The sequence below is a fragment of the Mustela nivalis genome (genome assembly GCF_964662115.1).
Source record: "Mustela nivalis genome assembly, chromosome: 1".
Taxonomy (NCBI): domain Eukaryota; kingdom Metazoa; phylum Chordata; class Mammalia; order Carnivora; family Mustelidae; genus Mustela; species Mustela nivalis.
In genome coordinates, this window is record NC_139020.1 from 162,250,013 (window position 1) to 162,538,370 (window position 288,358).

The 288,358-nt window shown below is 45.2% G+C and overlaps 3 protein-coding genes, 1 long non-coding RNA gene and 1 pseudogene across 14 annotated transcripts in view; 4 read left to right on the top strand and 1 right to left on the bottom strand.

Annotated features, from left to right (window-relative positions):
- Positions 1–11,011, top strand: part of LOC309873060 (uncharacterized protein C3orf20) — a 90,536-nt gene extending 79,525 nt beyond the window's left edge. For all 5 annotated transcript variants that reach the window (XM_082748014.1, XM_082748013.1, XM_082748011.1 and 2 more), the window contains 4 exons: positions 1,202–1,309; positions 3,181–3,323; positions 9,986–10,120; positions 10,785–11,011. In XM_082748014.1, the coding sequence (XP_082604140.1) occupies positions 1,202–1,309; positions 3,181–3,323; positions 9,986–10,120; positions 10,785–10,881 (483 nt within the window). In that variant the 3' untranslated portion in view covers positions 10,882–11,011. The remainder of the gene's footprint in view (positions 1–1,201; positions 1,310–3,180; positions 3,324–9,985; positions 10,121–10,784) is intronic.
- A 25,360-nt stretch (positions 11,012–36,371) lies between these two features.
- On the bottom strand, positions 36,372–65,536 carry LOC309873189. 3 transcript variants are annotated; one of them, XR_014316225.1, is made up of 3 exons: positions 64,907–65,536; positions 40,370–40,546; positions 36,372–36,819 (listed from the first exon to the last, which is right to left on the bottom strand). It is a non-coding gene; the product is annotated as an uncharacterized lncRNA (long non-coding RNA). The 3 variants fall into 3 exon arrangements; XR_014316226.1 differs by lacking the exon at positions 64,907–65,536 and adding an exon at positions 41,876–42,608; XR_014316227.1 differs by lacking the exon at positions 64,907–65,536 and adding an exon at positions 40,750–41,263 and having other exon boundaries at positions 40,370–40,712.
- Positions 63,748–187,088, top strand: FGD5 (FYVE, RhoGEF and PH domain containing 5). Its single transcript, XM_082747996.1, has 21 exons — positions 63,748–64,211; positions 72,472–75,130; positions 115,327–115,459; positions 133,304–133,362; positions 133,475–133,505; positions 152,514–152,674; positions 152,938–153,094; positions 153,715–153,802; positions 155,577–155,627; positions 156,223–156,281; positions 162,829–162,900; positions 163,929–163,997; positions 168,360–168,443; positions 169,536–169,615; positions 171,720–171,819; positions 172,158–172,295; positions 172,757–172,886; positions 173,672–173,802; positions 179,871–179,999; positions 185,126–185,280; positions 185,658–187,088. Exons 1-21 carry the CDS (start codon positions 64,199–64,201, stop codon positions 185,692–185,694), a joined length of 4,536 nt encoding a protein of 1,511 aa, XP_082604122.1. The 5' UTR covers positions 63,748–64,198; the 3' UTR covers positions 185,695–187,088.
- LOC309873186 (large ribosomal subunit protein eL42 pseudogene) lies at positions 133,520–143,305 on the top strand (annotated as a pseudogene). Its single transcript has one exon. The product of its transcript is annotated as a large ribosomal subunit protein eL42 pseudogene (transcript).
- Positions 187,089–196,073: 8,985 nt separating the features above from the next.
- Positions 196,074–288,358, top strand: part of NR2C2 (nuclear receptor subfamily 2 group C member 2) — a 105,077-nt gene continuing 12,792 nt past the window's right edge. Inside the window, exons 1-12 of one of the 4 annotated variants that reach the window (XM_082748232.1) lie at positions 196,074–200,765; positions 215,162–215,245; positions 251,001–251,111; positions 273,325–273,525; positions 275,647–275,749; positions 278,175–278,354; positions 279,278–279,425; positions 280,176–280,269; positions 283,591–283,724; positions 284,756–284,933; positions 286,075–286,196; positions 287,052–287,191. In XM_082748232.1, coding sequence (XP_082604358.1) covers positions 215,186–215,245; positions 251,001–251,111; positions 273,325–273,525; positions 275,647–275,749; positions 278,175–278,354; positions 279,278–279,425; positions 280,176–280,269; positions 283,591–283,724; positions 284,756–284,933; positions 286,075–286,196; positions 287,052–287,191 — 1,471 coding nt within the window. In that variant the 5' untranslated portion in view covers positions 196,074–200,765; positions 215,162–215,185. Of the gene's footprint in view, positions 200,766–215,161; positions 215,246–251,000; positions 251,112–268,914; positions 268,937–269,273; positions 270,005–270,228; positions 270,481–273,324; positions 273,526–275,646; positions 275,750–278,174; positions 278,355–279,277; positions 279,426–280,175; positions 280,270–283,590; positions 283,725–284,755; positions 284,934–286,074; positions 286,197–287,051; positions 287,192–288,358 lie in introns of those variants that run through there. The other 3 variants (XM_082748233.1, XM_082748235.1, XM_082748234.1) reach the window with 3 other exon arrangements.

Sequence of the window (288,358 nt, forward strand, 5' to 3'; positions counted from 1 at the left end):
GACTTCCTTCAAGTTTTCTGGCCCTATATCCTCTCTGGTCCACCGTCTGCCCCTTCTTCCTGCTTGGCATTGGAACCCTTCTGATTAGACTCCAAAAGCCCTTTTCCTGGTCTTGTACATCCAAGCTGTATCTGTTTTCTAGAGTCGGCCCCAACTTACACAGATTTAGTGAACACTTATTGAGTCCTGCCCTATGCTCATTGCTATATAGATATAGGATCCCTGCCTATGTGGGAACTTAGAGGTGCCTTTAATCTACCTCAAGGGCATTAGTTATCTGTAAGCATAGAATGCACAGCAGTCCAGCCCAGCATGAGTAGCGTGGATGGGGATGGGTCCTGACCTTGAATCTGAGGGAGGAGTGGGCAGCCCACATTTAAGGGATGTGGAGGATGGATCTGGAGAGAGGTGTTGGGTTTCGTAGCGACTCTGGTTTCACCATTCCAGTGTATGTGATTAAGGCTGAAATGTTCCCTAACATTGTCTTGCTCTGAAAGCTAGAATGCCAGATACAGTTCTGGATTTCACATTTTAAATTGAAACATTAGGCAGGACAGCTGGAGGCACCTGGAATAAAAGGCAGATAAAACCAGAAAACATTATACATTAGCCATTTTAAAGGGTGTGTCAATGTGGTGTGTCACCACATTGAAGTGGGCACTCTTTCTGACTAAGAACTCCAGAAAGGAGGAGGGGGAAGAGACCAGCATTGCTCTGGATTGACGAGGCCACACCTTGTGATGTAGGTTTGACTCAGGTCCCAGCACTGGATCTAATGACAGGGAACTGTCCAGAGAGGCAGCCAGCAGTGGGTAGAGGGTGGAGGAATCCTGAAAATGGGGACACCCATGAATATGGTATGCCTTCAAATCTCCAGTAGGGCTTCTTCCAGGCAGAGGGAACAGTCAAGTCCTGCAGACCCTAGAGGGTGGAGCTAGTGGCTGTCATGTGGTGAGGGGCAGTCATCTCCATGACACCCTTCACCAGCAAAAGGCCCTAGATAGACCCAGATGCCTCGATGGTCATGGCAATGGTCACGGGAGGTGTGTGTGCAGGAGTTGAACAGCCCATTGAGCAGGAGTTGGGAGGTGGTGTTGAATGGGGATCTGGGACTTCACAGGAAGCTGGCTAGCCTGAGAATGCAGAAATCAGTGCATCCTCTTGGCGTAGGATGGATGACCGCTTACTTCTGTCTTGGCAGTGTCGGCATGACCCCTACCGCCTGCTGCGGTATGACCTGGACAGCTCCCTGCAGAAGGACCCACCCCTGCTGGTGAAGAAGTATGCTGTGTTGCCGGGGATGATTCTGGTGAGCTGGGGCCCACCAGGGATACAGCGCCAACCGCTTGCCAACGTAGTCTCCTGCAGTCCCTACCCTTGTGGAATCAGAAATGGGAGGGGAAAGGAGAGAGCATCTGTGAGATCTGAGGCCCAGAGAGCTGAAGGCCTGACTGAGAGTCACCCAACACACAGAGTCAGGGCAGGAGTCCAGTCTCCTGTTCCCACCTGACCCCATGCATCCCTCATCCTGGAAGACTCAAGGGAGCAGGCCATACCCAACCTAAAGAACCAAATTCTCTTCATCTGGTTTGTTTTGTTTTGTTTTAGAGATTTATTTATTTACTTATGAGGGGGAGGGGCAGAGGGAGGAAGAGAGAAAGAATCCTCAAGCAGACTCTCCACTGAGCATGGAGCTTCATGCAGGGCTTGATACCAGGACCCTGAGATTATGACCTGAACCAAAGTCAGGAGTCGGACATTTAACTGACTGAGCCACCCAAGTGCCCAAGTGCTCCCTTCTTCATCTGTTTTTAAGTAACTTTTTACCAAAAACAGGGGATTGTAAAAAATATATACATATATATACATATACATGTTATGCCCCAATAATGGGTCCGAGATTAAAGGAGCGAGACTGATACAAAGCAAAGGTCAAGCAAAGCTTTATTTCGCACCAAGCATCAAGAATCTAACCGAATGTTCAGGGCTGCACTTCTTACAAGAGAGGGCGACCCTTCTCTGTTTCACAGACTAGCTTTTAAGGGCAAAGGCCATGCAGTCAGGCCTGGCCACGCACAAGTGGCCAATGAGATTGTAACACACACAGGAAACTCCACAGTGATGCTAGGTGACCAATTGAGTTACAATTTACCCTAGTAGACATTTGAACCAGCCTATTACACCTTGATTGGGATTGGCGCCCAAAAGGCTCCCAAAGGGCGGGGCCCATACTCCTTGGTAACCAGGGAGACAGTATGCATCCCCCCACTGATCAGATGTCTCCACCTGGCCTAAGCCACCTTTGTATCTGGGCTTTGTTACCTGAAGCTGGTTTCTGGGACTTGTCTCCAAGTAAATCCCCTGGGGGGAAGGGGAGTAGGGACAGTTTCTAAATAGGTCCTAACAATACATATACATATACATATACATATACATATACATATACATATACATATACATAATATATGCACCATGTATGTACTGGACTCCTGCTAGCTCCAGCACAATCGGAACATCTAGGCCATACCCGTGGTGTGCCTTTGGCTTTTTCAGTCTTTTTTCTAACTTTGGGGTTCTGCTTTTGTAATTGTGATTTTAACCATTACATGAGAATCTGTCATTTGATTCCTCTGCCTGTGAGCCTTTTGTTGGACATTTAGGTTTTTTCTGGGTATGGTTACATAACAAATAACATGCTAATGGATATGCTTGCACAGAAATCTTTAGACAGATGTCTATTTGCTGGAGCCTGACATTAGAAAATGGGGGTACAGAGAGCAGTAGGACAAGATCCCTACGCTCCAGAGGCTCCCATCCCATGGGACCAGCTGATCAGTGCACAGGGATAAGTGGGCCAGCCAGCTGTAGGTGGGTGTGGTGGGACCCTCTGAGCAGGAAGAAACACTTGTGTGTGAAGGGGCATCTGAGCAGGTGGGCTGGCAAGGGCAAAGGTTGGAATGGTGGGGCTGCCCTCTGGCTTGAGAGGCCTGGGTGGGGAACAGGCTCAGCCACACCTGACTGGGCAGCTTGAGGAAGGCAACACCCTTTCCCCCACCACCAAAACCACCAGGGAAAGGCCTGGCTTCATGCATAAGCTCTGAGGGCCCCGGGCACGGGCCTGAGATTCAGTGCTGGTGTGCTGAGGGCCCCTCCCACCGTGTGCTTCCTGTGTATCCACAGATGTTCGCCGGGGGGAAACTCCTTTTTGGTGGCTGTGTTTTGAACGGTTATGGCTTCAGTAGGCAGAATCTGCTGAAACAGATCTTCCAGGCTCGACAGGACTGCAAGATGGGCTACTTCCTGCCAGACAACTACAAGTTTAGGTAAAATGGGAAAAACTTGGGATGCAGGACAGGCACGGGGTGGGCCTCATTATGGGAGGGACACTGGTGAGGACAGAAGCTGGCAACAAGCAGAAGACTTCTCAGGTTAGCAAGGGGGAGTGAGGTCATGCTGTTGGTTTCTCTGAAACACAAGTTGAAGAAAAGGTCCCTCTGGAGAAAGGGGAACATGGGATGGTTTGCCCAGTGCACGAAATCATGAAGACACGTTTGAGTAGGCGTCCTAGTGATACCTCCACCTTTTTCCCCATCATGACCTACCCCATCTTGTGTGTAATCCCTGTCCTGCTTCTCTGTTTACATCAGGGGCTCGTAGAGAAGGGTCCCTCATGAAGTGAGCTCAGGCCCTTGGCAAGGGAAGTGGGGTGGTGCTGGCTTGAGGCTGCCTCTTGGCCACTGAGTGTAGGCTTTTCAACCAGGTGACACCCATCTATTGAGTGCCTCCCAGGCACAGCTTGGGTGAGATGAACAAGGGTTGGTCTCTTAGCTCAAGAAGCAGGCAGCCTTGTCCAGGGAAGGAGCCCACAGTTTATGACATTGCTGGAGGCTATGTTAGGAGTGTATTCTGAAATGCCTGGGTTGTACAGTGAAAACCTTACTGGGTCAGGGGTCCCAAGAAAAGTCAGGAGCCCCAACTCTGGTCTTTATAGGCCGGGGGACCATTTGCCTCCCTAATCCTCACTGTCCTCACCTTTAGAATGAGGATGATAATTCCCACCTCTTATGAAAGTGTGTTTGCCAAAGTGTCATATAAACTATAAGGTGAGGGCACCTGGGTGGCTCAGTCATTAACTGACTGCCTTTGGCTCAGGTTGTGATGCCAGGGTCCTGGGATTAGGTCCCGTGGGGCTCCCTGATCAGCGGGAAGCCTGCTTCTCCCTCTCCAAATCCCCCTGCTTGTGCTTCTGCTTTCTCTGTCTCTCTGTCTCTCTCTCTCTCTGTGAAATAAATAAATAAAAGCTTAAAAAAACATAAAGTAAGGAGCAAACACATATACAAAGCATTACCTGCCTGAACACAGGGGCTCCCTGTGCCTGCACCCCTAGCATGCAAAATCCAGACAGCAACCCTACCCCACTCCCACCGGGGCCCCTCAGCTTTCTAGGAGCCCTGGAGTCAGTTTTTCCCCAGCTCACTGAGTTCGAGCCATGCCAGAACGTCTGCCAGACCCTAAAGAAGTTCCTCTAGGAGGAACTGTAGCTGTCCCATCCTGGACCACTTACTAGAGAGAGAAGGCAGGATCCCCAGGAGCCCAGAGACATCAAGAAAGGCAGATGCTGCCAGGTGCAGAGAGCAAAGTCACTGAGCCCCCACCACCTGAGACTGGAGGACGGTTTGGGGTATCTTACTGACAGTCCCAAGGAAAAAGAGAAATGGAGGCTCTGGGTCTGCTCAGGTTCAAGAAAGAACTACACCAAAAACAGAGGGGGTAGGAGGATGCCATCCAGAAGGCCCAAACTGAGGATGAGTGGAAGCCACTGGAAGGTGCCGAAGACAGCAAGCAAAGGCATATTCAGAGACATTTGACTAATGGGGTGTTGGGCGTGTGGTAGATGGGGAGTGAGAGAGGCCCAAACTAGTGACAAGCAGATATAGCTCTTTATTTGGCTGCCAGTGTCCTTACAAGAACCACTTACCCTCCCTGCCTCAGCTGCTTTGTCTATAGAGCAAGAATTAGCATAGTTTTCACTGCACTGGGTCCTGAGGATTGGATGAGTCAGGCATGTGTGAGATCCTGGCACATCACTACCACCTGTTGACACGTTACAAATTACAGTTGTGACTGCTGTCACCATTACTTAATGAATTCTAGGCTCCTAATTTGTTATATGCAAGGGTTCGGAAAGGACTTCATGCTCACAAATTGAAGATTTCAGTAAGTTTTTAGGAACGGTGGCAAGAGAATTAACAAACTACACACACATGGACACACGGAGATACACAGACGCACACACAGATGCAGACAAAAACCCACACATATAAACACACACACAGACACATACACAGAGAGACACACAAACACACAGACACACACAGACACACTCATGTGTGCACAGTCCAGGTTTTTGCAAGTGGAAAGGGGAGGATTCCTGAGACTATAAACCAGTAGGACTCCTCTTAATTCTAGAATGGCCTATTAAGTTGGCAGTTTAAAGGCACTTAGAGAAAAAAGGGAATGGAATTCAACAAGAAAATGTTGCCATAACAACAGTTCTTTTATCTACATCTGTGAAAGGAACCACCTCAAGCTCAGTGGTGTAAAACCACACAGCCATTTCCTATTATTGTCTCTGAGGGTCTGGGGGCTGAGGGGCTCAGCTAGGTAGTTTTTGCTTGGGTTCTCTCATGTGGTCATGTCAGAAGATGACGGTGACCGGAGTCATCTCAAAGACTTGCTCATTCCCATGCGTGGCCGTCCCTGCACTTGCAGCCAGAACACTTACACCTGGCTTTTCCGTGTGGCCTGGGCTTCCTCAGATATGGCAGCTGGGTTCCAAAGCGAGTGTCCTGAGATGCAGCCAGGTGGGAGCTGTGTTTCCTCCTAAGTCAGTAGCATCCTCTTGCACTGCCTGTGGGTCCCTAGGGCCAGCCCACATGCCTCTCGATGGGAAAGATGTCAAAGAATTTCTGGACGTGTTCTATAGCCAGCCACTTGTCCAATTCCTCTTCCAGAAGGGTAACTGGAATAGTAGTGAGACGCTGTCAGCCTAGAGTATCTAACTTTAAGGAAGACACTGGGTGAGATCGCTTGTGAGACTTTGGTGAGATCCTTACGAACAAGGTGGATCAATGTGGCTCAGGCAGCTGCTTGTTCGGCTTGTTCTGCTACACCCAGCAAGTGGTGATCAGGCTGAAGGGCAAACCTCTGTGTTCGGCCTGTCCACTTTTCCCCAAAATATGTAACTTGGATGTGTTCCTGGAAGGCTAACCGATTAGTTGGCCCCTAGATGGGGAAGGATGACAGAATGGAGGTTTGCAGTAAGCTCAGCCGCCAACGGTGGTTTGGAAGGAAGTAGAGCAAATGTTCACTTTTTGTTTTGAGAGGTATATGGTCAGTGGATGTGGAAAGTGCCAGCGTAATAGACCACTTTGTTGAAAAAGCATCTTAGAAGTCAAAGCTTGCGGTGTAGCACAAAGGAGATGCAGTTTCTGGAGTGCTACTGTTTTCATTTCTGGGTCCTCTGTTACAAGAGGGAGCTGGCAGGCACCCTCACATCCAGAGCTCTGGTGGGAGGGTGCCCTCACTGTCCCTGGGTGGGAATATCTTTTTTGCCAGAGTAGACTTTCAGCGTGCTTGGTTTTGTATAGCTCTAGTGCAAGGATTCAAGGCAGGGACGTGAGAGGGAGAGGAGACAGGTCTACAGAGTAAATGCAGTGAGGTGGGCAGAGCTGGAGGACAGATCCAGAAGGCCTGGGCTGCTCACTGGGCACTCAGGGGGGCCAGACACAGAGACAGCCCTCAGTCTGGATTTGGGGTCTGTGAGCCCACCATGGAGGAGCAAGGGCTATGAGCAGGAAGAAGAGCTAGGTCTGTCTGTGGCCAGCGAAGGAGCTTGGCTGCCCAGGGAGGCAAGTCTCCCCACTGAGGCCTGAAAGCCCCAGCAGAGAGTGAGATGGCTCCCTGCTGGGAGTAGATGGGTTGTGGCAGAGCAGAAGGGGAGGGGCAGGCCAGGCCAAGGATAGCTGAGGGGAGATTCATGAGGGCCTGACAAGCCAGCTCTGCCCTGGGGAGCAGGCCGTGGGTGGGGAAGGGGCTGCAAGGCCTTCTGCACCTGTTAAGCTGGGCCAGCCTCAAAGGCCTACCTCCCTTTTTTTGTGTCCTTTGCTCAGCCCCAGGGCATGGCATACAGAACCCTCTTGGGCGTTTTCATTGAATGATGACCTAGAGCTGATTTTTATCCCTGGGAGGCAGAGGCCAGTTCAGACTGAAGAAGGATTGCTTGACAGAGTGTCCACTGATAACCAGCTGCCCTGGTCATCCAGCCGCCCCTCATGTGCCTCCAGTGATGGGAGGCTCCTCTCCCTGGAAGCAGCCCCCACTTTTAATGTAAAAGTCCTGCCACTCTGAGTGCCTGCCCGGGCTTGTGCTCAGCACTGGGGATTTGGAAGTGAACACGATCTCTACATGCTTCACCTTGGCCGATCCAAAGATGCGGAAGTCAATGAGAAAATGAGTGAAGGGGACTGATCCCTAGAAGAATGCAAGTCACAACCACAGTGAAATACCACTTCGTACCCATTAGGATGGCTACCATCAAATAAGCAAAACCAGCACGTTTTGGTAAGGCTGTGGAGACACTGGAATGCACATGTGCCATAGGCAGGACTGTGACATAGAACAGCAGCTGTGGAGAATAGTACGGCACGTCCTCAAAAAGTCAAACAGAGAATGATGATCCAACAATTTCAGTTGTGGGTAGATACTAACAGAATTGAAAGTGGGGTTTCGAAGAGGTATTTGTATACCTGTGTTCATAGCAGCACTATTCATAACATCCAGGAAGAGGAAGCAACCCAAGCGTCCATCAGTGGATGAATGGATAAAGAAAATGTGGCCTGTGCATACAGTGGACTATAGCCCAGCCTTAAAAAGGAAGGAAATTCTAGCATAGGTCACAACACGGATGCGACTCAAGGACATTATACTTAGTGAAATGAGCCCGTCACAAGAAGACAAACACTTACCTGAAGTCCCTAGAGGTCAAATGCACAGAGAAGAAAGGAGGGTGGTGGCTGTCAGGGGCTGGGGGGGGGGGGGGAACAATGGGGAGTTGGTGTTTACTGTGGACAGAGTTTCGGTTTGGGAAGATGAAAAAGTCTGGGGGTAGATAGCGGTGATGGCTGCACAGCCATGCAAGTGTACTTAACACCGCTGAGCTGGGCATTGGCAAATGGGTCTATTTTATATTATGTACTTTCAATCACAACTTAAAAGTGGAGGGTTAGGGAAGATGCTCTGTGCGTGCTTGCAGCTGAGGGAGGGGGAAGGAAAAGGGCTGATTTGGTCTCCAGAGCCCACCCTCCCCACTCTGGTAGCACCAGGTCCCATTCTCCATCCGCCCAGGGCCAGGCAGAGGAGACCGTCTCCCAAGCTGCCAGCATGTTTCATTTGCCAACACAGCCCCAGGCCTGGTGGAGGGCCTCACCTGGGGACACTGCCGATGCTGCCCGCATCCTGGTCACCCTGACTGTCTCATTGTGTAACCTGCTATCGGTAGCTCTTACCTAGGATTCCTTTACCAGTGTCCCACTTGGCTGGACTCCCATTTCTCCATTTACCTGTGCTTTGAGTTCCTAGGAAACGCTGAGCTGTGACCCATCCAGGGTGGTGGACATGGGGTTGGGGACAGGAGGAAAAACCCTGAGCACCACCATGGTGCTCAGGAAGTCCCAAGAGACTCACTCCCAGGATCTACTTCCCTAACACCTCTGTCCACCCAGGACCAGGAACAGGGGAGACTGCTCAGCCCATACTTCCATTTTTTATCTTTCTAGGGTTTTCTAAACAATGGAGGATGCCCTCCTCTTCCCTCCCCTGCTTGTCTTTTGTCCCTGAAATGCATTGCCCTCAAGCAAGTGGCATAGAAGGGGCTCAATAGATAGGAAGAAACAATGAATAAAAGGGCCTGTCCTGTCTCCTATTGATTAGTTTCCTAAGACTCCTGTAACAGTGGTCCACACACTGAGTAGCTTAAACTGAAATGTATTGTGTCATGGTTCTGGAGGCCACAGAGGTGCAGGCAGGGAAGTGCTAGGGTGCTAGGGAAGGCCTGGTTCCAGGCCGGTCTCTGGGTTTCTGGTAGTTCCTTGACTTTATGGCAGCATTATTACTCCAGGCTTCACGTGATATTTTCCTGTCTGTGTGTCTGTGTCCACATTGCCCCCATTTTTAGAAAGACTTTGTTTATTTATTTATTTATTTATTTATTTATTTGACAGAGAGAGAGAGAGAGAGAGATCACAAGTAGGCAGACAGGCAGGTAGAGAGAGAGGGGGAAGCAGGCTCCCTGCTGAGCAGAGAGCCCGATGTGGGTCTTGATCCCAGGACCCTGAGATCATGATCTGAGCCGAAGGCAGAGGCTTTAACCCACTGAGCCACCCAGGCACCCCCCCCCCCCGCCTTTTTATTATAAGGACACCAGGTATGTTGAATTAGAGGTCCACCCTACTCTGGTATAACTTCCTCTTGACTCATGACATCTGCAGTGACCCTATTTCCAAATAAGGTCACAGTCTGGGGTACTGGGGGTTAGGACTCCACCAATCTGTGAGTTTGGGGAGGGGACACAAGCAGCCCATAAGGGTGTGCATGATGGCTTACTTCCCTGGCCGCCTGTGCTCTCTCCTTTGCTCACTTTATGGAGCCCTCCTGCCTCTCTGATGGTCTGTGCTGGGTGCACAGGTGTTGCTGACATAGAATTAAGGTGATTCCACCGAGGCCAGAAAAACCAAGCTCCAGGGGTCTCTGGGTCCCCAGGGGTCAGACTCTTCCATTACTCACCCTGGAGAAGAAAAGCCCCGCACCCTTTTTCTGTTGGAGCTGGAATGTTAAGTGGTAGCACCAAGCCAGTGCTGCAAACTCGGGACTCCCTCTGGCTGTGCCGCTGCTGAGCCTTGCCCTCCCTTTCCTTCCTCCCTTACAGCGTTCCAACCTCCACCCCAGTCCCGGAAGACCCTGACTCAGCCAAGAAAGCAATATCGGAAGATATCCAACAAAGCTTCTCCTCGTTGGCCATGGGGGACAAGGTGGAGGAGTCCCCTCCTGAAGCCGAGAAGAAGTAGGTGGCCACCCCAGCCCCGGGGCCGAGGGGCCCTCCTGTGGTCAACAGAAGGGGCATGGCTCACAGCAGGACCCCTGGCTCTGCCACAGTCCACAGAGTTCCTGTGGGGCTAAGTGGCTTTGGGCAAGTCACTTCCCCCTCCCCCCTCCCCTGGGCGTGGGTCATCTCCAGCCATCCCTGATCTGGCCCATTTCATCACCACCATGTCCAGCTGGGCACCAAGCCTGCTCCCTGGAGCTGCAGGCAGTGGCCTGGGTGGTAGAGATTGAGGTCTTGTGTAGTCTCTGCTGTGAAACCCTACAACCCAGACCATCAATCTGAGAAGGGTAGACACTGCCTGTTGTCTCCCTACAGGAAACTTTCTAGACCTGTCAGAAGTCTACTAACTTGGCCACATTGACTGAAGCGAATTACATATTCTGTAAGAGTGTAAAAATCACACATTTCTTATGAAAATAGAAAAGCAAACTTGTGAGCCCCTAGAAAGGTCACAGGTACCGCTGGGACCTCCAGGTTGGAGCAACACGCAGAGGGCTTCAGCTGTGCAAGGCAGAGGGCCAGGCCCACTTCTGCTCAGGCCAGGGCAGGGCTCTGAGCGCTGTTTACACCAGTTCTCTCCATCCATTTCTCAGCATTTGCTTCTCTCTATTTTGATTTTTAGAATGAAATCGCCTGAAGTGGATTTGCCTGTTCTCAGCAAAGTCAGGAGGGGCAGTAAGAAGGTGGTCCCCTGGAAAAAACAGGCCTCCAAGCGGTGATGCTGTCCCTGTGGCTACCCAGAGCTCTAGGCCTGGACACAGCTCCTCTCACGTCCACCCAGCCCTGCCTCCCAACTCCCCTACCCCCTTTCTCTGAGCCTCTGCATAATAAATAAGCATGTCTCCAGCATCTGGGTGAGGCCATGGGATACGCTGGCTCCTACAAGGCCCCTCAGCCCTGTTCTAGGCTGAATTCATGGAAACTTGGTTTCTCTGACCCAGAGCTTCCTCTGTAACCAGTTAATCAGCCAGAAAATCCTACATTCCCAAGGAAACAGATGCCTCACTGCAAGGGGGCCAAGCCAAAGGGTATATTAACTCTGAGGAGGTCGTGGATGGGACTAAAGTGTGCCCTCCGACCCTTAACAGGGTGGAAAAGGGCTCTGCTTCTGGCCCAGGTGGGTAAGAGTGGATGAGAGAGAAGACGGAGGAGAGAGACCGAGATGGAGAGGAAAAACAGATGGAAGAAAAGACGGAGGGAGAGATAAGAGAGCCACTGAGAAGTGGGCAGGGCAAGGACTGAGGGAGGAGGAAACTAGGGAAGAGGGAGAATAAGGGAAAGGGGCACAGAATGGGATGGAAAAGATGGCGGCAGACCGTGTCTGGGGACCCTTTGGTGGATCCCAAAAGCCAGAATTCCTGCGGCACCCCCGTGTGTAAATGTCCCCATGTAGGCCAGCCTCAGTACTCTTTGGTGGATTAGACACCCCTTCTCGAGCTGACAGGCCTGAAGAGTCCTTACCAGCATCAGGAGCCCTGAGATGGCAGCCCCTTCTGCACCTCTCAGGGGTTGACTACCTCCCCGGTGGCAGTCATCAGCTCTGGGTATGTTTGTCTGAGTCTCCCGAGAGCCACTTGCCAGAGCAGGGCCTGGACCCCAGAGGGTCTGCCTGGTTCTCCACACTTTGAAAAGAGTTTAGGCCCTGATCTGTGGGCTGTGTTTGGTGAGGAGCTCTACACTTAACTACTTGTGCTCCTTTGGAATAGATGTTTTTCTCATCTGAATTTTTTGAGGTTTAATTTTTATCCTTTATATCATTCAAAGGCCTGTTTTGAATTACACATATATTCCCCTAAAAATGGATTTGAAATGACATCCTATGTTCTTAAGCCTGCATCTCTTCATACATAAGGGTTTGATATTTTCTAGGGGTCCTGGGCATCTAACTACTCTCCCTCCATAACCCCCTCTCCGAGCACAAGGGCATATAAGGATTAGAAGGCAAGGGAAAACAAGTCTACCTCTGTGCTGGCATGCAGGCACTCTGAAGCCCCTCAGGCAGGACATTGGAATGGAGACACTGGACCTCCTACCTTCCTTCCCGAATTGAACCCTTGGGCCTGGTTGCTAAGTTGTGTACTTCAGAAGCTGTGTGCACAGGAACCACAGAACTATCTCTACAGGGCAGGCCCCAGTTGACTCAGGGTGCTTGCCACATTGAAAATGGGCCCAAAATATGCAGACTTGAGAAGGGAGGTCTCCCACTTGTGAAATAGGGCCCAGTGAATATCCAGTGCTACATAATCAAATTGTCCCTTGAGAAGGGAGAAAAGGAGGAGCCGCTTTCTCCAGAGAAACACCAGGAGAGGAGGATAAGGCTTCACCCCCTCAACAATGCCCTCAACAAACGAGGTATGATGGGAAGATGTGAAATTATCTGAAAGAGTCTTAAACTCTTGTCTCACTAGAGCAGCTAGACTTTTCCTTAAAGCTCCCTCCTGTCATCTTTCTTGGATTAGGGAGGTCCAAGGCTTTCTAAAGCAAAAAGATATAGCATGACTTGAATGGACACTCCAGAGATGGCAAATACATGTCATCCATGGTACTGTGTGTTCTGCCCAGGCCCCTGCAGGCATCATTAATCAATCACAACACTTTGAACTCAAATGATGGTTCAGAAAATATCCTTAGCACAAAGGTCCAGGCAACCACTGCCAGTTAACTATCAATTTTTGCCATCCATGGAGTAGTCCTCTCCTCTATCTGGATGTCAGTTTTTAGAAAGATTTCTTGGGGGAAGTGAGGGTGAAATTAGAGCCAGAGCCTAGATGTAGGTTTTGTTAGGAGGACTTGCTGTGTGCTATCTGTGCCAGTAGGGAAGTAAGGAATAACCAAATTACTCACCTCCTAGATACTCAGTCCATCGGGGGACACTTAATGGTCAGTAGCCCCAAGGTGTCTAGGAAATGGGAGGAGGATGCCCTTATCACTGAGCACTCTTTCCCCAGTTGTCGTTCCTGGTGACCCATTAGAAAGCCCCCCGGAAAAGAGAAGATTATGATGAATGGACTGAAAGAAAATTATAACTGGAAGGAAAAGCAGGGATTAGAGCATCTAATCTCTCACTTTATAAAGAGGGAGACTGAGACTCTGAGAAAGGAAGGGACTGCCAGAGGCCATACAGTCAGCGTATGGTTGCATTAGGCAAAGACCTTGATGCTGAATCCATTCTTTCCCCTCCTGCCAGGGCCAGAGGAAGAGGGAACCAGGCAAGACAAAGATCAGACTTCCAGTTCCCAAAATAGTATGAATTAAAGGGCCTGAAAACATTACATTGTGGGGGGGGGGGAACCTGGGTGGCTCAGTTGGTTAAGCAGCTGCCTTTGGCTCAGGTCATGATCACAGGATCCAGGGATCAAGCCCCACATCAGGCGCCCTGCTCAGCAAAGAGCCTGCTTCTCCATCTTCTGCTGCTTGCTGCTCTGTCTACTTCTGCTCTGTCAAATAAATAAATAAATCTTTAGAAAATTACATTGCAAACCACATAGAAATGTTGAATAACATAAATACTCTTTTAATGCATATAGGAGCTCACACAGTAGAAAGGAAAATCTACAGGCGGTGAAAAAAAGGACTCAGGAAACTAAGTAGTAAGCAAGCACTCAAACCACGGCTGTCCTGAGGCTGTTTTGTTCATCCCAATGACCCAGAACATGGGCTTTCTGGTTGTAGAGAGACATGAGACAAAACCTTGGGCCTGAGCAAGATACCAAGCTTTAAATAAGACTCCCAAATATAAATCTGGTACCCTTGATATAAAAGGACATGGGAATTTGAATATCTTAACCTTAGAGGAAAAAAAAAGTTAAGGATCCCTCAATGATGTATAACCCAGGTCTGTCTTCAGAGAGATTTTGGGTTTACACATACATACATGCTGTCCACGAGATCTAGGAAACCCTAAGAATGCTTGATGGAAGCAAACAAATCCTCTCTGAAGATGTTCATTCTCAACCTAAATTTCATAGGATTCCCACAGAGATAATCCAGTTGAGCGTGAGCTAAAAATCCAAAAATTAAAAAATATAAGCTAAAACAAATGAAAATATCAAACACTAAATTAGCCATCCAAGATTTTGGATATTGGACTTGTCAGACAATATAAAGTGTTTTTATTTAAATAAACAAAAGAAGGAATTGAAAACATAAGCAAAGAACAAGATATAACTAAACAAAAAAGAGATGGCCTGAATTTTGCTTCCAAACATGTCAGAGTAACTGGTACTGGAGGGGGTCCCTTGAAAAATAATAAGGAGAAAGTTCTGTAAACCCCTAGCTTTCTGTCAGAGATGTTTCCTGGAGCATGGTTCAGGGTATGACAGTATTAACTGAGGAGAAAGATCGGAATTTTGGGAGATAGTGGTGATTGGAATTTGTGGAGCAGGGTATCAGAGAAGAAGAGTTATGCAGAACTCTAGAACTCTGCCTAGGGAATCTCCTTGAGTCTTCAACTGAATGCTAAACTGCATATGTTTAGGGCATGACTTCATGAGGCCAGGTAAAGAACTACAGGGGAGGTGTGAACTGATAGTTCACAGGCTTGGGAGACGTTAAAGTTCTAACCAGTCAGAAGTAAACACATGAGCCAGTAACTTCTTTATCATCAGCCATAACAACTTCTTTCTAGATACATCTCTTGAGGCAAGGGAATCAAAAGCAAAAACAAACTATTAAGACTACATCAAAATAAAAATCTTCTGCACAGCAAAGGTAACAAAACTAAAGGCAACCTACAGAGTGGGAGAAGATATTAGCAAATGACATATCTGATCAAAGGTCAGTATCCAAAATATATAAAGAACTTATAAAATTCAACACCCAAAATCAATCTAACAAAAATGGGCAGAAGACATGAACAGATATTTCTCCAAAGAAGACATACTGTCGACCAACAGACACACGAAAAGATGCTCATTTGTCACCATCATGGAAATGCAAATCAAAACCACAGTGAGATATCACCTCACACTTGTCAGAATGGCTAAAATAACACAAGAAACAACATGTTGGCAAGGATGTGGAGAGAAAGGAATCCTCTTGCAGTGTTGGTGGGAATGCAAACTAGTGCAGCCCCTGCAGAAAACAGTATGGAGATTCCTCAAACAGTTAAAAATAGAACTACCTTATGATCCAATAATTGTACTGCTGAGTATTCACCCAAAGAATACAAAAACACTATGTTTATAGCAGCATTATAATAGCCAAGATATGGAAGCAGCCAAAGTTTCCATCAATTGACAAATAAAGAAGATACACATATATATATTCAACAGAATATTATTCAGCCATAAAAAATGAAATCTTGCCATTTGCAATGACATGGATGGAGCTATTATAAAGCTAAGCAAAACCAATCATCAGAGAAAGACAAATACCATTATTTCACTCATGTAGAATTTAAGAAATAAAATAGCAAAGTAGGGGGTGGGGGTAGGAAGAGAGAGAAAGAGAGATAAAAAACAGACTCTTAATTATAGAGAATAAACTGATGGTTACCAGAGGGAAGGTGGGTGGAGGAATGGGTTAAATAGGTATGGGCTTTAAGGAGTACATTTGTTATGAAGAGCACCAGGTAATGTATGGAATCGTTGAATCGCTAGATTGTACACCTATAATTAATACAACTAATGTTAACTAACAAGTTAAAAACTTAACCTCCCTCCCCCAAAAAAGTAGAGACCTGGCCTTTCAGTGGAAGCCAGTTCATATGAATAGGGATAAGCTGGTCTTGGAGTAAAGGCTAATCTAGACCCTCCCTAGTAAAATTTAAAAACAATTTTTTTAAGGATATTTTCATTTATTTGACAGAGTACCAGCAGGGGGAATGGAAGGGAGAGGGAGAAGCAGGCTCCCACTGAGCAGATAGCCCACTGTGGGGCTTGATTCCAGGTAGGATCATGACCTGAGCTGAAGGCAGATGGTTAACTGACTAGTCCACCCAGGTGTCCCTAAAAATAATTCTTGATAAAACTATAGGGACAGAAAAAAATAGATGAGGGGTTGCCTTGTTTGGGGATGACCATAAATGGCATGAGGGGTTGCCTTGGTTGGGGAGGGCCATAAAGGGCATGAGGGCACCTGGGTGGCTCAGTTGGTTAAGCGGCTGCCTTTGGCTCAGGTCATGATCACAGGATCCAGGGATCAAGCCCCACATCAGGCGCCCTGCTCAGCAAAGAGCCTGCTTCTCCATCTTCTGCCGCTTGCTGCTCTGCCTACTTCTGCTCTGTCAAATAAATAAATAAACAAATCTATAGAAAATTACATTGCCTTTAGTTTTGTTACCTTTGCATTTGGGGTGTGATGGGATTCTATTAAGTCTTATCTATGGCAGTAGATACCTGACTGTATACATTTGTCAAAACTCATAGAACTGTACACCAAAAAGACTGAATTTTACTATATGGCAGTTACACCTTAATTTTAAGATTATAAGAACCCTTAAAAGGATCAAGCTGATCTTCAGGTATAAAACTTCGTATTTTCGGGGCACCTGGGTGGCTCAGTGGGTTAAGCCGCTGCCTTCGGCTCAGGTCATGATCTCAGGGTCCTGGGATCGAGTCCCGCATCGGGCTCTTTGCTCGCAGGGAGCCTGCTTCCCTTCCTCTCTCTCTGCCTGCCTCTCTGCCTACTTGTGATCTCTCTCTGTCAAATAAATAAATAAAATCTAAAAAAAAAAAACTTCGTATTTTCATATGAAGAACTAAAATTGTAAAACTTCTGAAGAAAATATTTATAATTTTAAGGCAGACAGCAATTTCCTACAACAATACTAAAAAAGTAATGAAAAGAAAAATAATGGACTGCATTTTACCTAAGTTAAATATTTTGGCTCCTAAAAACAAAAACAAGAGCAAAAAACAATACTTTCCAAAAGGAAATGGAGCACCACAAATTTGAGAAAAATACAAATTTCTGGAATACCTAAGAATTCTTACAACTCAATTAGAGTATAAACCTATTTTTTTCTAACTAAGCAAAATATTTGAATAGACATTTTGAATTTTGAATTTGAATTTTGAATTTTAAACTAAGCAAAATATTTGAATAGACATTTTGTAAAAGAAGACAGATGACCAAAACAAAACCAAAAAAACCTACACAACAAGATGTCTATCATCAGTCTTTTAAAGAAATGCAAATTAAAACCACAAATGAGATACTACTAGATACTTATCAGAATGGCTACAAAATTTTAACTGAAAATTTAACAGCTATTGGCAAGTATATGGAGCAATTAAAACTCTCATACGTTGCTGATGTGAATGTAAAATGATACAAGTTAACTTTGGGAGACACTTTAGTGATTTCTCATAAGGTCACACTTATTATATGACCAGAGGAAGGAATCGGGTTGCGGAGCAGGCTGCAGACCCCATGGCATGAGGAGTGCCTAGAGGGACTGGGTTGATTAAGCCCGAACCCAAAGCCTCAAGGAGTCTCAGTCACGATGTTGCCATCTCTGCAGGGCTATCCCAGAGCTTGACTGTAAAAGAGAAGTTATAGACAGGTTTCAGCATTTTTTTTTAATTGAAATATGATGAAGTCTTTTAGGCTGAAACCCAAAAACCATAGTAAGAAATCTCCACAAGGACCATTTTGTCCAAAGACTAATGGGGCCAGAGCTAGAGCCATCAAGGCATCTGGTTTATAGGATAGAAACATCCATTGAGAGTAATTCTAGTTTCTGCCAATATGGCAAACTGGCGTGGACTTACTGGCTCCTTCCCTGCAAATCAGCCCTGGGGAAACTAGCTGATATGATCAAGAAAATATGATCTCAAAGGCCAAAATAACTAATCATTTACTGCAAAAGAAAGAGAGACACTGAACAAGAAATACCATCTGAAGCAAAACTGAAAGATCAGGGAAAAAAAAAGTAAGCAGAGTCAGCTTACGTAAGGAGACAAGGAAATATTTCAAGAACATCCCCCATATGTAATAAACGATGAAGAACCAATGAATGGTTTGGAAGATGAGACTGTGTGGCTCTCTGAGAAAACATCAGGAAAAGCTGACAGTATATAAAATAGAAAAGAAACACTGAAAGATGTGGAGGACAGAAAGAAGTGTGGCTAAACCCAGATTATGAGAGTCCCAGAAGGGAGAGAAAGTAGAAGTGGAGGAGAACTACCTGAAGGAATAATAAAGATTAATATGCCATAACTAAGTAAAATAAAAGACTTTAGAATGAAAGAAATCAGACTGCTAAACAGAAGAGATAAGGAAACCTCCCCCACACACATAGTAGAGTGAAGTTTGAAAAAATCAAAGAGAAAATTCTAAAGAAGACCAGATGGAGCAGACCACTTAAAAGGGGTAAGAATCAGGTTAACATCAGATTTTTTCACAGCAACACCAGATGCAAAAAGAATGCAGTAATCTTTTTTAAAGAATCAAAGGTAAAATACTGTAAGTGTGGGGGTAGAGAAACTAAAGGGACATGACAGTGCAGCAAAATATTTAGCTGAAAGGTAGAGTAGTTATTGATATGGTTAAGAATTTATGGTGGAGGGGGAGGAGTCAAGATGGCGGAGAAGTAGCAGGCTGAGACTACTTCAGCTAGCAGGAGATCAGCTAGATAGCTTATCTAAAGATTGCAAACACCTACAAATCCAACAGGATATCAAAGAGAAGAACAGCAATTCTAGAAACAGAAAATAACCACTTTCTGAAAGGTGGGACCTGCGGAGAAGTGAATCCAAAGCCATGGGAAGATAGACTGTGGAAGGGAGGGGCCAGCTCCCAGCAAGCAGCAGAGCAACGGAGCATAAAATCAGGACTTTTAAGTCTGTTCCGCTGAGGGACATCGCTCCAGAGGCTAAACCAGGGTGAAGCCCACGCAGGATCAGCGTGGCCTCAGGTACCACAAGGTCACAGGAGGATCGGGGGTGTCTGAGTGTCACAGAGCTTAAAGGTATTAGAACAGGGAAGCTGGCTACAGAGACAGAGCTCTCAGCTCTGAGAGGAATGAGCTCTCAGCTCGGGGTTACCTTGAACTGGTCCAGGGTCAGTGAGCTCAGAGCGGGGCTGGAGGCCAGGAAGACGGGAGTAATTGAGCGCTGTTCTCTGAGGGCGCACTGAGGAGTGGGGCCCTGGGCTCTCAGCTCCTCCGGACCAGAGACTGGGAGGCCGCCATTTTCATTCCCGTCCTCCGGAACTCTACAGAAAGCGCTTAGGGGACAAAAGCTCCCAAAAGCAAACCTGAGCGGATCACTCAGCCCAGCCCCTGGTAAAGGGCGGTGCAATTCCACCTGGGGCAAAGACACTTTTGAATCACTACAACAGGCCCGTCCCCCAGAAGATTAACAAGAAATCCAGCCAGGACCAAGTTCACCTACCAAAGAGTGCAGTTTCAATACCAAGGAGAGCAGCGGAATTCCAAAGGAGGAGAAAGCAAAGCACAGAACTCACGGCTTTCTCCCCATGATTCTTTAGTCTTGCAGTTGATTTAATTTTTTCTTCCTTTTCAATTTTTTTTCTCTCCTGCTAATTTTTTTTAACTTTTACCCTTTTCTTTTTTAACGTTTTTAAACTATTTTTATCTAATATACATATATTTTTTCTTTTTTATATTTATTCTTTATTCGTTTTCTTTTTTTAATTGTTTCTTTTCTTCTCTCTCTCTCTCTCTCTTTTTTCTTTCTGAACCTCTTTTTACCCACTTTCTCCCCCCTCATGATTTGGGATCTCTTCTGATTTAGTTAAAGCATATTTTCCTAGGGTTATTGCCACCCTTTTAGTATTTTATTTGCTTCTTCATATACTCTTATCTGGACAAAATGACAAGGCGGAAAAATTCACCACAAAAAAAGGAGCAAGAGGCAGTACTGAAGGCAAGGGACCTAATCAACACAGCCATTGGTAATATGTCATATCTAGAGTTCAGAATGACAATTCTCAAGGTTCTAGCCAGGCTTGGAAAAGGCATGGAAAATGTTAGAGAAATCCTCTCGGGAGATATAGAATTTCTGGAGAAATAAAAGAACTAAAATCTAACCAAGTTGAAATCAAAAAACCTATTAATGAGGTGCAATAAAAAATGGGGGCTTTCACTACTAGAATAAATAAGGCAAAAGAAAGAATTAGTGATATAGGGACCAAATGACAGAGAATAAAGAAGCTAAGCAAAAGAGGGACAAACAGCTACTGGACCACGAGGGGAGAATTCGAGAGATAAGTGACTCCATAAGATGAAACAACATTAGAATAATTGGGATTCCAGAAGAAGAAGAGAGAGGTGAGCAGAAGGTATATTGGAGAAAATGATTAGAGAAAATTTTCCTAATATGGCAGAGGGAACAAGCATCCAAATCCAGGAGGCACAGAGAACCCCCTCAAAATCAATAAGAATAGGCCCACACCCCGTCACCTAATAGTAAAACTTTCAAGTCTTAGTGACAAAGAGAAAATCCTGAAAGCAGCCCGGGAAAAGAAGTCTGTAACATACAATGGTAAAAATATTAGATTGGCAGCAGACTTATCTATAGAGACCTGGCAGGCCAGAAAGAGCTGGCATGATATATTCAGAGCACTAAACGAAAAAAACATGCAGCCAAGAATAATATATCCAGCTAGGCTATCATTGAAAATAGAAGGAGAGATTAAAAGCTTCCAGGACAAACAAAAACTGAAAGAATTTTCAAACACCAAAGCAGCTCTACAGGAAATATTGAAAGGGGTCCTCTAAGCAAAGAGAGAGCCTAAAAGTAGTAGATCAGAAAGGAATAGAGACAATATACAGTAACAGTCACCTTACAGGCAATACAATGGCACTAAATTCATATCTCTCAATGAATGAATGTTAATGTGCTAAATGCCCCAATCAAAAGACACAGGGTATCAGAATGGATAAAAAACCAAAACCCATCTATATGTTGCCTACAAGAAACTCATTTTAAACCCAAAGACACCTCCAGATTTAAAGTGAGGGGGTGGAAAACAATTTACCATGCTAATGGACATCAGAAGAAAGCAGGAGTGGCAATTCTTAGATCAATTAGATTTTAAGCCAAAGACTATAATAAGAGATGAGGAAGGACACTATATCATACTCAAAGGATCTGTCCAACAAGAAGATCTAACAATTTTAAATATCTATGCCCCTAACATGGGAGCAGCCAACTATATAAACCAATTAATAACAAAAAGAGACACATCAACAATAATACAATAACAGTAGGGAACTTTAACACTCCCCTCACTGAAATGGACAGATCATCCAAGCAAAAGATCAACAAGGAAATACAGGCCTTAAATGACACACTGGACCAGATGGACATCACAGATATATTCAGAACATTTCATCCCAAAACAACAGAATACACATTCTTCTCTAGTGCACATGGAACATTGTCCAGAATAGATCACATCCTCGGTCCTAAATCAGGCCTCAACTGGTATCAAAAGATTGGGATCATTCCCTGCATATTTTCAGACCACAATGCTCTGAAGCTAGAACTCAATCACAAGAGGAAATTTGGAAAGAACCCAAATACATGGAGACTAAACAGCATCCTTCTAAAGAATGAATGGGTCAACCAGAAATTAAAGAAGAATTGAAAAAATTCATGTAAACAAATGATAATGAAAACACAATGGTTCAAAATCTGTGGGACACAACAAAGGCAGTCCTGAGAGGAAAATATATAGCGATTCAAGCCTTTCTCAAGAAACAAGAAAGGTCTCAGGTACACAACCTAACCCTACACCTAAAGGAGCTGGAGAAAGAACAAGAAAGAAACCCTAAGCCCAGCAGGAGAAGAGAAATCATAAAGATCAGAGCAGAAATCAATGAAATAGAAACAAAAAAAAACCAATAGAACAAATCAACGAAACTAGGAGCTGGTTCTTTGTAAGAATTAATAAGATTGATAAGCCCCTGGCCAGACTTATCAAAAAGAAAAGAGAAAGGACCCAAATAAATAAAATCATGAATGAAAGAGGAGTGATCACAACTAACACCAAAGAAATACAGACAATTATAAGAACACACTATGAGCAACTCTACGCCAACAAATTTGACAATCTGGAAGAAATGGATGCATTACTAAAGACATATAAACTACCACAACTGAACCAGGAAGAAATAGAAAGCCTGAACAGACCCATAACCAGTAAGGAGATTGAAACAGTCATCAAAAATCTCCAAAAAAATAATAGCCCAGGGCCAGATGGCTTCCTGGGGGGAATTCCACCAAACATTTAAAGAACTAATTCCTATTCTCCTGAAACTGTTCCAAAAAATAGAAATGGAAGGAAAACTTTCAAACTCATTTTATGAGGCCAGCATCACCTTGATCCCAAAACCAGACAAGGATCCCATCAAAAAAGAGAACTACAGACCAATATCCTTGATGAACACAGATGCGAAAATTCTCACTAAAATACTAGCCAATAGTATTCAACAGTACATTAAAAGGATTATTCACCACGACCAAGTGGGTTTTATTATAGAGCTGCAAGGTTAGTTCAACATCCACAAATCAATCAATGTGATACAACACATTAATAAAAGAAAGAACAAGAACCATATGATCCTTTCAATAGATGCTGAAAAGCATTTGACAAAGTACAGCATTTCTTCCTGATCAAAACTCTTCAAAGTGCAGGGATAGAGGGCACATACCTCAATATCATCAAAGCCATCTATGAAAAACCCACCGCAAATATCATTCTCAATGGAGAAAAACTGAAAGCTTTTCCGCTAAGGTCAGGAACACAGCAGGGATGTCCATTATCACCATACTATTCAACATAGTACTAGAGGTCCTAGCCTCAGCAATCAAACAACAAAAGGAAATTTAAGGCATCCAAATCGGCAAAGAAGAAGTCAAACTATCACTCTTTGCAGATGATATGATACTATATGTGGAAAACCCAAAAGACTCCACTCCAAAACTGCTAGAACTTATACAGGAATTCAGTAAAGTGTCAGGATATAAAATCAATGCAGAGAAATCAGTTGCATTTCTCTACACCAACAACAAGACAGAAGAAAGAGAAATCAAGGAGTCAATCCCATTTACAATTGCACTCAAAACTATAAGATACCTAGGAATAAACCTAACCAAAGAGGCTAAGATCTATACTCAGAAAACTATATAGTACTGATGAAAGAAATTGAGTAAGACACAAGGAAATGGAAAAATGTTCCATGCTCCTGGATTGGAAGAATAAATATTGTGAAAATGTCTATGCTAAATACCTAAAGCAGTCTACACATTTAATGCAATTCCTATTAACGTACCATCCATTTTCTTCAAAGAAATGGAACAAATAATCCTAAAATTTATATGGAACCAGAAAAGACCTCGAATAGCCAAAGGAATATTGAAAAAGAAAGCCAAAGTTGGTGGCATCACAATTCCAGACTTCAAGCTCTATTTTAAAGCTGTCATCATCAAGACAGCATGGTACTGGCACAAAAACAGACACATAGATCAATGGAACAGAATAGAAAGCCCAGAAATAGACCCTCAACTCTATGGTCAACTAATCTTTGACAAAGCAGGAAAGAATGTCCAATGGAAAAAAGACAGCCTCTTCAATAAATGGTGTTGGGAAAATTGGACAGCCACATGCAGAAAAATGAAATTGGACCACTTCCTTACACCACACACAAAAATAGACTCCAAATGGATGAAGGACCTCAATGTGATAAAGGAATCCATCAAAATCCTTGAGAAGAACACAGGCAGCAACCTCTTCGATCTCAACCGCAGCAACTTCTTCCTAGGAACATCGCCAAAGGCAAGGGGAGCAAGGGCAAAAACGAACTATTGGGATTTCATCAAGATCAAAAGCTTTTGCACAGCAAAGGAAACAGTTAAAAAAAAACAAAAAGACAACTGACAGAATGGGAGAAGATATTTGCAAACGACATATCAGATAAAGGGCTAATGTCCAAAATCTATAAAGAACTTAGCAAACTCAACACCCAAAGAACAAATAATCCAATCAAGAAATGGGCAGAAGATATGAACAGACATTTCTGCAAAGAAGACATCCAGATGGCCAACAGACACATGAAAAAGTGCTCCATATCACTCGTCATCAGGGAAATACAAATCAAAACCACAATGAGATATCACCTCACACAAGTCAGAATGGCTAAAATTAACAAGTCAGGAAATGACAGATGCTGGCAAGGATGCAGAGAAAGGGGAACCCTCCTACACTGTTGGTGGGAATGCAAGCTGGAGCAACCACTCTGGAAAACAGCATGGAAGTTCCTCAAAATGTTGAAAATAGAACTACCTTATGACCCAGCAATTGCACTACTGGGTATTTACCCTAAAGATACAAACGTAGTGATCTGAAGGGGCATGTGCGCCCGAATGTTTATAGCAGCAATGTCTATAATAGCCAAACTATGGAAAGAACCTAGATATCCATCAACAGATGAATGGATAAAGAAGGGGTGGTATATATACACAATGGAATACTATGTAGCCATCAAAAGAAATGAAATCTTGCCATTTGCAACAACGTGGATGGAACTAGAAGGTATCATGGTTAGCGAAATAAGTCAAGCAGAGAAAGACAACTATCATATGATCTTCCTGATATGAGGAAGTGGAGATGCAACATGGGGGGTTAAGGGGGTAGGAGAAGAATGAATGAAACAAGATGGGATTGGGAGGGAGACAAACCATAAGTGACTCTTAATCTCACAAAACAAACTGAGGGTTGCTGGGGGGAAGGGGGTTGGGAGAAGGGGGCTATGGACATTGGGGAGGGTATGTGCTATGGTGATTGTTGTGAAGTATGTAAACCTGGCGATTCACAGACCTGTACCCCTGGGGATAAAAATATATTATATGTTTATAAAAAATTTAAAAAAAAGAATTTATGGTGGAAAAGTTAAGAAAAAAAAAAAAAGAACTTATGGTGGAAGAAGGCAGAGTAGGAAGCACATGAATCTATTTTGCCACCTGGACATGAGGACTTCTGTGGGGAATTCTAGCAAACATTTAATGCCACTCTTTCTCAAATTTCCTAATGCATTCTATAAGGCTAGCATGACCCAAATACCAAAACCAGACAAATATATTACAAGAAGTCTGCAGACAGGTATTCCCTGTAAACCTTAATATTTATCCTCCCGCAATAAAATACTAGCAAACAGAATTCAGCAGCATATTAAAGGAATTATACACCATGACACCAAGTGGGATTTATTCCTGGAAAGCAAGGATGACCCAAAATTCAAAGCTCAATCAATGTAATATTCCATAGAATGAAGAGGAAAAAGAAACTATGATCATCTCAAGGCCGAAAAAGCATTTGACAAAATTCAACACACTTTCATGATAAAAACACTCACCAAACTAGCAATAGAAGGAATCTACGTCCACATACTAAAAGTCTCATATGAAAAACTTACAGAAAACATATTCCTTAATGAAAGATAACTGAAAGCTTTTCTATAACTGAAAGCTTTTCCTCCAAGATCAGGAACAAGGAAAGGATGTCTGCTCTCACCAGTTCTGTCCAACATAGTACTGAAAGTTCTAGCCAGAATACTTAGGCAAGAAAAATAAATAAAAAGCATCCAAATTGGAAAGGAAGAAGTAAAATTATCTCTGTTGGCAGATGATACGATCTTATATGTAGAAAACCCTAAAGATTCCACAAAAAGCTTTTAGAGTTAATAAATGAATTTATCAAAGTATCAGGATACAGTAAACACACAAAAATCAGTTACATTTCCATACACAAACAATGAGCAATCTGAAAAGGAAATTACAAAAACAATTGCATTTACAATAGCAGCAAAAAGAGCAAAATACTGAGGAATTAACCAACAGGGTGAAAGACTTGCACAATGAAAACTATAGAACATTGCTGAAAGAAATTAAAGACATGAATACATGAAAACACATGTAACATTTTATGGATTGGAAGATTTAGTGTTGCTAAGTAGTCAATACTACCCAAAGCAATCTAAGATTCAGTGCATCCCTATCAAAATTCCAATGATTTTTTTTTTGAAAAACAGAAAAATCCATCTAAAACTCATATAGAATCTCTAGGGACCCCTGAATAGCCAAAACAATCTTGAAAAAGAACAACACCAAAGGACTCTCACATCTTGATTTCAAAATTTACTACAAATTTACAGTAATCAAAACAGTGTGGTATTGACATAAAAACAGGCATACAGATTAATGGAGTGGAATAGAAATAAACAGAACAGAAATAAACAGAAATAAACCCTTGCATATATAACCAAGTGAATTTTGACAAGGGTGCCAAGACCATTCAAAGGGGAGGGACAGTCTCTTCAACAGATAGTACTGAGAATCAGGATTTCCACATGCAAATGAATGAACTTGAATCCTTACCTAACACCTTATATAAAAATCAACCCAAAATGGATCAAGGATCCAAATGTAAGACCTACAACAATAAAACTCCTAGAAGAAAATCATGACAACATTGGGCTCGGCAGTGATTTCTTAGACATGACATCAAAGGCACAGCAACAAAAGAAAAAGTAGACAAATTGGACTTTGTGAACATTTTAAAAATTTGTGCATCAGAAGACACTATATAAAAGTAAAAAAGGCAACCCATAGAATGGGAGAAAAATGTTTGAAAATCATAAGGGATGAATATCCACAATATATAGAAAACTTCTGAATCTGATTCAGAATTGGACAAAGGATTTGAATAGTCATTTTTTAAAAGATTTTATTTATTTATTTGACAGACAGAGATCACAAGTAGGCAGAGAGGCAGGCGGGGGGGGGGGGGGGAAGCAGGTTCCCCACTGAGCAGAGAGCCTAATGCAGGGCTCGATCCCAGGACTCTGAGACCAGAGCTGAAGGCAGAGGCTTAACCCACAGAGCCACCCAGAAGCCCCTGAATAGTCATTTTTCAAAAGAAGATATATAAAAGAAAAAACATTTTAAAAAGAAGATGGCACAAAGGGCCAGTGCTCACATGAAAGGATGATCAACATCACTAATCATCAGGGAAATGCAAATCAAGACTACCACCTCGCTGCCATTAGAATGGCTTCTTTCAATGAAACAAACCAAAACAAAAGAACCTAAAAACAGCAAGAGTTGGTGAAGATGTGGAGAAACTGACTTCTTGTGTACTCATGGCGGAAATGTAAAATGGTGCAGTTACTATGGAAACCAGTATGGTGGTTCTTCAAAAAATTAAAAATAGAATTACTAGATGACCCAGCAATTTCACTTCTAGGTATACACCCAAAAGTATTGAGAGCAGGGTCTCCAAACAAACATTTCTACATTCGTGTTCATAGCAGTATTAGTCACAAGACCTACAATATAATAGCAAACCCCAAGTATCTGTCAACTGATGAGGGACAATCAAAATGTGGTCTACACATGCAATGGAATATTATTCAGCCTTTAAAAGGAAGCTGATTCTGCAGTTTGCCACAGCATGGGTCAACGTCGAGGACATGAAGCTGAGTGAAATGAGCTAGACACAAAAGGACAAATACTGTATGATCCCACTAATGTGAGATCCCTGGAGAAGTTAAAACCATAGAGACAGAAAGTAAGAATGGTGGTTGCCAGAGGCTAGGGGGAGTGGAGAATGGCAGTTACTCTTCAATGGGTAAGAGTTTCCATTTTACAAGATGAAGAGAATTATAGGGATGGATGGTGGTAATAGTTGCACAACAGTGTGAATGGTGTGAATGTATTAATACCACTGCGCTGGACAGTTCAAGATGCTTAAGATAGCAAATCTTGTGTATTTTATCTTTAAAAAGGTTTTTAAAAACTTGCAGCAAATGTTTGTCTTAATGAAGACACTTTAAATGCATCTTCTGTAAAGTTAGAAACAAGACAAAGGTACTATTGTCAACACCGCTATCCAAAAAATATAGGAAATCCTGAACACTCTATGGAAAGAAATAGAAACAGGTCAGGCTGCTATTCAAAATAGCAGAGACTGGGTGGCTTGAGCAACATTCATTTCTCACAGGTCTTTAGCCTGGAAGTGGAGAGCATGGTGGGGTTCCTGATGAGGGCCCTCTTTCAGGGCATGGCCTTTCCTGGGGTGTGCTTACAGAGTGATCTCTTGTCTCTTCCCCTTCTTATAAGGACACTATTTCAGCACGGGGGCCCCACCCTCAGGACCCCACCTAAACCTGATTGCCTCCCAAAGGCCCCACTTCCAAATGCCATCCCATGGGGGGGATTAGGCTTTCAACATAGGCATTTGGGGGGTGGGGACACAAACACACAAAGGTTCAGTCCACAGCAAAGAGAAGGGTGTGAAAGGGAATTAGAACATTGTCTCTGTTGGCTGGCGGGTTAATCATTTACGTAGAAAAGTCATCCAAGAATCAATAGGCGAACTGGTAAAACTCCTACCGATTTCCTGAGTGCTGGACACAAGAATAACGCATCTAGTCAGTCCCCCAGGGAGGCAGCACAGCAGCCTTCGGGGCTGAGAAACAATGAAACCTCTAACAGTGGCATTAGTGCCAGGAGAGAACGGGGCAGGAGAAAGCAAGAGTGCTTGCCCCAGAGAGTATGGGACCCCTCTGCTGAGAAGAGCCCCAGGAACTCAGCCCAAGGCCAGGAAGATAGAGAATAACTTCAAGGCCAGCAGTTGCCGAGCCCCTGACACCCCTCACCCAGAACCCTCCAGCCTCTCCCCCTTCAAAAATCAAAGCTTGCTACTCCTGCCATTTCCCTTGCTTTGAGACTGCGGGCAATAGACTTCGGTGTTTGGGTCTCCACTTCCTCCTCTGTAAAGTGGGTATGATGACAATAAAAACCTCCGGGAAGATGGGTGGATTAAACAGGAGAGGAAAGACTTAGCTGGTGCTTGGTGAACATGGATGAGAACAAGTATTTATTACTAAGGCAATTAAAGAGCCCCCACCCTCCCCATCCCCCACACCAGCCTGCTGGCTGCCTCTCAGCCTCCAGTTCCATCAAGGGTTAAGGAGTTTGGCTGCTTGCCTAGGAGCAGGAACGAAGCCTTAGCCGCCAGCTTCTCCCTATCTGCAAGCAATCTCCTCCCGCCCCCCAGCTCAGGCCTTCGGAAATGAAAGCCCCTCTAGGCTGAGGCTCCTCCGTTGGCTGCATCATAATGACTCTCCCCAGGGAGGAGATGGGCCCTCCATTCCCCATCCCGCTCTCTACCTCCCTCCCCAGCCCAGCAGCTTTCTCTTGCTTCCCTGGGTCCTGGGGCTACAGGGACCCCCAGAGCTGCCCTGGAGCTGTCAGCTTGCATGTGGGAGAGAGATTGGGTTATTCCAGCTCAGGGCCACGTGGGGCAGAGGAAAGAGAAATAGGGTGGAGGAGCGCTAGGATGGGGTCCTGGAGCTGGGGAGTGCTGACAGTTTGGGGAGTACTCTGTCAGTGTGACCAGGCACCCTGGGTCTCAAAGAACGATCCATCCTGCCGTGGGTCTGCAAATTATGACCCATTAGTGAGCTGTGAATTCCACTGTGTGGGTTGTGATCTGCATTTTAAAAAAGAGAACTGGAATAGAAAATAGAGTGCATTGCATATAATAAATTGACAAGCTTTATTTCCCTCACCGTGAGTGTGGTGGCTAAAAACACAGACGCCAGAGCCCATGTACCCAGAATGTGACCTCAGACACGCTAACCTTCATGGCCTCAGCTTCCTTATCTGTTCACCGGGAGATCAGCACCCACGTCCTGGGTTACCCTAAGACCCAAAGGAGGGATTCAGAAGAGTTCAAGGAATGTGGAACTGCCATGAGTGATGGCACTTTTTTTGTCCTCACTGGGTAATATGGCATTTTTCCTCCCTGGGAGTGTAGGTAGTCACAAAAGCTTCCTTCAGAGGATTTGAGGATTGGCTACCAGGCCTGCTTACACGGAAAATCTGGGGTGCAGCCTTGGCGAGGGGGTGCTGCTCTTAGCAAATTAGAAAAGAGAATCCTGAGGGGAGAAGGACAAGCCAGAGTCCCCAGAGGCAGGTCTGCATGTGCACAGCCCTCCACAGTGTACACCACTTGCTGGCCTCCCTTGCCCCAGGACATGCAAGTTGCTATGGCCACTGGGATCACTGTGCCCATTTTCCAGATGAGAGCAGGAACGTTGTTTGTGTGGTCACTGACCCGCACTGGCTACTCAAGCCCACCCCAACTGGGCTCTCTTTTTTGGTGGAGGAGTGGGGGCGGAGGATATGGAAACGATAGAAATTCCCCTATTTCCCAACAACTTGACAGCCTAAGGGAAGAAGTAAACTTGGCCTCCCTTGTCATTGTCCATCCTCTGGCCCCAGGTCTGTAGGAAAATAAAGCATCACATAAAGGTAGCGCCCATGCAGCATTCAAGTCTGCCAGGAGCCCACCAGGAACCCATCAGGGTCCTACATTTCAGCTAGCATGGGCCTTTACTGGGAGCAGTGTGGCTCAGAGATTCCCCTAACCGGGCCCCTGCTATGGCCAGAATGACAGCACAGGGAAGAGCGGACTCTCACTGAGGCTGAGCTTGTCCCAGGATCCTAGTGATGATGCTCTTAAGTGCCTGTGATGGCCCTGCTTTGCGCTGCATCTGCACCTGCGCATCTAATCCCACAGCCCTGTCATGCTCGGTTTACAGGTGGGTAAACTGAGGCTCAGAGGCTGAGGCAGCACCAGAAAGCAGGTTCCAGAGTCTGTGGATGTAAGAACTGAGCTCCACAGCATCGCGTACACAGCTGGTCCTCACAGGAATCCTGGAAGGTAGGTGTTATAACCCTGCCCTGCTCAGCCATCCAGGTGATTTTTTCATGAGTAGCTCTTATGAGCCAGGCCTCGGCGATGTAATGGCGAAAGGACAGGCAGAGCCTGAGCCTCACTGAATTTACAGATGAGGAAACAATCCATTCTTGTCCTCCTGCTGTGTGTCAGGCACCACGCTTACCTGCGTTAGCTTATTGGATGCTCATCTTCGTGCCCTCCACACTCATCAATCTCCCCCACACTCATCTATCTCTTCCCATTCCAAATGGGAAGCTGAAATCTAGGGGTGGGAGAAGTCCTGGCCCGTGACCCCCACAGCCAGTCTGTGCTGGAGCAGGATCGGATCCAGCAGTCCATGCCCTGGAGACTGCCCCACTGTCCTCAGACATCCTCCCTGAGCTGGCGAAGTCTGGCTGCTCTCTGGCCAGCCAAGTGTATGAGAGCCCACCCCGTTCCCTCTCTCCTCCACTCCCCGCCCTCTCTCTTCTCTCACCATTGTAACACCCTCCTCTCTGTCCTTCATGCATTCCTTATATGTTTCACCTCAGGGCCTTTGCACAGCCACTCCCTCTGCCTGGAAGCCTCATTCCCTAGACCCTCATGTGGTCAGCATCTTACTAAGGTGAGTCTCAGCTTCTCAGAGAGGTCCCTGCCCTCCCCACTCATGTGGTCCTCCACCTCCACTGCCCTAGGCCTTGCCAGCACATCACCTTTTATTTTCCTCTTGGTGTCTGTTACTACCAGGTTTTTGTTCAGTTGTGTATTGCCTGCCTCCCTAAATGGGGATGCAGGTTCATGGGGCAGGGTCAGGTTCTAGTTTTAGCCCTATGATACGGTATCACCTTGGGTAAGTCACTTCTTTTCTATCAACCTCGGTTTCCTCATCTGTAAAATGGACATACCAACACCTACCTCTCAGCACGTTGGTGAGGGTGCTGTGTGTTAACAGTGTGATGTCTGGTGCTCAGTCGGTGGGGATCACACAGTTGGTCGGGTAATAAAAGTACACACAACAAATTACCTAATCGAGAAATGAGCAAAAGAGCTGAACAGACCTCTCTCTAAAGACGATATACGAGGGGCTATGAAACGCATGAAGAGGTGCTCAATATCATTAGCCAGAGGGAAACACAAATCAAAACCACAGCGAGATACCACTTTGCATCTACTAGAACAGCTATAATAAACAAGACAGGCAGTAATGAGTGTTGGTGGGGGTGGGGAGAAAGCTGAGCCCTCGGGTGCTGCTGGGTTCCCCTGGACTATAAACCAGGGGAACTTGGGCTGGCAGTTCCCCATACAGTTAAACCGAACTCTACTCCAGGGTGTAGACCCAAGAGAAAGGAAAGCATATGTCCACACAGAAAGCTGTATGCGCAGGTTCCGAGCGACAGTGCGTAATAATGGATAAGAGTCAAACGGCCTTAACAACTTGGAGGTACTCCAATTGATGAAAGCGTAAACAAAAGGTATGAATAATATTCAGCCATGAAAAGGAACAAAGAACTGACACACACTACAACACAGATGAACCTTGGAAACATCATGTCAAGTGAAAGAAGCCAGACACCAAAGGCTACCGGCTAACTGATTCTATCTATAGGACCTGCCCAGGAGAGGCAAATCTATAGGGACGAAAAGTAGATGAGTGGTTGCCCGGGGCTGGGAGGGGGAGGGTGTGGCACCTGACTGCTCATAAGTACCGGCTTCCTTTTGGGGTGATGAAAATGTTCCAAAATTGATAGTGGTGACGGTTGCCCAACTTGCTGGATATACTTTACATGGGTGAATTGTATGTGATATATACTTAAAAAAAAAAATAGCCCCACTTAGTAAGCTTTCTTGTTAGTGGCCTTTGTCAGACAATTGGGCACAGAGAGAAGGGTTAAGTTGCCCAAAATCACACAGTTACGGCAAGGCTGAGATTAGAACCCGGGGCGTCAGCTCCAGGGCCCAGGCTCTTTCGTATTGTGGTTACTGTTTTATTTGGGTAGAGCTGTCACACGATGTTACCTTAGTTTCAGATGACAGAGCCATATTCCTAGCTACTTTTATACCTGACCCCTAGGCAAATATTAGAATTCCAAGAGTAGAGGCCCCTGTAATTGCTAACAACCCTGTCTGAAGAGCCACTCTCTAGTAGACAGACACCTGCCCGCAGGCCCTGGGCCAAGTTCTTCCTCCAAGATTAGCCCATTTTATCACCCCCATTTGCCTGAGAGTGGAGCAGGGACAGGGAGGCTCCAGCAACTTCCCCAGGGTTCAGATGTGAATTCTCCCATCTGACAGACAATGCTGTCTGCGGCCTTCCAGCCCCACTCCTGGAAACCACATGAAGGAGCCTTGGAAACTGGCACTTCCTTTACATGTGGGGAAAGGGAGGCTCAGAGCCAGCAAGCCCCGCCCCAGCCCCCGCAGCCCCAGGCCTTCCCATTTCCCCAAGAGAATGGAGGTGAGATGAAGTGAGGGTAGGTTCCCAATTCCTTCTTCCTCTCTCCAAGATTGAGCGGTTCTGAACTGGGTGGGTTTTGATCCTTTCATTCTTCACGTTTTCCTCCCAGGAAACAAGATTTGTTCAAAAAAAAAAAAAAAAAGAGAGAGAGAGAGAGAAAAGAAGAGTGCCTTGGTTTTCAGTCTGTGGGTGTCATGGGATAGCCAGTTACAATAATAAAGCAGGAGGCAAGGGGCCACAGGGCAGAGGTGACATAAGAGATGTCCCCAGGCAATGGGCAAAGCTTCTAAGTGAATTTGTCTCAGACCAGATGCACCAAATGGCTTTTCTCAGAGTGGGAAGGAGGAAGGAAGGAGAAGCCTTCTCAACATCCTTGGGCCTGCCCATCATAAGCACCTACTAAGCTTTGGGACCCAGAACAGGACTATTTGGAGCCACTTCCTTCTTAAATCCTTAAAATATGTGTTGTTAGCTCTCCCTTTCACAGATGGCGACACTGAGGCTGGGGGGCCTCAAAGACAAAAGACAGAAATAAGTAACCAAGTTGGCGGGAACAATGTCCCGGGAATGGCCCTGGAGCTGGTGACAGGGACTGGGCCAATATGGGGGCAGGAGGAGCTCCTTCCTGGGGCACCCAACTCCATCACAAGGTGTTTACTCACCTGCATTGGGGGGGGGGGGGAGTTAGCTGGAAAGGAGGGAGGGGGTGAAGTTCACAGACGTCTCTCTGTCTCTTTCTCTGCATTTCTGATACCTTTTTAGCTCCCTCCCTCCTGCAGTCTCCTCTAGGACAGTAGAGGACAGGCTACGCCCATCCCACCCTTGTCCCTCCACTCCGGAAAGCAGGAAGCTTTCCATGGCTGGGGATAGCAGTCAGCTGGGCAGAGATCTAGGAAGCCCCTAGATCGCTTCCTCATCCCCGGGGACTAAGAGTGACCTGGGTGATGTCTGCAAGCTACATAGTCAGCACAGGAAAGAGACCATGGCAACCATTGTTTTTCTGCTTCTTGCAAGGTTTCTTATCCCCCTTTTCCTGGTATCAAACTCTGACTCCCCTGCATGGTGGCAGGCATGTGGCCCAGCCTGGCCAATCACCATTCTCTATCTCTCTCTAGCAACAGTGATAGGGCCAAGGAAGAGCCAATCAGATTCCTTCCCTGAAACTGATTTCAGATGCTGGGAGCAAGCACTCCTCTCATTGCAGAAGCTAAGCCGGGGGAGTTTCCTCATCTATAAAAAATGTGATTAGGAGCAACGGGAAGGGAAGAGTCTCTAAAGATTCTCTCCTCCTCACGCCTCCAGAGTCCGCAAATGTGCATCTTTTGAGGATGACTCTGACCCTGTGTTTCCTTTGGTTTCCAAATTAATGAACTCTTCTTTTACACTCTACCCTAAGAGCTGTCCTTGTACGCTCTTGTTCAGGCCTGATATTAGCCCCTGGAGGAAGGGACTCTCATTGTCTGCAATTTTTAAAGAATAGACTTTATTTTTTAGAGCAGTTTTATGTCTACAGCAAAACCGAGCGCCAAGTGTAGAGAGTTCCCAGGTACTACCTGCCCCCCTCCCCACACTCCTGGTCAAGTACAGCTCTCCTCCTCGCTATCAACATCTCCCGCCAGAGTGAGATACTTGTTCTCATTGATGAATCTCCACTGACACATCGTTATCAACTGAATCCACAGTTGACATTAGGGTTCACTCTTGGTGAAGTACGTTCTGTGGGTTTCCACAAATGCATAAAACTGTGTATCCACCGTAGTAGTATTACACGGAGTAATCTCATTGCCCTGAAAATCCTCTGCCCTCTTTCTACTCATCCTTCCCTCCCCTTTGGCTTCTTTCACTTAACAATATGTATTTAATGTTCCTCCATGTCTTTTCATGGTCTGGTAGCTCTTTTTTTTTTTTTTTTTTGGCACTGAATAATATTTCATTATCTGGACGTACCATGGTCTATTTATCCGATCACCTACTGACGATCATCTTGGCTGCTTCCAAGTTTCGGCAGTTATGAATAAAGCTGCTCTAAATATCTGTGTGGAGGTTTTAGTATGGACATGAGTTTTTAACTCCTTTGTATAAACACCAAGGAGCTCAATTGCTGGATCACATGGGAAAAGTAGTTTTATTATTGTAAGAAACCACCAAGCTGTCTTACAAAGTGACTGTACCATTTTGCATTTCCACCAGCACCAAATGAAAGTTCATGTTTCTCCACATCCTTGTCCACATTTCGTGTTGTCAGTGTTTTGGATTTTTGGCCATTCTAATATATACATAGTGTTATCTCACTGTTGTCTAATTGACACCTTCATGATGGCATACGATTTTGAGCATCTTTTCATAGCATATTTGCCATCTGTGTATCTTCTTTGGTCAGGTATCTGTTCAGGTCTTTTGCCTGTTTTTAAGTGGCTTGCTTGTTTTGTTGCTGAATTTTAAGTTATTTATCTTTTTTTGGATTATAGTCTTTTATCAGATGTGTCTTTTGCAAATAATGTTTCCCAACCTGTGGCTTGTCTTCTCATTCTCTTGATATTGTCTCTCACAGAGCAGAAGTTTTTAGTTTAATCTAATTTAATTTAATTTTTTAAATATTTTATTTATTTACTTGTCAGAGAGAAAGAGCGGAGGGGTGAAGAGAGAGAGCACACAAGCAGGGGGAGCAGCAGGCAGATGGAGAGAGCAGGCTCCCCACTGAGCAGGGAGTCCAACACGGGTCTCCTTCCCAGGACCCTGATCCCAGGACCACAGGATCATGACCTGAGCCAAAGGCATTCACTTAACTGCTTAACTGACTAAGCCATGCTGGTGTCCCAGAAGTTTTTAATTTTTTTTTTTTTAAAGATTTTATTTATTTATTTGAAAGACGGAGATCACAAGTAGGCAGAGAGGCAGGCAGAGAGAGAGAGAGAGGGAAGCAGGCTTCCTGCGGAGCAGGGAGCCCGATGCGGGGCTCGATCCCAGGACCCTGAGATCATGACCCGAGCCAAAGGCAGCAGCCCAAACCACTGAGCCACCCAGGCGCCCCCAGAAGTTTTTAATTTTAAGGAAGTCTAGATAACCAGTGCTTCATTTATTTCATTGGTGTTGTATCTAAAAAAGACATCACCAGACTGAAGGGCATCTGTATTTCCTCCTCTGTTACCTTCAAGGAATTTTATGGTTTTGTAGTTTACATTCAGGTCAGTGATCCATTTTGAGTTACTTCTGATGTAGCTTGGAAGGTCTGGGTCTAGATTCATTTTTTTTGCATGTGAATGTCCAGTCATCCCAGAACTGGTTGCAGGAAAGATAATCTTTTCTCCACTGTATTCCTTTTGCTCTTTTGTCAACAATTACTAGATATTTGAGGGCATCTATTTCTGGGCTCTGTCTTCTCTTCCAAGGGTCTTTCTGCCTATTCTTTGACTCCTACCTCAACGTCTTGGTTATGGGAACTTTCTAGCAAGTCTTGAAGCAGGTAGTGCCAGTCATCTGACTTTGTCCTTCCAGTCTCTTCATTCTGTGAAAGTGTAAATTGTGACATCAAGAAGTTAAGTAAGTGGCCCGAAGTCACATAGTCAGTGGCAGAGCAAGATTTGAACTTGGGTCTTTGATGACAAAGCTCGTGCTTCAGACAGAGAGTAAAACACAGGAAATGGGGAAAGAGAGAAGGAAGGAGGAAGAGAAAAAAAAAAGTGGGGGGAGGAGAAGAGAATGTCAGAAAAAGAAAAATATCAGAATGTCAGAAAAAGAAAATCCCTCCCAGGAACAGACACGGGGGTATCTCCTGTGAAAGCTCGGAGACGGTGGGGCAGAGCGAGGCAGTGGGGGGAGGATGTGGCCAGGCAGCGGGGGATCAGGGGGTAGGGCACTGCAGGTGTGCACAGCCTTGGCACACCGGAGTTTTTGTGGAAGGGGAGGTCTCTGGAAGGGAGCAGTAGAAGGCATGGCAGGAAAGCACTAAAGGACCTCAAAGGTACCAAAGTAGGACCTCTGATTGCCAGGACCCAGTTCCCGACCCTCCAGAGCAAACCTGAGCCAAGATGCCTGGGGCAGAGACGGAGGGGATCAGGAGGGGTGGCAACCCACAATCCCTCCCTCCTATGCCCAGGCTTCCAGCCACCATCACAGCATCCTCAGTTTAGGAATGCTCCCCACCTGTGTGCCCCAACCATGAGCAGCACTCCAGCCAGGAAGATTCCCAGGCCATTGTTGCTTGGCCACAGCATGGATTTGGGAGGCTGGCATGGCCCTGAGCAGGGGAAATAATGAGGTCTCCTCCCAAGGCCTCCAGGCCAGCCCCTTCTACCTTCCCTGCTAACTCTGTGGTGGTCCAGACCCCCGTCAGGGCTCCTCTGGACCATTCTGGTCACCCAATCTCAAGTTCTGGTGCAGTCCGGCCCTGACATTCCCTGATCAAAACTCCCTATTCCCCTCTGCCTTCGTAAATGCTCTTTCCCATTTCCTTCCTTCCTGTGCCCTCACCTACTTCACTCCTTCTCACAGTTCGAGTCTCAGATATCACCTCTTCTAGGAAGACCTCTCCAAGGCCAGTGCTCCCTGACCCTCTTGGGCTTCTGCAGCTCCCTCCTCCCAAATCCCATAGGCATGAAGGCCTGTCTGCACCAGCCTCCCCCATGGACTCTGCAATCCTCTGGGCAGCACCCAAATCTCATCTCTCACCAATGCCACTGCTCCTGCCAGGGGGTGTTTGCTGAATGACTGTGTGACTGTGAGTGAGGATTGGTAGGAAGGAGGGAGGGTGGGAGAGGCCAGCTGCCACAGGGCTTTGGTTTTGATCATCCCTCACCTAGGAGCACACCTGCATACCCCAGAGAGGACTCCAATATACCCCGCAGGACTCCCTTCTTTCCCCGGTAACCCCACAAGAGTGTCATCTCTCACCTCCATTTAGAGGCCGCTGAAGTCTCTCATGCTCCAAAAGTTCTCCCTCCTGGACTGCACCATGCCTGAAATCCCTCATGAGAGCCCTCCTGACAAGATGCTCCCCTTGGCTGGCATGGTTTATCCAACAGACTCAGGGATGGACAGTGTGCTGACCACCCCGCATGGGCCATCTCACTGAAACCTCCCAAAGGCCTTGGGAGTAGGCACTCCTATGAGACTCTTTTGAAGAGTGGGTGTCCATTGCATTCAGAAGGAGGAACTCCTTTACGTAGTGCAAGAACTCTGGGAGTCAGCAGACATGGCCCAGTACTGCATTAGTGACAAAACTAAAGGACACAACTGGGGTCAGTGGTCTGTTCCATCCACTGGACCCACCATGGGCTATTCCTGATGCCCACTGGACTGGTAGGACTATTCCTTAGGGGGTTGGGTCCAGCTTCTGGAGGCTCCCCAGCTTCCCATAGCTTGATGAACCTGTGATAACAACTAGCCCCAAGACAGACATGGTAGGCTCTGCTCTGTCCCCATGAATCTGTGGCTGGAGCTGAGTCTTGATGAGTGTCAGACTGGCCATATTAGTGCCAGCATATGCCCCTGGGGCAGCAGGAGTCTCTCTCCCCACCTGCAAGTCATCTATTCAACACATCAACAAGTATTTGTTGACTCCCGCTGCACGGCACCCACAGGGCCACAGTGGTGAACAAAATAGGTAAAATTCCTCCCTATCCCAGGAGGAGAGAGACACACAAACCTGGTAAGTACAATGTTCAGTGTTCCCTGGTGATGTGTGCTTAAGGGAAGTAAAGCAGGGAGAGCCTCATGGAAAAGGTGACTTTCAAACAAGACCCTGAAGGAGGTGAGGGATGAGCTATCTGGATGTCTGAAAGATGAAGCTTCCATGCAAAGGCCCTGAGGCAGAGCATGCTTTGTGTGTTGAAAGGACAGTAATGGCTGGGTGGGCTAGAGTGGATGAGCTGGGGGACAGTGAGAAAGGAGGTGAAGACAGAGAGGAATAGTCATGGTGGGCTGGTGGTGCAGAGGTGGGGGATTGTTTGGACCACAGGAAAGGCTTTGGCTTTCCCCTGAGTGGGATGGGTGCCATGGAGGGTATGGAGCAGAGGAGAGATGGGACCTGGCTTATTTCAGCAGGATTCCTCTGTCTACTGGGGAATAACAGTCTGTCTGGGAGCAAGGTGGAAGCAGGAAGAATGCGGTTTGGAGATCAAGCCAATGGAATTTTCTAACAGATCAGATTTAGGGTGGGAGAGAAGAGAGACAGCAGGAATGACTCCAATGTTCTGGAAAGATAGAGCTGCTCTTCATGAGTTAAGGGGCTGCAAAAGGAGCAGCTTGAGGAAGGCCATTAGGGCATGGGTTTTGTTTGTGTTCCTTAGGGATGCCAGCTGGGCACCCAGGGGGAGAGGCTGACGCTGCCTTCCCCAGGTACCATCCAGCGTGTCTCCTCTGCAGGTGAAAGGGGAAGGGAGGGGACCTCTCAACTCAGGGAGGGGGAGGTCTCTGGAGGATGCAAAGACACTGGAGGGGCCCCAAGCTATAAAGGAGGTGCCAGAAAGGACCACACATCCCCAAAGGGGGTTGTGACCCAGAGCCTAGGCTACCCCAACCTGAGGTCCTGGACCCTTCCTCCAGCTGGCCTCGAGGTCCCATGATGAGGGAGGGCAGGAGGGGACTCCCCAAGGATGGCTAGAATTCTCACCATATTAGCACTTTCAAGGGACTCTGTTCATCTGTGTCACCAGCTGTAAGCAATTTCTTTTAGGTGGACACAGACAGAATGCAGAGTAAGAAAGGTATTCCCTCCCACTCTTGTCTCATCCTCCCTCTCCCTCAAGGAGAGTCTCAGGTGGGTTCTACCCCATACGAAACACCTCTTTGACCCTCACTAATCTCCCTTAACCAATGGGGGAGCAAGCAGTTCTCATCTCCGTGCCCCTGCAGGCCACCGTGTTTGGCTTGACTTGAACAATGTCACTTTATGTCCCGTCTATTTCACAGTGAACTTTCATTTATGGCAAATCATGATAGCGGTAGAAATTTATTTGAAAGGGATCTAAATTGAAAATGTGAATGGATTAAATGAAAGATATTCTATAAATAAATGTGGCGAACATCATGGAGATGATACATAAACACCCACATACCAGCATTTGGGAGCACTCCCTTAAGAACTATGTTTGAAGGGCTCCTGGGTGGCTCAGTTGATTGAGCATCTGCCTTCATGATCCTGAGGTCCTGGGATGGAGCCCAGCATAAGGCTCCCTGCGGGGCGGGTAGTCTGCTTCTCCCTCTGCTCCTCTCCCCGCTCATGTTCTCTGTCTCTTTCAAAAATAAATAAATAAAATCTTAAAAAAACAAAAAACAAAAAAAACATGTTTGTAGGGTCGCAGTGAGTTTGGCCTTATGTTAGTCCTTTTGTTTGAGGTTCATGCTGTGTCTGTCCCCTCTTTGTGATATTTGCTCCCCTCTTATTTCTTGTCCCCAGGCCTTTTCCTCTAGGAAATAGAACTGGATGGGATCCAACCTTTGTCCCACCAACCCCCTGCCCAGGCTCTGGAATGTCTGAGAACCTCTTTCTGCAGAGCCACAGCCAGGTCAGCATTTGTGTGGGTCCCCAGTCCACTGGGGGGCGTCCCCACACTGACCACTGGCCAGATCTGCCCACGCTTGACCTGTGTGCACACGCTGACCTCACACCTTCCTCCTGTGTCCTCAGGGCCTCGGAGCCCTACGAGTTTCGCTTTCTCTCCACCAGGGTTTTCCACCCCACGCCCTGCTCTCTGTGCGCATTCTCATTAACCCCCTCCCTTGTCCGCCCCCACCCCATCCGTCCTCCCTACAGCCCTGGGACGTGAGGACCAACTCTGAGGGGTAGTGAATGCTGGGCTGTGCCCCCACACTCGGGCGACAGAGCCACCTGGGAATGAGCAGAGGAGCCAGGGGCCCAAGCACAGTGCCTCTTCCTGGTCCGTAAGTTCGGCTGGAGGCCCATGACCCCCAGACATTGGGAATTTATGACTCCCTGAGGGAGGCTGAACTCTGACCCCCAGAGAGCACAGTGCTTACACGAAAAGCTGCCATTTCTGACACGTGAAAGGTGAAGGCTCCTCGGAATCCTTCAATAATAACAATTATAATCACTTTTATTGGGCGGCCTGCTGGCTCAGTTCGTTGAGCGTCTGCCTTTGGCTCAGGTCATGATCAAGGGTCCTGGGATGGAGCCCCCGCATTGGGCTCCCTGCTCAGCAGGGAGTCTGCTTCTCCCTCCCTCTGCCCTTACTTGTGCTCTCTCTCTCTGTCAAATAAATAAAATCTTAAAATAATTATCATATCAATTGTCAACACTTTACAGGTCTTAACTTGCTTCCTTCTCTGAAAAGCCCTATAATGTAAGTGGTTTTATTTTCCCATTTTGCAGATGGGAACACTGGGGAACAGAGAGGTGAAGAGACCTGTATAAGGTCACACAACAGGTCAGAGGCAGACCAGAGGATTTGGTCCCACACTTGGCAAAAGTGATTGGAGGGGGCAAGGTTGTGGTGCCTGTTCCTGCTGGAGCCTGCATCCCCCTAGTGCAGCAGGGCCAAGCCTCTCCTCACCAGCCCTGGTCGAGGCCCAAGCCACAGAAGCCTGGAAGCCTTGGCACTTACCTTCCATCTGACAGGTCAGGCCTTGACAGCTTCCCTAGTATGTGGGCATGCCATCTCTGCTTGCACAGTAATGAGGGGCTCACTCCTTTCTGGCCACTTGTGCTTTCCCTGCTCTGCTCTGCCCAAGAGAAACATCTTCTTCCTCACCTTATGAATCCAACACCCATGGGCTCTTGACCTGCCCTGTGGATCCCCAGACCTTCCTCTTCCTCCTGCTTTGGGGCAACACCAAGGCCCCTCTGACCTCTACAGACCCAGTAGGCTTTGCTGAACTCCAGAGTCTGTGACTGGGCCCAAGGGGCTGGAAGGGTGGTTGGGGAAATTAAAAATGAAGACAGGGCTACAACCACCTGTGTGTGTGTGTGTGTGTGTGTGTGTGTGTGTGTGTGTGTGTGCTGGTGGGAAGTGGTGGCTTCAAGGCTCTTCTTCCACCCAGCCTCCCCACCTTTGCCCTCATAGTGAGGCCAGCGCAGTGCACGGTTTCCAGGGTCTGGCCCTTTTAAATTTAGCTGCAGGAAAAAGCAGTTTGTGCGGGCCTGGAACGCAGAGACAATTAGCAACAGGAAAAAGTCATCTGAGGGGAGTTTTCAATGAATTATGGAGGCATTGTTCCTGCGCCCAAGGAGCCAGGGCTGCTGCTGGTCCAGGCCTCACTGACCCAGCCCAGGCCTTTGGGGCCAAACATTGCCTGGAGCTGCGTCAGGACAACACAATGTGGGCGTCTGAAGGCCAGGAAAAAAAAAAAAGGCAGAGGAAGAAAAATACTGGAAATTCCCTGTGTCCCAGCAATGGAAGAGCCCTTCTTGAAAATCAACAGCAAGGGAAAGGTTGCTGCCCGCCCCGGCAGGGGGACTCAGGGAGCGGGAGGAAGTCGCAAGTGATATTTTGAGATATTTTCAGACTGATGTGAGGCTGGTTGATTTTCCAAAACATGAGGGCCTCATGCTGGGGGGAGAGCTGAGGTTGGACAGGCCTGGCCGGAGGTGGGGCTGGGGCTCAGGATGGGCCAGGATGAGGACATAAACAGAAGCTGACCCAGTTGGAGAGCTCTAGTGTCCCAGCTGGCTGACTTACAGGCCCCTAGAAGCTCTGGAAGGCCCAGGGGGGGTCTCCTGTGGATCCAAAAGCCCTTCCAGACCTCACCTTGGTGAGAGGACCATGGCTGAACTTTGGGAAAGCCTGCTAGGTGGCCAGGCAGATTCTGCTTGCTCACCTCTCCCAATGGGGAACTCACTACCATTTTCTGCACAGCTTGGACTGGGCAAACAATAAGAATGCCTCAGAAGGGGTTAGTGATAAACCAAAATCTGTACTCATGGAGCTGCCATTCTAGAGTGGAGACCCAGACAGGCACATAATTAGTAACATTTAAAGTATGTTAGAAATTGCAAACACTACAAGAAGATAAAGCAGGGAAAGGAGGAGGAAGTGGTTGGGAAATAATTCTAAAAATAAGGAGCTAAGGAAAGAACTTCTCTTCACTCTCAGGTGGGACCCAACTCCCTGGCATCTCTGTAGGGCCTTGCTCCTCCTCCAGGGCTCATGGCTCATTTGCTCCCCTGTCCTGGAATAGCCCTGCTCTTCCAGGCTGAGCAGGGCCAGCTCCTCATGGGGAAGAGACTCCAGCCCCCTCCTTGTGCATCTCTAGCAGCTCAGAGCTGAACGCCTTTCCCAGAGGTAGAACATTTTAAACCCTCCGTCTCCATGAATGCATGTAAGGTCCCAATTTAGCTGTTTCAGCAGCTGTAACCCACTGTCACCTCCTGCTGGGCTCACTGACCTCCGTGCCCCGTGTGGTCCCCCAGCCCTGTGCCCCTCCCCCCTAGGGTAACGTGGGCTTGCCGACCCTAGAATAAGAATTTGCATTTATTCCTGGTGTTGCATCTCGTGGGATTCTGTCCAGGCAGTTGGCAGAGATCTTCTTGGCCCAGAAATGGATCACATATGAGACAGACAAAGAGTTAATATTAATGTCCAACGAGTGCCTGAGAATCTCTAAGAAAAAACACACAATAAAAATAGAGAAATGTGGGCAAACAATACTGTCAGGCAATTCGTGGCAGAGATGCAAATGGCCAATAAACAGACGAAAAGACGCTCAGCCTCTCAGGCAGTTGTGGAAATACAAATGAAAAGAACAAGGAGATGTTCTTTTTCTCCCATCAGATTAGAAAAAAATATTAAATATTGATGACAGCCAGGGCCAGCGAGGAGGGGGGCAGTCACGCAGTTTTGACACTGCTGGTGGGAGGGTGAGCCGCCACAATCTTTTGGGACAGAGATCTGCAGTTTCTATTAAAGTTTAAAATGTGTATGGCCTTTGATCCTGCAAGTCCATTGTGGAAAATTTATCCTGCAAAACCATAGAGACACATAGGGTGATCCATTAAGGATGTTTCCTGCAAAAAGAAAAAAAAGAGAGAAAAAAAAGAATGTAGTAAGTGTTGATCACTAGGACAATGATTGAATGAATTTGGGGACATTTATTCTATAAAATATTAGGCAGCACCTAAAAATAATCAGGTCTGTATGTACATCCATAGATGTGGATGAATCTGGAACTGTATTTAGGATATGTTATTAGACAAAAACCAAGCTGCAAAGTCAGGTATGATGCGTGATCTTATTTTTGTAAATACATCTGAAGAAGTAAGCCAGAAAGAAATATTTACCAAAATGCTAATGTCGGACAAGAGATTGCTAGCGGCAGCACGAGTAGATTTTTTTAATGTCATTTCAGTATTGTTCGACTTTAACCTTAAGTTTTCATAGCTGTAATAATATATTTTTTTTTTGTAGCGATTTTTAAGGAGCAAATACTTTTTCCAAAAAGTCATTGCTAAGTTGTCGTTATTGGAGATCTGTCATGTTGTCATCATGAACAAATGACCGAAGGTGGATGGAGACCCTCTGCTGAGCTGGGGAAGGGTCCAGCTTGCTGTGGACCCCCTTCTGGGGGCTTCCAAGGGATATTCATGAGTCTACTTCCCTTCTCATCCTCACACTAGCAGCAAGGTCATTGCTTACTAAGCCTAGTGGGTGCCCCCTGCCTCAGTTTCCCATATCTGCCTCTCGTAGTTTCATCCTACCTTTGCTGTCCCATGAGTGGTACTGGTTCTAGAAATTGCAGAAGGGACTTGGCAGAGTTTCCTAATTTTGGTCAGAGATGGGGGGTGGTGCAGATAGTACTGAGTCTAGGCCCATGACAGGTTTCCATCTTGCATGCCAGGTCTGGACAGTGCCAGAGGCTGCTAGACAGAAAGGAACCCAGAGGCCGCTTCTAGGTTCATTGGGTGAGAGTGTTGCTTTGCTTAGGGACATCTGCTCTCAGCAAGGGAGGTGACTGGGAATACCTCAGTTCCTGCACAGCCATGCTTGCTCTGGACCAGTGATTCCCAGTGTGCAACACACAGAAAAATCACTGAGGATCTTAACGGGCAGATTCAGGACCCACAGAACTGGGGTGGGGCCGAGGACTCTATTTCTAGCAAGCTCCTGGGGGGTACCAATGCTGCAGTTCTGAGAACTGCCCTTTGAGGAGCATGGGGCGAGGATATTTGAGATCTCCATTTACCTCTCCCTCCGTTCTTCCTTAAGGTGTCACACACTTGCAGACAGAACTGATCAGCCCCTCCCCACCCCCAGCACTTTCTTTACGTGTCACATCATGTGGCTCTTGGAACAGCCCAAGTTACCATTCTCTTCCCTGACAGGTGAGGAACTGGAGGTCTGCAGGGAAAGGACTGGCCAGCAGCCCCCCAGCTGTGAGCAGCAGAGGTCCACCTGATGACAAACCATCGCCGACCTCCCTCACCCGCAACCATCTCTTCTCAGAAGCCAGAAAGCATCCAGAAAGACCCTGCTGCTCTGCTCAAAGCGCTATGTTCACGGCCATAAATAAGGCCTGGGCCAGCCTGGCCCCTCCTCCTCCCTGGGCCACATCTCACAGCAGGCCCGGTCTGGGGCAGCCGTGGAGGGAAAGGAGGCTCTCCGACAGCATGAATTATGGGCTCCTGGAAGCCCATTAGTCACCCAAGCGAGAGAAGTTAACTCCAGCTTATTAACTCTAAACGTTTATTATTCACATTGATCACCTCGCAGACAGCACCCGCCACCCCACCCTTCGGAGCCAGCCAGAGCATTCTGATCGCAGGATGGTGAGTAGACTGAAGGGGCTCCCGAATCCAGAGACCCCAGGGAATGTGGGCAAGGCACCGCCGCCGGCCTCAGCTCCCCCTTGTCTCCTCCGTGGCCCTGTCACTCATCCACTTCCTATGCATCCGCGAGATCCTGTTCTGGACCAAGCCCTGAGCCAAGAGCTGGGGAGCCCTGGGTGCAGAGATACTACCTCCAACCCTGGGGGATGGCCATGAGGTGAGGGAGATGGTGGCAGCCTGGTGGGGAGGGGCACAACCTCAGGAGCTGTCACTGCAGCAGGTGCCCTTGTAGATAAGCCCTCGACTTTCAGAGATTCCATTTTGCCATCTACAAAATGGGGCTGCATTCATTCATTTGACAAATATATATTAAGCACCTACGGTAAGGAACAGAAAAGCTCCCTGCCCTCATGGAATTCTGGAGATGGAGACAGACAGAAGGCAACTGAAGAAGAGACCTAGAGTAATTCCAGATAATGGTGAGTGTGATAAAGAATGGAATTCTGAGTCATGTGGAAGAGAATGGCTAAGGGCATTGGGGGTATGACTGAGGGTGCCCTCGGGTGGCCTCTCCAAGGATGTGGCATTTGAGCTGAGACCTGAATGATGGGAAGGAGCCACTAGGAGGAGATCTGGGCCAAGGGGAGTCCAGGCAGAGGGAGCCAACAGCAAGGACAAAGGAAGACCGTGGGCCAGGCAGAGCTTGGCTGCAGGGTGATCAGAGAGGAGCCAGGGTGGCTGAGTTAAGTGAGATGAGGGAAGAGAGAAAGGGGAGGCCAGTGATTGTTGTAAAGACTTCAGCTTTTGTTCTTGGTGCAATGGGGAGCTGCTGGGTTGTTTTAGGTGCCAAAGGCAGTTACGAATATAATCATACTTGACCTCTGTCCATAGCTATTATGAAATGTCATGGACTCTGGGGGCCCCACTCTGCTCTGCATCATGGGACAGTGCTCCTGTCCCCCAGCTGTGGTAATGCTGGCTGCTAATGACCAACAGCTGTCCCCTTCTCCTGAGCATTGCCCTTGGCTGCCACTCTTCTCCAACATGAGTCCCCTGGCCTGGAGTTGGGGCCAAACCTATTCTGTGGTTTGCATGCCAGAGCTCCCCAATGTCATGGTAAGGACAGGCAAGGCCAGACAAGGGCAGTCTCTAGCCAGGACCACAGTCTCCAGCCTTGCCTGGTGCTTTGTTCCTGTCCTCCTTGCATCCCTCACTCCCTCCGAGAGTGTATCTTTGATATAATTCTCGTGCATCTGGACCCCTGACTCAGGCTCTGCTGCTAGGGGCCTAACCTGAGAAAGGATCAGAACCAACAGGGACTATAAAGGCTGAACACAGTGCCCGCTGCACAGTGGTGACTTAGGGTGACAAACTTGTCCTGGTTTGCCCAAGACACTCATGGTTTTTTTTTTGTTTTGTTTTGTTTTTTTTAAAGATTTATTTATTTATTTGACAGAGAGAGATTACAAGTAGGCAGAGAGGCAGGCAGAGAGAGAGAGAGGAGGAAGCAGGCTCCCTGCTGAGCAGAGAGCCCGATGCGGGACTCGATCCCAGGACCCTGAGATCATGACCTGAGCTGAAGGTAGCGGCTTAACCCACTGAGCCACCCAGGCGCCCCAAGACACTCATGGTTTTAGCACTGACGGTCCTGCATCTCAGGAAACCCCTCAGTCCTGGGCAAACCAGGACAGTTGGTAATCCACAGAAGGTAACTGCTGATAGGATTCATTCATTCATTCATTCATTCATCAAATACCTCCTGGTATCTCTCTGTGCCAGGCTCTGCCAGTAGAGGTGCAACGGGGCCCCATCCTCAGAGCTCACAGGAGGCAGGCAAAATCATCAGATGCTTGCTTGGGCCTGCAAGATCAGGAGAGCCATCCTGGGTAGTGAGGCAGGGGCTGCCCCTGAATGAGATGTTGCTGTCCAGTGAATGGTGGGGGCTTGTTGAGAAGAGCACCCACCCTGGTGAGCTGATCAGAAGGCCCTGACCCTCAGATCTACAGATGCAGAGAGAGGCCATGAGAATCAGGTTCTGGGGTCCATCATCCATGCCCTCAACTTCTCCAGGGCTCAGTTTCCCCATATAAGAAGGTCCCTCCAGCTTCAGCAGGAAGCAGAGAATTTTGCAAGGCAACGACCCCTTTGGAAAGAGCCATCCGAGGCTGCTAAGGTCACTGGCCATCAGTCCAGATGTTTAAGACAGGACAGGGAATCTCCCCTGAGCCAGCAGGCACTGTGCTGGTCTCTGAAGCCCCATGACGACTCAGACAAGTAGGCCTATTATCTCCATTTTACAGACAGGGAAACTGAGGCTAAAAGAGGAGTACTGACTTGCCCAGAGTTCCACAGCCGGTGAGTGGTGGAGCTGAAGCAGGATCCCAGCACTCTCAGGCTCCACAGCCACTGAACCATTCATTAATTCAAGGAGGTAAGGAAGACATCATCCCCTCCATTTGCTTTATATACTCCCCTTTTACCCACACTCCCTTACCGGGGAGACTGAATGCAAGTGCAGGTTCCAGAGTTACCCTGCCTGGGTTCAGGCCCCAGCTCCACCATGCAGAAGCTGGGGAACCCAAGGCAAAATACCCTTTCCATGTCCTGAGTTCCTCACCTCTCAAAGAGGAGATCACAATAGCACTTCTTCCAAGGGCTGGTGGGAGGATTAAATGGGCGAATATATGGAAAGAACTTTCAACAGAGCCTGGCACATCATCTCAGCTGTTATAGTTTCTTTTATTACTATAGCTCAGTACAATACAAGTCATAGTAAGAAAACATTGGAAACAACCTGAATGTTCATTGGTAGGGGCATTATTAAACGGCCATGATTTATTGATTTCAGTGGACACACAGTAATTAAGACAGGAGGTCTTGGCACAGAGATGGACAAACTGATGAAGGGAGCAGGATAGAAGGTCCAGAACTAGAGCAACATGTGTGGAATCACTGGATTTACGAGAATTGAGATGCTGCAGTCCATGGAAAAGTATGATGCTTGCTTGTTTGCTTGCTTTTTACGATTAATTTGAGAGAGAGAGAGAGAGTGCATGCACATGTGTGCGTATGGGGTGGGAGGAGGGGGAGAGTCAGAGGGAGAAGGAGAGAGAGAATCTTGAGCAGACTCCCTGCCAAGCACAGAGCCCAATGACGGGCTCGACATGGGGCTCGATCTCATGACCCTGAGATCATGACCTGAGTGGAAATCAAGAGTCAGATGCCCAACCTACTGAGCCACCCATGTGTCCCAAGAATGATGCTTTCAATAAATAGTGCTGGATCAGTGGATATGCATGTGGAGGAGAAAAGAGTCCTGACCCCCACCTCACACCATACACCCATATCTGTTTCAGCCATTCACCTTGACCAGAATATTGGCTGTGTGTTCGTTTACTGAGTCCTACACTTTGAAAAAGGCGAACGTGCCGTAAGTCCACATCAAATGTGGGCACAGACTCTGACAAGGAAGCTGTGGTGAATTTCAGCAGTGTCAATGGCTTCACGTGAATGAAAATTTTGGTTTGGTGGTTGCCCTCTCAGTGAAATGAAGGACGCTCCTTTATTTTGAAGTTCAGTCACACAACTCACGCGATCCAAGATAATCACAGGAGAAGGAAGATGAATTTTAGGCAACAAGTAGTCAATAAGAAAGTTCCGATTTCCTTCGGAGAAAAAGGAAAACATGTTTTGTTGTCCCCCTACAGCAAGATGGAAAAAAAAGAAAATAACCAAGGGAAAAGTCACCCCACGCTTTCCTTGCAGCCGTGGGCCCCCACCACTGCGGCGCCATGAGGAAGTAGAAGGTTGAGTGAGCAAAACATGTTTTCCTTCGGCAGGACGTCTGTAGGAACCGTTGGAATCAATTATTGGAAAACACAAAAATAAAATAAACTCCAGCCTGTGGTAAACATCACCCCTTCTTTCTGGAATCAGGAAAACAAAGGCCAGGATTGGGGTCAGCAGGAACAGAGGGTAAGCCTGCCAGGTCAAATGCAGGGAACCTGGGCATTGGATGAGACTGGGTGAGGCAAAGTGTTCCTGAGCCCCAATTTACCCATCTGCGAACTCACAATCCTGCATCAGTCACACAGTCCGTGAGGTGAGCACACCATTTCATTTACTCACCAAATATGTATTTAGCTCCTAAATGGTGCCAAGTTACGAGCAGGGGGTTAGAGACCCCAGCACATTTGCAGCTTTCCTAGCCCTGGTGTTTGCAGGGTCAGCTCCATGGGTGTGTGACCAGTGCAGTCACACAGGGACCCCCACTGAGAAGGGCCCCTTGCTTGACTTAAACCCCCATGCTCTCGTTACCATCACGAAGTCCTCAAGTTTTGAACGATAGGCACTGCATTTTCATTTTGCACTAGACCCCACAAATTATGTAGCTGGTTCCAGGTGTGGTGCAAGAATCAGCGATGCTTTCCGATTGCTCACTGAGTCTGTGGCACCCCTCTGGGCTCCCTCCAAGACCTGGCACAAAGAGGGGACCAATCAGTGGGGTTAAAATGGATGTGAGAGCAGAAGCCATCGGTTATGGATACTGCCTGCCTCGGTAGACACAAGGAACCCTTCAAGCCCTCGTAGGTACTGCGACTGCCACTGCTTTGGGGGAGAAATACTCCATTTTGGTCAGGAAGGTCCTGAGTTGAGTGCAGTCGGGAAACTGCCCACTGTGTGCTTCTGGCAGACCTGGGACCACAACCTCCCACTGTTTGCCAGCTGTGGATCTCTAGGCAAGTCTCTGAGCATCCGTTTCATCATCTGTAAGATGGGTATAATCACACCTGATTATAGAGTGCTTGTGGAAATTAAACTTGTGGGTACTGGTTGTTTTAAAAGATTTTATTTATTTATTTGACAGATAGATCACAAGTAGGCAGAGGGTGGGGGAAGCAGGCTCCCCGCTAAGCAGAGAGCCCATTGTAGGGCTCGATTCCCAGGACCCTGAGATCATGACCTGAGCTGAAAGCAGAGGCTTTAACCCACTGAGCCACAGAGGGACCCTAAAACTGATACTTTTTAAAGGACCATACCTCTATTTATAGGAGGAGGCAGGTATCTGGATCCTGAGGTGGGTGTTTGCATCTAGAGGCAAATCGTCCTCAGGCTTTAAAATTTAGAGTTTGGCCAGACCAGTGGACACTGTCCCTGGAGAGCAAAGGCTGGGTGCTGCAGCCCATTCATAAGTGGAAAGCAAACAAATAGTATTTATGAATAGTTAACAATTAGTTAACCAAACTGTCAAGTCAGTGAGAAACAGCACGTGGATTAGACCTTCATAAAACACTGGCCAATGTCTAGCTAAAAGACATCAAATCTATTGGATTGCCTCTTCTGTGCCTGTGACTTCATTAATACTTAGCAATGGTGTCTACTATTTACTGAGCTGTTACTAGGTCAGGCACCTAGGAAGAACTTTCCTAATGCACACATGCAGTTGGACTAAAAATAGCCCATTTGACAGATGAGGAGAGCTACACCCAGAAGGGAAAGGGACTTGGACAGGGCTCAGAGTTGGGAAGTGGTGGGGGTTGGGGCTCAGACCCCAGCATGTTGTCCACACCCTCATCCCAAACTCTGAGCTGTCAAAGCTCTGTCCCAGCTCTCTGGGAGATCATCAGGATTCAAGCATGCCTCCTGCAGGCAATACTTAGAAGGTGCTCTTCTCCCTTCTCGTGCCCTTCTGGCCCCCCACTAGGGACTCCCCTGAGCTGGAGAGGATCAGGCTCCAGCCTGCAGCCCCCCTGCTGGAAGGCAGCTCCTTCAGGAATCCCTCGGTTTAACGGTGTTCCCAGAGAGGGCCTGATTAATTTCTCTTAAGTGTCTGGGTTTCAGGTGGGGGGAGGCTCACCCCAGCAATTGATGGTGTCAATGACAGGGGGTCACATTGCCTCCGGGGTCCCTCTCAGAGCACAATCGCACTGGTGCACACGCGCTTATTAAGCTAATTAATGTGGTCTTTCCAGAGCCGCTATCTCCCTCGTCCTCTGCCAGAGCTGGCAGAGGGATGCAGTCTCCACTCTAGAGCTCCATGGGGAAAATAAATCAAGAGTCGGGCCTTGCAGCTTATCAAAATGCTTCTTTGTAAACCGCCACCATTCCTGGTACATCGGGGAAGGTAACAGGGCCACCCCTATTCTGCAAAGCTATCCCAAGAGGGAAGGATGGCCCTGTGAGGATGTGAGCTCCCTATCCCTTGGGGAACTCAAGCACAGGGGGCTGGCAAAGGTAGGAAGTTGGAATCGATTGCTCGGCGGAGCCTTCCTGGGGCTGCCCCACAGGGTGAATACACCTGCCCCTCTCCCTTTGGACATTACCACACACTTGGTGAATTATTAGTGGTTAGGTTCTTGTCTGATGATCTGTTTGGGACCTCAGGCCCTTTGGCTTGAAAGGAGTCCCTGGGGGTGCCTGGGTGGCTCAGTGGGTTAAGCCTCTGCCTTTAGCTCAGGTCATGGTCTCAGGGTCCTGGGATCAAGGCCCGAGTCGGGTGCTCTGCTCAGCAGGGAGCCTGCTTCCCCCCTCTCTCTCTGCCTGCCTCTCTGCCTACTTGTGATTTCTCTCTCTCTGTCAAATAAATAAATAAAATCTTTAAAAAAGAAGAAAAAAGGAGTCCCTGGGTTGGTCCCACCCCAGGCTCCACATGTCATCTAATGGGGCCTCCAAAGCCTTAAGCCTATGTTACCCAAATTGAAGATGCTTCATTCCAACCCCATGGAATCTTAACTCATGGGGCCTGTGATGGGCCTTTGGAGTTCCTACTTTAACCAGTCCAGAGGATTCTTCAGATCAGGGGCTTGTGTCAACCAAAAGATGTGGCTGGTGGCACCACCCTTGACAAACCCTCAAAGGAGATTTTTCAGAAAGTCAATCATCTTTTCTCATTGTCTCTCTGTGCACGAGGCCCCTTTTGTCCTGGCAGGGGGTGGGGGCAGTGAGGAGAAAGCAGAGGCTTTAAGTAGTTAATCCTGCTTCCCCTCAACTCCACCACTTTCCAGTGTGTGGTCCCAGGCAGGAGACTTGACTTCTCTGAGTCTCAGTTTCTTCATCGGAAAAATGGGAATAATGATCCATACCTCCCAGGACACTAGCACCCAACACAGCTCTTGGCGGTTGTGGCATAGTGAATCTATGTCAGCAAACAAACGTTAGTTCCTCCACAGGGCAAACATGTCGACCTTGCTCTTCTCATCTCCAGCTATCTCCTCTTGAGCCACCTCCCTGGCAGAGAGACCGCCAGTCTCTTCAGACCGTGCAGGTGAATGGGAGTTTGGTACTAAGTCCAAGAATAGGGGTCCCTCTCGCTGCATGTTCATTCGGGGTGTAACAGGTAATACAGTGAGCACTCGTTGCATGCCAGGCTGTGTTCCAGATGCTGGGAGAGAGAGTCAGCCTTGCCCTCTGGGAGCTGCCTTCTAGCCGGGGAGAGACACAGCACACAGGCAGGTGGACAATAAACAGGAGGATCTCAGATATAGGTAAATGCAAGGCACCTGGGTGGCTCAGTGGTTTAGAGCCTCTGCCTTCTGCTCAGGTCATGATCCCAGAGTCCTGGGAATCAGGCCCTGTAGTGGGCTTTCTGCTCCTCAGGGAGCCTGCTTCCTCCTCTCTCTCTCTCTGCCTGCCTCTCTGCCTACTTGTGATCTCTGTCTGTCAAATGACTAAATAAAATCTTTAAAAAAAGAAAAAAAGACTCTGAGTACTCAGATGGTGAGGGTCTGGGGTGGGGAGCGGTCAGGGACACCTCTGAGAAGAGGTGATAGTTGAGACCTGACTGAGGAGAAGCCAGGCCCACCACATGGAATTTGGGGAAGGAATATTTTAGAGAGCAGAAATGGCAGGTCCAAAGTCCCTGGGGCTGCCGAGAGCTGGCAGGGTCAGGGATGGGGAGGAAGGCCAGCATGGCTGGAGCTGAGGGAAAAAAGGAGGACAGCAGGAGATGAGGGGACAAGGTGAAGTGGGGAGGCACCAGGAATTGGAGGTCCCAGAAGAGAGAGTGTATGTTATTCCCAGAGCAGCTGCTGCATGCGCAGCAACGCTGGGAGCTATTTCCATGGCCTCTTCACTGCCACCCTTGGGTATCCAGAGGGAGGGCGGGGGGTGTGTCCCGGTGGCTGGTCAAGGAAAAGGCCGGGCTCCTGGATGATGGCAGCACTGGATACAGGCTACAAGGTCCACACCCAGCCCCGCCCCACCTCCCCCAACAACAGACTGCTTGCCTCTCCCTAGGACTCAGGTTTCTCCAGGGTCACTGCGCAAGGTCCCCCAGAAAACATGCCTTTCAGAGTCCAGAGACCCTGTCTCTGAGCTGCATCCCCTGGACACCAACAGCCAGAGGGACGTGAAATGTACAAACACAACTCAGAGCTCACTCCTGCCTGCCTTACCGCCGCCCAGTCGTGCTGTTGCCTTGCTCTGAGAACACAGCCCCAGGGCCCCGGTGGCCAGCCTCTCCCTCCTTCGTCCTTGCCTCCACCTCACTGTTCCCGGGTGGCACAGGCCTTCCTACCTCTGGGCCTTCCTCCTGCCCACTCCCAACTGCCATCCCCCAGGGATTGGCACAACAGCCCCTTCTCCCTCGCCTAGTGTCCTCGCCTTTCCTGGACCAGCAAGAGACCTCTCCATACTCTGCTCCACACTTATCGCTCACAGCACTGATCACTCTCTGAAAGTCTCACACTTGCCCTGGTTTGTGGACTTCTTGACTGCTCACATCGCCAGCTGTGACACTCACTCCACGAGGCAGGGGTATTTTTTAGTGTGGTCACTGCCACATCCATGGTAGCTGCAACAGCTGGCCCGACACCAGTGAAGATGTGCTGAGGGAATAGATGACCATGAGGCAGGTGCTCTAATTGTCCCATTTCACACATGGAGAAAATGAGGCTGGAGAAGGTTAAGCTGTTTGCCCAAGGGACATGGCTAGCTAGGAGCCAAGGCTTCATTGGAGACAGACCAACCTCAGCCCCTATACCTGTGCCCTGCTGCACCTGACTTACTGTGTGGCCAGCATTTCACCCTCTCTGAGTGAGCCTCAACATTGTCATCTGACTAATGGGTATAAAATCCCAGTTAGGCCAGCGCTGAGACTTTGAAGGTGTCACCGGAGCAGATCCTCCCTGTCACCTGTACACTGCCACACCCCCCAGGGATTGGGTAAGAAGGGGTTTGCCACCAGGCCTGCCCTTGGAAGGGTTAACATGGCCTCTTTGTCCCATGGTTGCCATGGGGACAGTTCCTGTCCTTCAGGAAGCAGGGAGAGCAGTTTCCTGTTTTGAAGAAGGCTTGAGGGCTGTTTTCCTCCAATCAGCCTGCCCAAAGAGGGGCAGGAAGCCTAAGGCCGGGCTGCCCCTGCTGATGGGTGTGTGGCGGAGCCATACCCACGCCCAGCCAGCCAGGAGGGGCCATGGTGGAAATGCGGCCTCAGGGAAAAAGCCAAACAGGCCAGCTGAAGGAAAAAAAAAATGGCTGGCCGGAAGAGGGTGGTCATTTCCTCCACAGACCTTGGATCCCACCCAGTGGTGATAAAAACTCTGAACTGGCCCTGCCCAGCCCCAGACTCCCCTCCCCCAGTGATCAGCCCTTCCTTGGGGAGCCAAAGGTCTGCTGGACAATGGCCTTTCAGGCCCCTGCCTTTCCCTGCCACCTAAATGTATTCCCTACACTAGACACTTCAGCCTAACTGGGCTATTGGTCCCCAGTTCCCACCTCCAGCCACTGCCTGCCATGCCCTGCCCTGTCCTGCTCCCTTTTGCTCGTAGGGCTCCTTCAGGGTACAGAGCAAAGCCGTCCTCCTCCTGGAAGTCTTCCTGGCATGCATATGAGCCCTCACAACTGTGGGTCAGGAATATTCGTGAATTCAGGCCTAATCTTTCTTGGACCCCTGTCCCAGTTTCCTTGGCTCATCCCACTTCTAGGTGTGCCCCTCTGACTCCTTTACCACTCTGGCTACCAGCTTTCCTACCACACAGGAATAACCTCCCCCAGAAACACTCTGTGGCTCCCCATCACCTGCAGAGAGGAAAGTCCAAACTCTTTGGCCCACCACTGGAGAGCTTCCCCCTTCACCAGCCCCACCCCCCTCCCTGTACCATCCTGTGCTGTGACCACTTCCTACCAGCCCAACCTTCCTCTTCCATCCATCCCCACAGGCATTAGCTCAGACTGTTCCCCGGACTGGAATGGCAAACCTATTTTTTCCACCTGGAAAATGATACTTGACCTTTAAATCTCAGCCCCATATCACCTCTTCCCCACGGGCCCCTCAGCCCCTGCTTTCACCCCCACCCCCCAGTTCCACTTGGCCACAGTTAGCTCACCCCCCAGCTCTTCTCCTGGATTGGATTTTGAGCTTGTCAAGAACAGGAAAGTCAAAAGCAATGGGAACTCACATTCCTTTAATCCTCACCCTGATTCAGATTTCTCCTTCCCATTTTATAGAGGAGAAAACTGAAGTACAGAGAGGTGAGGTGTCTTGCCTACGGCCTAAGAGTTAGTAACTGGTAGAGCTGGGGTCTTCAGACCCCCAGGGCTCCCCTTTCTCCTTTTGCCTGGCCTGGGTATGTGCAGTGGGGGTAGGGGTGGGAGAGGCCTGAGCCAAACTTAGCTGATGTTTCCCTCCACCAATCTTTGGGGCACGGGAAGGGCAGGGCAGGGCAGGGCAGGGCGGCCTTGCTAAAACTCATCCACCCCAGCAGGTGTCTGGCTCTGATTTGCTGCCCCTGGAGCCAGGAAGACAACTCAGTGACTTTCCAGGGACGATAAGCCGCGGAAGCTGATGAGGCTGCAGCTGTGGCATTGCGGGGTGAGCGGTCCAAGGCTGTGGGGACCTGGGGGTCAGCAGCCAAAGAGGCTGCAAGGCCAGGGGCATTTCCATTTTAGTAACATGCATTTTGTCCCTGTGGACGAAAGGTATACTGCTGGTAGAAAAAGGGAAACCCAGGGAGGACTCTGGCCTAGAAGAGGGAGGAGAAGGTGGCTGGAACTGGGTCCCAGCTTTATGGAAACAAAGCCCTGTCACCTTCCCTTGGCTGGCACAGGAAGCAGAACCCAGGCCTGCCTCCTCATGCTGCCCAAAGGGCTCCCACATTGCCCCCTCTCACCAATCCCAGTATACAGAGACTGCTCAATAAATGCCCTTTCCTCTCTCCCTCCTGCTCCGATGGTGGGGTGTTCATGCCCACTGCCTGGTGTACCTTGTAAACATTTACTAAGCATCAACTGTATCCTAGACATTTAAATGATAATGATCCTTTATGAGCATTTCCTATGGCTCTTTCCCCGCTCCTGAATGTTTTTGTTGAATTGTCTCATTTAATGAACAGACACTGTTATGATATCCACTTGATGGGGGACCGTGTGCTGATGTGGGTAAGAAAGCCAGCCCCAGAGCCAGGATGGGATCCCCACCACTCACCCAGGCAAGTGCCTCAGCCTCGCTGTGCCACAGTAGCCCCATCTGTAACAAAGGGGTAATAAGTCTGCCTACTTTATAGGTTTGTTGAGGGGATTAAATGAGTTAATGATATATGCAGAACATTTACGGAATGCACAAAATAAGACTGAGCAAATACTAGCTATTATGATTTATCAGTGGAGAAACTGAGGCTGGGACTTTGCCCACAGGTCAATGTGGCTACTGCCTATCTGGGAGGCTTGGCCATGGCCCCTCTGCATGAGCTCACAGGGCCTGGGTGGTCTTTGCTTCTGAAAACACGGCCACGTCCAGCTTCAGGGCTGGCTGTGCACTTTGCAGGGCCTTCGGGCAGGCAGGAACAGGGCACTGGTTTTCACTGGTTTTGATCTGAGGTGACCTAAGCAGTGTGCAGGCATGAAAATTGGCCTCAGAGGGTCCAAGGATATTAAAAAAAAAAAAAAAAAAAAAAAAAAGGAGACATTTGCTTACTTGAAGGAAGGAAAGAAGGAAGGAAGGAGGGTAGGAAAGGAAGAAGGAAGGAAGGAGCGGAGGAAGGAAGGAAGAAGGGTAGGAAGGAAGGAAGGAAAGCTGGCCACCAAGCATTCTGTTTCTGATTCTACCACCATGCTCTTGGACAAATATGACGCACTGTGAACAGCACAGGCCTTGGGGACAGAAAGACCCAGGTCTAGTCCCAACTCCACCACTAGTTCTGAGCCTTGAGTAAGTCTCTTACCTCCCTGAGCCTTTGTTAACTGTGAAATGGAGGTAATGATGAAGCCCCCCCACGCGGCCTCAAGAAGCCCAGAGAGAGTGCTCTGTGCACGTCAGCTGTCAGCACCGGCGGTATCACTTGTTGGTATTGCCGCAGCCTCATCCAGGCACACGCTGGCTGGCCACGTCCCTTGCACCCCTGGTTCCTCAGGCTCTGAGGCTCCCACCTAGCTGTTCCTTCGATGTATCAGACACACAGTTGGTTCCCTTCAATGCCCCTTGCAACGCTCTTGCAGACCTGGGGTAGGCCATCACTGTGAAGCTGCTTGCTGCTGGCCACTCTGTGACCAGGGCACATAGAAAGACAGGAAGGAGGAAAAGAAAGAGGGAGAGAGAAGAAAGGCCTGGTCAGGGAGGCCTGACTCCTGCTGTGGGTCATGCTCCTGCAGAAAAGCGAGGAGGGGCTGTCCTCAAAAGGCAAAGCCAGAACTACAACCCCAGAGAAGGTGTGTGGTTTCAGGCTGCAGGTGGTTCTGGCTTGGGCCCGGATGACAGGGTGTATGGATTCCTGCACTGGCTGGTCCCCTAACTTGATGTATCATCCCCTCTGGACCTCAGTTTCCCAGTCTGTCCAGTGGGCATAATAACCTGCCCTAGGTGGCTCATGGTCTGTTGAGAAGGACTGAGATGGTAGGATTGAGCTGGAAAACATGGAAATCTTGGCAGACTTGTGCTTCATCACAGAGAGAATGGCGTAGTCTGGTGGTTAAGAACTCAAGACTGTGTTCTTGAAGTGAATGGTTGAGTCCTGGCTGGGTTGTAGGGCAGGTCATTTTCCCCAACTGGGCCTCAGTTCTCCCTTGTGTGAAACAGGGCTATAATAATCCCTTTGTAGAAAGGACTCTTGGGAAGAATCGCCAAGTGAAGGGCTCCTTACCCCACGCGGTGATGCCCTTTATGGCTATTTGCAGCCATCCCCCAAGCTCAGAGAGTGGTTATGGCTCAGCTCCATAAAGACTAAGCAAGTCCAACCACCAGTATTAGCTCTGGATATTTGTAAAGCGTTATGGTCTTTCACGTCCATTTTCTCTTATTAGGAAAAGCAAGCACAGGAATAAGCATTTCCACTTCATAGTCCATCACTCCACACTAATGTGTGGCTTCAGCTAAGCAAGTTTTGACCTGTGTTTTTTTTTTTTTTTTCCCAGCTGTCACTGGTGCTATGATCTTTTTAAGAAGACTTGGCTTAGCCTCAAATCCCAAATTCAACAATTGTGAAAAGGGCTTAGCGAAGCATGAGGTCTCTTCCTGCCTTCCCTTCTTTGCACAGGCCCTACAGCGAAGGGTGACGTTGGCTGTTGATTGAATTATCTGAGCCTTCCTCTCCTGCTCCTGCCCTGGGGTCCTAGGTTCTTTGGGTTTTATTGCTAATTCCCAGAAAGAAATTCAGCTTTTAAGCATATTTCTTTTTGCATCAAATGTTGAAGTGATATATCCATTCACTCATTTGTACCCATATTCAGACATACCCCACCTTCTCTACTATCTGCTCCACCAGGTCCATCTCCTTACTCTATCACCTTGACCAACTCCACCTCCATGTCCATCAGCTCACTCAACTCCACCAATACCTTCCTTCATCCTCTCACTCAACTCCACTATGTCCATACCCATCACTTCACTCAACTCCACGACCCTCATCACCTTGACCAACTCCACCACCACATCTTATCACTTCACTCAACTCTACTGCCACCTCCACTCAGCTCTACCTCCACGTCCCTCCTTTCACTCAACTCCACCATGTCCATCATCTTTCTCCACTCCAAAACCATACCCATCACTTCACTCAACTCTATCACCTCCATCACCTTGACCACACCCAACACTTCACTCAACTCCACCTCCATATCCATCAGCCCACTCAACTCTACCACCATGTCCATCAGCTCATTCAACTCCACCACCTCAATCACCTTGACCAACTCCACCCTCCACACCCATCGCTTCACTCAACTCCACCTCCTTGTCCATCAACTCACTCAATTCCACTGTTACATCCATCCTCTAACTCAACTCCACCACGTCCATTCACCTTTTTCCACTCCACCCCCGCCTTCATCACTTCAATTACACCACTGCCACTACCTTGACCAACACCACCTTCATCTCCATCACCTCCTCCAAGTCTACCTCCTCCACACCAATACCTTCCAGTACTTCTATCTCCTCCACCATCACCAGCTACATCATATTCACCCTGACTTCCACTGCTACTTCTGTCACCCCACCACTTCTGCCTGCTTTGCCTCAAACATCATCCCTCCCATCTCTACCATCACCATTTCCATCCCCTTCTCCACCCCTTCCAGTCAGAAATCCATAAAGTGTATTAAGAGCCTGTCCATGTAACACAAATTCTGCTGTAGATTTTCTATTCCAGAGGCACAAGTATTTCTTTATAAAAGGTTGGAAGCTTAAGGACTCCAAGGCAGTTCGGAGATGTAAAGGTCCTTTGAGAGGATCAAATTCCATTCCCAATTTAGGGAAACTGTGTTTCTTACACCCTTGCTTGAAAATGTGCATAATCTAATTTTATACTGTGCTCATTAAACAATAAAAATAAATGGAAACAAAACTTACAAACCTAGTTAGGTATATGAAAGTGTTTGGTGAGTGTGAAGATACTATTTAAGATTTTTCATAATGCTGGGGAGAAAAGCCTTTCCACATTACCTAACTGAAATTTATTCATTCCTGTCTGCAGTATGTATACATCGAACACCTTCTGTGTGCCGGGCACCAACTAGCTCATGTAACAGTTCAAATCAGACCTTCATGCCTATATTTTTCACCTATATTTAGTGAACACCTAATATGCTCCAGGGGTGCTTCTGGGTGGAGGCCCCCAGATATCCAGAAATCTACCAACTTTCCAATAATGTATTAATAAGGGGACAGAGGTCAGGGGATTAAGTTCTCACTCCAGTAAGAACCTGGGGAAACTGTGATGTCTTTTCTCTACTCCTCTGTGCTGTGGCAGTATACCTGGCCAAAAAGAAATGGGGTGGGTTTTCTAGGACAGTGTTTCTCCAACTGTGCTGTGTATACAGATCATCTGGAGATCTTGTTAAAATGCAGATTCTGGTTCAGTAGGTCTGGGGTGGAACCCGAGGTTCTGCCTTTCTAAGAAGAATCCTCGTGCTGCTATTGTTCTGCTTCATGGACCATGATTATGTAAGGTGTTTCCTCTATGCAATGAAAATATCTGGTTATCAGGGACCAGCAGGACCACAAGCTGGACCACAGGTATCTAGCTTCAGGGAGACAAAGCCAAAGATGTAAAATGCCTTGTGTCCATTTGGAATTCTGCCTTCTTGGTCCCAACATTGCTGGTCAAAATCATAAAAATTCTAGCTTCCACCACCTTCAATCCCAGAAGACCAAACTGATCCTGAACAGTAATATGAACCTCTGTCCTGGGTCCCATTCTTATAGACAATATTTTTCTTGAAGACCTATTATGAGTGGGTTCTATGTTAGATGCCAGGGTTGCAGTGGTGAGCAAGGCAAACACAGCCCCTGCCCTGGAGATATCACCTTGGCAAAGGGTCATTTCTGGGCTTTTAGTCCCCATTTGATGGACGGGAGGGAATGCTGGTGCTGGTGGCAAGGGGGTATGTTCCACGTTCCTTCCCCAATTTCTACACAAATTGAGACATTCCCCCCCCCCCAACACATACACCTCCTGCCACCCTTCCCACAGAGTACTGGAATTGCTGAATGCCCACAACCTGGTACACAGTAGACTCACAACCAAACTACTAAATGACCAAACCACACCTTGAAGTGGGTTCTGGAGAAGCAGACATGGAGCAGCAAAGGCAAGAACAGAATCAGGAAATCTCATTCTAGGAATTTATTCAGTTTCCTCAAATGCTAAATGGGAAGAATTTTTTTAAAGATTTATTTATTTATTTTAGAGAGAGAGTACACAAGTGCATGTGATTGGGGGGAGAAGCAGAAGGAGATAACCTCGAGCAGACTCCGTGCCAAGGGCGGAGCGTGACATAAGACTTAATCTCATGGGCTCAGTCTCATGAACCATGAGATCATGACCTGAGCTGAAGTTGAGAAAGGCACTTAACTGACTGAGTCACCCAGGTACCCCTAAAATGGGAAGAATTTTGATACCAGTTTCACAAGGTTGTAATGAAGCTTAAATGAGTGAATATGCATGTACAGAGCTGTGGTAGGCACATATTAGGTGCTCCATAAATGTTAGCAGTCAGTTATATGAGGAAGACATAGTCCTTGCCCTCAGCTTTCAATGTCTGATGGAAGGAAGCCTTTATTATGGCATTCAGATCACCCTGGGATCGATAGAGCATGCGACTCTTGATCTTGGGGTCTTGAGATCAAGCCCCATGGTGGGCAAAGAGATTACTTAGAAAAAAAAAAAAAGCACCTCTCATCCTAGCCTTTTTGTTCCTCCTATTGGGATGCTTCCACCAGCGGTCGGTTTCCCTGCCAAGCTAACCCTTAGGGTTCCTCTAACATGCTATGCCTTTCCACGCGTCTAAGTCTTTGCTCAATCTACTTCCTTTACTTGAAAGACCTTTCATTTGCTTGAACCCTCTCCACTCACAGGAAGGGGGGGGGGGGGCACCTCTGATTTCCCACAAGCTCTTCTGCACTCCTGTCCCAATCCCAGCGTCTGTGTTGGGAAGCAGAGCTATCTGCCTATATTTGCATGGCCAATCAGACCAAGACCTCAAGGGCAAAGGCTTGGTTAGAGTCATCCAAATCATCTAGCACCAGGCCTAGTCCCAGGGAGGAGCTGGCCAGTGTGCGCTGAGGGAACAAAGAAAGACTCAGCAGCCAGGTTTCTCTTTCCATCTCACCTCCTCAGGGAGGCCTTCCTTGATCACCCATTCTCTACACAGTGATTCTCAAACTTCAGCTTATATCAGAAGGACCTGAAGGGTTTGTTAGACACAGGATTTCTGATTCAGTAAGTCTTGGGGTGGGGTGTCCTGAGAATTTGTATTTCTAACAATTCCAATGCTCATCTGCACACTTTGGGAGAGTCAGTGCTTTGCCCCATTACCCGGACTTATCTCTCTCAAGGCATTTATCACTCTGAAATGATATTGCTTGTCTTGTGTCTCCACTGGCTTCCCATCTAAGCTCCATGAGGGTAAGAACTGGGAGCGGTCTTACTCTGCTCTCAGCCCAGCGCCTGATACAGGACTGAATGCATACCCGTGTTCAAAAGAAAGAGATGGATGGACCCCTGGACGAGCGGAGCAGGACGTCTCTGGAAGCCCACTCGCTGGCTCCTTCCTTGCCCTCAACTGATCCTAGTCCCTTGAACCTCGCGCGGCTCCCCGAGTCACCACGGTCCCTTTAAATGTGCGCGGGGACGCCTCGCCCCTCGTCTCCTGCGATCCCTGACAGAGCAGAAAGGGGAAAAAAAAAAAAAAAAAAAACCTTCCTCCAAGCGGGAGGAAACGTCTAGGAGGGGGCGGAGGCGCGGCGGCGGCAGAGGCGCGGCGCCCAGAGCGCAGCGCGCCCGTTGCGGAGCCGGGACCCGGAGCGGACGCGACGCCGGGCGCTGCCCCGGCCGCCGCCCCACGCGCGGCGCACTCGCGCCCCCTCCCCTCCCCGGTCCACGGCCAGCGCGGCCCCGCCCCTGGAGGCTCGAGCCCCGCGCCCCCTCTTGCCCCGCGCTCCGCGCGGAATCGCGAGCAAACGCGACGCCGCGCGCTGCCCCGGCCACCGCCTCGCGCGCTCCGCGCTCGCGCCCCCTCCCCTCCCCGTTCCGCCCCGCCCAGCCCGGAGGCTCGCGCCCCGCGCCCCCACTTGCCCTGCGCGCCGCGCGGAGTCCGGCGCGCGCCGGGGGGCGGGGCGGGCGCCTGGGAGTGCGGGCCCCGCGGGGCGGCCATGGAGTGAGGCGGCGCGCGGACTCGCGCTGGGACGGACAGACTGACTGACCGACGGGCGGCCACGGGCTGCGCGTGCCGGAAGATGAACAGAGCAGGTAGGAGGCTCCGCTCGACCTCTGGCGCCGAGGGACGCGCGCGAGGGGTCCGCGCCAGGCGTTCCAAGTTGGAGCCCACGGGGCGCCTGGAGCTAGCCGCCGAAAATCCCCCGACCTTCCCACTCTGCTCGGCTGCGGCCGAGATATGGGCGGGTCCGGAGTCCCCCCCACCCCTCCGAGGAGGCTGAGACTCATCTGGGGGCCTCTGTCCGAGACGCCCCGCCTGAGGGACGCTCCCTCGGACTCAGCGGGGCCGCACCCTGGCCGCGTACGCGCTCCGCCCGCTCCCACCGCGACCACTGTGTGGGGCACCGCTCGGCGACCAAGAGACGCTCCTTTCGCGAAGGCTACTTGGTCGCGTCCCTGAATCCTCACCCCGGCTCCTCGGGGTTCCCGCCAGGCCCTCGCTGCCCCCTCAGAGACCCCTCCTGGGCCCCGGGGTCTTTCTGCAGCTCTTCCCCACACTGGGGTCTATTTCTGGCCGCTCAGTACCCGGCGGCGCACTCTTAAGACGATGCCTGCCCCCTCGTCTCTCCTAGACCCTGAGACTTCGGAGCTCAGTCCCCGGAGGAGACTAGAAAGCCCTAAATTATCCCTCCCACCCCCCAGGCAGCGCGCTCCCCTCCCTCGCAGCGCCCTGGCCGGGGGCCCTTTTTGTGCCTCCCACAAGGGACCTAACGCCAAGGGGGACTTGCCGAGGCTGAGCCGCACTCCAGGCGTTCACTCCCATCCCTCGAGTCTCTCTGCCTCGTGAATCTGACTCTGCCAGTTCAGGGATTCCGGGAAATCCAGAAAGCGTTTGATCGGGAATACTAGCAGTCCCTTCAGAGGAGTGCCATTTAACGGATTTAGTGACTGAGACTCAGATGGGCGATGCCTGGAACTGTTCCCGGGATTCCTAACTCCATCCACCCCGAGGGCAGAAAGTTCCCTGGAAGAGGCGAGTTTGCGAGGCAACAGACTCAGCTAACTTAATTTCCCTGCCAAGGAGCGATAGTCGCTTTTTTTTCTTTCTCTTTTTAAAATTGAGCAGAAGGCAGCCCTCTCCCGGACCAACACCCTTGTCTGAAGCCATACTCCAAAACACACATCCCTAAAGAAACAGGAAGCCACCATTTTGGCTGTCTTAGAACCATATCCTGCTGCCTTGTGTGTGTGTATGTGTTGTGGGGTTTTTTCTTTTTTAAGTCTTTTTAATGAAAAAAGTCATTGTCTAAAGAGTTAAGTGCAGACAGGAGACATTTGGCTAGACTGATTTGAGAAAGGAGAGCCTCAGGGACTTGGGAGTGTGGAAGCAGCCTTCCTAGGTCCAGGCTTTGTTGTTGCTGGGCATGTGTGATGCCTGGACAGTGAGGGAGTGTGGGTCATGGCATGGGGGTGGGTGGGAGCAGGAGTGCCACTTTGGGAGAGGCTGGAGCAGGGTCCCAGTGCCTAGCACCACTCCTTGGAGGAAGAAGGTCTCCTCCTGCCTGTTTCTGAAAAGAGCCAGGCTAGCTTTTTCCTACACTCCTAATAAAACTCACTTTAAAACAATGGTGAGAGCGATTCCAGTTTTCCCACGTTTCCCTGCTTGAGGCTTGGGCAAGCCCTCCCTTTTCTGAGAAGCTGGGGGATGGAATGAGCCGGAATAAACTGAGAGGCAGGTTTGGTCCCAGGAAATCTTAGCAGTTGCTACTCTTGGGTTTAGCCATCCTGTAACTTGCTTCCAGCATAAACCTGGTTACTTTTTCAGTGTGACGGTAACGATGGGAAGCTCATTTCTGATTTCTGTGTGCCATGCCCTGAACTTCCTGATCATGTAACATAGTGGTTCACAGACTCCATGGCACTGAATTTCGGAACCACCATATACTTAGTTATGTGACCTTGAGGAGGTCACTTCACCTCTGTGCCTCTGTTTCTTCATCTGAAAAATGGGGACAGTATGATCTTTGTCATTGAGTTCTCATGATTAAATAAAGCTTATAAGGTGTCTGGAACAGTGTCTGTCATAAATTACCAATGAATACTGGCTAATATTTACTGGTCACTTACTCTGAACTAGGTGCTGCTTTTAAGTGTTTTACTTCAGTCAATTCAGTTTTCACAGTAACCTTATGAGGTAAGTACTCTTGCTATCCCCATTTTATAGATGGGAAAACTGAGCTGCAGGTCACTGAGCCAAGATAAGATTGAAATACACACTATCCAGCTTGAGAGCTGGCTTTTTTTTATCTAGTGCTAAACGTATAGTAGGTACCCAAGAAATTGTAGCCAACTGAGTTTGTTAGGTGTGTTATGTCTGTTATCTCCTTTGAACTTTTAACATCCTTATAAAAAAAAGGAGGAGTTTATTTCATTTTACCAAGAAAGAAACAGACTCAGAGAAGCAAAGTATCATGGCCGAGATGACACAGACGATGTGTGCCAGAGTTGGGATTGGAGCCCAGGTCTGTCTGAGCCTGGGGCCCATGCCTTTCCCACTTTGTCCCTGTAGTCTTCCCAGTATGTGCCCTGTCATGGATCACCAGACTAGCTTAACAGCAGCCTAATTAGAAATCATCAAGCTTGGCTTGGACATTCCAGCAGGCACCCAGGAATGAAAGTTAAATTAAGATGCAATTGGAAGGTGAAATTGGAAGATAATTACTCCTGGAACATATGGCTATGAGAGTTCCAGGGGGAATATAGTGAACTGCAGCTGAAACAGAGTCAGGGACTGAATAAGGAGATATCAGGGGACACAACAAGAGCCATGAAGAGCCATGAGTTTAAATATGTTGTAGTTGGCCGGAGCAGAAGGCACTTACTAACTGTTTGGTGTGGGGCCCTTGCTCCACAGATGGGGAAACTGAGGCTCAGTGAGGGGAAGGGATTTGCCTAAGGTCACGCCTCTAATTAATGGCCGAGCCAGCAGTGGATCAGAGTTCCTGACTCCCAACCCAGTGCTCCTCCCAATACCCCTTCTCATTTAGCCTCTACATAACTGACAAGGGAGCAGCAGCATGCATGAGTGTGAGTGACAGATATTTAATTAAAATAGAGAAAATATAAACTAGTAATGGGAGCTGGCTGGGAATGATTCCTATCACTAGAAGCTATTAAAAATCTCTTCCTCCTGTCATTGTGGTTCTCCCACTGTCAGTTAACTCTTGGCGTCTTGGCTTAAAGGGTATTCTGCATTTGAGCTATCCTTACCCATAACAAATTGCCAAGAGGTCCTGGGAAGAGAGGTATGAGCCCCCCGGGCTCTGTGATACAGGGAGAAGGAAGTTTCATACCACCGCTAGAGAAACACAGGGGACAGTAGAGGGGCCACCAGCCCCATCCATGCTGAGTTCTGGATAGTCAGAAGGTTCAGCTTCACCCAGAGGAGGAAGCCCCAGCCCTGATTTATCCCATAATCCCCCATCCCTGCCATACTGAACTCTTTATCATACTCCCAGACAGCTTGCCTCTAACTGCCTTTGGGCCTCTGCACATTCTATTCTCCCTATCTGGCATATCCAGCCTCTTTTCTGATTATGAAAATCCACCTTGTCTTTCTACATGTACTCCAGTGCTACCTCTTCCTGTGGGTCTTCTCTATGCAGAATTGATCTGGGACCCAAATAACCTTATACTGAGGATAGGGCAGAATTGATCTGAGACCCAAATAACCTTATACTGAGGATAGGGCAGAATTGATCTGGGACCCAAATAACCTTATTCTGAGGATAGGGGCTCTATCAGATTCCTTTTGGTGAGGGAGGCAGGAAGGGAGCAGAGCTGAAGCTCGCACACAACCTTCATTTTCTTCTTCCCCAGTGTCTCCTCATAATCTCAGGGCCACTGCAGCTCACTCCTGGGCCCTGTTCTTTTCTTTGTTCACACTCATTCACTCAGTGATCTCACTAGGCGCAGGCCTTAAATTCCATCTCTGTGATGGGTACCTCCAGCCAGATCTCTCCCCTGAGAACCCACACTGATCTATCTAGGAGCCCACTTGATGTCTGTCTCCACCTAGGTGTGTGGTAGGAAACTCAGGTTTAGCACGTCCGGTCAGAAATTCTGGCTTTCCCTCCCCAGCACCAGTTGAATTCCTCAGTTCAGTCCCAGTTCAGTTGGTGGTAACTTCACTTCCCCAGTTCCTCTGACAGAAAACTTTGGTTTCGTCCTTGACTTCTCTCCTTTTACACCTTATGTTCAGACTGCCAGCAAATCCTACCAGCTCTGTCTTCGCGTTTAGAATCTGACTCTTCTTTACCACTTCTGCTGCTGCCAACCTGGTCCAAGCCTCTACGGTCTCATCTCTTGCCTAGATTATTGCAAGAGCCTCCTCATGGTTGTCCTTGCATCTGTCCACACCACTTCTACTTATTCTAGCACATTAGCCAGAGTATGCGTGGCCTCCTTCTCCTGGGGGGCGGGGGGTGCTGCAAAATCTGCACCCTCCCTGTGACCTCTCTGATCTCCTCTCCTGCTTCTCCCTGTTGCTTGCTTGCTCATCCCTCCCTTCCAGCCACTTTGGCCCTCCTTGAACACACACCCAAGTCCTGGCTTCCCTCATCTTTCTAGTCTTTGCTCTCAGTGAGGCCTATTGCAATTTAAACTTGGGAAAAAAAAAAAAAAACGCTCCTAATTTTTTCCACAGACTTTTTGATCATCTAACATACAATAATGTAATATGCTTCTCCTTTTTATTGCTTATCTTCCTCTAGTAGAATAAAAGGTTCATCAGGGACAGGGTGTTTGTTTTGTTTATTGATTTGTCCAAAGATTCTAGGTGGGTGCCCTGCACATAGTAGGTGCTCAGTTAATATTTGTTTAATGGGCTCAGATTAATGGAAATTAGATGGGAGCAAATAAAAGCCAGTCATTCACCTTATGGTCAGTTAGTACTTCTGAACCCTGGACCCGGCCTTATTTAAATTTCATACCTGACTAGCTATCTCTGGTTTCTCTGGTCTCAGTTTCCTTGAATTTTACCCTTTTCTGCCTCAGTAGAAGCTGGGAGCCCTGAGTCTCCACTGTAGAAGAAAGCTCAAGGGCAAAAAGGTGAAGGCAGAAGTTCAAGTGACTAGACCGGGAAGCAGGAAACCCACGTTCTACCCGGGTCCTCCTCTAGATTTGCAAAAAACTATATGCCTCGTCTCTGTGTGCCTCAGTTTCCTCATCTTTTCCTGAAGGGTCAGAAACTTTCTGATTCTGGCATCCTTTGATCTCAGAGAGGATGCAGGTGAAACACCCTGAACCTCAGAGCTGGAAGCAGGACATGGACACTAGATACTTGTCATTCCTAAGGGATCCTCTGGGGAAGGCATTTTCTTGCAGGATCACGCCTCAGACACCCACTGTAACCTTTCTTGAGGAGACAGTACCCACAGATCAATAGCTTGATTGGATGAAGGATGGAGTGGGGGTTGGGGTGATGCAGCCAGGGTGATGGTCGTTTTTCATGGCCCAAATGTCCCTTCGTCAGGTCTCATGGCGCTCATGTGAAATACCACCTGCTAAGGATGAGAAATGAGAGTCCCACCCTCAGAGAATAATGTCATTCCAGTGCCTGACACCTGATGTTGGGAGGCTAGTATTATATATCAGTATAAAGCAAGACTTATGTCAAGGGAAGATGTGCGATAGGCAAAGACTGACATTATTAGAATAATAACAGCTTCTCTTTATCGAGTACTTCTACTTGAAGGCCGACTGCTGGGCACTTTTAACATGTATCTTTTAATCTTCGTAACTTCTTGAGAGTAGGTGTTCCTATTGTACCCATTTTACAGATGAAGAAACCGAGGCTCAGTTTCATTGCTTATTAAATAGCAAAGCCAGGATTTGAACTCAGAGCAACCAGGCTCTAAAGGCTGATTCTGTTACTCTACAATGACAGATCAGCTTATGGTTAGCCGTTTAAACTCCACATAGTTGAGTGGGTTTTTGTTGTTGTTGTTGTGTGTGGTAGGGTTTTTTAAAATTTGTTTTGTGCTTTACTAATTTGGACAGATGTTTTTTCTCAATTAGGACATATTTGCTTATGGAAACAAGGAGTTGGAAGTCCATTTATATTTTGAAAACTCTGTGTTATTATCTAGATGTCAGTGGTTGGCCTGGGTATTAATGTAGATGAATGTAGGTATGGGTTAGGGGGTTGGTGCGGTGGATGCTTTAGCCTTTAAAGTCTTGACAGCTGTGTCTTTTCTCCCTTTCTTACTGGCAGCTACCACATTTTACACCTGGCTGTGTTCTAACTGCCAGTCCACACCTCTCCTAATTAGCTGCACACTGGAAAACCAGACCACTAAGGTCATTCATTTATTTGCAGAGTGCAACTAAAGAGACTCTGAAATCAGGCCCCCTCAGGAACAGGGTGCATGGGCACCTGTGTTCTTGCTATTCCAGGCCTTCTTAATTTCCTTTGGAGACTCCTCAGCTGAATTTTATGTAGCTCTGCCAGTTTAGGGGAGATACTTACTTTGGCTTCAGATGTTTTGAAATTGAGGTGCCAATGGAAAAGTCTCACGGAGATGGGCTAAAACTCCCATGAGTTTTAGCACTGTGAGCACTGTGCTGGCCAGCACCATAGCCACCACCCACATGTGGCCACCGAGTAGCTAGAGTATGGCTAATCTGAATTGTGATGTGTTGAAAAATGTAGAATACACATTAGGTTTCAAGGACTTACTTCAAAAAAGAATGTCAAATATTTCTTTAATATTTGTGTATTGATGACATGTTGATCCAGACATGATTCATTGATTATATGATATTAAAATGATGGGGTTTTTTGATATATGGAATTTAAAAAGAAATGGTGTTAAAATTAATTTCATCTGTTTCCTTTTACTTTTTTAATGTGGCTATGAGAAAATTGAAAATTATGTGATAATAAACGTGGCTCACACAGTATCTCTGCCAGAGAGCCCTGAACTATACAGATGGCTGGGATTAGGTGCTGCAAGGGTTTACCTGGGAGTCAAGTGCATGGGGAGAAGAGTTTGCTAACAGACTTCTAGGACCGCTGCTCCACCTCCCTTCTGTCATGATCCAGGTGGGCATTCTGAAGCTGCTCTGTGTCAAACCTAAGCCTTAGTGGGGATGGCCCTGGGAGACAGGGGTGGCTTAGGGGGAGACTTGTGTGTCATCATCTATAGGCAATGGGGAGCCAAGCAGGGCGTTTGAAAGTGAGAAGTCAGGATGGATTGCCTTCCTGGAAAGCTTTATTCCTCACTCTGTCCACAGTGTGGCCAGGGGCTTAGAGGCATGGAGGCATGCTTGTGGCAGGACAGATGAACTTGGAAGTGAGTAGCTACTCCCTGGACCCTTGCATTTGTCCAGATACCTCCCGTCCTGCAAAATACAGCTGAAATTTCACCTTTTCCAGGAGGTCTTCCTCGTTACAGTAACTCTTGCTTCTCTGACTTGTGTTGCATGTACCACATCCTTTATTCTGACACGGTCAGCTAGATCCTCCATATCTGTAAGGCAAGAGACTTTTTGCAAAGATCCATGTTTGAAAATACTATACAGTTTCTCCCATGAAATCTGGATGCCCATAAAATCTGGATGCAGGGCACTTGGCTAGACACCAGTCTTGACGCATGTAGAATTCAGAGGTGACCCTTAGAAGAGTCATGCATCACTGTCACAGACCTTTGGTGTATCATTCTTGAAGGAATGAGATAATGGCTATTTAATAATAACCTTCCAAGGGTCTGCGGCTCTGTCCTCTAATTGTGCTTGTTAGTCTTGCCTCCCTGACTCAACTGCAAGTATTCAACAGAGGTATTCTTCTCTTCTTGACCCTAGAAGACCTTCCCGTCAACAGTTCTATGCATATAGATAGTAGGTATCCAGTGAATTAACTGTAGTATGAGTAGAGTAGTATGAATAGAAGCTCCGTGAGGATCCCAGGGATGGCGACTGTCAAGCTCCGCATTGTCTCATGGGTCCCTGGCAACTAGAAAGCATTTAATACGTGGCATTGGATGAACGATTACAATGATCTGCACACCTTTGTTTGAGGAGTATATCACTGAGTTGAGTTTTGTTAGCTGGACTCTGTATAGAAGGAAGATCTATTCATTTTGTTTACAGAATGAATTATCAGTAGAGGTGAAAGGATTTTAAAGATGGTGGTGGGGGACATAAACCGAAGACAGAACATAGTGGATTGGGCTCACATAGGTTAGAAAACTCTCTTCGGTGCTTTCTTGAAAATACTAAGTAGGACACTCTGGATGGAAATAAGGGTAACTGTAATTTTTGTGTCCTTGTTTTCTCTATTTTCATCCTTCAGATTCACCAAAACCACCAGTTGCTCCCAAGCCAAAGACTGCCAGTCCCCTCACACCAGTGACAGCACCCAAATTCCCTTCATCACCCCGGCCTGATAGTCTCCATAGTCCCAACTCCATGTCTAGGGGGCCAAAACCCCCCATCGCCCCTAAGCCCAGGCTGGCGACCCCCAGTGAGTGGAGAGCCAGTGTGTATGTGATCAACAGCTTGAACAAATGCAGCAATGGGAAGCTGCTCTGTGTTGACAGGGGGCTTTATGAAGAGCACCGGTCCAACTTGGAGTGCTCCGAGTCTGAAGCTGATGAGGATTACATCGTGGTCCCCAAGTCTCCGCCAAAAGAGGATGGACCCAGTGATAGCAGCTCTGCGGAGAATGCAGTAATGGTGCCTCCAGATGCTGCTGGGGGAGAGGATTGCCAGGAGGGAGGCAAGGGGAGTGACCCGGAGGGGATGGGAGCTGCTGAGGACTCGGCAGCCCCAGCCGAGGTAGTGCCGAGTGAAGAGGCTGATGGAGGCACAGCCCCCACTCCTGAGAATGTAGGGGCAGAGGATGGTGCCTGTGACCCGGGGGCAGAGGAGCAGACGTTTACAAGTGAGGAGGAAGAGAAGCTAGTGGAAGAGCACAATGTGTACAACCTGGAGGACAGGGGCCCTTGGGATGGAGAGGCAGTCCTTCCCAGTGATATCCTAACTCACATTGATTTAGAGGCTCCAGCAAATCCGAGTGATGAGCCTGGGCCCCCTGGGACACCCAGGGAGGCAGAAGAGGATGGTGAGGAAGGCTCTGCCAGCACAGAACCAGGGGCTCCAGATGAGTGTGTGAATTCTGACGGGCCCCCTGAGGGGGATGCTGAAGATGATAGCAAGGAACCCACAGAGAATGAGGGCTTGGCCACAGGTGTCCAGGAGGTGGAGATGGCCACAGACAGCCCTGAAGTCTCAGAGGAGAGGGGCGAAGATGCCACAGCCAGTGGTGACCAGAATGACCAGGATGAGCCACATGACCAAAATGAGAAAACGGACCAGGAAGAAATGGCAGCAGTCACCCAGGAGGAGGGAGGGGACCCTCGAGAAGGTGAAGACCTGGTTCAGGATGACCCTGCCGAGGAGAGCTGCCAAATCATTCCTTATGAGAACGATGGCATGGATGACTTTGTGACTTCACTCTCAGGAAGTCCCTACGAGTTATTTCCGACTGAAAGCACCTCTTTCTGTAGCGAGAACTACTCCTCTTTTCCCAAGTCAGCGAAAGACTTAGAGTCACAGCAGGAACCACAGTCTGGAGAATGTGCAGAGCAGGACCCCACTGTTGGAACTTCATGTGACTCTGAGGAGGGCCTCTCTGTCCCTGATGTGGTGGTCATGCCAGAGGATGAGGATGCCATAGATGATGCGCTCACCAACCCCTATGAGATGGGAGTTGACCTGGAGCAAGGGGCTAACCCCGAGGAAGGAGAGAAGCCTGAGACACAGGCTGCATCAGACATGCTGAGTGGTTATGGCACAAAAGAAGAAATGAACTCTGATGCTGAGGGTGGCCTGGTCTCTATCGACAGGAAGAATATCATCACGAGGACCAGGCCCCACTCTGGGAAGGTGGCTGGCTATGTCCCAGAAACCGTCCCAGAAGAAACCGGACCAGAAGCTGGCTCATCAGCTATTGGCATTAGAGGTGGCAACAAGGAGGCAAGAAAGACAGCTCTTTCATTGGAGGGGAAACCGCTGGAAGCCAGCAGGGCCTTGCCAGCAAAGCCCAGAGCCTTCACTTTATACCCCCGGTCATTCTCTGTGGAAGGCCGAGAGATTCCAGTGTCCTTGTACCGGGAGTCAGAGGCATCCAGCTTGGATGACCATAGGATCAAAAGGAAAGATGACAACCTTTCTCTGCCTTGTATGATTGGCTCCTCTGGAAGTTTCTCCCAGAGGAACCACCTTCCATCCAGTGGCACCTCAACACCCTCTTCTGTGGTCGACATCCCACCCCCTTTCGACCTGGCCTGTATCACCAAAAAGCCCATCACAAAGAGCTCTCCCTCCCTGCTGATTGAGAGTGAGCCCCCAGACAAGCACACCAAGAAGAAGAAGTCATCCTTCAAGAGGTTCCTGGCGCTGACGTTTAAAAAGAAATCCGAGAACAAAGTGCATGTGGATGTCAATGTGTCTTCTTCCAGGTCATCTTCAGAATCCAGCTACCATGGGCCTGCCAGGCTTCTGGAAATCGACCGGAGGAGCCTCAGCAACTCCCCGCAGCTTAAGGCTCGGACTGGCAAGCTCCGGGCTTCCGATTCCCCTTCCTCCCTCATCTTCTACAGGGATGGCAAAAGGAAAGGTGTCCCCTTCAGCAGGACGGTGTCCAGAGTGGAGTCCTTCGAAGACCGTTCCCGCCCCCCCTTTCTGCCCTTGCCCCTGACCAAGCCACGGTCCATCTCATTCCCCAACGCCGACACTTCAGACTATGAGAACATCCCAGCCATGAACTCAGACTATGAAAATATTCAGATTCCACCCCGGAGGCCTGCAAGGGCTGGGACATTTACAAAACTGTTTGAAGATCAGAGCAGAGCCCTGTCCACAGCAAATGAAAATGACGGCTATGTGGACATGAGCAGCTTCAACGCCTTTGAGAGCAAACAGCAGAGTGCAGACCAAGAAGCAGAAAGGTACTGTGAAATTACATTTTCTTTGTTCTTGGGCAAGTGTGAGCATCCGAGATTAGGTGTAGGGGACAGAATGGACTTGCTTTTTAGTCTCAGGCTCTGTGTATTTCTAGCTGGGTGACCTGGGGTGAATGGCTTTACCTCTCTGAGCCCAGTTACTACATCTGTGAAATGGGATTCCTGCTGCCTCAAGGCAGTGTTTAAAGAGATCAGAGATGAATGTCTGGGTGAAAGTATTGTCCAAAATGCCAAATACAGTGTAAATGAGAGCATTTGTATTTCCATTATTTGAGAGACATTTCTCATCTAGGTAGATGGGTTTGCTAGTCCCCTCCAGGAAAGTCACCAAGAGAGAAGGTCCTGGTATTGTGCCAAACTAAATATCTTTCACCATCAGGAAAATACCCTAAATTGAAATTGATACCCTTTTACTGTGTAAATATACACTTTATTCAATGGAACTAGAAAAGACAATCTGTTTAAATTGTTTTAAAGAGCAAAGGGTGCCCTGAGCTAAATTTCTGAATAGAAGCCTTGAAGACATACATCCAGGCTGATTTTATTTTACTTTTTTGGACTCATTCACCTTGAACATAAGAGTGAAACACTGAAATTATTGACAACGGTGGGGATTTTCTGACCCCACCCTCCCAAGACCGACTGAATGCCCTTATTGATCATTCCAAGTGGGTAACTGCCAGATCTTGCTGTTCTTGTACCTTGTGGATGCAACTTAAAGGCAATGCAATTCAGCCTCAACCATGTACTCTCTTTGGGAGCACCTGATTGGAATTAATACAAGCAAAAATCGTCGTGATTTTGTTTTTATTTTTTTTAAAGATTTCATTTATTTATTTGACAGAGATCACAAGTAGGCAGAGAGAGAGAGAGGAGGAGGAGGAGGAAGCAGGCTCCCTGCTGAGCACGGAGCCCGATGTGGGACTTGATCCCAGGATCCTGGGATCATGACCTGAGCCGAAGGCAGAGGCTTTAGCCCACTGAGCCACCCAGGCGCCCAGTTGCCGTGATTTTAAAGGACAACCTGATTCTGACCCCTTGTGTGCAGTGACTTCACCCAGTCCCACACAGCTGTTGCTGCTAGGAGTTCCCAGGGCGCCTGCAGTAATGAATAGATAAGATGATTTGCAATTAGCATGAGCTGTCGCTGGAGTGTAGATGCTAGAAGTGTTTAGGTGGTTTATTCTCCTGAGTTTTTTACATGGTTCCCCACCCTGGCTCCATCTTCTCCCTCCCCCAAGTCTGGGTGAGGCCGTTAATTAGTTCTTTCCAGAATGAAAGGGTTTGTTTGCTGGGGCAAAGGTAAACACTAACACTGTTGGAGGGACTGAGTTTAATTTGGAGAGTGTGGACTTGTGCAAACTCTACATGGTTGAGAACTGCACAGCCAATCAGTTCCTTGCATTAATAGTTATCAGCAGGGTTTGACAAGATCCAGACCTAGCTGAGTGTCTCCTAGTGTTAATGAAAATAGAACCGAGCTCTGAAACCAGAATCACCTAGAAAGGATCTCAAAGGGCAGATGGTCAAAGCTCCCGCCCTAACAGGCCTTTCTCTAACTCAGTTTGTACTTGAATTCCTCAAGCCACAGGGAACTCACCACCTCCCAGAGCTGCCTCATCTGTTGCTAGGTATCCTGATTAAATTTTCCTTTCTGACTGAGGCAAAAGCTGTCTTCTAATATTCCTACCCAACTCATGCTGGCTCTCCTCCTCTCAAGCCAGGCAAGTGAGCTAATTTCCTCTTTTGTATGACAGCCCTTCAGAAATTGAAGTCTGCTCCTGTAGAATCACTGAATTTTATAGCTGGAAGGGAACTTCGGACAACATTTGGTTCCCTTACAGAGGAGGAAACAAACACAGAAAGAAAAAAGGATTTACCTAAGATAGCTCAGCAATTTAGTGGAGAAATCAGTGCTAGGACTCAAGATTTCCTGGTTCAGGCATTCTTAGTGAATTACATTGAGGGGGTCCAGATCTGATTGTGTAGGCTGTGAACTGCACTACTCCAGGGCCACATTCACATTCAGCTCCCTTCCCCCGGGGCTGTACAGTGCACATGTTGCTTGGCCATTTGCAGAGTCCCTGTTGCCTTGATCTGTACTTTGCCCAAAACCCAAAAAAGGTCCTTCATCAAATTAACCTGATAATAAGGGGGAAATATCCAAGAAAATGTCAATGCTTGACTGCTTCCTGTGTGCCAGGCATTGTGTTGGGTGCTCTCCCTGCATTTTCTCACATTTGATGCTACAGCCTGGGGTCATGGTTGAGTATCCTGTACTGTCAGACTCAGTGCAGTTGCCCTACTCTGATGCTATTTCACGGAAGGCCAGGCTGACCAGGATAAATCTCCCATGCAGAAACTACATCCTCTTGGACATCAATCAATGAGCAAAGCTTTCTTCTGTTTTTCCTGCATGAAACAGATGGAAGGGAAGGGGGAGAAAAATCCTCGCTTTGGGCTGAAACAGGTCTGGGCAAGGGAGGTTTCATACACATCAAGTTGAGAGGCATAAGGAACTGCTGTGGGGGTGGGGTCCTAGTGCTTCTTCACCTGAACGGGGGCTTTGAGAACCTAGTGGCTGGGGTGCTGAGACACATGCCTAGGGGTGCTGAGGGTTGCTTTAGGTTGGGCTGGACAGGATGGGGCAAGAGGGTGGGAGAGGCAGTTCCTCCTCCTTCTGCTCCTGGCCCTGTCCTGCAGCTTGCTTTAGCATGAGGATCAGGGAGAGAAGCCAAAATAAATATCAACAGCCCTGAAAGGGTGCAGCACAGGATATTGGGATATTGTAGGTTCAAAGCCTGCTCAGCCACTGGCTTGCTGTGGGATCTTGGAAAAGGCTAGGCCACAGTTTGCTCATCTGTAAAATGGTAAGATTGGAGCAGACCCATGTTCCTCAACCCTTTGCCTCTCCTGTACCACTTGCACCACTTCTGTTCTACCCCCATACTATCACTTACTTACTGTTTTTCCTTCAATCAGTCTCTCTTTTTTATTTCAGACATACTTAGGAAATTTTATGTCACTGTAGGGAAATGGAAAAACACTATTGGTTGCCATAAATAGAAGGCAGTTATACAAATAAGATACAAAGGAAAGGAAAATAACGGGTATATTCTAGCTTGAGGTTATTACTTGCCAAGGCTGGAGCTGGAAGCCTGGTCCCTTTGTTAAACAGGGAGAGGTGTTAAAGACGTCCTGGCACCACACAGAGAATTTCTCCTTGGCATAATCAGAAGGATTCAAAAGGACTGAAAAGGGAACAACTCTCTCTCTGGTGTGATTCACTGTTATTTAAATCCAAGCCCTTTTTCCACTAAAAGTACCTCCCTTCAAGAAACATGTAGAGTATAGAATAGAATTCAGAGAGCCCTTAGAGAGCTCTAAATCAGAGTAGCAGCTCAGGGTCTAATGGATGATTGTAAAGTTGCTTCTATGTAGTTACTTCCTTTGAGGTTTATATACCCAGATAATAACATTTTAGGAGCTGCAATAATGTTATTAACAATTTTCTGTCTTGTAAAATAAAATTGTATACATTATTACTTATGTAAATTTCCCCCGGGGTATACAGAAGGTTTCATCATCTTTTAGTTTAAAGCATATCCCCAGAACATTTTTTTTTTAACCGCCCTGAATTGACCCTTATGAAAAACAAAAAATGGATCAGAGATCTAGTCTAATATTTACTTTTCAAATAGACTGTTTAATGTCCTCAGGCAGGACTCTTGGTTGGGGGACCTGATCTTTACCTCTGAGTGTCCCATGGCCCCTCAGTACATTGGCTATATGCTAGGAGCTCAGTAAATATGTGTTGATGACCAGAAGCTTAATGATTCCATGCAGATTGGTGGTTTTGAGCTTCACAAGGGTCAAAGGATTATCATTTATTAAGCACCTGTCTTTGGCAATGCAATGCTAGGTGCTTTGTTATACACTTAATAAATACCCATTTGATGCAAAACAGTACATAAACTGCCTTGTCCTCAGTGTCTCATTTAAATCTCCATAATTGTATATTTATTTTTTGCATGGTAATGAGTCTACTTTAATCACTCAGCATTATACACCAACACGGATCCCTGAAGCTGCTTTTCCCCATTTCATTATGAGAATATTCAAACTTATAGAAAAGTTGAAAGACCTTTTACAGTGAATGTTCATTTGCCCACCACCTAGATTTACCATTTACATACTGCCACAGTAGCTTTTTCTCATCTCTCTCTTTCTCTGTTCTCTCCAGCTGTTACAATCAGTTCCCATATTGTTCTTGATGCATTTATGGTAGTTCTTTATGCATGCAGATGAGGACAGTGGAGCCCAGGGAGAGCCTTTGAGAGCACAGGGGCCAAGCATGTGGGCTTTAGCCAGGCTGCCTGGGGTGTGGTTCTGTACTCCACTCCTTACTATCTGTGTGACCTGGGACAAGGTCTGCGTCTTACTTTATCTGTCATAGGCAATCGTAGTGGTTCCTGCCTCTTAACGTTAAGACAGAAGGAATTAGGGGCACCTGGGTGACTCAGTGGGTTAAGGCCTCTGCCTTCGGCTCAGATCATGGTCTCAGCGTCCTGGGATCGAGCCCTGCGTTGGGCTTTCTGCTCAGCGGGGAGCCTGCTTCCTCCTTTCTCTCTGCCTGCCTCTCTGCCTACTCGTGATCTCTCTCTCTCTGTGTCAAATAAATAAATAAAACCTTAAAAAAAAAAGGACAGAAGGAGTTAATATTACACATGATGAAATGATCGGTAAATATTAGCTACTATTCAGTGATATGGTAAGGTCACATAGTGGTGGATGCAGGATTTGAATTTGATTTTAGAGGTTTGGGTTGAGAGTCTGGTCCCTTTGATGGTGGGGATGTCTCTCTCTCTCTGTCTCTCCCTTCTCTTCCATATGATGGTTCTTCTGCACGAGTTTGACTTCGTGTTCAGGACATCACATCAATAAAACTGTGACCATGAACTTGCAAGCTTTAGCTGTGGGGTGTGGTTTCAGCACTACCTCTCACTTCCTCCTGGGCTGGGGTCAGGGCTGCAGAGAACAGCCCCAGCAATAGTAATTTGGAGTCATTAGGAGCCTCTTACACCAAGGACACCAGAACTGAAGTTTTTTTCATTCCATAATCATAATAGGTAGGCCTGGCTCTGTGACTCTGACTTTAGCTGTTATTTTGCTTGTATTTCACGATTGGTTAGCCACATTAGTTTCAAGTGCTATAAACTATCCTCTGTTGCACAGGTTGTAAGTAGCCAAACTAAGATTCGAGTCTAGGTCTTTCCCCATCTCTTGTTTCCTGTAGTTGAAAAAATGCCATGCTTTCTGGTGGTCTTCATCCAACAGCTGTAGTATCTCACTTGCAGAAGACAATGTAGCACGGCCGCCACCAAAATGTTGGCTTTGTTTATTGGTCCATACGGCTCAAGGAAGATTGGAGGGACACTTTCCTTTCTTTTCTGGTGGGTGGTGGGTGTGCTACTCTGTTGGCAGCTCATCAAGAAGGCTGACAAGCTTTCCTGGAATTTGCTAATGAGATACTCAGACATTTTGCCCTCCCTCAGGGCCATGGTGGAGGACACGTACCCCTCTGCGGCCAGCTGTGCCCTCAGAGCAGCCAGGAGCTCTGGGTTGGGAGCAGGCTGTCTGTTTGGGTTATACTACTTGTTAAAGGAGCTTCAGATGATTCAGCCCACCCAGGAGCAGCAGCTCATGAGTGCTCGTGCCTTCCAGGAAGAGCTGTGAAAGGTCTGAGGGCCAGCATTTCAGGACTCTTAGGGTTCTTACAGAGCTGTTCCTTGTTGGAATGCAGCTGGAATTACATCTTCAAGAGTCTGTGGATTGGCCATATTATATAGCATTCATATGAAGATAAGGAGTGGGAACATCCTGGTAATTCTATATTTTGGCTGATGATGACCTTTTGAGAAATGATTGGTTCTTGAGGAGCTGTGCCTAGTGAAATATGGACACAGAGATGCAGACCAGGAACCATCACTGGCCTCAGTAGACTTACAGTTGGAGGGTAGCAGAAGGACTTCTACCCAAGCTCCTGGAATGCAAGGTAGAAAATGCTTAGGATCTAGGGGTGCCTGGGTAGCTCAGCTGGTTAAGCTTCTGCCTTGGTCTCAGGTCATGATCCCAGGTTCCTGGAATCGAACCCTGCATCAGGCTCCCTGCTCAGTGAGGAATCTTCTCTCCCTCTGCAACGCCCCCACCACCACCAGCCTCGCTTGTGCTCTCTCTCTCTTGCTGTCTCTATGTCTGAAATAAATAAATTAAATCTGAGAGAAAGAAAGAAAGAAAGAGATCAGGATCCAAAAGGTAGGAGTTTAGAGGAGGGTAGGATGGCTTCATAGGCACTGAAGGAAAAGTAGGCTCTTGAATGAAGGTAGGAAAGAGATGCAAAGATTTGTGTAGAAACACAAATCTGTGGTTTTAGCAGATGAAGCTGTAGTAAACATGGTTTAATCTTGGTCAGGAGGTGCTTTGACATCTTTTTTTCTGGAAAATAGCTCCCATCATCGGCAGGCATGGAGAATATATGGAGGAGATTGGGTTGGAAGACTAAGGACTGAACTCAAACACCACATTTGTCTGATTTCCAGTTCTTAGACTAGTATGTTGCACTAGCTCAGCTAGCCATCCCTCACTCTGCTAACATTTTTTCAGCATCTACCAAACATCAGCCATTGTTTTAGATACTAGAGGTTTCCACCCCCAAGGCATTCTAGCCCAGCTGAGGAGAGGCGAAGAGAGGTCATTAGAACCCATGTGATAAAGGTTTTGCTGAAAGCCCCTTGTGTTCTAGAGGAGGGGCTGTGGGCAGCTTGTACTATCTGGGAGACACTTGAGGTGGGTTTTGGCAAAGAAACAGGAGTTCATGATGGAGACAAACAGTCCAGGAGGAACACAAGCCTGTGCATGAGTCTGGGGATAAGAAAGGATCATGAAGTGGTCAGATGGACCTCAGTGTACTCGTCTGTGAGATAAAGTTGGGAAGGCGATTGGAACCCAACCAAAAAGTCCCTCGAATATCAGCTTGATGAGTGAGTGCCTTGCTCCCAGGTAGTCGGGGGACCGTGGCGGTTTTCAGCCTGGCAGGCACACAATGGAGATGGTGCAATGGCACGGACACTCTGTTGGCAGGGTGAAGTGGAGGGATGAAGAGGGGAGCAGGGAGACTAGTCAAGAGACCACTGCAGTAGTCCCCTCCTGAGAATACGAAGACCAGGCAGAGCCATAGCAGCTCGAAGGGAAGGAGTGGGGTTCCACAGTGAACACAGCCACCCACTTCTCCCGCGCTGACTCCAGAGCTAGCATGGGGCTGCCTTCGCTTTCCTCATCCTTTTATTTATTTGTTTACAGCCTGTCGGGGCCCAGATAAATAAAAGATTTGAGTTGGTTTCCAGTAAAAGACAAGCAAGAAATAATAAGAATTCAGCCCTTAAAATTTAAAGGATACAAGCCAAGTAATAAAGCTGGGGGAGATAATTGTACAGGCAATCCAGACCAAGGACAGCGACTGCAGCTAGAATTCCTAAATCCAGCACAAAATCTAGCCATAAGAGCCCTCCCTCCCTCCTCCCCAGGCCCTAGCGCACGTTCACCATCCTTAGAACGCAGTAAATATTTTGCTGAAGTGATTCCCTGAGAGAGTGAAACCTGATTTTTATATTTTACCACTGTAGATGGTGTTGCCCCCGTGAATATATGCATCATTGTAATACAAAGGTGATTTACAGCCTCAGCTATAAATCCTTGGGTGGGTTCATGCCAGATCTGCAACTGAACCTCCTGCTGATTCCATTGGTGCTGAGAGCTGCATGCCTGGATTTTTGGCACATCCCATCCATGGTATTCATGGGTATCTTTATATCTGCCTGAATGCTGGGAACCTTCCTATTATTATTATGGTTTTGACAAATGAACTCATGCAGAGCTTTCATTAAGTTTCATTGAAAGGACCTGGAAATGCCATAAAAATTATTATAATCTCAAAACCATCACATTCCTAATGCATGCAGTTGTGCTTCTTCTTGAAATTGACTGATGAGAATATTCAGTTTTTAATTTTCTGACTTAAAATAAGACCATCTGCAGCTGTTTCTTTTAGCAATAATTTTTAATTAAATGCAATAAAATTTACAGGGAAGGACCCTAATAAGAAAATCGTGTCAGAAACACACTTATTGTAACATTTACTAACATGATATTAAGGCCCCCGACTATTTTTTTCTTTGCAGAGCTATAATATAGACGAAATCTTGATTAAGTGTTAATCACAATGTGGTTTTACCTTCATAAAAGCAGGGTTTCCCCCTGTGGGAGGTGTGAAAATAATTCTCACTAATAGAAGCCAGTCTTGTTCCATGAGTTCTTTGGTGAAATGTCAGCAGCAGGTCTTCTTGACCAGCTGAGCCCCAGAGGAGGAGTGAAGTCTTTGTTCCAGCCTGAGTTTGGGTGGTACTTGGGGTATTGGGCCTTACTCTCCTCTGCCTGTGGATGGGAGGTGAGCACATCATGTGTAGGATGTAGCCAAAGATGAAAGTCATATCTGTAGTTCAGGTGCTTATTGTGGATTGGCCTGTGCTCTATGAGCTTCAGATACAGTAGGGAGACAACAGATAAGATCCCTGTTCTGGCAGATGTGGTCTCCTACTCGGAAGAGGAAGACAGTAAACCCGCTAAGAAGTAAACAAGATAATCAGAGTTAATAAAATCATTCTTTCGTGAGGACATTATTTTGTGGGGTGGAGGAGGAAAGAGCAATGTGATAGGAAGTGACTTGTGGGAGGGACATTTTAGATAGGATAGTCAAGGAAGGCTTCTCTGAGGAGGTGATGTTCAAGTGAACCCTGAATGATGATCAAACCATCATTGGGGGAAGAGCATCCCAGGCCCAGGGAATGGCAGAGACAATGATCCTGAGGCTGGAGGACCCTCGTAGAGTTTGTGGAGAGGCCGTGAAGCCAGCATGGCTGGAGTGCAGAACAAAACAGGGGGAGTGATAGGGGTGGGGTGGGCAGGAGCGTTTGTAAAAGATTTCGATTTTATTTTAAGGAGATGCCATTGAAGAGAAATGTTAAGATCCAAAAATGTTAAGGGAAAAAAAAAATCCAGAAATGTTTGAGTTACTTGAACTCTTCAGACCATTTCCTAAGACTTGGACATTTTAGGGTCAGACTACCAAATAGTTTGAAGATCATAGCAAAGAGTATTTATTTGCTTTTCAGAATGGTTCTGGGAGTATAAACAGGTTGGAATTTAGATCCTGGCTATGTGAATTTTGAGCTTCTGGGTCTCTGATGTCTCTCCCACCTGTAACTGCTCTAAAACTGCTCAGGACTAGGAGTTCTGAGTTCCCCATCTGAGTGCTCTTTACAGAAGACTGTGGTGGCCCAGAAAACAGAGAGGACTGGCCCAGCCATGCTATAGGAAGGGTGTGTGGTGATTAGGCTAGGCAGTTCTTGAAAATGAATATGTTGCATTTGCACTTTCCTTTCTATGTGAATTGATTTAATCTGTGAGTCATAGGGAGCTAATGAAGGTTTTAGAGCAAGAGAGTGACATGATTAGCAGGTACTCCAGCACAGTGATTGTCAGATGTGGGGTAGAATGGCAGAACAGAAGCTACCACAGTAAGGTGTCTCAAGGGCAAGAGACTGAGGCATGGCAAAAGGACCTAGCGGCTCCAGCCTCTGGAGGCTGTAAGCCACAGTTACTGCAGTCACTGAGAACAGAATAAACCAGAGCTCCCACCGCTCTGGACCTGGGCATAGGGTTTCTTAGGGTGGTTGATGGCATTTAGGCAGCACAGATGACAGGACCACAGAGGCAGCATGGCATGGCAGGAAGAGAGAATGAGCTCAGGTCTGCCTTCATCCCTTACCTTGTCATGTGATCGGAGCCTCGGTTTCCTCACCTGCTGACATGTGCGTGATGGTCCCTTCATCACTGAGCCATCCTGAGGAGTCAGAGAGGGTATGTGTGCAAGGGTTTTGTTAGGTATTTTTTTTTCCTTTTTTTTCTTTTTTAAGATTTTTATTTATTTATTTGACAGACAGAGACCACAAGTAGGCAGAGAGGCAGGCAGAGAGAGAGAGGAGGAAGCAGGCTCCCCGCTGAGCAGAGAGCCTGGCTCGGGGCTCCATCCCAGGACTCTGGGATCACAACCTGAGCCAAAGGCAAAGCCCTTAACCCACTGAGCCACCCAGGCACCCCGGTTTTGTTAGGTATTAGAGCATACTGTCATTCTCATACTTTGCTGCTGGGAGCTGAGGTGAAGAGCTGTGGAGCCCATGAGACTTCCCTGTAGGTTCACTATATGCCAGGCCCTGTCTTAGACCCTTCATGTGTATTAACCCAGTTAATCCAAAACACCAGCCTGCTATAGAGGCTTTATACATATACATAGTATAGACCTTTTTAGAAGGTCTATACTCACCAGATGAGGCAGCTAAGGTCCAGTAAGTAAAGGGCCCGAGGTCACAGCAGAGCCAGAATTTTGCCTGAGGCAGTTTCCAGCACCTGTGTGTCACCTCAGCTGTGAGGTTTTCTCACTGTATGTGCATCACTTCATTTAATCTGCTGAATGTCCTTTTGGCAGTGGTTACCCAATTTTACTTTTTTAATAGAAGAGGAAACTGAGGTTCAGTGTGGTGGCATGATTGTAAGTCTGTCAAGTGACAGGGCTAGGACAGGAAGGAAGATGGCTCTAGGTATGACTTCTCCCCTCTTTCTGGTCCACCCCCTTTGAGAACTTCCCAATTGGAATTGACCCTCCAGCTGTCAAAGGTGAGGACACACAATGGAGTATGAATCCTCAGAACGGAAATGTCCTTATTATAGGCATTCAGAATGGACAGCTTATAATGACTGTCTACTTGCTTAGATCCACATGGTCAGGGGATGATGTAAAAACTATATATATATATATATATATACATAGAGAGAGAGAGAGAGAGGGAGAGAGAGAGAGGACGAACAGCACATACTCATGCAGTAATAATCAAAGGCATAATATTATGCAGGAGGTTAATGCTTCCTTAGATTGCCTGGCTAGGCTCAGGAAGGGCCCTTGGAGAATTTATCATCCATGCTCAAAGTACTCCAGGTCAACAGGACAAAAAGCTCATAATAATTTCTGAGTGATGAATTAATGTGTTTCATCTGGCTCCTTGAGTATGCCCCAAGACTGTCCAGCCTCCAAGAGATGAAGACAGCGGCTGAGCCATGTGCTGGGGAATTCTGAGCTTGCCCTTGAGGATTGTAGTGTTTCCCTAACTTAGAGAAGCCTGTGTATTTGGCCTTCTTCCTGCAAGATGAATGTCTTGGGGTTGGGATTGTTTTCGGGGATGATGTGGCTGGTCTCTATGTAAACAGACCCATTCTCTTCGTGCATGAGTTTGGTCTGGAGCCCAAGAAAAGTTTCTCTGGATCAAGGCATGACCCAAGAACTTGACATTTCAGGCATGTTTGCATGATTTTAATTAAGAAACTAAGCACACAGTCTCTCTCTCACACACACACACACATCCTGCCTTAGAGAGATCTTAAGTTCTGTACGGTTACGATGAGACTTTCTCATACTGACAGATATGTCCAGCAGGAATTCGAGATGTAGTGAGCTCTCATTCATGACCAGTAATTAAGCACAATTGGAAAGGATAGCAGAATCTGTCATGAGGCCAGGAATTCTGAGCTCTTGGGATTGTTTTTGGCTGGGTAGTGAGAGTTCTAAGGAAGCAGGTGGGCTGCTGTAGGTACTGCTTCAGCAGCCTCTGAGAAATATTCAGATCCCTTGGATCCCTTAGGGGAAGCCCCAGAAAACCATAGGAAGTCTCAGTATCAGCTCTGGAACCAATTCCAGAACACGTCTCCTGGTAGAATGAAACACGTTTGTCATGCCCCTTGCCACTGAATCAGAGTCCTCTGAAATGCTGAGAAACTCACCTACTGAAAAGGCTGCACTTGGAGATGCGATAGCTTCTCACTCCCTCCAGCCTGCCTTGGGAGGGGACAGAAATCTTCCCCTTGGAGTCAGGGGCCCAGCTGCAAAGAAGCAGATGGGAAGACTGGTTATTTGGTGTTTCCTCACACACTTAATCTCAGTGGTTTCCAGACTTTATGTTGTAAAGTAAAAAAGGATCTTTTTTCCAAATAAAACTTACTTGGAACTCCAACAAAGAAGGCAAGGATTTGTTATTATAATTCTCTTTCATAAGTTCAAGCTTTTAATACTTCATAGGAAGTTAGTTAATGAGACCATCATGATGAATAAACATCTTGGAAATTGGGAGTTATGGATTGCAATTGCTGTTCTTACAGCCTAACGAGGGGTGATAATTATACAAAGGGGTATCTTATGGGGGTTGACAACCTGTGTTCCAGAGCAGATGGCTGGGTTCAAATCTCAGCTCTGCCAGTCCCTAGCTGTACGTTCTTGGACAGATTACGTAACCAGTCTGTGCCTTAGCCATTTCATCTGTAAAAACAGGGAAGATGACACTACCTACTTTCAGAGATTGTCATGAAGTTTGAATGAGTTAACCCTCACAGAGAATGTAGCTGGGGCCTGTGTGCCTTTTAGGGGCCCAATACACTTTAGCTGTTACTGTTAACCCTGTAGCAGTGTCTGTGTCCATGAAATGGGAAGCCAACATTGTGAATCCTCACCCACAGGAATCCAGGCTTCCTAAGGAACACTCAGAAACCCCACCTTACCTCATATGATATGGCAGTCTTCTTTTAATAAGTGTGATCTGTTGGGTATACATAGCTAGAAGTCTTTTTCACCAATGATTTCATCACTGATTTACAAAACCCTGTGCCAGACACATTAGAAGGAGTGGAGAAATGGTTTCTGCCCATCTTTGAAAAACAGAAGTAGTTTAGGGATATGTAACTATTGGATCTTAAGCTCTTGGATTATAATAACCTCCTCACACTCTGTGTACAAGAATGGAAGTGAAATTAAGGATGTGAATGGGAAAAGGAAGCAACACCCAGCAGATTCTGTGGTCTGCCAGTATTCTACATACATATGTGCACTCTACTCCCTTATGTATGTTATCTCAGTGATGATCAACCTGATTTCCTAGGTGAGGAAACTGAGGCTCCAAGCTATCATGTGGTAGACGAGGCAAACGGACAGGGTTTGAGAACATAGAGTAAAGAGTCAAGACCCACAGTGGGGCTCAAGGAAGCAGATCCCAGCTTCACTGGTCTCTTGCTCCTGGCAAGAGTTGCCCCACCTTAGGCAGCAATGGGTATGTGCAAAGGGGCTGGCTGAACCCCTGCCAGAGAGGCTGTCCTGCCAGAAAGCTGAGATAGAAAACCCAGAAAGTTATGAAACCTTGATGTAGCAGCCACGTAATTGTTCACTGCACTTTCAAGTTTACAGAGCTTTTCCATGACTGTTATCTCCACTGATTCTCCCAACAGCCACCATTTGGAGGAGGCAGCAAAGACCTGAATAAGACTAGCAGATAGTCAGGCAGATACTTATTCTGTGGTGCCTTGGGTAAGCCGTTTTTCTTGGGTGTGTCTCAGTTTGCTCAACTGTAAAATAGGGATGATAGATAGTGGCAGACTAAGAGTAACCCATGCCAGCCCAAGGGCCTGGTGCCTTGGTGCGGGGCCTGGCATGAAGTAGGTTCTTAGTGGATGTAATTGTGGATATAATGATGGTTGTACCTACTGTGAAGAAGGAATCTGAAGAATAGTGGGAGGAGAGGCTCTTTCTAAGACTGAGGGTTTAGAAAATACCAAGGAAGGAGTGATAAAGAGCAGAAAAAGAACTAGAGGCTCCAAGGGTTTTGTCCAAGCTCACACAGCCAGCTAGTGGCAGAGTCAGACCTAGAACTCAGAGGTGTCTTCCTCAGAGCCATGTGTTCCATGAGGAATTGAGGTGAGCAAAACTGGGTCCCAGGACTGACCCAGAATTAGGGTGCGGCAAATCCCAGTTCCTACCTGGAGCTGCTCTTGGTGATAATAGAAGAAAGGAGGGTGATGTCATGTGGCTAGGGATTGTTCTGGGCCCTTGTTCCCTTCCCAGGACACTCCTTGTAGATGCCGCATCTGGTTTCCAGGGAGGTCCCTGATCCAAACCCAAGTTAGTTGCCTTGCTGGCCTGAGGCCACAGGTCAAGGTTGGCTGCTGAGCCATGAAGTGAGTCAGAGGCTTTGTGGGATTCAGAGTTTGGGGTGCTGCTCAGACTCTAGGATGAGGAGGCTCTTCACTTTTACCTTTATACTTTCTCTCTGCCTCCATCCTTCCCAGATCCAGTCTCAGATTCTAAAAGGCCCTGATGTCTTTGTCCAAGGCCAGCCAGGGTTGTTTGTGTGTCATAGCCTCTGTCAACTTCTGGTCTTTCTTTGACCCCACTGTACCCAGTGTTGAGGAGGGAGCTTCAAGATACCACCGAGCCCAGGGGTACCTAGGTAGTGCAGATGGTTACACATCTAACTTGGTTTTTGCTCAGGTCATAATCTCAGGATCATGAGATCGATCAAGCCCCAGCCAGGCTCCACATTCAGCATGGAGTCTGCTGAAGACTCTCTCTGGGACGCCTGGGTGGCTCAGATGGTTAAGCCGCTGCTGTTGGCTCAGGTCATGATCCCAGGATCTTGGGATCGAGTCCCACATCGGACTCCTTGCTCAGCGGGGAGCCTGCTTCTCTCTCTGCCTCTGCCTGCCACCCTGCCTGCTTGTGTTCTCTCTCTCTCTCTCTCTGACAAATAAATAAATAAATAAAATCTTTAAAAAAAAAAAAAAAGACTCTCTCTTCCTCTGCCTCAGCCTCTGCCCCACTCGTGTGCACACATGTGTGTGTATGTGTGCACACATGTGCTCTCTCAAATAAAGACATAAATAAAATCTTTAAGATACCACCAAACCTATCTGAATTCCCTCAGGTTCAACAGAGGAGAAAACTGGGCCCAGAAAGGGGACTTGGTTCCTCAGTTCCTTCTTCCATTAGATAAGCTGCCACCCTCATCTGTGCATAGAGAAGTGGTAGCGAGGACAGTGAGGGCAAAGGAGGAAGGGCATGGCACTGACAGGGGAATTTTAGGCACTCTGTTAAATGCTTGGAAAAAATACTCTGAAACAGAAAGTCTTCTTTGTGATCTTCAGACCCCAGCAGGCAAGCATCACCTTGCTGACCTCACCCCAGGATTGATCACTTTCCTCTTCATACCTCCGTATAGAATCTGCTCGCCACTGTTGTTTGAGTCACTATCTCCCTTACCCCACTGTGTGTCCCTCTGGAACTGAACACCTGAACTCATCTGTGTGTCCCTGGCATTTGGCACAGGGCCTGGTACCCAGATTGAGCTCAATAGAAGTTTGTTAAATACGTGGATGTATTCTGGAGGCTGAAGGGCGCTGTGTTATCTTGGGGGGGCACACCCTAACCAAGTAGAGCTTTGCATAGATTGTCCCCAAGTCTCATCAATGTTCTGAGTGCTGGGACAATAGGAACATCAAGGGAAGTTGACATGAAATGCCTAATTACACTGTTAAGTATTTAAATTCAACTCTGTTGGGTGCTCCAAAGAAGTGCAGTTCTAAGAGCATCTAACAGGTGCTCTGACCATTTGTGGCTGGGGTAGACCTCTGAGAAAGTGAGACTCTTGGGCCTGAAATATAGTGAGGAGTCAGGTGGATAGAGGGAGAGGGTCAGGAAGGACCCTGTCAGATAGGCACAATCATCTTTCCAGATGAGGAAACTGAGGCTCAGAGCAGGGACGTGACTTGCCTGAGGCCACACAGATATCAAGAGGAGAAGCTGGGGTTTGCATTCAGGTCTTCAGAGCCTGTTCCTCTTTGCTGGCCCTGCTCTGGGATGAGGCAGGAAACCCAAGCTGGCTATGGTGACATCACAGTGTATTGGGCCAAAGCCCTTCCCACTGTGGGCAGGTTGGACCCCACACTCACTGCTTTACTCCCTTCCTGTACCCCATCCTCTACTCCTTCCTCTTCAAACTCACATCTATTTTGGCATCGCATGTGACCTCTCTTTCTTCAGGCTGTACAATGAAGGAATCCCCAGGCCTCTTTTTCCTCAGCTGTACAATGAAGGAATCAGGCCACAGACTTTTTTCTGGCTCCTGACAGTCTGGGATTTTACTACATACAGTTTGGCCTTGGGAAACATTTATGAGCCTCACAACTAGAGGGAAACATGCAAATCAATTTAAGGAGTATTCATTCACATGTGTGCACGTGAGTGGGGGAGGGGCTGAGGCTGGGGAGAGAGAGTCTTAAGCAGACTCCTAGCACTAGGCATCTGCTAGTACCAGTCCCTGTAGGATCAGAAGCTGGGGACCACAGATCCAGCATATACTTCAGGTCTTAGGGAAGGCAGATCCATAAGCAGCTGACTGGGTGTAATTATAAGTACAATAGGAAAATTAACAGTATTCTGGTAGTAAGCACAGAAGGAGCTCCCAAGCCCATTGAAGAAAAGGCTTCCCTGAGAAGTTGGCAGGGTTCATTTTGGACATTTGAGCTGGGCTTGAAGGGTGAGTAAAATTTTCAGGTGAAGAAGTGTGGGTAGAGCATTCTAAACAGAAGAGATGACATGCACAAAGACTGTGGACAGGTGCAAGCCATGACCAAAAGTAAGAGTTTAAAGTCACCAGTTTGAGGTTCTGAAATGTGGCAGGTAGACACAGTGACTCAGAGTGCAGGTCTGCACTGGGGTGGAGACTCCCAGCTTGGGGCTTTGCCTGTCTCTGCTGCCTTCAGTGGACCCCCCCCCCCCCACTTTTTCAGCCTCCATTAAAGTTGTCTGGGATTATATGAGACTCCCCCAGCAGGAGAAGGGGAAGGTGTGAATGTAACAATGTCTTTGAGGCTGGGGTCTGGTCTGCCTCCCAATTATCCCTGGAGAGGCAACTACTCAGCTCATGGGGGCTTCATTCTCCAGTTGCTTCTAATCGATGATGTCCTGGTGACAGGCATAAATTAATTTCCTTTGAATAGGCCAATTAGATGTAATCGTTGGGGGAAAATGTATTTAGGTGGCTTTAGCTCAAGGACTAGGCTTCTCTAGATATGGCTTTTCAGAATCCTGTTCTCTGATTTGGCATCTGCCCCCATCATGTCCCTATCTCTTTGGCCTAAGGAACCAGCTGGGTTTTACCTAAATAAAGTGCAGCCCTGAGTAGACTCTCCTCTCAGATATTTGAAAGATGGAAGCAGGCTGAGAATTACTTAAGGGCTCTCTATAAAACCCCATGTCTAAAATGATTTGTTATGATCATTCACAGGTTTTCATTGTGTTCCACAGTTTGGTTTTGGGCTTAGAGCTCTGAATCTCCTTCTGAGAGCAAGAACTGGCCCAGAACATCCAGTCCCTTTGGCTCCGTGTCTTCTTGCTGTGTAACTTTTTTGCTGTGTTCTGGTTTCTGATCTTCATTTTCCCCATTTGCAAAATGAAGGGTTTAGGGAAGTGATTTCTGAAATGACATACTAGTTTTCTGTTGCTGCCATAGCAGTATACCACACACTTACTTAAAGCATCTTTTTTTTTTTTTTTTTTTTTTTTTTCCAGAAGTCCAGTGGACTGGGCTGGGCAGTCTGCTTAGGGTCACATAAGACCAAAGCTAGGGTGTCCTCTGGCCTGGACTTTTATCTGTAGACTGCTGGGGAGGGTCCACTTCCAAATATATTCAGGTTGTTCTCTGATCTCAGTTCCATGTAGGACTGGTATAATAGGATAGGATATGTCTCTGTTTCCCTGCTGGGGGACTGGTCTTTGCATCTCGATGCTGCCTGCATTCTTTCTCATGCTTTTCCATGGAGCCCCCTGCAGCAACGTAGAAAAAAGAAAGAGTCCTTAGATTTTGTGTTTCTGATTCCAGGCAAAGAAATTTTTCTTTTTTAAGGACCAGTGTGATTAGATTGGCTCATCCACATAATACAGGATAATCTCTGAATTATAACATCTATTAATCTTAAATACAACTGCAAAGTCTCTTTTACCCCATAATACAAAATATCCATAGGTCTCAGGATTAAGGTATAGATTTAAGGGCCATTATTCTGCCTGTGACAGTTGCCCCTTTGACACCCAGAGATTCGTATTCATTCCAAATGCAAAATTCACTGTATCCCAAGGTCCCCAAAGTTTTCATCCCATGAGAGCATCAGCAAGTTTCATCGGAATCTCAGCAGCTCAGAAGTCCCAAATCTCATCATCTAAATTATCTAAGCAGGCATGGGTGAGGCTCTGGCTGTCATCCATCCTAGGGCATAATTTCTCTCCATCTGTGAACCTGGGGAGCTAAAGAAACAAGTTATCTGTTCCCAAAATGCAATGATGGAACTGGTTATAGGAGGCATTCAGGTTCAAACAAGGAGAAGATGGAGAATGGAGTCAGATGACTTTCTGGGGTCCTCATACCCCTCTCCTAAAGCTGTGGGGGAAAAACACAACAGAACCAGCCCCTTGGCCCCCCATCACCTCTACAGAGAGTGACTGACTGTGTTTGTGGTCTGAGCCCTGCTGTTCCCACGTGGGGAGGTCCAGGAGGTTTGACTGCCCTGGCGCCTTCTCCTCTTTTGGAATACCCCACACTGATTTGAATAACTGATGAGTGTTTAGAGAATAAGAGGTACAGGATGACAGAGGTCATTACAATGGCCAGAATTCTGGCCACAGTGGAGGAAATCAGGCTGTTGGGATAGTCCAGTGAGGGAGAAATTTGACCAGTCCATTTTGGTTCACAAACCTTTTTAAAATTTTTTTGTAGGGGCACCTGGGTGGCTCAGTTGTTAAGCATCTGCCTTCCACTCAGGTCATGATCCTAGCGTCCTGGGATTGAGCCCCACATCGGGCTCCCTGCTAAGCGGGGAGCCCCCTTCTCCCTCTCCCACTCCCCCTGCTTGTGTTCCCTCTCTTGCTGTGTCTCTTTCTGTCAAATAAATAAATAAAATATTTAAAAAAAAAAAGTTTTGTAAAAGGTAGCACAAACTCCAAAAAATGCTATCTGCAGGAAAGAAATCGAATCCTACACCACTGAGTTTCTGTTCTCTAGCCCCTCCCCAGATGTTTGACGTGTGCGAACATCTAGGGATACACACACACACAGAGACACACATACCCCTCCCCTGACCCTTGACTTTTTCTAAATATAAATGGAAGCATATTGAACATACTCTTCTGGACCTTCTCCTGTCACTTTAGACATTGTTCCCTATCGAGTCCTAGGGATCTGTACCACTCTTTTTAATGACCACAAGGAATTCCGATATCCAGTCACCTATCGTTGGAATCTAGGTTGTTTCCAGTCTTATGCTCCTCTGAAAATACTGCAGTGAGTAACTTATTTACACATTCGCACACATTTATGATAAAAAAAAAAAAAGACAGTCCCACTATGCTAACATAATCACCACTAGCATTGGGTTATATTTTGTTCTTGTCTTGTATAAATGTATCTAGGGTGTGTTTAATGTGGATGTAATCATATTGTGCATAAAATCTCTTCTTTTGCTTACTTTGTTTAACTGCATGTTGTATTTGTATTATTAAATAACTCACTAAATTAATAAAAATTATCATGAGGCAGTCTGCCAGGCTCTGCAGATAGAGCAGTATAAAGTGACTGCATATTCCATTTGAGAGGTTGTGCCCCAAATTAACATACTCATCCTCTTGCATTGTGTATTTAGGGTATTTGTAATATCTTTCAGTATTGTAAAGAATTATCTGGTGAACGTAATTAAAGGTTTTTCAGTGTTTGGGTTTATTTCCATGGGAGAGGTGGCAGGGGGAATGGGAGTTCTGTGTTGCCAAAGGGCTGTCCAGAGGATTTGTGCCAGCCCTCACCTGGGCCTGCTCAGTGAGTCCTGTTAAGATGGGAAGTATGGTATGGCAAAGGGACAGTGAGAACTAATCAGTGGAGGTTCCTGATAAAAGCAAAGGCCACGGGAGTCACAGTGGCAAAATACTGCCGTATGCAGGTGTACAGTTGCCTCTGTTGGGCAGGGGTGTGCGTGCACTTGCAGAGCCCGGAGCATGCTGGGTTAAACACTGCTCTGCCCTGGCTGATATCAAATTACGGAGGGCTGACTAGCAGAGATGGGTCGGTGTGAATAATTCAGGATTCTCAGACACAAAAAGGATTACTGGAGAGAGGAAGGAGATGAATTGGCTTAGTTAGAGAGAAGATTTTTTTTTAAGGATAAGATTTCAGAAAAGATACCGAAAAAGTCAGATGCCAGAGGGCATGGATATAACGGACAATTGTCCTTTCTCCCTGATCTAGAGAGGACACGGGGGGGGGGGGGGGGTGTCCCAGGCTGTCTCCTGTGCAAAGTAAGCACCCTCACCAGGCAGTCCCAACCTTCCTGGTATGGTTAAGGCGTACCTGCCCTCCAAACCTGCTTGCTTCCTACAGTTCCCAGTCACTTGAGAGTGCTTGTTCTGGGGCTTTAGATGCAGTCCCCACCCCAACACCTACCCCCACAGTGTGTCAGGGTCCCAGACCTTGACTTTCCGCAGCCCCTTTTCCCTAAAGAGGACTCACGCAGTTGCTAAAATCAGGGCGTTTTGGCTACAATTATTTCTACTTGGCACCGTGCTCAGCCTGACAGTTAAGTTGGGTGTGCTTTTTTCCTGGAAAGGCATCCCAGCTTGGGCAACTGCAGTTTTCTGGGACCCAGAGAAACAGAACTACACGTCCCCATGTTGAAAACGCCAAGTTGTCCTCAAAGCAACTAGAGGTGTTCCCAACCAGCTCCGCCCCCCCTTTTCCCTACAAGGAGTGTGAGGGGAGCTTTTCTATCAACCTCAGACCACAATACCACAACCATCCCTTGCCGTCAATCAGCTCTGGCACCCAGCTGCTGCCTGGGGGCTGGAAATAACACCTCTGAGAGTGGACTCCTCCCTGATCACCAGAGCAGGTAGCAGGTCGCAGAGGTCAGCCCAGCAAGCCCACCTAGCTGTGAGGCTTGTGAAGTCCATGCTTCCCCCTGCCCCGCCCAACCCCGAGCCCAACCACCCACCGGCTCTTACTGGCAGGGCCCCAGGTCCTACCTCTAGCCTTGCACACTTGTCAGTACCCCAGCATCTCTCTGCTTCTCTCTTCATCCCTCAAGTGGAGTTCCTTCTTGTCCTCTTGCACATCCCGAGCGGTCTGACTGCCACGTCTTTGCCCATGTGGTGTTTTCTGCCCAGTTGCTCTCTTGCTCTCTGCAGGTTCAGATCCCTCCCGGGGACACAGGTTGGCCCCTTTTAAGTACCACTTTCTCCTTGAAGCCTCTGTTATATCTCTCAGCAATTAATGGTATCTTTGGTGTCATCTGAAATGTCCCCACAGTTTATCTCTGTGGCTCCTGGGACTTCTGCCTTCCCTGTTTTGTAGCTGTGTGCGTGTTGCTGTGTTGTCACTCCTCACTAGACTACAAACTCCATGGGAGCAAGCACCACTCAGCCCCTCTCCTTCAGTGTCTCATAGGATCTTACATGTTCGGTTCTGCGTGTGGACATAAAGATGGGTGGGTGGTGGATGGGCAGACGGACAGGTAGGTACTTGGACGGTGAGTGTCAAACGCTGGTTCCATTGTCTGTGGTGTTGATGCCCAAGACACACCACCTCAATGACATGTCTGCTGTTCTTCCTTCCTGTGGTCTTCCTTCCCACTGTTAAAATAGAAAACAGAATTATATTTTTAAGAGTTTGTTACATTTCTCCAATGAAGTATTCTGTTTCTTGTTCTTAATTTTAAAATCCTAAGAGTTGAATACTTGATATTTCTTCAAGAAAAAGAGAATCTAAATTGAGTTCCTTTTCCTCACGTTTGACATTTTGCTTGATTTATTTTTTTCCTTTTTAGACTCTGGCTCTCCATGAAAGGAAGGGTCCTCATTCTGAACTTAGCACAGTACCTGGCACACAGCAGGGTCTCTGTAAATACTGAACTGAATTGCGTTATGCTCAACAGCCTAGGAACCCTTGGGGTCTCTGCAGCTTGGAGATTGTTCTCTACATGCGCTAAAAGTGAGTTTTTAGCTTGGCTGGAGAGTAGGACTGATGTGCTCTGCCAGATGTCCTCCCTGCTGTAGTCTTTTCCTTGTAGCCTTGAAATGTGGGTTCCCCCTTCCCTCTGTAGAGGCTCTCTTGGCGACACTGAGTCAGATCTGGTTGCAGATAATCCTCGGCCCCAGGGCGTTGTGGTAGATTGCATGCAGAGTACCATCTGGATGCCATACAGCTCACCCTGCCTTGATGGGGGACGTGGGGAGTCCTCCCCGCCCCCTCTACATCCCACTTGCCTTGTTGAAGCAGTCACAGCCAGCCACTCCCCATCACAGTAGTTTCCATGAACAAAGCACCAATTTCATGGTTGCAAGGAGCTTAGAACTTTTGGGATCTACACCTGCGCTTCTCTAACTTCCTTTTTTTAAAAGAAAAAAAAAAACTTGAAAATTAAGTATAGTTGACACACAATGTTACATTAGTTTCAGGCGTACCACATAATGATTCAGTGTTTCTATGTATTATGCTATGCTCAGTGCATACGGCTATCATCTGTCACTGTACAAGTTAACACAGTATTGTTGACTGTTTTCTTTGAGCTGTGCCTTTTGTTGCTTTGACTTATTCATTCCATAACTGGAAGCCTGTACCTCTCAGTCCCCTTCACCCTGTTTTTCCATCCCTTGTCCCCTTCCCTCTGGTGACCATCGGTTGTTCTCTGTATTAACAGGTCTAATTCTGCTTTTTGTTTGTTTATTCATTTGTTTTATTTTTTATACCCACATGTGAGTAAAATCATTTGGTATTTATATTTCTCAGTCTGACTTAACGTAATACCTTTTAGGTCCATCCATGTCCCCACAAATGGCAAGATTTCATCCATTTTTATGGCTGCACAATACTCTGTGTCTGCTTTATCTATTCATCTCTTTTTTAAAAAAATTTTATTTATTATTATTTATTTGTTATTTATTTGACAGATAGGGATCACAAGTAGGCAGAGAGGCAGGTAGAGAGAGAGGAAGGGTAGCAGGCCCACTGCAGAGAGCCCGATGCAGGGCTCAATCCCAGGACTCTGGGATCATGACCTGAGCCGAAGGCCAAGGCTCAACCCACTGAGCCACCCAGGCACACCCCTCTATTAATCTCTTGATAGACATTTAGGTTACTTCCATATCTTCACTGAATTGGTGTGGTCATTGGGGAAAAACAGCACAGAGATTCCTCAAAAAAGTAAAAATAGAGGGCGCCTGGGTGGCTCAGTGGGTTAAGCCGCTGCCTTCGGCTCAGGTCATGATCTCAGAGTCCTGGGATCGAGTCCCGCATCGGGCTCTCTGCTCAGCAGAGAGCCTGCTTTCCTCTCTCTCTCTCTGCCTGCCTCTCCATCTACTTGTGATTTCTCTCTGTCAAATAAATAAATAAAATCTTTAAAAAAAAAAAAAAAGTAAAAATAGAAATACCATGTGATTCAGGAATTCCACTGCTAGGTATTTACCCAAAGAAAATGAAAACACAATAAGAAAAGATATTTTCTCACTTCCTTTGATCCTCACAGCAACTCTCAGAGTTGGAGGGAAGGAATTCTCACCCAACAGATGGAGAAACGGAGGCTCAGAAAAGAGAAGTAGATGGCCCAGAGTAGTATAGCTAGGGCAGCTGGGATTTGAACCCCAGTCTCTTGACTCTTTTAGTTACAATATTTCTCATATCTACCTTAAAAAAAAAAAAAAACATTAAAAATACAAGTTCCCAGACTCTTCAACTAGAGATTCTGATCCAGAGGGTCCAGGATGTGGCCCAGAAATTTGCATTTGTAACAAACTCCCCCAGGTACCCCTAGTTCATCCTTAGAGGAACACTCCCCTAACCATTCTGAAGGTAGGCATGGCTTCCTAACTAGGTGTGTGGGGAAATTACCACCCCCTGGATCAAGTCTACTGGGGGTGGGGGGTGAGGGGGTGGCGGTGAGAGACTTAGGACCTTGCAGACATGCTTGTGTTTGTGTAGAGGAAGGAATGTGGAAGGTGTCCCTTTAGGGACAGCCAGCTTGGACAGGTAGATACAAAGCATCTTGCTTTTCAGTCTCACAGGCTTGATTTAAAACCCTGACTACAGGGTCCCGGGTGGCATCTGCCTTTGGCTCAGGTCATGATCCTAGGGTCCTGGGATCAAGTCTCACATCAGGCTCCTTGCTCAGTGGGGAGTCTGCTTCTCCCTCTGCCTGCTGCTCCCCCTGCTTGTGCCCTCCCCAACTTGTGCCTCCCACTTACAAATAAATAAATAAAATCTTCAAAACAAAAAACCAAAAACCCTGGCTTACATAGTTTAACAGCTATGTCATTTGGGCTTCAGTTGTGTCATATCTCTGTGCCTCAGTTTTCTCATTGTAAAATGGGGCTAATAATTCCTGTCTCATAGGCTTCTTGGGCAATGCATACGACATTAGGCAATGCATATAAAGAGCTGGCATCATGTCATGCTTGAATAAAAGAAAAATAATTTTTAAAAAAACCAGTTTCTCCTAAAATAGTCCACTCACATACCTGTCTTCATGGCTTTGATCATGCTGCTTTTCCTTCCTGGAAAGTCTTTTCCTTATCTTTCCTCTTCACTAAATACTGCTTGTCTGGTCAGTTGCAGTAGCCTTTGACTAGTGTCTCATTATCTTCTAAGGTGCTTGGGGAAGTCACTACCCTAGGTTTCAGAGAGCTGTCTTCCTCATCTCCAGTTCTAACTTCTGTGCCTCCTGGAATTTGAGAGTTTTCAGAAATTCTGCTTTAGCTAACTCAGAAAATACCTAGAGCTTCTAGATTTTATTTGTTTTGTTGGCTGGTTGGTCTTGGTTTTTTCTGTAACCCATGTCAACAAAATCCTCCTGGTGCCACCCCACCCTGGGTGATTTTCTTTGTCTGAGTCCTGAAGGGGGGCAGTTCTCTTGCTGTATTGCATGGATTGAAGTGAACTGCAGGGAAGGTTTCACCCAGCTGTACTCTGAAGTCATCCTCAACTTTCTGGCCTTATTAACTCATAACTTATTTTACTCTGGGAAGTTTGAATTAGAACTAATTAGGGTAGTCGGTTTGGGATGAGAAAGGACTTTTGAGATGGTAACACCCTACCCCTCACTGGACCTTTCAATTCTCAACAAGCCAGAGTTTGAATACCTCTAGGGATGGGGTTCTCATCTCCTCATGCAAAGCTATGACATTGTTGTAGTTTTATCTGTTAGTTTTTCTTCCTGGGAGGTTTGAGAAATTTCCCTGAACCAGGAAGTCAGGGGGCAGGTAATGCAGGTAGGATTAATGTAGGTGGTTGTGAGAGAATTTATCAAGATAGGGACCCAGACGTGGACCAGTGTTACAAGGTGACTTTGTATCAGAAACAGCATAGTCTGGGTGGGCTCTGGAGCTGTGAGCACCCCAGCATGCCTTGTCTTGTAGACTTTACAGTTTGAGGACTGCCTTAATACACTTTATGTTCAGATCCTGCGGAACTGAGCAAAGTTCCCCTGTCCCCTCTGACTAGTGGCAGAATGGATCCCAGAATGCGGAGAGGGCTAAGATTGAAGTTGGGGGTCAAGTGGCCCAGTAGGTGGAGGGGAAGGCTGAAAGAAAGAGGAGCTGGGCTGCTTGGAGGCCAGATTTGGGGCTGGGTGAGAGATCAACCCAGCCAGCTTTGTGGTTTATTTCTGTAAAATTGAGTTGCTCTTAAGAAACACTTACCTAGTTAATGATCCTTCCTTCCAGCTTGCTTTCCATTAAGACCTTTCTCCTGAATCACTAACTGTGAACAAACTCATTTAAATTGAACTTGGGTGCACAGTCTGATGTTCATGTGGAGGAAGATATTCAAACCAGGTTAGGAGCTTGTGGGTTCCTCCCTGGTGGGGCAGGGGTCGGGGAGCTGAAGGGTAGGATTTGTGAGGATGGGGTTGAGGAAGAAGGTGCCACACTGTCCTCAAGAGTTCTGTTTTCCAGTTCATTGCCTCTTTTCCAGCCTTTCTTTCAGAAATGGAATTGGAAATGTTCACAGAATAGCCTACACGATGTGCAGTTTTCCAGCCTTCCGTTGTTGTAGTCTCTGTCCTGGGCGTGTGGAAAGAAGGCTGTGCCAGCTGGCACTACAGCCCAGCCCTCAGAACCCATATTTCAAAGCAGTTACTGGCCAAAAGAAAGAAAGAAAAAGAAAGCAGGCTTTGCCTCACAACTCCTAAATATTTCCAGACACCCAGTCGGCCCCAAAAAGTGCTCACACGGCACCCTGGGTCCTGACATGCCCCCACGCTGGTCTGGAATCAGGAACCACCATTCAGCATCCTCTGAGGTCCATGCAGGGAACAAAGAAGTGTCGTCCTACAAGGGAGAGTTCTAGGCATGGAACCGGATACCTAGGTCCTGGCCTTCCATTTCTACCCTCCTAATGTGGGACCCTGGGCAGGCTGCTTAACCTAGGCCTCACTTCCTCCTCTTTGTTTAAGGTGCTGGTACCTGCCATTACGGTTTTGTGGGGAGAATCCCCTGAGGTGGAGTATGCAGGGGTGTATATAGGCGATAGAGTTCAGTGCAGATCTTAGTGCAGAGGTAAGGAAGTCTTACATGGCCCACTCTTGGAGCCTTATATTGAAGGAACCACTCTCCTAAAGGCAGCATACATAGTCTCTTTGGAGTCAGAGAAATCTGTTCCAGTCCTGATGCCAGCACCTCACAGCCTGTTTCGTAAGCCATGACATGGGCTGCTACCACCTGGCTCATGGACTAGTCTCCAGGAGTAAATGAGAGATTATAGGTAGATGCTTGCTCAGGGACCAGGGCACAGGAGGCCCTCAGTGCCCTGATACTGTACCAAGAAAGACTTTACGAGTTTATTGTTGAAGACTAGGTTTTGTGATGATTTGTTTGGAAATGCCAGCTTCGACCTTAAACACCTAACACTTCGATTTGCTTTCCTGCCTGTTGTCTCGTTTGATGCCCCAGCAACCCATGAGGTCCAGAGCAGGGATTTTGATCACTGTTTAATAGCTGAAGACACCAAGGCACAGAGAAAGGAAGTGGTTTTGCTAAAGTTCACAGGGTGAATCACTGGCAAAACAGAGGTCTCCTGATGCCCCAAACAACCCTTCTAGCCCTGGACTGTTTTGAGTTTGGAAATCCAACCCCCACATGCATCCCTGGTGGACTGTGGCCTTAAAGGCTGCAATGATAACATAGAGCTTTGTTCCAGGCACTGACCTAGGTGCTTTCTACATATGTGAACTCACTAAATCCTCACAAAATAACTGAGATTGGTATTATTGTTTTCCCCATTTTATACATGAGGACAGTGAGGCACAGAAAACTTGCCCAAGGTCACATAGCTGGTAAGTAGCAGAGAACAGGTTTTGGAAACCCAGGTAGGGCTGTCTCCATAGTCTGCTCCTAACCAGCATTTTCACTGCCAGGACTCAACCTGTGGTAGGCAAGTGTAGATGGTGTTGGAGTAGAGAGATGAGTGAGACGTGACCGTGCATTTTGCTGCAGACTGGCTCTGCAGCCCAGGCCAAACTTCTCCCCCTGCCCAAATCTTACTTTGCCCACCTTTGTCATGGCAGCATTGGATTAGCCAGCTCTAGCAAAGGGTGGCATTTCTCTGAGTCCCAGGGATGGCCTGGGGTGTGGAGTGGCCCAGCCATTGTGTGGCAAGCCAGCCGGGTGTGGCTCCATCACTGCCAGGCCCTCCCAGGGGAGGAAGTGTCGGTATTTACAGGAAATGCAGGACAAGGCCTGAGAGGTGGGTGGAGGAGGGGCAGCCAGCCTCTGGGAGCCCAGAAGATGTGTCTGGGCGCTGGTGGGAGGGCTGAGGGCGGGTGCCCCTCTTCCCACCCCAAGGACGAGACTTCTTGTTGTTTTTGAAGGGAAAGGTCCCATTTCCCAGGCAGCCCCGCCCCTCCCCTGGCCTCTTCCCTCCAAAACTGCCACGCCCTGCCTGCCTCCAAAACCCCAGCCCAGGCTGTTGACCCCTTCCTCCTGGGGGAGGCTGCTAGGAGCAGTGGAAAGAGCATTAAGCTGGGTAACAGGAGATCTGCCTTTAATCCTTCCCGCCCTGGACCTCAATTTCCCCACCTGTTATATGGGCACTTGCTGCAGTCATAACATGTGTATAGCAAGCTCACAGCCCAGCTGTGAGAAGCAGGATGGTGAAAGAACAGGCCAGTCCCCTTCGGCCCTATAACCAAGGGAGTACAGATTGGCTTCACTTATGCCACAGAAGTGTTGCTGAAGAAGTGTGTATAAACTGAAATTTTGTAAAAATATTCCTTGTATTGATTATATTAGGAGTACAGGCTATTTTTTTTAAGCCTGAATAAGAATTGGAAAGGGAACTAACATCCATTGAATCCGTGTAGGTGGCAGGCACTGTGTGGCTTTCACATACCTGATTTCACACTTTAAGAAACAAGGATTATATTTAGGGATAGAAGACCTGGATTTGATCTTGGAACTGCCACTTGCTAACTGTGTCTCCCTGAGCCAATCTCCTGGTACCTTGGGGCCTCAGTCTTCTCATCAGTGAAATGAGGAAACCAGTACATTGTGTCCCACAGGCTGCCTGAGCCCAAGCCTCGCCACCCCGCACCCAGGCCTCTGGCTAGCCGTCTCTGGTCTCCCAGCCTCCCCTCCTGCATGTCTCTCCACTGCTGTTCACACATGGCCAGGGCGAACTCTCCAGGGAGCAAAACTAGGCAGGTCCTCCACCCCCCCCCACCCCCGGCTAAAATCTTTCGCTGGCTCCTCATGACCCCTGGGACACACAGTTCAGGTGCCTTAGCCCTGCATTTGAGAGCTCTGCTGCCTTGCCAGCCTTTTCTCCCAGCTCTCCCTACCAAGTAGTGGGTGATTCTGGTTCCCTGCACATTTCTCCCTTTGCTTAAACTTCCCTGGAGTGTTCTTCCCTACCACTCTCTTTTCTTTGTCTTCTGCTCAACCTTCACACTCAGCTCAGGTCTCGCCCTGGGCTGGAGCCCTCCTGTGGCCCTCTCCTCACCACACACGCACAGGTTTAGGGGTCCTTTGTCTGAGTTGCTTCCTCATAGCCCTCACCACCTTGTATCCTATTGATCTGTCCTGTCTGCTTTCCCAACAGGCCGTGAGTGCCTGAGGGGCAGATAAGAAGACTCTCTTTTACCTCTGTGTCCCCAGTGCCAGGCATGGGGCAGACCTTCAACAAATGTGGATTGTGTCGGTGAGTTAGTGCATGTACTGGGTGTTCCGTCCTCTGTGCACTGGTGTGCCTATACTGGGTAGGGCACTCTGTTTTGGAGTGCTCCAAATCCACACCTGTTTAGGGATGCCAGGAGCCTGGCTGGAGGTGCTCTCCCCATCCCCAAGAGCCAACAAAAGCCAGCAGGTGTTCTATGCAGAATTCAGTGCTCTTGGCTGGCAGGAAGGAGCTTACAGTCTGGGGAGGGAGAAAAAACATGTGAAAACCTAAGACCATAGCCAGATGAGGGCTATCTGTGGGTACAGGGCCATGTCAAGGGGAGCAGGGCTTCTTCTGTAAGCAGGTATGACCAGGCAGGGGCAGGCTGTGAAGTTTATGCACTCTGTGGGTTCTCTTTAAGAAAAAGAATGTACAGTAAAGAGTATTTAATAATCTACAGAGCCTTGAAAGGGACCCATGCAGGTACGGAGCCTGAAGCGTAAGCCTCATTAGCTTCTCAGTAGACCTGTCTCAGTGGCCAGGGAAGGCTTCCTGGAATAGGAGTTGAGGTTGGACCTGGGTCTAGAGAGGAGAACCCATCAGCCACTGACCCTAGGCCTGACCACGAGGGAGTCAGGTCAGCAGACATTTCCCAGGCATCTCTTCTTAAAAGGCAGTCCCTGGCCTAGAGAAGCAAGGCAGATTTATAGGATCTTAAAGGCCTTTGGCTAAAAGTGGCATTTCTCTGCTTCTTCCCTATTTGGGGCAAAAGAGGCAGATATAGTTCAGCAAGGCTAAAAGATGAGTCAGGTGACAAGACATGACAAGACTCGTGTGTGTGTGTGTGTGTGTGTGTGTGTGTGTGTGTGTGTGTCTGGGTCCTGGGGTGTTTTCCTTGCCTGTGTCCTCTTCCCTGCTGGGTCTAAGCCTTAGTGTGTTTGTTTCTGTCTGGATTTGTGTGATTGATTCCTTCTGTGTCCCCCATCCAGATGTCCCACTCTGGCTACATGTGACTCTGTGTTTATGTGTGTCAGAAAGGCCCTCGCCCTCTGTCCTCCTTGTATTGTTGCACTGCGAATACTCCTGTGCGTCCTGGCCCTTCTCAAACATTCTCATGCCTGTCTCCCCAGCACAAAGAGGGCAACAGTGAACCAGAAGAATTAACATGTCTAATGAGTGGGTCCAGCTGGGGCTCACTGGTGGCTCTGTCTGGGTTGGTGGAAGAACAGAGTGGACCTTGGGGAAGTCACCCTCACAGAGCCTAAGTTTCTTCAGATGAGAAGTGAGGATGGTAACAGTGCCTGCTGAGCTAAGTGGTTGACAGGATCCACAGGGTAATGCATGAGGTGTGCCGGGCACACTGCTCAGTAACACTTAGCTGCCGCTACTGCAGTGTAGATGTGGGATAGGTGAGTAGTTCGAAGGACAGGCTCTGAACCAGATTCCCTGTGTTCAGATCCCAGCTTTGCAATTCTGTCTGTGCTTGCTTCTCCATCTGTAAAATGGCATGGTAATAACTTACAGGATACAGTGGTGGGGAAGAATTTGCAGTCCCCGGCACATAGTGAGCACCAAATCACTGGCTCTCTTTCCGCTACCATCGCAGCTGCCCCGGTATTATTGGCTAGCTCTGTCCTTGTGGAAGGGAGGGGTGGGAAGAGAGGATTGTTTTTCAAATCACCACACAAAGAAACCACAAGTGACCCCTCTCCTAGCTCTTGGCAGCTTCAGATGTGGTCTGTGGTTATAGAATTATAGTGTTCTCCATGAATCTCCAGCCACTGCATCCTCTCCAGCTGCCTGAGGTGGCAGCAGTGGTTCCCCTCCCTTCCGCCTCTCCTGTGGTCTCACTTACTCTGAATCCCAGAGCAGAGATGGTAGGAGAACAACGTGTCCAAGTTTCCTCCTGCTCTGGACTGGGTGCTTTGGACCGACAGCTATGGAGCCCATCTTACAGATGAGGAAACTGAGGCAATCCCAGCCACCAGTATTTCAGCACCCACTGAACCTTTGGCTGAATGATAGCCACCCCACAGAGTGCTTCTCCCAACCCCTATCCACAGCCATTTTTGAAGTATATAAAATGATGGCCTTAGTAGTAAAAGAAAGCCCGTATATCTGTTAAGACTTGGCTAGCCACAGCATCCTCAGTGCTGGCAACACCTGCTGGTACCACTTCCACCAAAGGTGTGATGCACCTGCCGGATAGGGAAGAACAGGGAGGCTGTCACCGACAGGCTGACGGCAAGTCAGGTAAATTAGCTGGGGTAGGACAAGTGGTTCAACACATGTTTGTTGTGCACTTACTATGTGCTATTCATGGAAGATGCAGACTGCATCACAAGCAGGTGATTCCCCTCCCTGAAAGAACTGTGGCTGATAGGGGAGCTAATACAGGCACATAAATAACTATAGGCACAAAATGTGAGCTGTGATGGGAGCCCCTTCCAGCAGGAGAGAAAGAGAAGTCTTCCTGAAAGAACTAGTGTGTGTGTAGACTTTGCGGAGGAGGGGGTCAGAGGCAAGTGGAGGAGGGGGTGGCAGGAAGAGGCTCAGAGATGGGAGGGCACAGAGGTGTCCATGGGCCAGTGGGTCAGCGGTTTAGCTGCATATAAGGGCTGAGGAAGGCAGACGTGTGCAGGAATCACCAGGACAAACTTCCTCAGCTTTGTGGCGGACCCCTATGGACATAAAGGCACAGAGCATCACCATGGGAACGGCCTTCCAAGGTCCTCTAACTCCCTTATTTTGAGGAAATATGGGGATGAGGAAGCTGATGTCCAGGAAGAGGAAAGGGCCCACCCAGTGTCACACAGCAAGCTGGTCACAGAAGTAGGACTAGAACCTGGGTCTGTATGACCTTGAGGGACTCCTCCTGATGAATTCAGCCCTGGCGTTTAGTTCAGATGATTGTAGCAGATAAAACTGTTGGGCACTGTGCTGAGCAATTTACCGGCCTCACTCACAGACATCATCTTCTAGACCCTGGGAGGGTAAGTACTATTACCATCTCCCTTTTACACAGGAGAAAGCTGGGAAAGTTAAGCAACTGGCCTAGGGTCATTGGGCTGACAAGTGGCAGAACTGCCACCTGCCCTCAAGAGGTGAAATGTGTCCTTTAACATTATCCTTTGCTGGGGTGCCAGAGATGGCTGCAATGCTAAGGGGTCAGCGGCAGAGCCAGGCCCCTGTGCCAGCAGTGGGGCTGCTGTGAAGGGCCAGAAATGCAGGACTCTTCCTGTGCTGTTTGCACCTCCCCAAGTTGGAGGAGGGTAGTGACTGCTTCCCAAAGCCGGAACCTGAGAGATGATCCCTCCCGTGAGTTTGGGGCTCTGACTGATGATTTTTTTTTAGTATGTTACCTCTTTATATTAGTCTATCATTTTATGAGACTTCTGAAGATCTTCCAAAAGTATTGGAAGTATTTCCCCCCTGCCCCGGACCTCTGAACTTTTTGAATTCACTGAAAAGAAAGCCTTCATAGTTACAGTTGTGTTTCCCTTTGGCTAGAAGAGAAAGATGTTTGTTTGGAGCAAAAGGAGGCTGAACTGGAATCAAGGAGAACAGAATTCCTTGAAAATCCCTATAAAACCACTTCAAATCCACTGGGAAGGCTTAAATTAAAACGACAGACAATAACAGGTATTGATGAGGATAGTGAAAAATTGAAACCCTCAACATTGCCAGTGGGATTATCAAATGGCTCAGCCAAAAAACAGTCTGGCAGTTCCTCAAGATCTTAAACATAGAGTTACCATATGACCTCAACCCCTATATATAGACTCAAGAGAAATGAAAACATGTGTCCACATAAAAAAAACTTTCACATGAGTGTTCATAGAAATACTCTTCAAACAGCCAAAAAGTAGAAGCCTTCGAAATGTCTATCCACAGATGAATGGAAAAACAAAGTGCGGTATAGACCTATAGGGCAAAATTACTCAGCCATAAAATAGAATGAGGATCTGATACATGCTATACCATGGATAAACCTTGAAAACACTGTGCAAAGTTAAAGCAGCCACACACAAAAGGATTGTAGGATTCCATTTCTATGAATGTCCCGAATAAGGCAAATCCATAGAGACACATAGTTAATTAGTGGTTGCCTAGAGCTGGGGACCAGTCCTAGTGATTGACTCCTGAATGGTATGGGGTTTCTTTGGGGGTCGATGAAAATGTTCTAAAATTAAGTAGTGATGATGGTTGCACAATTCTGTGGATACGCTAAAAAGCACTGAATTGTACATTTTAAAAGGACAAAATTTTAGAATATGTGAATTATATCTCAATAGAGCTATTGTTACAAGAAAACAAATTCTTACAAAACCACTGATGCTGTATTTCAAGAAGAGGGGTGGAGATGTCATAGGATGGAGAGGAAGGACGTACTTCTGTTTTTACTTAGCAAAAAATGGAAATTAAATTTTTAAAAAAGCCTCTCCTTCAATCATGTTTCTGGGAACCATTACAAGTGCTATCCCTTGGCTGACCCTGGGTGCAGGATGCATTCCCTCCAAGAGGGAACAAAGCAGAGATTCACTCCAGTGGTGTGGAGACAGACAGGCAGCTGCTTTTAGGCTGCGGGAAGCATGCTATCTGGTTTCAGGACATGGTTTCACATGCCTGGGGGTCTTGTTCTCCACCTGCATTTTACAGGTGTGGAAACTGAGGCCCACCTTGACAGTCCTGTAGTCCGCATAGTGCATTGGGTTAGTGGTAAATCCGGGACTGCCGGGTCTCTGACCCGCATCTTAAGCAATTTCCACTGTATTAGATGGAAGGTTCCCAGTTACAGTGCAGATGATGGCTGTATCTGTGAAAGTCTTAATGTCCCTTTGAGCAAGGGGAACATGGGAGGGGTCAATTCTGAGTGACAAGGAAGTCTCAGAGCAGAAGGTGCAACCTGGGGAAGGTCTGGAGGGATCAAGTGAACTGGGAAGGTGCCTGGGGGTGAGGGAATGGGGGGACGTAGGCAGGGGGCAGGACTGAATGTCTGAGGGTTTGGAAATCCCTGCTTGTGCAGCCAGCCCTTCCCTCTGTCCACTTCTAAGCTCTTCCAGCTGTTCTGCTAATTAGGGTAGTCATCTTGTCTCCATCTCAACTTTCCAGCTCCCAGAGAGCAGTCCTGAAGCCCCCTGCCCCTCCTCGCTGAGCTGGCAAACTTCAGAAAGGTCTCAGCCTATGTCAGAGGAGCCAAAGGATGTTACATCTGCAATCTGGCCTCCTTCGCACAATATCATTGTACCAGCAAGGATGGAGTCTGGGGCCAGAGTGCCTGCCGACAGATTCTCGGTGAGGCAAGCGTTCCTTTTTTATGAGTTGTTAAGCCATTTTGGCTGTGCTTAGGGTTATGGCTCCCAGTGAGTGTCACTAGGACGGGATTTAATGGGCAGAGCTGGACAGCCCTGGGCCAGGTTACAAACTATTCGTCCCCCCACGTGGATGCACATGTCCTTTTACGACTCTAGGCTGCTGGAGAGGACTGTGCTCATTTGGAGGGTCATTTAAGGTAATGAGCTCTGGGCAGCTCTAATTTATGTTCCTTTTAAAACACAGATCAACTCAGAGGGAGGATACAGCTCTGTGGAGACTAGTCTAGGGGTTTAGAACTTGGCCCTTTTGTGGGCTGGCCAGAAAGGACCTACTGCGTGCCAGCCAGTGACCACTTTCCCCATTATGTTCTCATTTAATCCCTCAGTGACTCTACATAGTCATCCCCACTTTATAGATGGGAAACAGAGAAATTGGGTGACTTGCCTAAAGTCACACAGTGAATCTCCTCTGACCTGATGCCAGATTTCCAGGCCACTTGGTTTCTAAACTTACAGTCCTAACTGCCTAAGCCTTTTGCTGATTTTTCCTGGCATGTGTCATTGCCCTTGATTTACAGATTTAAAAACAAACACACAAAAAAATGAAGACATGGGAAGGTTAAGTAACTTGCTTGAAGGGATAGAGTTGGGATTCAAACCAATTCAGCCTGACTTCTGAGCCCACCCTCTTAACCAGTACTTTGCACGGAACTTTCTTGGAGACAAGATGACTACCCTACTACACTGTACTTTCTACGAATCAGAGAGAGTACTTTAGTCATCTTTAACTTCTCCATGTTTGAGCTCCTTGAAGTACATGCTAATCCCTGTTTGTTGAATAAGTACGTGACGGATAGAAAGGTGGGAGGGTGGGCAGGTGGATGGATGACTGAGTAGATAGGTGGTTGGAGAGATGAATGGGTGGGTGGATGAAAGAATATGTAGATGGGTAAGTGGGTGGGTTAGAAGGCTTTTTCATATGTAATATATTGTTATGATCAAATAGGCTATCTGGAGACAGCATCTGAGTTGTGATTCCAATGGGCATTATCCGTAATTTGTAGGCCATGGCCTACCAGCATCTGTAGTGCAGAATCTAAAACACAAAGGATTCCTAGTAGGCATTTTTTTTTTTTTTTTTTTTTGGAATGACTGAGAAACAAAACAGACAGGAACCATGGCTAAAAATACAGAGCACCGAAGCCTTTGCAAAGGACCCGTCTGGGAGATTCATGTTGACAGACTGGTGAGATGGATGGGATATGTCATGGTTCTGGGTCTGACTCCCCAAGGGAAGAAGTGGTTACACAGGACACAAGTTCTACTAGAGCCTGTTGGAGCATGAAGTTGTCAAAAACATTTCTCAGAGTTGTTTTCTTCCCTGTCTTTGAAGATCAGCCTGGTAGCAAATATGAAGGCTTGGTAGGAGCAGCTATGTTGACACTTGTGGTCTTAGAATATTTTCTTTTCTTATTAAATGAATGACTTCTATCCAAAATCAGGTCTGTCGCTACAACTTCCATTGAATCTGCAAAGGCGTTGGATTATACTTGCTCTTTTATACTGTGAAAGCATATTTTTAATGGCTGTTTTTCTCCATTTGTTGTGTTCACAATCCCTAAATAGGACACTGAAATAAATGCATCAAAATATAATCATAACACCCAAACCTTTGTCTTCTGACTTCCATTCTACATCTTTCTTGAAAACTGAAGTCAGAGGAGGAAGTAGAATGAAAGATCATGAGCCAGTTCCTGTCTATGGCTGAGCTTGGTTGAGGATGGATGGTCGGTGGTTCAGAGTTAACTGTGTTTGTGTCTGTGAGGTCTGTGGGTCTCTAACATAATGTTAGTCAAACTGTTATAGATTAATAATTATGTGAAGTCACACACTGTGACTTCATGGGTGTTATCACTTGGGATGAGGTTATAGTGTTAGCACATGTTAAAAATGGGTTGACTTAAAGACAATAGTAAGTAAATAGTAGAACAGCTATATGCAGCTAGAGCTAAGCTGAGAGCTCCCAGTTAGTGAGTTATGCGTTAGGCATGGCTCTAAGTGTTTCACATTATGTAACTCATTGGATCCTCCCAACACCTCAGTAAATTAGGCACCCCTGAGGCTTGGTGAAGTTAAACATGGCCAGTACTGGGCTGAGACAGAATTTGAATGCAGGCAGTCTGACTCGAGAGTGTGAGCTCTAATCTCTGCACATTACCACCTCTCAAAAAGAAAATAAAATAATAGCATAGACAATAAAAACCAAGCCACCTTTTGCCTGGCAAACTGAGACACAGTTCCACACATTGGTCTTAGAGACCAAGGAATGTCCGGGTGGCACAGTTGGCCTCTGTTTTCACATATCCAAAATGGGATCAAGCATAGGAAGAGGCATCCTCGGAGGCAATGTGTGTTGGCCTAGATTTGCCACATGACCTTGAGCCAGCCCTTCCCCCTCTCTAAGGGTTTGGCTTCCATGACTCTCTCCCCAGTGTCACCCATGGCTCTGTTTTGTGGAATCCAATCCTCTGCTTGGCCTGAGGTAGTGTCCAATGCTGGGGAGACTTCATGGCAGCATCAAGTCCAAGGACACCCACTGTTTTACATCCCAAGTTGAGCAGAGCCTATGGCAGCCCGAGGTGTTAGGGCTGAATCCCAATGGCACCAGAATATCCCCGAACAATTCAAGCGAGAGGGTGACCCAATCAGGTTGGGTTTGTGGAGGTTCTCTCTGGCTGCTGGGTGGGAAAAGATTGGAGGCCAGCCAGGGGGGAATGGGAGAGACCAGGAAAGCAATGGTCACAGATGTCCAGGCAAGAGATGGCTTGGGCCACAGAGCTATGACAGAGATACCAGTGGAGTCAGAGAAGACTTAAAGGTAAATTGGGAAGAGGTATTGTGTTCGAGTAGTGGCTGAGATTGCACATTACCACATCTCTAACAGAAAATAAAATAATAGCACAGACAATAAAAACAAAACCACCTTTTTCCTGGCAACCTGAGACCCAGCTCCACACATTGGGAGAGGTGATAATGCTGAGATTTCCAGCTTGCTGTCTGGGATGATGCTGATACCTTCACTTGTGGGATGCTTGGCTGGGAATCCTATGCTCCTTCACAGGGCATTTTAGAAAGGCCTGGCATCTGTCTTCTTTCCCTTGATATAGAGGGAGAACCATCCAAGGGCACAGTTAACTGCTCCATCCCTCACTACTACTGGCTATCCTCCACAGAGCATAATGGGCTCCTGCTGGGGCCTAATGTGGCCATCCCTCTTGCAGGAGAGAAGGGCTCCACTCACTATCTGAGGACACACACAGTGCAAACTGATGGAGGAAGCTCTACAGGGAAGGGAACTACGGCTCCTCCCGAAGACTGGTCCATGCAATCAATCAGTTTCCTGAAGGAGGTTCTGAGCTCTCTAAAGCAAGTGTGGTGTTCCTCTGACCTCCAGTGGCCCCGGGGGGTGTAGTGAAGGGGCAGAAGGAGATATAGGGTGGTCCTAGGAGGGGAGGTGCTTACATGCCTTTTTACACAATGGTATAGGGCTTACTGCAAAATCTACTGTTTGCTTTCCTAGTTTGAAAGAAAAGGACAACAAAGTCAGTTCTGAAAAAGAAGAAAGAGGTCTGGTCAGAAGGGTAGCCGGTTAGATGGTAGAGTGAATTATGGCTCACCCCGGGTCAGCATTTAGTTTGTATATCTGCACACAAGAGCAGAACTATAGTTGCTACCACACACACATTTTGTCTACAGAAGCCCAGGCAAAAATAGGCCACCTTGTCCCTGATCTGCCTGACCTCATGGCCCCAGTGTGGACTAGGGGATGCCTGTCCTGCTCTTGACTCAGCTCCTTGCTTCTTGGGTTCCAGGTATTCTGGAGATAGGTATCCTTGGTTCTGGCTGCTGCAGTAGTTGAAAAAGAGCTCCAAGGTGGCCCCTAGTGCCACTGTAGGCTAAGGCTCAGTTTTTCTGGTCCTGATGTCTCCTACCCTGGCCATGCTTCTCCCTGCCTAGCCCAGGGCCAAAGGCAAGAACAGTGTCCTTACAAAAAAAAAAAAAAAAAAGAACAGTGTCCTTGCCTACATGAGGCCTGGGCTGGCATTGGCCCAGCCATTTCAGCAAGTGAATGCTCCCTCCTTTCCTTCAGTCTGTCCATCCATCTGTCCATCCATTCATCCATTCATCCACCCATTATTCTAGTGCCACATTGTGGCATTCCCAGAGGGCAGTAATAAGTATTTGATTAGAATTTAATAAGACCAGGAGTGTCTGGGTGGCACAGTTGGTTGAATATCTGACTCCTGGTTTCAGCTCAGGTCATGATCTCGGGGTCCTGAGATTGAGCCCCACATCAGGCTCCATGCTGAGCATGGAGTCTGCTTGAGATTCTCCCTCTCCCTCTGCTCTTCCTGCTCCTGCTTGCTCTCTCTCTCAAATAAATAAATAGATCTTTAAAATAGGAAGACTTTAATAAGACCAAATTTTGTGAGAAGTTGTCTGGAACCACATTGCCCATGCATGGCAGGAGAGAGCTACTGCAGGTTTCCAAATAGGAGGGGGAAATGGCCTGATCCCTGTTGTAGACAACCACTCTGCTTGGTGGAGAGAGAGGCCCAGAGCAGGGAGCAGAACAAGGAGGTGATTGTAATGGGGTTAGAGCCTCTTCTGTGGGGATAGTTGTGAATTCAGAGAAAAGGAGGATTCTTCTGCTCCAGGTTGGTGTGTTTTATGCTGCTTCTCCTGGAAGTTTGCTCATGCTATCACAGAGTTCCTGCTCCTGCTCACAGCCTCAGAGCAGCCTTCCCTGACCTGTTCAAACAGTTCCCCCTTTTTATTCCCTATGAAAGCACTTTTTTCTTCTCCCTCACTTATCATTATTTACGGTCATATATTCGTGGTTCCTTTTTTGAAACAAGGACCATGTCTGCTTTATTTGCCACTGTGTTACCCTCTGCCTAGCTCTGTGCCTGGCATAAAGCAGGCAATCAATAAACATTTATTGATTGAATGAATGAATGAATAAATAAATAAATAAAAATAAATAAATACAGGCAATGCCTATGTCATAGTCATAGTCATAGGAGTTTGTTATCTCACCTGTGTAAGCATTGATCATCACAGCACCAGCAAGAAAATAAAATAGAAATCATTATCCACCTAGGTGGAACTGATACTCCGAGTGGTGTCTTGTCCATGATCTAGCTGATGACAAGGCAGGGACCAAGGTCCAGAATGCACATCCTGAACCGTCCTGCATCACTGCATCCCTCATTCAGGCCCAGAGGAACATGGCCACCTTAGGAACAGATCCTGCTGCCTGCCAGTCCAGACTGTCGGACCAATCAGACTGAATATCTCTTGTCCTCACAGTAATTATTTGTACCCTCCAGCATCACAGCCTGATTCATATCTAACAGGGAGACAAGTCTGTCTTAGCATGTATAAGGACACATAGGCAGCAAAGAGCATGGCATGTTCAGGGAACTACCGGGAGGCCAAGATGGCTGGAGTGGGAGCACACAGGGACTTTTGGGCTTGTGTCTTATCTAGTTCTAGGTCCCCATTTAGGGCAGGCATGGAGCTTTGCACACAGAATGCTCGTTAATGGCTTATGACATTAATAGGGCTCCTGGTGTATTCACTTTGCCTTTGCTGGACAGGGAGCTCTAACCCTCTCTTTCCTCTGCTCTGACCCCAGCGCCTACACAGAACCCTATAAGGTCTGTCCCATCTCGGCGGCTGCCCCCAAAGAGGACCTGTCATCAGATGAAGAGCAGGGAAGCTCGGAGGAGGAGGACAGTGCTCCAAGAGACCCCGGCCTCACTCACAAGGTAGGATGCCCCACCCTGGGCAAGGGGTCAGTGAGTTGTGGGAAGTCAGAGATGTAAAGGCCGAGAAAAGGCGGTGAAGGATCCACTGTACTGGACCCCTTCTTAGTGAGGAGGGAACTGTTTGCAAGTAGCTGGCCCCAAGTTGGATACAGAGACTGAGTCACTGCACAGTTGGGACTGCAGCGTTTAGACACATGAGGAGACACAAGGTCCTGCATTGATGATGCCGGGGTGACTGCTCTTGCTGACTTCTTGGGTCTGAGGCAGTTTGGGTCTTCCCAGAGCCCTTGTGGCTGAAGTGAAGTAGAGCTGTGTGATTTGAATCGAGACAGACCTGGATTCTAAAGACCTTAGGCCTGTGGGCCTCAGTTTCCTTATCTGTAAAGTGGGAATCATGAGGATAAGTTAAGGGAAGTATGCGAGCTTCATTAACTGAAAACAGTTTTGGAATGAGAGTTGGTTTCCCATACCCTGCAGCAGTGCTTAGATGGGGTATGCCTGAGAGGACAACTGTCACTTGTTTGGAGGCAGGCAGTGGGTCCCTGTCTGATGTAGGGACCAAGTGGTGGCCCAGACCGCTCAGTGGGCATCGGGACGTGGTGGTGATCACATGTGCTCGCTCAGGTGCAGGGGAGCCTGTGTTCACCTCCACTCGCTGGCTGATTGTAGTCCTTCCACACACTGCTTCTTGGAGCTCAAGTATGTCTCGAAACAGAGAAGTGAAGAACTCATCTAGAATCACTCGGCTGTTTATTCCACATCAACCATCAGCAAATATCATGAGGGACTAGGGGCCACGAATTTAGGCCAAGAGGGACACCCCCATTGCAGGAAGACAGGCTAGGAAGGTTGAGATTAGCTTGACATTTCTCCCACCCCATCTCCTGGGCTTGTCTACAGAGGAGTAGCTGGGGAGGCCAAGAAGCATCACCTCCTTCCGACTAGCCTCCTTCAGGCACCTCATCTGGTGTCTGTCTCCCACTCTTTGTCATCCTGTCCTTCCACGGCAGGGGTGGGCCTATCCTGTTGATTAACGGCTACTCCTATGGAAGCATTCAGCAGAAATGCCTGGCCCTTACCAAGCTTTATATAGATGGTCATGTCTTTCATTTTGTTTTCATATCCTTGATTTCAGTTCATTTATCTCTCTGCTTGGGGTCTTCATAAGTTTGCCTCCCCAGGGCTGTGGGAATGTGGGGGAGGGGGGCCCTTTTCCCACCTGGCTCCTCTTCAATCCTTCCCCTGGTGGCTCCTGTGACCCTTCCTCTCCCTCTCGGAATAAAGTGTGTTGTCTTCCACAATCCATGCCCCTTTACTCCTTCCAACAAGTACAAGGTCAGTACCACCACCCCTGTGGTGTAGTGGAGGACACAGAAATTAAGTGACTTGCTCAAGGCCAGTCCGCTAGGGATTGAAGGGGTTGGACTCAAAATGAGATCTGGCTGGCTCCAAGCCCTGTGTTTGTTTGTTTTCCCCCTATAGCCCTGGAAGCCTTCTCTTACCTCTCCACTTCTTCCCCTCTTCCCAGAAAGAACTGTTGCCTCCTTGAGGGTAGGGAAAGGAGCTTTGAGTTAGTGGTGCCAGTTAGAGTTAGAAATGGTTGTGGCTTTTCTGGGCATATTCCATGGTCATGGAGCATGGGAGCAGATAGTTGTTATGTGGGATTTGGTCCCCATTCTGAAGCTGGGGGTTGGATCTGGGTACCAGGCCAAGAAGAGTTGAAGTGCTGACAGAGCAGTGGGGCATCCCCTGTGCAACTTTCTGTACCTCAGGGTCCCCCACCTAGTGATGGTTTCCCACCATAGCACCGGGTTCTCTGTCAAACTTTCCTCTGGGACCACTGTGTCTCCTCTTCCAGCTGTGTTACTGCAGGCCAGTCATTCCCCATTGCAGGACCTCAGCTTCCCCATCTGTAAAATGAGAACATTAATAGTAACTGGGCTATGGGAGGGTTGAAGGAGAGCACAAATGTAAAAGTGCTAGCCACGTAGTAGGGGCGTAAAAACTATCTGAGAAGCAGAGGGGGAGACAGAGAAGGGAGGGTCCTCTTTGCTCAGGACCACTATAAAGACATGAAGTCCCAGGGCCCTGGACATGGGTGGTCATCTGGGTCAGATCCCCAGCCTTGTGGCCTCCAGACCACTGCATGGACACCCCAGGAGCTTGCAAGAGGTGGGGTAGCATAGGGAACAAGGGGTTCATACTCAACTTTGACACTTGCTAGCTGAGTCACTAGCAAATGGGCAATTTCTTAACCATTCTGTTCCTCTATGTCCACTTCTGTAAAACTGGAAAAACAATAATGGTGCCTACTTCACAGTAGTCTTGAGAGTAAATTTGAGGAGACAAGTGTCTGGCGCGCAGTAAAAGAACACATGGAGGTCAGAGTGGGTGGGACCATGGGTAGGACAGGGAAGCAACCTATGCAAGGTCCATTTGAGCTCAGTGACAATGGCAGGGTGGCAGAACTGAAGCAGCTCCTGCCTGGGACAGGGACCTTTCCTGTGTTCTGGAGCCAGAGCCATGTAGAACCAATGGCCAGCCAAAGGCAGGGCCCACCCTCATCCTGTCATTTCGAGAGCGCAGAGAGAGAAGCATGCGTCTCGACAGCAGGTCGGTTCACCCTCAGGAGCCCAGCCTTCTCACCTACCAACTGTGCTGAGCATCGTTCCCCTTCTGCCCTCGAGGCTTTCATAATGCACCACAGTGGCAAACGCCTTTAAAATCAGGTTTTCATTGCATGAGGTATGCTCTACTGGATTCTCCTCATAAAGTATGAAGTCATTACAAGTAGGTCAGATGCCCTGGGGTATTCATTCCTAGTTCCTGAGTCCCTGTGGAGGTAGCCGTGGTGTACAGTTTGGTGTGTATCTTTCCAGAACCTTTTCCCTGTATTCACCTATGTGTATCATTCATTATAATTGGTAAATAGGTGATATTGCTTGTGGAGTTGTTGTTTTCATATATTAAATCATATCAAACTGTAAGAAACCTGGCATAACTTGGTTGCGTTCACTCATTGGTATCTTATAGAGACTTTTGCACATTGGTACCTAGCATCCTAAATTTTTTTCTTACTGCTGAATGGTATTCCCGTTTATGGGTATGCTGTCCTTTGTTTTGCTCTCCTCCTGCTGAAGGACCTTTACAGTGTTTCTAATTTTTATGCTCCCAACAGTATTGCAGTGCACTTGTTCCCACACCTCCTTATGCACTAGATCTCAGAAGGGGATTGGTGGGTCAGAGAGGTGCATTTTCAGTCTGTGTACCTGCCACCACAGTGACCCCCAAGAGGTCATGACTGTGCACCCCGCCCCCCAGCAGCCATCAGTGTGGGAGGGTTTGCCAACTGTTGGACATGTGCAGCTGTGAAGGGAAATTTCTGGAGGGAGCTATCTTTCCTGGCTCTTTCTTGCTGTAGAAGTTTTGGTGGTCTGGTAGCATTTACTCCTCATTCTTTCATCTTCCACCATCTCTGAAACTTCTCCTTCCCCAAAAGGCAAAGACCTCTCCCCTCTGTTTCTCCGCCACATTGAGGGGGCAGGTGGATCCGGCTTTCCCATCTCCAGCCACCTCTAAGGAGCAGACCTAGGGAAAGTGTGACTGATAGTGGAATTGCTTTCCTGGGGCCTCAGGAGGTATGTTTGGGGTGAGCCCCACCCTTCTAGAATTGGACGTAAAAACAACTGTAAGGTGGTGGGCTCCACTCTTCCAGATCTTTTGAGGTGGCCACATTGGAAGGAGAGAGACTTGGAAGAGGACAGGAAGCTGAGCCCAGCTGTCCACCTGCCTGCCTGTCTGACTTCTCCCTCTCTTCCACTCAGAGATATTCAGGGGTGTGGGTTGAAGGAAAGAGGGGGCAAAAAAAAAAGAAAAAGAAAGAAGGACATAAAAATAGATCCAGCTGTGGGGCACCTGGGTGGCTAAGTGATAAATCCTTTGCCTTCGGCTCAGGTCACTATCCCAGGATCCTGGGATTAAGCCCCGCATCACGCTCTCTCTCTCTGCTCAGAAGGGAGCCTGCTTCCCTTCCTCTCTCTCTGCCTGCCTCTCTGCCTACTTGTGATCTCTGTCAAATAAATAAATAAAATCTTTTTTAAAGAAATAGATCCAGCTGTGAAAGGAGACAAAGGCTGCCTGGCATGTCACTCTTGCCTGAGAGCAAGTCCAGCTTTCAGACTAACTGAGACCTTGCAAGCTAAATACCAGCTCTCTGGAGACCAATCCAGGAGTTGGTGGCCTCTCCAAGCCACCTTCTCCCTCCACCTCCTCCTCTCTTTGTCTGAATCCTGGTGTCACCACGTTTCCCTGACAGGTCCACCCTCGAGCCTGGGCAGAAGTTTGCTCGTCCTCTGGAACAGGCCTGTCTTGACGTGATGCCCTCCCTGGCCCCACCCAGACAGGTCATCTTTTCTCTGGCTGCACCCGTGGTCCAGGCAGCCTGGTCTGGGCCTTATTGCTGGCCTCATGCCCCTGGCCTTGTACCTGCCACCTCACTCTAACCATCTGCTTGAACCCCGGTTTTTTCTACTAGGCCAGTCCCCCACCTGGCTAAAATTCCTACAAGTGCTTTCTCCATGCCAGTCTTCCCAGCCCATAGTGCAGCCCTGAACATTGGCTCTGAGGCATGTGCTCACTCCTAGCCCCTGGGAGGCCCTTTTACACCCGCAGAAGCTTCCTCAGGCTGCAGCCTGTTCTCCTTCCCAGAAAACAGCCTGGTCCCCTGGTGAACATGAACTCCCTCCCGTCAGCATCTTCTCTCTCTATCCTCACCCAGTTTCTCCCCGTCCTTCCTCTTCAGCAGAAATTTATTTACAAGTACTCAACTGAGCACCTACTATGTGCCAGGCACCCTTCCAAGGGCTTAAGACACAGCAGCCATAGATAGAGCAGGTGCCTCCCTGCCCTGGTGGAGTTTCTACTCTAGTGAAGGAGATGAACCATCAGTTAGAAGGCTCCTAGGGCAGGTTTAGGCAGTGAAAGTGGTATAACATCAAACATAGAACAGACCTTGGTGGTGGGAGCAGGGCGCTAGGGGTAGGGCAAGGGGGGAAATTTAGGCAGAGAGGCTAGAGAAAGCTTTTTTTCCAATTAAAAAAAATGTGTTAAAATATATGTAACATAAAAATCCACCATCTTAACTATTTTTAAGTGTGCAGTTCAGTGGCATTAAGTACAGTCACCCTGTTGTACAACAACCTCCACCATCCATCCCTGGGACTCTTCATCTCCCCAAACTGAAACTTTGTCCCCATGAAACACTATTTGCCCACCCCCTTCCCCAGCCCCAGGCAGCCACTGTGCTATTCTCTGCTTCTTTGGTTTTGACTGCTCTGGGGACATCATGGAAGTGAGATGGGGTCACATGGAATTTGTCCTTCTGTGACTAGTTTATTTCACTGAGCATAATGTCCTTGAGGCACATCCATTCTGAAGCCTGTGTCAGAGTTTTCTTCCTTTTTAAGGCTGAAGAATATTCTACTTGTATGTACATATCGCATTTTGTTTGTCATTCATCTGTAGATGGGGGCTTGGGTTGCTTCTACTTTTTGGCTATTGTGAGTAATACTGCCATGAATATGGTACACAGATGTCTCTTCAGGACATTGCTTCCAGTTCTTTTGTTTCCCCAGAAGTGGAGTTGTTAAATCATATAATTCTATTTTTAATTTTTTGAGGAACTGCCATACCATTTTCCACAGTGGCTGCGCCCTTTTACATTCTGACCAGCAGTGGGGAAGGGTTCCAGTTTCTTAGAGAAGGCTCTTATGATGGGGGAGGAAACCTTTCAGCAGGGACCTGAATAGTGTGAGCCAGCAAGAACTGGCAGGGTCTAGAGACAGAGCATCCTGGGCAGGGGATAGCAGCAAAGACTCAGGAAGGCGGGAATGGTCCTTGAGAGCTAGACCAGGTCAGTAGAGGAGAGGGAGATGGGCTGCAGAGGTTTTTTAGGACTTCCCTCAGCCCACGGACATATCCAAGTCTTCCCCACTCTCCCACCTCCCTTACTGCTGTTATCCACCCTGTACAGTCTTCCCTGACCTCCATGAGCCAGGATCTCCATACTGTCCACCGAGACCCTGACCCTCAGCTCTGGTGGTTTCTCGCCCGGGGAGCTCCCTCTTCCCCTGGTTTTCACTGGCTGCCTTCTGTCCTGGTTCTCTTCCCACCTCTCTGACTGTCCAACTCTGTGCCTCCACACCAGGCACTTAATAATTCCCAAGCCTGAGCTCTCCCATCCCCACCCATCTGTCATCCTGTGTTCTGCTCAGGCAGCCTATTCCAGACCAGCAGCCAGCCCTACTCAGGTCGTATTCCTGGAGCTGACCTCCTGGTCTGACCCCTCTCTGCACCCCACACTCCAGCCTCCAGCTAACCTTGTGGTCCCTTCTTGGAAGCCCCACAGATACTGTCATCCCCCTTTATTCGCAGTTTCACTTTCTGTAGTTTCAGTTACCCATGATGACCTTGATTTAGAAGCAAGTGATGCTCCTTTTGACATATATTCAGAAGGCCTGTGGTCACCTAACATCATGTCACAGCGCCCACATCATTTGTATCACTTTATATCATCATGCGGGCATTTTATCATCTTATATCATCACAAGAACCAGGGTGTGAACTTATTTTTAGAGAGACCACTTTCACATAACTTTTATTATAATCTATTATTATAATTGTCCTATTTTATTACTACTATTGGTCTCTTACTGTGCCTACTTAATTTTTTAAAAAGATTTTATTTATTTATTTATTTATTTATTTAAGAGAGAGTGGGTGCCCATGCATGACCAGGGGGAGAGGCAGAGGGAGAAGCAGACTCCCCGCTGAGCTGGAAGCCCAATGCGGGACTCGATCCCAGGACCCGGGTATCATGACCTGAGCTGAAGGCCGACACTTAACCCACTGAGCCACTCAGGTGTCCCCTGTGCCTACTTTATAAACTGAACGTTATCATAGACATATGTGTAGGAGAAAACATACTATCTCTAGGCATATTGTGTTTTATTGTACTCCACTGTGTTGTATATCACAGATACTGCATTCTTCACAGATTGAAGGTTTGTGGCAAGCAAGTCTGTTGGCACCATTTTTCCAGCAGTATTTACTCACTTCATGTCTCTGTGTCTCATTTTGGTAATTCTCACAATGTTTCAAACTTTTCATCATTATTATATTTGTTGAGGTGATCTGTGATCAATGATTACAACTCAGCATTTTGTAGTAAAGTAATTTTCATTATGGCACATACATTGTTTTTTAGAGTAATGCTATTCATACTTAATATAGTATGGTGTAAACATAATTTTTATGCATAAATTTTATGCAGAAAATTTACTTGAATTGCTTTACTGCAAAATTTGCTTTATTATAATGGTCTGGAAAGACCCACAATATCTCGGGTCATGTGGGGTTTGGCATGACCCGTGGTTTCAGATATACACTGGGAGTCTTTAGACATACTCCCTGAAAGGTAAGGAGGGTCTGCTGTACCTCTGACTCAGTGCGTCCCAGACCCATCTCAGCATCTTCCCACCCCCTCGGCCTGCTTCTCTTGTGTCTGCCTTTCTGGGTGTTGGCACCAGATTCTAAAGATTTGAAATCCCTGGCATGTCGTCTTCTATTGTCATGTGTTAATGACAGATCAAATGAAATTCAACAATCTCCAAGGCCTTGGCCAGGCATCATGATGGATTCAAAAACAAGTTCTGTCCACTCTTCAAACCCACCTCAGGGTCTTTGCACTTGCAGTAACCTCCCCCTGAAGCACTCATCTCACCCTTTGTACAGCTGGCTAAGGGTTTCACATTAAATGTCACCTCCTCAAAGAGGTCTCCCCTGCTCATTTTGCAGTGCTGGCTTGCAGCATTCCTGTCTACTTCCTTCCTCATACTTATCTCAAGCTGTGATTATGTCTTTCTTTTTCTGCTTACTTGCATGCCATTTGCCTTTCCCTGTAAGAATAGCTCCAAGAGGGCAGGACCATGTTTCTTTTTTCCTTTTTTTTTTTTTTAAAGATTTTATTTATTTACTTAAGAGAGAGAGAGAGAGAGAGCACACGCGCACAGGCTTACACTCACAAATGGTGGGGGTAGGGGCAGAGGGAGAGGGAAAAGCAGACTCCCGACTTAGCAGGAGCTCAATTCAGGACTTGATCCCAGGACCCCGACCAAGATCATGACCTGAGCCAAAGGCAGATGCTTCACCAGCTGAGCCACCCAGGCACCCCCAGTGCCATACTTCTTTTTACATTTGTTGTCCTTACTGCCTGGCACACAAAATAGTACTCAGTAAATATTCTTGAAAAAACTAATAAATAAGGGAATTTATTAGACTCAGTTCTTGTAGTCAAGTAAGGGAAATGAACTTAGATGCATGACAGTTTAATAAAATGAAAATCCTTGTTTGGTCGTGTATAATTTACTTTGCACAGTGAGGGGCAGAGCTGGGAGCCAGCCTGGCTTCTCACCAGCTCTCCAGTAATGATGCAGAGGGTGTGACGGTTCGGCAGAGTAAACAAGGAACCTCTCAAGGCAGTGTGAGCTGAGGAGGGTGTGGGATACAGACTCTCAGAGACCAGGGGCTCAGGTCTGGAGGCGGCCAGGACACCGGGTTGTCCCACACCCCTTGTTCAGAGTCCTGGAGGGCTTGGGGGCTGTCTGGAGCCAACAGGGTGGGTGTGGAGACAGTTAGGATGCCCTGACCCTCAGAGAGCTTATTCTGTGGCTGATAATCTTCTCCGCTATGTCTAGATGTGCCCATGGCCCCAGCGTGGTATTGGGGCCACCATTACACTCACCCTTCCTTTCTCGATCCTGGCTTCATGGCAGCTACTCTATATACCTAGTCTATAGCCCTGCTGCCTTGAGTTGGCCATGGAGACCTGCAGTACCCCAGGTGACCCCCAGACTCAACGCATCAGGATCCCCAGCAGCATGTGTCTGCTCTCTGAAGTTTGAGCTCCAGCCTGTGTACATCAGCTGGCAGTCTGTATGGAGCCCCCACAGGGCCCTCAGCCCTCTGACATACCAGGAAAGAAGCCAGTGGGGTGCCTAACCATGGAGTGAAAAAGCTGTTGACGCGTAGTCTCTAAACTTTACATTTATGTTTTATCCTCTCCTCTGAATGTCATATCTCATGAGTTAAAAACAGCAGTTGCCTGTAAGGTAAAACAGTTGCGCAACAGACCCAGCATCCTCTGCTGTGTGAGCTAAGCTCTGAACAGGGCAATGGGCTGAAGTCTTAAGAGTCAGGGCAATCAGGGAGGCTTCCAGGAAGAGGTGAGGCGTTAGTGTTCCACAAAGGAGAGTAGGATGTAGTTAGATGGAAAGGACAAGGAGGGTACATAGAAGGCACAAACAGTGTGGAATCTAGCCATTAATTGAGTTCTTGAGGTCAAAGCTGATCCTTTCTCAGCCTGAAGGAAAATGGTGAGGACAGGAAGGCCAAACATCTTATGAGCCATGTACTGGCCTTGTCAAACAGTGAGAACTTGCCAATCACGTTACAACTACTCTCTTAGGATTTGAGAAGCTAAGAGAGCTGACAGGGGCATTTTGATATCACTTTGTTTTGTTGTGTTGTGTTGTGTTGTGTTGTGTTGTGTTGTGGTAAGAACACTTCCCATGAAATCTACCCTCTTAATGTCCATGGATGGACGAATGGGTAAACAAAGTGTGGTCTGTTCATACAATGGAATATTATTCGGCCTTAAAAAGAAAGGAAATCCCGTCACATGATACAGCATGGATGAACCTGGAGGACATTGTGCTAAGTGAAGTAAGCCGGTCACAGAGGACAAATGCTGCATGATTCCATTTTCATGAGGAACCTAAAACAGTTGAAGCAGAGAGTAGAATGATGGTTGCCAGGGGCGGGGGGAGAGGGATATTGAGAGTTGCTATTCAGGGATATAGCAACCCAGTTAGGCAGGAGATTGCTTGGTCTTACAGAAGAAAAACTAAAGCTCATTGAGAAGTCGTCCCTGCTGTGGGTCATCAGCAGGTTCGAGGTGAAGTCCACAGTAAAAATCAGGTTTCCTGATCTCTCATTCTGGGCCTTCCCAGATAACATGCTGCTTCTGTGAATGTATTACAAACTGCCTCCAGAACCAAAGATTCCTTCCAAAACTAAAAGTTCTTTAAAGCATCCAGGCCAAAGCCAGACAAGCCAGACTCACAGCAGCCTGGCTTCAGGAGTTAGAATGAGACAGGTGTCAGCATGAACTGGAGGCAGCCACTGGGTCTTGGGGGCACCAGGGGACTTCTGTATGGTCCCACCTTCTCCCCGCCCTCCTCCTGGCTAGTGTTGCTCTCTTTCACCATCTTTATCCCTTCTCTGCCTCCTGTGGAAGCACAGCTGACAGCTAGGATAAAAATGAGCCAGGTCTCCCTGAGCTCCTCTCTTTGAATTTCCCAGTGGCCACTAAAGGCTGTGCTGGAAACCCCAACCTGAATTCCCAGGGGAAAGACAATGTCTGTGATGGTAGTGCCTAGAGGAACTTCAGAGAGAGTGCTGTCCAAGAGTCTGGCACCAAGAGTCTGGTGCCACCTGTGGGTCTTGAGCACTCTCCCTTCTCCAGATATGACCTCAGAACACTCCAGCAAGCCCCCTCACTGGGACCCTTGCAGATTTCCCCAGGGCTTGAAACAGCCTTAGAAGGCAGCCCCTCCTCACTTCTGGGTGGATTTTTCTTTCATTGGGCTGTGTGGCTGAGGAGGCTGGCAAGTCTGGAGCAACAGGATGCCTGCCTTGGTGCTCTGCCCGCCCCCCCCCCCAGGTTTAGTGTGTGATGGAGAGACTCCTAGGGAGATTATAAGGAAGTTTGGGCGCAGGGACCTTCAGGAACTGAAAAGGCCCAGAAGTAGAGAAAAACAAGGTGTAAAATTGAGTTCCGTGGTGCATGGAGGAATGCAGGAGAGGTATCTGGAAAGGGTCTCTAGGCTGAGTCACAGGCAAAGAATAGGACTTAACCTGTGCCTCAGTTTCCTTATCTGCAAAATGGAAGTAGTAAGAATACTACCTTGCTCATAGGCTGTTGCGAGGATTCAGGGAGAACACATGTAAAAAGCTAGAGCCATTCTTCGCACATACTAAGTATTCAATGAATGCTAACTTTTCTTGTAGTAGTAGTAGTAGTAGTAGTTACTGCTGTGTTACAGGTGAGGCTCAGAGAAGAGAAATCACTTGTATAAGGACATAGGTGTAGGAAGGGGTGGAGCCTGGGATTTGAACCCAGGTCTTCTGATACCAGAGCATAGTCTCTCAGCATCATTCTGGTTGATGAGTTCTTTCTGCAAGTGCTAGGGAACCACAGGAGCCACTCAGAGTTGTAAGTGACAACAGAAGGTGGCCACCATGACCTAGGATGGATTGGAGTAAGTGAAAGCTCCCCAAGGGCTAAGAGACAAGTCGAGTTGAGGGTGGAGGGATGCTAGGAGCTCTGGTCCAAGATGAGGACCAGAAAGCCCATCACTTCCGAGGTAGGGCAGTTCTGAGTACGGATAAGGTCCAGGCTAGGTGGAGCAGATGTACATGTGGCCAGAGTCTTCAGAGAAGAAGGTGTCAAGGAGCTGAGAGGCAGAGGGTCCTGGTGTGGAGAGTGCCCCGGCAACCACAGATAGGGAGAAGTGAGCCAAGCGCCAAGACCCAGGACATGGGGCTTGGCCAGGGGCTGGCAGAGACAAGCATGGAGAAAAAGGTGGCTATTTAAAGGCAAAGCAGATGTGAAATCAGGAGGCCTATAAGCTGGGAAGGTGGTGAGAAACCAGGAGCTTTGAGGATGGTTTCTTCCTCTTCTGCAAAGCAGGACTTTGTGGAGAAGTCCATGTGGCTTCTGGGCCTACTTGGGACCATCCTGAGGGCCAGGCCATAAAGCCAGGGGTTTGTTAGCCTGCTTTTCACAACAATAATAATTATTACTATGATTGTTGCACAGTGATAACGATGCCTCCCTCCTCTGTGGCTCTTCACTGAGAAGAGATTTTCTACTTAGAATCCTGTATGACCTTTGCAACAGCCTCTAAAACAATAGTTGTCAAAACCTTTTGGTCTCACACCTCTCTCTCTTAAAAATGACCGAGGACCCCAAAGAATTTTTGTTTCTATGAGTTTTATCGGTATTTGCCACATGAAAATGTAACACTGAGAAAAATTTTGAACATCTTTTCATTCATTTAAGAATAACAGTCATAGGTCTACCACATGTTAACATAAATGGCATATTTATGAAGAATAATTTTTCAAAAAATCTTAGTGAGGAGCATAACATTGGTTTTTCATTTTTGCAAATATTCATGCCTAGCTTCCTAGAAGATAACTGGATTCTCCCGGCTGCCTCTGTGCTCAGTCTGTTGAAATTGTTGTTTGGACCAACTTCACCGATAAGTAATCAGAAAAGGGAAACAGAACCCCAGAGCTTCTCAGGCCATGGTTGGAACACTGCTCTTCTAGAAGGAAGCTAAGCAGCCACAAGTAATAGCTGGAGAAACTGAGGCATGGAGAAAGAGGACTAAGACTCCTAGCTGTTTCTTGGACTGCTACCAAGAAGGTCCCTAAAGGAGGACTAGCCCTCCCAACCTGGTCCCAGAAGAGCCAGGCTGGTTTGCCTGGGGCCTGGGGAGGAAGTGCAGGACTGGGCGGCCCTGGGGAACTGGGAAGATAAGCGGCCTCGGCCTTGGGCAGAGGGGCGGGCAGTGGCCTGATAGAACACCCACAGCGTCAGCCTGAGAAACGCGATAGCACAGGCCCTGGCGCCCCCAGCCCCCACACTCCTGGGAGGAACCCTGTTCCCAGAAGTCTGTCCCTGGACACTGCCGTCAACCTCGGAGTTCATTTCCTGGTTAAACAAACATCTATATTAAATGGCCCAGTTGGGCAACGCCCAGTAGCAGCTTCTGAGGAGAGCCTCAGGCACATGGCCTGCTAGGCCCCCTTCTTGTCCGGCTGGTGAAGACACATCCATCATCAGCAGTCACTAAGGCAGCACGGCCCCATGCGTCCCACCCAGAGTCTGCCCGTCTGGCAGGAGGGGTTGGGAAGGACGTGCAGAGTGGCCCGTGCCCCAGCCCTACCAGAAGTCTGCCCTGGACAGCTTTGGGATTGAAACAATGGTCATGGTGACAACTCTGAAAGTTGGGGTGGGCCTGAGCACTTCCAGCCATCATCTCTTCATCTCGTCCGGGCAGGGTGGGAGTGCTGACCCCATCTTCAGGATGAGGACACAGAGGTATCTGTGGAGGACTTGCTCTCACTGGATAGCCACTCATGGCCTGGCTGGCTGACTTCAGCATAGTTCTCTTTCCTGTGTAGCATGGTAGGCACTGCTCCAAGGGTCAGAGATCAGAGAGAACCGACTGAGAGAACTAACCTGGGCTCATGCTAGAGTGCCAGACTCCTACCACCTTTCCAGCACAGGTGAAGAATAGGTGTTTCCTAATTTGAGAAACCCTGCCATCTGTAATGAGCAGAGATGCCATTTACCACCAAGTGCTTACTGTGTGCCAGACACACTGCTAAGTGCTTAGTTGTTAAAGCCAGACTGCCTGGTTTTGAATTTTGGCTCTGCCACTTACTAGCACCGACTTTGGGCAAAGGTTAGAACTTACCTCTGCCTCAGTTTCCTCAACTGCAAAATGGAGGTAATAAGAGTAGTACCTTACTCATAGGTTGTTGGGAGGATTCAGTGAGAATACACGTAAAAAACTTAGAGCCATTCTTAGCACATACTAAGTGTTTGGTGAATGCTAGCTGTTCTGTTATTAAGTATGTATTATTAATATTATTATTATTATTATTATTACCACCACTGCATTACAGGTGGAGATCAGAGAAGAGACATGACCTATTCAAGGGCATAGGTGTAGGAAGGGGTGGAGTTCAGAATTTGAACCCAGGTCTTCTGACATCAGAACGTGAGCTCTCGGCATCATGCTGGATGACAAGTGAGAATTGAGTCACAGGCCCCTGGGAGATAGGAGATCATCCTGTCTTCATTTTATAGGGGAAGAACCTAAACTTGAGATCTCCTGACCCCTGCCCTTTCTCTACAAAGTCATTCTCTTGATGGAAGCTTGACCACAGGGTTTCCTATCTATTAAGACTTGTCCTGGCAGAATATTATTTTCCATTGCAAGGGTTTTGTTTACAAAGCCTTTTTACACGTGGGACTCTGCAGGAGCTCCTGCTTGGGAGGAGTGAGCTACACTTGTCCACAGAGCCCAACACTAGCCCTGAAAATGCGGAAGGCAGACACTGAGTCACGATTCGGTACCTGTGGGAAGGTGGGGGCCAGGTGAGACTGGAGGCCTCTGCAGGCCTCGCTGTTTCCCCTCCTGCTCCACAGATGCTATGACAGCCTGCCAAAAGGCAGCAGTGAGATGCAGAGGGGAGACTGACCAAGGGCCCAAGTTCTGCCCTATTCAGGGGACCTTGGAGAAAATGAAATCTCTAAAAATACTGTGCTTCTTAGCCAAGCAACATTGAGGGATGGAACAGCTAGAGAAGGGAACTCATTTATTGGATGCCTACTCTGTGCCAGGCACTGTATCTCATTTCATTTCTTTATTCAGCTGTCAACTGAACATCTCCTGTGTGCAAGGATAGTATCAGGTAGTGTGACTGCTGGTATAAAGAAGAGCATAACAAGACAAAAGCTTCTAACAAGTGACTCTCACCCAGGGGTGAGATTTTGCCCCCACCCCAGGACATTTGGCAATGCCTAGAAATGTTTTTGGTTGTCACAGCTTGTGACAACCAAAGGGTGGGTGGGGGCTGCTTCTGTCATCCAGTGGGTAGAAGCCATGGATGCTCTTAATGATCCTACGGTACATAGGCCTTCCTTTGCAACCAAAGCTGTCTGGCCTAAAATGTTGGTAGTGCCAAAGCTGAGAAACCCTGGGATGGAGAATGATTTGGGGTGATCTTTAGGTCAGTTGTCATGGATGGCCACATTGAGGATGAATTTTGACCTGAAAAAGTCAGAGAATAAGAATGAGATCTGGGGGCGCCTGGGTGGCTCAGTGGTTTGGGCTGCTGCCTTCGGCTTGGGTCATGATCTCAGGGTCCTGGGATCAAGCCCCGCATCAGGCTCCCTGCTCCACAGGAAGCCTGCTTCCCTCTCTCTCTCTCTCTCTGCCTGCCTCTCTGCCTACTTGTGATCTCTGTCTGTCAAATAAATAAATAAAATCTTTAAAAAAAAAAAAAAAGAATGAGATCTGGGAAAGTCTATCACATGCAGAGAGAACAGCAAGTATAAAGGCCTTGAGTCAGGAATTCATCAAGAAGACCAGTGCACAAGGGGCGCCTGGGTGACTCAGTATTGAGCATCTGCCTTCGTTCGGCTCAGGTCCATGATCCCAGGGTCCTGGGATTGAGCCCTGTATCAGGGTCCCTGCTCAGCGAGGAGCCTGCTTCTCCCTCTCCCCTGCCTCTGTTCGTGCTCTCTCTCGCTATCTCTACCTCTCTCAAATAAATAAATAAAATCTTTAAAAAAAAAAAAAAACAGACCAGTGCACAAGATCAGGCTGATTACTCTTCACCTTATTTCGGATGAAAAAACTGAGTCTCAGAGGAAATAGTTTGCCAGCTGCCATACAGTTACACAACACAGGAGCTGGGATTTGAACTTGGATATGCTTCATCATTCCAGAGTCCCTTTGCTCTCCACAGCCTCAACTGCTACCCTCAGAGGAGCAGCAATCAGCCGCCATTGTACAGTTCACACCGCTCCCCTACCTGACCCTGTCGATTATTTTTTTCTTAGTCCATCCCTGAGCACTTGGTTCCATCCCTGGTTTCCACCTCAATAACAAAAACCACAAAGACAATGATAGCCATTATTTCCGCAGTGCTGCCCGTGCACCAGGCATTAGTCCACATGAGAGATGCCTATATAGATACAGACACAGAGATAGAGAGATACCTGTCTGTATATGCACTCATTCAGTCTGCACAATATGCAGGTGTTAGGTACCCTTATTCTGTTATGCCCATTTTACAGATAGGAAAATTAACGTATAGAGAAAGGCTAAATGACTTTCAACTAGAAGGCAGAAGTAGGCTTTGAGCTCAAACTACCTAGTTCCAGAGTCTCTGCTCTTTTTTTTTAATATTTCAATATGGTTTTTTAAATTTATTTTCAGCATAACAGTATTCATTATTTTTTCACCACACCCAGTGCTCCATGCAGTCCGTGCCCTCTATAATACCCGCCACCTGGTACCCCAGCCTCCCACCCCCGCCACTTCAAACCCCTCAGATTGTTTTTCAGAGTCCATAGTCTCTCATGGTTCACCTCCCCTTTCAATTTCCCCCAACTCCCTTCTCCTCTCTATCTCCCCATGTCCTCCATGCTATTTGTTATGCTCCGCAAATAAGTGACACCATATGATAATTGACTCTCTCTGCTTGACTTATTTCACTCAGCATAATCTCTTCCAGTCCTGTCCATGTTGCTACAAAAGTTGGGTATTCATCCTTTCTGATGGAGACATAATACTCCATAGTGTATATGGACCACATCTTCCTTATCCATTCTTCCATTGAAGGGCATCTTGGTTCTTTCCACAGTTTGGCCACCAGAGTCTCTGCTCTTAACGAAAACACTGTTGCTCCCTCAACAGGTCGTGAGCATCTGGTCGTAAATCATTCACTTGACCACTAGCTCCTCAAGTTTAGGTACATGTAAGTTCAGCATAGAAGGGAATTTAGAGGTCAATTCATTCACACATGGGAAGACTGAGGCCCAGCCTCAGAAAGTCACTTGTGCACGTTGTACCAGGAAGCAATGGTAGAGCAGGAACCAGAAGCCAGGTGTCTAATCCAAATGCCCTCTGATCTGCTGTGTACCATCCCACCCACAGCCTTGCCTGAACGTTGCTGGCAGCTGACGTCTGTTCAGGCTGCCCATAGTGTCTTTGTCCTTCTGGATCCCAGCCAGCAGTGTCTGATATCTGTCAGGTTTGGGGCCACAGAGGAGGCACCTGCTTGTGGCAGAAGGCCCAAGCATCTGTCTCAGCCCCCCCACCCATCCTTCCTGTTTATAGACATAATCTCAGTTGATCCCAAATCCTTCAGGTACAGAAGTTGGGCCTCAGTGGGTTAAATGGCTCACCTCCTGAGGTCAACCAGGGTAGTTAGTGCTTCCCAAGTGGAATGAACATTTACATTTATTCATCCTTTCATTCACTCATTAGTTTCTTTCAGTCAACAAAAGCAAGCCTACTGTATGTGAGGCACTGGTCGTACAGGGGTGAAATTTAGGGTTCCTGCTTTCGGGAAGAGACATAATTGGTATTCTGAGAGGAGGATGCCCCAGAAAGGATATCTGATCCAGCCAGTTCAGGCAAGGAATCAAAAAAGGCCCCTTGGAGGAGGTGATGGATACCATGGCTAAGTCTTAAACGATAACTGGGAATTAACTGGGCAGAGAAGGGGAAAATGACACCAAGAGGTTAAAGCACATGCAAAAGCAAGAAGAGCCCTCTCTGTGTGCAGAGAAATGCAGGTGGTTCAAGGTTGGTAGACCTGTGCCAAGATCACATAGTCATGGTAGTGGCCACCTGGTGAGCACTTCCTGTGTGTTGGGCAGAGTGCTGAGCATTAGCTTCCAAGTTAGAGGCCTTCAATATCCACATTTGTAGATATGGAAACAAGTTAGAGTCCTTCAATATCCACATTTGCAGATAAGGAAACCGAGGTACATGAGGTTGAAGAGAAGTACATGGAGTTTGCCTCCAGCAGTTTGCAGGTCGTTCTGTAAAACCAAGGCTTGTGGAGGTGGGGTCTCCCTTCCTCTCTCTGAATCGGTGCTCTCCCTCCTGTTCACTCTGTTCCCTCTTACAGATGGAAGGACAATCTAGAGCCCATGTCATCGCACAGGAACTGCTGTCTTCGGAGAAAGCGTGAGTCCCCAGTCAGCTGCCGGTGGCCTTGAGCTTGTTAACAGAACATCACCCCTCCCTGGCTTAAACAGGATGGGAATTAATGCAAACTCAACCCTCTTTCCCTCTGCAGATATGTGGAGATGCTCCAGCACTTACATCTGGTGAGTTAATCATTTCTGTTGTCCAAAACTTGTTGCCCTTTTACAAGGCTATGATATAAGAGGCAGAAAAGCAGCAACGAGACAGGTGATTTCAATGAACAGAGGCTTGGCAGCAGACAGATACCCACCAAGGCTTTTTGTGGACATCTGTCTCTTGGTTCATGTACTTCAGAGGGTGAATAGCACTGTGCTTTCCATGGGTATGTCTCTCTGCCTGGACTGGGGGTCTATTAGGAGCTGTGCTAAGGTTTCTGGAAGGATATTTGCAGTTTCCTCAGCCCTCTTGTTGAGGAAGGAGGAAAGAGGACAGATGTAATTCAGGGTCATTCTGTGTGTGCGAGTTTAGGTGAGTGTGTGATTATACATGTGTTGGTGCATGCATGTGTGGGGGGCATATATATATATGTGTGTATATATGTTTAGATCCTTCTGGAGAAGAAGGTATGTTAGCACAATGACAGAATAGCTGGGGTATAGAGAGGCTTTCTCAGTCATCTCAGCACTGGGGCGGTTAACACCTGAGCCATTGGAGAGGAAATCCTGTGGACTTTCTGAGGAAAGGAGGCCAGATGTGGAGACTGCCTGGGTATCAGGCACTGCCACCCGCAAAACTGTCTGGAAGGTCTCCCTTTGCAGTCAGTTTAGTTCACTTCAACAAACATGTTTTGATGAATTCTGAGCTCTTATGTGACAAGAGATGGGAAATAGAAAGTCAGATCAGACAAGTCCTTTCCTCCCAGGAGCTCTCTGGCCAGCAAAGAAAACAGATTAGAAAATGAGAAATTATCTGGGGCACAGGGGAAAGGACTGACAACCTGGGGGAATCATTCCCCGAGGTGGTAACTTTTGCGATGAGTCATAAGGAGGAATGAGAGAAGAGGGTACAACAGAGATGTGCCTCAAGGGCACCTGCTCCCTGAGGTCTCTAAGCCATTTCCAGTCCCCTAGTAGTTTAGTATCTGATGCCACACTGTTCTGCATTGTTCACCACGTCTATCCAAGAACATCAGAGCTGGGAATGTCCATCCTAGACATATTGTCTGTGGTGACATAGAGGCCCAGAGAGAGTGACTGAGCCAGGGTGAACACCCTATACTCCCAGTGCACTGTCATGTGTTAATCCTGCATCTCCCAACTGCCTTTGGAGCTCTCTGTGGCAAGGACCTCTCTGGATGCAGCAGAGCCCCAGCACCAATCCAGGTCTCCTGCAGAATCCAGCTGAGGTCCCTGTCAGTGACATCACCCTAGTGTTGCATTGCTATATGAGCAGGGGCCCCCAGGTCCCCAGAAGCAGGACAGAGCACTACTCTGTGCGCCCAGTGCCTCCGTTTTGCCTTTAGGATGAAAGGTTTGTGTTCATTATTAAACCCCAAAGCCCTCAGGTGTGAAGTATACCACCCTCTTAACACCTAGAAGATCTCTTTAGGAAGGGCAGGAAGAGTCAGTATCCTGTTTTTATTTTTGTTTTTTTCCTCTATCACTTGTCTCTGAGCTGGCAGCATAACTGAGAGGCTGGGCTTTTTGTTTTATGACTTTGTTAAGAGCATTTTAACTGGGAAACTTCCATCTGTGTTTGTACTGCTTCCTGCCAGTTGGAAAGATGCTGAAACCACTGGTAATCCATAATAATATCCTGAGGAGGAAAATAAAAAGAACCCATAAAAGTCACAACTCTAAGCTAGTTTCGGGAAATTGTGGTCCAGAGCTCCATTTATGACGTCAGTGTGTATGGGGACAGAAGTGGAAGAAAAGCCCCAGTGTGACTCCAAGTCCAAGCCAGGGACATGAGTCCAAAGGAAACCCATAAACTTCGAGACATTCTCCACCACTCCCAGACTGGATCCATCTCTGAGTGCTAAGATTGGCAGGTTATCTCTCAGAATTCCTCCTTATAGATTTGATGGTATTGAAATCCCAAGGCTGCCCAGAGATGAGAAGGGCTGATCATGTATTCTGAACCTCCCCAGCTAGAAGGCCCCTGGCTGCATTATGTTGTTTTGAGTGGGGATGGGGTGGCCTGTGGCCTTCTGTGTTTGTGATTCAACCCTGTACTTGTGAACTGGTAGACAGAACTAACTCAGGGATTACTAAACGTTCTGGTCATCAGGAATTGAATCCTAATAAGCAAGATCCCACTTTTACATAGCCTGTTAACGAAAATGGATTTTATATGTTTATTTATTTTATTTATTTAAGATTTTGTTTATTTATTTAGGGGGGCTGAGTGGGAGAGGGGCAAAAGGAGAGGGAAAAGCAGACTCCCTGCTGAGCAGGGAGCCTAACTCAAGGGGATCCATCCCAGAACCCTCAGGTCATGACCTAAGCTGAGGTTAGCCACTTAAACAGATGAGCCACCCCGGCACCCCTATGTGTTTTAAATGTTTATGAAAAAAAGACAAAGAAGATGCATCAGCTGTACTTCAAAAAAAAAAAAGAAAAGATGTAAGAGTTTTCCATATATTTTAGATACTAGACCCTTGTCAAATATATAATTGGAAAAAAAAAAAAAAGGTGAGCTTTCCGTGGCGATAGCACTCTCACGACCATGGTGAACATTCCTAAACGAACTTTCTGCAAGAAGTGTGGCAAGCACCAACCCCACAAAATGACACGTACAAGAAAGGCAAAGACTCTATGCCCAGGCGAAGCAGCATTATGAAAGGAGGCGAAGTGGCTATGGTGGGCAGACTAAGCCGATTTTCCAGAAAAAGGCTTAAACTACAAAGAAGATTGTGCTGAGGCTTGAATGTGTTGAGCACAATTGCAGATCTAAGAGAATGCTGGCTATTAGGAGATGCAAGCATTTTGAACTGGGAGGAGATAAGAAGAGAAAGGGCCAGTGAGTCAGTTCTAAGCTGCATATTTTGTTATATTATGAAGACAATAAATTCTTGAGGTTATGTTCACTTCATTTGGTTGCTGTTGGTCTTTTAAGAGGGAAATAAACTAGTGCCATCAATAAAATTCTCCTCGTGGGGCAATTTATGCTTGGAAAAAGAAAAAAGAAAAAAAAGAGGTGAAGAATATATGACTGAGACTGTATGTGGTCCACAAACCTTAAATATTTATGGTGTGGCCCTTTACAGAAAGGCTTTGCTAACCTCTGGTTTAAAGACTTCTTTCTGTCCTTCCAGAAACCCAGTCATATATTCATTCATCCCCCTGCCCATCTATCTGTATAATCAAATTCTCGTCCTATCATGTACCCAGCTTTTCAACCACTCATCTGTCCTTTAATCTATGCCCCCTTATGCCATATCTGTGTTCCCGCTCATACCTTCCTTCAGTTCATCCACTATTCAGAGGTCTTCCCATCCCACCAGCCATCCAGTCATCCTCCCGTCCACCCATCCACTCACCCACCCACTCACCTATCCATCCAATCATCCATCCGCCTGGCTTATTCCTCTTGAATCAGACATCACAGGATTTTTACAGTGCCTGTGTGGCACTGAGATGGGCTTTCGAGCCCCTGAGATAAATAAGGCCTGGAATCTGCCCTTGAATAGGTGTCTCTTATTTGTGGGGGAAAGGATGGAGTGGGGAGGAGAAATAGGTGGATAGGTATGCTACTCCACAGTAAGTATAATTTGCACAATTATAGTTTTGTGCAAAATCAGCAGGGGAAGGGAGAGACTTCTTCCCCTTTGGGGTATCTAAGAAGACTGGCAAAAGAAGTACCCCTAAGATAGACTCTGAAGGAACCTGATGGAAGAGGGCACGTAAGGCAGGTGGTCAGCATGGAAATTCTCACAGACCTGAAAGTACATGATATGTCTGGAGAATGGTGCATCGTCACACATGGTTAGAACATGAATAAGTTTGGAAAGGCAGGTTGGAAGTGGAATTGGGGGTTGAATGATTGGTCCAAAAACCAAGTACCTGAAATGCCAGGCCAGGTAGTGAGTCATTATAGACCTTGAACATTTACGTCCTGTGGATATCATCAGTGCTGTGTTTTCTCATACTAAAAAAAAAAAAAATCCCTCCCTAGCAAGAGCTGAAAAATTCCTACCATGGGTTCCTCCTTTGGCCTAAGGCATTGAAGCCCTTTTCAGAAGCCAGTCTGCTGGGCGCCTGGGTGGCTCAATGGGTTAAGCCGCTGCCTTCGGCTCAGGTCATGATCTCAGGGTCCTGGGATAGAGTCCCACAACGGGCTCTCTGCTCGGCAGGGAGCCTGCTTCCTCCTCTTTCTCTCTGCCTGCCTCTCTGCCTCCTTGTGATCTCTCTCTGTCAAATAAATAAATAAAATCTTAAAAAAAAAAAAAAAAGAAGCCAGTCTGCCAACAGGGAGAGGTAATCCTGGAAGTTATCACCATCTGATTCCCCAAGAGAGGCCCCCTCCTCTAAGAGGCCCATCAGACATGATCTGATCCCTCCCCACCTACCTCTCTGGTGCTGCCTCCTACCACTTTCATTGTTCGCTTTAGCAACTCTGGGCCTTCCCACTCTTCTTCACATACTACAGATGCATTTCCATTCCATGACTTTTCACACGCTTTTCTGCCACTGGAATGTCCTACTCCTGATCTTCTCATAACCAGTTCCTCCTTCTCATTCTGCTGTCAGCTCAAAGAAGTGGTGCCCAAAACTTCGTGGCAGAACAACCATATTATTATGCTTGCAAATTCACTGGACCAGAACTTTGGACCAGACAAGGTTGGAAGAATGTGTCTCTGCTCCCCAGTGTCTGGGGGGGACTTCAGGACCAAGGGAAACTTGATGGCCAGAGGTTAGAATCACCCCAAGTGTCATCTTTCATGGCTGGTGGTTAGGGCTGGCTATTGTCTGGGACCTCATTTGGGCTGTTGACCAGAATACTTACTTGTGGCCTCTCCATGTGGTCTCTCTGCTTGGGCAAGTTTGGGCTTCCTCACAGCATGGTGGCTGCATTCCAAGACTTGGTGTCCCAAGAGAGAGCCAAGAGGAAGTGCGTGGCATTTTTACATTCCATGCTTAAGTCATGTAGCACCACTTATATCATACTCTAGTAGTGAAGAAAGTCACAGACGTCTACCCAAGTTCAAGGGGAGGGGATAGTTTCCAGCATCAGTGGGAGAAATACCAAGCTTATATTGCATAATGACCATGTGAGATAGGAGATATTGTTATGAGCCATTTGGGGAAAATATAGTCTGGGTCAACTGGAAATCAATTGGTCAAAGTTCGGTTCAACTCAGTGGCTGTGCTTCTTATATATTCATTCTGGGACCCAGGCTAAAGGGACAGCAGGCAACCAGGGAAGGCCCTTCCCATGGTGATGGCAGGGAACAAGCAGAAACACCAGAGGTCTTCTGAGATTCAGGCTCATGACTGGCCTATCATCACTTCTGCCCAATGCCATGCCCTTGCCCAAAGATGGGGGATAGTGATCTGCTCTCCCTAAGAAGAGGCCATGGCAAGGGTGTAGATGCTGGGGGAGGGTAAGGAACCACAGCTGTGCCTCCTCTTCTGCACCATCTCATACTTCATTTTATTTTCTTCATGGAACCTTTCATATCTAAAATCATCTAATTTATGTATTTATTTACTTGTGTCGTATTTTCATTTTTGTTCAGCTCCAAATACTTTCTAATTCCCCTTGTGATTTCTTCTTTGACCCATGAGTTATTTAAAATTATGTTGTCCCATTTCCAACTATTTGTGAATTTCCCAAATTTTCTCTTACTGCTGATTTTTAATTCTATCCTAGTTGGAGAATGTGCTTTGTGTGGTTGTAAACTTATTGAGATTTGTTTTTGGCCTGCCATATAGTCTATCCTGGAGAATGTTCCATGTGTGCTTGAAAAATGTGTGTTTTCTGCTCTAGCTGGTGGGTGTCCTATAGATGTCACTTAGGTCAGGCTGATTGGTGGTGCTGTTTGAGTCTTCTCTATCCTTGCTGGCTTTCTGTCTCATCCTTCTGTCCCTTACTAGGAGTGGGGTATTGATTACTGAGTTGTCTCTCTCTCGCTTCCATTCTGTCCACTTTGCTTCATTTATTTTGGGGCTATTCTCAGGTGCTTATTTACTGTCTTATCTCCCTCACTAAACTCAGTGTTCGTTGAGGGCAAAGAGCTTGACTGGTCCCATTGCCAGTGTCTTGTGAGGCCTGGTACACCATCAGGGCTCAGTAAATATCTGATGAATGAGTGATGGTGGGGCTAATCCTTCCAGCAGTCTTACCACTTTTTCAGTCAGAAATCTTTCCCAAGCACCTCTAATGTGCTGGGTACTGGGTCCTTGCCCTTCAGGAACTAACAGTCTAGGAAGGAGACAAGCACAAAAGGGACAATATTAGTACAATGATAGGGGTGTACTGAGCCTGAGAAGTTCAGAGGAGGCCCCCATCCGAGTCTTCTGGAAGCTGGAGAAGGATTCCCAGAGGAAACATGTCTAAGCTGATACCTGAAGGATGGGGAGCAGTCGACCAGGTGAGGAAGCTTGTACCTGGCAAGAGGATTTGCATATGCAAAGGTCTGGAATCATTCAGAAAGTGGCATCTTTGGGAGCTGAAAGAAGTGTTGCATGGCTGTGGTGTGTGCATGAGTGACAGAGTGGTGAGACGTGAGGGGCAGAGTGGGCAGGGTCCCATGAATCGTGTTGGGGGTTGGGTTTGATCCACTGAATGTCTGTGGGGAGGCCATTGGGTGATTCCAGCAGAAGGTGACACTGGACTGGAGTACTGTGGGCAGATTGGAGGGTGATGTGCTTGGTGATTGCTGGCTGTAGGGGGCGGGAGAGGAAGAAAGGGGTCCAGGCTGACCTCAGATATGTGACTTGCTGACTCACCAGAGCAGCAAATGTTGGAAGGGGTCTATCTAGACACAAGGGTAATGAGGAGTTTAGTGTGGGTTCTGTGAAGTGTGAGGGGTGGGGGAAGGACATCCCAGTGATTGCTGGGCAGAGGATGTGCACCAGAAGTGATTAAGTGTGGAGATATCAACTGAAGGCCTGGAAGTGGCCTGGAGTTCCCGAGGCAATGTGTGGGAAGGGGAGGGGGTTTCAAGCACTGGGGACCTGGCAGGTTTTCGGTTTTGGGGGGGGTTGGTTTTTTTTGTTTTGTTTTTCAATTTATTTGAGAGAGAAAGAGAATGTGCAAGAATGTGAGGAGGGGCAGAGGGAGAGGACCAAGCAGACTCCCCACTGAGCAGGGAGCCCAAGGACAAGAGCGAGGATGATGATGACAACAAGGCAGGGCTCAGTCCCAGGCCCTGCGGCTCCATCCCAGGATGCTGAGATCATGACCTATGCTGAAGTCAGGCGCTTAACAAACCAGCTACCCAGGTGACCCGCCTGGCAGGTTTTTGTGAAAGGGTCAGATGGACTAAGGGAGGAGTATTAGGAGAACACAGTGCAGAAAGGCAGATGAGAAGCTTCTCAGATCCTCCCTGAATCGGTCCCCTGATAGCACCTCCTGCACCCACCTTGCTCTGTGGTGGTAGCCGCCTGAAAGGGCATCAGGAGTGCCCAGGACAGAGCCAAATTTCTCAGACTGCTTGGAGGAACAGGACAGCCCTCCCTTAGCACTACATGCATGTTTAATTCAACCGTGGCCTTGGCGCTGACAGAAATAGGGCAAGTGCAGGATCTAGAGGGACTCAGTGTCAGATTTATGAGTTTATCTGAATTGTTGCTATCAGTTTGCCTCCGATTACTGTCCCTTCTTTCCTCTCCAAGACAGCTCTGGCTTCTCAGCACAGCCAGTGTCCAGTGTACCTGGACACTAGTGCCATAGAGGAGGGCGGCATGGGCATCTGTTGACCTTCTGTTGTGTGCTTGACAGTCACATACGTTATGTCTTTTAACTACACACACTCTGTACTCAGTAAAGAGTTCTCAGATGGTTGAATGAGTCCAAAACTGAGTCTCAGAAAAAATGAGTGACTTGCCCAAGGTCACACAGCCTGTAAGAAGTAGGGTCAGGGCCATATGACTCCAGAGCCCTGAGAAGGGGAGGAAACAAACAGAAGTAGAACAGTCTGTTTAGGTTTAGGGAGCATTAGGAGGGGGGAATCAGTGTGAGCAGGAGGAAGGAAGTCAGAGAAGGCTTCCTGGAAGAGAGGATGTTGAGATGGCATTGATGGACAGAAAGTAGGAACAGGCCTTCCGGGGGATAGGAGCAGCAGGAACAAGTGGACAGAGTGGAGGGTTTGGGGGTGTGGGGTTTACAGGAAGTGTGACTAGAAAGCTGGTCTTCAGGGAAAGCCTGAATATCATGCCCCAGGGCCTTTCAAAAGGGAGGTAGAAGAATTTGGGAGCCCTGAGGACTTGAGCAGGGAAGATGCAGTGAAGGAGTTTGGGGGAAGGTTGGTCTGGTGGGTTGGATGGAAGGGGGTGATGCTGGGTGACCAAGAGGTTAACCCAGGCCAAACTCCTAGATGGCCTCAAGCTGGGGAAGTTGTGTGGATCTAGGAAGATTGTGTGTCTGTCTCTTACTTTTATCTTTGCGCCCATATCCGCAGACAACATTAAGAAGTAAATTTTAATTGAGTGGAGAGGACCCTGTTTCTGAGTTCTTGCAGGCTCTCCCAGGGCACAATCAATGAACTCATTGATCTTTGTGGACCCAGAGAGAGACGGATTTTGGTTCAGTGTGAGATGTTCTTTCTTTCCATTTGAACTGCCAGGGAGGGGGGATGAGCTCTCCGTACTGGGAAGTATGAATGTAGTAGCTCTTGGGGAGTTCTCAGGAAAGGGGTTCCTACCCCATGTGTATGGGGTTCAAGAAATTCAGTTCAAGAAAAGGAATTGCTGGGTAACCCTGGAAAGTCTCTCTCCCTTTTAATCCTTCACCCTGAGATGGCCAGTGGGACTCAGACATTTTTAGCCATGGAAGCTTGTCTTCAAATGGCATTTTACCTGGAACCCCGAAGACTAGTTAAAAGGAGAGATGCTTTGGTTCAAAGGTGGGTGGAGGCCAAAGTTTGGGCCCTGCCTCTACCTCCCTTAAGGTACCTCTGCTTGCCTCCCTCTGAGGCTCCATGGAGCACAGTGTGAGAAATAGTCGACCAAGAAAGTGGTTTTCCCAATGTGGTCCCCGAACCAGTGGCACCAGCATTATCAGGGAACTTATAAGAAATGCATATTCTTGAGCTCCACCCCACAGCTGTGAGATCAGAAACTCTTGGGGGGGGGGGGTGGCCATCTGTGTTTTAATGAACCCTCCAAGTGATGCTAATGGGCAGTACCATTTGAGGCCCACAAACAGATGATCCTGTAAGGTCCCTTCAGCACGAGTTCTTTGTGATTCCCTGCCCCTTCAAGACAAGCATCCTCTAGAACACTGGTCCCCAACCCTGGTTGTGCAGATAGCCAGAAGCTTTAAAATAGATGGTTTAAAAACATTCATTCAGCACAGTTATAAACAAAGCTCGGTCAATCTAAGGGTGAAACTTAAGTGAATGAGACACAGTCTGCTCTCTGCATAATTGGAGAGAAGATAACAAACATACAGAGTAAGTACATAGCCTGACAGTGCAAAATTTTGCAAAGCCATTGCTTTTCAGGCTGGGATACACATAACCCTGCCTGAGGTATGTAGTAGTAGGTGTCCAACAGGACACTTTTCTATGAGCTTCTGCTTTGCTTTAGATATATATTTTTAAATAAATTAAATCACACATGGATATATTTTAGAGAATAATGTAAGACATGCCTTAATACATAAGCTAAAATATGAGACTTCAGAGACTTTCTGAGATCAGGGTGGTTCCCTTCAGGCTGTGACCCCAGAGTTCTGGAGGCTGTAGACTGACTGCTGAAGTAGCGCAGGAGACCTTCATAATGGAGGTGGCATTTGAAGCAGCTTTAAAAGATGAACAAGATATGGATTAGATGCCAGAAGCACAGAACAAAGACACAGAGGCTGGAAAAGAGGATTCCTGTAAAGCAGTGGTGCTCAAAGTGTGATCCCATGACCAGCAGCAGCAGCATTCATTATCTGGGACCACGGGAGAAATGAAAATTATCCAGCCCCATCCCCAGCCTCCCAAATGGAAGCTCTGGAGGCAGGCCCAGCAATGGGGGGTTTGAATAAGTCCCACAGATGATTGTGAAGCATGCTCATCTTGGAGAAGTCCTGGTATGTAGAGTGAGCAGGTGTGGAGGTAGGTTGGACCATGAACTCCAGGCCCAAGACTTTAACTTTAAATGAAGGGCTTGGAAGAGATGCGAGGCAATGGGGGAAAGGAGCCTTGTCTTCCCTCACCCAGGGACCTCAGAGAGCAGCTTTCTTTTTTAAAAAATGTTTTGTAACTTACATACAGTTACATGCACAAATCTTAAGGGCAGGGCTTAAATTTTTCGTGTGTGTGTGTGTCTCTCTCTCTCTCTCTCTCTCTACTTGTAACTACCACTCATAAAATTTTCATCATCCCAGAAGATGCCTCTGTGCCCCTCTCCAGTCCATGTCACCCACCAGAGGTTACCATTATTTTGCTTTCCATCACATTTGATTGGTTTAGCCTGTTGTTGGACCTCATACCAATGGAATCGTGAGTTACGTATTCTTTTGTGTCTGGCTTCCTTAGCACAACGCAATACGTGAGATTCATCCAAGTATTATTCTGTGTCGATATACCACCGTTGGTGTATCCATCCCTTTGTTAATGATCATTTATCTCGGGCTATTATAAAGCTGCTGTGAATGTTCTCACACATATCTTGAGGGAACATGAGCAATCATTTCTCCTCAGTATCTACCTGGAATGGAATTATTGGCTATAGAGGAAGCACAGATCCAGCTTTTATTAGGAACTGCCAAATAGGTTTTCAAAGTGGTTGAAGTGATACATACTTCCACCCCCAACATCTGAGAGTAATGTTCCTCATGCTGCGAGTACACTGGTATTGTCAGTCTTCGTACTCGTGGCCGCTGATGGTGGTTTCTCATTTTGGGTTTAGCTTGCGTTTCCCCGATGGTCGATGAAATTGAGTATCTTTTCTGTTTATTAGCCATTTGGAAATCCACATTTGAAGTCTTGCTTATTTTTTAATTGGGCTGTCTGTCTTTTTCTTACAGATCTGTAGGGAATTCCTTAAATATTCTGGACACAAGTCTATTTTCAGATACGCGCACTGAATATTCTCCCAATCTGTGGTCTCCCTATTCCATTTTTTAATAGCTTAGTTGAGATGTAAATCTCGTTCTATACAATTCAACCATGTAAAGTGTAAAATGCAATGGATTTTAGCATGCTCAGAGCTATGTAATCATCACGACAGTCAATTTTAGCATATTCTCATCACCCCAGAAAGAAAGTACAGTCCCCTAAGCTGCCGCTCCCCATCAGCCCACCTCAGCCCTAGGCACCCAACTGTCTAGTCCTGTCTCTGTAGATTTTCCTGTTCTTGACGTTTCACATAAACCGTACCCTTTTGTCATCGATGTCTTTCACTAGTATAATGTATTCAAGGTCGTCCACATTGTTGTATGTCTCAGTACTTCATCTCTTTCCATGGCTAACATCCCGTTGTGTGGATAGGCCACATTTTGTCTATCCATTCATCAGCTGATGGACATTTGAGTGCTTCCCACTTTTTGACTATTCTGAAAATGCTCCTGTGAACATTCATGGATAAATTCTTGTAATGAACATATGTTTTCCATTCTCTTAGGAATATACCTTTAAGTGCAATTGCTGGATCATGCGGTAACTTTTTAACCTTTTGAGGAACCACCAGCTGTTTTCCAAAGTGGCTGCACCATTTTAGATTCCCACTAATAGTGTGTGAGTGTTCCAATTTCTCCCACCTCCTTGCAGGACTTGTTTTTATCTGTCTTTTTTGTTATGGCCATCCTGGTGGGTACAAAGTGAGATCTCATTGTGGTTTTGATTTTGCATTTCCCTAATGACTAATGATGTCAGACATCTTTTCATGTGCTTCTTGGTCATCTGTATATTTTCTTTGGAGAAATGCCTTCAAACCCATTGCCCATTTTTTAATGGGTTATCTTTCCATTGTAATTCTGCATACAAGCCCCTTATCAGATCTGTGATTTGCAAATATTTCCTCTCATTCTGTGGGTTGTCTTTTCACTCTCTCAAGAGTGTCCTTTGAAGCATAGAAGTTTTTAATTTTTGTGTAATCTAATTTGTTTTGTTGCTTGTGCTTTTGGTGTCATATCTAAGAAAGCTTTTCTAGTCCCAAATCACAAAGATATACTCCCATATTTTCTTTAAAGAGTTTTATAGTTTTAGCTCTTACATGTAAGTGTTTGATTCTGGGTTAATTTTTATAGATGGTATAAAGAAGGAGTCCAGATTCATCCTTTTGAATATGGATATCCAAATTTCTCAGCATCATTTGTTGAAAAGGCTTTTTTTCCCCCACTGAATTTGCTTGGCACCCTTGTTAAAAATCACCATAAACATTTCTGGATTTATTTCTGGGTTCTTAATTCTATTCCCTTGATCTTTATCTCTGTCCTATGCCAATAGCACATAGTCTTTTTTTTTTTTTAATGATTTATTTATTTATTTGAGCTAGAGAGAGAGAGCGAGCAGGGGGAGGTCCAAAGGGAGAGAATCTTCAAGCAGGCTTCCCACTGAGCAGGGAACCCAACATGTGGCTCAGTCTCATGACCCATGAGACCCTGACCTGAGCTGAAACCAAGAGTCAGACAGTTAATCAGCAGCTACCCAGGCACGCTGATACCACACAACCTTGATTCCTGTAGCCCTCTAGGAAGTTTTGAAATAAGGAAATGTGAGTCTTCCAACTTTGTTTCTCTTTTCCAAGATAGTTTTGGCTTGGATAGTTCTGGGTCCCTTGTATCTCCATGTGAATTTTAGAATCAGCTTGTCATCTTACCCTTTTAAAAAAAAAAAAAGGGCAACTGAGATTTTCATGGGGGTTGAGATGAATCTGTATATCACCTTGGGGAATATTGCCCTGTTAACAGTATTAAGTTGTGAATATGAGGCATCTTTCCATTTATATAGGTCTTCTTTAATTTGTTTTTTTTGGGTTTTTTTTTTTTTTTTTTTTTTTGAGAGGGTAGGGGCAGAGGGAGAGAATCTTAAATAGGCAGCACCCAGTGCAAAGCCCTATGTGGGGCTGGATCTCAGAAACGGGAGATCATGACCTGAGCCAAATCAAGAGTCAGGTAGTTAACTGACTGGGCCACCCATTCTTTAATGTCTTTAATTTCTTTCAGTGATATTCAGTGATACCCATTCTCTAATTTCTTTCAGTGATGTTTTGTTGTTTCCAGAGTACAGGTTGTATGCTTTTGTTAAATTTATTCCTAAGCATTTTATTATTTTTCATCTTACTTTTTCAATTATTTTAAACTTCTGTCTGTCTATCTATCTATTTTAAAGATTTATTTTAGTGAGAGAGTGAGCACAGGTAGGAGGGGCAGAGGGAGAAGGAAAGAGAATTTCAAGCAGACCCCACACTGAGTGTGGAGCACGGAGCCCAGCACAGGGCTCAATCTCACCACCCTGAGATCATGATTTGAAAGTCGGTTCTTCAACTGTGCATCCAGGCGCCCCTGAATTTCTATTTAAAAATAAATTCAATTTTGGGGCACTTGGGTGGCTCAGTGGGTTAAGCCTCTACCTTTAGCTTGGGTCATGATCCCAGCATCCTGGGATCGAGTCCTGCATCGGGCTCTCTGCTCAGCGGGGAGCCTGCTTCCCTTCCTCTCTCTCTGCCTGCCTTTCTGTCTACTTGTGATCTCTGTCTGTCAAGTCAATGAATAAAATCTTTAAAAAATAATAAAAATAAATAAATTCAACTTTACAGAAAAGTGACAAGGATAGCAGTAGTACATAGAACAACCAAATTCCCTTTTTCCATATTCAATCTGTTAACATGAAGTCCAATTTATTTCTTTTTCTGTATGGCTCATACTTTTTATATACAGTTTAAGAAGTCTAGGGACCCCTAGGTAGCTCAGTTGTTTAAGCTTCCAGCTCTTGATTTCAACTCAGGTCATGATCTTGTAGTCATGAGATCGAGCCCCACATTGGGCTCTGAGCTGGGCATGGAGCCTGCTTAAGATTTTCTCTCCCTACCCCTCTGCCCCCGCTTCCTCTTCCTCCCTCTCTTAAGAAAAAAAAAGTCTTTGTGTGCCCCGACACAGAATTGTTTTCAGGGTTCCAAAGTATTCTCCAGTGACTGACCAGGCCAGGTGAAGCCATGTCTCCTGGATAGCTCATGGCCTGCCAGTGCATGTTTGTGATACATGTGGGTCTTGGTTGAGTTTTGTGTGTGTTTGGCCAGGTGGGATCCCGGTGAGTGCACTTGACTTTTAGCAGCAACATCAGTGGTTTGACATTCTGACTACCCACCAATTGTTTAGTCCAGAGAATGGAGATACTGTGCTGCCCAGAAAACTCAGTAGTAGGTTTGGAAAAGAGAAAAAGGGGCCAAGGGACTAAGCCCTGCGGAGGAGGTCCCTACTTTCACCATCCCACCCACAAGCCCAGGACAGGGTTCTGAGAACCTGTGAACTCCAGGAAACTTGTCTGGGCTCCAGAGCCATAAAGGCAGTCCTCACACTCAGGCCTCTCCACCAGGCTGTCTTATGGTCTCTGTGGTTGGATAGAAGCCCTGGCCATCACTCTGGAGAACTGGGTTCTCCACCTCCTTGACCTGAGCAAGTCACTTCCCTGTCTGTGCCCATCTGTAAATGTGGAATTGGCATGGAACAAGGGAAAGAGCCAAGACTTTGGAATCAGGTTGACTTTGGCTTGAATCTTGCCATCTTAGTGGCTTTGGGCAATTTATTTAACCCCTCTGGACCTGATTATTTTATTGGCAAAAGGAAATAATACTGCCAAAGTGAAAGGGTTGTTCTGAGGACTAAATGGGAAAGTGACTGTACAGTGTTGAGCTCAGATGGCGCACAATGTTCAGTATATGTTGACTGTTGTGTTGCCACTTTCACTGGTCTGGGTGTTGGGGTTACAGACCTCAATCTAGGGGAGAAGGAAAACATAAAAACGAATCATCCTAAAACATAGCAGAAGGCAGTGTGCACAAACTCTGTGAAGAAGGTATTTGTATCCCCATTTAGCAAAGGAGGAAATTGAGGTCCATAGAGATGAAGTGACTTGCCCAAGGTCACACATACACAACTGTCCAGGTAGACTCATTTGTGTTCTCTAGGCGTTGGTTTGGAGCCTAGAATCTCTAAGGCTGGACAGGAGCTCCACAGGGATCTGGGAAGTGAACATGGTGAGAAGGTGGACTACATGAGGAAATCCTTGAGCCCAGAGGGGGTTTGTACTGGACCCTGCAGGCATTAGGCCATTCAGTTCTTCTTCCTTAATATCTCTCATCCATCCCCTCTCTCCATCCCCATGACCACCATTGGGTCTGGGCCTCTCTCCTGGATGACTAGGACAGCCTTCTCACTTGTCTTGCCCTCATTCTGGCCACCTTCAGTTTGTTCTTCCAACAAAGTAAATTTTCTAAAATAGAAATTTAATCCAGTAGTTCCCTGTCACCCCGGAATGAAACCCAAGTTCCTTTAAAAGTCTGCAGGGCCCTGTGGGATGGGTTCTCTGTATGATCTTCCAGTGCCATCATATTCTAATCCTGTACATTTTCTGCAAGGTGCACACACACACTGTACCCAAGACATACTCAAGTTACTTCCTTCTCCACCTTCTCAGGGCCTCTGCACATGCTGTGCCTCTGCCTGAAACACTCCCCTCTTATCTCAGTGGAGGTGTTGCCTTTCTGGCATGCTTTCTGAGCGGTAAGCCAGGTCTCCCTTGTGGCCAGCTATGGCTCCTATGCTTTCTCCATCACAGCACTTAGACCTCTGAGTAGAAATTGTGGTTTTACTCCTCTTTTTCTCTAGATTGCAAACTCTTTGAGGGCAGAATAGCATTTCCTAATTTCACTCTTTCCTCAGGGCTTCATGCAGAACAGGCAGTCAGAATATATGTTGAATGAATAAGGGGATAAAAGCCGGGTATCTCCTACCTCCTTTTTTTCTTCCATCTGAGAGACCCTGGTTGCAGTAATGGCCAGAACTATTGAGACAGCAGAAACCTTTCAGGGAGTGATGGATGGTGTGGCTGGCACTTGGCACCGCCAGCCGATGCATGAGTTTTAAGAATGGATGTTTGTGGCGAGTCCAATTATGCTCTGGTTTTTGAAATGAGTCATGTTGATGATGGCCATACTGCCCATCAGGACTGAGTCAATTTAGTGAGAATTAATTACAGATGAGAAACTAGCTTGCAGAGTAGCTAATATTTCAGTTCCCTGGGGTCCAATGCACATGCAGCCATCAATCTTGTCTTTGCTTGTCCTTCCTTCTCTCCCTCGCCTTCACCCTCTTTCCCTTTATGTGCTGGTCTGGGCGGCAGAGTGACCGAATTATGATCTTGGCTTCCCTGTGGCTCACTCTCCTTTTCCGTTAATTAAAGGTCTTTCAGTCAGTCCGTAGTCAGTGAGTACTATAAAACTCCTCTGTGTCACATGCTCTGTTGGACTTTAGAAACACAGCAGGGAACAAAACAGAAGTGACCCTGCTCTGAAGATGTCATAACTACAATACAATCACAACTGCCATGGGGACAGCACTTCATAGTTTATTACATGCTTTGTAAACTATGAAGTGCTGTCCCCATGGCAGTTGTGATTTTAAACGTCAGGATGAGCCTCTCAGCAGCCTTGTGCTGTGTTTAGTGGTATTGTCATCCCCATTTTACAGGTGGGGAAACGGAGGCTCATGAAGGTGACAGCTTATCCACAGTCATCAACTGCTCTTTTGGTGTATCTGAGCTTGAACCTGGCGCAGAGCCAATAACAATGTGTTGAAAGTCCTGTCAACCAGCTGCCCAATCAAGAGGGATTACTGTCTACATCAGGATGTTTTCTTTCTTTCTCTGGGATGCCAAGGCTGAGAAGAACCTTCAGAGCTGGAGGCTGGGTCCTAACCATGGAGACTCATAGGAAGAGTGGGAGGGTCCTCCTTGCCCTGTGTCAGCAGAGAAACCCCGACTCCAGGTTCAGAACAACCCCAGGGTCCCAGAGCCAGCTGTGGGTGGAAATAAGAACTAAACACCACCTCCCCCTACTTGCCTCTCACTTGTAGATGACACTTTCTCCACCCTCTGAAACGTGGAGGAAAGGCTCTGATAGCTTAGGGGCAATGGGATTTGGTTTCTAATTATAGCTCTAGCATGTGGCATCCACTTAAGGACACTCATGCCTTCAGCCAGAGAGTCTCTTCATTAGTTCAAGATTCAGCCCCAAGTTTCTGACCTCAGTGATGGGACTAGAGGTGTCCTGAGACCTTCAAATTGCACTTGACTGGGGCTGATGAGGGCCGGCCTCAGGAAAAGCCGGCTCATCCTCCCTCCTTGGGACCGCAGGCCAGGGTGAGCCATCCTCTTCTCATCCTTCCCCCCAGTTCCCGGCAGAGCAGGTTGCAGCAGCAGGAGGTCAGCTTCAGACAGGATGAGGTGTTCAGGAAGTAGAGACCTTCGTAACCCCCACATCTGGTGTCCTCTGTCTGACGGCAGCCTCATTACAGATACTGGAGGAGGGGAGGGCACAGAATGTGCTACCTCTCCCATTCTCTGTCCTGCTCTCTCGTCAGTCCCTCCTCCCCTATCTCTTTCCCCTCCATCGTTCTCTCTCTCTCTTTCTCTCTGCTTTCTCATTTTTCTTTCTCTCTCCCCTTGTCCCTCTCTCTGACCCTGGCCTAACTCCCTGCCTTTTTTTCCTAGCCCTCCCCTTCTCTTGCATTCCTTTACTGTGAGAGAACATCAGTAGGACTTCCTGGAGGAGGGGCTGCTCATCCTCTCTGGCATTTTCCCCTTTCAGATCTCAATGTAAAGAGACCATTCTAGCAATGAAAATCGTTCAGCAGTGGAATTAACTGTTTTGCTCGGTAGTGAGTTCTCCATCAGGGAGGCAATCAAACAAGGCAGTGTGGTCATCTTTCCTAAATATTATAAAGGTGATTTGACCTTTATTTGGACTGGACCACCTGACCTCTGATGCTAATGTTTTTCCTAATGAGCACTGCTCCACAATTTGAGGTGGTTTCAGTATATTCCATATATTTAAAACTACAGAGCTCTGGTTCATGCAAGAGCAGGTGTATTTAAAGGTAAAAACTTGTTCTTGTGAGAAAAATGTTTTGCATTTGTTATCATTTTAATGTTCATTCAATTTAGTTGAATTTTTAAGTAATTAATCATAATACAAAAATTTTAGAAAACAGGGAAGAAAAAAATCATTCCTAATCTTAGAGCCCTGATATAACTACTGTTTACATTTTGACTGATTTCCTTTTAGCTTTTTCCTTTGTTTCTGTTTTACAGAACTGTATTAAGGTAGAAAGATAATTTTGTTTCCCTTCTTGATTCCTGGCTCTAGGATATGAAAATCTGTACATAGTCCCCATCTGTATCATTTTCAGTGACTGCTTAACACACCATAGAGGAGTTGCCTGTGATTTCTTTAGCCTTTGTTTTATTTTTATTTATTTATTTTATTTGTCTATTATTTAAGATTTTTATCTATTTATTTAGACAGAGATCACAGGTAGGCAGAGAGAGAGGAAGGGAAGCAGGCTCCACGCTGAGCAGAGAGCCCGATGCGGGGCTCAATCCCAGGATCCTGAGATCATGACCTGAGCCGAAGGCAGAGGCTTTTAACCCACTAAGCCACCCAGGCACCCCTAGCCTTTGTTTTAAAGCAACACAGTGCATGAACCTTTTCAAAGATGGATAATGGTAGAGCACTTTATATTACTTCAAAGAGAGGGTTACCTGAAGAGCATGACCCAAGTTTAGGAATGAACATGCTTAACACCCTCCACTGTAGCAGGCATTATATTGGATGCTTTTGGGGCACGAGTTATCTGTGATCACCAGGTGTGTGTTATCACCCCTGTTTTACAGGTGAGAATGCTGGGGTCTGAAATGCTGGCCAAAAGTCCTATACTATCTGTGTAGGTCAGGGCTTCAAAGCCATGGGAGGAACTCCCAGGGAGGACTTGTGCTCAGTCCTGTGAGCTGTGGTAACAGGCCTTTGGTGTTTCAGGATTTCCACGGAGCTGTCATGAGGGCCTTGGATGAAACAGACCAGGAGGGCAAGGACACGTTGGCCAGGGAGGAGCTGAGGCGTGGCCTGAGTGAACTCCCAGCCATCCGAGACCTTCATCAGGGGATCCTGGAGGAGCTGGGGGAGAGACTGTTGCACTGGTGAGCTGTCCATGGACTCCTGCCCCTACTTCCCTCCATTACACTGGGCGGGGGGCTCTTAAAACCCAGCATGTGAAATGGTGTCTCCATTTGACCGATGCAGAAGCTGAGACACAGGTGTTCAGTCACTTGCCTAAAGTAAAACAAGCACGAGGGTCAAGATGGGGTTGCCACCCAGTAATGTGACTCCAGTGCTCACCAGTGAACACTGTGCTGGTCAAAAGGCTTAGTTCTCGCTGTCCCGCCCCCCTCCCCGGCTGCAGGGAGGGCCAGCAGAAGGTGGCTGATGTCTTCCTGGCCCGGGAGCAGGATTTTGACCACCATGCCACTCACATCCTGCAGTTCGACAGGTATCTGAGTCTGCTCAGTGAGAACTGCCTGCATTCTCCCCGGCTGGCAGCTGCTGTCCGTGAGTTCGAGGTGGGTCCCTTGGTCCTCTAAGAACCTGCCCTAAGGATACAGGGTGGGGTGGGCATGGAAGGGCTTATTGTAAATCAGTAGGGCTTCTTGGTAGGTCTGAGGCCAGAGGGGGAAGACCTGGCTGGGGGAGGAGAGGGTGACCCAGTAGGAGGGAAGACCTAGAACCAAGAACATTCCCTCATGGATGATCGATGACAACTCTTTGAGCCCCCAGCATGGTGAGGGTTTTAGTGACCATTCTCCTGTCCCAGTAGAAAAGCATAAAGCAAGCTGGGGCCACAGCCACTGGAGTGACCAACAAACTGGGTATCCAGTTACTAGACAGAAAAATGGGGGCTTTTTCCCTTTTATTAATATTAGATGCAAAGCAGGGATTAGTAGATCCATGTTACTGAATGTAGCACTGAATGTGAGCTTGAAGGAAGGAACTGTCACAGCACGGTGGTGCTAATCTGGGAGGCCTTCCTGGAGGAGGGGATCCTAGTTTTATAGATTGGGGAGAAGCTCAGTGTGACAAGGAAAATGTGTGGATGGAACAGTGTATGAAGGATGCCGTGAGCCTGGTGCCTTGAGACAGAGGTTTCTGATGGAGTTTTGTCCTTCTTATCTCTTGGGAGCAGCAGAGTCAGCAAGGAGGTGGCCAGAATGTGAAGCACCGGCTGCTGCGGGTGGTTCAGCGCCTCTTCCAGTACCAAGTGCTCCTTACAGGTGGGCCCCACAGGAGGTCAGGATGCACTGAGATGTTTTGCGGGGGGAGGCACCTGAGAAGGGGTGCTGGTGATGGTGGCCAACTGTGTGATGACAACCTCCCCTCCCACCATGGGGGTGGGGAGGGTAGGGGGAGGACTACTCTCAGTTCCTGGCACCTGCTTCTCCAGACATGCTAGACTCTGCCCCCACCTTCCCTCCAGCTGAGCTTTGGACCCCCTGCTGCCAACATGGAAACCTCACTTCAGAGGCCACCTTCTGTGTCTTACTTCAGCCTCCCCCATCCTAAAACAAAAAAACTCATCCCTTCCCCCATTCTGCATTTCCTTGGTGGGTGTCTTGTTTCCCTAAAGCTGTTCTTATCACCAAGCCCTTCTTATGGCCCAATCAGTGGACATTTTCCACTTTGAACCTGCTGTGGCCATCTCTGTGGCTTAACCATTGACCCTTTGAACCTGCTGTGGCCATCTCTGTGGCTTAACCATTGACCACTTTCTGCTTTCCAGCCCTCTCATTCTGAGGCTTCTCTTTCCCCCTGCCTCCCTGAGACCTCTCTACTGCCCTTCTCCATGTGTATTGACAACCTCCCTACGTCAACTCTTTCATTAATGTTAGTGTTTCTTGGGGCTCAGTGCTAGGTCCTCTTCCCTTCCTTCCTGTATTACAAACTCTCCACAGGGAGTCATCCCCCCCTCCCTCCACCTGCCAGAAACACCACACCTCTCTCCTGAGCTCCAGACTCATTTACCCAGCTGACTCCCAAATGGACAAAGACACCACGCCCGGGGAACTGCTGTCCCAGTAAGAGAGATGGACACCCACACATAGAGCTATGCGTGTAATTCCAGGTAGTGACCAAGTCCATAAGGAAAGTATATTAGGGCCAACAGACATGGAATTTGTTCATTTAATTCAGCGAACGTTTATTGAGCGTCTACTGTGTACAAGGTTCCGTGCTAGATGCTAGAGATACAGCAGTGAATTAAACAGCCAAAACTCTGTGACACTGTGGAGTTTATACTTTAACAAACTAACAAGGAAATAAAGATATGTCAGTGATAAGAACTCTGAAGAAAATAAAGTGGGCTGAGGGGATGGGGCATAATCGGGCTCTGAATTAGATACAGCACTCAGGAAGGACCTCTCTGAGGAGGTAACACTCCATAGAGATCTCTGCCAAGTGAGGACATGAAGATCTGGAGAAAGAGAGTACCAGTAGAGGGAGTAGTGAGTGCAAGGGCCTGAGGGTATTAACAGGCTTGGCGTGTTCAAGCAATAGTAAGAGTGCCAGCATTGCCAGAATGAGTGAGTGACATGGAGAGGTCACTAGAGAGAGGCCAGCCCATGTAGAGCTTTTGGGTATAAATGTGTTAAAGGTTTAATATATCACACTCCAGTGTGTTGATGGTCACATCTGTTCCCCCAGTAGACAGTGTGCTTCTCAAGAGGCAGGGATTTACCTTGTCTGTGTCCATATGCCAAAGGCATAGCACAGTGCCCCGTACACAGCAAGCACTCAATGGAGACTTGTTGAATGAGTGAATGACTAGCAGTGCTGGCAGTGATGCTGGTGATGATTCAGGAGACTGTTTTGTTCTAGTGTGGTGGTGTGGAGGGCTAACAGGGGTGAGAGAGTAGATACCCCATTCTTCTGGCACTTATCTTCAAAGTCTGGAAGGGGGGCTTCTGCTGTGGACAGGAGGGACTGGCCTCCCAGGGGCAAACTAACCCTGGCTCTTGTTCTCCTTGAAGACATTTTTTTTTTCCCTTGCAGACTATTTAAACAACCTTAGCCCGGACTCAGCTGAGTACGATAACACGCAGGGTAAGTGCAGCATGAACCTGGAGGATGACATGTTCCTCTTTAGGTCCCTGTTCTCCCAGCTCTGGTGCAGGATATAGCCCCCTCCCTGGCAGCTGGATATGCAGTGGGCAGGAAACCTCTGGGGCTTCTGAGATGATTCCCCCTCACCTCAGGCCAGGCATCCCTGGGATGGGCTGTCATCCAGTCAAAGAAGCGGGCAGTAATCAGGATTTGGTGCTAGGAGGTGGTGTCAGGTCTCAAAAAGTCACCGTAGTGTCCCTATTTCCTCCCAGTTCTATGTGACTGCCCATGCATATGAACTACCAGGGCAGTCCCTATTTTAACATATTCAGTTTACAGCCAAGGGAACTAAGGTATAAAATGGTCAAATCACTGTCAAGAACACTTAGGCAGTAGCAGCACAACAAGGGTTGGGCCTGTAACCTGATCCAGCTGTGGGAAAACTTGGTGCCATCCACAGACAAGCCCCTGCAATGGCAGTGATCTTGGGGAGTGGGTGGGAGAGAGGAGAGGACAGAAGAGAGGCGAGGATGGTGGCTCCTGGACTGGCCCTCTTCTACAGAAGGCCTGCTATCTTCTCTGCTTCCCTCCACAGGTGCACTGACTCTCATCTCCAAAGTCACAGACCGTGCCAATGACAGCATGGAGCAGGGGGTAAGTCTGTTTCCTGGGCTCCTTCTCTGGGATTCAGGTCTAGGACTCCCTCTAGGCTGCCCAGGTCTGCCTTGTGATACTCCACTTCTGGGGGTGCTACAGGCAACCATCTGCTGGGACCTGTCAAAGAGTTCTTGGCCCTCGGCTTCTGGCCCTGACAGTTGCTGTGTGACCTCAGGTACTGTGTATTCCTGTCTGGGTCTCTGGTTCACCATTTCAGTAGTGAGGGGGCTACAGACTTGTACAGATCTGGTGAGTAATGTCTTGATTGTGGTCTGAGACCCTGTGCTTCAGCACCTGGAGTGCCTTGTAAGTTACAGATTCCTAGGCACTCCTTAGAATATCTTTGGGGCAGGTCCAGGGATATACATTTTTAACAAATCCCCCAGGTAGCTATTTTGCTCACAAAAGTTTGAAAACCACTTGTCCACAAGAATATGTGAGCTCTAAGTGCACGCCTGGTTCTGCTAGAGTGTACCTGGTATTTAGTAAATAGTTTTCTGCCAAGGATGGCCAACTTTATCCCATGTCCCAACTCTATTCGAGTGGTATGTTGATTACTTGTGTCCCATATTTTCTGCTCCACTAAAATGAGACTAGAGCTTTGTGTTGAAAAGTATCCTGAGGCTGATTCCTAGCTCAGGGGGAAAGGAGTTTGATGGTCAGTTAGTGATATGTTCCACAGGCAGAGGTGGGAGTGATGGTGCTATGCCTGCCGAGTCCTTCCTCAGCTCTGCTGTGGCAAATACACAGAGTATCGTTTTAGTGAGTCATCCACAGGTAGAAGAAGAGGAGGAGAGTCACATCTATGGGACACCTACTCCATGTCTTGTGTTGGGGACTGGTGATACAGAGTTAAGACATGAATCCCAGCACAGAGGATATCACAGTGTATGGAGGAGTAAACATGTGGACATGATAAGCATCATAAGGGAGAGAGAAAATGCTACATGGTTCAGAGAAGGAAGCCATCCCTGCCATCCGGGGCTGTGAGAAGAGATGATGTGGAAGGTGCTCCCATAGGGAGCACACATGCCTCAAAAGCAGAGAGAGGAATGTTGTGCCCGGAAAGGGGCCTAGCCTGGGCAGAGGCATGGAGAGTGAGAAGCATAAGTCACATCAGAGACAGAGAGCAACCCAGCATAGGTGGAAGATGGCAGCAGGGTAGATGAGGTAGGACAAGAGTCTGAAGAGATGGTGTGCTGAGTGTGGAGGCGAAAGGCAGCTGGATGTGAAAATCGGTACATCAGACATGTCATCATCATCGGGATGTCTGCCCTCCAGCTCTAGGGTCCATGAACTCCTTGGTACATGTTGTTTTGGCATCCTGTACATACATAAGATTTCCTTCAGTGTAGCCACAGACGGGAATGCTTTGGCGTCCCTTGCCCTGTTGTGACGGACATAGCAGCAGATGGTCTGGCTTCTCTGCATCTCGCTTAGCCAGGGATGCCTCTGTTTCCTAAAAGGAAGACTGGTCCAGGAAGGACCTTGTATTCCCTCCTGCAGGTGGCACCCTCCTGCAGAAGGAACTGGAGGCGCTGCAGCCAGAGCCCCCGCAGTGCCTTCCCCCAGCTTTCTTGAAGACTGGGGTTAGGTACTGTGCCTGGCACAGGCTGGCTTCTGTCTCTCCAGCTGCCTGGGGATACCACACTGGGCCTGCTCTGGATTAGCAGCCCCTATTGCACACTTCCTGGAATCAGGCTAGGACTCTGCCTGGGCCATAGACAGGTGGGTCCTGCCCAGTGCCAGAGCAGAGCTCAGTGGCTTGAGAGGCTAAAGGACAGGCTGGGGCTCTGCCTTTCCCTCCCCATGGCCACTACCCACCTCAGGCCTCATCACCTCCAACCCTGCCATTTCATTCAGAGTGATCCTGTTAAAATATGACTGGTGGTGCCATTCCCCCATTTTATAAAGCCTTCTACATCTCCACATTGCCTTCAGTAGAATCTGGGAAGTACTTATTGGTTGTAAGAACCAGGGAAGGTTTCCTGGAGGCGGTAGCATTCACGTGGGTTTTATGCTCACATCAAACCATTGCTGTAACTCCCCACAAAGGTAGCTAAGTTGGAGATACATTTTCTAGGACGAGCCACATCCCACCACCGTAAAATGGGGCCCAGTACCCACCTGATACCAGGTCTGAAATGCCACTGATAAGCTCACTAGGAGAGAGTACTGACAACCAAGCCAAATTATAAATCCATTTAGCAGCCTGTTAGCAGAAAACTGTTAGGTGATGGGAGAGGCTTTGGGAAGTGTGACTCTAAGAGCAGTGGCCAAGGTGACCCCTCCCCTGCCGTGATCCTCATATTTTGGTGGAGGGCAAGGGAACAATGGGAGCAGTAAGGAAGACGGGATGGGAAAGTTTTAGAAGGGGGAGAAGTCATCCTCACCAGCTTTTCAGGAAAGGCTGTGGCAAATTCCTGTGTAGCATCCTTCTCCTGGTGACCACAGCTGCCTCTGTTAGCAGGGGATCGTGCCCTGTGTTCTCTAATCCTCAGGGGAACTATTATCAGCCCAGTGTCACAAGCAAGGAAACTGAGGCCTGGAGAGACAGGTTGCTTCCTCACGATCCCTCAGCGTGGGAGCTGGGTTTGAACGGGAGCCTTTCTTAGCCACCAGCCTGACATGCCTGCACGCGTCACTTACACGTTCAGACCTGCAACCTCACACATATTCTTGCATGAAAACATATCCACCTGTCCATGCACATGGTCCTGCTCCTTTCACTGACACACAGAGATGTACACAAGGACTGTTCCTCTCTTTCCCACATCGGGTCTGTCTTTTCTTCACCCAGCCCTGAGGAATGTCATGAAATGTAGGCCTGGAGGTTTAGAGTCGGCTCCAGGTTTGTGAGCACTGGGAACTCCTTCAGGAACTGGTCACAGGTTGCATCAGAGAGTGGAGGCACTTTGCTTCTAACTGCAGTCACTCAGACCAAGCCTCAGATTCCCAGAAGGAAAATCCCACCTCTGCTTGCAAGTTCAGGCTTTCGAGGTTTTAGATCAAATTAGCCATTGACTGTCCTCTTCCTCATAGCATGAAAGTAAACTGTCTCCCTTTAGAACAGAGTGAGGGGACAGGTGTATGTCTGGGCTCTCTGATTTTCACTGTCATTTTTTAAAATAGACTTTAAAAAAATTTTGTATTGAAGTACAATACACGTAACATAAAATGGACCATCTTAGCCATTTCTTTTTTTTTTTTTTAAGATTGTATTTATTTATTTGACAGATAGAGACCACAAGTAGGCAGAGAGGCAGGCAGAGAGAGAGAGAGGGAAGCAGGCTCCCCGCTGAGCAGAGAGCCCAATGCAGGCTCCATCCCAGCACCCTGGGGATCATGACCCGAGCCGAAGGCAGACGCTTTAACCCGCTGAGCCACCCAGGCGCCCCATAAAATGGACCGTCTTAGCCATTTCTAAGTGCACTATTCATCAGCAAGAAGCACATTGACATTGTTGTGTGACCATCACCACTGTCTGCCTTTAGAACTTCCGCACCGGCTCCAACTGAAACTGTCCTGACTCAACACTGAGCCCTTCCCCCAGCCCCTGGCAACCACCATCTTACTCTCTGAACAGATTTTATTTCTTAGAACAATCGCCATTATTCTTAAGTCCCTGTCTGATGGTTCTAATATTTGTGTCACCTCTCCTTGTTTCGTTGAATGCTTTATTTCTTGAAAATGAGTTGGGCTTCGTTCTTGCTTTTTATATTTCTCATAATGTTTGATCGAACACCGACATTATGTGTTGGAAGAATTGTGGAGACTGGGGGACTATCTACCCCAGCAGTGGGAGTGCCTGCATTTTGATTGTGCCATTCACGTAAGGGGTGGGAGTTGGATTTGGGTTCTGTTACTGCTCTGTCACCTTCAGAGCCCCACAGATGTCACACTCATCCAGAGGGGGCTGCTATTACCTGGCACTGTTTGTGCGGCCTGAGATGCCAGAGAGCTTTTCTTACTTTTCTTCTCTACCTGTAGCTTTTAGCAACCCCTGCACCACAGAAGGGGCCTCTCTCCATGCTCTTGCCCCTTCTCAGAGGGAGACTACTGTTTCCTGTTGTGCAGCACTACACTCCCAAGTCTCTGCTCTCTGGGACAAGCCTTGGTCTTAGGCAGGGCCTGCTAGCCAGGCTTTCTCTGCCGTGCTGACCCCCCTCTGCATGGTAGCCAAACACGGCTATGGCTGTGGCAGGGCTTGGGTAGGTTTCTGCTTTGTATTCATGCACAATCCTGGGCCCAAGGGGGTACCTCCTTCTCCTCAGGGAAGACGGCATTTACTTCTGCCCTTTCCCAAGGAGTGGCACTTGGCCTGTCCTCTGGGAGTGATTTCTTGGCCTCTCCCAGGGGCTGAGGGTTTTATACAAGAGAGGGGGCTGGGATTTTATGCCAGTCCCCCAGTGGCATCCTGCATGCCTTCACCACCAAGGGGGCTCCTTTCTGGCCCTCTGCCCTGCCCCTCGTCTTCCCTGTGAGCACCTGGCAGGAACTGCTAGAAAAGGGTTCGCAAGTGACTGCAGATGTGCCTGGTGTCTGGGGCTCTCTGTTATTCTAAACTGTCCCACCAGCCCACACCTGACCTTTCAGAATCCATTAACATTTTAGCTGCTTTCTTCTCATCCTCCTTTATGCTGGCCACCTCTTCCTCCTGTGTGTTGGCAACAGTGCATGTGTCTTACATCGCTGTGAAGGGGCTTGTCAATCTTTGGGATTCAGGTCCGTTGGTGGCCTTGGGACTTCAGCTCACTATCAGATGTAAGAAGAGCCAGGGCTCTGTAGATTAGCCTTTTCTTTTCTTTTTTTTTTCTTTTTTTTTTTTTAAGATTTTGTTTATTTATTTGACAGAGAGAAATCACAAGTAGATGGAGAGGCAGGCAGAGAGAGAGGGAGGGGGAAGCAGGCTCCCCGCTGAGCAGAGAGCCCGATGCGGGACTTGATCCCAGGACCCTGAGATCATGACCTGAGCCGAAGGCAGCGGCTTAACTCACTGAGCCACCCAGGCGCCCCAAGATTAGCCTTTTCTTATTATCAGGCTAGGGACACTGTTCTCTTGCAGCATTCTACATCACGAGTGGAAATGGAACAACTGCTACACATTTCTTTTTTTATTAATTTATTTATTTTCAGCATAACAGTATTCATTATTTTTCACCACACCCAGTGCCCCATGCAATCTGTGCCCTCTATAATATCCACCACCTGGTACCCCAACCTCCCACCGCCCCCCCGCCACTTCAAACCCCTCAGATTGTTTTTCAGAGTGCATAGTCTCTCATGATTCACCTCCCCTTCCAATTTACCCCAACTCCCTTCTCCTCTCTAACACCCCTTGTCCTCCATGCTATTTGTTATGCTCCACAAATAAGTGAAATCAAATGATAATTGACTCTCTCTGCTTGACTTATTTCACTCAGCATAATCTCTTCCAGTCCCGTCCATGTTGCTACAAAAGTTGGGTGTTCATCCTTTCTGATGGAGGCATAATACTCCATAGTGTGTATGGACCACATCTTCCTTATCCATTCGTCCGTTGAAGGACATCTTGGTTCTTTCCATAGTTTGGCAACCGTGGCCATTGCTGCTATAAACATTGGGGTACAGATGGCCCTTCTTTTCACGATATCTGTATCTTTGGGGTAAATACCCAGGAGTGCAATTGCAGGGTCATAGGGAAGTTCTATTTTTAATTTCTTAAAATTAAACACTGTTCTCCAAAGAGGATGCACCAACCTGCATTCCCACCAACAGTGTAAGAGAGTTCCCCTTTCTCCACATCCCCTCCAACACATGTTGTTTCCTGTCTTGTTATGTGTAGCATTTTGTGCCCAAAACTATGGACAGGATAAAAGACTCTTCAAGGCAATTTCCCTACATACAATTTTCACCTTGTTAATTGACATGCAGCCTGCATAAGGCTCAGGGGGCACCCACCCCATGGGTTAGATGCTCATTATTTCTAGTATAATGGTGTGCTGTACAGAGGGAAGGGAGGCATGTCCCTGCATATTGTGGATAACCCAGTGAGGGCCAACAGTTCCCAGACACACTTATTTTTCTTCAAGGAGCACAGATGTGTTTCTTCCCCTGGTGGAACGTTTTCTGGATTACTCTCCCTCAGAGGCTCCCCCTCTCCCCCCAGGCTGTAAGCCCAGAGAGACAGTCTGGTCTGGAGTCTGGATGCTCCAGGCCTTATGGGGTATGCAGATGTAGAGTAGGAACCCTGGCCTGGAGATATATATCGATATCAGATAGCACAGCAAGGCAAGTGACTTTGCCCATGGCCCTCAGAAGATGGCAACATCGGATCCAGGCCCAGAGGGGCTAGCCTGAGGATAGGCAGGCCACGTGCTGGGTATCCTGCAGACCCATGCCCAGGTCCTGAATCTGCCACTGACAGGAGGTCACATTTTGGGCAAGGCCCTTTTGGGTTCTGTTTTTCTCCTCTGAAGTAGAAGCAATGCCACTCCTAACAGAGGGAATACGACCCCTTGAAGGGGTCCTGACCATCTCTCCCTTGCTCTCCTCCCACCCATAGGAAAACCTGCAGAAGTTGGTCCACATTGAGCACAGTGTTTGGGGCCAAGGGGATCTCCTCCAGCCAGGAAGGGTGAGTGCCACCGCTGCCATGGGCAGGGACAGAGGGCGGCCTGGTAGGCAGGCCGCTGGGTGAGGCTCTGATAAGACCCATTGTTCAACTGGGCTGGTCCCAGACAGGCCTGGCTGCAGGTGCTGTTTACCCGTGGAGGGAGGGTGGGCAGGGCCTGAGCTCTGCTGGGCTCACAAGGCCCATGGGCCGCCTCCCCCCACCCCCCGGGGTTTTCCATTTTCAGGACCTTTAAAGAAACAGTGCCATTTGGGTTCAGTTTCCACCTCTGAGAAGAAGAGATGCTGAGTATTTTTAGTTTAGCCCAGCATTGCTGGGAAATCAGGAAAACCATCTCTCAAGAGCCCCAACAAAGCGTCTTAAAATAATAACATTTTTCAAGAGACAGATTTACCTACTTCTAAGCTTCCAAATGGAAAACATAAAACTCAGCTCAAAAATAATAAAGTGTGTTGGTTACCTGCTGTGGTCCATGAAGGACAAGAGAAAGAAATGAGAGGTTGTGCTCAGGATAATTTGCTCAGAATTAGCAGTCATAACACTGGTCTGAGATTGTGTAAAATCACATTTGGTGTTTTGGCCCTGGGTCATCAGGTTAGTAAGTATTTGTTAAACATCTATTTTATTTATTTTTAAGTAATACCCTCCAGAATCACAGAGTCTGTAGCAACTGTTCACAGGTCCTCAACTGTTTTAGCAAACCTTCAGAGGCTCCATTCTGAAGGTCTCCTCGTGGCAGCAAATCGGGGAAAGAGTCCCTGTCTGCATCACTTGGAAGCCAGCACAGTGTCTGGGGCTTGGGATAAGTCAAGGTGGGGTTCTCCTAAGATGCAGAGCTGCCTGTCTGTCTCCAGTGCTGTTGGGGCAAACACATGCATCTCCCCAACGCTGGGAATTCACTCAGGAGCCATTCTGTGGCACTTTGGGAAGCATCGTAACTTGGGTTTCCCATTCAGGGCCTTTTCCCCACCCTTCCTTAGGATGGCAGCAGGCATTAGCCTGACTCCCCAGGTCTGCTTCTCTACCCACAGGAGTTTCTGAAGGAAGGGACCCTGATGAAAGTAACAGGGAAAAGCAGACGCCCTCGGCACCTGTTCCTGGTAAGTACCTGGCCCCCAGCCCAGCCCCCAGACTGTCCAATTCCGTGATGCTTTCTAGGGCCCTTACTCAGAGACCACTGGAAGGGTGGGGTGGGTACTAGAACAGAGCCGAATACTGAGGATGAGGAGCATTCTACAGAGGTGAGCTTTCCAGGGAGCTGAGGGCTTAACTCCTCCCAAGCAAAACCCTTTGAGTGATTTTAAGTGGAATTTTGCCGAAACTGAATTACCTGTGTCCCCATCTGACACATCCTACCACTGGGAAGTTCTTACCCTAGAAATAACTGTTCAGCTGCCTTCTCTAACGCCTGAGAAAACTGAGATCTAAAAGGAGAGTTTCCTTGGCTACGTCTCCCAGTAGGCTGGTGGCAGAGGCCCAGAAGGGAACCAGGGTTGTGACCCCAGTCTAGCATCCCTACTGTGCACAAGACAGAGGACAGTGTAACATTTCTGTTACTCTACAGCCACATTCTAGAGTACCAGGGAATGTCCAGGCCTGTCGCTTGGTAACATCAGCCTCTGTGGCTGTGGGGCTACAAGCAGCAATTTGCCCCAATCCTACGCCTCCAAGTTATTTCTCCTTTTAAGTTCTCCTACCTGCTATGTATAATTTTCTCTCTGTTTTTCACTATTTTAGCTTTCATTTTTTAAAAAGTTACTATCAGTCATGGCTGCCCCAACAGTCTCCTTACACTTTGTTAGAATTGTGTGCAAAGTAACAGTAAACAGGCTCCAAGTGTCAAAGAACCTGCTTTAGATATTTAGTGAGCACCTCTGGTGTGCTGGACCCTGGAAACAAGGAGATAAAAACCTCATGCTGTACGCTCAACCTTCAGTGTCTAATGTAGATTCGAGTTACAAGAAGAGTGTGAACGGGATCTCAGGGCGCCAGAAGCAGAGTCGGGGAAGCCGTCCTTTGTTCCATAGTCTAAAAATTTGTCTAAAAATTTGAAAACTCGGGGCACCTGGGTGGCTCTGTGGGTTAAGCCTCTGCCTTCAGCTCAGGTCATGATCTCAGGGTCCTGGGATTGAGCCCTGCATTGGGCTCTCTGCTCAGCGGGGAGCCTGCTTCCCCTTCTCTCTCTGCCTGCCTCTCTGCCTGCTTGTGATCTCTGTCTGTCAAGTAAATAAATAAAATCTTAAAAAAATAAATACATAAAAATTTGAAAACTCTCTTCTATTGACAAGAAATCATACCCTTGGATTTATGGGTATCTATGTGGTCATGAGCCAGTGAGAGCAGGTTAAATCCTAACCCAATTCTTAGCCCCTCTGTAACCCTTAGACAAGTCACAAATGTGTCTGAGCCTCTGGTTTCCCAGGAAGAAACAGAAATACTGGGATCTTTGGAAAGTTAAATGAGGCACAAAGAAGCAGCTTATCTGGTAACAGTGTCCTCCCTTCCCTCTGACAATTGCCCCATGGGACACAGGTCTTCCATCTGTACCAGTACAGACCTGGGGAGAGCTGGTGCCCATGACTGTGTTTTTTGAGGATGAAAAACAGAGATCTGGGATGGTGATAAAGGAGCTGGAGCTTTACAGTCAGTTAGACTGGATTTACATCCCAGTTCGGACACTGGCTCTGAGACCCATGGCACATCTGTCATTGCCCTTCTCTTTACAGTGGGTTACTAGTCCCTCCTGCCAATGAGGGAAGGGAGTAAAGCAGCAGCTGGAATAGAGTCAGCTCCATGCCAGTCCCCTAGCCATTCCCCATGGGCCACCTCTGCCCAGGCTCTGCTTGTGCCTGTGCCTCTCACAGGGACCCTGACTGTCAGCATCCTGATCTTACTGAGTCTATCTTTCCCCCTAGTCCCCCTCCTTACCCTTGCTCTGTCCTTCTCTCCTCCTCCCCTCCTTCACCTGCCCTCCAGCATCCGACTGGCCTTTCTTCATAGCCTCTCCCTCAAGCATCTCACATGATTCTCAGTGGTAGGCCTGGGTCTCTCTTATTCCCTTGTTATTATTGGGCCATAGCTCCCTGCAGGCTGAACCTGGGTCCCATGCTTTGCTCTGTCTTAGCACAGGACCTTCATAAATATTTCTGGAGAGAGAGATGGGAGGAAGGATCTTGAGCCAGGAAGAGCCACAATGAACACACTTAAGAATTTTTCTTCCCTGTAAGGTGCCAGTGTCATAAAATACTTGTAACTGTAGAACAAAGGGCATCTGCCCACCAGCACAGGAGTTGTGGTAATGCTACAGAGAGGTTCCCACCATGGTCCAGTGGTCAGTGGGGCTTCCCACTGGTGGCTCATTATTGTGAGAGATTCCCCTTCTCTCCTCCACGAAGAATTCCTCCATCTTCCTCCAAATCAGGCTGTAAGACACCGGCTTGGAAGAGGCAAGAACTCGGGGCCAGGGGAGGCAGTCTGATCCTGACCACTCATAAAACCGCAGGGTGCTAATGGCAGTTGCCATGGCAGCAGGTGCTTGAGGGGCAGCCACACAAAGGCTGGAACTGCTCTGATGAGTGACAAGCCAGCTCCCCACGGTTGGCAGGCTTATGAGCCGGGCTCTGTGCCCCGGTTTGGTCACTGTCCCAGGTGGGGCCAGGACTCACCATGTGGCCGCCCCCAACACACCACACCTGAACACACTGGAGGCACATTCATTTACGTATGACCCTGCCTCTGCCACTTACAGGCATTGTAACTTTAGGCAGGGTGTCAACACTCTCTGTGCCTCAGTTTCTCCCTCTGTGAAATGACGATGATAATGGTAGAGCCTGCCTGGGGGATTGTTGGGGGCTGAATTTAGGTCAGGGTGCTTGGCTCAGCACCTGGCACAGAATGAGTCTTGTCATTATTAGAAGGGCAGAGCTGGAAGGGGCTTTGAAGGTTCCTCTAACCTGAGGGTCATCCTGCCACCTGTTCTTGTTAATAAAGTTCTGTTGGAAGAGTCTCATGCATTTGTTCATGAATTGTATAGTGCTTCTGGATTGCAGTGGCTGAGTTGGATAGTTGTGACAGAGACTCTATGACCCACAAAGACTTAAATACTTACTATCTAGGCCTTTAAAGTTTGCTGGTTCCTGGTCTACTCCAACTCTGGTTAGAGACAGTGAGGTCCAGAGAGAGGAAGGTTTTGCCTGAGCTCACCCTTCAGCTCTGTGTCCAGGCCAGTTCTACACTGCTCTGGCTGCAATGTGGGGGTCCTAAGAGCTGGTGGCAGGAAGCCTCATCTGTCTGTTCCCTCAGCAGACTCTCTGTGGGGGGAGGAAGTGCTAATCCTGAGTTCTTGCTCTGTTTCAGCCCCTTAGAGGCCTTGTCCTGTTTAGTCCTCACAACACCCCTAGTTTATGCTGGCTCCCATGTATGGTGGGTTCACTGGGGGCCATTCTTTCTCAGCGCCCATAATGAGGTGGGTGCGGCAGTGCCTCCCTACTTTGTAGGGAGGAAGCTGAGGCGCAGAGAGGGAGCCAGCTTGCCCACAGTCACATAGATGCTACAGAACAGGGTGAGAACTGATGTCTTTTCAGACTATAAACCTTTTAGTTAAACAGAAACACGCTCCCCTATGGAGGTGAGGCAACTTTCACAGTTTTTCCTCTCTGCCCTGGATGGGGTCAAGGAGCTTCAATTGTTCATTCAGCAAATATTGAATACCCACTGTGGTCACTGGAGATACACCAGTGACCAGGACCCTCCAGCTTGCTATCCTCAAGGAGCTCCCCCCTCTCCCTTAACTGTACTTTATGAGCTTCATTTGTAGAGTAAAACATATCAGTCTTAAGTGTATGTACCAGCCTATTGACTAATATGTGCCATTGTGTAAGATATAGCATATTTCTAGACACCCCCCCAAAAAGTTGCCCTGTGCCCCTTAGCACTCACTTCCCCCATCCCCTTTCCCAAGCAGCCACTGGCCTAATTTCCGTCAGTACAGATTAGTGTTGCCTGGTCTGGATCTTTACAGAAATGTTATGAAGCAGTGTGTACCCCCTGCGTCTGACTTGTTTCGTTTAGCATGTTTTTGAGATTCATCTTGCTACAATGTGGACCAACAGCTCCTTTTGGTTGCTGTGTAGTTCTCTGCGGTATGGATGTACGTAGTTCATTTATCCGTTTACCTGTTGATTAGACATTTGGGGTATTTCCACTGTTTGACTGTTACAAATAAAGCTTCTGTGAACATTCCTGTACTTGACTTTTTGTGGACAACTGCATTTTTTCCTCTTAACTCTTGATGTAGGAGTGGAATTTAAGGAAAGGGACTCCTGTGTTTGCTGTGGGTGGTTTTACTCTCCTGTGAGGGTCACTGGCAACGGCAGGATGCCTCTGCTCTCCAGAGTTCAGTGATCTGCCAGGGCAGACACCCTACACAGCCTTCATGTCTGATTGGGTTCCCTTCTTTCCAGATGAGTGATGTGCTCCTGTACACATATCCGCAGAAGGATGGGAAATACCGGCTAAAGAACACATTGTCAGTGGCCAGTATGAAGGTAAATGCCTGGTGCTAGGGACCCTGGGGTGGGTGAGACCTCAGAGGAAGAAAGACAGCATCCCCGCTTCTAGGAGCACATCGACCAGCAGGAAGAGGCAGCCCCAAGGAAACAGCGTTACATTGTTGGTTATAGCAGGATTGTGCTGTAGGTAGTCCAGAGAGAGGAGAGAGGGAAGGACTTCCTGGAGGAGGGGAGCTGCATCCTTTAGGGTAGATAATATTTGGACAGATGGGGAAATAGAAAGGGACGGACATCCTAAAAAGAGGAGAGCACATAAGGAAACATTTGGAGGGAGGGAACAAGTGGGTATTCAGTGAAGTTTTTTAAACTGGTAAAATATACATAACATAAATTTACCATGTTAACCATTTCTAAGTATACAGTTAGCGACTTTAAGTATATTCACACTGTTGTGCAAACATTGTCATTCATTTCTAGAACTTTTATCATCTCCAGATAAAACTCCAGCCTCATTCCTAACCCCCCCATTCCTCCAGCCCCCAACTCCTGGCATCCACCATCCTACTTTTTGCCTCTAGGAATTTGCTCTCGATAATTCATGTAAATAGAATCCTCTAGTATTTGTCTTTTTGTGACTGGCCTTTTTCAGTTAGCAGGATGTCCTCAAGGGGCATCTGTGTTGCAACCTGTGTCAGAATGTCCTCCCTATTTATGGCTTAATGATATTCCATTGTACATCTAGACCATATTTTATTTTTCCATTTGTTCTTGGATGGACATTAAGCTCCTTTCACCTTTTGGCTATTACGAATAATGCTGCTATGAACAGGTATACAGATACCTGTACAGAGCCTGCTTTCAGTCTTTAGAGTACATGCCCACCTTCTGAGGGGTGACCACAGAGTTGGAGTCTGCACTCCCCCCAGCACACACACACAGACACACAGAGACTCACACACAGACACACACACAAAGACACATACAACATCTACCACCAATTGAAGGTTTACCCTTTGCAGATAAGGAAACTCAGGCTCAGAGAGGGACAGTGGCAGGACCAGAAGAAGAGTCAGGTCTGTGGTTGCCCCTCCCTGCCCCCACCCTGACAGTCTGCTGTTGGTTTTCCAGGTCAGTCGCCCTGTGATGGAAAAAGTGCCATATGCTCTAAAGATCGAGACTTCCCAGTCCTGCCTGACTCTATCTGCGAGGTATGGGTAGAGGGAGGGTCTGGGGGAGAGAAAGGCAGGATGTTACAGGTGTGGTTAAAGGTTGGAATAACAAATTGGATGTGTCATTTCTATTTTAGTATTATAATATAAGTCAAGGGACTTACTTTCTAGAGCCTATCATTTAACTGTAACAATAATAATATCTCATGTTTTTAAAGTTAACAGATTATTGGGTCTTTACAAGAAGTTAAGGCGAGTAAAAAATGCATTGTACACTTCAGTTCATGAAGTGGTCTGCTTTTAGGCTTTCTTATCTGGAGAGTGAGAGAAAAACATAATGAGTGAGCATTCATGGTTTGCCTTTCCCTGGTTTGGGGATGTGGCCTTTCCGTCAGCAGTGTCTATGTTTTCTCCAGGCCTTTGTCTACCCAGGGATCCTGCTTCACTCACTCTAGGCAGCAAAAGAGCTTCCCCCTCTCCCTCTTTCAGAGCAGGGCCCACTCGAGACTCTGGACTCAGAAACCAGGTGGATGTGGCCCCTACTGGGGCCACTGTGGGGGCTGGGACACAGTGTCCAAGGAAAGGGTGTCTCCCCTCAGCCAGGGCATGACCCTGGGGGTGGCTGCAGTGCCCTTTGGGTGTGGTGGTGGTTCCAGGATGCACACACACTGATACGTTCTCATGCATTGCATTTACTCCTTCAGCATTTAGTAGCCACTCCTCAGTGCCGGGTCCTGTGTTGAGGACACAAGAGTTCAATCGAGCTTGCTCGGGGGAGGCCTGCATGAAGGGCAGGAGAGTTACGTACAGGTCATGATATAGAGCGTAACTGCTCTAATAGTTAAAAGTGTTGATGACAAGAGTAACATGCATTGGGCACCTGCTGGGTCTCAGGCCCTCCTCTGACCCCATTGCCACCCTGGGCTGTGGGGCTTGAGCCTTCTCCCATGCATAGGGAATTGGGGCCTGGAGAGGGGTCACATGGCCATGTGAGGGGGAACTGGGGCTCAAATGCAGGACTGTGTGACCCAAATCTCTTATCCACTATTGATTACTGCCTGAGTGAGTAGAAGAAACCTTGAAAATTCAAAGGAGTAACTACCCATCTGGGGAAGTGAGGGAAGGCTTCCTGGAGGAGGTGATGCCTAGATGGGGTTCCATGGCATCTTTTCTCCTCATCTCTAGGTAAAGTCAGGGGCCTGAGAAGGCCAGGGTATGGTTTCTATTTGTTGAGCTGTGAGGTGTGGGTGAGGACAGGCCACAATCAGCCCTACAGGTGAGGCTGCCCATCCCTGTTAGGCAGGGGCACTGCCTTTTGGCCAGTGGCCTCTAGGAGCCACTGTCACTGACCAACCGGTAACCTTCCTGCACACCCAGGTACTTCATGCTGAAGCTTCCAGGAGACAGGCAGACCCATACATCTCCCTTCAGGGACATGGCATCTGGTTGTCCATTCCTCCCACCTCCCTCCCAGACCAACCTGGTCCTGGCTCCTGGCTTTCCTGGGGCAGGCCACACTCTTACTCAGGGTGGGAGTGCCACCTAGTGGGCCCTGGGAGAATTTTTACCCTGCTGCCTTCTAGGACAACACTCACCATTCAGAAAATCCTGAATGGGTTTTGGGAATCGTGAAGTCATCTCATTGGGTGAGAGTGTGTCTGGGAAGCTATGTGGGAAAATGAGGAGGATGATGGGGTGACAGGGATGTTAAACTTTTCCATTTTTGCCTACCCCTCCTCTCCTCATGTACACCGCCCTCTGCACCCTGCTCCCATCCCTCCTAAGGGTGGTACCCACTGCGCCTCCCTCATGCCCTTTGCTTCTGCTCAGTGCTTTGCCATTAACAAGCCTACATGTCATTTCTTTTCCACAGCAGCTCTGGGAGTTAGGGATAGTGGTGACAATCCTGAGTTGCAGGGAAACAAGCAGTCCCAGAGGATAGCTTCCTTGCCCTGGCTGTCCTGCTCGTAGAGGTTCCTAGATACAATCTAGGCCAGTCTGGCTGACAGCCTGTGCTTGGCAGGACCTCAGACACCGAGAGGCGTGGCCAAGGGAAAGGTGGGAGGACTTGATCTACACTGAGAAGCAAGGCTGAGCCACTGTGCATGCTGCATGCCTTGCTCACGCCGCTTTGTGCCCACAGCTCCTGTGCAGAACGGGACGAGTGGCACAGCTGTCTGAGCAGAGCCCTCCCTGAGGATTATAAGGCCCAGGCTCTGGCTGCCTTTCACCACAGTGTGGAGGTGAGTGGGGGTCCCAAGACCCACCTGACACCAGCCTCACAGCCCTGAGTTTCGGGGGCTGCCCCCACACCCAGAGGGACTCTCAGCTCCTTCCATTGGGTTACTCCTCCCACCCCTTGCACCAACTCCACCACGGTCAGGCAGTCACTGTGCAGGCCAAGTGCAGCACCTCCAGCTGGCTGTTTCTCACCCAAGGTTAGCATCCTGGAGGATGCAGTGGGGTGGGGTGAGGGGTTGTAGAATTAGAATCCTCCCTCACATACACACCTTGTACAAGAGAAAGGGCACCCATCTAACCATCTCCTGACCACGCCGCTCACCCCATTCCATTGTTGCAGATACGGGAGAGGCTGGGGGTCAGCCTGGGGGAGAGGCCCCCCACTCTGGTGCCTGTCACACATGTTATGATGTGCATGAACTGTGGCTGCGACTTCTCCCTCACCCTGAGGCGTCATCATTGCCATGCCTGTGGCAAGGTGAGTCCCCTTATCTGAGTGAGTGTGAGCATAGGGTCATGTGGGGTGCATACTCAGGGGCACCCAGCAGTTACTGCTGGGCCAAGAGTAGGGTGTTTTCACACTAATCCTTTGAGGTAGCGATTGTGAAGCCCCATTTGACTGATAGCTTCAAACCAGAGCTCCAAATCCTATTTCATTACACCACTCCATTCCCGAAAGAAAGTCATGGCACATACAGTTACTGTCTTTGGAGGAAAAGTATCACGTCCTGGCTAAGGGTTCATCAGAAAAGCTGATAGACACTTGCAGAGAAACTCTGAGTCTTCACGACGGGAGAGCAGGGGGACCTGGCACGGTCCTGTCCCTGGAACAGAACAGTCCCTGGAGAGACAGGGAGTGAGTCAGCAGAGGGGAGAGGATGCTGGTCCTGTGCACATGCACACACACTGTTCCAATGTGTGTCCCCACCCGGCTTGCAGATTGTATGCCGGAACTGTTCAAGAAACAAGTACCCTCTGAAGTACCTCAAGGACCGGATGGCCAAGGTCTGTGACGGCTGCTACGGGGAGCTGAAGAAGAGGGGCGGGGATGTCCCAGGCCTGCTGAGAGGTAACCTGGGGACCACTGTTCTTCCGGGTGGCTTTTCACTGGCTATGGTTGGCACCTGAAACCACTCCTCCTCGGGACGCTCAGAACAAAACCAGCCCTGGAGGAGGAAACGGGTTTAAACCCACACCCGCAGCACTGTTTCCTGAAATGCTGGTTCCATGGGATATCAATAGGCATGACCCGAAGAAGGGTCTCTGGGCAGCTAAGCCTGGGAAATGCTGGGCCAGTGCCTCTCTGTGAAGGGGACGGCTGGTGTGGTACTTTGGGTTTCCTTTGCCATGGTGATCCTCTGTTCAAGAATGTTCTATGGGCATGTGTTCTGTGGGACCTATCCAGGATAAGGATTTTGAGACAGCCAAGGAGTTGTGGATCGGGGAAGGGCTTGAGGGCTCCTTGAGTGACAGAGAAGGCTGAGGAAGCCAAGCTGGCCCCAAGAGGCTGTGCTCAGGGTACAGGCTTTGCCCAGGCAGGATTGGGCCAGAGGGACAGCAAGTGTATACTGGGCCTGAAACCAAAGACTTCCCTCTGGGGCCACCGGACAGCCCAGGTGAAGAAGGTATAGCCAGCACCCGGAAAAAGCCTTCCCTTGGCCTCCAATGCCCTTTGTGTCAGCAGAGGGAGTGTGCGTGCCTTTCTGGTCACACCTAAATCCCATCATGAGGCCAATTCCCATCTCAGGAGGGACCCAGAGCTCTAATTTTATGGGAACTGGCATTCCAAAGCAAGCTGCATCCCTGTCTATATGGACACTCACCTCCCTTCCCTGTGGCTTATCTTGGTTACAGAGCGGCCAGTGAGCATGAGCTTCCCCCTGTCCTCCCCCCGCTTCTCGAGCAGTGCCTTCTCGTCCGTCTTCCACAGCATCAACCCCTCGACCTTCAAGAAGCAGAAGAAGGTCCCTTCAGCCCTGACCGAGGTAAGGCAGGTGGACTGCCTGTGTGGGAGGCAAGGGATTTAGAAGGCTCATGGTCCTCCTCAATGGACAGGGTCAGACCTCCCTGCACAACCCCCACCCCGCCGACCCTGGCTTAGCTCTTCAGGACAAAGAGAATTCCCAACGGGAGATACTAGTGACAGGCCCAACTCACCACTAACAAGGGCCAGTCTCTTGGGCGTGACAGAGAACATTCCTGCTTGGTGCCAGAAGGCAGGACCCTAACTGTCAATGGTGCTAGAAGTCTTTCCCATCCCTCTCTCCCCTCCGAGTCTCTTTTTCTCCTTACTTTCTCTCTTGTCCCATGACTTAGACCTGGTCCCCAAGGGTAGTGTACGGATCACTGGGGTTCTTCTAACTAAAGCAGCCATAGTCCTGGCTTAACGCCCCCTAGCAGGCCCTCGGAGCTGTGCTGTCCGCTTAGCCTCCAGGTCCCAAATGGCCTCAGGTGCTGAGACTCCTGGACAGTGTGGGACTGCCTGCAGGAAGCCTCAGAATTGCTTAAACTCAAGTCCATCCTGTAAGGAGGGCCAGATTATATGTCTATATTCTGGTCACAATCAGAAACAAATGTGTGCCCGTGAATATACTAGTTGTCAAAAGAAGTGTGATCAGCTGTTTCCAAGTTTTTGCATGAATATGCTTTATTAAGTAGCAGGTGGCAAAGGTTTAAAAAAGTGTTAGAGTATGGAAAATTTAAAGGGGTACAGTTCTACTCATTCACCTAGTTCCTTTGCATATTAAAAATCTTGGGAATGAACACATACATGGTAAAAAAAATTTTTTTTCAAAACAACACAAAAGAATACCTGCTGAAACATGAGTTTCTCTCCTCCGAACTCCGCTCCCACCTACCCCCAGAGGTAACCACCAGCAAGCTTCTTAGGGATCCTCCCAGAAACTGTAATGCATATGCATAATAAAGATGTATATTCATTGATTCTCTTTTTTAACTGGAAAGATAACAAATTATACTGAATCTTCTATACACCTTTCACCCTTAATTTCTCTTAGCTATCATTCCACATTTGCTCACACTTACAAATCTCATACTTTTTACATTGTATAGTTGTAGCATCATTTATTTAACTAATAACCCTTTCCACCAACTGAGAAAAGATCACCTTTTCACTCCTGCTGGGGTAGTGGCTTACAGAACCCAAGTGTTCCATGAGCACAGAGTTTGAGAACCACTGCTGTTAGCCTTCTAGAGTCCAGCTGCTCTGATGCTGGTATCCTCGCTAGCCCTTTGGTAACTTTTGCTCAAAGTAACAACCTTCTTATTATCCAGCAAAGACTGTGCTTAGTAGGATTTGCAGCAGCCCCAGGAGAAATATGTCCCACCCTGTTACCTGCTGCCCTGTTCCCTTTCCCCCGGAGCTCCACCTTTGCAATAAGCCCTGCTCCCCATGAGAAAACCTGCAGAAATATTGCCTCTCCAAGCACCTGCCAGCAAGAGAGGTCAGATTTGCTTTCCACTGACATACTCTGTCCACTCTGCCTTTCTCCCTTGCAGGGAGTCCTCGAACCTGTGGCAGACACAGGCTCCTTTCCTAGTACTTCTTAAAACAGTCCAGGCTGGGTATCTGGGGTGGCTTAGTCAGTTGAGTGTCTGCCTTCAGCTCAGGTCATAATCTTGGGATTTTGAGTCCTGTGTCAGGCTCCCTGCTAAGCAGGGAATTTACTGCTCCCCTCCGTCTGCCCCTTTCCCCACTCATTGTCTCTCTCCCTCCCTCTCTCTCTCTTTCTTTCATTCATGAATAAATAAAATCTTAAAAAAAAAAAAATCCCAGGCTGGTGGTGGCCTCCTTTTCCTTCAATGAAGCTCATTGACCTTCAGAGTATTTGCCAAGAGATCCAAGTTCTTACCCTCTCTTCAACTAATTAGGGACTTGACCTTCAGTAGATACATCCATTCCTCTAGGACTGTTTCCCCATCTGTAAAATGGGAAAGTAAGATGAAATTATTTCCAAACTTGGCCTTCTTGCTCCAATAGTAAGATTAGTATTTATGAGCAGTTCCATGGGTCAGATACCTGTCAGGTACCTGTCTTACGTCATTTAATTCCAGTTTTGCTAGTAGGGAAAATAGACTTAGAAGAAGTAAATTGCTCACATTGCCCATCAAATAACTGGGAGAACCTGGGCTGGAACCCCAGATTGGTATTGCTCTAAACCTGTGTGGTATTCTGAAACCCACAAAAAGACGGTACAGCAGACAACTACTTCTACTAATAAAAACAGGAATTAAAACTCCCCATTAGGAAGATTATAAGACCTTTTAAGTAAACATTATAAAGAAGATCCATCCTTAAATATAAGAGATGAGCTTAAAAGTGTAAGAATCAGGGGTGCCTGGGTTGCTCAGTGGGTTAAGCCTCTGCCTTCGGCTCAGATCATGATCTCAAGGTCCTGGGATCAAACCTTGCTGCATTGGGCTATCTGCTCAGCAGGGAGCCTGCTTCCTCCTCTCTCTCTGCCTGCCTCTCTGCCTACTTGTGATCTCTTTCTCTGTCAAATAATAAATAAAATCTTAAAAAAAAAAATAGAATCAGGGGCACCTAGGTTGCTCAGTCAGCTGAGCATCTGGCTTGGTTTCAGCTCAGGTCACTCTCAGGATTGTGAAATCGAGCCCCATATTGAGCCCACATTGGGCTCCACACTCAGCACAGAGTCTGCTTGAGATTGTTTCCCTCTGCCCCTCCCCCCAGCTGTGTTCATGCATGCTGTCTCTCTCTATAATAAATAAATAAAATCTTTTTTAAAAATTTCAAGTGTAAAAATCAAATTTATTTTTTTGAGCATGTATGTGTGGAGTTTTTTTTCAAGTTTTTATTTAAATTTCAGTTAGTTAACATATAGTATTTATTAGTTACAGGTGTGCAATATAGTGATTCAACATTTCCATACAACCCGTGGTGCTCATCACAAGTATCCTTCTTTATCCCCATCACCTAGTTTACCCATCCCCCATCCTCCCCTCTGCTAGCCATCAGTGCATTCTCTATTTTTTTTTTTTAAGATTTTTTTTTATTTGACAGAGACATAGCAAGACAGAGGGCACAAGCAGGGGGAGTGAGAGAGGGAGAAGCAGTTTTCCTGCTGATCAGGGCGCCCGATGCGGGACTTGAACCCGACTCTGGGATCATGACCTGAGCCAAAGCCAGATGCTTAATGACTGAACCACCCAGGCACCCCATCAGTGTGTTCTCTAGAGTTAAGAGTCTGTTTCTTGGTTTACTCTGTCTCTCTGTTTTTTTCCTTTGCTCATTTGCTTTGTTTCTTAAATCCCACATATGAGTAAAATCATATGGTATTTGTCGTTTTTGTGTGACTTATTTCATAGCATAATACTCTCTAGTTCCATCCATGTCATTGCAAATGGCATGATTTCATTCTTTTTCATGGCTGAGTAATATTCCTGTGTATGTATTTACTACATCTTCTTTATCCAGTCATCAATTTGTGGACACCTGGGCTGCTTCCATATCTTGGCTATTGCCAATAATTCTGCTGTAAACATTGCATGCATGTATCCCTGTGAATTAGTGTTTCAGTATTTTGGGGGTAAATACCTAGTAGTGTGATGGCTAGATCTAGATGGTAGAATGGTTATTTTAACTTTTTGAGGAAGCTCCATATTATTTTTCACAGTGGCTGTACCAGTTTGCATTTCTACCAACAGTACAAAAGAGTTCCCCTTTCTCCAAATCCTCATCAACACCTGTTGTTTCTTGTGTTGTTGATTTTAGCCATTCTGACAGGTGTGAAGTGGTATTTCATTGTAGTTTTGATTGGCATTTCCCTGATGGTAAGTGATGACAAATATATTTTCATGTATCTGTTGGCCATCTTTATTCTTCTCTGGAAAAAAAAAAATCTGTCCAAGTTTTCTGCCCACTTTTTAATGGATTATTTGTTTTTTGGATATTGAGTTTTATAAGTGCTTTATGCATTTTTAAAAAGATTTATTTATTTATTTGACAGAGAGAGAGAGAGATCACAAGTAGGCAGAGGCAGGCAGAAAGAGAGAGAGATGGGGAAGCAGGCTCCCTGCTGAGCAGAGAGCCCGATGTGGTGCTCAATCCCAGGACCCTGGGATCATGACCTAAGCCGAAGACAGAGGCCTCAACCCACTAAGCCACCCAGGTGCCCCAGGTTAATGTATTTTATATACTAACCCCTCATCAGATATGTCATTGGTAATTACCTTCTTCTATTCCAAAGGTTGCCTTTTAGCTTTGTTGATTATTTCTTTTGCTGTGCAGGTTTTTATTTTGATTAAGTCCCAATAGTTTATTTCTTTTATTTAAAGATTTTATTTATTTATTTATTTATTTATTTGACAAACAGAGATCACAAGTAGGCAGAGAGGCAAGCAGAGAGAGAGAGAGAGAGAGGAGGAAGCAGGCTCCCTGCTGAGCAGAGAGCCCGACTCGGGGCTCGATCCCAGGACCCTGGGATCATGACCTGAGCCGAAGGCAGAGGCTTTAAGCTGCTGAGCCACCCAGGTGCCCCCCAATAGTTTATTTTTGCATTTGTTTCTCTCAGGAGACATATTTAGAGAAAAGTTGTTACAGCTGGTGTCAAAGAAGTTACTATCTCTTCTCTTCTGGGATTTGTATGGTTTTAGGTCTCAATCCATTTTTAATTTATTTTTGTGTAGCGCGTAAGAAAGTGGTCTCGTTTCATTCTTCTGCATGTTGCTTTCCAGTTCTCCCAACACCATTTGTTGAAGAGACAATCTTTTCCTATTGGAAATTCTTTCCTGCTTTGTCCAGATTAATTGACCATATAGTTGCGGATCCAGTTCTGGGTTTTCTGTTCTGTTCCATTGATCTCAGTATCTGGTTTTGCGCCAGTTCCATACTGTTTTAATTACTGCAGCTTTGTAATATAACTTGAAGTCTAGAACTGTGATACCTGTGATCATGACCTGAGCCGAAGACAGAGGCTTAACTGAGCCACCCAGGCATCCCGCCCCCCCCCCTTTTTTTAAAGTAATGTCTGCACCCAAATTCATGACCAAGAGATCAAGAGTCACATGCCCCACCAACTAAGCCAGCCAGGCATCCCCAATTTGGATGCCTCTTCTTTCTTTTTGTTGTCTGATTGCTGTTGTTAGAACTTCCCATGTTATGTTGAATAAAACTGATGAGAGTGAACATCCCTGTCTTATTCCTGACTATAGAGGAAAATCTCTGTTTTTCTGCATTTAGGACAATATTAGCTGTCCATTTTTTATAAATGGCCTTTATTATGTTGAGGTGTGTTCCCTATAAACCTACTTTATTGAGTGTTTTTTTCATGAATGGATGTTGGACTTCATCAAATGCTTTTTCTACATTTATTGCAATGGCCATATGGTTCTTATCCTTTCTTTTGTTAATGTTATGTATCACATTGATGATTTGCAAATATTGAACCACCCTTGCATCCCAGGAATAAATCCCATTTGATAGTGGTGAATTATTTTTTTAATATATTGTTGGATTCTGTTTGCTAGTATTTTGTTGAGGATTTTTGCATCTATGTTCATCAGAGATATTTAGCTTGTGGTTCTCTTTTTTGGTGGCTCCTTTATCTGGTTTTGGTATCAAGGTAATGCTGGCCTCATAGAATGAATTTGGAAGGTTCCTTCCTTTTCTGTTGTTTTTTTTTTTTTAAACAGTTTGATGAGAATAGGTATTAACTCTGCTAGGAATCAGTTTTAGAAGGAAGAGCCTTTCCCCCAGATATCTGCAGTTTCATATTATGAGCCCTTGGGGGTTGGGGAGTGGGAGCCAAGAATCTGAAACCCCTCTCGGGGCAGCACTCCGAAGGTGGTTTTTGACTCTTGTGTCTCCTGGGTCCACTCAGTAAGTCCTTTCTTAATCCCTGGTACTGTTTCGCTGCTTTTGAGGTGCTGGACATATCCTAAGACCTCATCCACATCTCAGATTTCAAAGCAGGATAAACGCTCTGCCAACTGGTTTGCAGTGTCATTTTCCACTCGGTTTGAACCGTGCTCACCACCTGGTGCCCTGACTGCTCTGCTTCTCTTCTGTTAGGTGGCCGCCTCCGGAGAGGGCTCCGCCATCAGTGGCTATCTCACCCGCTGCAAGAAAGGCAAGAGGCACTGGAAGAAGCTCTGGTTTGTCATCAAAGGCAAAGTGCTCTACACCTACATGGCTAGTGAGGTAGTGGTGTTTTATGCTTTCCCTCCTCTCACCTCCGAAGACCCTTGGGTTAAATGCCTGCCTCAGAATGTCCTTCTGGGCATGCACAACATCCCATCCCCTGTAGGGCAGTGTGAGACTGGATCCAGTTTCTAGTTCCATGCCCCTCCAGTCTGTGTTGAACAGTACCCTGTGCTGAGTGTTGCTGTGGATACACAACCATGTATAGGTTCCAAGTTGTCAGAATTTACCATTTCTCTGTGGAGCTGAGGTGGGACAGCATGCAAGCCTGTGCACCCAAGTGTTTGAAGGTCACAGGCCCAGCATCCAGCACAAGCTAGGCTCTCCATAAAAGTAGGCTGCTCTCTGCTCTCCACCTCCACTGTTTGGGACAGACAGAATTCAACAGCTTGGAGGAAGCTACCACACTTTCTTACTCTGTGCATTTCTTTTATCAGGGAATTACATTGTCTCATGGTAATGTTTCTACTAAATAAAGCTTAAGTTGATACTTTTTACAAAGCATCTTACTTTACATTAACATTTAGGAGGGCTTTGGGGCACCTGGGTGGCTCAGTCAGTTAAACGTCTGCCTTCTGCTCAGGTCATGATCCCAGAGTCCTGGGATCGAGCCCCGCATTGGGCTCCCTGCTCGGCAGGGAGTCTGCTTCTCCCTCTGCCAGCCTCCCCCACTCATGCCCTCTTTCTCAAATAAATAAATAAAATCTTTTTTAATGTAGGAGGGCCTTGGAAATCAAGCCTGCTTCTGGAGTAGCCAGGTGTGGGCTATGGTTATACAGCAGGGTGCTATCTGGTCGTGCCCCAGGCTGGACCTGGAGGATAGTTTGAAAGATTTCCAGGTCTAGGCCCCACCATCTGGTGGCTTCCATGGGCTAAACCCACTTTGAAAATGGGACTTCAGTGCCCAGCCGCAGAGGGTGTGTGCTTTACCCCAGGAGGATATTCACATCAGCACAGGGCTGGCCCTTCTACCCTGACCCCAGATGCTGGCAAAGGTGCAAAAGACAATTTCTTTTGGGGGCATAAAGCTTCTCTTACAAAAGACCTGCAGCTGTAATGGTAGCAGCCTGCCCCTCCCTCAGGGAATCCCAGAAGCCAGCAGGGACACAGAGAGGGACTGGCAGTGGACCTGAATGACTCCAGTGCCGTGTGAGCTGAGCCCTCGCTGACATGCCCACAGAGGAGCTGAGGAGAATTTCGATCTTGCCAGAACAAATGTGACGTAATGCCCACCTGCAACCCAGGGCAGCATCTTCCAAAGTAGGTATTATACAGGATGCTCACAGGGTTTCTCTAAATGCTGGGTTCTGAAGGGACCCTGAGTAAGCAGTTAGTGGGAGTACTTCTCAGAATCTGTAATGTACCCAGGTGTGTTGTGGATCTCTGAGATGAGATTTCCCAAGCTGGCCCAACCACAGGCCCTTCCTTGTGGAGTGTCTCATGAACTATCCCATTCCATGGACCACTCTTTGGGAAGAAATTAGACAGGTGAATGAAGGTTAGAGATAATTAAATAAAGATATGAATCCTGTCTGAGAATGGAAAACCCATTCTCAGTGTCCGTTTTCTCGGCACTGAGCAACAGTTGTCTTTGGAAGTGACACCCTAAACTGATTAAAAAGGTGGGTTTTAAGTATACTTCCAAAGTAGATTTTTCCATAAAGAACTAACACAATTTCTTATTAAGACCATGCCAGTGATAGGACTAAGCTGTCAAATTCCATCAAAGAAAAAAGGTTGGATAAAATGGATAGCCAGTTTTGATGTGTGTACTACCATGAACCCCTGTCACTTACCTGTGTATCCCCACCTTATTCCATTGTCTCCAGAGGCAGCACACCATTCTGAATTTTTTCCTCCACAGATTAGTTTTACCTCTTTTAGAATCTTCATGTAAATAGAACCACATATAAATGTGGTTCTCAGCAGGAGACATTTTAGACTCATCCATGGTTTTGAAAACAGCAGCAGGTCATTACATTTTATGGCTGAGTCATTTTCCATGTTGTGAATGTACCACCATGGGTTTAACACATTTATCAGTTGAAGGACATTTGGGTTGTTTCTGGGTTTTGCTGATTATGAATAAAGCCACTTTAAACTTTTGTATACAGGTTTTTATATGAAAATGGGTTTTTATTTCACTTGGGTAGACACCTAGGATTGGAATTTCTAGATCACAGGAGGGTATATATTTGGTTTATCAGAAATTACAGACCTTTTGCAAAGTGGTCTACCATTTTATATTGCCCCCGACAATGTATGTAAGAGTGGGGGTTATGGTTGCTCCACATCTTAGTTAACATTTGGTATTGTCAGTCATTAATTTACTAGTATCTTAGTTTGGTTTTAATTAATTTACTTATTTATTTTCAAGTTTTATTTATTCATTTGACAGAGAGCTAGAGAGAGCACGAGTAGACAGAGTGGCAGGCAGAGGGAGAGGGAGAAGTAGGCTCTCCGCTGAGCAGATAGTATGACGACACAGAGCTTGATCCCAGGACCCTGGGGTCATGACCCGAGCTGAAGGCTATGCTTAATGACTGACCCATCCAGGCATTCCAAGTGTGGTTTTAATTTCGATTTCCATAGTAACTAATGATGTTTTTGATGTGCTTATTAGCTATTTCAGTATTTCCCATTGAGAAGTGTCTGTTCAGATCTCTTGCACATTTTTTAAAATAAATTGTCTTATTGAGTTACAGGAATTCTTTACATATCTTGGATACTAGTCTTTTGTCAGATAAATGTTTTGTGAATATTCTCTCCCTGTCTGTGGCTTGTCTGTGTGTTTTCTTAATGAATTTGTTCTGGTCCTTTGGTGAACAGTTTTTCTTAAATGAAACCTAATTTATTAGTGTTTTCCTTTATGACTACTGCTTTTCATAAGAAACTTTGTTTACTGTAAGTCACAAAGTTTTTCCCCTGTATTTGCTTCTGAACACTTGAATGTTTTACCTTTTACATTCAGATTTATCCGAAATTAATTCTGAGTATGGTGTGAGACAGGTTGGGGCTCATTTTTTCCCACATGGATATTGTTATTCCGCCACCACTTGTTAAAAAAAAAAAGAGTTTCCTGGGGCGCCTGGGTGGCTCAGTGGGTTTAGCCGCTGCCTTCGGCTCAGGTCATGATCTCAGGGTCCTGGGATCGAGCCCCACGTCGGGGTCTCTGCTCAGTGGGGAGCCTGCTTCCCCCCCCCTCTCTGCCTGCCTCTCTGCCTACTTGTGATCTCTCTCTGTCAAATAAATAAATAAAATCTTTAAAAAAAAAAAAAAAAAGAGTTTCCTTTCCCTATAGAATTATTTTGGTGCCTTCATTAAGTAGCAAATGACTCATGAAATCATGACCTGAGCCAAAGTCACCAGTCTGATGCTTAACTGACTGAGTGACCCAGGTGCCACTCCAGCTTTGTTCTTTTTAAAGATTGTTTGGGGTATCCTAGATCTTTTGTGTTTCCATATAAACTTGTCAATTTCTACCCAAAAGCCTGAGATTATGGGAGGGATTATTGAATCAGTTCAGGGAAAGTTGGCATCTTAACAATATTCAATCTTAAGATCTATGAATGTGGTACAAATCTTCATTTATTTAGTTCTTTAGTTTTTCTTTTAATGATTTGTATAGAGGTCTCATACTTCTTGCATTTCTGTTAACTTTATTCCTATTTTATTTTTTGCATGCTATTTTGAATGGAGTTTATTTTCTAGTTATTTGCTGTAAACAGATAATTAAAAAATTGGTTATCCCATGACCTTGCTAAATTGATTATTGGTTCTAATAGCTATTTTGTAATAATAATAAAAAAAAGTCCTTTGCAAGCACAGATAGTTTAATTTCTTTTTTTGCTGAAATTCTTTTTTTGCATTGTCTTAATGCAATGGCTAGGACTGCCAGTACAATTTTGAGTTTAACTGGTGGGAGTGAGCACCCTCTTGCCATGTTCCCAATCTTACAGGAAAAGCATTCAGTATTTCACTATTAAGTAGGATGTTAGCTGTTAGTATTTTACAGATGCCCTCAGCTTAAGGAAGTTCCCTTCTAGTTTGCTGAGGGTTTTTTTTTTTTTTAAGATTTTATTTATTTATTTGACAGACAGAGACCACAAGTAAGCAGAGAGGCAGGCAGAGAGAGAGGAGGAAGCAGCCTCCCTGCTGAGCAGAGAGCCCAATGTGGGGCTCGATCCCAGGACGCTGGGATCATGACCCGAGCCAAAGGCAGAGGCTTTAACCCACTGAGCCACCCAGGCGCCCCTGCTGAGGGCTTTTTAAATCATGAACTGATACTGAGTTTTGTCAGATGCTTTTCCTGATCCAGGAGTCTTTGAAAATTGATGGTGTTTTATATACAGCCTCAACTCCTCCTCCTCCCACAGCCTTCTTAACTACTTATATCTTAACTAATTCTTAACTAATTATATCTTTTGTCTATGTGTGGCTTCATAAAGTTGTATTTTATGAGCATGTATTTTCACATAAATATATGTGTAAATATATCCTTTATATACAAAAATCCTTTCCAGTGAATTTTGTGATTTTAAGATCCATTTATGTTCTCTGTGTACATCTCATCACATTATTAGCCACTTTATAGCACAGATACCCTAAGTGCCTCCATATTGAGACGTTGTGGATGAGGGCATGGGGGAATAAGTATAGGGTATGTTATCTGGAGTAATTCTGGAAAGCAGAGTCTCTGACTAATCAGGTCAGTAGAAAGAATGCAGTGTTAAAAGGTGGTCGTGAGTCCAAGTTCTGGCTCTGCCCCTTACTAAACTGTGCCATCTTAGGGAGTTATTTACCTTCTCCATCTCTGAGCCTCAGTGACTTCTTAGAACAGGAGTGACACCTTCTATGATTGTTGTAAAGATTCAACAAGGTAATATAAAGATGAAAATGCCTGGACCCTAATAGGCTGTGACAGAATGTTAAGTTTCTCTCCTCATGACTGGTCCTGCTGGGAAGAGGGGGTGAAGAATATGTGTGTGGTTATTACTCCACTGTTGCCAAAGCTTGCCTCACATAGAAGGGCTTGTCACGCATCTGAAATCGGGAACAGTAAATGCTGAGCAGTTGACTGTGTGTAGTGCCATGTTTAATATTGTTTTCCCTTTTGCCCTCTGTAGGACACAGTGGCCATGGAGAGCATGCCCCTGCTTGGTTTCACCATCGCCCCAGAGAAGGAAGAGGGCAGCAGTGAAGTAGGACCAATTTTTCACCTCTACCACAAGAAAACCCTATTTTATAGCTTCAAAGCAGAGGATAACAATTCAGCTCAAAGGTACCCAAATATCTAGGCCTGTATCTCCTTGCCTCTCCCTCTAGAAGGAAACAAGTTGCTACCTAGGGCTTTGGCTTCTCTCTGCTCCAGCCATCCTGTGCCACAGTGGCCCAAGGAACAGTAGAACGAACTACCTGTTCCTGGTTGTGAGATTTTTTAAAGATTATTATGATTCGTTCATACAGGCACGTTTTGATTCAGCAAACCTTTGCTCTGTGTTCCATACCTTTTGTTAAATGGTAGGGAAACAAATATGAATATGACATGGTCCTTGACATCAGACTAATAGTTACCAAGTCCGTCTGGTCACTTGTAGGTTCTCTGACTAGAGACTCAGAGCTGTGACTCTGAACTGTCTCCTCTCTCCTGTTTTATAGGTGGATTAAGGCCATGGAAGACGCAAGTGTGTTATAGCAGTTACCAAGCATGTGGACTCAGAATAAAGTCTTCGGTTGAAGGTAGACCCTTCCAGAAGCCAATCTGTGTCTCCACTCATCGGGACTGACATGAGGATTCAGCATGGGGGCTCATCCTTTTTGCCGTAACCCCCTCTCTCACCGTCACACGTTGAACCCTTAAGGAATATTTATGAACTGCTCCTTTTCTGTTCTCGTGTTTTCCCCCTGCCCAACCCTGCGCCACCCCAGCATAAACTATTTCCTTACCCAGTAGTGAGATCATGTTTAGCAGCGTAAAGATGTGGAAACAACAGGAAAAAAGTACATTTTAGGAATGCAGGCTTTTTAGTGGAAACAAGCTTTTACGATTTTTACTAGTGGTAAACATTATCACCTTTCATAGCATTGATGTCGGTGCCTCAGGTGAAACGAGAAACAACTGATAAATAACAGCTACCCTCATCGAAAGCACTTTATTGATTTACTGAGCTACAACCTCCAGTTTTATGTTTCCCAAGTGATTTACTTAAGTAAGGAGCAGACAGAGTCCTGTGGACTAATTTGCCACCAGTTCTCAATAAGGGTGTACGTACAAATGATTTGTGCAGACACGACTGGGCCTTGCCAAGTGGCCAAATGAGTGGCGCTCAGAGGGGAGGGTCCTCCTTGCGGAGGCCGCACTGCACTGGATAAGAAGGCAAGGATTTTCTCCTCCACTGATCATGAGACCTGCACACTGACCTGACTTAATGAAGGAAGGATGCCCCACTTCCTGGGGTGGTCCTCACACTATACCCCAGTGCTGGATGCTTGGCTGCTGGCAGACCCAGCCCCACCCTGAAGGTCACTGCCAACACTCTGAAGAGATAGGGCGTGCTTTATTTTATTGTGTGCCTTCCTGTGTTTACCCAACATGAGCTGACAAGTGTTACCTGAAAAAGAACCTGGGCTTGTTTACAACATGGTTATCCTTCCGCTGTATTACCAAAGCCTCGAAAGAGATGCGAAGAGAGAAAAGATACAATCAGAAGGTGAATCAGCAGTCTTGGCGAGGGGCTATGAACACAGTGAGGGAGCACAGAAGTAATGACTTGAAGATATTTTCTGGGCACCTGGGGCCCAGCTGCCTCCCTTTGATGACCGCTGCTCATCATGCTGGACAAATTTCTACACAGAAAAGAATGGGGGTAGAGCAGGTGGGATTCCTTGTTACTCTCATTGAAATAGAAAACAATCATATCATTTCCTGATGTCCTGTCTCCTAAACAAAATGGCATTTGCTGACAAACCTTTTGTAAAAAGCACCATCTCAAGGAGTTATTTACATTAAATATTTTCAGGGGAATTTTTTTTTCTAGTTTGCAATTTCTTTTAAAATGTTTGCATTAAACATTTAATTAATGATTCAAACTAAGTGATCAGAAAGATTTTTTTTTTAAAGATTTTATTTATTTATTTGACAGAGAGAGATCACAAGTACACTGAGAGGCAGGCAGAGAGAGAGAGAGGGAAGCAGGCTCCCCACTGAGCAGAGAGCCCGATGTGGGACTCGATCCCAGGACCCTGAGATCATGACCCGAGCCGAAGGCAGCGGCTTAACCCACTGAGCCACCCAGGTGCCCAGAAAGATTTTTTAATTAATTTTTGAGGGATCAATTCCAATGCAACCACTTCATCATTAGACATGTTTAAGTGGGACTTCTAGAGCCTCCAAGTCTTTAAAAGCACAGCAAGACTTCCGTACCAGGTAATGGGATTTTCCCCAATCTGTTGTGTGACACTGGCCATTCTGAGTTTCTGGGCTCCAGGTGGAATTACACATCTGGAAATCATCTGAAGGCCCCTTTTACCATATAACATTCTATTTCTGATACTCTGAAAAGAGGTAATGGGGCTTTTATTTTTCAGTGAGTACTTACCTAATAAAAACCACCTGGGTTATAGATGAAACCTACTGGATCGGTTTTATAAATGAAGTGGCATGGGCCACTAAGATCCTCCACAGCTCCTATGTGACTGAGCAGGGACCCTCTGTAACCCATTCTTACCTGTCCTTCCCATGGCTCTTCGATTTCAGCCAGTTTCTACTAGCTGATGTTGCTGTTCCTTCCCAGACCTTCTCTTCGCCCAGCCCATTTTACAAGTTCATGGGGCCTGCTTGGAATAACTCAGGTGAAGATACCTACTTGGCCTAAGGGTGCTCCCTTCCACTGCACCCTGAGAAATGGCAGCTTTGATGCCATGACCACGCTTCCTGAGGCCCTCATGATATCTGCTTTGCCCATCTGCTCCCTGGGCAAAGAGCAGCCCCTCTGCTGTGTGCCTTCAGCAAAGGCTGTGTTTCTAGGGAGGAAGCTGTTCTATGCCAAGCTGTAGCCCAGAAATGAAAGTACACAGGCCCTGGGCAAAGTCATTCACTTCGGTAGCTCAAGCCTGAGTGTTTTCACCAATCACATGGAGGCCATTCCAGCTTCCCAAAGAGTACAGGGGTAAAGCACAAACTGAACATTCAAGAAAGTAGACTGGAAACCATAACACCATGGTGAATGGCTTGCATTGTACAAAAGGAAAATAAGTAATGGGCCCTGCTCTATGACAATAGAAGATGAAGACAATATGCAAAGAAGACCTTCTTTCTTATCCATGGAAATGGCAAGAAAGAAACCAGGCCCAAAGAGGGCCTGGCAGGGGCAGGCTGCGCTCCTTCAGTCATCAGATCTTTCCTCCAGTTTTGAATGACCTCTTCTTGAACTCTTCACACGTGGGTCAAGAAAACACAGACTTCTGCAGGTTTGGCCTCTGCCTGCTTTTCAGAATTAGTAAAATTTAATTAAACTGGAGTTGCACTAAAAGCAAGCACACACTTTCTAGTGGCTTCACACCTTCCCTGCAATGTATTTCCAGCCTGGATTGGTCTTAGTAAGTAAGAAGAATTCCACCCATGATTACTAATATAAAGCACACTAGAAACAAAGTATCTGGGGATATCGGTTGAGTTCCTGGCTCCCGGTAATTCTTGCACATACCAGAAATAGGCTTTGAGTTGTGGTCAGGCCGACAGACAAGCTGACCACATATTCTCCCTTGGATGCAGCCTGGTCCCATGTGTGGGTGTGGATCACTGGGTATATGCCATGCAGGCCGGTGCCCAGGTCACCAACAGCCCTGCTACCACCACTGAAGGGTAATGAGGTCAGAATCTTTTCTTCATCCAGCCCAACCTTTCATTTGGCTGACAGTATAAAATCATCGCTGAAACTGAAGCTCTAAATGGGGACTGAGGTCACCTGGGCTAGGATTGGTAGGACTAAGTTAGAGTCTGAGTTCTGCTACAGTCAGAATCAACAACATGCTAGAATAGTCTGTGAATTGATTCAACTGTGTTTTGTGGCTTCTGTAATCGTGGGAGTTTTTGTGCTTCCACACACGAATGGTAGGTTGAAAGGACAGAGGTGTCCAGGGTAAGTAGTCTGCTTTCAATAGCAAATAAGAGGAAACTAACATCAAACTGGTTTAAACAGGAAATTAGCTTTACAAGAAGAGGTGCAAAAGCAGGGCAGTTTCAGACTTCAACAGCACCTCTAAGAACCAAGCCCTCCAGGTTTCTCTCATCTGCTGTCCAGTGTCCGCTCGATTCCAGGGCTGCTTCTCCAGAAACTAATGAGTGACTGTCACTGGTGGCTGGGCTGCAAGTTTCCCTGGTCACAGGCACCAGGGAGGGGGAACTCATCCTCCTGTATTAGCTTTTCCTTAGAAGCACCCAGCAGGCCTTCCATGATGGCCACACTTACTTACACCTGCCCTTTCTTAAGCTACTTAGAGGAACACACCTGTCATCTGGGGCTGAGGATCCACCCCCAGAATCTACTCTTTGGATCACATCTTTTGGGAAGAGGACTACGGTTTGCATTTGCATAATAAAGGGCTATGCTGGGCCATGGAGGAAGTTCCCTAGGTGACCTCAGTTTCTTCTTTGCACAGATAATATGGTGCTGCTGTACAGGAAGGGGCATCCTATGTTGACAGAACAGAATGCCAACAGGCTGAATTTGCTTGATAGTCCTTCACAGGTACTGTTACAATAGAGCAAGTATAGAAAGGCAGCACGTCCACAAGAGTGAAAGAGAGGCTTGTACAAAGTAAAATCTGTGTTAAGAAAGCAGAGAGAGAGAGAACAGAGAAAGAAACAAGACAAGAAACAAGAACAAGGTTTTTAGCCTTGTTTTTTAAACTCTACGACTGAGATGCAGTGGGTCACAACCAGCTCCAGCCCCCAGCCCCGCCCTACCCACTTGCTGCTGACAGCCCAGCAGAACCCAGCAGGGCGGACCTGGCCTCCTCACAGACTATTTTATGACGTTTTTGGTTTCAATCGTATGTGTGCGTATACATGATATTACTGCTTGTAAAATATACTTATACTTCTAGATTATGGTCAGAACTTTTTTTTTTTAAGATTTTATTTATTTGATAGACAGAGATCACAAGTTGGCAGAGCAACAGGCAGAGAGAGAGGAAGGGAAGCAGGCTCCCTGCTGAGCAGAGAGCCCGACTTGGGGCTCAATCCCAGGACCCCGGGATCATGACCTGAGCCAAAGGCAGATGCTTTAACCCACTGAGCCACCCAGGCGCCCCCAAAACTTATTTTCAAAAAATTTTTAACCACTAGTTTAAGAGTGTCAGGTAAGAAAAAAATGAGCACAAAGTTGCAGTTAGACACATAGTAAGCCAAAACAAAAGACTTTACTAAAGACATATTCAAATGTAAGGACATTGCCAGTTTTATTTTTTGAATGCTTCATACATATAACAAGGAGGGAAAAGGTACAAAATTCATGGTAAAGCTACAGAAATAGTTTCGATCAGGAAATAGATATGGTGGCAGTTAAGGTACCAGATTCTTATAAGCAAAGTAACAAACACCTGTTACTGGTATATGTAAATTATAAATTGTAACAATTACCCAGGAGCTAAGAGTTGCAAATATGATAGAACTTTAGAACAACAACATGTTTTATGCCAGGGGCTTCCAAAGCTTATTTTCAACAGTGACCATTACTCTGGTTTATTATATAAAGACTTCCCCACTCAAGGAACAACTGCCCTAAATGACCTCAAGTTCTCTTCAAAATTAGGATTTCACCTTCAAAAGTGCAGTTCACATTCTCTCCAAAGGTAGACTCAGAGGGAAAGGAAAGAAGGATCTGGCTCAGTGCCTAATGTGTTCACCAACAAGCTGTATCCACAAGTCTGTCTTGTGGTCAGGTATAGGCAATAAGCCCGTATTAAAAGAACTCCTTTTAAAGTAACAGATGAAAGAAGCAGACGAAGATTTAAAAGAATTGCCATCTCCGGTAAATCTGTGGTCCTTCAAATCCAGTGGCCTGTACTTAACAATCCCCAACAATACCACACTAGAATCCATGAATGTGTAATGGAGCTGCCCTGCTGTGAGCAACGTACATGAGAAAATCAATTACCTCTTGATCGCTACAGTAATTGGCTATACCCCAAAGCATGAGACTTGATTATCCTAACATGTATAATTATGGAAGTTATTATAGGCATAAAATTAGACAGCTCTTTTAAAATACAGCTATAATACCACTCAGTGTGACCCTGAATCTTATTTTATGGGGCAGGGTGGAAAATGACCATTAGCATTCACTGTGGCAATTTGACTAATTTCTCTTAAATCTCAACCTTTCACCTACTCAACAAAGATTTTCCATTTTTACAATTATGAAGATATCACTGGCTCATCCTATGAGTCCATCCCTTGGTATACAGGATCAGAAACATCCCCTCCTAGGGGCACCTCTGCCTTCAGCTCAGGTCATGATCCCAGGGTCTTGGGATTGAGCCCCCATCCGGCTCTCTGCTCAGCGGGGAGCCTGCTTCCCTCTCTCTCTCTGTGCCTGCCTCTCTGCCTACTTGTGATCTCTGTCAAATAAATAAATAAAATCTTTAAATAAAAAAATTTAAAAACACATTTATTTGAGAGATCATACGCCTGAGCAGGAGGGGCAGAGGGAGAGGAAGACAGACTCTCAAGAAGAATCCCAGCTGAGCATGGAGTCTGTCTGACTCAGGGGCCATCCTATGACCCTGAGACCATAACCTGAGCTGAAATAAAGAGACACTCAAGCAACTGAGCCACCCAGGCACCCCCAAAATGACCCTTTAAATAGTATTTCTCCTTGCCTTTTTTTTTTTTTTAAAGATTTTATTTATTTATTTGACAGAGAGAGCACAGGTAGGCAGAGGGGCAGGCAGAGGGAGAGGGAGAAACAGGCTCTCCATCAAGCAGGGAGCCTGATGTGGGTCTCCATCCCATATGACCTTAGGATCATAACCTAAGCCGAAGGCAGCCACCTAACTGGCTGAGCCACACAGGCTCCCCTTAAATCACATTTCTTAGAAAGCTTTGCTTTTCTGCTTAATAATGTCCCTTGACATTATTAAGCGTTCTTTGTGAAAATTTTTAAGGGAACATTCTTTTTCTTCTTCGTTTAAGAAAGCTATAGGGATAAAACTTCTAATGCAACATAGTGTTCCTTGACAAGTTCTCTCTTTGGGGAAGAAAATAACAATAAATACAACATTTGCTAAATACCACATCTCAAAATTTTAAATAAATTTAACAAAGTCCATTCAACATTCAAAGTTTCTTGTCTATATAATTTAGGGGTTTTAGTTCAGGGCTTCGGTCAAGAGGGTTTTTTTTTCCTTTAAAGATTTTATGTATTTGACAGAGAGATCACAAGTAGGCAGAGAGCAGCAGGCAGAGAGAGAGGGGGAAGTAGGCTTCCTACTGAGCAGAGAGCCCAACATGGAGCTCGATCCCAGGACCCTGAGGTCATGACCAGAGCCAAAGGCAAAGGCTCAACCCACTGAGCCACCCAGGTGACCCTTGGTCAAGAGTTTTGAGCCTTGCAGTCAACAGTTTTGAACTTTGAGGTTCAGCAGCCTTCATGAATGCCTCAATTTACCACTTGAAAGAGTGCTTCCACATTCTTCTTTCCACACTCCCCCCACCCTCTGTAGGTGGTGGGGCCTCACCTGACCTAGGAGCCAACAGACTCACGGAGTTGGATCTCCTCTAAAGCCCCACAATCCTTTAATGGCAAATCTGAAATATGCTGAGACATCCAGGATACTCTGTACCCTGCCACCGCCATCATCCTCAGCTGAAAGATGATTAATTTTCAGTTATTCTGAAAACTGACTCTACTGATTGAAACTGATACACAGTTAACTAATAAATATTGACTCTCCTAATACAGAGAAATGTTGATTACGTAAGTCATAAATGAATATCTATGAACAAATCAAATTTGTTCAACAAACCCGGAGCCTCAAGAATACATGATATTTCCTCCCAGGATTAATTAGCTGGAAAGAAAGGTTAATATGATCAGGGTTGTGCTTCCTGGTGCTAGAAATTTTCAGTTGACTGCTGGAAGAAGAGGGAGAAGGAAGGGTTGAATGTTGTGCACCTAAGCCTAGGAGAATGCTAAGGGACTTTGGAACACTGCAATACTCAGGTGCTATTTTAACAGTGACAGCAGACTTAGCACAGTACTGAGCACTAAAGACATAGTTCTTAGCTTGCAGGAGTTCATCCCCTGAGAAGTCAGGTACAAACACTCTCTACAGCAGAGGATGAGAAAAGGCTTTAGGAGAACCCATAACAGTGAATGGATTGTGCCTGAGGCAGATTAGGAAATCACTGGGTGGAGGTATCACTTGACCTCTGAAGAGGGCTTGCCTTAAGGAGAAAAGGGGTTGGAGAGGTCCCGGCATGCAGAGAGCAGGAGGAGTAAGGTGTGAGAATGAGTAGGATACCATGTGACATATTCAGGAAATGGGGTAGTTCGGAGTCATCAAAGTACAGGGAAGAAGACACAAAAACAGATGAGACAAGAAAGGCCAGGTCATTCAGAACCACTGCCCTTATCCCATAGTATCTAGGGGATGTGGGGCAATGGGATGGTGGGGGGGAGTTCCTCCAGATGCCTTAAAATAGGAGAGAAAACATCTGTTTTAGAAAGACCACTCTGGTCTTCCATTTAAAAAAGACAAAAACACATGTGAGATGGAGTCTATTCTGTCAGCGATGGCTGCCCTAACAGATGCGCTCCTGCACATTCTCGCTACAGTTGGACTTAGATACTCTTCCCATCAAGTGGTGGAGGATGCATCCCCTCGCCTTGAACCTAGACAGACCTGTGTGATGGCTCAAGGAGTAGCAGAGGAAGTGACTTAGGTAAAAAGGCCACTTTTTTCTCTTGTGTCCTCCTGGAATGTGTCCAAAATGCTATGAGGAAGCCCAGGCCACATGGAGAAGTCACATGGCATGATTCATACTGCCAACCAGCATCAGTTACTAGACAGACTAGGAAGCCTTTCAGATGACTCTAGCTCCGGCCACTTTCTAACTGCAACCACGAGAGACCTCCAGAGACAGCCTCCTATCTGAACCCCCTAGAACTACCAGATGATAATTTTTAAAAGTGTTTTTTTAAGCCAGAGCGTTTGGATGTAATTAGTTTTGCAGGATAACCAGGAAACACATATTTCTCGGTTTCTTTCCCAAAACCTAAAAAAGGGCAGTAAATGGAAAAAAAAGATATAACCTAAAGGACAAAGAAAATGCAAGAAAAGGCATAAGGTATCAAAATCGTCAACTCATTTTTGGAGGATAGACATACAGACAGTGGCAGCTGAGTTAGCAGAGAAAACTAACCAAATTGCCTGCAGGAAGGGATTCCAGTGAGAACAAGGACCAGCCCTTGCTCTCAAGAGGCTTGGAGATTTGGAGGCACAGATGTCTGGAAAGACTAACAAGAGGATCAGTCGAGAGTCACTGTAAGTAATCATGAGACCCTCAAATCCCCTGACCCCACTCTATAGAGACAAGTGACTGCCCTTCCCCACCCTGGCAGGAGACAGTAAATATATGCTCGGGAAAAATGAGAACTACAAGAGGAACTTGCCTCCATCCACAACGCATGCATGCACACACACACATACACAGACTGCATACAACCTATAAGCATGGGCTCTTGTCTCCTGCCTGCCAAGTTCCCTTTACATGACAGGTTAACATGTATGCTCAATAGAAGGAATCAAAATTCCAAGTTTTGGAAATTTGGACCATGTTTAAGAAATGATGCTTGTCCTGCACAGTAAAAAAAAAAAAAAAACAAAAAAAAAAACCACTTGTAAATTGCCAACATTTCAAAGTCAAAAGATTTCATTTACAAATCTGGATTTCTGGCTTCTCTTGAAAAACCCATTTCTGGCTGCATTCCAGGTGACTGAAGGGCTGCCCCTTTAAGTCTAGTGAGTTCTCCAGGTGTCACTATGACCATTTAACATACTAAGAGTGTTTATCTCAGCTTACTGACCTCCTTTAGAATACTTGCCAGCACCCCCCCACACACTGTCCCTACTTCAAGCATATTTTTCACTTCAGCCCTAAGCAGTGCAGAGCCATTAAAGAACTTTATTAATAGAAGGAGCTCGCAAAGGCTGTTTCAGAACACTCGGGCAGTGGGAGGGGAAAGGGAGAGGGTGGTGGGTGGGGAGGGGACAACTGGTAGGGACTGGTTTGGAAGGTTAGGAAACCATGACAATAGGCCAGAGAGAACCTAAACTAGAGAACAGTGTAGGAGGGGCCAAACCGGAGGGCAGAACCAAGCGGATTTATTGTGTAGACACAGTCCTGACAGCCTAACCAGAGCCTCCCCAAGGCCGAAGCCTCAGGACAGCATCCTAGCTCTCCCCAAGGTGAAGTACGGGATCCAAAGCAAAGCACAGAAAAGAAAGCCTTCCCAAGATACTTTTTGATTTTGAGGTGCATTTCCTGGCCTGTAGTGAACAGGTTGTGGGGCTGAAATAATCTGTTTAAGAAACTCAGGGAGCGCCACTATTTATACTTTGAGAGTAAAAGGCCAGCAGGCCTCAGTGATTAACTTTTGTGGTGGCACTGGGCTAATAAAGAACTCCCAACCTCAAGATTGAGAGTTCCTAATTAGGTGAACTGCATTCTAAAACAAGTGACCAAGAGCAGGTACATTTTTCTGAGAAGATAATCTGATTTTCCACATGCTCTAAGATACTTGAGCCAAATACAACCTTGAATTAATATCTTTTCAAGGCCCAGGAAGCCTCAGGTCAGGAACTCCCAGCAAAAGCCATCCTGGAGGGTGCCTGGGTGGCTCAGTGGGTTGAGCTGCTGCCTTCGACTCGGGTCGTGATCTCAGGATCCTTGGATCGAGTCCCGCATTGGGCTCTCTGCTCAGCAGGGAGCCTGCTTCCTCCTCTCTCTCTCTGCCTGCCTCTCTGCCTACTTGTGATCTCTGTCAAATAAATAAATAAAATCTTTAAAAAAAAGAAAAGCCATCCTGGAGGGGAGTCAGAAACTCACTCTCACAGTGTCCCTGTATAGTGCGTTCCCACCATGCTACCACAGGCTCAGTCTCTTTTTTATTCCTGGGAAAAGCAAGGACCAAGTATATAGAACCTGAGACCTCTTCAAGTAGCCTTCTATTGTGACAGAGCTTGACTTCGACAGAATCATGGAGGTGGGAAGACGGTTTTCTTTTCAAATTCCTCGAGGACAGAAGAGGAGAAATAAGCAGAAATAACTATGAATAAATGTTCCACCGCCTGCCAGCCATGTGACTTTGGAGAAGTTATGCTCCCCTATTTAAGGCCTCAGCCACTTCAGCTATAAAAACAAGATAATACCATCCACTTCACGAAGTTATTGTGAAGATTAAACAGGATAATGTGAGTATAAGGAACATGCAGTCTGGTCTCATTGATACATCTGTGTAGATTCCACGTTCTTCACGTTCTTAAAAATTAAGGCTAAAAAGAATTATAGGAGGTTTAAACAGTAAATTATATAAATGATACAAACAAGTTTCATAAATTACTATACATAACAAGCATAAGCTACTACAGAAAAGTTGATACAAAGATATACATAAAAACTTAACAAAGGTAATTATTAAGCCTTCCCAGTCTACAAAATTAAGGAAAATCATCATTTCTGCTACCACAAAAGCAGTATCTTTACAAGTTAAAAAAAAAAAAACTTTGCTTAATAATAGTAATTTGAGGGCACCTGGTTGGCTCAGTGGGTTAAGCCGCTGCCTTCGGCTCAGGTCATGATCTTGGGGTCCCGGGATCGAGTCCCCCATCGGGCTTCTCTGCTCAGCAGAGAGCCTGCTTCCTCCTCTTTCTCTCTCTCTGCCTGCCTCTCTGCCTACTTGTGATTTCTCTCTGTCAAATAAATTAAAAAATAAATTAAAAAAATAATAATTTGAAAATTTTAGCACAACTGCAACTATTTAACCAAAATTTGGTCTTCATGGATGTTTATTATTTAAATAACCCTGGATGGCAAAAAACATGTTTACTCTGTGTTATGCACAAAACTATACATTGTTCCTGCTCTCAAGGAGCTCACAGACAAGTTAATCACTGACTGAAGTTAGTGTTAACTAGTTAGTTAAGTGTTGTGATAAAAAAGGACCTGCCCAGAGAACAAAGAGGGAAGAGAAAGGAACACCTGGGTCTCAGAACACCTGGGTCTCATCCACAGAGCACTGGGCAAGGAGTGAACAGCCCCAGGCTCACTTCCCAGCACAAGGAAGACACCAAACTTTGCTTTCACTGAATTCATCTTAAACGGGGGATGGGGCGCCTGGCTGGCTCAGTGGGTTAAAGCCTCTGTCTTCAGCTCAGGTCATGATCCCAGAGTCCTAGGATCGAGCCCCACATCAGGCTCTCTGCTCGGCGGTGAGCCTGCTTCCCCCTCTCTCTCTGCCTACTTGTGATCTCTGTCAAATAAATAAATAAAATCTTTAAAAAAAATTTTTAAAGGGTGGGGATGATAATTTGAATATTCTTTATCATATATTACTGCTGGGGAAAGCACTGTTTCAGTAAATACCCATCTTTACTAGGTACTGTGGTAAGGGCTGAAATAGAGAGGGACAAGGCATTTTGAGACAGAGCTCACAGTCTGGTGCCAAGAAGATGTACACACAACAGCTGGATACTGCCAGATAGATCATCACTCCTGTCATGCCCCCATCCCTGTGAATGAATAATCTTCAGTAGCGGTCAGTTTGAAAAAACAGCAATTGCATTTCAAAAACCAAAACAAAGTTTTGTCTTGTTTTTCTTTTGCCACACATTTTTGGAATTAGATCAATGGCTCGGGCCAGTAGTGTACATCAGAATTCCCTGTGATGCTCAGAAGTGCTGATGTAAGGCCCCACCCAAAGCCTATTGCTCCACAACCACTGGGGCCTGGCAGTTCTTTACTCTACTACCCTCCCAGTCAAGAACCCTTTCATTTAAAGGCAGATAAAACAATGTTAAAAGCACTATTGATACAAATGTGGATACTTATTAACAGTTAAAAAAAAAAAAAGCATAGCTAGTATACTACAACTTCAATATTTTTTGTGATTAAAGCCACTAAAACACTGTCACTAAAAAGACAGTGAGGGGCGCCTGGGTGACTCTTGATTTCTGACTCTTGATCAGGTCATGACCTGAGGGTTGTGGACTGAGGCCCGATATAGGCTTCACGCAAAGAGTGGAAGCCTGCTTAAGATTCGCTCTCTGCACCTGCACCTCATGTGCACACTGTCTTGCTAAAATAAATAATTTTTTGAAAAGATATCTAGAAAAAACACAAAGGAGCAAAAAAATGGCACCATGGCAGCACTAATCTCAGCTTGCAAAGGGCTGTTACCTGCTGATATTGTTTGCAACCTGTCTCTGTACCTGTGCACCTGTTTGCAAAGGAAGAAAAGCTGCTCAAGATTATGAACCTTTCTACATTACTTTTTTTTTTTAATTGAATTTATTTGAGAGAGATCATGAGAGCCCAAGCGGGGGAGAGGGGAGAAACAGACTCCCTGCTGAGCAGGAAGCCTATATAGGACTCAATCCCAGGACTCTGGGATCCTGACTTGAGCTGAAGGCACATACTTAACCCACTGAGCACCCAGGCAGCTCTCTACATTACTTTTAACATTAAACAACTAACCTTTAAGAGTGAACATCTACTGATTCCTATTACCAGCAGGCCACTGATAACAGCATGGTTTTACAGCATAAACGTTAAGGTCAAAAGGACTAGGTCACAGCTTTGGGTTCCCTTATTGCACCTGTAATATTATGCAGGTTGCTTACTTTACTCAGGCCTCGGATCCTACACCTCAGTAAAATGAAATAACTGTGCCTTGGTCACAGTGCTAATGATAAGCCATCAGAGAAACATTAATGATTTAGTATTTACTTCAAGATTTGTGCAATTGTACTGTTTACAGAAAAGAAAAACCTAAAACTCATTGATGCATGAATTTTTACACTGTATCTGGAAGCATTATTAGACATTAAAAAGTAACTTTTGAACAAGAGTACAACTGTAAAAACAGTCCATGTTTACAAGGTTTTACCACCAAAATACTGTCTAACCATAGGCACACATCACTTGACCTTTCTTGTTCTCACCCACCTCTCCTGTAAAATCTCCCTGCCAGAAGAGGACTGGACCATATCATTTTTTGAGTCCCCTTCCAGGTACAGGATCTGTGTGGTTCACCAAGACATTACAAATTTAAGTCTCTTCCTCACTTACTTCTTTTCGAGGTGAGAACATGGGAAAAGAAAAAAATGGTATGTTTAAAGCATTTCCTATCAGATAGAAATATTATAAGATATAGAACAAAATACTCAAAGTTGGGGTCAGCCTGATCAAAGCACAACTGTTTAAGAAAAAAGGTTAACCCATTCACCTTGGGATCAGTATTTATTCATAACAAACAATAAAAATGCAAGAAAAAAATCAATTAGCAAAGAATCTTCCTCCTACAAAGCATGATAATCAAGAAGAGTCTAGCTGAAACATTTCAGGGCATCTAAGATAAGTGATCCACACCTCCCAAGCAAGTCAAAACCAAGACTTAAAAAAGAAATATCTAAAGAAAACCTACAGCCCCAAATCCCTAAGACCAAGAGAAGCGATTTTCTTTATGTATTTAGCAATTCTGAAGAATCGTTTTACACACACTTATTTCCTGTTCCAAATAACAGGGAAAGGACTTAAGATTTGGGTCACGTGTTCACTAGAAGACCATAAACAACAGATTTTGGACGATTTTAATACTTTACCTAATACTGCCGGAACCTGACGGCCTTTAAAACCTAATTTTAAAACATCCGTAAAGAGTAGGGCACAAACAATTCAATACCCACCAATAAACCACCCACTCAACCTACAGGCTCTCTGCTGTGAGGCTGCTTCTTCAATCAACAAACACAGAGGCTTCAGCTCAGCGGGAGGCCGGGATGGAAGCTATCACCGGGAGAACACAGTAACCTCCTAGCCTGGAGAAGCTCGCAGGCTTGCACCCGAATAACGGTGCCCCGCGTTCCCAGATTTTTAAGACGACCAACCGGTCCTTTGCCCTGAAAACAGACGCGTTCGGGGCAATGAAATTTCATTTTCGCCTAGCAGCTGCGCCAGCCCAGTCCGGGGCGGAGGCTCCCCGGGCCGCAGCGCCGACACAAGCTCCCGCCCGCTCACCGCCGGGCCCGCGGGCCGCCGAGGGGCCGGATGGACCAGCGCCGGCCCCGGCGTTCCGGTGCGCGCGCGCGCCTCAGCCAATCGCGTGCTCGCCCGCCCCCCGCGGCCGCGGCGAGGCTGGCGCTGGGAAGAGGAAGAAGAACATTCGCCCTCCTCCTACCAGCGCGCGGGCGGCGGCGGCGGCGGCACCGGGGTCACGAACTCTGACCTTTCACTGACAAAAACAATAACAAACCCCCCCTTCCCCGCGACCCCGGCGGCGCCCCCGGGCCCGCCCCCGCCGCCCCCGCTCCCACCTCGGCGTCTCGTCTCTCGCCTGCTGCCCCGCGAGCCCGCGGCCCCGGGGCTCCCGCCATCCGCCAACGCCGGGAGCCCGGCCTCCCCGCGCCCTGCCCTCCGCGTCGGGGGCCGCCCGCCGCAGACACGGGACCTGCTTCGAGGCCGCTTTGGCGCCAAATCCTGAGGTAAAATTGAAAAGGGGCCGGGGCGGGCTCGGGCCGGCGGCGGAGGGGGCGGGCCTGGCGCGCGGACATGGAGCCGCCGCGACGGCGGCTGAACCCGACCCTTTTACCTTTGCCACGGGGCGGCGGCGGCGGCGCCGGACGCTTTGCATAGTGGGCCGGGCCGCTCCCCTCCCCTCCCCGCCCGCGGCCGGGCGAAGCGAGCGGGCTCCCCCTGACCGGCCCGGCCGGCACGAGGGTGGGGGCGGAGGGGGAATGGCCGCGGCCCCGCCTCACAGTTGGCCCTCCGCCAGCGCCGCCATTTTGTTCTCGATGGAGATGGCTCCGGCTGGGCTGGGCTCCCCTCCTCCTCCCTTTTATCCTCCTCCTCCCTGCAGTCCCTCCTTCCCTAGTTCCCCGGCTCCTCGCCCCTCCGCTTCCCGCCCGCCGTTGGAGACCGCCGCGGCCCAACCGCCGTTTTTTCCTGAAGGGAGGGTGGAGGAAAAGGAGGGAGGCGGGTGCGGGGCGCGACTTCGTGAGCGACGGCTGGCGCGACCAATTGGTGCCCAGATAGGAGGGCGGGTGCCTCTGGCTCCACCCCCCGAGGCTCTATTGATTGGCTCGAGTAGGAGAGGGCGGTCCCCGCGGGGCGCGGGAGCCCTGGCGGGGCGGGAGCAGAGGCCGAGGTGCAGTGTGAGGCCGGGGCGATGGGGGCGGGGCCGGGGGCGGGGCGCGCGGGGGCGCGGCCTAGGTTAAGAGTCTGGGGCGCGCGGGGACGCGGCAAGGGGCCAGGCGGCTTCCCTCCGCCTGCAGCGCGTCTAGAATGCGTACGGTAGAACAATAGTAATAAAGGTGATGAAGCATCTTGAATCCCCGGCGCTGGCTCGTGGGAAGGGCGTTTCGGAACCTGGACATCCTTCGGGGCTCCTGCCGGTGTTTTCGGCGTGGCCGCGGGCGACTCCCTTCCAAGGCTCAATTTCCTGGACTGTAAAATGGGGAGAGAGGTGGTTCTTGCCATGCCCAGACCTCCCTTCTCAAGATGGTTTTAGGGGCTCTGCTCAGAAAATGGAGTCAGGCTACTTTGTGAATCTCAATGTAGAAATGGTGTTCCTGTAGAAAATGGGGTGTAGAGCCACCAGGAGTGGAAGGCTTAAGGATATTGAGGGCTTGACAAAACCGAGGTAAATCTGAGGTAATTCTCATTCGTTGATTAAATGCATATTTGCCTAGTTTGGGGCACTGAAGGATACATCTAGGGAACCACCTAGACAAAGCCCTTGCCTCCTAGAAGTGGGAGTTGGGGTGAATAGATATTAAAGAGATGATTAAAGATTAAAGATGATTTTCAATTTCATGAAAGAAAGGAAATGAAACTGAGTGATGTGTTAAAGAAGGCCTGAGGAGAGACTAATTTAGATCGGATGTTCTGGGAAGGTCTCCATGAGGTTGAACGCAGGAACCCAAGGAAGGAATGGTGTTCTGGCAAGAGAAAACAGCAATTGTAAAGGTCCAGGAGGGAAGGTGTCTGAAATGATTGAGAACAGGCCAGTTGTGGCTGGAGAGTGGTTGGAACTAGTTCATTGTCCTTTTTCCATAATCCCACTCTACCTCCAAGCTAAAGTCTGTGAAGTATGACAAACGTAGTGGACAATAAATCTTCAATTTTAACAAAAAAGTAGACAAGGAAAATACAGCCATCAAATGAATTGCTGATGGGAACATGACTGAGGGGGAAAGCCTCAGAAAATTACTTTACTTCTAGATTCAAGTCTTTTGTTAGTCCCTTATATCCATCTTTAGTTCATAAAGTATTTGCCATGCCCCGCTAATACTGCAGGCACTGGGTGACTAAGGAACTGATCCGTGTCCTCAATAATGTGAATGTGGTTTTATACAGGTGAATTTTGTTCTCTGACCACCCCCATATGTATAGACACACACGTAAAATATTTTAAGCTGCAGCTGAGTAGTGTTGTGGTTAACAGTGTCAACATTTACCAGCTATATGACTTTAAATAATTTTCTTAATTTTTTTGAGTCCTGTGTTTTCATCTGGACAGTAATAGAGCCTTTTTTTCTAGAATTGAGCTTTAAATGAGTTAATGTAAATAAAGAGCTTAGAAGATTGCCTGATACATGCTCATAATTGGAGTTGTTATTATGAAGCACTAGCTGTCTGGTAAAAACATTGGACTAGTTAAGTGGTATGAACAGTGACATTTTTAGGCAGTGTGATATAGGGGCAAAACACTGGCTTAGAACACTAAGGTTCTAGTTTTAGCTCTTCTGCTTTTGGCTTGTCACTTGGCATCCAGGCCAGAAGTTTATTTAGAAAACCAAGTAGTGGAAGTAAATACTACTAATGAAAGTAAAGGTGCTTTACAGTGTACAAAATTCCCTTACAGACATTATATTGTTCAACACCCACTAGAATCCCTGTAATAGTAGAGGCCATTTGCCTGCTTCCTATTTTAAGACCTTTCTAAAACTACCATTTTCTTATCCTTGTACCTCTAGTTCCCTGTGCTCTAAATACAGTGGTACCCTTGCCCTAGGCCCTTTCATGTGCTCTTCGCCTGAAATCTCATATGCCTGCCCACATATTTATCCAACAGACCACCCCCCGCACCCTACCCCTGCTGCCCGACTCCAGTCCTGGAGCTCTCAGCTCAAGCATCACTTCCTCAGGGAAGCCCTTTCCGATGCCTAGATAAGATTCTTTTACTTTACATTGTGTTCTTTTTCCTTGTAAGGTTTATTTCACTTTTTTTTTTTAATTATAATTGCTTTATTTATTTATTTGTTTGTTTGTTTGTTTGACGGGGTGGGGCGGGGAGAGAGATCACAAGTAGGCAGAGAGGCAGGCAGAGAGAGGGGGGAAAGCAGGCTCCCTGCTGAGCAGAGAGCCAGATGCAGGGCTTGATCCCAGGACCCTGAGATCATTACCTGAGCCAAAGGAAGAGGCTTAACCCACTGAGCCACACAGGTGCCCCTTTATTTCACTTTTTAATTATGCTGCATTATATGGTTGGTTGATATCTGTTCCCCTTACCATACTGTAAGCTTTGTGAGAGCAGGAATCATTTAACTCACCATTGTATTTCCAGCACTTCGCAGAGTGTCTGGTACTGTTTGTTGAGTGAATAATTCATGATATCACTGATAACTAAGTTGCTGCTCTTTAATTGTTCCTTTTATGTGGGCTTGCTTGGCAATTCACATAGCACTGCCAGCAATAAAATGTCTTTTCCAGTATTTGGATGAATTTGGGAATTGGTCCCTCACAGATGTGGCTCTGCCTGGAGAGGTAAATAGGAATAAAAGAACCCAGATTAATCACTTTTTAGCCGTTTATATGTTGATCTGTGGGGTTTTAATATAAGAAATAGATAATTTAATAGTTGATTGAATTGTAAGTTAAATCTATTTCATATAGAACTCATTAATAAGTAGCCCAGATATTATCACATCATTTCAAGTGAGGAAACAAAGCATCCGTGTGATTTTCTTGAAATTAAAAATGGTGGTCTTTGTTTCTCTATCACAGAGGATCAAAGAACAGTAAAGAAGACTGGTGAGTTTGCAGAGAGTTGGGAGTTGAAAGTCTCGTAACCATTAATTTCAAATATTTATTTTAACAATAATTTGATTCATGCAGTGGAGTTACTGGAAATCACTTTTTAATTGCTTTACCAAGGTTAAGCAGATTTTTGCGAACTGTGTGTCAAGTTTCTACTGGAAAGTCTGGTAAATAGGACACTCTAGCAACATTTTTATTTAGTTCTTTACTTTTGGACATTCCTTTTCTATCCCATTCAAGGATTTTTTGGTATCACTTGTTCAACACTTTTGATTCCTTGAACTAATTAATTACTCAGGGTAACCAGAGAGCTGATAGTTTAATGAAAAAGCTATATGTTGTTTTAATCATTAAATTACTTACTTATTGCCTTCAACAGTTGTATTTATGGTGATCTTGAAGTTTTGTTGGAACATGCGTTTATAGAAAGAAGAAAAACCCTGTGTAATAACCTTACTCTACAAGGACTTGTGGGAAGTTTTAAGATTTGTTTCCAAGGAGGGGCGCCTGGGTGGTTCAGTGGGTTAAAGCTGCTTTCGGTTCAGGTCATGATCCCAGGATCCTGGGATCGAGCAATCAGGCTCTCTGCTCAGCGGGGAGCCTGCTTCCTGCTCTCTTCTGCCTGCCTCTCTGCCTACTTGTGAACTCTGCCAAATAAATAAATAAAATCTTAAAAAAAAAAAAAAAGATTTGTTTCCAAGGAGTCAAGTGACAGTACAGCATCTGTGTCTGGAGCCTTGAGTGGGTAGCCTGTTAGAGTCTTACACATTCCTGACTTGACATGTAGGGATAGCTGAGCCAACACTGAGATCAGGGCCAGGAGTAGAGGCCAATTGTCCAAATGACTTAATAGAACAAGGTAGGTGGGCCTTTGTAGAGTAGCACCCCCTCAGTCATAGCACTGAACCACTGGCCTCACGTATTTAGCTGTTTGAGTGTGATCTATTGAGGGCTCTCATTTGGAATTTATATCTTTGAGTTATCTTACCTAAGTGCCAAATGCTCCTTTAGTCCCAAAAGCACTTCCTAAAGCAGATAATGATCCCCTTTAATCAGTACCACTTAGGAAGACTGTAAAGAAGTCCTTCTTAAAACTCATCAAGTCCACTCTCACATCTGATGCAGAGCTCCCTAGCCAGAGTTAGTTCATCTCTTTTTACTTCATTGCGGGTTGTGAGGAGCTTAAATAGTGTTGACCTTTTCTCTCCACGTATGATTACCACCTTTAACCTGATAGACACATTTGTGCTCCCATCACACACAGTTTAAAAAAAAAAAAATGTTGTCCTTATATATTGGAGTTTGACTTGCCTCCAACCTGACACACCTCGAGGCTGAGATACATTTTATAATTCCCTTCAGTCCTGCCATTCCTTCCCCATGTCGCTTGTCACACTGCTGCCACCTCCTTCCTATGCTCTCTCCAGTGCCCTGAGTGCTAGAGAGTTAAACAGCTCTGTGCTAAAAGGCAGGACCGCCTGGGAACAGCGATTCAGCTAGCATAGCTTATAGTGATGATGAGGGGGACTGAGCAGAGAAGGTGAAAGTCCATATCAAGGCACTAGCATGGGGCATTTTTAGGATAACAGTATGAGCAGATTCATGCCCCTGACATCTGGAAATCTTAGAGTGGAAGGATGGGAGGTGAATTGTTTAAGATGGGAAAGGAATAGGCTAGCTCAGACACCCAACTATCCTTTCTGATTCACCCCTAGACTCCAGGTATACCCTATAAGGATGAAAGGCAACCTCAGGTGCACAGTGTGATGTTTAGAGACCAAAAAAAATCTCTACTATAATAAGAGGCCTGAAGTCTTAATAGGTTAAACCTTTCAGTCCTTAACTATTGACAGTAACCCCAAAGATTCTGATTCCTGGAAATGTTAATTTGTTGCAGAGAAAAGTTCCATGCATAAACAAGGATATCACTCTCTCTGTTTGGATTAGTAGTAGGAGGTATGAGAGGTATTGGGGCCTAGAAAATTAAAGTGAGTGGGAGAAGTGAGAGGCTTGTGGGAGCAGACTCAGACTTGGAAGGTTTTGTGGATTTACTGAAGTCACCTTATTTGCCCTTTTTTTTAAAAAAAGATTTTATTTATTTATCTGAGAGAGAGAGCATGTGCACCAGCAAGGGGAAGGAGCAGAGGGCGTGAGAGAAGCAGAATCCCCTCTAAGCAGGCAGCCAGATGTGGGACTAGATCCCAGGACTCTGGGATCATGACCTGGGCTAAAGATAGATGCTTACCTGACTGAGCCACCCAAGCACCCTATTATTTTTTTTTTCAAGATTTTATTTATTTATTTTAGACTGCACGTGTGCACAGGCATGAGCGACCTAGGTGAAGAGGGAAGAACAGAGGAAGAGGGACAAGCAGACTCTGTGCTGAGCACAGAGCCCTGCATGGGACTCCATCTCAGGACCCTGAGATCATGACCTGAGCCAAAACCAAGAGTCGCATGCTCAACTGAGCCACACAGGCACCCTACCTTATTTGCCTTTATTGTTCATATGTTGACAGAAGCTAGGCAAAAAAATAAAGAAAGAAAAAAATAATAATAATAGTTTCTTACCTGGCTGCTCACACATGCAACCTCAAGAACTCTGATAACGGCCTGCCTTCATTTGGCAAGCAGGTCTTGGCTGAGGAAGACACATACCAAAGATTGGATGGCTTTTGAGAAGTCACACAATGCCAGCAGGTTTCATGATGCATTTGCCCTGCTAATGTTTTTTGAACTTGAATCTAATTATTGTATTATTTGTGAAACATTTCAGAAATGCCATTTGTTTTGTCCTCATTATTTTTCTTTCCTGCTCCATTGCTTCTATAATAATGCTGCTTTTTATTAGGTTGATTAGGTGAATGGCCTGGAATTATCGAAAAATCACTTTTCACCAAGGTTAAAAGCAGCATATACTGCAAAGTATATGCCAGCCCTTGGCTGAAAAGACTGGTAATTAGAATACCTTTGTTGGGATGCCTGGGTAGCTCAGTCAGTTAAGCATCTGACTCTTGGTCTCACCTCAGGTCTTGATCTGAGAGTTGGGAGTTCAAGCCCCATGTTGAGCTCCACTCTGGGCATGAAGTCTGCTTTAAAAAAACAAAAGGTAGAATATATGTGTTGAGTTATTTAGTACAAAACAGATTCTTGAAATTTTAAATTTATAATACATTTCTTTTCTGAAGAAGGAAAAGACAGTCAAGTTTTTAAAATAGGAAAATTTTCAAATGAAGGAAAGATAATATTGCTTTAAAAGTCATGTATAGGGGCACCTGGGTGGCTCAGTGGGTTAAAGCCTCTGCCTTCAGCTCCGGTCATGATCCCAGGGTCCGGGAATTGAGCCCTGTATCGGGCTCTCTGCTCAGAGGGGAGCCTGCTTCCTCCTCTCTCTCTGCCTACTTGTGATCTCAGTCTGTCAAATAAATAAATAAATAAATAAAAATAAAAATAAGAGTCATGTACAAGAATGTCCATAGGAACACTAGTTGTAAGAACTACAAACTAGAAACAATCTTGAATGTTCATCAGCTATAGAATGGATACATAAATTATGGCATAGTCATATATTGGAATACTGTACAACAATGAAAACAGATTAACTCTTGATGTTTATCACAAAAATAATGAGCAAAAGAAGACAGACACAAAAAATGTATTATAGCTCAAAAACAAGCAAAACTAATAGAAGTCAGGGGCACCTGGGTGGCTCAGTGGGTTAAGCCGCTGCCTTCGGCTCAGGTCATGATCTCAGGGTCCTAGGTTCGAGGCCCGCATCGGGCTCTCTGCTCAGCAGGGAGTCTGCTTCCCCCCCTCTCTCTCTGCCTGCCTCTCCATCTACTTGTGATTTCTCTCTGTCAAATAAATAAATAAAATCTTAAAAAAAAAAAAAAACTAATAGAAGTCAGGAGAGAGAAGGGAACTAAATAACGGTGCGGGGGTACAAAGGAAAATTTTGGGGGTGCTAGTAATGTTTTCTGATTTGAGTGGTGTGTACATGTGTATTCACTTGATGAAAATTCACTGAGTGGTTTATGAATTGTGCACTTTTTATTTGCATAGTGTACTTTAGTAAAAATTTTTACTTTACAAAAATATGGTAAAATTATCCTCATTATTTTAATCAAGGTGATTATTAGATAGATAACATTTTAAGGGAAAGGTGTTTTCAAGTTCCAAAAGAACTGCCATGTTACTTAATATCTGAGTGGACTAGGTCAGAAATTTCTGTGAGCAATACTGAACATAAATCACATATTTTGGAATTAGTGGTATAAATGAGTTAAGTTGTCTAGCTTACTGATGTACGCAGTTTACTCACTTAGATAATTAACTGTCTCCTGTCACTTTTAAAAATTCTCTCCTCTTGACTTCTGTTTTCTGGGAAACTATCTTGAAGGGCACTGTGGTATAGAGCAAATGTTGTAATTTTAGAGGCAAAGAGGCCTTAAATTCCTAAGTCATCTCTTACTAAATGGATGACTTGAAACAAGTTGAAATTCTGAGCTGTTTCTTCTATGTTTGTGGAGCTAATAATACTTAGAAGGGGGTATTTTAAGGATTAAATGATGCCTAGTTTGATGTAAGGCACATAGTAGATGCTCAGGAAGTGTGTCCTGCTTTCCTTCCATCCTTCTATCCATGGTTCATACTAACAGAAGTAAAGAGAGTGCATATAACCTTTACACTTGGGCCCTTGGTAAGGAAGGAAATCACCCACAGTGTACATGATTTCTTAGGGGCAGTCTCATACAGAAAATTGTAGTGCCGCTCCCATAGAATAGGAACTCCATGTAGATGAGAGTCACTTCTCTTCCCCACTATTCATTCACTCTTTACCTTACCTCCTTTCCCCACCACACAAGAAAAAGGTTTCCTATGGGTGGCAGGAAACTAATCTTTGAGTATAAATAACGCCGGGATTTCTGATAAAAGGATATATATACCTGGGGGCTTCCGGGTGGCGCAGTGGTTAGGCATCCGATTCTTGGTTTCAACTCAGGTCCTGATCCCCCGGTTGTGAGATCCAGCCAGGGCTGGGTTCCCTGCCGAGTCTTAAGACTCTTCCCCTCTACCTCTGCCCTCCTCCCTCCCCACACGCACTCACTCTCTTGCTCTCAAGTAAATAAATCTTTTTTAAAAATGCATATCTGAACTTGAGGCATCTCTGTAAGCGTGTTTTGTATTGATGAACACATATTCAGTATGCCACCTGAGTTCCATTTCCTGATTTTAAGTCTTGATCTAGGATTTCAAGTCTTCACCTGTGTATTTTTTATTTTTTAATTCTCAGGCAATCCAGATTCTTCAATTTTTATTTTCCCATGAGTACAAAAAGACTTCTGACAGTTACAGCATAATAAAACAAACCAGATACTTCGTACCTATTAAGAAGGTCTATACCCAGTAGTATTTTACAAGTTATTACCTTATTTTTAAATGTTTGTGAGGTTTATCCTAATACAGGCCTTTTATTTTTGCCGATGTGAATGATTTAACAATGAATTGCAAACCCTTTGTGAGCATATTCACATTTCATGTGGTTCTCATGTCAGAATGAGAGACCAGTTCCTAGTTACAATACACCTTAAGCAGTTCGAATTTTTGCTTTCAAATTTCTTTGAGAAAGTAAAAGTGTCACGATATCCTTATACCGATAGTAGTTACCATTTATTGCATGTCTGCTATGTGCCAGGCACAGTGTTGGGCTCTTGACATACATATTTAAGATCTGATCTTCAGCCTTCACAGTAACCTCATGCAGTGTGGTGTCAGATCAGCTTAGTGTCAGAGCCTCAAAAATCCAGTATATTTGTTTAAATAGGAAAATATCAAGACTAGATATCTTAAATGTTACATAATCATGGGCCACGCACTCCATAAATATGGATGATGTGAATCCGTTATTGTGAAGGGCAAGGCAGCTCACTCATTCCTCTCAGTGAAGACAGAGTTTCCTTGTCCCAGGACTTGTTTATTGTTATTTGAGACACTGGCTCCCAAACCTGCCCCTGTGGAGAGGATAGGTGGTCTATCCTGGCGATTGATCTGGGGATTCAGGTGTTCCCAGCCGGATCTCAGTTTTCACTACAGTGGGGTCTGTAGCCCTGCCTGACTAAAAAAAACCCTGGTTGCAAAATTTGGTCAGCTGTATACTTTGGTGAGCCCAGAAGAGTTGATTCAGAGTCACCATTGTATTCTCTGGTTTTTTTTGTTGTTAGAAGAGTGATACTGTTCTACTTGTATTTGAAAGGATTTATATTATAAAATCTACCACCACATAAGGCCAAGCAATAATATTTTTACTTTCCATCGTTCTGTGGTATGTATCAGTTTTATATGCTGTGCTCTGTTCTCATTTGTGTGCTGTTCAGGAATAACTCACTTTTTCATGTTAAGTTTAAGACTGCCTTCATTGCTAGTCTTTCTAGCCACCCCTTTCTGCCTTCCCACATACAGTCTCTTCTTTTCCATCTGTCAACACCGTTTCCCAAGGGGCTTTTTTTTTTTTTTTGAAGATCCAGATGTGATGGCTTCACTTCTCTGACAAACCTCGGTAGTTCTCTCTTGTCAACAGTGTCAGCCTCTCTTCCCCTGACCTCTCTAGCAGCTTCCCAACTGATTGTCTGCTGTTCTATTTTCCTTCATACCTGCCAGTTTGTTTGAGGTGTCTCTTCTGCCTGGAACTCTCTCCCTGTCATCCCATTTTTTGATTGCTAAATTTCCATTCTTCCTTCAAGACCTAGTTAAAATAGCTCCTCTCCTATGAAACCATCATTGGCTCCCACAGGCAGAAAGAGGAGCTTTTCTCTTTGGATACTCATTGTAGCATTTACATTGCATAGCTATTACAGGTTCGTTCTTAAGTTCTTCAGGGACAGGACTTTCTCTTCATTCTCTTCCTTCTTCTTCCTTTCTTCTTCTTCGTCTCAGTTAATTGACTGCCTAGTTCACAGCAGTTGCTTTCAAAGGTTTGGTGGTCTTGAATTTGATTAGTTTAAAACCACCATAGGAAAATACTCTGTAGTAGCTTTTTTTTTTTTATAACTTCAGGTACTTGGTCTTACAGCTCTTTTGGCAACTAATGAGGCTCTTTTTCAGAAGCATTATTGTGCATGTGGGCAGTTTTCAAGGGTTAAGGAGCTGAGTGGGTAAAGTCCCAGCCTTTGACAACCTTAGGTTTCTGTACCAAGAGCTACTTCAGTGTTTTGTCCACAGTGATTACTACAATGCCTGGAGTGTAGTAACCACTCAGTAAGTGTTAGTTACTATTAGTATTACCCTTACTGTTGACTCTACCAGCCAAGAATCGTTAATGCGTTGTCTAATTTGTACTATCAAAACAATAGATTGTTCTCTTTTCAGATCAAATGCAAAATAATATGCTAGTGAATATGGTGTTTAGAACTACATGTAGACACAACCAACTATCTCCTGGAGCTTTTCATTCTAGGGAAACACCTCCTACTTGACAACTCTTGCCCGGTACCCTTTCCAAAACTCTCTTCCCTTCCTTCTCACTGTGATCTTATTGTCTCTAGGACTGCCTGTGGCTGCAGTAGCAGTAAGAGAAGCTCTTAGGTGAGAGTCTTACCCCGACATTATCTTTTTTTTTTTTTCCTGGGGTGCACTTGAGTTAAATATTTTCCCTCATTGCCTGAGGATTTCGTCTTACTTCTTATATTTTAATATTCTAGAAGAAGCCTCTGTTTTATTTATATGTGAAGATAGGATATGGTTTGTGACAATATATTTTCAAAAATGATGAAATGGAAAATAATTTTCTGAAATAATCCTCTCACCCGCTGTTGCTGGATTTAAATCTTTATTGAAAGCACTTACTTTTCATAGTTTCTCTTTCATCTTCTCTCTCCCACTCTTACTCTCACTCTTTGTCTCTGCTTGATTTTCTAGAAGGTGCACATTCCTCCTTGTTCATTTTTAAGCAGCTTCAAAAGTTGCTTTTGATGATGCCTCATTCTTTGGAGGGAGAAAACCAACAGTGAGATCAAGAATTGTAAGAATTCAAATCTGTAAAGAAAGGTTGCTGTTCTGGTTTTGAGTGCTTGAGATGGTCCAGGAAGTTGGTATGTGGAGAAGAGAGCAAGGTGCTGGGGGGACAGGAGGGCACTTGCCCTAATAGAGAGCACCACTTCTTATAAAGCTGCAGTAATAAGATAATGGTAGTAGTGTAAAGAAAGATAAGTAGAACAGTAGTGGAACAGACTAGAGAATTTAGAATTATAGCCACACATACAGGGAAGCCTGAAATAGGACAGAAGTGGCATTACAGATTAGTAGGGAAAAGGATAGATTGTTCATTAACAGTGCTGGAAAATTGACTATACACACAGAAAGAAAATTAACTAGATTCTTAATCCTTATCAAACTCAACAATCAATTTGCACATAGATTAAGGCCTTAAATGTGAAGGACAGGGACAAAAGCTCATAAACATTTATAAGAAATATGTAAAATTATACTTATGACCCTGGAGTTGGACAGAATTTTCATAAAATAAATGTTGATAAATTCAGCCTTATTAAATTTAAGAATTTCCATTCATCAAAAGACACCATAAAGAAGGTGAACAAATGAACCACAGGGTAGGAGAAGATATTTAGCTTAATATTTAGAATATCCAGAATAGGGCGCCTGGGTGGCTCAGTGGGTTAAGCCGCTGCCTTCGGCTCAGGTCATGATCTCAGGGTCCTGGGATCAAGTCCCGCATCGGGCTCTCTGCTCAGCAGGGAGCCTGCTTCCTCCTCTCTCTCTCTGCCTGCCTCTCTGCCTACTTGTGATCTCTCTCTGTCAAATAAATAAATAAAATCTTAAAAAAAAAAAAAGAATATCCAGAATATTTAGCTTTTTTAAGCTGATAACTTCTCTTTAACCTAGTATCTATAATCACTGATCATTAGCAGTATCTTGGGACAGTCCTCCCCTCAGCCTTACGTGAGACTGATTGGTCCTGCAAATTTAATGTTAAAGGAGCCATTACAGAAAGTTTTCTGAGTTACAGAATCTGCTTCAGCTCAAAACTGAAGGAATCAAACTGCCTGTTATAGGGAGACTCAATAGAAAGATAAACTTTTCTAGCATTTTTTTATTTCTCTACTACTCAGTAATAGTTCCCTAAGAATATTTCTATAATATTAAAATTCATGCATTTCTTGCAGCAAACTACAGCTCATAACAGCAACAAAAATACTAACAGGACCTAAAAGTGGTAAAATTAATATTTGCAGCTGCATGTTTGGATTTTATTTCCTAATATAAAATACCTACTAGCTATCTACCCATTTGATTTCTTAGACACTTCTTATTTACTATTTTGAGGAAAAAGATTAAAACTCTAGACTTTAAACATGCAGTAATTATGTTTTTAACAACTGCCAATAGACTTTTCTGGTACCTGTGAAATGATGCTTTTTTCTTTCATTTCTGAAAGACCAGAGTGTTTTTCTGAATCACTGACACAGGTGACCTGGTTTCATTGTAGCAGGTGGTAAGGTACCTGTTCTTATAGGGTTTTGACTCTTGGAGGTAGGGGCCAGTTCTTTTATATTTGCCAGTCATAGTTTTCATGCCCCCATTTCTCTCTCATTGCTATTTTGGCAATAAAATAATCTGAAGGGGAATTATGTTGATAGATGTAGCTATTTAATAGTAGATAGAATCATTGGAAAGTTACCAGAGAGTAAAAGAGTTTCATAGAGACCAGTACTTACAAGTATAAACTTGGGGTAAGAACTACAGGAAAGTGTTTTTGTAAAATTGTGTAGTCTAGTTTATGGTCAAGGGAGGACCAAGCAAATGAACTGTGTATGCATTTGTATAGTAGTGTATAATTTTTATATGTATTGCTAAAAATAAATTATACCAGAGCTTTTTTTTCTTGTATTCACATGGGACCAGTGCCGTCACTAATGAAGTCTTTCTGATTTGTCCAGGAATTAGGTCCGAAGTGGAATCTCTTTATCCTGGATTCTTTGTGGAAGAGATTGGAAGGGGGTTAGGGTCTATTCAGTGGAGCTGTTTCTTTAGACCTGAAGAGACAAGTGGTCTGTTGCATTAACGATGCTTGCATTCAGGGGATCCTCCTCAGGAGACTAGCACATTTCCTGGTTTTCGGATGATTTTTCATAATTTTTACAGATGGTGGCACTGTTTTTTCCTGTGAATAGAAAGCTGAATTATCTGGTTTTCTAATTTTATGAGGACTTTAAAATATAAGTTAACTTATGGATACCACTATTATAGTCCACATTTTAGCACTTTAGTAATGGAGTCTTCTTACTTCTTTTCTTGTTTAGTCCTGGTGTTTGGCTTTCAACCTCTGAGTGAGGTGTGTTAGCACCTGGACAGGGTTTTGCTTCTCACATTGCCACCTTACGGTAACAGAAGTATAGTTGTTGATAGCAATCTAGTGCTCTGAATCTAACTTTGATCTCACACCTGTCTCAGATAGCCACCGTCTTTTTCGGCATGCTGTGACAGAGAGCTATCCAAAAAAGTATGATTCCCACCTCCCTCAGGGGTGATCCAAGCTGTTACAACCCAAGAGACCTGATAATTAAAGTTCCGAATTCATCTTTGTCTGTGTTTACCAGGAGAAGTCTTGTTTCCATATTGAAACGTTTCTGCTAATTGATTTTGGTACCTGTAATTGAAGAAGCTGGTGCAGCATATCCAGATATGCTTAGCCTTGTAGCTGTGTCTTCTATAGAGGGCGGAATCTGCACAAGATAGTACCAAAGATGAATTTTGATTTCTGATTTTTTTTCAAGTAGCCTGGTTTCTCCCCACCTGATAGAAGTTGCTGCATCTTTCCAAACAGGTTCTCTAATGATCTTGCTTCACCATGGCTACAAATATGGAGGGGCTGGTTCAGCACAGAGTGGGGACCCAGCAGGTGGCTGAGGTGAGTGACAGGGGCTAGCACAATAGCTGGCACCCTTGCTTTTGAAAGGAAAAGTACATCAGTGTGCTCTGTTGTTTGAAAATAGTCCCAATGAAGTCAGCATGTGGTCCAAATCCAAAGCAGGATGCTGCCATGGAAGAAAAAATAAAAAATGACAAGAACATTTACTCCTAGTGTTTCTTTACATGAGTAGGGTGGCCTACCTGTATACAGTAAGGTGACTTTTTTAAAAAAATCTCACCTTAAACCTAAAACTGTCAAACCTGTGATTATAGTTTTAACTCCAAGGCTCTTAGTTTCTTGCACATTTGATACTTTGTTAATACTGTGGTACAGAGGATTTGGGCAGGTACTGAGAAATCTAGAGGTAAATGAGCCATTGGACCTCCTCAGAGGCTGGTTAAGGAGTAATTATAAATCAAGATGAGAAGTTTAACTCCATGTGAGGAACATGATTATCTGGAGAGGGTTTTGAATAACAAGTAATCATTTGTAATAGCCAAAGAAGTGGGGTAAGGAACTCTACAGCTGATGCTGGCAAGGGCACCCTAAGTCAGAAACCTATGTAAGGTCAGGACAGAGGCTTGAAATAGCTGGTATGTTCAGGCATCTTTGGGTGTAAAGAAGGGAAATAGGGCCAGATCTTTTCGCTCTGTACCAGGCTTATGCAAGGGCTTTAGTCCTCATGACATCCATTTAAAGTTGGTATGATCATTTTTACGGTTTTACAGGTGAGGAAACCAAGGGGCAAAGACAGGTAAATTGGCACTGACCTAGTTCTGTTCCACTTCTTACAAAGTTCCTCCTGTATCATGCATTCTACTGTAACCAGGAACCATTAGAAGGATTCACATTTGCACTTTTGAACCAGTACTCATATTTCTAAGGCAAAGATGCAAATTTACCAAGAAGAAAAAGTGAGCATTTAAAGAAAGAATTTCAAAAGATAAAGTAAGAACACACATTCCAGTTTAAACCAATAAAAATGTGAACAGATTTTCCAAATTTTGGATCAACCATTAACTTTAAGGCAGTAGTTTAATCACCTCCTTCCCCCAGCAAATAATGATTAATATTAACTGAAGATGAAAGGTAGATTTCATAAATTTTTTAATATTGCATTTTTGAAAGGGTTATCAGAACTATGAAAGTATTAAGTTTAAAGTGCTTATGTTTATTTGTTGCTTTAGTTTGTGGTAGGAATAATTATCTTGGAAATCATTGTTGGTTTTTCAGAGTTAGGGTTGTTGTGCATTTGATAGAGTTTCTGGCTGAAGCTGACTTGGAGACTGATGTTGGATCACTGCTTAAAGAGGTTGTCGTTAATTCTTTAGGGGAAGAGATAAGTATAGGAACTTCAAGTATAGGAACCTATAGCAACTTATAGGCTAATCTAAGTTTTGTGTATGTTGACAGAAAATTTGCTAGCTAAAATGTTCTGTCAGATATCTTATTTCCTTCAGGAAATGGAATTTCATATATTAGTGTAACTACTGTTTCCCATGATTTAAAAAAAATGCATTTTCGGGAGACTTCTTAAATAATAGAAGGCATTCTTAGTTTGGAGTACAAAAGAAATCTTATTTAAAGTATTCCCTAGATTTCCTTGCTTTTAGTTCAAGGGATAAGTGTGTATGTGTGTGTTCTTTTAAAATTGTTTGTTTTTTGAAATTTTGAGTTTAATAACTTTAAAGTACATATAATAACTATATAATATTAGATGAGCTAAAAGAGTAAGAGAAGGGCACCTGGATGGCTCAGTGGGTTTAGCCTCTGCCTTCAGCTCAGGTCATGATCTCAGGATCCTGGGATGGAGCCCCACATCAGGCTCTCTACTCGGTAGGGAGCCTGCTTCCCCCACCCCCAACGCCCGCCTGCCTCTCTGCCTACTTACTTATGATCTCTCTCTCTCTGTCAAATAAATAAAATCTTTAAAAATAAATAAATAAAAGTGTAAGAGAACCTACAGTTCATCATTTCAATGCTGTATAGTAATTGAGTGGGAATGAAGTATCTAAATTGAGGAGTTTTAATAATCGCTTTTGGATAGTTGTTTGTTCAGTCAGGAGACAGTGAGGGAGCACACCCCTTCTCTGCCTTCCGGCCAGCGAGGGCATACAGGTAAATAATAGGTCAGGGTATCTGCTTACCAAGAGCTCTCTATCAGAGGTGGTTCAAGCATGATACTGGCCATGCTAGAGGAGTGAATAGAAAAGGAAAGGCTTTCCGTAGTAGAAAAGAAGATTGGCAGGGACCAGACAGATTGGGATTTAAATTCAGGTCTTTGCTATCTGGGTGACCACCTTGCTCCTCAGTTTCCTCATCTAGAAAATGAGAGTAATAATAGTACCTATCTCATGGCATTGGTGTGAGAAGTCATTGAAATAAAAATGTATGAAGAGGTTTAACAGGTGCCATGCTTTTGCTCCATGAATGAGATGCAGCAACATTCTCAATCATGTAAATGATTTTCTCTCAGATCCCCAGACCAACCTTTTTCTATCTAAAGAAGATAAATGGTAAATACCAAAGTAAACTACAGAAGTTGGATAATACAAAGTAACGACCTGATGGCTTACAATGTTCTCAAATTTATTCAGTTATTCAGAGAGACAGTTTAGTATAGTGGTCAAGACTGTAGAGTCAAATGGCCTAGATTTGAATCCTGGCACTGTATCTGAAAACTGTGTGACTTCTCTGTTTTTTGAAATTGTTTATGACAAATTAGTGTTAATTTTTTTTTTTTTTTAATGTCTGGTAGAGTTCAGCAGTGAAACCATCTGGGGCTGGGGGTTTTTTTGCAGGTAGTCTTTTGGTTACTAATTCAGTCTTTTTCATTTGTTATAGGTCTGTTCATACTGTTTCTTCTCAAGTCAGTTTCAGTAGTTTGTGCTTTTTTGAGAATTTTATCCATTTTATCTAACTTATCTAATATGTTGGCATATGACCTGCCTTCAGCTCAGGTCATGGTCTTAGGGTCCTGGGATCGAGCCCTGCTTCGGGCTCTCTGCTTGTTTACAGTATTCCTTTATAATCCTTTTTATTTCTCTAAATTCAGTAGCAATTTCTTTTCATTCATTTGTGATTCTAGTAACTTTAAATCTTTCTCTTTCTTGATCAGTCTAGCTTAAGGTAGGTCAATTTGTTGATCTTTTCAAAGAACTACCTTTTGGTTTCATTGTTTTTTTTTTTTTTAATTGTTTTTGTATTGTCCATTCACTAATTTCCACTCTAAGTAAACGTTAATGCATACCATTTTGGATCCACTAGAATGACTAGAAATGAAAGGTCAAATAACAAGTGCTGATGAAGAGGTGGAAAAATTGGAACCTTCTGCATTCCTGATGGGAATGTGAAATGGTATAGCCACTTTGGAAAACAGTCTGGCAGTTCCTCAAAAAGTTAAACTTTGAGTTACCACATGACCCATCAGTTCCATTCTTAGGTATACTGTTGACCCTTGAACAGCACCAGGGTTGGGGCGCCAGCCACTGTACAACCAAAAATCTATGTATAAGTTTGACTCCCTGGAACTTAACTACTACTAGTAACCTACTGTTGACCGGAAGGAAGCCTTACCAACAACACAGTCGATTAATATATTTTTATGTTACATATATAACATACCATATATTTACAATAGTATCTGACTTTTTCTTTTTTTCAATATCTGTAGATTATTCATTTCATCTGCGAGTTTTTTTCAAGTTGTCACAGATCTCCAAAAAATTTGCCGAAGTATGGAAAAAATCTGTACATTAGTGAACCAGTTCTAATGCAGTTCGAACCGTGGTGTTCACGGGTCAGCTGTATACACAAGAGAAACAAGAACATGTCCACACAAAAACTTGTACACAAGTATTTATAGCAGCATTATTAAAAATAGCCAAAAGGCAGTGCCTGGGTAGTTCAGTGGGTTGGACCTCTGCCTTCAGCTCAGGTCATGGTCTCAGGGTCCTGGGATCGAGCCCTGCTTCGGGCTCTCTGCTTGGCAGGGAGTCTGCTTCCCTCTCTCTCTGCCTGCTTCTCTGCCTACTTGTGATCTCTCTCTGTCAAATAAATAAGTAAAATCTTAAAAAAAAATAGTACGTAAGCAGCCAGATGCCACTGCCAAAATTAAAAAGTATTTTCCAAGATAAAAAAATTAAAAAAAAATGGGGGACAGAAACCTAAGAGGATTTGTGACAATTTTCACTTATTAATTAGAATTACATACTTCCTAAAATATTAAAAGATTATTTACATATACAATAAACTATGCATTAAAAAACAACCATATATACAGGTAGATTCCAGTTTTAAGTGTTTATACCAAATATTTATAGCTGTATACCATGTAGTATATAATACAGTGTGCTAGGTATTATGCTAAGCTTATCATCTCATTTAATACTTCCATTACTCTACAAAGAAAATATTGCTTTCCCCACTTTAAATAAGAGGAAACTGAGAGCTAGAGAAATGAGATTACTTTGCCAGGTTTCAAAAACTCTTACGTGAGTTGACATCGGAATCCAGGCCTTTAATCACTATCCAGTAAGTTCAGTTTTTTAAATATCCTAAATACTAACAGTGTTTTTAGTTTTTCAGGTTATGGATGATTGTCTTTATACAAACTTCATTTTCCAAGTTTTAATTGTAACACTGTTATTTAAACAATTCAACAAATTATTATTTCCATGGTCAGAGTGTCAGAAGCATGACGAAATGCAAGCCTCTGCAAAATCTTTGTGCTATGGAGTTGATGGTGAAACTTGATAAAGGATAATATGGTTAATTTCTTTTAAAGATTTATTTACTTATTTTAGAGATAGAGTGCAAGTGGAGGGGATGAGCAGAGGAAGAGGGCCAAGCAGACTCCACGCTGAGCACAGAGCCCAATTTGGGGGCCTGATCCCACAACCCTGGGATTATGACCTGAGCCGAAATCAAGAGTCAAACACTTAACTGAGTCATCCAGATGCCCCCAATATGGTTAATTTTTTAAAAAGGGTTAGTTGAGAATTTGTAACTGTAGCAGTGGAAGATTGATCATACCTAATAGTAGCATTAGTTTTGCTTTTCATTTGTGAAATAAACGGATTTTTTTTTTTTTTAAAGATTTTATTTATTTGTCAGAGAGAGGGGGAGAGAGAGCGAGCACAGGCAGACAGAATGGCAGGCAGAGGCAGAGGGAGAAGCAGGCTTCCTGCCGAGCAAGGAGCCCGATGTGGGACTCGATCCCAGGACGCTGGGATCATGACCTGAGCCGAAGGCAGCTGCCCAACCAACTGAGCCACCCAGGCGTCCCAAATAAACGGATTTTTGAAAGGGCGTCACTATTTTTTAAGCTTTTATTTCCCTCTATAGCTGGAAATAATAAAACATACAAACTGTATGCACCCAAACTGTAAGTTAAGTGTATATTTACACAGTGGGAGGGAGGTGGCGTCACAGGTCTTGGCAAAGCCTTTTCCTGGGCCCTGGGCTAAGGGGCTCTTAGCCATCAGATGCTCTTTGAATAGGAAAGTCCAGTCACCACAGAAAAAATAGCCAAATTCTTACGACCCCATTATTCTTTTATCAGCAGGGCTTGCATCACCATTGGAGAAAGCAACTCTTCCATGTAAGGGAATGTTTAAAAACATACGACTCTCCCGGTTCTTGAACAAAACTCTGTATTGGCAAAGCTACATCCTCAAGTGGGAAAAAGCAAAGTCATTGCTCGGGTTTCAGGTTTCCAGTGTCCTCAGAAGACCAACTCATTACATTAAATTCTGTTATTCTTCCCTCACACAAACTGGACATTTAAGTTTTAATTTTCTTGTCAAAGTGTAGTACATATATGGAGATTTGAAAATTGGCCAATACTACATTCAGCTTGAAATAGGAAACGGCAGGCTCCTGAACCACCCCTACGCCTTCCTTATCCTCAAGTCTCCCTCTCTAGATTTGATTTCTTCTAGTATTTAACTGCTTATTTCTAAAAATAACCTTCCCCTTCCCTTTTTTGTTTTTTAAAATCAGTGTTAGACATTCTTTTTGGGGGGAAGGAGTGTTGTGTTGTGTCTTGTAGTAAAACACCAAATTCACCATTATAACCATTTTTAAGTGTCTGGTTCTGTGAGATTAAGTTCATATTCACAATATTCAGCAGCCATCACCACCATTCATATAAGTGGAATCTCATAATATCTGTCCTTTTTGATAGGCTTATTTCATTAGTATAGTATCCTCAAGGTTCATTCATGCTCTGGCATATAACAGAATTTTCCTCCTTTTTAAGGATGACTAACTGGTGCAGTCGGTAGAGCATGCATCTCTTAATCTCAGGGTTGTGAGTTGAAGCCCCATATTGGGCATAGAGCTTACTTTAAAAAAAAAAAAAAAAAACCTTCCTTTTTTTTTTTTTTTTTTTTTTTTAAAGGCTAAAAAATATTCCATTGTGTGTATGTTACATTTTGTTTATCAATTTATCCATCCATGGACACTTAGGTTGCTTCCACCTCTAGGCTACTATGAAAAATTCAGCAACGAATATGGGAGTACAGATACCTCTTCAAATACATGATTTCAGTTTGGGGGGTTTATACCCAGAAGTGGAATTGCTGGATCATATGGTAGTTTTGTATTTAATTTGTTGGAGAACCACCATACTACTTCCCTTAGCAGTGGCACCGTTTTGTAATTTTTATCAGCAGTGCACAAGAGTTCCAGTTTTTCCCCATTCTCCCAAACACTTGTTATTTACTGCTTTCTTTTTTATAATTGCCACTCCAATGAGTATGAAATGATTTTTCATTTTGGCTTTGATTTTCACTTCCCAAATAATCAGTGATGTTGAACAGCTTTTCATGTGCTCATTGGCCCATTTATATATCAACTTTAGAGATCTTCTTTATTCAAGACCTTTGCCCATTTTTTTAATTGAGGTGTTTTAGTCTTACTAAGTTGTAGGAGTTCTTTACATATTCTGGATAATAAAGCTCATCAGAGGTAAGCTTTACAAATATTTTCTCCCATTTCATGGACTGTGTTTTCACTGTCTTGGTAGTGCCTTTTGAAGCAAAAAAAAGTTTTTAGTTTTGATGAAGTTCAGTTTATTCATTTTCTTCTTTTGTTAACCTGTGTTTTTGATGTCGTATCCACGAAATCATTGCCAAATTCAATGTTACACTTTTCCTCTATATTTCTTAGAGTTTCATTGTTTTGGCTCTTATGTTTAGGTTTATGATCCATTTGTATATAGAATAGCATAAGGGGCCAACTTCATTTTTTTGCATGCGGATATCCAGTTTTTTCGGCACCATTTGTTGAAAAAACTGTCCTTTCCCCCATTGAATGGTCTTAGCATTCTTTTTGAAAATCATTTGACATTTACACAAGAATTTATTTCTGGCTTCTCTGGTTTTTATAATTATGGTAAAAACCATATAACAAAATTTATCATCTTAACCATTTTTAAGTATACATAATAGTGTTAAGTATATTCACATTGTTGTGCAGTGGATCTCCACAACTTTTTTATTTTGTAAAACTTAAGCTCTATATCCACTAAACAACTACCCATTTTCCCTTCATCCCAGCGCCTGGCAACCATCATTCTTTCTGTGAATCCACTTTTTATACTTCATATGAGTGGAAGCATAACTTATCTTTTTGTGACTGGCTTAGTTTTAGCATAATATCCTCAAGGTTCTGAACTCTATTCTATTATACTAGTGTGTACGTTTGTTTTTATCCTACTGCCATACAGATTTGGTTAATGTAGCTTTGCAGTAAGTTTTGAAATCAGGAAGTGTGAGACATCAATCTTTGTTATAATTTTTTATGATTATTTATAATTACTTATTTTTTTATAATTGTTTTAGCTACTTGGGTCCCTTGACATTTCATGTGAAAGTTAGGGTGGGTTTTTCGATTTCCATAAAAAACATTGTAGGAATTTGAATCCCTAGGAATTACATTGAATCTGTAGATGGCTTTGGGTAGTATCATCATCTTAAAAATTTTAAATCTTCCAAAACATGAACATAGTATGTCTTCCATTTGTTATGTCTTAATTTCTTTCAGCTGTATTTTGTAGTTTTCAATGTTTAAGTCATTTACTTCCTTTGAGTAAGGTTTTTTTTTTTTTTTATTTTTGGGGGGGGTAAGTTTATTTTTAAGCATTTTATTCTTTTTGTGCTATTGTCAATGGAATTGTTTTCTTAAATTGCTTTTATCATGTTCACTGTCAGTGTATAGAAATGGAACTGATTTTTATGTGTTGATTTGTATCCTGCAATTTTAATGAATTGTTTATTCTAACTCTGTGTGTAATCTTTAGGATTTTCTGTATGGAAGATCATACTATCTGTGAATAGAGATAATTTTACTTATTTTTTTCCAATAGGAGTGCCTCATATTTATTTTTCTTGCCTAACTGCTCTGGCCAGAACTTCCAATATAATTTAGTAGAAGTGAGGGAGGGCATGCTTGTCTTCTTGACCTTAGAGGAAAATTTCTCAGTGTTTCATCACAGAATATTATATTAGCTGTGGGGTTTTTTTTTCTCTTTACATTTGACCTTTATTATGTTAAGATGGTGTCCTTCTATTCCTGCTTTGCTGAATGTTTTTATTGTGAAGAAATGTTGAATTTTGTCAAATGCTTTTTTTCCATTCATTGAGATTATCTTGTGTTTTTTCCCTTTCATTCTGTTAATGCAGTATATTGCATTGATCAATTTTTGTATGTCAGACCATCCTTGCATTGCAGGAATAAATATCATTTGATCATGATGTGCAGTATTTTTACCGTACCCGTTTGCTACTGTTTTGTTGAGGAATTTTGCATTGGTATTGATAAGCGGTACTGGGCTGTAGTTTTCTTTTCTTGTAGTGTTATGCTAGCCTCATAGAATGAGTTTGGGAGTATTCCTTCCTCTTCAGTTTTGGAAGATTTTGAGAAAGATTGTTGATAATTCTACTTCATATGTTTGCTAGATTTCACCAGGATAGGTCCAGGGCTTTTTTATTTTACTTATTTTATTTTATTTTTATTTATTTTTCAAGAAGGGTGTTGATGAATGATTCATTTTTTTTTCCCCCTAGGATTTTATTTATTTGACACAGAGAGAGAAAGAGATCACAAGTAGGCAGGCAGCGAGAGAGGGGGAAGCAGGCTCCCTGCTGAGCAGAGAGCCCAACACGAGGCTCTATTCTGGAACCCAGAAATCATGACTGGAGCTGAAGGCAGAGGCTTAACCTACTGAGCCACCCAGGCACCCCTAGTGATTCATTCTTCTAATTAGTTATAGGTCTGTTCAGATTTTCTGTTTCTTCATGATTCAAAGTTGATAGGGTTGTATGGTTGTAGAAATTTGTCCATTTCATCCAGGTTACCCAGTTTGTTGGCATGCAGTTATTCATAGTACTCATTTACAATCTGTTTTATTTCTGCAAAATCAGTTGTAATGTTTATAGTTTCATTTCCAGAATTAGATATTTTTTGACTTACTATCATGGATGAAGAAATTTTAGTTTTCATTCAGCACCTCCCATTCCCATCTCTCCTCCCTTCATTCTCCCATTAAGTTACATCTTCTTTGCATTAATTAATGTTCTGTTATCCAATTATGACACTTAGTACAAATACTTCCTAGTATCTCCAATAAATTGTAAAACCCTATTTTTCATACAAATATGTCAGAGGAATTTTCAGTTTCCGCCTTTTTTTTTTTTTTTTCATGAAAACATTCTTCCTAAAGCCCGGGACCTGCTCTAGGCTTTACTGATTGCTTTTTGAGCCTACTACACAGCTGTCATTCTTGACTTCTCTCTCATTTTGGAATCTTTGTTTCCTTTTCTCTTTAAAAAAAAAAAAAAAAAAAAGGTGGGGGCCCATGGGTGGCTCAGTGGGTTAAGCCTCTTCCTTCAGCTCAGGTCATGATCTCAGAGTCCTGGGATTGAGCCCCGCATTGGGCTTTCTGCTCAGTGGGAGCCTGCTTCCCCCACTCTCTCTGCCTGCCTCTCTGCCTACTTGTGATCTCTCTCTCTCTCTGTCAAATAAATAAAATCTTTAAAAAAAAAAATGGAAATAACATCTTCAGTAGCTTCCTAGGAAAGGGTGCCTCAGAGGTGAGTTCTTTTTAGATCTTACACAGTTAACCCTTGAACAACATGGTTTTGAACTGCTTAGGTCCACTTATATGCAGATTTTTTTCAGTAAATATAGTACTGTAAATGTATTTTCTCTGATTTTTAAAAATATTTTGTTTTTTTAATAATATTACTTTAAAATTTTTATTATTAAAATATTTTACTTTTTAAATTATTATTTTATTATTAAAATAATTATTTTAAAATAATGAGCAATGTAAGGCTCAAATTTCCAACCCCAAGATCAAGAGTTACGTGCTCTGCCAACTGAATCAGCAAGTCACCCCCTTCCTTATGATTTTCTTAAAAAGATGTTCTTTTTTCTAGGTTTTAGTTTTTTTTTTAAGATTTTATTTATTTATCTGACAGAGACAGTTACGGGGAATCCAAGTGGGGGAGAGTGGAGGGAGAAGCAGGCCTCCCATGATTAGCACACACTTTCAAAAAAGATTTTTATTTATTTTTAAGAGAGAGAGAAAGTAGGGGGAGAGAGAGAGGGAGAGATTTTACTTATTTATTTGACAGACAGAGATCACAAGTAGGCAGAGAGCCCGCAGAGAGAGAGGAGGAAGCAGGCTCCCTGCTGAACAGAGAGCCCAGTGTGGGGTTTGACCCCAGACCCTGGGATCATGACCTTAGCCGAAGGCATAAGCTTTAACCTACTGAGCCACCCAGGTGCCCCTCTTTCTCATTCTCTCTTGCTTTTACGCTCTCCTCCACCCCATCGTTAAGGTTTTTTCTTCATCCCCATTTTTCTGAAATTTCACATTATTTCTTGGTATAGTTGCTCTTTTATATATTGTACTGGTACTCAGAAAGTCCTGTCAATCTAGGAAATTGTTGTGTACTGGTTCTCTGATGATTTCTTCCCTCAGTATTTTTTTAGTCTCTTTCCAGGACTAATTAATTGAATTTTGGATCTCTTGAACTAACCTTTCAAATACTCATCTTTTCTCTCCTGTTTCCAACTCTGTCTACTTCAGGGATAGTTCCTGATTTATATCTGTCTTCAGCCTTTACCAGTTGTGTGAGCATATCATTTAATCTTGATGTGCCAGTTTCTCTACTTAGAGGTCAAATGGGGTTAATGTCACTATGAGAATTAAATGAGTTAATGCATATAAAACATGGCATGTAATAAATAATACATTGTGGCAAAGAGTAAACACCCCAACTCCTGCTGCTACTGCTGCTGCTGCTGTTGTACTGTTCTTTCAACTTTTTTTTTTTTTCATTTTGTTTTGAACATCAGTACTCAGACATTTCAATTTTTACACATTTTTTAAAAAAATAAACATAAAATGTATTTTTAGCCCCAGGGGTACAGGTCTGTGAATCGCCAGGTTTACACACTTCACAGCATTCACCATAGCACATACCCTCCCCAATATCCATAACCCCACCACCCTCTCCTGACCCCCCTCCCCCCAGCAACCTTGAGTTTGTTTTGTGAGATTAGGAGTCTCTCATGGTTTGTCTCCCTCCTGATCCCATCTTGTTTCACTTATTCTTTTCCTACCCCCCAAGCTCCCCCACCACCACCGTTGCATTTCCACTTTCTCGTATCGGGGAGATCATATGATAGTTGTCTGTCTCTGATTGACTTATTTCACTAAGCATAATACCCTCTAGTTCCATTCATGTCATCGCAAATGGCAAGATTTCATTTATTTTGATGGCTGCATAGTATTCCATTGTGTATATATACCACATCTTCTTTATCCATTCATCTGTTGATGGACATCTAGGTTCTTTCCATAGTTTGGCTATTGTGGACATTGCTGCTATAAACATTCAGGTGTACGTTCCCCTTCGGATCACTACATTTGTATCTTAAGGGTAAATACCCAGTAGTGCAGTTGCTGGGTCATAGGGTAGCTCTATTTTCAACTTTTTGAGGAACCTCCACACTGTCAATTTGTACACAATTCTTGATACATGTACTGAATATCTAAAAAGCTGGGTAGTTGTGATTCTTTTCTAAGTAGTTATCCCAGCTTAAAATTTGGAAGTAAATTTTCCTTTGAAGTTTCATTTACCAGTAACTTGAAATGTTGGTAAGATGTTATATCATAAGTCCCACTAATTCACAATTTAATGTAATATACATACGTTTTCAGTCTTTCACAGCTCATTAACAAAGTTATAGGAAAACTGGACTAGCACTACCCAAAGATGTTTCAGAGTAGAAACAGTTCTGATAGGGACAGCCAAGATCAAGGAGTGTTATTTAGTAAACAATTCCACTAAAAACAACATGGCAGGGACGCCTGGGTGGCTCAGTTGGTTAAGCGGCTGCCTTCGGCTCAGGTCATGATCCCCGCGTGCTGGGATCGAGTCCCACATCCGGCTCCTTGCTGGGCAGGGAGCCTGCTTCTCCCTCTGCCTCTGCCTGCCATTCTGTCTGCCTGTGCTCGCTCTCTCCCCCTCTCTCTCTGATAAATAAATAAAAATCTTTAAATTAAAAAAAAAAAAAAACATGGCAACAGAAGTAAGTTAAAATGTTCAAAGCATAGTAAATGTACAAGTGTGACTCCAAACTGCCATTTAATGTGTTTTGTATAATAGGATATAAAAACTGCCTCCCATCTGTAGTGTTAAGCTGACACTTAAGACAAAGCATTGCACATTCAGTATCTCACTGTTTCCTTGCTGTACCAAAAAAGATAAACCACCACCAAATGATTTTACCTAAAAAATAAAAAAGTTGTTTACACTTTAAAAATGGGATGAGGTGGGATTGCTTTCTTAAAAGCCTTACTAGACCTACTGAAAGAACTTGTGTCTACAAAATAGTTGATAAAAATATTACTCTGGGCTGTACAAGAAGAGAGATGGACCCATGATAAGATGGGTTGTATGATACTAATCAAACTTGGCTTCTTTCTCTCCTGCTTCATCAGAGACTGGACCGTCCTCATTCTAAGTTTCTCTGTTTTCTACGGAAAACTGTCTTTAGTTTCCTGGTAAGCTACTCCCTTGGTTCCCCTTTTATCCTTTGTGCACTTTTTCATCCGAAGATTTATACTTTCTTGCCCTTTTGGCTTTGTTTCCACTGTAGGTTTAGCTGACAACCTCCGGGCTCCCCTGGGCTCCCCTGACTCCACCCCTTCAGAGGAGCTGACCTTCTTCCTTTGGGCTCCCTGGCAGGTAGGAGCAAGCCAGGCAAGCCAGACAGAGTCTTTGTGAGGCTGGGCCACCAGAGTGGCTATAACCCACCACGGCCCTGGGGGGAGGTTTTTATTGTCTCATGGATGCTATATAGCTTGTCCTGTTTCTGTAAGGGTGTTGTTACTTGCAGTTTTTTGCTCTTTTTTTTGTTTTCCTTTGCTTCTAACATAGTTGCTGTTTTATCCAAGTTCTTTTGTTTTCTTAGTTTCTTTCAGTTTCTTTCTTTCATATGGAAGCTTTCCTGAAATGGTTAATGATCCTTCCTTATTTTGGGTTCACATTTTAGAATGAAGCACTTAACTGAAAACAAAAAAGTGTTTTTTGTGTAGGGCTTATCAGTTAGTTTGGTTTGATTTAACTTTGGGGTGATTGGATAGTCACCCACACATTTTGTTTGGAGGGTGCCCCAGATGTCACTATTTATAGGTCTCTTTTCTGAAGCCATTCATTTTTTTCTTGTCAAGAATTCTTCAGTCTTAGGCCGCCTGGGTGGCTCAGTCAGTTAAGCGTCTGCATTCAGCTCAGGTCATGATCTCAGGGTCCTGGGTTGGAGTCCCACATTGGGCTCCTTACTCAGCAGGGAGCCTGCTTCTCCCTCTGCCTGCCACTTCCCTTGTTTGTGCTCCCTCTCTCTCTATGACAAAAAAATAAAATATTAAGAAAAAAAAAAAAAGAAAAAGAGGGATGCCTAGGTGGCTCAGTGGGTTAAGCTAACTGCCTTTGGCTCAGGTTGTGATCCCAGCATCCTGGGATCAGAACCACCCCCACCCCCCAGCAAGAGCTCCCAGTAGGGAGCCTGCTTCTTCCTCTGCCTGCCATTCCCATTTTGTGCTTTTTTTTTTTTTTTTGACAGACATCACAAGTAGGCAGAGAGGCAGGCAGAGAGAGAGAGAGGAGGAAGCAGGCTCCCCACTGAGCAGAGAGCCCGATGCGGGACTCGATCCCAGGACCCTGAGATCATGACTTGAGCCGAAAGCAGCGGCTTAACCCACTGAGCCACCCAGGTGCCCACCCGTTTTGTGCTCTTAAGCACGCGTGCTCTCTCTCTCTGACAAATAAATAAAAATCTTTTAAAAATAATAAAAATTAAAAAGGACTCTTCAATTTTTTATCAGAGGTATATATGCCTATTGCCAGTATTTGGTGGTGGTGGTGGTGGTGGTGGTGGTTTCAAGCTGTGGCACAAGGAAGGGGGTGTTGGAGGTTTACCTTTCAATACTTTCATTTAGCCTTTGAAAACAGAAGATAGGGCTTCTTCCTTTGCTGTGAAAATGTGTTTGATGGCCCTGGGTCTGGGGCCTCTTTGGTTCAACTATATTTCTTTCTTCTGCAGTGAATGAGGAGGTGGTTGTTATGGTGAGTTCCTGGCTACACTGTAGACAACCAGTCCCCTAGATTTTAGCCTGTTTCTCAGCCCTGCTTTCAAATGTGGGACCTAGAGTTCTAGAACTGAGCCTTTCCAGGGTCCTGGGGTGGGAATTAGTTTGTTTCTAGCCTCTCAGTAGTCCCTGGAATTCAGCTTTGTTCATTCTGCTGAGTCAGTTTCTCCCTTTTTCTTTCTTTCTTTCTTTCTTAAAACTAGGCAAAGTCATAAAGACTTAACTGTACCCATATTTAAGTAGTTGTTACATCGTTATTGAAGACTGTAAAAATAGGCCCTGTCACATAAACTGAGAGCAAAAAAAGGTTTTTTAAGATTCTAGCAAATCAGTGGTTTAACATTAGGGGTACATAGGAAATCTAATGTTATGGCGAGAACAAATTTAGGCAGCTGTTGTTTTGTTGCATGCAGGGATGAAGAACCACCCAGAGCAATTTTTCAAGATTCCATAAATAGAGACTTTCTTATGACTATTCTAGTTTTTAGGTATTGGTTTAAAAACTACAGCACCCCCAATCATCCAAAAGTCTAGCACTTAAGTGGTCTAGCACCCTTTTACAATCTCTGCTTTAGAGCATTCTAACACCCGTGGTATTCCAAAAATGACCAACATAAGATTAAAATATTCAGCAACTACGTTTTTCCTGCCCCAGTACCAAGCCCTAGGGACTAGGTCATTACATTTTAAATAGGTAACAGCATTTCACTATCCATAATATAAATTTGATTCATTGGTACAGTTATTAATCAGAAAGCCATGTTATAGTCTGTTTCTACTAAATAGACTTGGAATAATGCCTATATTCTATCTTAGATGCTATTACATTCTTACATGCTATTACATTTTGTTTCAAATGTTCTGCTTTCATTCAGTCTAAACAAGACTAGTATTGGCCAATAGCAAATTTATCAAGACAAAAATTTTAGTTTTAGATTATAGGTCTGGAGGAGAAAAAAACCCTTGGACTTCACTCTGTGTACACAATTGGTTTTCCTTACGATAAACTAATTATTACTCATGAAGAATAACAGTTTTACTGCTTCAAGTAAAGAAGACTAAAAGCACCTTCTTCCTTTTTTTCAATTAAAAAAAATTACTATGGGACAAAAGTCAAGTTTGCATTTTTTATAGCATAAATTACCAACAAGGTCCAAACCTAGTAATCAAAAATTAAATAAAATCTCAAAATTTAAAACCAAGAAACAAGCTAAATTGCACACAGTTTTCTACCAAACAAATATTGGAATATTTCCCAAATAAAAATGTAGGCACAATTATTATATTCCATGTTTCAGAGAAAAGACATTTAAAGATTCATGCCATAAGTTTATTTTTAAACATATTGAATATTTTGAATTCAAGAGTTTGATCCATTTTCCAGAGAGATTGCACCTTTTGAAATATTCCTTTTCACATCTGCTTAATGGATTAATTAAAACATGCTTATTTCTTTTTTTTTTTTTTAAGATTTTATTTATTTATTTGACAGAGAGATCACAAGTAGGCAGAGAGGCAGGCAGAGAAAGAAGGAAGCAGGCTCCTTGCTGAGCAGAGAGCCCGATGCGGGGCTTGATCCCAGGACTCTGGGATCATGACCTGAGCCATAGGCAGAGGCTTTAACCCACTGAGCCAGCCAGGCACCCCAACATGCTTATTTCTTAAGTAGTTGGTGTCTTACTATTTAAAAAAAAAAAAAAAAATGCAACAAATCCAGATCCAAAGTACACAGTCATTATAACTAGTAACCACCACATATTTCCCACTGAAAATGTAAAACGCTTCTCAGGGTCCTCCTAACAGCAGCTCCTGCAGACCACAGAAGTTTTGAACCTCCAGATGCTCTATCCCAACATAGTGCTACTGGAAGTTCTACAAGAGATCCAAGATGGAAGAAATGACAGCACCACACCAAGTCTTCCTCCTCTCACTGAGTTGGTTTCCATTCCACCTTCTACTTTTCCATCTTCCTGAAGTTTGTTAGTATTTGTGATCCACTGTCACCTTCTTGACTATCCTCTTTGTCCTTGTGGGTCTGTACGTGTTTTTTTTAATCCCTTACTTAAAACTTAAAAGTGATTTGGTAAAGGAATAGAGATGATAAATGCATGTGAGTATTTGCTGTATTTAACTGGATGTCAGGGAAGGTACTACTAGTAAAGTAAATTGTAATTGTTCATTGATGAGCTTCTGGGTGCTCCAAAAATATTCATTTATCCATTCAGCAAGTAGTTAAGGAGTGCTTACAGTGTGCTGTGCTAGGTTTTTGAGATAAGCATTCTGCTCACATGAAGCTTCTTCTCTTGGAAGCAGTAAATGAACATCTAAACAAAAGTAAAATACCAAGAGAGCAATTAAGTGCTATAAAGAAAAGTAAAGAGATAGAAAGTGGCAGGAGTTACTATTTAAGCACATTCAGGGAAGACTCTTCCAGGAAGAATGAAGGTGACGTTTAAAGGGAGACCCAAATGAAGTAAGAGTGATCCTTGTGAGTATCTGGGTATGGGATACACTCCAGGCAAGGAAGAGGGGGAGCATGCTTGACACCAGTGACACTCAGAGTTGGAAAAAGAAGATTTGATGGAAGGATACTCACAGAATTGAATCTCAGGATATATGACCAGGCTACATGGGAACTGGAGAGCTGTCCAACTCTCCATCTCTGTCCATCTCTCCAACTCCTTCTGGGGCTACATGATCACTGCTCTTTGCTTCGTTCTGAGAGTCTAGTCATTTTCTACCAGCTCTCCAAGGATTAGCTTTTTCTATGTTCCCCAACAATTTGGGCTTACACATGGCATTAGATCAAGCCCTGACCCCGTATGATCTTATAACTTGGATCACTCTTTTACTTCCATGAAGATGGCAGTTCTTTCCATTTACTTGTTTTCTTTATTTTTTCTCAAAGATACAGCATATTTTTAATTTGATTTCCTTCCCTAATACTTTATGTTCTATAATGCTGTTTGCAAATATATTAAAATTTTTATTTTCCAACTTCTTGAAGAGATTTTATGTATTTATTTGACAGAGAGAGAGAGATCATACCTAGGCAGAGAAGCAGGTGGGGGTGGGGGCGGGTAAGCAGGCTCCCACTGAGCAGAGAGCCCTATGTGGGACTCAATCCCGGGACCCTGAGACCATGACCTGAGCCAAAGGCAGAGGCCCAACCCACTAAGCACCCAGGCGCCCCTTATTTTCCAACTCTTGCTGGTATATAGAAATGCAAGTGATTTTGTTTACAATTTTTTTGATTGAGCAGTCTTTCTCTTATTCTGATAATTTCTCTGTATGCTCATTTAGATTTTGTTTTTTTCTTTCTAATCCTTAGTTTTTAGTCTTGCCTTACTATCCTGGCTAAGATCTTCAGTACAGTGTTGAATAGAACAGGTGGCATTGCCTTGTTCCTCATCTTAAAAGGAATGCTTTCAACAATTCATTATTAGATATGATGTTTGTATGAACCTTTATTCTTTATCAGTTAAAGGCATTCTCTCCTTTCCCAGTTGGAGAAAATGGAAGAAATCCCAGTTGGATTTTTATCGCCTTTCCAGGGGGAGAAATCATATGATTTCTTTTGATCAATTACTATGGTGAATTAGATTGATTTGTAATGTTAAGCCCATCTTGATTCTGAGATTAATGTCAGACATGATTTACACACACACATTGTAGACTCAGTTTGTTAACTTTCTGTTTAGGAATTTTCCAACTGTGTTCATGAGTAGGATTGACTTTTAATTTGTCTTATAGTTTGGTATCAAGGTTAGCATAGCCTCATAAAGGGAATTGGCAGTAAGTCCCTTCCTTTTCTACTTTTTATGATAATTTATATAAAATTGAAATTTTTTGGTTCTTGAATACCTGTAGAACATATGAGTAAAACTATTAGGCCATATTTAATTGCTTTAATATTTAATTTGTTAATTATATTTATATTAATTTATATTATATATAAATATATAAACATATTCCTATATTATATTGTTTAATTAATTATATTAATTTAATATTTAATTCTTGAATATTTGATTTCTTTAATAATTAAAGGACTATTCAGATTTGATATTTGTAATTGACTCAGTTTTAATGTTATATCTTTTTTCTAAGAATTTGGTTTTGTTTCCAAGTTTATTGGCATACCATTGTTCAAAATAACTTTGTTTTATATTTTAGTATTTGAGACAACTCTAGTTATAACCCTTTTCATTCCTAGTATTACATTATTTGTGTCATCTCTTTCTTTCTTCCTTATTGGTTTCACAAGGGAATTACTTCATCTCTGATTAATTTAATGTATTTTTTTCTTATGATTTTTGACACTTTATTTTCTAAATCTTTAGGGTGGATCTTAGCTTATTGATTTCTCAGTCATCTTTTCTGATATAAGCATTAAGATGTCTACTCTCTTCTGAGTAGAGCTCTACCCATATCTACTTCTAGGCAGCCAATGATTATTTTCCTGTTGTTTTAGAGTGATTTGCACTTTGTAGAATTTTCTTTCTTTTTCTTTTCTTTTTTTTTTTTTAAGATTTTATTTATTTATTTGAGAGAGGGGCAATGAGACAGAGCATGAGCGAGGAGAAGGTCAGAGGGAGAAGCAGACTCCCTGTGGAGCTGGGAGCCCGATGCGGGACTCCATCCCAGGACTCCGGGATCATGACCTGAGCCGAAGGCAGTCGTCCAACCAACTGAGCCACCCAGGCGTCCCTGCACTTTGTAGAATTTTCTATGAAAGAAATCATACAGTATGTATATGTACCCTTTATTGTCTGGCTTCTTTCATTCTGCATAATTATTTTCAGACTCATCCATGTTTTATATGTATCAATGGTTCATTTTTTTATGGTGTATCCATTGTATGGAAGTACTGCTAAGTGATTTTTTTATCCTGAATTGATAAACATTTTTTAAAGATTTATTAATTTATTTGAGAAAGAGTGTGTGGTACACACAGATGTGTGCAGAAGTGGGGTGGTGGACAGAGGGAGAAGAAGAGGGAGAGAATCTCCAGCAGACTTTCTGCTGAGTGTGAAGCCTGGCATGGGGCTCAGTCTCAAAACCCTAATATCATGCCTGAGCCAAAATCAAAAGGTGGACACTTAACTGACTGAGCCACCGAGGGACCTCAATAAACACTTTTATCCTAAATGGATAGACATTTGAGCTATTTACTTTTTTTGACTACTACAAGTAAATATGTCATGAACGTTTCTGTACAAATGTTCATGAGAATATATGCTTTTTTTTTTTTTTTTAAGATTTTATTTATTTGTCAGAGAGAGAGAGTGAGCACAGGCAGACCGAGTGGCAGAGGGAAAAGCCAGCTCCCTGCAGAGCAAGGAGGCCCATGTGGGACTCGATCCCAGTACGCTGGGACCACGACCTAAGCCAGAGGCATCCACTTAACCAACTGAGCCATCCAGGCATCCTGAGAATATGTGCTTTCATTTCTCTTGGATAGATAGCTAAGAGTGTACTCGCTGGGTCATACATGGTAATTTTTAAGAAACTGCCAAACTGATTTCCAAAGTAGTTGTACCATTTTATATTCCTACCAGCTGTATATGAGTTCTATTTGCTCTTCAACTTTGCCATATTTGCCAGTATGGTCAGTCTTGTTAATATTGGGCATTCTGATGTTTACTGGCTCCTCATTGTGGTTTTGCTTTGCATTTCTCTAATGACTAATGTTGAGTATCTTTCATGCGCATATTTGCCATCCACATATCATTTTTTTTTTTTGAGATTTTATGTATTTATTTATTTATTTATTTGACAGAAATCACAAGTAGGCAGAGAGGCAGGCAGGTGGAGGGGGAGCAGGCTCCCGGCTGAGCAGAGAGCCCAATGCAGGACTCCATCCCAGGACCCTGAGATCGTGACCTGAGCCGAAGGCAGAGGCTTAACTCACTGAGCCACCCAGGCACCCCCACATCATTTTTCATCTGTTGACATCTTTTGATCTTTTGCCTATTTTTTTGAGTTGTTTACTTTCTTTCTTTTTTTTTTTTTTAAGATTTTATTTATTTATTTGACAGACAAAGATCACAAGCAGGCAGAGAGAGAGGAGGAAGCAGGTTCCCTGCTGAGCAGGGGCTCGATCCCAGGACTCTGACCGAGCCGAAGGCAGAGGCTTTAACCCACTGAGCCACCCAGGTGCCCCGAGTTGTTTACTTTCTTAACTAAATTTTGAGAATTCTTTATGTATTCTGGTGTGTGTCGTCTTCAGATACATGGTTTCCAAATATTTTCTTATACTCTTGATCTTTTCATTCTCTAAACAGTGTCTTTTGAGGAACACGGACTTTTTATTCAGATGAAGTCTAATTTATCAATTTTTTTATTTTATGAATTATGATCTTGATGTCATAGCAAAATCTTTACTTAACAAAAGATCACAAAAATTTTTCTCCTGTGTTTTCCCTAGCCATTTTATAGTTCTGGGTTTTATTTTATTTATTTATTTTTTAAGATTTTATTTATTTATTTGACATACAGAAATCACAGGTAGGTAAGGAGAGGGGGAAACAGGCTCCCCGCTGAGCAGAGAGCCCGATGCGGGCTTGATCCCAGGACCCTGGGATCATGACCTGAGCCAAAAGCAGAGGCTTTAACCTACTGAGCCACCCAGGCGCCCCTGAGTTTTATTTTTATAATTAAGTTTTCGTAATTTTTTATTAAGATTCTGTTTTTTCACTTGAGAGAGAGAGCAAGCAAGCACAATTTGGGGGAGAGCCAAAAGGAGAGGGAGAAGCAGACTCCCTGCTGAGCAGGCCCCCCTCCCCAACATGGGGCTTGATCCCAGGACCCAGAGATCATGACCAGGGCTTAACTCTCTGAGCCACCTAGGCACCTCTGTAATTTTTTTTTAACTGAATATAATCAGAAAACCTGGTTGTATGATAGCAGTTCTTGAAATTTGTTTTAGCTTGAGACTTGGTGTATTACCTTCCAGGATTTTTTCCTGAGTATTTATGTCCGTGTATATATAGCTACAGAGATACATTTGACCCTTAAACAACATTGGTGCCTCACCAACCTCCACACAGTTGAAAGTCTGTTTAATTTTTGACTCCCCAAAAACAACTACTAATAGCCTACTGTTGACTGGATGCCTTATCAATAACATAAATTCATACATATTTTGTGTTGTATGTATTATATATCATGTTCTTACATATTCATATTGATCATACATATTTTGTGTTGTTTGTATTATATATCGTGTTCTTACAAGAAAGTAATTTAGAGAAAAGAAAATGGTATTAAGAAAATCATAAGGAGGGGTGCCTGGGTGGCTCAGTTGGTTAAGTATCTGCCTTCAGCTCAGGTCATGATCATAGAGTTCCAGGGTCAAGTCCTGTACCAGGTTTCCTTCTCAGCAGGGAGTCTTCTTCTCCCTCTGCCCCTCACCCCCTGCACTTGTGCTCTCACTCTCTCTTTCAAATAAATAAATAACGTCTTTTTAAAAGATAATCATAAGGAAGGGGTGCCCAAGTGGCTGGGGTGCCTGGGTGGCCCAGCCAGTTGAACATCCGGCTTTTGTTTTCTACTCAGGTTATGATCTAAGGGTCTTGGGAACACTCCATGTTGGGCTCTGTGCTTATTGAGGAGTTCTGCTTCAGTTTCCCTTCCTCTGATCCTCCCCTGCTTGTACTTTCTCTCTAGTAAATAAATAAATCTTCTTTAAAAAAAAAAAAAAGAGAGAGGCTTTCAGTGGATTTACCAAAGCAGCTTTCTGCATCTTGGGCTCCAGGATCATCTCAGATGCCCAGTGAAGAGAATTCCCTGGAAGGCTCAGCTGCCTCTTGAACTGTCACGGAAGTGTAATAAAGAACTTTAGTAAATTGACTCTCAACCCTACTATCCAACTCCTTCCCCTATATCAGAATATCCACCCCAATGGCAGGACAGAGAGAAGAAACCAGGGGCTCCTTGACCTCATTTTCAGCAGCAGGACTAGAGGTAGAGTAAGGACTTTGCTAACTGCTTGGAAAGAAAGGAAGGAAAGGATGATGTGATTGGTTAAGTACCAGCAGTACCAACCAGCGACCCATGCTTCAAAACGATCTACAGCAGAAGGAAATTGAGGGTGGATCAAGAGTGGAAAGATTATTGCCTGTCATTATTGTCTATCATAAAGGTCTTTCGGAGGATACCAGCATGGAGAATAATTATGACATGTAGTCAGTATAAACATAAACTTTATTCTTGTACTGTTCTTGCTAGTAATTTTAGGATCATTATGCAGCAGCTTGGGAAAGCTGCTCTATATTAGCACAAACTGTACAATATTTTTATATTCTGTGATACAAGCTGGGTTTTTTGTATCTTTTCTACCTTGATACCAGTAATTTGTGAGGAATCCTGTAGTTTGCATTTGAATGACTCAGTATATGTACACTTTTTGATTTGACCTAAGGAGGAAACACTAACGGGTTTTGAGTGTTGGCATGTGTGTTTGAGAAGCCTGAAGCCATTAAGATAAAACCTAACCTCAAACTGGAAGCCAAGTAACTTGTGCAGAAGGAAGAAGGAAGAAGTAACTTTGTGCAGAAGACTTTGGGTGATTTGGTTAGAGTATTACTAGGGCAGTGTGCATGTGCTAGATTTTCTGGTTTCCAAAAATTGTAATAAAATTTTTTGATGTGCTATTTAAATTTTCAGTGGCAAATGTATGTAGAGGATCTTATTAAAACTGAGACTTATTTGGGGAAAAAAGACAACCATAAGGAAAAGAAAATGTGTTTACAGTACTACACTGCATTTATTGAAAAAAATTCATATGTAAGTATACTCACACAGTTCAAAACCATGTTTTTCAAGGGTCAGCTGTATATCGGTTTTTAAATTTAATGTAAATGGAATCACACTATATAAGATGTTCTGCAAGTTGCTTTTTTCACTTTGTCTCAGCGATTGACTTCCAAAGTAGTTACACCATTTTATATTCCTACCAGCAGTATACAAGAGTCCTGCTGCTCAAATCTATATAATTCTTTTTGCTGTTATAAGTATTATATAAATTAGAGCTGTTTAGCCACTCCACTGTAGAAGCACATTTTTTTTTTTAAAGATTTTATTTATTTATTCGAGATACAGACAGTGAGAGAGAGCACGAGAGGGGAGAAGTTCAGAGGGAGGAGCATACTCCCTGTGGAGCTGGGAGCCGAACTTGATCCGGGGACTCCAGTGACCTGAGCCAAAGTCAGTTGCTTATCCAACTAAGTCACCCAGGTGTCCTAGAAGCACATTTCTGAGTTGTTTCCAAATTTTCTTAGACGCAAATAGTGCTGCCATAAACATCTTTGTGTATGATGTCTCCTTGAGCTCACATGTGGGTGTATTTCTGTAGACTAGAAGTAGAATCACTGTCAAAATCTTTCTGGGCAGAATGTTATCTTCTATTCTGTGTTTTTGGTTTTGACAGCTGTTACATAACCTTATATATAAGAAATAGCTGGGCCACTGATAAACTCAGTTGTTAATTCAGCAAGTACTCATTGAGTACATACTTTTGTGACCTTTCCTTTTGGAGATTTTCAGTTCCTTCAGACGACAGACGACGTACCCCCTTTTTATTGCAGTATTTCTGAATGACCCTTTTACTACATCAAAATGATATTCATATTAAATACACCTATTCATACAGAAATAACTTTAAAAAACCAGTATACAGTAACTATTTTCAAGAGAAGTAAAAGAAGCAATATATTGTAAGGTAATATGTATTTCATGTAAATGCTCAGTCACAGCCCTCACAGAAGATGTATTGGAGAATTCACATAGTTTCACATACTTAAGTAAGTTAAGGCTTAAGAGTAGTAAGAAGATGAAGCTGTTTTCTAAGTAAAATACAGACCATGGACTTAGAATAAAATTAGTGTTGGAGTGCCAGGGTGGCTCAGTTGTTAAGCGTCTGCCTTCGGCTTAGGTCATGATCCTAGGGTCCTGGGATCAAGCCCCGAGCCTCCAGCAGGCAGGCTCCTTGCACAGCAGGAAGCTTGCTTCTCCCTCTTCCACCCCCTGCTTGTGTTCCCTCTTCTTTAAAAATAAAATAAAATAAAATTAGCATTATAATAAGGCTAGACTTTTAGTATGGTAAGAGAAAGAGTTGACAAGTGGAGTTGTCAAAAAGGAGAAAATGAAGTATGATGTCTTTCTAAGTATGATGTACCTTACCTGGAAGTAATATGTCAAAGTAATTTCCTGTGGTATGTATGTCTTGGGACAGAATAGTAGCATTCTTAGAAAACATCTCCTTTCTTAAAGTCTCACTTCATGAGGCGCCTGGGTATCTCAGTGGGTTAAGCCTCTGCTTTCGGCTCAGGTCATGATTTCAGGGTCCTGGCATCAAGCCCCGCATCGGGCTCTCTGCTCAGCAGGGAGCCTGCTTCTCCCCTCTCTCTAGCTGCCTCTCTGTCTAATTGTGATCTCTCTCTCCCTCTCTCTGTTAAATAAAAAAAATAAAATCTTAAAAAAAAAATCTCACTTCATTTGAGGTGTGTACCTTTAGTGTTTGACACCTTAAAAAGACTTGGGAGATTGTATCCTTTTATTGGTCACAGGAAATGGGGGATTAGAAATGAAACCATTTTGTCTATAAACAGTGAACATCTGCTATAGAAGATAACATCTTAGGGTGATAGGTTTAGTTCTATGCATTTAATTTCCTCCAAAATTATAATAGGAATGTTCTGTGTTTATATAATGTATTGTACTTTATTGCCTCATTTTAATCCTCCCATTATTCTGTGAAGTAAGAGGTATCAATGACAATTTCACAAATGAGTAAAGAAAGGCTTAGAACAATTATGGGACTTGTCCAGAGCCATCCAGGCAGGAGCTAGCCTTCAAAGTGTAATGAGTTTCCCTGTAACTAGCTGCCTACCAGGATGATTCAGTTAGATTTGTGATTACAGAAAAATAGCCTGGTTTTAAAGTATCTTCAGTAGGCAAGGAGAATTCCTTCTCAGAGTAAAATATTTCATATCATCTTATGAAAAAAAGATTTTCTTGAATGGGTAGAAAAGGAGTTTTTAAAATGAAGAAAAGTATGAGGAACACTCATTTCGGACTTGGGGTGGAAAATAAGATCATTCATAATACCAAACTCTAACAATATTTGCTGGTTTTAAAAGGTAACTTTTTTGGAAATAGGGGTTTTTTTTAATCGATTTTTATAGAAGTGTTAAAACATCTGGAAAATTTGAAAAGGAAAGAAGAAAGGCATATTTCTACAATTTTGCACATCTCTCACTATCATTTTATCACTTTAACTCTTCCTTGTGTAACCATTCTACCTCTATCACTCTATCCTTCTTACTGTTAACTTTCCTCCAAAGTGCTCATCATTATCTGACAAACATATATACTACTTTGTCACAATAGGATGTAAAGTGCAAGAAGGCAGGAACTTTGTTTCATTCGCTATTTTCTTCCCAGTATTTAAAACACTTGCCAGTGTGTAGAACACAGTAAGTACTCAATACTAAGATTTCATTATTGAGCGCCTGGGTGACTCAGTCGGTTAAGTTAATGTTAAGTTAATGTCTCTGAATTTTGCCTCAGGTCATGATCGCAGGGGTCATGAGATTGAGCCCTGTGTCAGGCTCCATGCTCAGGAGGGAGTCTGCTTGGGATTCTCTCTCTTCCCCTTTGCCCCTCCCCAGGCATGCATGCACGAGCTCTATCTCAAATAAATCTTTTCAAAATTTTATTTTTGGTCTTTTTTTCACATGCATGTCATCCAGTTGTAATCACAGCATGCACACAACTTAGTAGTGTGATTTCACAGAATGTTATTTTACAGAATAAATGTAAATATCCTTTCCACGGGTTGCTACATAGGCTGGATGACCAACATTTTTCATATCTACATAGTATTGTATTAAGGGAGCATAACATAACCCATCTCCTAGTTTGAGACATTTCAGTTGCTTCTGACCTTTAGGTTAAATAAATCCATTCTTTACCAGTCAAAGGGCCCAAAGTGAATAACAAAAACCAGCTGTTGCTGAGGTGCCTGAGTAACTGTTGGTAGGCCATATGCCTTTGGCTGGGGTCCTGATCCCAGGGTGCTGAGATCAGGCCCTGGATCGGGCTCCCTGCATGGTGGGAGGCCTGCTTCTCCCTCTCCCTCTCCCTCTCCCTCTGCCACTCCTCCTGCTTGTGCTCTCTCACTTGCTCTGTCAAATAGATTTAATAATAAAAAAAAAAAAAGCTATTGCGGATTTAAACAAAAATGGGCTTCATGAAAAACATTGAGTTAAAATATGTGTGAGGAAGGATGGATGGATTGGATTGGAATAACTTGACAAAGTTACCAGAAAAGCTAGAAAAGTAGCTTTGCAGGTGGGAACTACACACAAATCTCACCAAAAGAGCCAGTTCAGTAAAGCTGTGACTGTACACCATAGCACTGCCTAGGCTGGACATGGAGCTCCTATTACCAATGCAAAGTCTTGGCTTAAACATCTGATTAATCCCTCTGCCCTCCAAGGGAGGCGAGGCCTGCAAGTATCTGCCATTTTGTGCTTCTGCAGTTAAAGGTGGGCTCTACTTCATCTGGACCTTTGAGAGAGGGAATTTCTGTATTCCCTAGAAAAATAATTTAGGAACACACACTGATAAAGCCATTTCTATATATAGGATAGTTTGGATTTCTGTATTTAGGATAAGATGGATTCCCAGAAGTAGAATCACCAGGTCAGAGGGCATGAACAGATCTTTATGATGAGAAGAGCAGACCTGTTGGCTTAAACAGATGGGCCTTGGAGCTTTTTTCCCCTGATAATAATCTTTCCTTTTACACATCATCTATTGGCTTTACTGAATGTTATCTTTCTTAGAGCTTTCAATAGTTGTTGAGGTACAGGGACTTTTAGTATCCCTTTTTGTAATGGAAAATCCTTTTTTTCTCCCCTGGATGGATTCTTCCCTTTTGGGTTAGAGCACCTACGTTTATGCTAGCATCTGAAAAAAAAGGCATATTAACTTAAATTATTTTAAGTTAGTACACGTATGAACTTGTGGAGTGGAAATTCATCATTTATAACACTGAACTTATTTTTAAAAATTTCATTCTTCTCAGTTCCTCCCCCCCATCCTATATAAAGGTAAATATCCATAAAGCCTTTTTCTTCTTACCACCATATCCCTCAGGCTTTCATTTGTTTTGATTTTGGTGATTGGCCAGCATTCACTTCAAATAAGTTCTTTGTCCAGGTATTAAAATAGGTAGTGGGTCCCATGTCAAATAGAAGGCTACAGTTTGGTTTAGAGACAGGTGCTGAGTATTAGTTACAGCCCTACCTCAACTGTGACCTCAGGAGCTCCCTTTCCTCTGTGGCTCTGGGGGATGGCTGAGACTGAGTCTTGAAGCCATTGAGTAGTGGGTTACTGCGCCCTCATTTGCAAGGACTGCATGAGTTCACCTTCCTGCCAGAATGGGAGGCTGCAGAGGCAAGAACTCTGACCTGAATTCACATGCCTGGCATATGTTGGGTGGGTGTAGTAAAATATTTGTTGAAGGAGCCCAGTGCAGTTATTCTTATGGTTGTTTTGTATGTAATGTAGATTGTTACATTGTCTTCCCTTTGAATAGAATAGTAACTTGCAAAGACCCTGTATCTTCAAAAATGTTGTCTTGATGTACTGTGAAGTTCAAAATGCTATATGCAGAATACAGTGTTTCTGAATTCTTCACATCTTTCCTCCACTCTTTGAGTTGTTTTGAGTTGGTTGGATTCCATGGTAACCTGCTCAGGAGTTCTCAATTCAGGAAAGGTGGTCTTTAAGGGGAAACCCGTGAAGATAGGGGGGAGGAGGATGGCTCATTTAGCAAAGGCAACAATCTAGGTGAAGGGAGAACTTTGTAAAGCAAAGTACACCTTCCTTAGAAGCAGTTAATCATATTATTAGACAAACTGCTTCAGCAGCTGGGGAAGAGGCAGGAACATGTCAATTTTGCTTCCTTGGTTACAGGGAGTGATAGTGTACTTGACCTTCAGCAAGCAGGGTCAGAAAGAGGGCATCTTTAAAACAGTTCTGTCTGGTTTTGGTGAATGGAATTTACTGGCAGTTTAAAAAGCAAATGCCTGAGTTTTCCCCAACCAACCCTTGACTCTTGGTTGGGCTCTCTGACCTGGGAGGTTGCTGAGGAAAAATGTAAATAAAGCTGCAGGGATCCATTGGCATGGTAAGTGTTAAGTGTCCTAAAAAAACAAGACTGCAATTTTGTTCTCATTCTGTTTCTGGGGAAAGCCTCTTTGTAATGCAGTGTATTTCATAGGTTCTTGTTTTTAGAGCAGTTGGTAAAATAGCAGTGGATTTAGACACCTATTATGTATTTTGAAGGAATTTAATTTAGTGTGTGTTGCTATGCTTAGCACCTAGCAAATTATGTCTTCATAGGAACCTGTATTTGAGTATGCTGGGGTAAATTCAAGTGGGACAAAAACTGCTTGCTTGTTTGTTGTTTTCAACAATTTTACCTGCTTGTGAATAGGGAGTTGCTCTTAAACACCTCATTTTTTTTTTTTTTTTACATAATGTGATTAGTGATTATTGACTGTTTGGATATTTCCTTTCATGCCAAGAAATATAGGACTGTGATTTTATATTTTTAAGCATATTATCAGCTGGAGAATTTAAAAACTGTTTAATCACTTCTGATATAAATGAGATTGACTTTGCAGTGTTCAAGCTTGAATCCTTTATTGACTCCAGTATATTGAAGAGCCTAACTTACCAGTCATCAGGAGAATTTATTTTTTAGGAACAAAACACCGTGGCATTGTAAGGTCCTAATCCTTTGTGTGAGGGGAGAGATGAACCCTTTTAAGGCCAGCAGCCCCCTGTGGATTCCTCTCTCTATGCTGCAAGTTGCTGCACAAAGAGGGTTTAACTCTTTGCCCACTGACCCTTCACTACACTTATTACTTAATGGTCCTTTGAAATAAAAATAAAAGGAGGATGTGATACATTTCAGTTCAGGCTGAAGGTATTCCATGGCTGAAACCTTTTACCCTACTTAGGTATTTATATTACTCATTGTTTCACTGGGAATGTTTAGAAGTCTGAAGCTTGTGGTTGAGATTTGTAACATATTAGGTCTGCATGATCTTTTTTTTCCCCCACAGGGTGTGAACTTGGTTCCCCTATTAATAACCCATGGGAATGTTGCAGCCAGAACTTGGAATAAATTACAGATTTAGAAACTCTTAATATTTGCTTTTTAATGTGGGCTTTCTCTTCAACCTAGATGTCCATCTTTCAGCAAGTAAACCACAGAAATTTTTCCAGGAATTTTTTTCTTTTAAAAAATGCTGCCATGGGACGCCTGGGTGGCTCAGTGGGTTAAGCCACTGTCCTCGGCTCAGGTCATAATCCCAGGGTCCTGGGATCGAGCCCCAAATCAGGCTCTCTGCTCAGCAGGGAGCCTGCTTCCTCCTCTCTCTCTGCCTGCCTCTCTGCCTGCTTGTCATCTCTCTCTGTCAAATAAATAAATAAAATCTTTAAAAAAAAAAAATGCTGCCAAAGCAATGTCATCTTATGATGTAATAGAGAAGGTTCTCACTCCAGGGTGAAAATGTATGAACTTTCCTAGCAGTCTCATAAACCCAGGTATGTCAGTGAAAGCCTGTACTCCTTGGGTTTGTGTAATAAACTGCCAAAGCAGGTGTTGTACAATACCTGTAGGATGTCTAATTAGCAGACAGGCAGGAGAGTGGAATAAAAGAAGAAATGGTCTAGGCAGAGTCCCAGGATCAAGGACTATAAAACAGAATTCTTACTCATTCCTGAAGTTAATAAATGTTCATTCACTAAGCAATCATTGTGGCCCTAAGATGAACCTGGCCTGGGGAGTAAAAGGAGAAAAAGGACATGTTTCATACTGCCCTCTGGGGCTGGCTTAACCAAGCAGTTAGGGTATGTGCCTTGTGGAGAGTGCTAAGATGCAGGAGCTTCGAGCACCCAGAACGGGACCTGTATATCAACTTGAGGGATCAGGAAGGGCTGGCCTGAGGAGAAGGGTTTTATTAAACTCTTTAGACAGTAAACATTTGTGTGTTGGGCAAGCATAACTAACTTTTTTTTAAGAGATTTTATTTATTTATTTGACAGAAAGAGAGTAAGCATGTGCACAAGCAAGGGGAGCCTCAGGCAGAGCGAGAGGAAGAAGCAGACTCCTCGCTGAGCAGGAAACCCAGTGCCAGGGCTCTATCCCAGCACTCTGGGATCATGACTTGAACTGAAGGCAGACACTTAGGGCAGTTTACTTCAGAAAAGATGCAAAACAGGACAGATGATTTTACCCTTTAAGTGTGAGTCTGAGACCATGCCCGGGAAGGTGTGTTTCCAAACATACTTTCACATCCTGCTTGCTCATGGTTTAATTGAGTCCTTTGGACTAGCCATTTTCCTGCTAAAATGCAGGTGTTCTGGCCAGTGTGTAAGGCACACCTGGGAACGAATGATCCTGTCCTTTGCAACTTGAGTGGACTGAAGGAGTAGAAAGTAGGCTAAGGCAAATGGCCAAGACTAACATCAGGTACTGAAAAGGTAGGCAGGAAAGGATGGAAAGGAAATGCTCCTGCTAGTTAATTTGCATCAATATTTTTATGTCCTATTTCCAAATTGGCTTTTTATTACTGTGCTAAATGATACTCAGCGATAAGCTCTGGAAAGAAAAAAGTGGATTCCTCACCTGGATATGTACTTATAATATCAGCCTCTGAATCCATATAGCTTCAAGAATTTCCGAGCAGTCCTATCGTGGCATCACTTCGCCTTCAAGCCAGATCATATCAAACTGCCCCTGGTGCCACTAGAACACACCTTCTCCCTAAAGGTCACAAGGGTGCAGGGGATCCTAAATGTTTTCCCATTAACCTGTCACCTCCAGAGTTAAGCATTCCTCTGCTAAATTTAAGGGATATTTTGGGCTGTTCATCTTACCTAAATTTGTTACTGAGCTACTGGGAGCCTATTGCCAATGTGACCCATACTCCTCTCAGGCAAATTCGTAGAGGCCCTTGGGCTTCTCATACAAAAGGAATTATAAAATTTACAAGCATATCCTTTAACAGGTGAGGGAACCAGAGTCTAGAGAGTTTAACTGTGACCCACACTGAAGTTGGCAGAAAGCAGTCTTCGCACCCAGTCTGTGCTACATCCATTATAGCTATCTTCCCCCAATAGATGCTCTAAGACAGAACCACTTTTGATTGTTCTGCACACCCAGCATGCAGCAAGCTCTAGGGTAGCACAGGGTTGATACATAGCAGGTTCAAGTGAAACATGGACAACAGTCGCTTTCGCCTTATTCACATAGAAAGCTTCTTTGAAACCCTAATACATAATTCTGAATACTGTTATTCTTTTAAATAAACTTTAGTGTACATAAGTTTACAATTCATAAGTGTGTGACACAACGAATTATTGCACAGAGGTCATGTCCATGTAAACACTACTCAAGTTACAAGCAGAATATAGGGGTGCCTGGCTGGCTCATGAGTTTGAGCCTCACCTTGGGCATAGAGATTATTTTTCTTAAAAAAGGTAGAATAAATTTCCTTCCTCCTTCCAATTACTGCTCCTACCTCTCTCCCTAAAGGTGACCTTTATTCTGACTCCTTAAATAATTTTCTATTTATTTTATTCATCTAAAAAAATTTTAGGAACTCTATTAAGATATAATTCACGTATCATACAATTTACCTAAAGTGCATAATTCTGTAGCTTTTATTAATTCATAAGGTTGTGTAGCCATCACCACTATCTTGTTGCAGAATATTTTCATTAACACAAAAACACACTTTATTTTTTTTTTTTTTTTTTTTTTTTTTTTTTTTTAAAGATTTTATTTATTTATCAAAGAGAGAGAGGGGGAGAGAGCGAGCACAGGCAGACAGAATGGCAGGCAGAGGCAGAGGAAGAAGCAGGCTCCCTGCTGAGCAAGGAGCCCGATGTGGGACTCGATCCCAGGACGCTGGGATCATGACCTGAGCCGAAGGCAGCTGCTTAACCAACTGAGCCACCCAGGCGTCCCAAAAACACACTTTAGATGTCACCCACTTACCCCATTTCCTTATTCCCCAGCCATAGGCAACCACTATTTACTTTCTGGGTTCTTTGGGGTTTGTTTAACTTGCTTATTCTGGGCATTTCATATCAATGAAACCAAGCAATCTGTAGCCTTTTATGTCTGGTCTTTCAGTATGTTTTCAAAGTTCATCTACAATGTAGCTTGAGTCAGTACTTTTTTTTTTTTTTTTTAAGATTTTATTTATTTATTCGACAGAAAGAGATCACAAGTAGGCAGAGAGGCAGGCAGAGAGAGAGAGAGGAGGAAGCAGGCTCCCTGCTGAGCACAGAGCCCGATGCGGGACTCGATCCCAGGACCCTGAGATCATGACCTGAGCCAAAGGCAGCGGCTTAACCCACTGAGCCACCCAGGCGCCCAGTACTTTTTTTTTCCCCCTTAAGATTTTATTTATTTGGGGTGCCTGGGTGGTTCACTTGTTAACCATCCGCCTTTGGCTCAGGTCATGATCCTGGGGTTCTGGGATCGAGGCCTGCATTGGGCTCCCCACTCAGTGGGAAGCCTGCTTCTTCCTCTCCCACTCCCCCACTTGTGTTTCTTCTCTCACTGTCTCTCTCTCTCTCTGTCAAATAAATAAATAAAATCTTCATTAAAAAAAAAGATTTTATTTATTTATTTCCTGGGGGGAGAGGGTAGAGAGTGAGAGAGCACAAGCAGAGGGAGTGGCACGCAGAAGGAGAAGCAGGCTCCCTGATGAGCAAGGAGCCCGATGTGGGACTCGAACCCACGGCCCTTGGGGTAAGGACCTGAGCTGAAGGCAGCTGCTTAACCAACTGAGCCTCCCAGGTGTCCTTATGTATTTTTTTTAATATGTCTCTGGATTCAGTTTGCTAATGTCTTATTGAAGATTGTTACATCTATATGGATAAGGAATATTGGTTTGTAGTTTCTTGTGATGTCTTTGCCTAGTTTTGGTTATGTAGAATGAATTGAGAAGTGTTCCCTCTTGTTTTTTGTAAGGGTTTATAAAGCATTGGTTCTTGATATACCTTTTTTTTTTTTTTTTAATGAGAGCAAGCATGTGCGAATGGGTGGGGGGAAGAATCTTAATCTTTTTTTTTTTTTTTTAAGATTTTATTTATTTGAGAGAGAGACAGAGATAATGACAGAACATGCGTGGGGAAGAGAGGGAGAAACAGGCTCCCCACTGAGCATCTGTGATCTGATCAGGGAGCCCTCCATGGGGCTTGAGCCCAAGACCTTGGAATCATGATCTGGGCGGAAAGCAGACACTTAAATGGCTAAGCCACCCAGCTTCCTCTTAAGAGAGAATCTTAATTAAGCAATCTCCATGCCCAGTGTGGAGCAAACGTGGGGCTTGATCTCCTGATCCTGAGATCATGACCTGAGCAGAAATGAAGAGTCAGTCACTTAACTGATTGAGCCAAACAGGCACCCCATGATATGCTTTTATTCAAAGAGCAGTAATAACTGCCCACTTCAGATGCCCAGATGACCACTCAGAACCTTGAACCTTGCCTTTGGTGGGTATTGACTAAATTACAGACCTTTGTGTAATTGATGGGCTTTTCCCAGCGCCATCCCAGTAGGACTGGGGGATTACCAGGACTCTTGGACAAGTAGTTTTTCATCGTAGTGCTGGTTCTTTTTGCCATCCTCTGTGGTGCTATAAGAGCCTTTCTACAGGAAACTGTCATCTTAAAGGAGTGTTTTAGAGCTGGTTTTGGAGAGAGTGAAAACATTCAAAGATCATTTCTAAAAAGTTACCTTAGTAGCTATTTATTAAATTTGTATAGAGCAGATTTGAAATTCCTGTTTTTTGGGGAATTTTTTGGTTTTGTTGGGTATTTGTTTTTTATTTTCAACATTAGAAATAGCTCTCTTAAGATTGTATTTTCTTAAGACAGTCATCCTATGGCAATATCTCATTAGTTTGTCATTCTGGGCCCAAACACCAGAACTACTCAAGTTTATTACTCAAAGCCACAGTGAAAGCAAGAGGCATGGTCCCTAGCCACCACTGGGCATTTTTCTTTTCTTTTCTTTTCTTTTTTTTTTAAATTAAATATAATGTATTATTCGCTTCAAGGGTACAGGCCTGTAAATCATCAGTCTTACACAATTCACAGCACTCACCATAGCACATACCCTCCCCAGTGTCCATCACCCAGCCATTGTATCCCTTCCTCCCCACCCCCCAGCAACCCTCAGTTTATTTCTGGAGATTAAGAGTCTCCTATGGTTTGTCTCCCTCCCCGGTCCCATCTTGTTTTATTTTTTACCCCCTCCCTACACCCCATGACCCCCCCACCCTGCTTCTCAAATTCCTCATAGCAGAGCGTTTGTATGATAATTGTTTTTCTCTGATTAACTTATTACACTTAGCATAATACCCTCTAGTTCCATCCACATCATTGCAAATGGCAAGATTTCATTTCTTTGAATGGCTGCATAGTATTCCATTGTGTGTGGGTGTGTGTATATATATACACACACACCACATCTTCTTTATCCATTCATCTGTTGATGGACATCTAGGTCCTTTCCATAGTTTTGGCTATTATGGACATTGCTGCTATAAACATTCGGGTGCATGTGCCCCTTTGGATCACTACATTTTATCTTTAGGGCAAATACCGAGTAGTGTGATTACTGAGTTGTAGGGTAGCTCTGTTTTTTACTTTTTGAGGAACCTTCATACTATTTTTCCAGGGTGGCTGCACCAGCTTGCATTCCCACCAACAGTATAGGAAGGTTCCTCTTTCTCCACACCCTGGCCAACATGTCGTTTCCTGACTTGTTAATTTTAGCCATTCTGACTGGTGTGAGGTGGTATCTCATTGTGGTTTTGATTTGTATTTCCCTGATGCCAAGTGATGTTGAGCACTTTTTCATGTGTCTGTTGGCCATCTGGATGTCTTCTTTGTAGAAATGTCTGTTCATGTCTTCTGACTACTGGGCATTTTTCTGAGCTACCTTGTGATCCAGTCCACTTCCCGCTCCCCCAACAGGTACCACGGACACAGACCTCTCGGCCGGAATCTCCAGGGATGACCAGCCCCTCCCCGCGCATCCAGATAATCTCCACCGACTCTGCGGTAGCTTCACCTCAGCGAATTCAGGTACTGCACCAATCCCACTTGGTTCCAGCCACCTGCCCAAAGGTAGTCTTGCGTTCTGAATCCTTTCCAGCCAAACCTGCCTTGGGATTTCACTGAAGAGTTGTGCCTCTTGGACATCAAGTACAATACAACCTCATTTATTCTTTAAAAACTAAAACAGAAAAAGTCTACGTTGATTGAACTAACTTACTTTAAATGCAAAAGTCTAAACTGTTGTTTGAAACTATTGGGATCAATGTACCAATTCATTACTTTACATGCTTCCATTTTGAGAAGCAGTATGTCCTAGTAGTTAAGTGTATGGGTTGCCACTTGAAGTCAAATTCAGTGCCCAACTTTTTAGCTGTTTTGATCTTGAAAATTAACTTTTCAAAGCCTCACTTTTTTTCATTTAGAAAACGTATGTAAACCTCACAAAGTTATTGTGAGGAATCATTGGGATATTACTTATAAAGTGCTTAGAACAGTGATTGGCACATGCATGCTTATGTTTAGTATGTGCTAATTATCTATATGCAATAATTATTGCTAGTATTATTATTATTAACTATTTAGTATTCACTTATGATAGATTTAATCTTCCCCAGGTCTGAACCTGCCTCTGGCCCATTGAAGAAGGAGAAGATACGTGTATTGAAATCATGATCAACAAGTTGGGAGGCAGGGATAACATGTTGATTACACACATTTTTTTTTTTTAAGATTTTATTTATTTGACAGGCAGAGATCACAAGTAGACAGAGAGGCAGGCAGAGAGAGAGAGGGGAAACAGGATCCCCGCTGAGCAGAGAGCCCAATGCGGGGCTCGATCCCAAGACCCTGAGACCATGACCTGAGCCAAAGGGAGAGGCTTAACCCACTGAGCCACCCAGGAAGATTAAAGATTCAAAGTTACCTCAACAAGCTGAATCAAAAGGCCAAACCAAAAAAAAAAAGAAGAAGAAGAAAAAGATGAATGGCAGAAAAATATTAGTTACGTAACAAATTTGAGAGACTACAAAGGTGGACAGTAATTTGAGTGAATAAGTAAAAAGATTACTTCATTCACAGTTATTCGAAGCTCGGTATACTTGAACAGGATGATATCGTAACTAGATAATTTCTATAATGTTAACCCACTCTTAAAAGTGATTTTGTGATTTTTTTTTTTTTTTGGACTACCTATTATAAACTAAAGATAGAAGAGCTCTAATAAGTAAAATGAAAGAAGTTAAAGATTATATTCCCTGGGGGCGCCTGGGTGGCTCAGTGGGCTAAAGCCACTGCCTTCGGCTCAGGTCATGATCCCAGGGTGCTGGGATCGAGCCCCACATCGGGCTCTCCACTCAGCAGGGAGCCTGCTTCCCCCTCTCTGCCTGCCTCTCTGCCTGCTGGTGATCTCTGTCAAATAAATCAAATCTTAAAAAAAAAAAAATACTATATTGCCATTATGTCTGTACTGCATAATATTTTATCATAAATACTGATGCTCATATAAGTCATTTTTAACTTCATACCAGTAGGAAACATGTATCTGAGTGTTTGGAAATTCAGAAGTAATAGGCTCTCAGAAATACGAACTCTGTAGCTAAACTATTTTTTTCTCTTTTATTTTGTTCTTGTTTGCTCATTGTGACTTGAAAATGGGTCCTTTATCGTTTTGTGGAATATGTATTAGAATTCTACCTACATAACTCCCAACTCTAGGAAAGGACGTACTGCATTCAATCATAGCCTATACATCTTGGACTCACAACCATCTGAGAGCAAATGAGAACATAGAAAGTCCCCCTGGAGACCGTCCGTAACTAATGTATGTATCAAGAGAGTACTCCTTTCCCCCCATATTGGTATGAGAAGAATCTCTCTTTTCCTAAGGGCCATTCTAGCACCCCATTCCTTACAGTGGGCTATCCCCATGTCATGGTGCTTGGCCCATGGTGACACTGCTGTCCTGGCTGTAATGCAATGCAATAAGGTCCCTTGAACAGAAGTCTTCTAGATTAGATGCTTGGTGTTGAGCTTTTAGTCTCTCTGGGGAAGATAACCCTTTGGCATGAATCTGTATACAGTGAATATAGTGAAAATCTTTTCATTGTGAACTGTCAATAAAATTGGACATAACCCTAAGTGCAGCTGAATTGACTATATTTCAAGGTTTTTTTGTTTGTTTGTTTTATTTTGTTAAGGAAAATAAAGGTTATAGGATGGTTTTTTGGTTCTTGATGTTGGTGTTGATGGCTTCAATGAAGTGTTTCATTCCTAGCCCTGACTTCAGTGATGAGTCTCCAACACCCTGAGGCCTGGGAAGAGAATAAGTGCTATCATGTTTTCATGAATAACAATGCTTAGAACCCAAATGGTGGCTTCAGTGGGAAGTTGGGAAGGAAAGATTATATAATGAGGTGCTTAGGGCTGGGTGACATTTAAGAACTTTGGTTCTGAATGGGACAACCTCCGGATCAAATCTCGTCTCCACTTAGCTATGTGACTCTGGAGAAATTTTCTGTAACTTCTATAGATATAGATATAAAATGACAACAATAATAGTACCTATTTAATAGGATTTTAAAAGGATTAAGCACTTGCAATCTTACAGTAAACATACATCGATGTTAGCAACTGAGTTATAATTTTTTTAAGTTTTATTTTTATATAATTTCAAACTTACATGGAAATCCTGTATATCTACCCAGATTCACCATTTGTTTGCTATTAACATCCTAAGTGAATGTACATACATTTTTTTGAATCATTTGAGAATAGGGATATCATACCTCTTTGCCCTAAATATTTCAGTTTGTATTTTCTAAGAACAGTGACATTTTCTTACATAATCACAGTACAATTCTCAAAATCAGGGAATTTAATATTGAAACATGCCATTATCTAATCCATACTTCATATTCTAAAATGTCATTGGTTGTCATAGTGTAAGTCCTTCATAGCTGTTTTCTCCCATTCCAGGATTTGTTAATGTTTTTAATAACAATAATGTGACAGTCAACGCAAGATCAGCATATCTAGGTATGTTGGCCAACAGAGAGTGATCTGGAACATAGACTTTTATCTGTCAGTATCTTGTCATCCTAATGACTGCAAAGGGCTTTGGGGCGAAGTGGTAAGGCTGGGGGAAGTAGACTTGTGGCTGAAGTTGAGAACCATTGTTTTGGGGATAAAGAGGTCTAGGGTGGAGGCTGTGGAAGGAGATAGGGAGATAAGAAGAGCCATAGGGGAGCACCCAGTTGTCTGAGAATGAGGCTTAATCAAACCCATCCAATCCTGAGGTAGCCTCTCAATAAATCTCGTAAGTTTTCATCATAATGCAGTGTTTCCAGGCCAGCAGTTTGCAAATTTTGTCTTTATTGCTTCCCACATGACATAAACATGAGGTTCAAAAAAATTTTTTTAATCCAGCTTTTAAATCAGTCAAGATAGATTAAAAGAAAAACACACTTGAACATGTCCTATACAAAATTTGACATGCTGGAGATTAAAGGTGTGCTCACATGTACTGCCATGTTCATTGTTTGGGGCAGACCTTGGTATAAAGCTTCTCTTGCCATTTCTTTGTGTTTTTTTAAGAGTTTGAAATCTTTTTTTTTTTTAAGATTTTATTTATTTATTTGTTTGTTTGTTTATTTATTTGACAAGCAGAGATCACAAGTAAGCAGAGAGGCAGGCAGAGAGAGGGAAGCCGGCTCCCCGCTGAGCAGAGAACCCGATACTCGATCCCAGGACCCTGAGATCATGACCTGAGCCAAAGGCAGTGGCTTAACCCACTAAGCCACCCAGGCACCCAAGAGTTTGAAATCTTAACTTGGGCTCTTAAAGCACCCCCTTCCCTCTTTCTCTCGTCTACTACTCTTTCTTCCTGCACATCCCTTCTTAAATGCCAGTATTTGTTTTTTGTCCTCTCCATGTCCTCAGCCATCTGATGTTTTCTTTCCTCACTCTGATGTTCTCCTGGCCCCGCTCAGGTACTCACTGCTGCAACAAAATCACCACACCAAACAGGGTACAGAGAAAATGATGCATCTCCCTTCCTCCTCTTCCCCAAGTCACCCAGGTCTCTCCTAGGAGGTAGCCACTATTATCATATTGCTTATTTGTTTTTTCAGAGACAGGCTGTACATACAAACCAAAAGCACACTTGTAAATATGTACAGCGTATTATTCATGCATGTAGACATTTTTCTAGACTGTTCTACACCTTACATTTTTGTCTTAACATTTCTTAGAGGTAGTTCCTGTGTGGTAGAAAGAGCTCCTTCTTTCTCTTGAATGGCAGTTTTGATATCCCGTGGATGCTGTAGTGAATATCTTTTACCTGTTTGATTTAGCACATCTGTAGAATCAGTTCCTCAAACTAGGATTGCTAGGAGAAAAGATGTATCCATATGTAATTTTTTATTGAGGTGCAATTGACCTATCACATCACATTAGCTTCAGGTATACAACATAATTACTTTTTTTATGATTTTATTTATTTATTTGACAGAGAGATCACAAGTAGGCAGAGAGTGAGGGGGAAGCAAGCTCCCCACTGAGCAGAGAGCCTGATGCGGGGCTCAAAACTGAGGACCCTGAGATCATGACCTGAGCAGAAGGCAGAGGCCTTAACCCACTGAGCCACCCAGGCACCCCTACAACATAATGATTTTTTTTTAATATTTTATTTATTTGAGAGAGAGTGTGCACAAGAGAGACCGTGAGCAGGGGAGAAGGGCAGAGGGAGAAGATTCTCTGCTGATCAGAGGGCCCAATGGAGGACTTGATCCCAGGACCCTGGGATCATGACCTGAGCAGAAGGCAGACACCCAGCCAACTGAGTCACCCAGGCACCCCAGTGTAATGGTTTGATATTTGTATATATTGTGAAATGATCACCACAGTAAGTCAGGTTACCATCCATCACCATATGTGGTGAGACATTTTTTTTCTCGTACTAAAAACTTTTTTAAGATTTACTCTCTTAGCAACTTTCAGGTTTACAACACAGTATTAACTGTAGTCACTGTGCTGTATGTTGCATCCCTGTGACATTTATTTTATAACTGGAAATATGTACCTTTTGACCATTTTTGCACATTCTGACCCCCTTTCGAACCTCCCCACTTCAGGGAGCTACCAGTCTGTGCTGTGTACCTATGAGCTGCTTTTTTTTTTTTTTTTTTTTCAGAGACTCCGCATGTAAATGAGATCATATAGTCTTTGTCTTTGCCTGACTTATTTCACTTAGCATACTGCTCTCAAGGTCTCTCCATGTTGTTGCAGGTGGCAAAATTATGTTCTTTTTTATGGCTGTACAGTACTCAGTTGCATATAAATAAACACACATAACATACATACTACATTTTCTTTATCCACTCATCCATCTATAGACACATACGATGTTTCCATATGTTGGCAATTATAAATAATGCTGTGATGAAAATTGAGGTGCATATATCTTTTTGAGCTAGTGGTTTTTGTTTTCCTTGGATAAATACCTAGAAGTGGAATTGCTGGATTATATATGATAGTTCTATTTTTTAATTTTTAAAAAAATTAAAGCCACTGTTTTTCATAGTGGCCACACCAATTTTATATTCTTACCAACTGTGCATGAGGGCTCCTTTTTCTCCACATCCTTGCCAACACTTGTATTACTTTTTATTATTATTATTTGATACTAGCCATTCTGACAGGTGTGAAGTGATAGTGCATTGTGGTTTTGATTTGCATTTCCCTGGTAATTAGTGATGTTGAGCATCTTTTCAGTACCTGTTGGCCAACTTTCTGTCTTCTTTTAGAAAATATCTGTTCATGGGACGCCTGGGTGGCTCAGTTGGTTGAGCAGCTGCCTTCGGCTCAGGTCATGATCCCCGCGTGCTGGGATCAAGTCCCACATCCGGCTCCTTGCTGGGCAGGGAGCCTGCTTCTCCCTCTGCCTCTGCCTGCCATTCTGTCTGCCTGTGCTTGCTCTCTCCTCCTCTCTCTCTCTGATAAATAAATAAAATCTTTAAAAAAAAAGAAAATATCTGTTCAGATCCTCTGTCCATTTTTTAATCAGGTTGTTTTTTGCTGTTGAGGTGTTTGAGTTTTTTTTGTTTTTTTATTTAATATTTTATTTATTTACTTGACAGAGATCACAAGTAGGCAGAGAGGCAGGCAGAGAGAGAGGAGGAAGCAGGCTCCCCACAGAGCAGAGAGCCCAATGCAGGGCTCGATCCCAGGACCCTGGAATCACGACCTGAGCCGAAGGCAGAGGCTTTAACCCACTGAGCCACCCAGGCACCCCAAGGTGTTTGAGTTTTTATATAATTTGCATATTAACCCCTTAACAGATACATAATTTGCAAATATTTTCTCCCATTCGGTAGATTGTCTTTTCATTTTGTTTATGGTTTCCTTTGCTGTGCAGAAGCTTTTCAGTTTCATATAGTTTCACTTGTTCATTTTTGCTTTTGGTGTCAGATCACCAAAACTGATGTCAAGTTTACTATCTTTTTATGTTTTCTTCTAGGAGCTTTATGGTCTCAGGTCTTAAAATCAAATCTTCCCTTGTTTTGTTTTGTTTTGTTTTGTTTTTTAAGACTTTGTTTGAGAGAGAGAATGCGAGTGGGGGGTGGGCTCAGAGGAAGAGGGAGAGAGAGAGAATGCCATGCAGACTCTGTGCCGAACCCGACATGGGGCTCAGTTTCATGACCCAGAGGTCATGACCTGAGTCAAAAGCAAGACAGGCACTTAACCGACTGAGCACCCAAGGCGCCCCATGTCTTTCTTTGATTTTGAGTTGATCTTATATGGTGTAAAATAGTCGTCCCATTTCATTCTTCTATACATGGCTGTCCAGTTTTCCCAATATCATTCAGATATTAAAGAGGCTGTCCTTTCCCCATGGTATATTCTTGGCTCCTTTGTCATAAATTATTAATCATATTTGTGTGGATTTATTTTTGGGCTCTTCTTTGCCATTCATCCTCATTTCTTTTTTTATGCCAAAACCATACTGTCTTGATTATATAGCCTTTTTTTTTTTAAGATTTTATTTATTTATTTGACAGAGAGAGATCACAAGTAGGCAGAGAGGCAGGCAGAGAGAGAGGGGGAAGCAGGCTCCCTGCTGAGCAGAGAGCCCAATGCGGGGCTCGATCCCAGAACCCTGAGATCATGACCTGAACTGCAAGCAGAGGCTTAATCCTCTGAGCCACCCAGGTGCCCCTATATAGCTTTATAATATAGTTTGAAATCAGGCAGTGTGATGCCTCCAGTTTTGTTCTTTTATTCTCAAGGTTGCTTTTGCTGTTTGTCTTTTGTGGTTCCATACAAATAGATTGCTTTATTCTATTTGTGTGAAAAAAATGCCATTGGAATTTTGATAGGAATTTCATTGAATCTGTAGATTGCTTTGGGTAGTATAGACAATTTGACAGTATTAACTTTTCAGCTTATGAGCACAGAATATTTTTCTATTTTTGTTTTCAGTTTCTTATATTAATGTCTCATAGTTTTCAGTGTGTAGGTCTTTTCCTTATTGGCTAAATTTATTCCTAGGTGTTTTATTCTTTTTTATTTAATTGTAAGTAAGATTGTTTTCTTAATTTCTCTTTGTAATAGTTTTTTTATTAGTGTCTTATAGAAACAACAGATTTTTTTCATATAATTTTTATTTTTTTAAAGATTTTATCCATTTATTTGACAGAGAGAGAGAACACAAACAGGGGGAGCAGCAGGCAGAGGGAGAAGAGAAGCAGACTCCCTACTGAGCAAGGAGCCAAATGCTGGCAGGGCTTGATCCCAGGACTCTGGGATCCTGACTTGAGCAGAAGGCAGACACCCAACCAGCTGAGCCACCCAGGCGCCCCTGCACAACAGATTTTTGTATATTGACTTTGTATCCTGTCAGATTTGCCTATTAGCTCTAACACTAACTTTAACACTATTAACTCTAACTCTAACACTTTTTTGGTGAAGTCTCTAGGATTTTCTTTCTTTCCGTCTTTCTGTCTTCCTCCTTCCTTCCCTCCCTCCCTTCTTTCCTTCTTGTAGGCTTAGTGCTGGGCTTGAACTAACAACCCTGAGATCAAGACCTGAGCAGAGATCAAATGTCAGATACTTAACTGACTGAGCCACCCGGTCGCCCCTTGTCTTTATGATTTTCTATGCATAATATCATGGCATTTGCAAATATTGACAGTTTCATCTCTTCCTTTTCAATTTGGATGCCTTTTACTTATATTCCTTGCCTAATCGCCCTGTCTAGTAGGATTTCCATTACTATGTAGGATAAAAGCAGCAGCAGTACACATCTTTGTCTTATTCCTGATATTGGAGGAAAAGCTTTAAGCTTTTCACCTTTGAATATGAAGTTAGTGGAGTTGTCCATGTGTAATTTTGATAGTCACTGACAGATTGCCTTTCGAAGAGGTTGTGCCAAGTTGTATTCCCACCAGCCCAATAGGAGGGTGTCCATTTTCCTATACACTTAACTATATATTATGCTATATGTACTGTTTAATATTATTTAGTTCTCTAGGTGAAATATCACTGCTGTATAAGTTTTGCATTTCTGTTACTTATTCATCTATAAATACATAATAAAAAATTATTCTTTTTTTTTTTTAAAGATTTTATTTATTTGACATACAGAGACCACAAGGAGGCAGAGCAGCCATCAGAGAGAGAAAGAGAGAGAGAAGGGGAAGCAGGCTTCCTAGTGAGCAGGGAGCCCGATGCGGGGCTCGATCCCAGGACCCTGAGATCATGACCTGAGCCGAAGGCAGAGGCTTTAGCCCACTGAGCCACCCAGGCACCCCAGTTACTCTGTTTTTGAGTATCCAAGCTGATACTTAAATTTTATATAATCATAAATAAGAAAGTATTCTTTCCCCATCTTTCGCCATAACTCTACCTCCTTTACTTTTTCATCCAATAGGTTTTTTGAAAATTATGTCTAATTTTATTATGATTATCTTTTACATTAAATGTACTTTATGATCCAAGTGTAAATACATATATTAAAATTTTAGGCTTTTCTAGAACCACTGCTCTGAAATGTCCAAGATCAGTCAGCCAGCTAAGTATCTGTTCAATAAGAGGAATAATATTTGGAAAGCTTACAGGAAATAATTTATAAAAATAGGACATGGGGCACCTGGGTGGCTCAGTGGGTTAAGCCTCTGCCTTTGGCTCGGGTCATGATCTCAGGGTCCTGGGGTCGAGCCCTGCATCGGGCTCTCTGCTTAGCAGTAAGCCTGCTTCCCCCTCTCTCTGCCTGCCTCTCTGCCTACTTGTGATTTATCTCTCTCTCTCTCTGTCAAATAAATAAATAAATCTTAAAAAAAAAAAAAACAAAAAGGACATAACTCTAGACTAACTTTTATAATACTGGCTGTACCTTCTCAGCCAGACTGCTAAATGTTGAAATCCCTCAGGGCTCTATTCTAGGCTCACTTTCTCCTCTCTATATTTTCTCTGAGCCCATGGCTTAAATGTTATTTTATACTATTGATTTTCAAATAGATATCTATGGCCGGGACCTCTGCTGTGAACTCCATTTGGTTCAAAACATTTTAAATTTTTCTTGAGACTTCTTCTTTGACCCATGTGTTATTCAGAAGTGTGTTGTTTAATTTCTAAATATGTGGGGATTTTTAAAAACTATTTTTCTCTTTAATTTCTAGTTTAATTCCTTTGTGGTCTAAGAATGGATTCCTGTTTTATGGCTCAAGATGTGATCTGTCTTGTTGAATGTTCCATACAAGCTTGAAAAGAATGTGTACCCTGCTGTTGTTAGATCTATTATTGTATGAATGTCAGTTATATCAGGTTGATTGATAGTGCTGTCCAAGTCAACTATATCTTTACTGATTTTCTGCCTGCTTCATCTACCATGCTGACAGGTCAGCAATGACATCTGCAACTATAGTTGTTAATTTCTCTATTTCTCATTGGCAGTTTTGTCATTTTTTGCCGCATGTATTTTGAAGCTTTGTTGTTAGGTGCATACATGTTTAAGATTATTATGTATTTGGGGGAATCGACCCATTTATCATCATGTAATGTCCCTCTTTGTGCCTGATATTTTCCTTGTTCTGAAGTCTGTTTGTCTCTAAATTCAGTTCAGTTACTCCAAGTGTCTTTTGATTAATGATAACATGATGTCTTACTCCATGCCTTTGCTTTTGATCTGCCTGTGTCTAGGGTTTCCTGTTGACAATTTATAGTAGGGTCTTCTTTTTTTAACCAGACAAGTCTTACAGACCATCTGTATTTAAAGAGGCTATGGATATATTTGGATTAATATCAACCATGTGTGTAACTATTTTCTTTGTTGCCAGAGGCTTTTCTGCCTTATCTGGTTTTGATTGAGCAATTTGTGTGATCCCTTTTATCTCTTAATGTATCAAATACACATCTTTACAGATGTTTTCAGTTGTTTACAAGAAGTTTACAGTTGTTTACTAGAAGTTTAATCATTTTAGGGGCGCCTGGGTGGCTCAGTGGGTTAAGCCGCTGCCTTCGGCTCAGGTCATGATCTCAGGGTCCTGGGATCGAGTCCCGCATCGGGCTCCCTGCTCAGCAGGGAGTCTGCTTCCCCCCCTCTCTCTCTGCCTGCCTCTCCATCTACTTGTGATTTCTCTCTGTCAAATAAATAAATAAAATCTTTAAAAAAAAAAAAAGAAGTTTAATCATTTTATAAGCCTACCTTCAAATGATACTATTTTTTCACATGTAATATAGGTTCCTTATAACAGTGTCCTGAATTCCTCCCATCCCCTATGATATTGCTATCATTCATTTCACTTAATCCACATGCTGTAATCCCCCTGTGTGTTGTTACTATTATTGACTTGAACAGTTATTTTTTTTAGATCAATTAGGAATGAGAAAATAAGATTTATCTTACTTTCACTTACTCCCACAGTGCTCTTCCATTCTTTATGTATATCCAAGTTCTAACCTGTACCTTTGGTAATCACCCTGTGTGTTGTAACTATTATTGACTTGAACAGTTATTTTTTAGATCAATTAGGAATAAGAAAATAATATTTATCTTACTTTCACTTACTCCCACAGTGCTCTTCCATTCTTTATGTACATCCAGGTTCTAACCTGTACCTTTGTTTTTTTTTTCTAAGATTTTATTTATTTGACAGAGATCACAGATCTCTGTCAGAGAGGCAGAGAGGCAGGCAGAGAGAGTGAAGGAAGCAGGCTCCCCACCAAGCAGAGAGCCCAATGAGGGGCTCGATCCCAGGACCCCAAGATCATGCCCTGAGCTGAGGCCAGAGGCTTTAACCCACTGAGTCATCCAGGCGCCCCTCTAACCTGTACCTTTAATAACTGAAGAAAAGCTTTTAACATTTCTTACAGGGCAGGATTGCTGGGGATGACTTCTCTTAGTTTTTATTTGAGAAAGTATTTCTCCTTGACTTTTTTGTTTTTGTTGTTGTTAAATTATTTTAAGCGAAATTAATAGGACATAAAATTAACTATTTTAGGGATACCTGGGTGGCCCAGTTGGTTAAGTGTCTGCCTTTGGCTCAGATCATGATCCCAGAATCCTGGGATCATGCTGTACGTCGGGTGTCTGCTTATCCCTCTCCCTCTGCTTATCCCTCTCCTTCTGCTCCTCCCTGCTACTCATGCTCTCTCACTCTCTTGCCCATCTCTCAAATAAAGAAATGAGATCTTTAAAAAGAAAAAAAAAATTAACCATTTTAAAGTGAACATCAGTGGCATTTAGTACATTCACAGTGTTGTACAATCACCACCTTTGTCTAATTCCAAAACATTTCCATCAGTCCAGAATAAAACCCCTTATCCATTAAGCAGTTTCTCTGTGTTCCTCCTCCCTGTTCCTCCTTCCCTCTAGCTCCTGGCAACCAGCAGTCTATGTTCTATCTCTGTGGATTTACCAATTTTGGACATTTCATATACATATAATATGTGACATTTGTGTCTAACTTCTTTCAATAAGCATAATCTTCATTTATCTATGATGTCAACTCAATCAGTACTTCATTCCTTTTCATGGCTGAATAATACCCCATTGTATGGATATACCATAGTTTGTTTATCCAGTCTTTATCCACTGATGGACTCTCTTCCAATTTTGAGGGATATTTTTGTCAAATATAGAATTCTACTTTGGAGGTTTCTTTCAACATTTGAACTCTTTCATTTTGCTATCATCTGGCTTATTGTGGTTTCTGATAAGAAATCTGCAATGAATCTTACCCTTGTGTCTCTATAGGTGAGGTGTTTCCCTTTCCCCCACCTTCACCTCCCCCTTCTTTCAGTATTTCTCTTTGTCTTTGGTTTTCTGTGATTTGAATATGTTAAGGAAATATAACTAAACAAAATCTCTCCCAACCTAGAAAACCTCTCCGTAAAGGTAGAGGAGACAAAAAACAGGTTTTTTTTCTCTTTGCTTTGCTTCTTTTTAAGATTTACTTTTTAAGTAATCTCTACACCTAATGTGAGGCTTAAACTCAAAACCGCAAGATCAAGAGTTACATACTTCACTGACTGAGACAGCCAAGTGCTTTTTTCTTTTCTTTTTTTAATGAACATTAAATCAGAATGTGATATGCCTTACAGGCAGTCTTCTAAGGAATTGCAAAGACAGGAATTTCACTTGTTTGTATAGCCATGCAGGTAGAACCCATACACATGCATATTTTCAAGATCCTAGTTTTTACTGTGGAAATTGTGGAGACCCACCTGTGCTAGTTATTTGGCTTTATTGGGCATGGAGGTGGGGGAAATTTTCTTAAATCCTTATTGTGGGAGGTAGTTGCATATAAGTGTAAGGTACCCACCAAATTAGGCCCTTCCTGTTCCAGAAGCCTTAGTGGTAAGGGAGCTATCTCCTGAAGTTTACATTTCAAAATAATGGCTCCCAGATCCTAGAGAAAATATTCCTGAGTTGTGAGACTGGCAAGAGGCTTAGGTAACCATTATAAAGATTTAGATAGAAATGAAGAAGGCAGAGAAAGAGTTCTAAAAAGAAAGGGAGAAGGGAAAGAAGTTTCTTCCTTTGTTTTCACCAGGGAGAATTAAGCCTCTTTAATTTGTATTTGTTCTTACAAGTAGGATATGTCTAGATGTAGTATTTTAGTATTTAATCTGCTTGATGTCTTCTAAGCTTCATAGATTAGTGCTTTGATGTTTGTCATTAATTTTTTAAAGTTCTCGGCCACTATTACTTCAAATATTTCTTCATTTTCCTTCTGGTATTCCAGTTATGCATATGTTATATCTTGAAATTGTCCCATAGTTCTTGGATACTCTGGTTTCGGTTTTTTGTTTGTTTGTTTTGTTTACCCTCATTACTTTTTCCCTTTGGATTTCAGTTAGGGATGTTTCTATTGACCTATCTTTAAGCTTACAAATTCTTTCCTTGGTTGTATCCAGTGTACTGACCAGTCCATCAAGGCATTCTTCATTTCTGTTACTGTATTTTTGATTTCCAGCATTTCCTGCTTCCTGAGAATTTCCATCTTCTTACATTTCATATCTGTTCTTGCACGTTGTACTTTTTCCTCTAGAGACCTTAACATATTGATCTTTCTATTTTAAGTTTCTTGTTTGGTCATTCCAAGATTTTTGTCCTTTTGGAGTCTGATTCTTTTTTTTTTTTTTTTTTTTAAGATTTTTATTTATTTATTTGAGAGAGAGACAGTGAGAGAGAGAGCATGAGAAGCGAGAAAGTCAGAGGGAGAAGCAGACTCCCCATGGAGCTGGGAGCCTGTTGTGGGACTCGATCCCAGGACTCTGGGACCATGACCTGAGCCAAAGGCAGTTGCCTAACCAACTGAGCCACCCAGGCGCCCTGGAGTCTGATTCTGATGCTTGTTTTGTCTCTTCTGATTATGTTTTTCTTGCCTTTTGACGTTTCTTGCACATATTCTTTTTTAAACCATACAGTATCTGCTGTTAGATAATAAGAACTAAAGTAAATAAGCCTCTGCTATGAGGATTTATGTTAATCTGGCAGGGTTGAACTGTATGTGACGTTTGCTGTGGCTGCAGGTCCAGAGGCTTCAGGTTCCTCTGGTGTCTTTGTCTCCGTCTCTCCTCCTGACTTTGGGCTTCTTGGATATTCCTCCTCAGAGAGTGTGTGTCTTGAAGCTCTTGGAGCTATAATCCACTGTTACACTGGAGCCCTCTTGGTGGGGTGGTAAAGTGTCATGGAGGGGAAGCATTCAATCACTGTATGATGAAGTCTCAGTATTTAGTGGACCTGTGTCCCTGGGCTACTTATAAGAGTTCCAGGACCCAGTTCCAATTTTGGGGTGGGGTTGGAGGGGGTCCCACATATACAACACCAAGCAATTCTGACACTGTCAGCATGGAGATAGTATCAGATTCTGCAGACTAGTAATTTAGCCCTGTAAGACTGACCTCTACTCTCACCTCAGACACCAGTCACAAGTCCCAGGTTATTAGCTGAGCTTCTGACCAACCAGTGACAGATTGGAGGTTACAGTGACCTTCTTAGGTTCAACTAATTTGCTACAGCAGCTCACAGAACTCAGAGAAGCACTTACTCATGTTTACCAGTTTGTTAAAGGATACAGATCACCAGCCAGATGAAAATACCTTAGGCAAGATGCCAAACAAGGGAGCTTCTGTCCTCATGAAACTTGGGGCCAGCTTGGTGACACATAGAAGCGTTCTGGTTCCCCAAGCATGGAAGCCCTCTGTAAAGGGCCAAAAAGCTGTTCTCTTAGGTTTTTATGGAGGCTTTATTACAGAGACATGGTTGATTAAGTAACTGACAACTGGCTGATTCAACCTCCAGCCCCTCCCCCATACCCCTGCCCTTGGGAGAGGGGGGATATTGAAAGTTCCAACCTTTTAATCACATGGTTGATCCTTCTGGCAACTAGCCCCTGCCCTTGGGAAGAGTCCCAAAAGTCACCTTCATTAATAACAAGACATTGTTTCACTTTTTTGGCTTTAAAGCATTTCTAGGAACTGTAGGTGAAGACCAAATATATCTGAAAAATATGTTTTTGTCATCTGAATGACCAATTATATATTTCTTATAAATCATATTGCAGGCTCTCACCTGTGTATTGATTTCCCTTACTCCCCACCTCCTTCTCTAAGATAGAAAGGTCCAAGGAGCCTGGAGCTGAAGAAATTCCCTTTCCCCAGGTGGGATAAGACTCAAGTAAAGTGTTTTCCCCTGCAGAATAGGCCTGTGTTTATTTTACAGAAGAAACCCTTGAGTTCATTTTACAGAAATCCTCCCCCTCCCCTACCAAAGCCACCAGGGAATCTTTCTCATTTCTTCACCTTGATAATCAAGTGGGATTCCTAGCTCTAAAGCCCCTGACCCTCCTAAGACTGTGGCCCCCAAGAGTTTCTTCTAATCTGTGCTAAGTCTCCAGCAGTTCATTGTAATTACCTTTTAAATGTTCCTCCAGGTTGACTTCTGCTCCACCTAAGCAGATCTCAGACTTTGTGAACCCACCTCTCCAGATTTGGGGATGGATTTGCCCTGCACACTCAAGTTCTCTGATAAGTCCAAGGGAAGTTGATGATTTTCCATTTATCTTACCCCCCCCCTTTTTTTTAAGATTTTATTTATTTATTTGACAGAGAGACACAGTGAGAGAGGGAACACAAGCTCAGGGAGTGGGAGAGGGGGAAGCTGGCTTCCCACTGAGCCGGGAGCCAGATGCGGGGCTTGATCCCAGAACCCTGGGATCATGGGGTTCATGACCTGAGCCAGAGGCAGACGCTTAATGAATGAGCCACGAAGGCGCCTCGGTCTTGCCTTTTCTTGTTGTGAAGATGAAATGGTAACTTCTAAGCTCTTTACATTGAAGTTGAAACCAGAAATATACTTTGAGGTCCACATTCATCTATCTGGTATTTTACTTGACATATCTACTTACGCATCTCATATTTGCCAGGCCAAAAACAGACCTCTGAATTCCTGTCAACCCTTGCTCCATCCACCATGCCATTCATTATTCAGGTTAGAAACCCAGTAGTCATTCCTGGCTCTTCATTCTTCACTCCTCACTTCTGTACCCACCTGCATGTGCTGTCGCTTCTCCCTCCCGTATGCATCCTGCAATGGTCCTCTGCTCTCCAGACCCACAGCCCCCATCTTCAGCTCCCACTTGGCTCCTCCAGGGACATCCGAACAGTTTCTCAGCTTCCACTTTTACTGTTCTATATTTTTTCCACCCAGCATCCAGGAATATCTGTTTAAAATGCAAAGTCCATCATTCCCTCACTTCAAGTCCTAAATGTATTTAGAAAACACTGTTTTGCATTACTTAGAGAGGAAAGCTTTGTCAAATATTTTATCTACATAAACGTTCTAGGGATTGAATTAGTGAGGCTGAGTGGAGAATATATTTGTTTGATCTTTGCCTGTGAGTAGCACTAACTATTCATGAACTGAAATTTGTATTTGAGTAAAAGATTCATATACCTTTTTGCATAGGTCAAAAAAATTTTTAACAGAGTTTCTTTGCCTTTACTTTTAATTATCTCTTCTGTTGTCCTTATGCTTTAATATACACTGACTTGGAACAGTGTGACAAATTTTATATGTATTTATATATTTAAAAATGTATGTGTTTGTATAGAATAGTATATAAGATAGACATAAAATAGCATAAGAAACCTGAAGACCCTTATTTAGGAGGGCAAAACCCCTGAATGACTCCTGTTGTACTTGGAAGAAATCCTGACTTCCACCAGGGCCAGCCCACCTCCCTCCCTAGGCTCCTGGGCCACCCTTCATTGTCCATAGGCCTGATGTCAGTTCTAAGAGTTCCTTCCTCTTAGGACTTTCCATATCCCAGAACATTTCCCATTACTTGGAACACACTTTTCCCTAAACCTTTTTCTAACTCCCTTCTTAGCCTTGAATCCTGTGTTAGTTAAATGCCACCTTAACACAGAAGCCTTCCTTGATGTCTCTAAAAAGTTAAGTGCTTGTGTTACTCTTTCCTACTCTAGCCAGATCTTTTCCCTTATAACACTTATCACAAATTGTTCATTGGCTGTTCTGTTTTTTGCCACTTTTCCACTAAAATAGAAGCTTCATGAGAGCAGGAGCCATCTCCATAATGCGTGTAATCTAGCAAAGTGGCCAGCATAGAGAAGACCCTTTGTAAGTATTTGAGGAATGAATGAGTGAGTGAGTGAGCCCAAGTCAGAGGGAGAGATTCGATGAGATGAAAGTGGTAAGACAAACCTTCCCAGTGAGTAGAGAAGTATGTGAGAGCTTAGAGCAGGAAATATTTTTTTCGAGGTCCTCTTATGTTCTGGGTCTTGTACCAGCTGCCTTCAAACATATCGTTCACTTTCTTAGTAATCCTTTTTTTATAGATAAGAAAACAGCCTCACAAAGCTCATATACCTGTTCCACGGTGACCTAGTTGGGAAGCAGTAGAATGAGCATTCCATTCATAGCTCTAGCTGCAAAGCCCTATTTCAGGATCACAGACCTGTGTTTACAGGACCAGTTGGCAGTAGAGAAGGTGGGCAGGGTGGGAATTAGGGCCAGACAGAGAGCCTGTGCCCCATCCAAAGGGACAGCCACAAACAGCCAGTCGATAACCACAGGGGAACTTGGGGCTAGGGTGGGGACAGCTACCAGCTTGTCACAAGAACTGTAAATCTGATTTTTATGGTAAATACTCTATCCTCAGTTATTGGCAACCAGTTTTTTAAATTTTAAACTCTGGGAGGTCAAGCGAAAGTTATACAGTGACTGTTTTTTGCCTTCAGGCTGTCCATTTGCAGACTCTCCTTTACAACACGAATGATGAGTCCAGCTTGGCTGGAACAGAGAGTGGGTAACATGGAGGAGAATGGCAGTAAGTCAGGTCACATTAAGATGTTTTGGGGGTGGAAGTAGGGAGGGCCTTAGGCCGGTAGAGTATGTTGTCAGCTCTGCTATAATGTGATATGCCTTTTCCTAAAAATTTCCATACTGTGCAAAATTCTGCATTGGAAACTACCGGGCTTATGGGGGTATACGGGGTTGGTGCATAACACTGAAAAATTGTTGGTGACACATAAAAAAGCAAGTATGAATTTAATTTAATTTAAATTGCAGTTTTACCTACATTAAATGGTTAAGAAATACATAATAATGACAATAAATATGGCACTTTTCCTTGAAAGAGGCCTGAAGCTTGCTTGTGGAGGGAATGTGAGAGGATTGTAGCTCTGGAGTTGTGGTGAATGAGTGATCTGAAATCAGGGAAAGCTGCAACACCACGTGCACTGAGCTACCTATTCCCATATTGCTCACCTGGGGGTCATTTTCTGTGTGTCTGCTATTTCTCAGGAGAAATCCTGCATAAACACAAGATTTATATTATGCACAGAATATTCCATAATATATCAGTCACATTGGAACAAATAATACCTTTTCAAAACGAGTTGTAGCAATACTGTGTGTTGGCAGGCTTGGAAGGCCTTAAGAGTCACAGAGGGGCACCTGGGTTGCTCAGTCAGTGAAACGTCCCAATTCTTAGCTCAGGTCATGGTCTCAGGGGTCACGGATCAAGCCCTGTGTCAGGCTCTGTGCTAAACATGGAGCCTACTTAAGATTCTCTCTCTCCTTCTCCTTCTGTGCCTCCTCCCTGCTCACTACCTCTGTAAAAAAAAAAAAAAAAAAAGTCACAGAGAAAACAAGGCATACAAGCAGAAAGTATGAATGTTTGTTCCAAGTGAAGAGATTAAATAAAGTCTGCCTCTTACGTTCATTTCCTAGGGCTGCCATAACAAATTACCACAGACTTGGGGCCTTAAAACAACAAAATTTATTTTCTTGCAGAAGCCCAAGATCCAGGTAATTGCTTGGGGCATGCTCTCTGTAGGTTTCTAGGGAAGCATCCCTCTGTGCCTTCCTCCCTAGCTTTTAGTAGTGACCAAAAGTCCTCAGTGTTTTTTTTTGTTTTTGTTTTTTTTTTAAAGATTTTATTTATTTATCAGAGAGAGAGGGAGAGAGCGAGCATAGGCAGACAGAATGGCAGGCAGAGGCAGAGGGAGAAGCAGGCTCCCTGCTGAGCAAGGAGCCCAATGTGGGACTCGATCCCAGGACACTGGGATCATGACCTGAGCCGAAGGCAGCTGCTTAACCAACTGAGCCACCCAGGAGTCCCTCAGTGTTCTTTACCTATAGCCGCAACACTCCTCTCTGCCTCTGTCATCACAGGCCTGCTAGTAAGGACACCAGTCACAGGATTTGGGACCCACCCTCAACCAGTATGGACTCAACTTGATCAGATGTAACCATCTTTCTTGAGGGGACATGATTCTACCAACAACACCTTTTCTCCACCCCTCCATGGGAGATTTAATAAGTCTGGATACATCCTCAATTTGATGTTTCCTTGGTCTCATTAAACAGGTATCCATGTCTGCTGATACTTGTCAGCAAGGCCTTTGTTTGTCTAAGGGTCACCCTTGGCCTCTGTGAGCCTGAGTCTTTAAGGAAAAAAAGAAAAAAATAATCTGAGCCACACTCATTGTTACATATGATATGTTACATATAGCCCCACTAGTCCCTGTCTAGACCCAGTCAGTCCTATCTCCCACTCCTGCCCCATACCTGCTGTACCTCGACCAAGAGACCTGGGAATAGCATCAAAGGCGGTGACATGGCAGTGATTGTGTGTACTCAGGTGCAGAATGTGTCACCTCTGAACACGTGAAGGACTTCTACTAGCCTTGCCTTTGTTATAGCTGGTGACTGAAGACCCTCTCAAATCACATGACCGTTTCATTATTTAACAGAGAAAATAATTTAGGAAGGAGATAAGTTTTAATAGACATGAAAAGGAAGTCAGACATTTTACTCCCAGATCTCAAGGTTATAAGGGCCTTTCAAAGGCTTGCTTGTTCTCTTTTAACAAAGGAAGGAGTGCCTTCTGTGGCAGCTGAGAGAAGTGTGTGTGTCAGCCAGCCTTTCAGTTCAGCGGGCGGGGGGGGGGGGGTTGTTTAAAAGAGAATTCTTATAAAGTTTTCTGTCTCTGTTTTTTTGGGGTTTGTTTGTTTTTTTGAGATTTTATTTATTTATTTGACAGAGATCATAAGTAGGCAGAGAGGCAGGCAGAGAGAGGGGGGGAAGCAGGCTTACTGCTGAGCAGAGAGCCTGATGTGGGGCTCCATCCCAAGACCCTGAGATCCTGACCTGAGCCGAAGGCAGAGGCCCAACCCACTGAGCCACCCAGGTGCCCCTTTGTCTCATGTTTTACTTTTCCAGGGGAAGCTGGGTACGTATGCTACAGGTTGTAACAATGAAAGGTATTTCTTTTCATTCGCTAAATCTGTTCTTCTTCATCCTTCAAGATCTTTTGACCTTTCAGTAGCAAATGATGGTATGCTGGGATTCATGCCCCACTATCAGCTAAGGATTTGTTCATGTATCATCTGTCCCCAGGCTGCTCTTCTTTCTGGTCTTGAACTTGCTGTGCCCTCAGCCTGTAACATACTTTGCCCATATTTGCATGGCTTCCTCTCTTGCTTCGTCCAGGTCTTTGCTCAGCATCACCCCCATGAGAGAGCTCTTTCTTTCTAAAGCAGCCCTTCTTCCTCCTTCCCCTTGACACGCTTTGTCTCTTTACTCTGCTTTTTAGTTTTATGATACGTACCATGACTGATATTCTGCAGTATCAGTGTTCATGGTCTGTTTCCCCCTATATAAGGTTAACTCCACGGGGTAAGAGCTCTGTTGTGTTCATGTCCCTCTCCCTAGTACAAAGAACAGAGTTTGACATATAGTGGATACTCTAAATAAACATAATTAAGTGATTGGGTCTTTGTCATTTTCTTTTGAACCAACCAGCATTGTCTGGTTTTCCATATTGGATAGTTGGCAAAGCTGTTGTGCTAGAGTCTTTGTGAGTTTGCTTTCTGAACTTTGGAATGCTATGTCACAAGTCAGCATCTATCAAGATGTAGCACGGATACCAGACCTGCCCATAAATATATATATATATATTTTTTGTTGTTGTTAAAGATTTTATTTATTTATTTGAAAGAGGGAGAGAGAGCATGAGAAGGGAGAAGCAGACTCCCCAAGAAGCTGGGAGCCTGATGTGGGACTCGATCCCAGAACTCCAGGATCATGACCTGAGCTGAAGGCAGTGGCTTAACCAACTGAGCCACCCAGGCATCCCTGCCCATAAATATTGTAGAGGAAAGGGAGTTCCAGCCAGAGATGTAGTACCTCTCTCTCTGTCCAAGGCCCACCCACAGCAGCCCCCAAAATCCTATTTGCTGTGAGGGACTGCTGGTGCCCCAGGAAGAAGGTGGGCAGTGCTCCAAAGCTGGGCACTCAGCCTTGAGGAAGGGAGGACAGCTTCAGAGAATTTCTTGAGCAGGAATGACAAGTCTCTCTTGCTGTAGCTACTATTTCGATCGTAACTGATGCAGTTAGGCAGGGACTCTGGAAAGAGGCAGACTCTGACAGCTGGCCCCCTGAACAGTGAATGGTGGGAGCCTCTGGAGAACTCAGGGTCACGACTTTTCTGGACTTTATTATGCCTGGGACAAGGCTCTTTCTTTCTTTCTTTCTTTCTTTCTTTCTTTCTTTCTTTCTTTCTTTCAGTTAAACTCATCTACTAATATTATCTCCATTTCATAAAAGAAGGACTTTGCTTTTTCTGGTTTTACTGAGATATAATTGACACACAACTCTGTGTAAGTTCAAGATGTACAGCCTAATGACTTACCTGTATTATGAAATGATGGCCACTGTAAGTTTAGTTAACATCCATCATCTCATATAGATTTTTTAAAAAAGAAAAGAAAAAATGGCTTATTCCTTGTGATGAGAACTCTTAAGATCTACCTTCTTCACAACTTTTGGATGCACCACACAGCAGAGTTCGCTATAGTCGCCATGCTGTACATCACATTCCAGTACCCTTTTTTTTTTAATCTTAAAACGGAAAGTTTGTATCTTTTGACCACCTTCATCTAGGACCCCACCACTGCCCCTAAGGACATTTTAATTAAAAATAGTAGGAATGATATCATCCTGAAATAAAATTAGCTCCATGAAAATTGGTCCCTGAAAAGCTCACGATTGTGTTTCATTTTTCTCATTTCACCATGCACTGGTGAAACTACATCTTAGACCAGCATTGACTCCAGGATGGTGTTGGGCAGTCACCACTCTGAGCAGTACCTGCAAGTACACGAGTCACATGATACTCCATGAGAGCAGCCTCCATGTTGTGTCTTGTAGATTGTGACAGACCAGCAGACAGGACAGAAGATCCAGATAGTCACCGCAGTGGACGCCTCCGGATCCCCCAAGCAGCAGTTCATCCTGACCAGCCCAGATGGAGCTGGAACTGGGAAGGTGATCCTGGCTTCCCCGGAGACATCCAGTGCTAAGCAGCTCATATTTACCACCTCGGACAACCTTGTCCCTGGCAGGATCCAGGTAAGGCTGTTGACAGGCATTTGTTTCAGCACTTCAGCTGCCAAACTTGTTTCTGACTCCTCCTTTGCCTTGAAGGCCACGTCCATCTCTAGAAGGTCCTTCGAGGACCTACAAGTGTGTTAGGTTGCTGCTTTGGCTAAAGTAAAAAACCAAAATAAAAAAATATATATTTAAAAAAAGGGATGGGGCACCTGGGTGTCTCAGTTGGTTAAGCACCTGCCTTCGGCTCAGGTCATGATCCCAGGGTCCTGGGATTGAGTCCCATATCGGGCTCCCTGCTCAGCAGGAAGTCTGCTTCTCCCACTGACCTCTCTACTCTCATGCTCTCTCTCTTTCATTGTCTTTCTCTACCTCTCAAATAAATAAATAAATAAATAAATAGATAAATAAATAATATTTAAAGTAAAAAAGCAGCAAGTGAGTGGCAAGGCCCAGGAGGCAGCAAGCTTCAGTGTTCAGATGGGGTAGAAGTTGAGCCAGGACAGTCTGTGGCCCACAGGAGACTGGCCTGAGCAAGCTGGTACTAAGGCCACTGGAGAATGCTCTAACTAACCTAAGCTGGATGGTGGCAGTTCTTGGCCCCTGATATTTTAGGGGTCCCACCTAGGGCTGGACACAGCCAGATGGGGACTGACTTGTTCCTAAATCTCACTTCATCTTTTCCAGGTCGTCAGGCATGGTCCTAGCTTTTCATTCTGTCCTTACTTGCACCTGTGAACTCTGGGTCTCTCCTTTCCCCCAGCCCTGACAGCCATCATCCTACTTTCTGTCTTTATGACTTTGGTTATTCTAGGGACCTCACATAAGTGGAGTCCTACAATATTTTTTCTTTTGCAGTTGGTTTATTTCACTGAGCATAATGTTTGTCCCAGAAGTTCAGACTTCAGCTTGCTAATGCCAGGGAGCTATAGAAGGTGAGAAGGGCAGGAAGCAGGAAGGATGGAGAAGTATTTAGTGTATGTGCTACCGAAGTGAGCACAGGGTAGAGAAGGATTTAATAAGGTGCTCTTCCAGCTGTTCATCCATCTTGTAGCCTATGTCAGAATTTCCTTCTTTTTTAAGGCAAAATAATACTTCATTGTATGTATAGACCACACTTTATGTAGTCATCTGTTGGATGTTTGAGGTGCTTCTACCTTTTGGCTCTTATGAATAATGCTGCTAAGAATCCATGTGTTTTGAGTGGGGAGGGACTTTGTACTATGGAGAAAAATAAGGGAAGGATTTTTTTTCTTCTGATAGAACTGGGTTCAGAACATAAGTGATGTTCAGCTTTCAGAACTGCACTTCTGAGACTCTTCATAATGTAGTTAGTAAATACTGCCTCCTTTCCCAGAGTACATTCTGATCAACTGAAATTAAAGTTGCTCCCTGCTTTTTCAGACTTCTCCTTGTTCATGAGAAGGTAGCTGTTGATTTTGTTGCATGTTTTGTAAGAGATCATTTTACACAGTAATTTCTATATATATTCCCATCACACAGCAATAACCATGATGGTTCTTGTTGGTACATTATTTAAAGAGCAATTTTTTCACTTTCTTATATTTGTGGCAGTTACAGTATTCCTCCAGGTGAGTAACACTGTCACCTAGAAAGTCACCTGCAAGTGAAGGAGAAATAACAGGTTTCAGAGGTCGCCTGTTTCTAGTCTTTCTACGCCCAGCTGCCTCAAGGAGAGACCTGGTATATTAATTAATAAAGCTTGGTTATTTCTCTGCCAAATATACCTTTTTGCATGCATTCCAAGCTGTTTCATGGGATTAGAGAAGGAGCCAGAAGGTCCTGCGGTACATTCATGTCAGAGCACTGCATGTGATTCTCCACATGGCCCCCCATCCTGGACATCCGGGTTATGCTAGCCAGATGGGAGAGTATGTGAGTGAAAACCAGTGCCTAACCTTGGACACATGCCCCCCAACTATCATCACCACTGAAGGGGTGCAGTCTAGGGGAGCAACAGGGCCATTCTTAATGTCACTAACTTGTCAAGTAGGATTTTCCCAGTTCTGCCCAGGGTTTTCCTGCTTAGAAACTCAAGATTAGGAATTTATAGTTAAACGTTAATTTTTTTTTATGATCTGGTTTTTAATAGCACTTCACTTATTTCCGGGTTTTTCTTAGATCGTCACGGACTCTGCTTCTGTGGAGCGCTTGCTGGGTAAGGCCGACGTCCAGCGGCCACAGGTAGTAGAATACTGTGTGGTCTGTGGCGACAAAGCCTCTGGTAAGTAACCCTAGGTTTTGCTAGGCACACATCATGGTCCAGTATCATGAACCAAATAGAGGTTGGAGGATTATTAGAGAGAGAACATTTTCTGTAGGTTTGTAGATTTTAAAACATGAACTCCACTTTTCTGAGCAGATAGTGATACAAATAAGCAGACCTGTTTGTCAGATTATTAGAATCAAAAGGAGGAGTCAAGACACTGTTTCTGTGACTTATAAATCTGGGCTGTGTGTCAAATATTTACGTACTACCAAGGAAGCAGTCATTTATTTGGGGGTAGTATTAGCACAGTGCTTTGCTATTTCACAACATGTGTTATCTCTCTCTTCTTCATCCTAACTTTCTCTGTCATCCGCTCACTATAACCCTGTGTGGTAACTACTGTAATGAAGGAGGTGAGAGCATGAGATCCTGGCTGGAGCCTCAGGTTCAGGCAAGGTCCCCCAGCGGCAGTCAAATTCTGTGAGGCTTGGAGGTTGAATATGTTGGTAAAGCAGAAAGGTGTTCTGGCTGGTGAAGCCAGGGCCTGGTGAATTTACTGTCCACACCCATGGTGTGTCTTTGGGGAAGAGCTCCTGGACTTCTGTGATTAGGATGTGAGTGAAAGGAGACTGGAGAAAATGTTTGTCCCAGAAGTTCAGACTTCAGCTTGCTAATGCCAGGGAGCTATAGAAGGTGAGAAGGGCAGGAAGCAGGAAGGATGGAGAAGTATTTAGTGTATGTGCTACCGAAGTGAGCACAGGGTAGAGAAGGATTTAATAAGGTGCTCTTCCAGCTGTGCTGTGGGAACAGGCCTGAGTTTTGTGATTCAACTTTATTCTGTAGTCACAGAATTCCCAGGAACTTTGGACACTTTGTGGTCCTGGTTAAAACAGAAGGTTGGACCAAGCATATTAGGAGGACAGCCCAGACAAACATCCACAAACATCCATGTCAGAAGCTCCAGTCCCCTCCTAGCTCATGGTACCATTTGCTGTGCCATGGTGCCCTGCCTCTGTTCCCACTCCTATCTTGAACAAGGCAAAACCCAGCCCATCCCACCCCTTCTCTGAAGCCAGTGCTGCCTGTGTCCTTGTCGTCCTTTGTGTAGACGGCTCTGGCATTTGTTATATTCTCTTACAATTGATTGTTACAGGCCCAACTTCTACACCGAATGGGCTCTTCTTGTTAGAGCAAGAACATGCCATCTCTATATCCTAGCTTCTTGCTCAGCCAGGACAGGCACTCTGCAAACTTTTAAACAAATGAATGAAGCATAGACATAAGAATGAGGCCACAGAATCTGCTTGGCTTCCCCATTTGTCAGTCCCCTTCTGGGCTTAAAGGAATAGCCTAATCATAGGCGTATAGTGCCACAGTCTCCAGATATAGATGTCCCTCTAAAGTCTAGAGAGGCTAAGGAAATACACTGCAAGGAAGGAAAAATGATGTCTACGCAGCAACTTTAGTACCACTCTTCAAGACACAAAATTGAGACCTTCCAAGTACATACTTGGGGAATGGCTCTGCATGCCAGAGTTCAGGACAGTGGGACGCTCAGTAGCTGCCATCAGTGATGATCTGGTGAAATGTTTCTTAGCAATGTAGCTATGATATTGGGTTACAGAAGATCAAACCAGGAGAGCTTATCCATGTTTCTTTGCCAGCTGGGAACAAAGGAGGGGTCATGCATGTGGAAGCACTTGGTGTATTTGGGAGGGTGCTCTGAGGTAGGGGGCTCTTTCTAATGTCATTGGGCATTAGAAGTTAGAGACACCAAAGTACAGATTAGAAAAAAAGAACTGTATGTAATAAATGTATTTCTAGAACTGTGTTTCCAAGAGAGTCTGAATACCTAACCAAAGTGAGCCACATGGCATGTACCCTTCCCTCACCTTGGGGCTACATAACCATAGCCTCTGCACTTCCCCCAGGGTAGCTCTAGGACCCAGGACCTGACTCACACCGAGAGAGTAAAGAGAGGAGTCGGACCCTGGGTGCTTGAACAGCACACGCATGCTTCTGCTACATGCCACCGTTGGTGGGACAGGAGCACTGGGAGGCTTCAGGAGCCCGGCTCTGTGGGGCCACGACCAGGTGTGCATGGCAGGCAGTACCGCTCAGCCATCCTCTGGGAGCTCCTGCTGCATGTTAGGTCCTTTGTGTACTGAAAGCATTAAGGTCATGCCGTTTACCAGCTGTCATGTAACCTATCGGAACTTCTGTTTTTCTATCGTGATGTCACAGGGCTACTTTAAAGATTATAGGAAAATTAGGGGAAGACCTAAGTGCCGTGCTTCATGCCCAGGCTCATGGTTGTCCCGTGGCCGCCCTCACCGGATACCATGCCCTGGTCACTTTGATGGCCTTCCCTTAGAAACGGGCCTTTGATGGACCACCTCTTCTCTTGGTGATCTGTTTCACACACTCTTTCTCCTTTTAGGCCGTCACTATGGGGCTGTTAGTTGTGAAGGTTGCAAAGGTTTCTTCAAAAGGAGTGTAAGGAAAAATCTGACCTATAGCTGCCGAAGCAACCAAGACTGTATCATAAACAAACACCACCGGAACCGCTGTCAGTTTTGCCGGCTGAAAAAATGCTTAGAGATGGGCATGAAGATGGAATGTGAGTAACTGTGTGAGCAAGCAACTTGAGTTAGCTAGTTGGAGGAAGCAAGATTTCTATACCTGGCTTTAAAATACTCTAAGAGGAAAATATCCACTGAGGCTTCCTGTTGTTTCCCTTCTCTGTCAGCTAGGTGGTCTAGCACCCATGCTGCTGCGATTGACCATTCTCCATGATGTGTGTGGAAGCCTCCCCCAGATAACTCGGCGTGCAACTCAGCGCAGTGGGGTGAACACAGGCTTTGGAGTATCAAACCCCAGCTCTGCCAGTTGGGAGCTGTGAGGCGTGGGGAAGACATGGCACCTCTCTCAGCCACAGCATCCTTCTCTAAATAGGACCCCTTAGCTTTCTAACATATTGGATCTGGGGTTCATACTATCTTTCTTTTTAAAAAGATCTTTATTTCCTTCAGTTGTTTCTGGCCCATGTAGCTCTCTCGACCAGATTGCTGGAGGGAGAGACTGCTGGTGTTACAGAAAGCTGACACACCATTAAACAATTTGCAGAAGCCATGCAGGCTTGAATTGGACATTAGAATGGTTCTCTATGACACGTGGCCCTGGACAAGCTCTCTGTTAAGGGCCCACTTAAAGATAGATAAAGATTTCCCTTCCTGGAAAGTGCATTTTGTGAGCAGCAAAAAGTGAAAATCCGGAGGGCTCCTTGTGGACCCCCCACAAGACCATGCTGAAGTTTCTTAGCAGGCAGTGAGCTTGCACTCTTTAGACCAAGAGTGGCCTTGTTTGGCTTTGAGCTTTTCTTCCCTTTGGCTAAAAAGCCCTCTGAAAATTGAGCCGGATGTGTCTCGCACCAGAGCTTATCATCCCTATAGTAGCAGACTTACTAAGGAAGACTTTCCTATGAAGGATGTAATTTGTAATGACTTGTTCATCTAAACATGAATATTTATGTTGTGATTTAAGCTGTGCAGAGTGAACGGAAGCCCTTTGATGTACAACGGGAGAAACCAAGCAATTGTGCTGCTTCAACTGAGAAAATCTATATCCGAAAGGACCTGAGAAGTCCTCTGATAGCCACTCCCACATTTGTGGCAGATAAAGATGGAGCAAGGTCAGTCTCTGTTTTGACAAAGGGCAACACTACCATCAGCCTATGAGCTGATCAGAGGAGGCCTGGATGTTCTTGGAAGGAGCTTATGTGGCTCCCTCCCCACTGTCCCAGCCTTCAGCCTTGTCTTGCTTCATCCCACCCTTTTTGGAGCTGCTCCAGTCACACCTGTGGACGGACCTGAATATGGGGTTTTTCTCCTGCCTGGGGGTCTCAGGTTGTGTCCTGTAGTTATTCATATGTTGCTCTGCAATTCAAGATGGGGTTTCTCTGCAGTATAGACAAAAGGCCCAAGTCCCAGGGTAGTCCCAAATGATGTGAAGAGTTAACACAAGTTGATGTCTATGGTTTGTTTGGTTTTTTTTCCATGTAATCTATTGAACTTCATTACAAAAAGGGAAAACAAGAAATCCAGACTGTGTCCTAGCGAGAACTAGAGTTGAGAATTCTTGGTGATATTCTGAAAATCACATTGGCTTTATTTAACAAAGCGGCTACAGTTTGTGGTCAGCGTGGAAGCCAAGGGGATGTGTATCTGTGTGGCATCCTGTCTCAGGCTGTAGGCCCAGCTTTGTGCTCATCTCATTCTAGAGAGAAGGGGTGATGGTTCAGTCACTCGATAACCGAGTCAAGTTAGAGCTTTTCTGCTATTCAGGCAGCTTTGCCACTGTAGAAGGGACAGGGCAATGCATTGTGATCATATTGTGTGTTAAATGTTGGAAGCTACTCTGGGTTTCTTTATGTCTTAAATAGACAAACAGGTCTTCTTGATCCAGGGATGCTTGTGAACATCCAACAGCCTCTGATACGTGAGGATGGTACAGTTCTCCTGGCCACGGATTCCAAGGTGATGTTCTCTACTTACTCTCTCCTCCACCTCTGTATTGCAGTGCAGACTGCTTCTCTGAATGTGTGCCCCCTCTGTTCTTCTTAGCTTCTGAGACTACCTTGTTAGCTTGGCCTTTCGCATCTCTGTTTATTTCTTCTTATATAGCCATCCTATGGTTTGTTTTAGGAATGTTGGCAGCTTTTCAGAAACTTGGGGCTGGCTGGTTATAGTCATTATTACATGTCAGGGTCTAGAGTTCAGTTTGGTGAAAACTCAGTGGCTCTTATCTCAATAACAACCCCCACCCCACCCCAGTACACACATTAGCAAACTACAGGTATGCTGTGGAAATGGCTGCTTATCCTCAGATGTCCTTTTGCAAAAGCCCCTAGTTCATCTTTTTTTTTTAATTGACGTATGGTTGACACACAGTGTTACATTATCCACCCCCCAACACCCCATTCTTTTTAATTAGTTGATCTGCAGGAGGAAGTTCAGTCAGGATTCTGACAATTGCAAAACTAAGAACAAATCAGCCATAGGGAATTTAACATGTTGTGAACAGAGGTGTTTGTCAATCCAGGAGAGAGATAGCTGGCTAATCCCCATGAAGATAACGAAGGACTGGGGTTTTATCTAGGCAAGAAAATGAATTATATTTCTTATCTCATTCCTGATGTGACCCAATAATGATGAAGTAGCAGCAAGCCATGGCTGAGTTCCAGTATTCCTTCTGTAAAAGGAGGGACTTGGTAACAGTGCTGGCAGAGCTGCTCACTGCCCTGAGAGCCAGAGCGGTCCTACCCACAGGCTTCCTTCCAGTCCATTCACGTGCACATCGCTGTGCCCACTCAGTATGTGAGAACAGCCTGTCTTGGGAAAGAAGGGCATCAGTGAGGGCCCTCCATCCTGTGGTCCTGAGGTTGGGCCTTGAGCTTCCTGTCTTTGGGCCCTGGTGCTGGCGTGCAACATGGCCATCACACCTGAGTTTCTAGTGTCAAGTTGACACTTAGGACAGTGATGGATGCCTAGTGGGGTAGAGGGAAACCAGAAGCCTGAAAGGAAGGCCCGAATAACCTTAAGACCTGATTACCAAGGGATTTCACAGCAGCTTGTCTGCGGTGCCATCCACACAGAGACTGAGACTAAGAACCGAGAGACTCCAGGGTCAGCTGGTCCTGGGTCCAGAGCCCAGCGCCGCTCTTAGTAGCCATGCGCCCCTTTCCTCCATCTCTGCTTCCCTTGGTGCCGCCACACAGGGGCGCAGAGGAACTGGAGTAAGTTACTTTCCTAAAGCTGGCAGCGTGCAGGGAGCTCTCCTTAAGTAAGGAGTTAGTCGTGATCACTGGATGGAAAAGAAGGGACAGACACAGTGTGCTATGTAAGTAGTAGTGAAGAGAAAGCTGCTGCAGAGTCAGACATGTGCTGCACCCCATTCCTGCCTCTGTGCTGTGGAAGTGACCATACCCACCCCAGGAGGTTGTTATGAATGATAGGGTAGAGACAGATCACCTAAAGATAGCTCTTTTCAGAAGCTGTGTTTCAGCCATCGACTTTGAAATCACTAAAATTCAAAACAGTGTGCTTGGACTAAATACAGAGTCTCACAGAGATCCCATGCCACCTTTCTACAGGCGCCCCCGGCCATTTATGCAGTAGGCCTGCCGCACAGCGCAACACCCAGGACGTGACATCCTCACGGTGCTGGCCACCTGGTCTTTGTCTTTTCTCACTTCACTCCCATTCCTGCCATGTGTCCTTCGTCGTGATGGCCCACATCTTTTAGCAGCTGCACCATGTTCTGTTCCATGGTGGTTCTGGGATTTATGAAGCAGTGCTGTGCTTAGGGTCTCTTCCACTGTTCTAGTTTTTCACTTTCATGATCTAGACACAGCAGACACTTGTGTCTGTATGTCTTTGCTTTCCTCTTTTTTTATTGAGATACAATTCATTTACCAGAAAACTCACACTTTCTGTACACAGTTCAGTGGTTTTAATATATTAACAAGGCTGTACAACCATTGCCACTACCTGATTCTAGAACATTTTCATCACCCCAAAAAGAAGCCCTGTACCAATTAAGCTTTCACTCCCCCCTCCCCCTACTCCAGCCCCCGCCAACTGCTACTCCCCTTTCTGACTATGGTTTTATCAATTCTGGACATTTCATATAAAGGGAATCTTACAATATATGGCTTTTGGTGACTAACTTCTTTCTCTTGACATAATGTTTTCGAGGTTCATCCATGTTGTGGCATGTGTCAGCATTTTATTCCTTCTTATTGCCGGATACTAAGCCATTGAATGGCTCAGCCGTATTTTACTTATCCATTCATCAGCTGATGAACATTTGGGTTGTTTCTACTTTTTGTCTATTATGAATAGTGCTGCTACAAACATTTGGACACAAGTTTTTTATGGAGGTACATTTCGATTTCCCTTATGTATGTACCTAGGAGTGGAATGGTTGGTCATACAGTAACTCTGTGTTTAAACTGTTTGAAGAGCTGCCAGACCGTTTTCCACAGCAGCTGCATCATTTCACATTCCCTCCAGCAGTGTGTGAGGGTCCACTTTCTCCACATCCTCCCAACACCTGTTGTTGTTGTCTTCTTGGTTATAATCATCCTGTTGGGTGTGAGATGGTATCATTGTGGCTTTGATTTGCATTTCTAGTGATGTTGAACATCCGTTCATGTACTTACCGGCCAGTTGTATATCCTTTTTGAAGAAATGCCTGTTCAAATCCTTGGCCCATTTTTTAAAAACTCATTTGTCTTTTTATTATTGAGCTATAAGAGTTAGTCTGGTTACTAAACCATTATTAAAATGAATGATTTGTAAGCAAATACCTTCTATTCTGTGAGTTGTCTTTTGTGTGTGGAAAGGGGGGGTTGTCTTTTTACTTTCTTAATAGCTTTTTTTTTTCTTTTTTTTCTTTTTTTTAAGATTTTATATTTAAGCCATCTCTCCACCCAACGTGGGGCTCTAACTCAACAACCCCAAAATCAAGAGTCTGCGCATTCCACTGACTGAGCCAGCCAGGCCTTCTGTTTAACTTTCTTAATACCTTTTAAAGCACAGAAGTTGAAATTTTGGTGGCATCCAGTTTGTCTGTTTTTGTTGCGTTACCTTATTATGTGTACATTTGTGTAACTACCACCACAATCAAGACCCATAACTCTTCCATCACCAAAAAGATCTCCCACCTCCTGCCCTGTTAAGGTCACACACCATAGAAGCTGTTTTTAAACTAACATTATACCTTCATTGGCCTGAGAGCCTTTTGTGTGTGTGTTGATGTATTCATCTTTAATGTTCTTATTTTGTGTTTAATAGGCTGAAACAAGCCAGGGAGCTCTGGGCACACTAGCAAATGTAGTAACCTCCCTTGCCAACTTAAGTGAATCCCTGAACAATGGTGACGCTTCGGAAATGCAGCCGGAGGACCAGTCTGCAAGTGAAATTACCCGGTACGATGCCGTGACTGTGGACGCTCCCCAGTGACGCCCACACTCTGTTGCTGCCTGAGAGCGGGTGGCAGCAGTCTGACCCCACACCCTGTATTGAATCAGGGATTGTAAAATCGTCACAGTGTTCCTGCATGTCTGTCTTCTTTCTAACATTGTAACTATGGGAACATGGACCCATTTATATTATGTGATATGAAACAATCAAAACTGTTTTTCATTCCAAACAATGAAAAAGGAAAGGACTTAGTGACTCAGTGGAAGCAAGGAAAACCCTTCAGTAAACAGGTGTGACATGTATCAGTCTTTATTTTGACTAAACATTAATAGTTCATCCCTTTCCCACTTCTGTTTTAGCCTGTTTTTCTCATGTATATTTTTTTCCAAATAGTCTAGAGCTTTAGTCTTTCAGGGTGTTACTGACAGATGGCATTAGCTGGTCTCAGACACGAGTAACTGGCTGCAGGTGGCATTTCTTCCCCACCGCCCAGCTATCGTGTTTGCCCCTTTCCCTGCGGGACTGGCCACTCTTTCCTGTCTTGCCAGGCTGGGCAGATGCACAGCCGGAGGCCACAGGAACACCCCGGTCCTCGTATTCTCTTGAGGTCTGATAGCAAAATTAAGATCTAGATCCAATGGAAAGAGAATGAGATTTGAGTTAAGTAGAGTTCTGGTTCCACTGCTTACTGGATGGTTGGTCTTAGAAAAGTTACTTAACATCTCTCTACACCTCAGCTTTCACATCTGTAAAATGCAGAGGGTTCTACCTTGGAGAGTAGTTGTGAAAAATGGAAATTATGTGTGAAAATAAATAATATATCGCTTAGTACCCGTGATGATGTGTAGATCATGGGAACTAAGTGATACATTTATCCTCAGAAGCTCTCATTATCGTGTCCTCCAACAGATAGACTTGAATGATCTTTTCCCCATTGTATTGTTTCTCTAGATCTAGGTAATTCTAGATCAGCTAGAATTCTTCTCCTCCTGAAACTGTGGATTCACAATACTGCCTGCTTCATTTTTGCTCACAGGGCATTTGATACCTTAGCTAAAGCACTTAATACCACAGACAGCTCCTCACCTCCAAGCCTAGCAGATGGGATAGATGCCAGTGGAGGAGGCGGAATCCACGTGATCAGCAGAGACCAATCCACACCCATCATTGAGGTCGAAGGGCCCCTCCTTTCAGACACTCATGTCACATTTAAGGTGAGTGGTTTCAGCCAACCACATGCCACAGCCTCCCCAGCCTACAGTTTGAAGCTAAAATCTTTCATACTGTTGGCTTTTGTTTGGATCCAGACCTTGTGTGCCAGAACACTATTCTCATTAGAAAGAATTGTCACTTGTGTTTTGCTCATAGTGTTTTGGCTCTGAAGGTAACACCCTGAAGCAGGTGTGGCCTGTCCTTGCCAGGAGGGGCCGACATGGTGCTGCCCAGCAAGAGCTCTTATTGGACTGCTCTGCCTTCTCTGCTTTCCAAGACGGCCGGGCTCCAGCATAGGCTCAGACAGGCAAATGTCTGCTCGAGCATGCAGGCAGCCAGCCCTCGTCCCTGACTGCTGGTCATGACTGCTTGCTGTCTTGCACCACAGAAAATAGATCTCCTGTCTCCTTAAAAAAGGATGTTAGTCTTCCCCACATGCTCCTTCTCTGGCCTCACTTCAGAAACATACTCCCACGTTCCCCAAAGCCACAATTTCTCAATTTCTAGGGCTACAGACTGTCCCCTCGATGTTCTTTACTACAGAGGCCTGACCAATCACTGAAGACTGGGTCCCTGCTCATAGTTGCCCACCATTGCCAAGAATATAGGTCATCAATGGGATTCCAGCATCAAAGGCATTAATTCCCCTTCTGGAAAGTGGAGCTCTAGAGCCCAGTCCTGAACATTCTGGTGGTGGGATCTCATCCTCCCACCACATAGACTTCTGCTCAGCCCCCGCCACCTGCCAGATGCCTACTAGCTGTGAAGTTGACCCCTGTCCCTGATTTAATTTAGATTTTAACTTATGGCTCAAAATAGAATTGCCTTAGAAGAAATACTGATTTAGCTGAGGCAAGAGTTGAAAAGTTTGTCTTTATATGAGTGACCTGGGAGGTCACCATCATTGACCACATTGCAAGGGCCACGACAGCCTAATCCACTGGGCCAGGGAGCACAGGACATCGGTGCCAGCCCCCTGCTGCAGAGGACACAGGCTTCATCGGAGGATCTGCCCAGAACTTCAGCATTAGAGGTCACACAATTTAGGCTCTCTGTTGAGACATGACAGCAGTTCACATTGACAGACAAAGCCATGCCCTGTCTCTCCGTCACCTCCTGTGCTATGTGCCTCCTCTTCTCCAGCTCACGATGCCTAGCCCGATGCCAGAGTACCTCAATGTGCACTACATCTGCGAGTCAGCATCCCGCCTGCTTTTCCTCTCCATGCACTGGGCCAGGTCAATCCCAGCCTTTCAGGCACTTGGGTAAGTGGCCTTTTTCTCTGTGTGTATCCTTTAGCAAAAGCCTTCCCTTTGTTAGGAATGACCTGGAAAGTATCTGAGGACCCTTTTAGTTTGTACCTATGGTCTTGCTCCAGTGATGCTGATTTTCGTATTAAATACACTCCATGGACTAGGAGCTGAGGACAATGGCTGCCAGTGCTTCAGTGTTCCTCAAACTTTTCTTAGGCCTTCTCCATATGCTGAGGACTTGGTGCTAAGAGCCAGGAATCTAGTGGAATAGAAGGCAGGAGTCATCTGAAATCTTGAGACAAATAGAGTGAAGCTGCATCTGGGGGCTTCTCAGATAAGGTCATACCGTTCACAGTGCACCAACCAGGCCGTCCTAGATGTAGATCCTCCAAGGCAGGGCTGAAAGCTGACGTGGCTGGCCCCTTTTTCTGTGCTCCAGTGCCAGCTCCTCCCCTGCAGCGTTTGCAGGCCCTCTGTTCTCGAGCATAGGTGCAAGGTGTGTCTCCCAGCCCCCTTCAGAGACCACGCTCGGCTCCTAGCCTTTGGATCGCTGCAGCGTCTCCTGACAGCCACACCAGGGCTACTGTGGGTTTAGAAGGCTATAGGAGATGACACTTTAGTCATACCCATTTTGATTTCTCATTACTGAATTTAAAGTGTCTAAAGTGTCTTTGTTAAGAAAATAGTTTATCCTCAGAGGGACTTTAGTTTAAGGGATTCACAGACAGTGCTGTTTTTGGAGAATGATCCAAAAATAACATATCATAGACTTTCAAGAAATATTTGTTGAATCTACTTGTTTGGGGCAAGCTGGGACCAGGAGAATACCAGCATGTACCCACACCCACCCCAACCTTTTGTCCCCAGGCAGGACTGCAACACCAGCCTGGTGCGGGCCTGCTGGAACGAGCTCTTCACCCTTGGCCTGGCCCAGTGTGCCCAGGTCATGAGTCTCTCCACTATCCTGGCAGCCATTGTCAACCACCTGCAGAACAGCATCCAGGAAGGTAGGGCTGGGGCTGTGGGGGATTGTGTCTCGGTTCAGGCCGGCCCCTTGCAAACTAGCCAGCTGCAGCATGCCACAGCTTCCACATGCTGAGCATAGCTTAACTTTGAAGTCCTGAGGTCTTCACCAGTGAGAACATTTAAATTTTCACCTCACTGTCTTCATATAAGGAATATGAAAGAGGAAAAAAAGATAATTGGAAAAGTTGCCAGCTTCTTGATACATAGGTATTTAGTGATGTTTTCAGAGTAATCACAGCTTATACTTTCATCTTGATTGACGGTTATAAATGGAAGAAGTTGTGGTTTTTCACTTGTGTGGGTGAGAGAAAAACACAGTTCTTACCTACTGTGTTTCTCTTCCCTGCATGTCTTCTTTACTACTCACACAGAACACTTCTGACACATGTGGTCACCAGTGTGGTGGGTATTTTCCCCACAATAGGCACTTCTCTGAGATACCAGCTGGGTATCCAATAATTTAATTCAATTCTATCACTGTCAGACATAGTGTCAGTGTCAGATCCCACAGGTTAAGGGCTCAGTCCCACAAGATCCTCCCCCCAACACACACACACACACACACACACACACGTATCCAGGCTATCCCTTGGGTTGGATTAATTCACTAGCACAGCTCACAGAACTCAAGGATAGAGGATACAGATGAACAGCCAGATGAAGAGCTCAATGGGGTGAGGTCTAGGAGAGTCTCAAGCACAGGAGCTTTTGTCCCTGTGGACTTGAGGTGCTTTACCCTTGCTGTGTGTTTGTGTGTTCACCAACCTGGAAGTTCTCTGAACTCCATCCATCATTCATTCCATTTCTAGCCCCTCTCCCCTCTCTGGATGATGAGGGATGGAGCTGGAAATGCCAAGCTTCTGAGTGGCCTTTTCTCCCCAGGGGTCATTAGGGGTCCCACCCAGAGATACCTCAGTGGAACAAAAGATGCTTCTAGTCCTCTTAACACATGAAAATTTACAAGGGTTAGAGGAGCTCTTTGTCAGTGATAAGGTCAAAAACAAAGCACCTGGGTGGCTCAGGCGGGTTAAAGCCTCTGCCTTTGGCTCAGGTCATGATCCCAGGGTCCTGGGATTGAGCCCTGCATCGTGCTCTCTGCTCAGCGGGGAGCCTGCTTCCCCTTCTCTCTCTGCCTGCCTCTCTGCCTA

Coding starts and splice junctions, on each gene's coding strand:
- FGD5 (XM_082747996.1), top strand. Junction 169,616..171,719: donor TGCCTGACTCTATCTGCGAG/GTATGGGTAGAG, acceptor TTGTGCCCACAG/CTCCTGTGCAGAACGGGACG. Junction 171,820..172,157: donor CCTTTCACCACAGTGTGGAG/GTGAGTGGGGGT, acceptor CCATTGTTGCAG/ATACGGGAGAGGCTGGGGGT.